This window comes from Rutilus rutilus (assembly GCF_951802725.1).
Source record: "Rutilus rutilus genome assembly, chromosome: 7".
NCBI classification, from domain to species: domain Eukaryota; kingdom Metazoa; phylum Chordata; class Actinopteri; order Cypriniformes; family Leuciscidae; genus Rutilus; species Rutilus rutilus.
Window position 1 is genome coordinate 20,172,730 of NC_140221.1, and position 238,634 is coordinate 20,411,363.

General features: G+C 38.3%; 7 protein-coding genes and 1 long non-coding RNA gene across 15 annotated transcripts; 4 read left to right on the forward strand and 4 right to left on the reverse strand.

Annotated features, from left to right (window-relative positions):
• Positions 1-30,955: 30,955 nt before the first annotated feature.
• On the reverse strand, positions 30,956-76,696 carry sv2ca (synaptic vesicle glycoprotein 2Ca). The gene is made up of 13 exons (XM_084415225.1): positions 76,541-76,696; positions 69,464-70,123; positions 47,075-47,255; positions 43,424-43,575; positions 37,902-38,035; positions 35,131-35,220; positions 34,308-34,418; positions 34,137-34,225; positions 33,888-34,052; positions 33,637-33,770; positions 33,305-33,508; positions 33,051-33,210; positions 30,956-32,901 (listed from the first exon to the last, which is right to left on the reverse strand). Exons 2-13 carry the CDS (start codon positions 70,047-70,049, stop codon positions 32,718-32,720), a joined length of 2,190 nt encoding a protein of 729 aa, XP_084271351.1. The 5' UTR covers positions 70,050-70,123; positions 76,541-76,696; the 3' UTR covers positions 30,956-32,717.
• Positions 76,697-81,859: 5,163 nt separating this feature from the next.
• Positions 81,860-90,068, forward strand: poc5 (POC5 centriolar protein homolog (Chlamydomonas)). Of its 2 annotated transcripts, XM_084414948.1 has the most exons (13): positions 81,860-81,984; positions 82,543-82,626; positions 82,737-82,881; positions 83,855-83,935; positions 84,293-84,456; positions 84,540-84,716; positions 86,290-86,394; positions 87,311-87,490; positions 87,595-87,760; positions 88,039-88,187; positions 88,927-89,043; positions 89,198-89,374; positions 89,477-90,068. In XM_084414948.1, the coding sequence occupies exons 2-13, from the start codon at positions 82,543-82,545 to the stop codon at positions 89,618-89,620; spliced, it is 1,689 nt and encodes a 562-aa protein (XP_084271074.1). In that variant the 5' UTR covers positions 81,860-81,984; the 3' UTR covers positions 89,621-90,068. The 2 variants fall into 2 exon arrangements, with proteins under 2 accessions (XP_084271074.1, XP_084271075.1); XM_084414949.1 differs by lacking the exons at positions 81,860-81,984; positions 82,543-82,626; positions 82,737-82,881 and adding an exon at positions 83,328-83,554.
• ankdd1b (ankyrin repeat and death domain containing 1B) lies at positions 90,043-100,229 on the reverse strand. 2 transcript variants are annotated; one of them, XM_084414950.1, is made up of 16 exons: positions 100,107-100,229; positions 98,785-99,002; positions 97,236-97,336; positions 97,034-97,132; positions 95,474-95,572; positions 94,721-94,825; positions 94,507-94,611; positions 94,048-94,146; positions 93,843-93,941; positions 93,585-93,683; positions 92,824-92,922; positions 92,626-92,724; positions 92,407-92,514; positions 91,833-92,034; positions 90,378-90,509; positions 90,043-90,159 (listed from the first exon to the last, which is right to left on the reverse strand). In XM_084414950.1, exons 2-16 carry the CDS (start codon positions 98,954-98,956, stop codon positions 90,104-90,106), a joined length of 1,674 nt encoding a protein of 557 aa, XP_084271076.1. In that variant the 5' UTR covers positions 98,957-99,002; positions 100,107-100,229; the 3' UTR covers positions 90,043-90,103. The 2 variants fall into 2 exon arrangements, with proteins under 2 accessions (XP_084271076.1, XP_084271077.1); XM_084414951.1 differs by lacking the exons at positions 98,785-99,002; positions 100,107-100,229 and having other exon boundaries at positions 97,034-97,154.
• On the reverse strand, positions 99,664-110,237 carry polk (polymerase (DNA directed) kappa). The gene is made up of 14 exons (XM_084414946.1): positions 109,733-110,237; positions 108,809-108,928; positions 108,276-108,428; positions 108,070-108,201; positions 107,848-107,992; positions 107,228-107,425; positions 106,217-106,341; positions 105,973-106,139; positions 105,812-105,844; positions 105,574-105,670; positions 103,554-103,725; positions 101,073-102,122; positions 100,896-100,947; positions 99,664-100,339 (listed from the first exon to the last, which is right to left on the reverse strand). The coding sequence occupies exons 1-14, from the start codon at positions 109,871-109,873 to the stop codon at positions 100,237-100,239; spliced, it is 2,688 nt and encodes an 895-aa protein (XP_084271072.1). The 5' UTR covers positions 109,874-110,237; the 3' UTR covers positions 99,664-100,236.
• LOC311294216 lies at positions 109,819-113,543 on the forward strand. The gene is made up of 3 exons (XR_014628026.1): positions 109,819-109,918; positions 112,866-112,921; positions 113,436-113,543. It is a non-coding gene; the product is annotated as an uncharacterized lncRNA (long non-coding RNA).
• A 1,833-nt stretch (positions 113,544-115,376) lies between these two features.
• Positions 115,377-123,711, forward strand: ifngr2 (interferon gamma receptor 2). Its single transcript, XM_084415224.1, has 7 exons — positions 115,377-115,755; positions 115,863-115,977; positions 116,232-116,386; positions 116,490-116,644; positions 116,760-116,907; positions 117,124-117,284; positions 121,650-123,711. The coding sequence occupies exons 1-7, from the start codon at positions 115,701-115,703 to the stop codon at positions 121,773-121,775; spliced, it is 915 nt and encodes a 304-aa protein (XP_084271350.1). The 5' UTR covers positions 115,377-115,700; the 3' UTR covers positions 121,776-123,711.
• Positions 123,712-130,365: 6,654 nt separating this feature from the next.
• Positions 130,366-201,126, forward strand: slc4a4a (solute carrier family 4 member 4a). Of its 6 annotated transcripts, none has more exons than XM_084415230.1 (27): positions 130,366-130,755; positions 130,903-130,991; positions 137,973-138,046; positions 142,697-142,870; positions 161,706-161,841; positions 163,521-163,681; positions 165,290-165,442; positions 170,682-170,758; positions 176,052-176,209; positions 176,339-176,426; positions 176,978-177,132; positions 178,317-178,430; positions 179,234-179,408; positions 184,820-184,953; positions 185,812-186,083; positions 190,481-190,551; positions 192,243-192,428; positions 192,694-192,807; positions 193,776-193,937; positions 195,451-195,629; positions 196,917-196,989; positions 197,121-197,189; positions 197,413-197,586; positions 197,825-197,989; positions 198,375-198,468; positions 199,139-199,218; positions 199,561-201,126. In XM_084415230.1, the coding sequence occupies exons 2-26, from the start codon at positions 130,975-130,977 to the stop codon at positions 199,180-199,182; spliced, it is 3,219 nt and encodes a 1,072-aa protein (XP_084271356.1). In that variant the 5' UTR covers positions 130,366-130,755; positions 130,903-130,974; the 3' UTR covers positions 199,183-199,218; positions 199,561-201,126. The 6 variants fall into 6 exon arrangements, with proteins under 6 accessions (XP_084271356.1, XP_084271355.1, XP_084271354.1 ...); XM_084415229.1 differs by having other exon boundaries at positions 130,638-130,755; positions 165,290-165,469; XM_084415228.1 differs by lacking the exons at positions 130,366-130,755; positions 130,903-130,991 and having other exon boundaries at positions 137,734-138,046.
• A 4,812-nt stretch (positions 201,127-205,938) lies between these two features.
• On the reverse strand, positions 205,939-224,607 carry gc (GC vitamin D binding protein). The gene is made up of 12 exons (XM_084415244.1): positions 224,435-224,607; positions 224,006-224,075; positions 223,587-223,719; positions 216,549-216,760; positions 213,793-213,928; positions 212,361-212,449; positions 211,699-211,825; positions 210,854-211,056; positions 207,909-208,041; positions 206,801-206,871; positions 206,576-206,675; positions 205,939-206,131 (listed from the first exon to the last, which is right to left on the reverse strand). Exons 1-12 carry the CDS (start codon positions 224,496-224,498, stop codon positions 206,090-206,092), a joined length of 1,380 nt encoding a protein of 459 aa, XP_084271370.1. The 5' UTR covers positions 224,499-224,607; the 3' UTR covers positions 205,939-206,089.
• Between the last annotated feature and the right edge of the window lie 14,027 nt (positions 224,608-238,634).

The following is a 238,634-nucleotide window of genomic DNA, read 5'->3' on the forward strand; positions in this document are numbered from 1 at the left end:
TACAACATAACAAATTGGTCCTTCGAGCCGGATTACGGTAATTGCTGTGGATGTGTCGAAGATGTTTTCAGACAAGACGACCAGAGAAGGACGGCCTGCTGACGTGCGTCCTAAGCGGCGAACACAGCCTCCAGCCTGGTTGGAGGATTATGAGGTTTCTCTCCCACATTACGACCAACAGACCCAAGCTGCTGCTACATTCCTTCATCCCAGAGAGTTACAGGCAAGTCAGACTGAAAGGGTAGCCGAGATGACCCCTCTCACGTATCAGTCATCGAGCGACGAGGCCATGTGGGCAGACCGGAGAGCCATAAGTCATTCACCACCCACTGGGACAAGATATGAAAGCACACCTGTATTGCAACCAGTTACAACGGAGGATGTATCGGAGATTCTGAAAATGATGCAGCAGCTTAAACAAGAAAATCAACAACTTCAATCTACAGTTCTAGATATGCAACATCAAATGGTTATTAACAGAGCCTCCTCAACCCACCAAAGAGCAGTGCCTTTGCCACATGACAGAGCCCGGTTATCATCAAGGCAAGCCCCTTTAACAGAATATGAAGACTGGCCACTGCCACCTCCTCCAGTAGTGGATGAAGGCATCTTTCCCTCCACAGTGGATATACCACCACCACCACCTCCTAGACATAACATATCAGATTTGGTGGAGGAAATATCCACTAGCATGCAGAAATTAGGGAATATCCCTCCTGCGCATCAATCAATCAATCAATCAATCAATCAATCATTTATTTATATAGCACTATACAACAACCTACAGGTATCCAAAGTGCTTTACATCAAGGGATAAAAACAACACAAAACAACTTAGAATAATAAAAAATCAGCTCCGACAACAAAATGTCACACCACTACTGGGTATTGAATGCCATTCTAAAAAGGTATGTTTTAAGTTTAGACCTAAAGGTAGTTTCCTCTGTAATTATACGAATGTCCGGCGGTAATTTGTTCCAGAGTCTTGGTGCAGCAACTCCGAACGCCTGATCACCCCACCGTTTATATCGTGACCTTGGCACTTCTAAAACCAATTGATTAGAAGACCGCAACACTCTGCCATGGTCACGCACGGTTAAAATCTCAGCTAAATACTCAGGTGCCAGGCCATTTAAGGCTTTAAAAACAAACAGTAAAATCTTAAACTCTATTCTAAAACGCACAGGAAGCCAATGAAGAGTAAAAAGGACGGGCGTGATATGTGCCCGCCTAGATGTGTTTGTTAAAAACCTAGCAGCCGCATTTTGCACAAGTTGAAGACAAGCTATGGAGGTTTGCTTCAAACCAACATAGAGAGCATTACAATAGTCCAGCCTCGAACTAATAAAAGCATGAATTGCCTTTTCTAGATCATGCCTGTTAAGAAAAGGCTTAACTTTAGCCAGAAGACGAAGCTGGAAGAAGCTCATTCTTACAACATTTGTGATTTGTTTGTCAAAATATAAGTTACAATCGAAAGTAACCCCCAAGTTTTTAACAGCTGGCTTCAGGAATGATGCCATGGTTCCTAAACTAACCGAAGGACCATTAGGGGAGTTACTAAAAATTATGCACTCCGTTTTAGCTTCGTTTAAGCTAAGAAAGTTTTGTGACAGCCACAGCTTGATATCCTTAATACAGTCAGAAGGGAGTCTAACACCATATTATCTTTCGATTGCATAGGGAAATAAATTTGCAGATCATCTGCATAACAGTGAAAAGACAGGTTGTGCTTTCCTATAATTGCACCTAATGGAAGCATATATAAGGAAAACAGGATTGGTCACAGAATTGAACCCTGGGGTACCCCACAAGAGAGTGGAGCAGCTGACGAAGAGCAGTCACCTATCATAACAGAGAAACTCCTATTTGCCAGATAGGAGCCAAACCATTTAAGTGCTGAACCTCGAATGCCTACACAGTCATCAAGGCGAGAGAGGAGAACTGCGTGGTCCACCGTATCAAATGCCGCTGTGAGGTCTAAAAGCACCAAAACAGCTGGATTACCGGCATCTACAGACAGGGCGATATCATTATGTACTATCAGTAAAGCAGACTCGGTACTATGGCGTGATCTGAAACCAGACTGAAACTTTTCAAGCACAGAGTTCTGTTGCAAAAAGGCTTGTAACTGTAAAGAAACAACTTTTTCCAAAACTTTTGACAGAAACGGCAGATGAGAGACAGGTCTAAAATTGGACAACACTGTAGGGTCAAGATTTGGCTTCTTAAGTAGGGGCCCGACCACAGCATGTTTAAATGCAGCCGGGACAGAACCTACACTAAGACACAGATTAAAAAAAGTGAGTAGACTTGGCCCAATGGTGCTATTAAAAACATCCTTCACTATCCTGGCTGGGACAATGTCTAAAGGACAAAAAGTTGGCTTCAAATGTTGTACTATATCAGAGAGCTGCGTCAGAGAAACTGGTTTAAATTCCTCCAGCATTGCAGAGCGCCCAGGGACACCAGATACAAGCACGTCAAAATTAGCCCCGCAGTTTTGCCTTAAAGATGCTACTTTGTCAGTAAAAGAAACCTAGTAATAGAAACCTCAGTCGGATCAGCGGTGCATGGATTTACAACAGAGTTTATAGTATTAAATAACACTCTAGGTTCATTGCAACTGTTAGCAATGATCGAAGAGAGATGTTGCATTTTTGCCACCTTCACCGCCTTCTGATATGCGGCAACACTGTCCCTTAATAAACCCAGAGAGACATGTAAATTGTCTTTCTTCCACCTTCGTTCAGCTTGTCTACATTGTTGCCTAAGGGCCCTTGTGGTGTCATTTAGCCAGGGATCGACCTTAGGTTTAATGGATTTGTTCCGAACAGGGGCAATAGCATCTAGGATTTCAGTACTTGTTGAATGGAAAACTGAAAGAACATCATCTGGGGAAGAGGAGGAGACTAATCCATTCATTGCATAAAACTGTGAGCTCACGAATGCAGACGCAAACTCTCCAGGCGAAGAGGAGGTGATGCAACGGCGCCTAGCAACTGATGAGATGCGGTTGTTAGCAGGTGGAGAAACACTGATCTCAAACCTAATGGGAAAGTGATCTGAGATACCGGTTTCTGATATATCTTCAAGTGAAACTGAAAGCCCATATGAGATTATGAGGTCCAATGTGTGGCCGTGATGATGTGTCGACCCTTCCACCCATTGGGTTAGGCCAAAAGAGTTCAGCAGTGTTTTAAAATCAATAGCAAGTGAGTTTGAGGGACAACATACGTGGATATTGAAGTCCCCACACACAAGGAGCTTCTCGTATTTAGGAACAACATCAGCTAAAAACTCAGAAAAATCGCAAATAAAATTCTTATTCAGTTTTGGTGGGCGATAAATAACTGCACACAACACAGGAGAATCCAGTACAGCCACAAACAGCTGAAGTTCAAAACTGTTATAGCAGAGTGCAGGTAATAACCTGCAACTGTACTCATCTTTAAAGATTGTGGCCAGCCCACCACCTCGACCTGACACTCGCGGGGAGTTGAGGAAAGAACAACTAGGGGGGAGGAGCTCCGAGAATGCGCTGTCATCACCTGGTTTCAGCCAGGTTTCCGTCAACAACAAAAAGTCCAGAGCATTCGTCGTAAAAAAGTCATTCAATATAAACGTCTTATTTGTAAGTGATCTAATATTGATCAGTGCCATGTGAATTGAGCGACTTATAGATTGTTGTTGCAGAGCGCCCAGGGACACCAGATACAAGCACGTCAAAATTAGCCCCGCAGTTTTGCCTTAAAGATGCTACTTTGTCAGTAAAAGAAACCTAGTAATAGAAACCTCAGTCGGATCAGCGGTGCATGGATTTACAACAGAGTTTATAGTATTAAATAACACTCTAGGTTCATTGCAACTGTTAGCAATGATCGAAGAGAGATGTTGCATTTTTGCCACCTTCACCGCCTTCTGATATGCAGCAACACTGTCCCTTAATAAACCCAGAGAGACATGTAAATTGTCTTTCTTCCACCTTCGTTCAGCTTGTCTACATTGTTGCCTAAGGGCCCTTGTGGTGTCATTTAGCCAGGGATCGACCTTAGGTTTAATGGATTTGTTCCGAACAGGGGCAATAGCATCTAGGATTTCAGTACTTGTTGAATGGAAAACTGAAAGAACATCATCTGGGGAAGAGGAGGAGACTAATCCATTCATTGCATAAAACTGTGAGCTCACGAATGCAGACGCAAACTCTCCAGGCGAAGAGGAGGTGATGCAACGGCGCCTAGCAACTGATGAGATGCGGTTGTTAGCAGGTGGAGAAACACTGATCTCAAACCTAATGGGAAAGTGATCTGAGATACCGGTTTCTGATATATCTTCAAGTGAAACTGAAAGCCCATATGAGATTATGAGGTCCAATGTGTGGCCGTGATGATGTGTCGACCCTTCCACCCATTGGGTTAGGCCAAAAGAGTTCAGCAGTGTTTTAAAATCAATAGCAAGTGAGTTTGAGGGACAACATACGTGGATATTGAAGTCCCCACACACAAGGAGCTTCTCGTATTTAGGAACAACATCAGCTAAAAACTCAGAAAAATCGCAAATAAAATTCTTATTCAGTTTTGGTGGGCGATAAATAACTGCACACAACACAGGAGAATCCAGTACAGCCACAAACAGCTGAAGTTCAAAACTGTTATAGCAGAGTGCAGGTAATAACCTGCAACTGTACTCATCTTTAAAGATTGTGGCCAGCCCACCACCTCGACCTGACACTCGCGGGGAGTTGAGGAAAGAACAACTAGGGGGGAGGAGCTCCGAGAATGCGCTGTCATCACCTGGTTTCAGCCAGGTTTCCGTCAACAACAAAAAGTCCAGAGCATTCGTCGTAAAAAAGTCATTCAATATAAACGTCTTATTTGTAAGTGATCTAATATTGATCAGTGCCATGTGAATTGAGCGACTTATAGATTGTTGTTGGGGCACGCGACTAAGCGAGCGTAGATTCCCCTGTACGCATCCTCGCTTGGAGCGCTTCCTGTTCCAGCAATGGAGCGATGTGAACTCGGTCGCGGCGTCCGGCACAATCGCCCGAAGCCACCGGTAGCTGTGCACTGGATATTGTCGCAGATTGCAGCCGACGGACTCGGCGGAGAAACTGCCATCAGGACGAGCCAGATCGCAGGTGAAAGATGTTGCCAGGTACGTTTCCGCTTCTGACACGTACTCCGCTTCTCCTTCCGCGTCTCCTGCGGCGATTTCTGTGGGGTAGCAAGCAGGGCTGACGCTGTAGAAAAGCCGGTATTGAAGACAGGAAAGGCGGCGGTGTATCTGACTGATTATTTGATCCATAGATCGGCACTTTCTCCGCAGTTTTACATAAACTTAACAAAGTCAGGCGGTCATACACCAGCAGCGATGACACATTTCGAGAGACAAGCAGTAAAAACAGGAAAATCAGTGATAAATTCAACAGAGATAAGCGGCAAGCCACACACAACGGCGCCATCTTGATTTCAAGTCTCCAGTCTTCAGTGTCACGAATGCAAAAAAGAAGAAGTGAAAGTCAACACCTGAGTACTATGAACCCGAGAGGTACCCTATGGCAAGGACTCCACCACAGAGGGCGCGTTACTATTCACAGCCCAGGCATCCCCAAACAGCACCTACTGCCAGCATGCCATTCTATAGAGACACAGGACAGCATCCTAACCACACTCAGCAAGAGAAGGTATACCGAGGCCCTACACCTACAATCCCTGACTTCACCAAGGGAGACCCACGGGAATTTGCACGACTGAAGGTCTCATTAGACAATCTTCTACCTGAGGATGTGACAGAAAGATTTAAATATCAAATTCTCTTAGAACACTTGAAGTTTGAGGACGCTCTTCTCATTGCAGACTCTTATATCAATTCCAGTAGGCCCTATTCAGATACCATGGCAACTCTTGCTGAGCAATATGGGCAACCTCACCAATTAGCCTTGCGGCGGATTGCTGATTTAATGGATGACCCCACTATCCATAGTTATGATGCTAGTGGATTCAAAAGGTTTGCATTGAAAGTCAGAGCATTAGTAGGCATGCTGGACCAACTGGGGGATAGTGGCAGTGTTGAGCTCCAGTGCGGTTCACACGTAACCAGACTGATGTCGAAGTTGCCCCACGAATTGCGAGCTGAGTTCAAAAGGTACATGTACCCCTTAAATGTTCGCATTCCTACTCTTTTACACTTTGCGGACTGGCTTGAATATGAGCTAAAAATACAGGAAAGTGGTTTCGAGTTGCATGGCGGGGACAGAAAGGACCAAACTACCCAGAAAAGGGATAGACGAAGAGACTTTAAGCCCACCAAGACAACGGCTATATTCCACAGTGCAGAGCCTGCTCTCAATACCACATCTGCAGAAGGATCCAGTTCGAGTGTGGCTAAAACTCAGGACAAACCAAAAATGTTCTGCCCCTACTGCACAAATACCCAGCATTATTTGAATCAGTGTCATAATTTCAGCCAGCTTACCAAAGAACAGAAAACAAACTGGGTGAAAACCAATAAGAGATGCTGGCGTTGTGGTCGATCCCATCAGGCAGCGCAGTGCCGTTTGAAAACCATCTGTAAGGTATGTAAGGGCAAACATCTCGAGGCACTTCATGAGTTGATGAATCTTGTTAACAACACCAATGAGGTCCTGTACCTAGACCGAACATTAGGCTGCAGTCAGGTCCTGTTAAAGGTCACAAAGGTAATCCTTCGGAATGGAGAACATGCCCTTGAGACATTTGCCATTTTGGACGATGGTTCAGAACGCACCATCCTTTTGCAAGCAGCTGCTCAGAAACTGAAGCTATATGGCAAACCAGAAGACCTTACTCTTAGAACTGTTAGTCAGGACATGAGAGTCATACATGGTACTTCAGTGTCTTTCACCATCTCTCCAGCCTGTCAGCCTCAAATAGTGTTTAAGATACACAAGGCGTTTACTGCAGACCAATTGGGGCTAGCCGAACACACGTGTCCAGCTGCAACCTTACAGAATAAATACAGACACCTCAGAGGGTTGCCAATCCCTTCCTATGACAGTGTTCGGCCCCTCTTATTAATCGGCTCTGACTATCCCCACTTAGTTACCCCGATTGAGCCTGTACGCTTGGGTCCTCCTGGTGGACCAGCAGCAGTGAAGACGAGACTAGGCTGGACAGTCCAAGGCCCTGCTAAGCTTGTGCAACATCCACTTCTCACCCAACAATGTCTTAACATATGTAACGACTATGGCTCGATGGGTAAAAATGGACTTTTAATTTATATACTGACTTGGCAAGAGGTAACTGAATCCCTTTTACGACCCACTTCCCCCTTTCCACAGTGTGAGCTTCAAAGACATTATTGACATTCCGATCTCAACAGAAAACCCGCTCTGAATCACACACACACCAAACCACTCTGAAACTCCTAAAATACAAGTTACACACACGCATGAATCATTATCAAAATGTTTTATGTAGTTTTCTTGTCTATGGGTTGTGATGGGATAAATTGAGATATTTATGCACCTCTGCAGATGTAATGGACACGTGTGTTTATACATTTGAGATGTATCTGTTTCATTAACTGATATTAATGTCGGGTGTGATATCCTACTGATCGTAATGAGCTTCCTAATACAGAAATAGAAACTATATTCCGCACAAATGTTTATTCCTAGACATAATGTGGTATTAAAGTTTTAATGCATTTTTCTGTGTACGATCAGAAGAGGCGTTCCTTCACAAACAATGAAACGCTCCCGCCTCAGAACCGAAAGATTCCATTGGGTCCCGTCATCAAACAGGGCGTTACCCCGCGCTGCTTTAAAACCACAACACAAGCAGACGTCTCTCTCTCTTCTCTCTCATCGATCCCGCTTGACCTCCTCCTCCTCTTTCTCCACGTGCAGCGCTGCTCCGGTTGGACAGGCCCTCGCCTCGGCCTCTGGGACACATGGCCCGCGTCATGTAAAAGCCTGCCGTCTTTGCAACCAAGCTTTGCAACCTCTTCCGCACGGAAGACGAACTTTCTCGGTAATGTTACATCCAGTGAGCCTTTAAACTTCGCGGCACCTGAAGACGCAACAGAAACAGGACACCATCCGCGCTGTCCTGCCAGTTTCAGCATCGCGCCGAACAGAGAACAAACGTGCAAGTGACGGTAACCTTATCTGATCAAACTGCTTTCCAGGTTGTCTCGCGAACTTTGGTTTCTGTATGTAATAATTACTAGCTTTTCTCTTCTCTTTATTCTCTTTTCTTTCTTTCTTTCTCTCTTTCATTTCATTCTGATCACTTATGTTATTGTTTGGTTATATGTTGTTTGTTTATTGTTTGCATTTTTACGTACGTTTATATTTGTAGCTTATAATCTCTAGCGTGTGCCATTTTATTAATAAACCCATTTATACTTTTTAACTGTCTCTGTGTTTGAAAACCCACTTTTTATGAAGTCAATGAAATCAAAGATCTTATTTAAGCTACAAGCTCGATATTAGACTACATTCAGTAGTTTTAATTTATAAACTCAGAAAGTTGGGTGTCCGTGGCCAGGACATGAAACTCTCTTGAAGTTTGTGAATACCTCTTCTTGACTGTAATGATTTTACATTTGTTTCGCTGGACGAATTAAATGTTGATCAGATAGTTATAGAACAAGGTAATCTCGATAATTGATAAAATAAATGTACATCCGACTTATGAATTATGACAAATAATATGATAAATGATAAATATTAATATTACCAAGATTCCCCATATTCATGAGCTAATTCATATTTACCCAGAGTCGTATTCGTTACACATATCATTTCGCTCCCCTTCGAATGAGCTGTTCAGACATGTTGAGAAACTGTGGCAACTCGATGTACTCCCCTACAGGAGCGAGAAACTTGCCACCAGATCCAAACAAGATCAAGCTGCCATCGACCTACTAGAGGTAAAGACAACCCGAGTTGATATAAATGGGACCCAACGCTATGCTACGCCCCTTTTAAGAGTTAAGAATATGCCAAAATTACATGCCACAAAGCAATCTGTAATGCCTAATCTTCGCAGCACAGAGAATCGCCTGGCTAGGGATCCTGTGAAGTCAAAGGCTTACAGAGCTGAAATTCAGAGACTGGTACAGGCAGGCTATGTGGTTGCGATACCAGAGCAGAAACTTACTGGGGAAGAAGAATCATGGTTCATCCCCCACCACATGGTGAGGCATAATGAAAAAAACAGAGTTGTTTTCAATTGTTCTTTCTCATACAGAGGTGAAAACCTGAATGATCTGCTTCTGCCTGGACCGACTCTGGGGTCCTCCTTGCTCGGGGTACTGCTACGATTCCGGGAGCATGCAGTAGCCTTTAGTAGTGATATAAAGGGCATGTTCCATCAAGTGAGACTACTACCAGAGGACAAGCCCCTCCTCCGATTCCTATGGCGTGATCAGAACAGAGAGGAACTCCCAAGCATCTACGAGTGGCAAGTGCTCCCATTTGGAACAACGTGTAGTCCGTGTTGTGCCACATATGCACTACAGAAGCACGTAATTGACCACAGTGAGCCAGGAGACAATGTCCGACACTCCATCGAAAGATGTTTCTATGTAGATAACTGTCTACAGAGTGTCGCTACATTTGAGGAGGCTAAAGGGCCAGTGAACACACTTACGGTACGTTCACACGGGGCGTCAGCGTCAACGCTTCCCATTGACTTTGAATGGGTGACGTCAAGCGTTGCCGAAAAGAATTGTGGATCCGTCGGCGGCGCTTCACTGGCGTTGCTCGCGGCAGAAGTTGAGAATTTTTCAACTTCTGCCGCGAGCAACGCCAGTGAAGCCCCGCAGACGGAAGCGTCAGCCAATCAGGATCGCTCTATGCAAATACAGTAGCCAGGCGGCAGCCAATCACGGCAATGAAGCTTGTTGTTGAGTTCCTGTCTAATTTCATTGGCTGACGCTGCTATGACCATGGCGTCAGTGCCAAACTTCAGCCACGCCTTCAGTTAAGCGTTGACGCTGACGCCCCGTGTGAACGTACCGTGAGGAATCTGTTAGCAGAAGGAGGATTTGAACTACGACAATGGGCATGCGATTCACCCAGAGGTGGGAGTAAGTCACACATGTGCAAGTCACAAGCAAGTCTCAAGTCTTTAACCTTCAAGTCTCAAGCAAGTCCAAGTCAATTTTGCGAAAAGCAAGTCAAGTCAAGTCAAGTCACTGCTTTATGTCAAGCAAGTCAAGTCAAGTCGTAGCTTGGGTCACAAGTCACTGGCAAGTCATACACACGTTTGATGATTTCACTGAATTTATATATTAAAATAAGTTAAAACTACAGAAGTTGTGGACTATGGTTTTATTTGCAACATTTTTTTTAAATATGCATTTCCACATACAGCTGAGCGATTACTACAATAAAAATCGAAAAAATAAAAAATAAATAAAATTTCAAACTACATAGCCTAAAATGTAAATGTAACTGAAATTAGGCCAACATTAAATCATGAAAAACTAAATATGCCTCAAACATTGCAGAAGACCATTAAAAGGTATTTAAACAATTCACAAAAAGTATAATGGTTCCTATGCCACCAAATGGCATTCTTCAAACTGGCATCCCCTTTATATAAGTTATATATTTTTAAATATGAAGTTAAATCCGCCTAGGCTAATTATAAAAATAACTCATACTAGGGCAATTTTTCCACCACATTTTGAATTTTGGGTGCATATTAATTCTGCTGGCATTTTGCCCCCAACCCCCTGATAACATCTGACCCTGCTTTAAGAGAAACATAAAACACGACTATGTTTTCTATGTTGTTTTTTGTCATTGGAAAGAACAATATATTTGGATTTAAAGCATGATTCGAAAGAAATGTGGCAAATGTTATACAAAACATATGCCATCATTAATTATCATTTGAATATTGACAACATTAAGCTACATTTGAAAACATAATTGTGTATAAAGAGGCATGCTGTTTTGACCAATATTCTCTCTAGATTTAAAGATTTAGTTTTAAAGAAAGTCAAATTAACAAACATGTAAAGCCATAGCTTACTTTTAGACGTGGTGAATGAAGTTCGACTGTTCGAGCTTGTGATGGTCGTCCGATATCCCTTGCCAGTTATTATGCGTACAGCAAATCTTCTTGTATGAATATGGTCAATTTTAGTCTTTATATCCAAAAAGAAACGTTGCTGGGAGATGTTTTTGTATTTAGCGCGCTGCCGCGCTCACCGCGATGTTTGTTTTTTCAGGGCTTGTGCAGCTCACGCAATCGCGCAGAATCTGATGACTGGCGTCAATGGTTCCGTTGCTTTCATTTTGTTCATCAATTGATGTTGCGATGATTTATATAAAAATGTATATCAAGTCATTCTCGAGTCATACAGTTCAAGTCAAGTCAAGTCTCGAGTCATTGGATCTCAAGTCAAAGTCAAGTCGAGTCATTTTCTTTATTTAGTCAAGCAAGTCTCAAGTCCTTAATTTTGCGACTCGAGTCTGACTCGAGTCAAGTCATGTGACTCGAGTCCCCCATCTCTGAATTCACCTAATGTCATCAATCATCTGCCAAAGGAAGCCAGATCTGAAAGCAGTGAGCTTTGGCTTTACCAAACCGAATCAGATCCTCAAGAACTTGCATTAGGATTGCGTTGGATGTGTCAATCTGACACTCTTGGATACCAAAGCCGCCTTGCTAACTGTTCAACCCCCACAATGAGAAATATATACAAGGTAGTAGCGAGCCAGTATGACCCCCTTGGGTTCCTTGTTCCCTATATCACTCGGGCCAAGATACTTATACAGAGTCTGTGGGCGAAACAGAGAGAGTGGGATGACCCACTACTGCCAAATGACATTCTTGAAACATGGTATGATTGGCAAAGAGAACTGCCACATCTAACTCAAATCAAATTACCTCGCTGCTATGTGAGCTCCCAGATGGATTCCCTTAATTGTAGTCGGCAGGTACATATCTTCAGTGACGCCTCCGAACGGGCCTATGGGTCCGTAGCATACTTGCGCACAGAGGAGGCAAGGGGAAGTGTCGAGGTAGCTTTTCTCACAGCCAGGTCAAGAGTAGCCCCTAAATGCCAGTTATCTGTGCCTAGATTGGAACTGTGTGCAGCCCTTACGGGTGCGCAGTTAGCTTCATTATTAGCTAAAGAGCTCACCCTGAACATTGAATCCTTCGTACTCTGGACCGACTCCACTACAGTCCTGACATGGCTTCAGTCAGAATCCTGTCGCTATAAAGTATTTGTGGGAACCAGAATTGCTGAAATACAAGAACTCACAAGTGCTCACACATGGCGGTATGTGGAATCCACCAACAATCCAGCTGACTACATCACTCATGGGAAGACTCTAAAAGAGCTATCTACAGACAAATTATGGAGTCAAGGACCAGAATTTCTCCTGCACTCACCCAGCTGCTGGCCGATGATTCCCAACATAAGTACATCTGACAATCCTGCTGAACTGAAGAAGACTACTTTCTGTAGTCACGTAACAGTTGCTGATGTTCAGTCCTTGCCTGACCCACAACAGTTCAGCAGTTTTAAAGCTTTAGTGGAAGCTGCAGCCCTTCTACGCCAGGAGGTGGCAGGTAAAGAAGGGGATCCCTCAGCTGAGGATCATCAATTAGCAGAAAGAGACATTCTGAAGAAAGTTCAATATGATAGCTTCCCTGAGGACCTCCACTGTCTAGTGGAAGGTAAACCAGTACCGTATTCTAGCCGCCTAATAACTTTGGCACCTGAGTATGACCACACAGTGGGCCTCATTCGAGTTGGTAGTCACTCACTTCGCCGCAGTCAACAACTGGATGCAGATGTTATCCACCCAGTTGTCCTAGATCCATCCCACAAAATAACTCAACTACTCATTCAGGACATTGATAAAGAGCTTCATCACCCTGGTTCTGAACGGGTCTTTGCAGAGATCCGCCGTAAATATTGGATTTTACGCGGTAGAGAAGCCGTTAAACGGCAGCAATACTCCTGCCCAGACTGTCAAAGGTGGCAAGCTAAACCGACAGTGCCTCGAATGGCAGATCTCCCTCGGGCCAGACTGCAAATATTCAAACCCCCATTCTTCTCTACTGGAATGGACTGTTTTGGACCATTTACAGTTAAAATAGGTAGACGATGTGATAAACGTTGGGGCATCTTGTTTAAATGCCTGACTACTCGTGCTGTCCACATCGACCTTTTAAGCAGCCTTGATACTGACTCATTCCTGATGGCTCTAAGACGCTTTACATCACGCTGAGGAAAACCTTCAGAATTGCTATCAGATCAAGGCACAAACTTTAAAGGTGGCGAAAGAGAGCTCCAAGAGTCATTCAAATCATTGGGTCATACCCTGCAGACAGAGTTGGCCAAACAGCAAATACAATTCAGATTTAATCCTCCCAGTAGTCCCCATTTTGGAGGAGTTTGGGAACGTGAGATAAGATCCATTAAATCTGCACTGTATGCCACTTTACAAGGGCAAAGTACGACTGAGGAGGTACTGAACACGGTTCTCACTGAAATAGAAGGAATTCTGAATTCTAAACCTCTGGGTTACATTTCCACAGATATTGCTGACCCCAACCCGGTGACTCCAAACCTTCTTCTCATGGGGCGGCTGGATCCATCACTCCCACAGACCGTTTATCATGAAACAGAACTCTTAAGCCGCCGTAGATGGAAACACTCTCAAGTACTTGCCGATCAGTTCTGGACACACTTCACAAAGTACTACCTGCCCAACCTATAAACCCGTGCAAAATGGCAGAGGGACAAAGACCAGTTGCAGTTGGACATGATTGTTATGATTGTGGATCCACAGTTACCCAGAGCACTCTGGCCGGTAGAAAAATCACTAATGTTTTCCCCGGGACTGATGGACGAATCAGAACAGCTGAGGTGAAAATTAAAGACAGAACATATATCAGACCTGTAGCGCGCCTCATCAAACTACCGGCACTCCCAGACACAGATGTAGTTTCAAGCCCTTCTAAATAAGCAAATTTGACTATGCAAATTTGGGGGCGGCTGTTACAAAGGGTTTGTATTTAGCACTTCAGGTAATAGATTTATATTAATAGGGTTTTCATATTGAGAGTTGACAGATTCAATGACTATGGACTGTGAACGCCCCCCTGTGGAATAACAGAGTAATTGGAATATGCTGGAAAGGAAGTGCGTTAGTTTTTGTTATGAATCCGTAGTAGAGTGTGGACTGCGGAGCCTACGAGAGATCGCCTCATATCAGAAAGTGGTGTTATTAATCGTGTGCGTGCATCTAAAAACCACACACATACAAGTAGCCTACACCCAATAAATACTCAACGAAACCTAAGTGCATCTTCATTGCGTCCTGACCAGACGTACCACAGTGATTCATTTAACCCGAGCCACATCGGTTACAACATAACAATACATAATCTTAACTTGTGCAGCGATTGGTGGAAACAAATATAGCCTACCTATAATCTTTAAACTGAAGTGACATCCAGTAATTTCCTCAGTGCATAACTTACATTTCACGGACATATTCTCCATCTGTAAATGTTAGAAAATCAAGCAAATATTCCTTCTGCAAGATAAACTTCACGAACGAGCGCCGCCGCCGTCACGCCAAACAGACGAAGCGCAATAGAATAGGAGCGCAATAATTCCGACTAAAATACGTTAACACTAAAATATAAATATATTTTGCTAAAATATTTGTTGTTGGTGGTGAATATAAATGTGATAGGCCTATGTAGAATTTCAAACATACATTATGATAGCAGTTTTGTTTTTATTTATTTTCATTTTAAGTTTAGTGAATTTAACTAGGCCTACTTCTTTAAAAAGCATTATTTTGTTTTTAGATTGTAATGTTACAATGTTAGAATGTAATGTGATTTGAGTTGACCTTTTTTTTTTACACATAGATTAGATTAGATTCAACTTTATTGTCATTACACAAGTACAGGTACAAGGCAACGAAATGCAGTTTAGGTCTAACCAGAAGTGCAATAGCAGCAAGTGCAGGATATACAGTGGTTCCATAAGTGCAGAACATGGATATGTACTGAATAAATATAGAGTTGAATACTATTATAAACAAAAATTTACAGATAGATTGTCCTATGAATATAATATACAGATAACTATTACTGTGAACAGAGTTTACAGCTAGATATGTACTGAATATAATAATATACAGATGGCTATTACTATAAACAGAATGTTTACAGATAGATATGTACTGAATATAATATACAGATGGCTGTTACTATAAACAGAATTTTACAGATAGATATGTACTATGAATATATATACAGATGGCTGTTACTATAAACAGAATGTGAGCATAATATACAGATGGCTATTACTATAAACAGAATTTAACAAATATATATATGTATAAGTTAGGCTAATGAGCAGTATAACAATGGATTTAAAGTAGTGCAAATAAAGTTTGGACAGAAGCTATCCGAGTGAAAGTGCAGTGGAAAGTAATTGCATATTACAGTTAAAGTACGGTATTGCAATGTATATATAAACAGTCGGTACTGTAAATAAACAGTCGGCAGTGCAAATTGAGCATATTCCAGTCAAGGTAGTAGTGCAAGATGCATATGTAAACAGTTGTTACTGTAATAACAGTCAGCAGTGCAAATGAACATTATAGTATTGCAAATAACAAAATGGAGGCAGGTGTGAGGAGGGAGAGGAGAGTCAATCAGTATATGAGGGGAGTGGGATCAATGAGGGTTAGAGTTTAATAAAGAGACAGCTCTGGGGAAAAAACTGTTCTTTAGTCTGCTGGTCCTGGTCCGGAGGCACCTGAAACGCCTGCCGGAGGGCAGGAGAGAAAACAGTCTGTGGGCTGGGTGAGAGGAGTCCTTAAGGATGCTGCGAGCTCGATGCAGACAGCGTTTCCTCTGGATGTGCTCGATGGCAGGTAGTGGAGTCCCAGTGATGCGCTGGGCGGTTTTCACCACCCGCTGCAGTGCCTTGCGCTCTGCAACAGAACAGCTCCCATACCACACTGTAGCACAGTTGGTCAGGATGCTTTCTATTGCACAGCGATAGAAGTTCACCAGGATAGTGGAGGAAAGCTGATTCTTCCTCAGTGTCCTCAGGAAGAAAAGGCGCTGGTGAGCCTTCTTGACCAGGCTGGAGGTGTTGGTTGTCCAGGTCATGTCCGCCGAGATGTGGATCCCCAGGAACTTGAAACTGGAGACACGCTCAACAGCCATTCCATTGATGTGGATGGTGTCGTGTGTGCCTCTTGACACTTTCCTGAAGTCCACGATGAGCTCCTTCGTTTTGGTGGTGTTGAGGAGCTGGTTATTTTCGGTGCACCATGTGGCCAGGTGCTTGATCTCCTCCCTATAGGCAGTCTCATCGTTGTTGCTGATGAGACCAATCACCGTAGTGTCGTCCGCAAACTTGACGATGGAATTAGATCCGTACACAGGCTTGCAGTCGGAGGTGAAGAGGGAGTAGAGGAACGGGCTTAGCACACAGCCCTGTGGTACACCAGTGTTGAGTGTGATGGATGTGGAGCAGTTGGAGCCTGATCGAACATTCTGGGGTCTGTTGGTCAAGAAGTCCAAAATCCAGTTGCACATGGAGGTGTTGAAGCCCAGGTCTCCAAGTTTGGCTATTAACTTAGTTGGGATGACAGTGTTGAATGCTGAGCTGAAGTCAACAAACAGCATGCGTGCATAAGTGTTCTTATTGTCCAGATGTGTGAGCACAGAGTGCAGTGCCATGGAGACTGCATCCTCTGTGCTCCTATTGCTACGGTAGGCAAACTGGTGTGAGTCCAATGTGGATGGTAGAGAGTCTTTTAGGTGTGCCAGGACCAGCCGCTCAAAGCACTTCATTACGATGGGTGTGAGTGCTACAGGGCGGTAGTCATTAAGGCACTTCGGGCTGGAGTGTTTTGGCACTGGCACAATGGAAGTGCATTTAAAGCATGTTGGTACAGCTGCTTGGGCAAGAGACAGGTTGAAAATGTCTGTAAAAACCCCAGCGAGCTGCTCCGCACATGCCCTGAGTACGCGTCCAGGGATGTTGTCTGGTCCAGCAGCCTTGTGCGCGCTGATCCTGCTCAGTGCATTGCAGACATCTGTGGAGGAGAGTGTGATCGGTGGGTGGTCAGCTGAGGATTTGAGCTTGGTGGCAGTTTCTCTGTTGTCTCTTTCAAAGCGAGCATAAAAGTCATTTAGCTCGTTCAGGAAGTTGACATCAGTGGCTGCGGGGGTGGAGTGAGAGGGTTTGTAGTCACTGATGGCCTGAATGCCCTGCCACATGCGCCGAGGGTCAGCGTTGGAAAAGTGTCCCTCTATCTTAAGCTTGTAGCAGTGCTTGGCCTCTTTGATGCCCCTTTTCAGATTTGCTCTGGATGTGCTATAGGCTTGTGCATCTCCTGATCTGAAGGCAGTATTGCGTGTCTTCAATAGGAGTCGCACTTCCCTGTTCATCCATGGCTTCTGATTTGGGTATGTGGTGATCTGCTTCTGGGTTGTAACACTGTCAATGGTGGTATTAATATAATCCAGTACAGAGGAGGTGTAGCAGTCAATGTGAGAGCCACTGGTGGCTTGAGAAGCAAACATACTCCAGTCTGTGTGTAGAAACCTTTCCTGGAGTGAGAAATCTGCCCCCGCAGGCCACACCTTGATGGTCTTCACTGATGGCTTCACGCGATTGATCAGAGGTGCGTATTTGGGGGTGAGGAACAAAGAAAGGTGATCTGACTGTCCCAAGTGGGGGAGGGGTGTCGCGACGTAAGCTTCAGCCATGTTTGTGTAAACATGGTCTAAGGTTTTGTTTCCTCTGGTGTGACAGGAAACATGCTGGTGAAATTTCGGTAGCACTGACTTTAAGTTTGAATGATTAAAATCACCCGCAACAATAAACGCAGCTTCCGGGTGAACGGTCTGTTGTTTACTGATGGCTGCGTGAAGTTCTTTCATAGCAAACTTGGCATCAGCATCCGGGGGAATATAGGCTGCAGTTATAATAGTGGAAGTGAACTCCCGCGGTAGATAAAACGGTCTACATTTAACCATGAGAAACTCAAGGTTAGCTGAACAATGTCTCCCAACAATAGCAGAGTTTGTGCACCAAGCTTTGTTAATGTAAATGCACAATCCACCACCTCTGGTCTTACCGGAGCCATCTAATGTTCTATCCGCCCGGAATGTATGGCGTCCCGCTAGCTCAATAGCGTTGTCCGGTATTCCGCTGTTTAACCATGTTTCCGTGAAAATTAGAACATTACAGTTCAAAAGTCTCTTGCTGTATGTGATGTTGAGTCGAATCTCCTCCATTTTGTTCAACAGCGACCGTACATTGGCAAGGAAAATGCTGGGTAAAGAGAGCCGGTGTGGTGTTAGCTTTAGCTTAGCTCTTAGTCCTCCGCGCTTCCCCCGCCTTTGTTTACGATCTCGCCGGCGCCTGCGAGCACTTCCGCCCGGCCGGGCAGAGTGCATAGCCTCGGGTGATCTGGCGATCTCAGGAAGGAGTCGAAGGTTGTCCATAAAACTGTCGGAAATTCGCAAACCAATATCCAAAAGCTCACCTTGGGTGTACGATGTTAAGGCACAACTGTTCTGGACGAACAGACCCGAAATGAGCAAGAAAAATACTGCTAAATTACAGAATCTGGAGAGACCGCGAGCCTCGCGATGTACTCGCGCCGCCATCTTGGATCTACTGGATAGACATCTCTTGGATAGACAGACTGCATGGTTATTCACTATGTTTGTTTTCATAGCCTTCAATATGAACATTGTTTTTTTGGCCATATTGCCCAATCCTACCTTATGGCATGCTTTTAAGTGCTAAATTTTCCACCATTTAGCTAAGCAGTAATGATACATTATTATCACTGTTAAATGGTTATTTAACAATTATCCCAATCCCACCTGCATTACTAATTCAGTTTGTTTGCGACAAAACAAAAACCCATTCAAAAAGCCCACTGACTTCAAGACGATGCAAGTGCAATGAAAATTTTTTGTTGTTGAAATTTATCTTTTTTTTTTTTTTTTAGCCTGTGGTTGCATTCAATTGATTTTATCTACATTTAAACAAATGCATTAAGTTGAACTTTTAGGTCAACTTAATGCATTTGTTTAAATGTAGATAAAATCAATTGAATGCAATCACTTACGATCAATTTTATTATTAATTTTAACGAATCATTTTTTTCAGTGTGCAATAATTTCCTACAAAAATGCATCATCCCTTCAGGAAAAAAACAAAACAAACACCTGACCAACCCATACCCAACAAACATGCAAACCTGGCTCATGAAAGGACTTCGCTCACGGCGAAGGGCTCTCCACTGAGCCGCCCTACAAGAAGTCCCTGTTCTCAAGAGACAGGCACACAGAGGAGGAATATCATACACATGAATTATTTTTTTTATTTTTTTACCCTAAGCACTCTGGCACCTTTAAAGTCGACTTTCTTTCTCTCCATGTCCTGCTCTGCTTTAACCGGTTTCTCTTGCCTTTTCCTTTACTTCCAGGCCAAGAATGTTTCCAGAGTAATTTGAGGAACATTTGCTACAAAAATAACAGCTGACCATTACAACAGTTTTGAAAAATAATATTCAATGCAATGACATTCATTAAAATGTTACTGTACAATCATGTTCTGTGGCACTCTTTTCTCTTCATTCTCACCCCAGTGTCCATCAAATCCTCCGGCAAGATCTTTCTTTACTTCTTTCTTTTCTACTTTCTTCAGAAGCCTACAGGAAGAGTGCGGCGGTACCTACAGTTGCCATTGCACGCCTTACGTAAATAATAATAATAAAACAATTATTTCCTTTTATGATGGGAGAAAAAAATCAAAACGGGTTGAAAACAGAGTTTATTATGTGAACAGCAGCACATATGTGGATTTGTATTATCATTCACATACAAGATTGTCTCTGTCAGACTCAAAACACAGACTGTCAGTATTTGTTTAGTAGATTCAGAACACACAAAAAGCTCTTTCTCAGGCCGCACTCGAGAGCTATAGTAAATTTTTGGAAGCAGGAAAAGTCACCAAAGCATTTATGAACTTCAAAAAGAAGAGAATTCAGTTAACAAAAGTAGATACGAGTTAGTGCATGAAGATCACATAAAAGATTCATTGAAAAAACAGATATGACCAACGAACAGTTCCGAGCAGTTCCTAATAATTCTGGCCTTTATAGATACCACTGCATACAGAAGGGGAATTTATACCTTATATAACTGTGAATGACGATGATAATGATGATAGAGAATCATATGTAACATAGAGCTTATGCTGCTCTAATTGACTTACTGCTGATATCAAGACTTGTTTACATTTAAATGAGCCTCCACACTCTAAGTCAGTAGCTGACATTTGAAATCAACACAACTGTCCCTGCAGCCTTGAAGTTTGATTATACGTGCTACACGCTCTTTACAACTCTTCAGGTCAGTACGTTTCTTCAATTTGTCTAACTTTGGAAGTTGTTCTTCGGTCATCAGCATGGAACGGCGTCGCTCAAGAAGAACCAGGGCTCGTCCCACACACCTGAGGGGATACTTGGTGGAGGGTGTCTCTTCCATTCAAGACCTTTCACAGCTGGCAGCTGTAGTCAAGTTAGATCACAATTACAGCTGCACCTCTGTGGAAGTTCAAAGACCCAACGGTTTAGAAGAGCGCTACCTACAGAACGCTGCTGTCCTTCCCGACATCCATCCAGCAGCCTCAGTCTCTTCAGTGGACGTGTGTCAGCAGGAAGAGCCTGTCTCCATCCATGGCTCCAGTGTGCAGGGCTACCAGGACATTTACCACTCTGTGGTGGAGCCCATGAAGAAGACACGCTCTGGTCGGCACCTTCCCTACAGCCTTGACCTGGGACTGAAGATCAAGCAGCGGCTGTGGGAAACCCTCAACTGCCCTACACTGGTGGAGACGGAGCAGCCTGACGGACGTGTCCTGATCACAGAGAGCTTCTCCACACCCAGCAGAAGAAGCTTAGCTCCACGAATCCATGTGGACATCAGTGAAGAGCCCCTGCCTGAGGAACCCAGAAGAAAGAAGCCCAGACACTGAGTGATCAGTGTCACATGGAGGCTGGAGTATCACACAGCGGGGCCTAAGCATGTAAATATTGTGTATACCTTGTTGTAGGCTATATAGTTATATAGTAAGTTTTACAGTTTGAAGAGTACGTTTTTATTTTGATGAATACGTTTTTAGCACACTGCTATGAGATTGTTTGGATGCTTTTGGTGATTTTGTTATGTGGCTCTTCCTAAGTTGTTCTAAGTGGTTTTTAATGCATTGCTAACGTTACATGGTTGTCACAATGTTTGCGGTGGTGTTGACGTGTTTGGCAAGGTTTTCTGAGAGCTTGTTCGCTTGTTGCTGTGCAGTTGCTGGACTTTCGGAGTGGTTTTTCATGCATTGATACGTGGTCGATGGGATGTTTTGAGTGATTGGTTGATATGCGGTTGCCTTTAAACTTGTTAGGTTAGGGTAGGTTGGGGTAGGTTAGGGTCTCTCACACGGTTTGCAGCTTGACGTGCTGTGAGGGCTTGGGTGCATCAGTGATGCTGAGAGCTACACCACTGGTACTTCACAACTACTGGTAGGGTCACCCATAGTGGACAGGTCTCAGCTGAGGTGCCAGACGAAGACAAACCACCTTCTGGACAGGAGAGGATTGGCCTGATGTTCTTGGCAGAAGATCACAGTCTTGTGACAACGGCAACAACACCAGAATTACCGGTATGGAAGAAACTTTAAACTGATTACATATGTGGAAGCCATCGATGGATCGACGGAAGCAACTGTTCCAACAGAATGAGGAAACACAGAATGGTTTAATATTGGTAAAGGTGTACGACAAGGCTGCACTCCTTCTTCAGCACTCTTCAGCAACAGCGTCCAGCCAATCGAATTTGAGGGCCGGTAATTATATTATATTTTATTGCTTCTTAAATGCTTCCATGCCTGTGGTAAACATTAAAAATAAATCACTTCTGAAATTATCTCTAAATTTAGGGATATGATGACGTAAATTGATTGGAGCATTGAAAATTATGTAAATACAACAATTACTATTTACTGTATAACAGGTAAACCAGTCATCTAAAATTCTTAAACCAGAGCTTAACAAAGCAGACTGTACTTTGTAACGTAATTATTCACTAATTATTATGAATAATCAAAACATGCATATTTGTTATGAAGCATCAGAGTCTGGGGGATCCATTCGCAGCGTGATTTATTAATAAGAGTAGTCAAACAGGCAAAGGTCAGAACCAGCAGATACAGCAGTGAAGACAAGGCTTAACCCCCAATTTCCACCGGCTGCGTTACGGCTCCGGCACGGCGGCGGAGTCAATAGGTTTCCATTAAAGTCAATGAGTGTATTTCCACTGAATGCGGTACAGCTGCGTTCCGACTCCGGCGATCCGCAGCCCTCCGGAGCAGATACGCAGAGCTTCTATTTTTGCCGGATGCCGGAGAGCTCCGCAGCACTACAGGGCAGAATGCGCAGGACAGGAAGTCGAGCAAAAAAACAGAACAAACCAAAACAAAATAAAAGATCTGGTTAATTTTCTAAATAAAATACACCGTGATCATGGCGGATCATATTTCCCTACACTACACCTTGAAAACGTCATAATATGCCATTCCTCATAACGTTCTGTTTATATAAACTATATATCGCGCGATCATACGTGAATTAGCGAGATCTCGTGGGTCCTCGTGACTTCAGCTGTCAGTCATGGATGCAGCCGTTCCGCAACAAATACGGACCTGGTGGGTATTGACGGACGACGGAACACGGAGCTGTCACGCAGCGGAGCCGTTCCGCAGCCGTTACGCATCTGGTGGAAATTGGGGGTTAATCGTAGTACAAAACCAGGCAGAAGATCAGGGCAGGGAGCAAACAATCAAAGTCAGAGATCAAAGCAGAGGTAACGTAGGCAGGCAGCAGACAGGGAGAAATCCAGAAACGGGCAAGGTCAAAAATACAAACAGGCAGTCACAGGAATAAACGCTCAGTGGAGTTCACAACAGTAAAAACAAGACTTCGCAGTGAGGGTGAGAATGTGTGAGACCTAAATTGTCCATAGATTGAGGATCAGGTGTGACTGTAATCAGGAACAGTGCAGGTGAATAATGCAGTGCAGGTGTATGAAGTAATCAGTCCAGGTAGATGCAGGATGGGAAATGTAGTCTGTGAGGAAGTGATCCTAGTCTATTGTGGAGCGCCCTCTGGTGGCTCTTGAGGGCACTCCAGCTGGTTATCGTTACAATATTAAACATAAAAACTAGTGCTATCAGTCATATATTTAATCACAAACTAACGTTTTATCATTAAATATTTAATCACAAACAATCACGTATTTTTGAAAGTGCTGAAATCTGAATTTGTATTGAATTATTTTCCTGTCAAAATGCATTTAGTTTCTTCTTAATGAAAGAACACAGAATATGTAACAGTGTTTTATTAACATTTTACACAAAAAAAAGCCTTACTAAAACTAACATAAAAATAAAATGTACTGAAAAACTAAAATAATAAAACACTTTCAACTAAAACAATCACAGTGAGAAAAAAAGCATCAGAAGCTCAAAACTATTGCACTGTGTTGTCGGTCACCAGAGCGTCGTTTCAATATGTAGTGGCATAGGTGAGAAAATAATAAATAAATAAAATGCATTTTATTCAAGTTGAACTTTTTCTGAGTTTCATTTCTAATGTCTGATTGTATTTTAATATATCTGTATGTAATAAGACAAAAAAAGGAATTATTATTAAAAATTTATTAATTAAAAAGATATATTCTTTTGTTTTGGTACATTTATTGCATGGACAAGAAACACAGAGCAGTTCCTAATAATTCTGGCCTTTATAGACACCACTGCATACAGAAGGGGAATTTATACCCTATATAACTGTGAATGACGATGATAATGGTGATAGAGAATCATATATAGTACATGTAACATAGAGCTTATGCTGCTCTAATTGACTTACTGCTGATATCAAGACTTGTTTACATTTAAATGAGCCTCCACACTCTAAGTCAGTAGTTGACATTTGAAATCAACACAACTGTCCCTGCAGCCTTGAAGTTTGATTATACGTGCTACACGCTCTTTACAACTCTTCAGGTCAGTAGTTTCTTCAATTTGTCTAACTTTGGAAGTTGTTCTTCGGTCATCAGCATGGAACGGCGTCGCTCAAGAAGAACCAGGGCTCGTCCCACACACCTGAGGGGATACTTGGTGGAGGGTGTCTCTTCCTTTCAAGACCTTTCACAGCTGGCAGCTGTAGTCAAGTTAGATCACAATTACAGCTGCACCTCTGTGGAAGTTCAAAGACCCAACGGTTTAGAAGAGCGCTACCTACAGAACGCTGCTGTCCTTCCCGACATCCATCCAGCAGCCTCAGTCTCTTCAGTGGACGTGTGTCAGCAGGAAGAGCCTGTCTCCATCCATGGCTCCAGTGTGCAGGGCTACCAGGACATTTACCACTCTGTGGTGGAGCCCATGAAGAAGACACGCTCTGGTCGGCACCTTCCCTACAGCCTTGACCTGGGACTGAAGATCAAGCAGCGGCTGTGGGAAACCCTCAACTGCCCTACACTGGTGGAGACGGAGCAGCCTGACGGACGTGTCCTGATCACAGAGAGCTTCTCCACACCCAGCAGAAGAAGCTTAGCTCCACGAATCCATGTGGACATCAGTGAAGAGCCCCTGCCTGAGGAACCCAGAAGAAAGAAGCCCAGACACTGAGTGATCAGTGTCACATGGAGGCTGGAGTATCACACAGCGGGGCCTAAGCATGTAAATATTGTGTATACCTTGTAGGCTATATAGTTATATAGTAAGTTTTATAGTTTGAAGAGTACGTTTTTATTTTGATGAATACGTTTTTAGCACACTGCTATGAGATTGTTTGGATGCTTTTGGTGATTTTGTTATGTGGCTCTTCCTAAGTTGTTCTAAGTGGTTTTTAATGCATTGCTAACGTTACATGGTTGTCACAATGTTTGCGGTGGTGTTGACGTGTTTGGCAAGGTTTTCTGAGAGCTTGTTCGCTTGTTGCTCTGCAGTTGCTGGACTTTCGGAGTGGTTTTTCATGCATTGATACGTGGTCGATGGGATGTTTTGAGTGATTGGTTGATATGCGGTTGCCTTTAAACTTGTTAGGTTAGGGTAGGTTAGGGTAGGTTAGGGTCCCTCACACGGTTTGCAGCTTGACGTGCTGTGAGGGCTTGTGTGCATCAGTGATGCTGAGAGCTACACCACTGGTACTTCACAACTACTGGTAGGGTCACCCATAGTGGACAGGTCTCAGCTGAGGTGCCAGACGAAGACAAACCACCTTCTGGACAGGAGAGGATTGGCCTGATGTTCTTGGCAGAAGATCACAGTCTTGTGACAACGGCAACAACACCAGAATTACCGGTATGGAAGAAACTTTAAACTGATTACATATGTGGAAGCCATCGATGGATCGACGGAAGCAACTGTTCCAACAGAATGAGGAAATACAGAATGGTTTAATATTGGTAAAGGTGTACGACAAGGCTGCATTCCTTCTTCAGCACTCTTGCAACAGCGTCCAGCCAATCGAATTTGAGGGCCGGTAATTATATTATATTTTATTGCTTCTTAAATGCTTCCATGCCTGTGGTAAACATTACAAATAAATCGCTTCTGAAATTATCTCTAAATTTAGGGATATGATGACGTAAATTGATTGGAGCATTGAAAATTATGTAAATACAACAATTACTATTTACTGTATAACAGGTAAAACAGTAATCTAAAATTCTTAAACCAGAGCTTAACAAAGCAGACTGTACTTTGTAACGTAATTATTCACTGATTATTATGAATAATCAAAACATGCATATTAAACCTAAAAACTAGTGCTATTAGTCATATATTTAATCACAAACTAACGTTTCATCATTAAATATTTAATCACAAACAATCACGTATTTTTGAAAGTGCTGAAATCTGAATTTGTATTGAATTATTTTCCTGTCAAAATGCATTTAGTTTCTTCTTAATGAAAGAACACAGAATATGTAACAGTGTTTTATTAACATTTTACACAAAAAAAAGCCTTACTAAAACTAACATAAAAATAAAATGTACTGAAAAACTAAAATAATAAAACACTTTCAACTAAAACAATCACAGTGAGAAAAAAAGCATCAGAAGCTCAAAACTATTGCACTGTGTTGTCGGTCACCAGAGCGTCGTTTCAATATGTAGTGGCATAGGTGAGAAAATAATAAATAAATAAAATGCATTTTATTCAAGTTGAACTTTTTCTGAGTTTCATTTCTAATGTCTGATTGTATTTTAATATATCTGTATGTAATAAGACAAAAAAAGGAATTATTATTAAAAATGTATTAATTAAAAAGATATATTCTTTTGTTTTGGTACATTTATTGCATGGACAAGAAACACAGAGCAGTTCCTAATAATTCTGGCCTTTATAGATACCACTGCAGAAGGGGAAGTTATACCCTATATAACTGTGAATGACGATGATAATGGTGAAAGAGAATCATATATATATAACATGTAACATAGAGCTTATGCTGCTCTAATTGACTTACTGCTGATATCAAGACTTGTTTACATTTAAATGAGCCTCCACACTCTAAGTCAGTAGTTGACATTTGAAATCAACACAACTGTCCCTGCAGCCTTGAAGTTTGATTATACGTGCTACACGCTCTTTACAACTCTTCAGGTCAGTAGTTTCTTCAATTTGTCTAACTTTGGAAGTTGTTCTTCGGTCATCAGCATGGAACGGCGTCGCTCAAGAAGAACCAGGGCTCGTCCCACACACCTGAGGGGATACTTGGTGGAGGGTGTCTCTTCCTTTCAAGACCTTTCACAGCTGGCAGCTGTAGTCAAGTTAGATCACAATTACAGCTGCACCTCTGTGGAAGTTCAAAGACCCAACGGTTTAGAAGAGCGCTACCTACAGAACGCTGCTGTCCTTCCCGACATCCATCCAGCAGCCTCAGTCTCTTCAGTGGACGTGTGTCAGCAGGAAGAGCCTGTCTCCATCCATGGCTCCAGTGTGCAGGGCTACCAGGACATTTACCACTCTGTGGTGGAGCCCATGAAGAAGACACGCTCTGGTCGGCACCTTCCCTACAGCCTTGACCTGGGACTGAAGATCAAGCAGCAGCTGTGGGAAACCCTCAACTGCCCTACACTGGTGGAGACGGAGCAGCCTGACGGACGTGTCCTGATCACCGAGAGCTTCTCCACACCCAGCAGAAGAAGCTTAGCTCCACGAATCCATGTGGACATCAGTGAAGAGCCCCTGCCTGAGGAACCCAGAAGAAAGAAGCCCAGACACTGAGTGATCAGTGTCACATGGAGGCTGGAGTATCACACAGCGGGGCCTAAGCATGTAAATATTGTGTATACCTTGTAGGCTATATAGTTATCGAGTTCGTTTTATAGTTTGAAGAGTACGTTTTTATTTTAATGAATACGTTTTTAGCACTGCTATGAGATTGTTTGGATGCTTTTGGTGATTTTGTTATGTAGCTCCTCCTAAGTTGTTCTAAGTGGTTTTTAATGCATTGCTAACGTTACATGGTTGTCACAATGTTTGCGGTGGTGTTGACGTGTTTGGCAAGGTTTTCTGAGAGCTTGTTCGCTTGTTGCTCTGCAGTTGCTGGACTTTCGGAGTGGTTTTTCATGCATTGATACGTGGTCGATGGGATGTTTTGAGTGATTGGTTGATATGCGGTTGCCTTTAAACTTGTTAGGTTAGGGTAGGTTAGGGTAGGTTAGGGTCCCTCACACGGTTTGCAGCTTGACGTGCTGTGAGGGCTTGTGTGCATCAGTGATGCTGAGAGCTACACCACTGGTACTTCACAACTACTGGTAGGGTCACCCATAGTGGACAGGTCTCAGCTGAGGTGCCAGACGAAGACAAACCACCTTCTGGACAGGAGAGGATTGGCCTGATGTTCTTGGCAGAAGATCACAGTCTTGTGACAACGGCAACAACACCAGAATTACCGGTATGGAAGAAACTTTAAACTGATTACATATGTGGAAGCCATCGATGGATCGACGGAAGCAACTGTTCCAACAGAATGAGGAAATACAGAATGGTTTAATATTGGTAAAGGTGTACGACAAGGCTGCATTCCTTCTTCAGCACTCTTGCAACAGCGTCCAGCCAATCGAATTTGAGGGCCGGTAATTATATTATATTTTATTGCTTCTTAAATGCTTCCATGCCTGTGGTAAACATTACAAATAAATCACTTCTGAAATTATCTCTAAATTTAGGGATATGATGACGTAAATTGATTGGAGCATTGAAAATTATGTAAATACAACAATTACTATTTACTGTATAACAGGTAAAACAGTAATCTAAAATTCTTAAACCAGAGCTTAACAAAGCAGACTGTACTTTGTAACGTAATTATTCACTGATTATTATGAATAATCAAAACATGCATATTAAACATAAAAACTAGTGCTATCAGTCATATATTTAATCACAAACTAACGTTTTATCATTAAATATTTAATCACAAACAATCACGTATTTTTGAAAGTGCTGAAATCTGAATTTGTATTGAATTATTTTCCTGTCAAAATGCATTTAGTTTCTTCTTAATGAAAGAACACAGAATATGTAACAGTGTTTTATTAACATTTTACACAAACAAAGCCTTACTAAAACTAACACAAAAATAAAATGTACTGAAAAACTAAAATTATAAAACACTCTCAACTAAAACAATCACAGTGAGAAAAACAGCATCAGAAGCTCAAAACTATTGCACTGTGTTGTCGGTCACCAGAGCGTCGTTTCAATATGTAGTGGCATAGGTGAGAAAATAATAAATAAATAAAATGCATTTTATTCAACTTGTACTTTTTCTGAGTTTCATTTCCAATGTCTGATTGTATTTTAATATATCATATGCAATAAGACAAAAATTATTATTATTAAAAATATATTAGTTAAAAATATATATTCTTTTGTATTGGTACTTTTATTGCATGGACAAAACAATTGAAACATTCATCAAAATATCTTCTTTTGTGTTCATCAGAAGAAATAAAGTCATATACTGTTTGTTTGTTTGTTTGTAATGATGTGAGGGTGAGTAAATTATGACTCTTTGAGTTACTATCCCTTTAATATACGTGAGCTTGATTTCCAGAAGGCCGGTTTAAAGAACAGAAACCTCTCAGATTTCATTAAAAACATGAATTAGTGTTCCGAAGATGAATGGAATTCTTAGGGGTTTACTGGCAGCTTTAAAGTCGACTTTCTTTCTCACCATGTCCTGCTCTGCTTTGTCCAGTTTCTCTCGCCTTTTCCTTTACTTCCAGGCCAAGAATGTTTCCATACTTTAATACTTAAAACGTTTCTGATATTGAATCTTTTGACACTACAACAATCACATCTGGCCAGTCTTTTCTCATGGCCAGAATTCACCCTTTTCACATTGTAAGGATTTCCTTCAGATTAACAGTCACAGACACTTTTCAACACATGTTTATTACCTTCACAAAATATGATAGTTATATTCTTTTGAATTTTTCTGTCATGAAACACAACAGTGCGATATTCTTGGAGAGATGAGCACACACACCCAAAAAGTTTAATACATGCAGTTTTGATTAGCGATGTCTCAGGACGGCTGAATCTTAGGGACAGTGTGCTGCAATGACAAATGAACAATGGAAAGTTTCAGCAATGTACACACATTAAAGCTTCATCCATTGCAGTCACCAAAAATGTGTATACACAGTATTCAGCTTTTGAGTCGATCACTGTAACAATATGTACAAAATATACACGGATAAGCACACATTTACCCATACAAAGATATACACACAAACAGTATGTACTGTTCACAAAGCATACACACATCATTTCAGACAGTGTTAACACTCAAATATATGCACAAATAATAAAAAAGGTTTTCAGATTAAGACAGGCTTAGATCAAGGACAGTAGGCCTACAGCAATTATCATTTATAATCTCATTTATAGGCCTAAATAATGCCTTCAAGAAACTGCATAGCTTTGATGAGACTGAGACAGCATTAAGCCGGTTAGTTGGAAGCCAAATTAGTGATACTATATGACAGGGTTCACCAATCTCGGTCCTGGAGGGCCGCTGTCCTGCAGAGTTTAGCTCCAACCCCAATTAAACACACCTGAACCAGCTAATCAAGGTCTCACTAGGCATACTAGAAACTTTCAAAAAGGTGTGTTGGAGCTGGTTGGAGCTAAACTCTGCAGGGACAGCGGCCCTCAAGGACCGAGATTGGTGAACCCTGCTATATGAGGTCTATTTTTCTTACTTTTTTCTTATTTGTTGTGGTATATTTGTGGCAATAGCCAACAATACATTGTATGGGTCAAAATTATTGATTTTTCTTTTATGCCAAAAATCATTAGGATATTAAGTAAAGATCATGTTCCATGAAGATATTCTGTAAATTTCCTACCGTAAATATATAAAACATTTATTTTTGTGAGTGAATGCAGCACAATCGCAAACATAAATGGAGAACTTTAAAGGCGATTTTCTCAATGTTTCGATATTTTTGCACCCTCAGATTCCAGATGTATAAATCTCAATTTAAAAAAATTGACCCATGCGACTGGTTTTGTAGTCCAGGGTCACATTTATGTTATTCAGAGAACTCTATTTGGCACTGACTGCAAAAGCTAAACTGTAAAATGTGACATTGTGACAATAAAATGTGGATTGACAAATATTTTACAGCTAAGCATATCAAACTGCTGAGGCTTGTGATAACTTTTCATTTTAGGGGTAAGTATATAGATATTATTTTGAAGACATTATCTATGGGCTTTAAAATACAACTGTGTAACAAAACCGTTCCACTGCATTCAAAAGTTTGAGCTCAGTAAGATTTTTAAATGTTTTTTTTTTAAATACATCTCTTATTTATTTGATTGTAAAACCGTTATATATTATAAACTATTTTTAGAATTTAAAATAACTGTTTTCTATTTTGTATATATTTTAAAATGTATTTTATTCCTGTGATGGCAAAGCTGAATTTCAAAGTGTCACATGATCCTTCAGAAATCATTCTAATATGCCGATACGCTGCTCAAGAAACATTTCTTACTATTATCAGTGTTGAAAACAGTTGTGTTGCGGAAACAGTGGTACATTTTTGTTAAGGATTCTTTGATAAATAAAAAAGAACAGCATTTATTTGTAATAGAAATCTGTTGAAACATTATAAACATCTTTACTATAACTTTTGATCAACTGAACGCACTCTTGCGGAATTAAAAAATGGTCATTTCTTTTAGGATAATTTGTTTTTTTACTCACCACAAACTTTTGAATATATATATATATATATATATATATTCATTATGTAGAATCAACCAAATAACACATAATTCTCTTCCCTTGGCTTGTAAATGATACTTGTAAATTAATCATGTGTCATGTGGTTATCAAACACATCTCTCTTCCCCTCTCTACAGATTGTAGACCCCATATGTTGAGGCGGGCCCTCTAAACTCCCTCTGCACCAAGTGTCAACAAGATAAGTCTTTGACATTGTACATAAAAGAGGTTTATCACCAGCCTGATTCTTATCAGTCCTTTCTGTCAGATTGTAAGATGGTTTTCATAAATGACAGTGGCAGAAACACACTCTGACATCAATTACAGCAGCTACCTCATGTTCATATGTGATAATGATCGTATGCAGGAGAGGCACAGTTTCGAAAGGCCATTCGCTGTTAGACAAATCACAAAGTGGCAGAACAAGTCAGATAACACATGTCTGTCGTATATGAAATCAAACTGACTTTGTTGATAACAATACAAAGCTTACGAGCAAAATATACTCCACTTATAAGTATCTGCAGAGCACAAAATAGGATTTTGGATTTTCATAAATCTGGCTAAAGGGAATATTATACATGTGCTTAAAGCATGAGAGTGCAGTGCACATTTGTGGCCTTGTCACCAGAGGTTGGAGTACATATGCAAAAGGCGTGATTATAAAAATACTGATGGTAACAGTTAAAAATAACACCCCCCAAAAATAATACTCAATGAAATTGTTCTAATAACAAACCCTGCTCCAATAATGTTTTCAGTATGTATAGTCAAATTCTGAAACTAGGCACTGAATAAAGAGCTGTTTACCAGTAGACCAGTCTCAGTCTCTCATCTCTTCAGTAACTCTCTGGGTTCAGTCAGCCAGCTGTGATGCAGCTGTGCCGCCAAGCTCTCGGCGCATCTGATCATCCTCTCTGCATATTTGCAGCAGGTTTGGACGGCTCATTAATAGCTTGTTTTGCTCAAGTCTTAATAAGGGGACATTAATATTTATGCTCACGTCCATTCCTAGGCCGTTACAAACCCTTGAAAAGCCACAAGGAAACACAAGGGTTTTTGGTCGAATCAACCGTACAGTATGTAGGTGCACAAGTTGTATCATTGCAAAAGGAAAGTGTAAAGATTGTCAAAATATTTACCCACTGTTTGATGACTAATTGAAAAGGATCTTGTTTTGAGCCACCAACATTCACCAGACTATACAGAAACACCACTGAAACAGTATATGCATTTATGTAAGGACGCAATGTACCGTGATGATTAATGAGGGTTAAGTCAAGCCTTTTGAGTTTCTCCAGACCTCTGATACAAGGGTTACATGAGGACATTAGACCTGGTGTCAGGTAGTCGCAATCCCACCAGACCTCCGCCAACAAGCACTGAGGAGGCCAGAAGAATAGGGATAGCTTTGGTGATGCCAACTAAAGATCCAAAAATCAGATTTCCCATCGCCGCGGCTAGCTTGCACAAGGCATTACAGAAGCCAAATCCAGTACCTCTGAAATAGAGAGGTGGAGGGAGGGAGGGAGGGAGGATGAGAAAAAAGGTAAAAAGTTGGTGTTACATTGATATTTAATGGGCTTTGAGATTTGGGAGCTTTGTTGTGTGTCTGTTAGCATATTTTATTATGTATGAGAACAAGCCCACCTTCTGTCCGTAGGGAACAGCTCTACTGTCACAACGTCCAGGGAGTTCCAGGCAGAGATACTCAGTCCATTGTACAGGCACAACATCCCAATCATCATTGACTCACTGGTGCCAAACCACAGGAAGAAGCAGCTGATACCAGACAGGACCATGGAAAACCCTGACAAAACAAACTAAATACTTACAGACTATTCTTTCACACAATGATAAAAAGTATAAATCTCATATATTTTGCATCAACGTTTCTGTCTCACCTAACATAGACAAGCGGCCAATTTTGTCCATGAGAAGTGCAGACACAATGTTGCCAGGCAGAACAGCCAGTGTTCCCAAGAAATTGACAAAGTAGACCCAGTATGCACTATAATCATCCTCAAACGTCATTTGACAGCCTGTTTTGTTGTGGTAAAATGTGCCGTTTATGACGTCTGTATTTATCAGTTTGGAATCGTCAATATCTGTCGAATGAATGAATTCATTTCATTAGATTTAAACCACAGTAGAAAGTGATGGTTAAGTATGCACAGACATGGTAAAATGCAGAAAAGTGGTCTGTTTTGCATTCAAAAAGAAATGACAATTTTACCAGTGTTGTAGAAGACAGCATCAATAAATGTGCAGTTTCGAAAGAAAGATCCCACCGATGTCACATGCTTAAAAAAGCAGTTTTCAAAGGTGGAATTGATGAAAGTGACGGACTTGAATTTCATACTTAAGAACCTGAGTAACAAATATAGGAAATGAATTACAGTGTGTAATAATATGCAGGCATACACAAAATAAGATGTAGTACATTTATAAGATGATTGCTGTGACATAAGCATTTGAATAAGTCACCTGTCATTTATAAATAAGCTATTAGTGTGTATCTGGTTCTCGAGGGTGAAATTGAAGGTGAAGTCTTCAATGCGTTCGCTGTTATGCCTTTGTACTTTGGAGGCGTATTCATCAGCCTGAAGGTGCTTGATGACGTCAGGGAACCACACAGATAAACCATAATACCTGCAGAAGTATTGGAGTTCTTTAAAGACTGGATGGATGGATGGATGGATGGATGGATGGGTGACACAAAAAGGAAGGTCTTACCCAAATGACAGTGTAAGCCACACAATAGCAAGTTTCACTGTAATGTCTTTCAGTGGATAATTAAAACACTTCAAGAAGTTCAACCAAATCTGGAAGGACAGAAAAAGGAATTATTTTCATTTGTATCATAAAAAATATCATAAGTATCCTGTAATGTATCGTGAATCTCACCCCATGAAGCTCAGTCTTTATTCTGAAGATCGCTTTTGAGAAAGAGTTGCCGGATTCATTCTGCATCTCCACAAACTCATCAATATGCTTTGGGATCTTAATTCTGTTCACCTACAAAAAGAAACAAGACTAAGGCATATGGGCTATATTCTACAGAATGTCTGCCAAAAATTTATATTTTGTTATGTAACGCAATTAAATATTTTTTTAATTGGACTTAAAAGGAATAGTTCACTTAAAAAGCAAAATTCTGTCATCATTTACTCACCCTCAAGTTGTTTCAAACCTGTATGACTTACTATCTTCTGCTGAACACAAAGGAAGATATTTTAAAGAATGTTGGTAACCAGACAGTTGATGGACCCCCAAAATACTATGGAAGTCAATGGGGCCCATCAACTGTTTGGTTACCAACATTCTTTAAAATATCATCTTTTTGTGTTCAATAGAAGAAATAAACTCATACAGGTTTGAAACAACTTGAGGGTGAGTAAATAATGACAGAACTTTCATTTTTAATTGAACTATTCTTTTAAGTATCCAAATACGTTTTAAGACCACTGTAATAGAAAAATGAAAGAATATGTTTAAGAAAGTGTAACATTTATGTGACAGCTTGATCTTCATCATTGGGCTGCTCACAAAGCCTTGACGCAGTCTGCAATCTGTCTCTATTTCTGAAGCTCAGTAAATGACACCGAAAACATCCATGAAGCCCACATACAGGGCAGGATGAGACAATCATTCATGAATTTATGCAACTTTAAAGCATAGTTGGTGCTCTAAGCAGCTTAAAATTAGTGCAGTGAGGGAATCGACTCACGGTAAAGACTTTCTCGGGCTGTCCACGCGCTCGCATGTTTGTGTCATGAATCTGCTTGAGGATCATCCAGGCCTCGTCGTGCTTCCCCACCTGAAAGGATAAGAAAAATCCCTGAGAGATTAACTGGATTAAGTGGAAACCGGAGCGCTAGATGACAGCCGCCCACCTCCATTGCCACGGCAGGCCCGGGAGAGGGGCGTAGGGAGTCACGACAAGCACGCGTCATTAGCTTCAAAGAGAGTCGTGTTCCCTGAAGTCAGGCTGTTTCCTCAGATTTGCAAGGCAAGTCATATAAACTGAATTGATGTTCTTGTAAACATGCAGTTAGCAATAAAACAGTAGTTCAATTTATAACAACATATCTGAGTTACTTTTTTAAATAAGTAAAGCAAGTTATATAGTTATCCCTTTTATTGACTGAAACCTCTCCTGCCCCCATGTTGAGAGAAATTGTGCAGAGGCGTTGTGTGCGATGTGTAAACTTGATGGCTATTGTAGTACAAGACTAAATGTGAGCATGCATTTACTCATCTCACTTGCACAAAAACATTCAGTATTCTCAAAAGGAATAAAAACAGTAAAATGCAAACTGAGAATATTACGCAAATCTGCAGTAATTCATGTTAAAGGAGAACTCCGGTCAATTTTAACATTGAGCTCATTTTTTTGTACATTTGGAGTGCTGTCAGTACAGAGAACAACGACAAAAATCGGTGTTGCCTACAACGTGTTATCCTCTTTTTAAAATTTGCACCCTGTTGACTTCAATGGGGCAAGTTTTAAACCTGCTTTTAGCCTCTTAACATCCTTGATGTGTCATTACAAGTGCACAGGTCATGTGAGTGCTTCCTTCGGAGTGAACGCGGGTGAATCTGACTGCAGTAGATGTGAAAGATATGAATAAAAATGATGTTTATTCAGCCAGCGCACATACCTGTATTTACATCCTGTTTTCGGTCGAAGTCCACAGTAGTCGATTGTCGAGTTCACGCGCGTGATCATAGGTACTAAACCTATGCGCGTGAACTCGACAATCGATTACTATGGACTTCGACCGAAAACAGGATGTAAATACAGGTATGTGCGCTGGCTGAATAAACATCATTTTTTATATATTTCTTTCACATCTACTGCAGTCAGATTCACCCGCGTTCACTCCGAAGGAAGCAATCACATGACCTGTGCACTTGTAATGACACATCAAGGATGTTAAGAGCCTAAAAGCAGGTTTAAAACTTGCCCCATTGAAGTCAACAGGGTGCAAATTTTAAAAAGAGGATAACACGTTGTAGGCAACACCGATTTTTGTCGTTGTTCTCTGTACTGACAGCACTCCAAATGTACAAAAAAATGAGCTCAATGTTAAAATTGACCGGAGTTCTCCTTTAAAGAATACACTTTATGTATTTAATCTCACTTTATTAAGCAATGTCTTTTCTGCTGACCTATGATGATCCAATTCAACCACACTAATAAGCAAAACGACTAGATAAACATCACATTTTGTGTTTCAATTTTTTTCAAAGATTTTTGAACTTTCATCTCCTGCATCTTACCTATTCTTCTGCAATTTAGAATGGCAGCACAGCTGAAAGGTTAGTTTGAGCTGTGCCCTCTACTGTACAGGTGGGAATTTGCATTATGCATTATTCATCTTTTGACTTTTGGTGTGAAAGGGCCTTTACATTTGCCAAAAAAATTCTTTTTGTTTAAAAATACAGACAAACAGCCCAGCCCAGATAAGAAAAAGTAACGCAAAAGTAACACAATGCATTACTTTCCATAAAAAGTAACTAAGTAGCACAATTAGTTACTTTTTATGAAGTAACACAATATTGTAATGCACAGGGGTGCACATCACTTTTTGGGTCTGGTTCTCAAGGGAGCACCTGGAGATGCTGCTTGGTACTCACACTTTACTTTTCAACCTGTCGTCATCACTTTTATCCTGACTATCATCTCTCGAACATGGTAGATGATGATGATGTTTTTTATTTGATCAACATTAATGGCACAGACAACAGCAGGAATATTAGGCTGCTGTCACTTCATGACCGAATGCATGGGAATATACTGACATACATCCGGTTTCTTTCTCAACTGTTCACTTATGACGTAACCAAGAGAATACTTGCCGAGATGGGTATTTTGACATCATTTAGTGTGTGTGTCGGTTCAAACCCAAGTAAACGCGAAAGAGGAATCAATTCGGTGTTCGAGCACTGTCTGAAACGCGCCTATCTCTCTGCGTGCGCGCGCTTCGGGTGTGTGCGCGAGTCCAGATTTGCGCCTCTTCTTCCACGTTTAAAATCGAGTAAATTGGCAAGACAAAACGTTCAAATGATAAACTTTCACTCTATGATGGTTAAACTTAGCAGTTAATCCGCGATCACATGTGTGCCGAACCGTGGGGCCTGTTCTGTACGGATCACGGATCAACTGCGATCCGTCGCACTCCTAATAATTATTGAACACACTTATCATTAGTGATTGCTATCTTACCAGAGATGGAGAAAAATCCCACTAAGCGTGTCCCTGTCCCAAAAATGCCCAAAATGTTGGTACTGCGCATACCTGTAGTTTATTTTATTACCACTCATGCGCACCTGCACACCAGTTACTGTATGTGCACCCCTGGTAATGCATTACTTTTAAAAGTAACTGTCCCCAACACAGACGATAACGATAAAGATATAGTTCTAAAAATCATTCTAAATGTAAAAGAATAGCGAAGTCCACACCACAACTATAATGTAAAATGTTCTACTTACCTCCAAGTAGAACCTCGGGCTCTCCGGCATGAACATTAAAGCCACGACGGCACAGAGGCAGGGAAGAGCGCACACCACCACAAACACCCTCCAGCTGTGGAACTGATAAGCTGAGCCCATACTGAAACTCCAGCCTAAGAAAAAAAACAAAAAAACATCAAACAATTTTTCATGTTATTGATCCAGCACAGAAAAGGGCTAGGCTGGTAGCACTTCAAGGCGTAAGACTGTAGGATTTGAACAGGCAACATTTGTCAATAACTGCTGGTATGTCACAGTGATTATGGTCTGTGTGAATACATCCATTTCATTTGTCCAACGCTGATTGATTACATAAATAGTGAATCTAGTGTGTTTGTCTTTTGAACTGACAACCATCAGAATTAATATGTGTAACAGATTGGGTTTCCTTTTATAATGCAGTCCTGATTTTAGTAAGTTAGTTTTTGTTTGTTTAAATAAAGCTGAAATAAAAATAAAATATAAATATTAGACAAAAACCTTAACCTTAAAAAAAAAAATTGAGAACGAAAATGTTGAATTCGCAAATAACTGAAATAATTATTAATGTAAAAAAATATATATATATTTTTTTTATTACAAATATTATATAATTTAAAATACTACATGAAAATATTTTTAAAAATGAAAAAAATTTACAAAAGCACCAAAAAATTACTAAAACTAAAATAAAAAAACCTACACCAGCATTGCCTTTATCAACAAATGTTTCTTTTAAGGCCTCAAATATCTTAAAAACCTAAGAAATGAATACAATATTCAATAATAAAAGGGACGGTTTAATGTATATATAATATATAATGTATGTATATATACACACACCTCCAACCAGACACATTTTCATGGACATTTGGTGTGCAGAAATAATTTAGAAACTGTAGAAAATCTAATTGCTTCATTTACATTATCTTGCGTTTATCTACATGGCAAGACAGTAACGTTTTGGTTAAGTGTATGGAGCATGATATTCATCATAATATGTAGGCTAGAAGAGAACAGAGAGACCACTGAGCTACAGGATTGCACAGTTCTGTTATAATATGCATGTATATAAAAGGACCAATCAACATACACACTATCCAAAACTATTCCACATTTCTAAATTTAAGTGGTGTCAGGCAGGTTTCTGAAATCAAGTAAAGCAGCTTTAAGACTGTCATGGACTCCTAAGCTGAAAATGTTTTTGTCTCATTACTTTACAGTTTAAGTGGTGCTTTTTCTACTCCACCATATGTATCTTTTTCTTTACAGTAATGTCTGATGCGCTGAGCTGTAAAACTGTGTGGGGTGCTAATGATGTCATTAAAGTTGAAATGTCCCATTGAAAGGCAGAAAGTACCTTTTATTGCTTCAAACGCAAAGTGGCCATTAAATGAATTATTTATGGTTTATGCATGATTAAAATAAGATCATAAAAAAAGTTTTTAATAAAGTTTTTATGGGTGGATGCCCTCTGCCAATTTCTTATGCCCCCCAAACCCCCCGCCCCATCACAAGGACCCAGGAGAATGTTTGTAGACATTAAATACCATATGTCTAAATAAACACTGTGGTATTTTAGATCAAATTTAGCTGTCATTTGGTAGATGCTAGGCAAACTAAACAGATGCCAACATGCCCACATTCCTAAAAGTCACTAACATAACAGCACAAAGTAAAAGAAAAACCCAAACTACATTAAATATGGGTAACATAAAATTGTATAATATGCAAAGTAAATATAAAATCATGAGTTTACAGCTGATGATGGTGGTTTACAGAAGATCGTGGTATAAATAATGGTTTATGTCTGTGCCGGAGTGAGAGACATTCTAGAAAAAACAGCATGGTAAAACCAGTCACTCAATGTGTGTGTTCATTTGTGCATCTCTGTGAGGACCTCTGGTAAATTATGACGGTAACATTACACAAGATGTGATTGTGGCAACAGGCAAGCCCAGAGGGTTAATGTTTCGCCATGTCATTGGAAATCTCATTACACAGATTACGTGCATAATTGACTGAGGAAACGAGTGACTGAGTCAGCAGATAGCAAACCTACGCGTTTGAACTCATGTACAGTGACTTGCCAGCGGCTCTACTATGGCCGGCTTCAATGCAAATAAAACGACACACTCAGAAACACACAAACTGAGTGAAAGTAAAAATGGAAAAAATTCAATTCTATGTACATTCACACTTTTGCTCTGTTACAAACCCTAGCATGCTGACTCCAGAGGCACTGAAACTTCATGTTGGCATGTATCCTTTGTGAAGAAATTCACTGTGACAAGCTCAGTGAAAAAATGCTATTACTATTTTTACTAAGATATGGTAAAAAACTTAAGAGTGCGTATACTGAATTCAGCACAAGTCTAAGAACAAATGTTCATTCAATACTTCTTTCAAAATGAATTTGACCTAATATTTGTGTGCTAATGTAATGTATTATCTTTTACTCATATTAGCATACTGTTGTGTTAGCTTAGCAACTTGCGAACATCAAACTGCTGTGTTTCAAATCTCTTTTGATTTGTGGTAAATCAATCACTTATGAGGCTGTTTTACATGCAATGCTGCCTTAGAAGAGAGCTGACGATGTAAAATGTGTTTATGTACACTTGCTTGAAGGTAACTCGTTTGTGTATGGATGTACGAACCGAGTGACAAATAACAAAAGAGCTTTTAAAAGTGTCAGGCAACTGATGTATTACCCATAGTGCACACATAGCTTCGTGACTCATATTTATTTGCATTTATATTCCATTTATTATTAGTAGTGCTTGCTAAGGCACATTTTTACTATTTGATTCAGAGGTTTAAACAAATGCCAAACCATATTATTCAGTGTGTAACTCCTAGACCTCAAATTGTGAAGCCTCTTCAGGAGAAGTGCCATGTCACAGTGCAACGAAATAATAATCTATTTAAAATTGGAGTGATGGCTCAATCGGATAGAAGAGCCTTTATGTAACCCCCCTTACCCCAATCAATGAGACTGCTTGATCCGAATTAAATTTCAATATGATTAAAACAGGTGGTGTATGCAACAAAGTTCAAGTTCAGGGAAGCAAGTCCCCCGTTCCTTTGTCTCAGCCTCAAACGTCACCCCCACGGACCGTTGGCTGAACATCAGATACATATGGCACACTTTACTGGAAACACTTCAGTCACCACATGTGGTTTTTTTTAGTTTTTTTTAGGCACAGAGTCCCTCCCCTCCCCAACAGACACACTCAGACTCCCAATTTACTGGGCCTATGATTGTTTCCTATTGATTCCCGACATACAGACTATAACATAGACTCCCTAATACTCTCCTAGCCACTGTGTTTGACAGCTTGTCCCCAGCCCGGGCTCCACCGAGGGCCATTCATAAATCAAGCACCCCTTTCACTTTGTTTCACAAGGCAAGGAGAAAAACCTCATTATGATCTCAGAGAACAAAACATAAATAGGTGTATCATATCACCATATCCATTCAGCTCCTTTCCTCCACCCCTTCCTCTCTATTCCATCATTTCGCTACTGATGAGTGCAGCTTATTTCTAGAGTAGAGGTTCTCGTAAATCATTGGGCTATGCCTTCGCCCACAGGAGCCACTTCATCCTTTAAATATCCCTGCAGTGCTCTGTTTCTACATTAATCACTTAACCTAAAGCTCTGCTGTTCTCCGCTCCCTCACAGTCGTCCCTGTCTGTGAGAGGACAGCCCACACGTGGCGGAGGAAAAGCAGACACCTTGACCTAAGCTTGCCGAGTACCTTGTTGTAATCGGACTGTCGGTCTACCTGTGTCATGTGATACTTGATTTACAGGTTTATACAATCGCTAGAACACATTTCTGATTTCTCAATACTTGAACTGTTAAAACTGAAAACTGTTAAACTTAAAGGTTGTATCAGCGATTTCAGGCCCAAAAAAGGCCCAAACATAAATGATCACATTCAGCTAATCTTTCCTAACGATCCGCTAGCTGACCGCCCCATAACCAATCACCGACGGGGTGGGTGTTGTGAGGTTTTGCTCAAGCCGTGCACAAGCGCAAAACCTCACAACACCCACCCCTTGTCGGTGATTGGTTGGAACACTATTTATTTTGGTTTTGAGTGGTTGGTGAAACCAATTGTTTTTGTGTGCAGATCTCAGAGCCTAGAGAGACACATTTTTTTGACGGCCTGCTTATGGGGCGGGCAGCTAGCGATCGGATCGTTAGGAAAGATTAGATGAATGTGATCATTTATGTTTGGGCCTTTGGGCCTGAAATCGCTGATACAACCTTTAAGTTCAAAACCTAACATAATACAAAATTGAATAAGACAGCTATTTGCAACAGTTCTACAGCAATAACATATTCAAATATATTACGAATGCAAAAAGTGAAATACAGTCGAAACAATTCGATGCAGCTGAACTCCTACACAGGTTTTAGTCTTTCGATTTCTTTACCATCTATACAAAAGATGAAAACTTAAGTATAATTTTGTAATGTAAACATGGACTAAGTTACATATACTGTAGTGAACTCTAAACAGCAGAGTTTTATTCTTGTTTTGTAAAGAAATTTTACAAAAGCAATCATAATATAATGGTCCCTGTTGTTAGTGGTTTTAGGTCATTGTTTTATGAGTGACAATGTGAGTTTGTTGGTTGACAACCTTTGCCAGTGTTGTTTGAGACTTGATTTGAAGTGATTTGGTAGTTTTAGTGCATTTTGAGTGTGAAATTAACTGCTATGACAAGTTGAAAGTTGGTTAGGAAAACTGTGTGAAGAGTTTTGAAAAAGTGACCAAAGTATTGAGAAATGTGTCCTAGTGATTGTAAAAAAGAAAACTGTAAATGGAAATGAAAACAGTTATTATCATAGTTTTTTGGACATGTACAGTTGTAGTGCCATAGTATTTGTACATGTATCATGGTAATACCACAGTATTCTTTAAAATACCTTGTAAATGCCATGTAAAACTCAATCAAACATTACTGTTCAAAGGTTTGGGGACGGTAGGATTTTTAATGTTTTTGATAGAAGTCTTTTATGCTTACCAAAGATGCATTTTGATCAAAACTACAATAAATTTAAAATAACCTTTTTTATTTTCATATATTTTAAAATGTATATTCATGCAATGGAAAAGCTGACTTTTCAGCATCATCTTTTAGTGTCACATGATGCTGATTTGGTGCTCAATAAACATTTCTTATTTGTATCAATGTTGAAAACAGTTTGTGCTGTCATTTATTTGTGGAAGCAGTGATATATACTGTATATATATATACACACACAGTATATATAAATTCATGATCCTTTGATGAATATAAAGTTCAAAAGAACTGCATTTATTTCAAATATAAATCTTTTGTAACAGTGTAAAAACCTTTACTGTCACTTTTTTATCAGTTTAATGCCTCCTTTACTGAAAAAGGTCATCATTTTAAATATTATTTGTTTTATTTAATAGTGTAATATTATTACATTTCACTAATAAATTAACATTTTTGAAGTACATGATCTGGTTCTCTTACCGTAGTGAGGTATGATGGCCCAGGCCATGGCAGAGGCATAAATCTCCCCTATCATCCAGAACATGCAAAGCCAGCTCAGATGTTCTCCACGCTTCTCTCTTGCTAACACCTCAGCAAAGTATGAGAAGACGATGGGCACCGCTCCACCAATCCTGAAGGACAAGAGAAGGAAGAATAAAGCAGAGAAGCACAACCTCAAGGCCAGTGCAAAGGGTATAAGTGCTCAGCGAATTAAGACAGCTGTTTTCTTTTTTATGTACTTCCAATTTGAATAATTTTGAAACACAATAACAAGTGTGTATCTGTGGACCTTTTTAAATTGTGTTTACAGTTTTTCTCAATTGCTAACACAATTCAATGAGCAATTTACCATTTTCTAACACCTTTAAACACATTCTTAAAACTGCACACCAACTTGCACAAACCTAATAAAATCTAATATTTTAGTCAAAAACATATTATCTTGTCAGAATTAAACTTTGGTCTCAGAAGACACAAAAACCTAACAAATACACAGACTGCTTTCCTCTCCAGGGAACACTAATGAGATCAACTCATACCACTGTAACAAAAATCTCTTTTTAGGTTTCAGATATATTTTGCAGCTCAATGTCTATTACAGTATGCAACATGAACAGAGGGGTCCAGATACAGCAAAATACTGTACAACAATGAGCTTAAAGAAAAGTTTATTTACATTGCACTTCTGTAAAGCAGACATTCTCTATGTACCTTCCCTAGGCAGTCATTTCTCAGTTTTGCAAAACTACAGAACATGAAAAAAATATTTGGCTAAAAAATGTATTTGACAATCCCGAGTTTGATGGTATACAAAGTTTACTGTACAAAGGGAAATTTCCCTCATCGAAAGTACTGTAATTTCACTGTGTGAATAAGTAATATAAAATCCCTGTAGATGATTCTTTCAGCTCTCTCTCCAGTGTTAGGATGCATTTTCTAAAGCACAATCACTTGTGCTCTATTTATATTATCCTGAGATTCTGATGTGTCATCAGTTTTGCTATGTAATGTTTACACAAGGAGGAATTTGTCTTACTTGAGTGCACATTGTGATGCCTGAGTTAATTATATTATGTGTTTGTTTTCTGAATGAGGTTAAGCCTGTGTAAAATGAAAGCATTTTTGTGTAGAATTTTGAAGAGATTGTTAAGAAAACTGGTATGTGTGCAAAAACAGGTGAAATGTGTCTTTGTTTTGAGAACTGAATGAATGGTTTGGGAAACTGTGCCAGCTGAGTCAGTTATAGTGTGTTAGCAATTGAGAAAAACTGTAAGTGTGTAATTTCTGTGTTGCCACCGTCATCAAACTGAATTGCAAAAATTTCAAGATGGTTTCCAAAACCTTTTTGTTTGTTTTTAAATAGTAATGTTACACTTTTAGGGAAATCAACCTAAAAATGGCTTGCACTTCACATTAAGTTAGGATAGGCAAACAAATATTTAAGACTGAAACATTACAATGAAAAATGTGAAAAACTGCTAAAAAGAATCTACTGAGGGCTATGAGGAGCACTCCTCCCTTAACAAGTCAGTTGTAAATCATTAATCTTTTAGATAGATATTTTAAATCTCAGAAATCAATCAGAAAAACACTACATGTGTAAAGCAATAGACTTGATGTAATTAAAGACTACTCTGTGTCCACACAAGAAAAACAAAATAAGTCTTGTCTGTGAGATTTCATTTAATTGCTACTACTGCGTTAATTAGTCCCCGGTTTCTTCTTCAGATCAATATTTGAAGGAAAGACACTGAAATACAATGTAAACCAGAAACTTCCAAAATGTTAGCATTTAAAAGAATCAAAGATGATTTAAATCTGGACTTTACCAACCTTTTCTGATACTACCATTTAAAAGTCAATAAGATATTTTATTTAGAGACTTTTACTTTGTAAAAATGCTGTTCTTTTGAACTTTCTATTCATCAAAGAATCCTGAAAAATATATATATTACTGTTTCCACATATATACAAACTGTTTTCAACATTGATCAAAATAATAAGAAATGTTACCAAATCAGCATATTATAATGATTTCTGAAGGATCATGTGACAATGAAGACTGTAAGTAATGAGGCTGAAAATGTAGCTTTACCATCACAGGAATAAATTACATTTTAAAATATATTTAATAAGAAATCAGTTGTAAATTATAATAATTTTCACATTATTACTGTCTTTACTGTATTTTTGATCAAATAAATGCATCCTTGGTGAGCATAAGAGACTTCTTTTTATTTTATAAATTTATCGAAAAATGGCCATTCAAAGATTTCTTTATCAGCAAAAAAACCTATCTCTGTGTTGAAGGTTTGGGTTAACACTGCGAATTGTAAACCTGTATGACAGCGACCTCATCCTGTATTATTTTTGAAATAAGAAATTAAAACTGAAACATATATTATTTTATACAGACATAATACTACTTATCATTGTACCCATATTGACATCCTAATTAGCAACAACATCCTGTGAAATGCTCATTAGGAGGCGCAGGCTTCAGTGCAAGTCATTACAGGCTGAATGTGTTCAAAGATTCACAAGAACACCATCATCAGAGAGACAAGTGCTTTAGCCATGGACCAATAGACAGTGTCCGCCAGCAATGGAGAATCAGAGACCCAAGAAAGCAGCACTGCAGAGCCTATTGATCCAGCCAGATGTAATGTATTGTCTGTCTGAAAAAGACTATTATCTAAAGAATAGGGGAGACATTCTCATTTTAGAGGAGGGTTGATAAAAGATGCCCATTGTATAGTTTCTCATGATACCAGCCAAAATCGCTTTCCAGAAACACATGTCAAGGTGCAGGTGGAGACTATATTTAGGTAGTGTGTTAAATTGATAATTTCCATATGTCTGTTTACACATGGGAGTGGCAGAGATACTTTTCAGTGTTGTGTGTGGAAGACTTCTTTACAAACATCGGAAGAATCACTGTAGGATGTATGTTCCGAAAAATAGCCTATTTTGAGGCATGATCGTGGTATAAAAAATACAATCTTTAATCAGTATAAACTATCTACATAAACAGTATTTTCTCACTTTATACATCTTTAATTTGTATTTATTTAATCGACAATACAGTAAAGTACTAATATTGTGAAATATTATTAGATTTAAAATACATTTCAAAAATGTAATTTATCCCTGTGATGGCAAAGCTTAATTTTCAGCATCATTACTCCAGTCTTCAGCATCACATGATCCTTCAGAAATCATTCTAATATTCTGATTTGCCGCTCAAGAAACATTTATTATTGTTGTCAATGTTGAAAACAGTTCCGCTGCTTAATATTTTTGTGGAAACCGTAATCATTTTTTTTTTGTCAGGATTCTTTAATGAATAGAAAGTAAAACAACAACATTTATTCTAAATAGAAATCTTTTGTAACAATGCAAAAGTTTTTACTGTCACTTTTGATCAATTTAAAGGATCCTTGAATAAAAGTATTAATTTCTTAAAGAAAAGAAATCTTACTGACCTCAAACAATGGTGTATATATTTTTATTGATATTTTATTGTATTGTAGTGATGTACAGAATCTAAAGTCTTTATGAAGATCCACATTTTGAACTTTTCAAACTTAAATGTCAATTTAATGTTGAAGACGCAGGAAACGGACTCACCCTAAGCCGGCTATCGTGCGACAAAGCAAGAAGACGCCATAGCCCTGCACAAAAGATGATAGGAAGGCGAAGAAGCCATTTATGGACATACAAAGGAGCAGACACTGCCGTCTGCCCAACTTGTCGGCCAAGCCGCCCCAGAAGAAGGCCCCTACCATCATTCCCAGATACACAATGCTGCCTGTAGTGAATAAGAGGAGAGGAAAAAAAAGAACAAAGTGAAACAGTAGGAACACACACCTCAGGCAGAGAAACACACAGACTAAAGTTGTCATATTCAGGAGAGTTAGTTTTCGCCTTCATTCTTGTTTGCGTGCTGATTTATATGAACAAAATTATTTATATGCTGCTTCTTGGAACAGGAACTCCATTAAACTTTCAGTTGACTGATGTTTTCACCTGAGGACTTTGTTTGTTGTTTTCCAGGTGAAATGCAGGAGACTTTCTGTGATGATGCTATTAGCACAAGGGACCGTGAAAACTGATTACATAAGTAGTCCAAAGGAAAAACAAATAGCCATTAAAAATGTATCAGATTTTAGTGATCTCAGAATTCTCTACAGAAGCTTTCTGATATCACTGTCAAACATGCTTTACTATATGCTGTACTTTCAACATTTACAAAAACATTAGCATCTAAAGGATTTAACTGAAAAGGATCTGCAGTGATTGTGTATTGTAATAAGATGCCTACATATCTAGAGCACAGCATTAGGATACTGCAGATAAAATGTTAAATACAGACAAAAACACAAGCTAATATTTTGAGTCTGATATTTTCTGACATTATTATTTTGATGAAAAATGTGCAGCTTTACAGGTACAATAAAATCAAATAAATGTTATTCCTCTTCAGCAGACTGAATTTTCTACAAATAATCTAATTGTGTCACGAAACAGAAGAGGAGTCATGAAGGTAAAAGTAACAGTTCTTTATTAAAGGGTTGATGGTGATCTGGAAGATCGTCAGACAGGTTAGTGATGATGAGTACAAGCAGTTCAAATGACAGTCACACTTAGCTGATGGGGTATTTCTGCATGCAGGGTTGAAGACAAGCATGATGAAGATAATGGGTCCAAGGCAATGAGTCTCTGGAGGAGAACTGGTTCTGGGGGTGTGTTGGCTGAATCCATGACAATTTGACACAATAAAAAAAAAAAAAAAAAAAAAAAAAAAAAAAAGGAAGAGCTTGGTGTCATAAATGGGCTGTAATGATGCACATGAAGACGAGAAATCAAACAAAAACAGCCTTTAATATATTCAAACGGGAACACGCAGAAGATCACACAGAGTAATTAAAAACAACCACATAAAATAAAAACATAAAAACGAAACCGGGCAAAGAACAGACAGAACTCAGGGAATAAATACACAGGGAGAACTAATCGAGGTAAAACAGAACAGGTGCAGGAATTAATGAACAACTAGGAAACTAACAATGTCTAGGAACTCAGGCAAAACAGAAGATGGCACTGACTGAAAATGAAAACAAAATGTTAGACTGGGTTAGCCTAAATAAAAGTATACTATACATTTACATACACTCACCTAAAGGATTATTAGGAACACCTGTTCAATTTCTCATTAATGCAATTATCTAATCAACCAATCACATGGCAGTTGCTTCAATGCATTTAGGGGTGTGGTCCTGGTCAAGACAATCTCCTGAACTCCAAACTGAATGTCAGAATGGGAAAGAAAGGTGATTTAAGCAATTTTGAGCGTGGCATGGTTGTTGGTGCCAGACGGGCCGGTCTGAGTATTTCACAATCTGCTCAGTTACTGGGATTTTCACGCACAACCATTTCTAGGGTTTACAAAGAATGGTGTGAAAAGGGAAAAACATCCAGTATGCGGCAGTCCTGTGGGCGAAAATGCCTTGTTGATGCTAGAGGTCAGAGGAGAATGGCCCGACTGATTCAAGCTGATAGAAGAGCAACTTTGACTGAAATAACCACTCGTTACAACCGAGGTATGCAGCAAAGCATTTGTGAAGCCACAACACGCACAACCTTGAGGCGGATGGGCTACAACAGCAGAAGACCCCACCGGGTACCACTCATCTCCACTACAAATAGGAAAAAGAGGCTACAATTTGCACAAGCTCACCAAAATTGGACAGTTGAAGACTGGTAAAATGTTGCCTGGTCTGATGAGTCTCGATTTCTGTTGAGACATTCAGATGGCAGAGTCAGAATTTGGCGTAAACAGAATGAGAACATGGATCCATCATGCCTTGTTACCACTGTGCAGGCTGGTGGTGGTGGTGTAATGGTGTGGGGGATGTTTTCTTGGCACACTTTAGGCCCCTTAGTGCCAATTGGGCATCGTTTAAATGCCACGGCCTACCTGAGCATTGTTTCTGACCATGTCCATCCCTTTATGACCACCATGTACCCATCCTCTGATGGCTACTTCCAGCAGGATAATGCACCATGTCACAAAGCTCGAATCATTTCAAATTGGTTTCTTGAACATGACAATGAGTTCACTGTACTAAAATGGCCCCCACAGTCACCAGATTTCAACCCAATAGAGCATCTTTGGGATGTGGTGGAACGGGAGCTTCGTGCCCTGGATGTGCATCCCACAAATCTCCATCAACTGCAAGATGCTATCCTATCAATATGGGCCAACATTTCTAAAGAATGCTTTCAGCACCTTGTTGAATCAATGCCACGTAGAATTAAGGCAGTTCTGAAGGCGAAAGGGGGTCAAACACAGTATTAGTATGTAACGACTATGGCTCGATGGGTAAAAATGGACTTTTAATTTATATACTAATTAAAAGTGAAAACACTTTCTAAGTCCCACAGACTGGGCAGACTCTGTAACTGAATCCCTTTTACGACCCACTTCCCCCTTTCCACAGTGTGAGCTTCAAAGACATTATTGACATTCCGATCTCAAGAGAAAACCCACTCTGAATCACACACACACACCAAACCACTCTGAAACTCCTAAAATACAAGTTACACACACGCATGAATCATTATCAAAATGTTTTATGTAGTTTTCTTGTCTATGGGTTGTGATGGGATAAATTGAGATATTTACGCACCTCTGCAGATGTAATGGACACGTGTGTTGATACATTTGAGATGTATCTGTTTCATTAACTGATATTAATGTCGGGTGTGATATCTTACGGATCGTACTGAGCTTCTTTATACAGAGATAGAAACTATATTCCGCACAAAATGTTTATTCCTAGACATAAGGTGGTATTAAAGTTTTAATGCATTTTTCTGTGTACGATCAGAAGAGGCGTTCCTTCACAAACAATGAAACGCTCCCGCCTCAGAACCGAAAGATTTCATTGGGTCCCGTCATCAAACGGGGCGTTACCCCGCGCTGCTTTAAAAACCACAACACAAGCAGACGCTCGCTCTCTCTGCGCTCATACTCTCTCACCCTCGGGACTCCGAACTCTGAACTCTGCACTCTCACCCCTCCCTGCACCAAGGGCAGCGGAGCGAGAGAAGGCACAGGGCCTTCATCTAAACCAACCGCGGATGTAGAAATCCAGTCTCGTCCTGTAACCAAGTTTTCTCGCCCTTCCCGCACCGGGAAGAGACTTCCGTACCTCTCGGTAATGTTACGATCAGTAAGTTTTAAGAACTTCACGCGAAACGCAAGCCTACAAATCGATGAGACACGGTCCAGCCAAGATACGCACGTGGTCCCGAAGCCCAGCTTCACACAGACAAAGGAACAGAATCGCAAGTAACGTATCAAATGATCTCTCTCGAAGCGGCTTTCACAGTTGTCTCTTAAAAGGTTCTGTTTGTGAATTACCATACTTTCTCCCTCACTTTCTTCCTATTTTCATTCTGATCAAGTCATGTTTATGTTTGTTTGTTTAAACGTTCGTGTGTCTTGTGTAATTTTACGTACGTAGATTAGCCTATATTACTTCCTATATACATATAATCCTTTGTGTGTCATTTTTGATTAAATAAATCTTTTATACTTTGACTGACTCTGTGTTACAATCCCACCAATGTAATTGTCAATGAAATTGCGATAAGATCTGGCTACTAGCTCTTTATTTTGATTCATAAACCCAGCAATTTGCATCCACGGCCAGGAGAGAATTTGTCTGAGGTTTGATAATATAAATATTCCTTCTTAACGGGTATAATCAAAGTATTCGCTGGTCGAATGACTGATGAGAGACCAGTTACAGAACGAAATATTTTTGATAATTAGCAGGTAATGTAATCGCATATGTGAAATTTATGAATTATGACTATGAGTTATGATTTTAATATTTCCCCAAATTTGAATATTGCTCGAGCTAATATTTCATATATGACCTAATTACGATTGTTACCTATAAACGCTACATTTTGGTGGAGAAACGCGACGCATTTCAAACTTTACTTGGTGGAAAATTCAGTTTCAGTCATAAGTTTATTGATTTGTTGATTAAAAATTGTGCATGCATGTTTTTGAACTGTGAGAGAAGTCGTAAAGCGAACTCACCCAGCTGAAGGCAGGCACAAAGCCAGCCCAGCTCTGCTAAAACTGCAGTTCATGACATTACATCTGTCTCTGTAAAGACGAAACAAAACTCTTTGCAGTTGATACATGTAACATGATTTAAACCGACTAAATGAAGACGAAGGATCTCTTTTAGGACGAAGACGTAAATCTGATAGTTTTTCAGTCGTAATAGGCCTTATGATATACAATACGTTAACGATAAACTCCCGGTCAGAAATTGGCCTCGCGATCCAATTTCGTAAACCTACGCAAAAATCATAAAAGTGCTATTTTGATTAATGCTTATGGGAGATGAGCAGATGATAAGTCCTGCTCACAGCTGTTCTGATGCCTGGTGTGCTCACAGCTTAAGTAAATAGATGTTCAACGCCTGTTTGCTCACAGTTTCTAGTGATTAAAACACGAAGTTTTAATACCTGTTGTTATGTAAACCATTTATATGTATAATATGTAATTGGAGGCCAGTTTCATGAATTAAGAAAACGGATGATAATCCCTGTTCTCCTTCTTTAAACCGTCTCATGTGTATAATATATAATGTGTAAATTGGAGACCAGTTTTATGAATTAAGAAAAGATGATAATCCCTGTTCTTATTCTAAAACCGTCTCAATGTGTAATGCATAATGTGTAATCCCCGTAGTCACGTGCTGTAAAACTCGCTCATTTTCCGCATGCAACAGAGCGCAAAATACTCGCGATTCCACAGATAAAAAAATCTGCTGTCTTAACTGCTGAATCACGTCACCGACCCTAGAGGGCAGCCTCTAGAGGTGTGGCAGTGCTCAAATTACGCGCCCCCACCGACGTCATCCTGCGTGAGCGTCGCCTCCCACTGACGTCAGCCTGCGCGAGCGCAACTACGCCATCTCGTGGCGTTCTAAGATAATACCTGCTTTCAATTTCTTTTTCTCTCTGCATTCATTTTCTCTCTCAAATACTTAACTGCATTCAAAGCTTAGCTTATGCTGATATTATTTGGAGTTAGACAATTCTCTTTGCTATTTTTGACTGTCACACTTTAAGTTAAGTTCGAAAAAAAAAAGAAAACTTTTCGAATTAAAAACTTAGATTTGATTCACTCAGTTCATTGATAAGTCCACCCAGGAAGAAGCACGCCACCGTGTGGCCATCGTGGGTCGACTCATCAATATCTGTTTCACCCCCAAGTCTCATTGAAGTGTCTCAACATTGCTACCCTTCTCGTTTGATTATTTTATAATCAATACTAATAACTTCAGTGTTATTGTAAGGATTATAGGAAGTCATTCTGAATTTCAGTTTTGATTATTTTTAGTATTGATACATCACTGTTATCATTCTAATTTTCTTTCCTTCCTTATTATTATTATTTTGGACCTCTCCGTGCATGCTTATTTGAATTTTAATTTAAACAAGTTTGCATTTTTCAAATTGTGTCTATTCAACCAGGTGGACCACTGAGAGGAAACACGGCCCTCACCCTTGTGGCACAAACCCACTGCCGGGGCCTTTTCCTCTGCCTGCGTCTCAAACCTGTGTTGTTTATTCAAATTTTATTTCATTGATAATTTTTTTTTTCCTCTTCCCTCTTTTCTCCAAAAGGGGGGGGGTGGGGTAGTTTATTCTGATAAATCACCATCAGTTATCATAATAATTTTTTTTTTGTATCACTATTTTAGTAAAGCCTTCGCCTCGGACTCCTGCATACATATTTACTCAATTTGATGACACCAGAAAGCCTTAATTTACATTAAGTCTAACATCTTAATCCCTTATTGTGTATCTATTGGCAGGACTCAGTCAGTGTTTAGGCTTAGGCCTCTTTATTTTTATTTTATAACACTCCCCGTGTTATTGTTTGTGACATGTCATTGCAGACCAATTCACTTCCTTGTGTTGTGTTTCATTCTGATCTTCCCTACCTTCAACCTTGTCTCTTTCTCCACTCTGTTGTGATTTGTTTTCTTCATTTCACTTAGACACAGAACCTAAGAGAGACCCCAGGAAAGCTGAATAATAGAGTGACGATCAAAGCGGGCGTCGCTAGACGACCACCAGGCTACCGCCTGCCAAAATTTCTATTGTGGGTCTAAAACGTACCCACGCAATTGGCTCTGCTAACTGCCAGCATCAGTTAGCCCAAATTCTCATAACGGCAGCGGCCCGTATGAGTCTAGCGCATTAACCTAAAAACAAACTTGCATTTTGTTTTCTTTTGTGTGTGCTGTGCTCTCTCGCCAACAGTAAGCGGAGATGTCGAGCTCACCCTGTCCTGCAGTCCGCTAAGACGATCTTGAGCCAAGAGCAACGGGACACAGACCTGGACCAGTTCGAGTCCCATGATCCAGCCCAGACATACAGCCACGAGCAGCTGTCCAAAATCTTCGGAAACCTCGCACTCAAACTCGTCGCCAGGGCCCGGGACAGCGAAAGGAGCAACGCCGACCTGCAGCAAAAGACAGCCACACTACGGCTTCAAGCCACAGTGGCCCGGAAGGACCGGGACCACACCCAAAGTCGTCTAGACCAGCTACTCTCCCTGCAAGAGGACGAGACCAACGCAACACTGCGTCAGGAAGTTGAAAGACTTCAAAATGCCCTAGACGACCTCCGTCTACACACAGACGGCAGCCAGCAGTCGGAGGACAACACCAGGAAGGAACGCGACGAAAGACTCCGACTGGCTGAAGCTCTCATAGAGAGAGCACATATTGAACTCAGAGACAAAGACTCTGAAGTCAAGGCCCGTAAAACCCATTTACGAATGGCCTGAGCTGAACTCCATCAGCTTTCTCAGCTAAGTCATGATCTCAGGTACGAACTTGACATTGCTCACAAAGAACTTGCACATTTTGACAGACTTAAAGGTGACCGGGAAGGGGAAACACACCTCACACTGTTATCCCCTTCCAGCGAGTCTGTGCCTTTCAGCCACACACACAAAGCTGAAAAGGCGGGCGCAAGCCCACTGCACTGTCAACACATCACAAGCTGAAGTGAGTAGAGCTGTAATGGGTCAGAATCCCCCCAGACGGATTGGGCCCCCAACAAACAGCTCTCTCACCCCACAAGCTTTGACAAGATGGCCAGAAACATCCCTATGTTTGCTGAAGACCACAATGTACACGTACCTTTCAGACATTGACTTTCATTTACACACTGTCCCCAACGCGACCGCTTGGGATGCACTGTACCTGCTGAGAATCAGACCCAGGGTTTTTCCAAGCCGTTGACATCCAGCAGAACCGACATGGAAGAAAATGTCGCCTTCAGAACAGTATTCCTACGGAACCTACACCCCACAATGAAGACAGCGCAGCCACTTCTGATACAACTGACATCCTGAGTGTGCTGAAAGAGCTCCTTCACAGGACGGGCGAATAGAACAGGCCTGACATTTTATGCCTCAGCATAAAACCTGAAACAAGCACCCAGAACATTGCTTTCCATCCACAGGCTACAATGCTAACTGTCACCTCACAAAGTGACAGCACTTCACAAAGTGACAGCACCGACATCAGCCTGAGCCACCCTTCGATCACCTCACCAGCTCAAACGCCAACGTTTATAAGGAAACTGATCGAAAAGGGGGTGGTTCGAACACTTTACATGGTCACACAACGACCATCCTAACACCTTCAAGATTGCAGTGATTACACAGCACAAACGAACCTTGACAATTACACTGCACACCTCAGAGCCACTAACGCTGCCTCCGCTGTGTACAAACAAGGTCATGCGGGCCTCTGAAGAACAAACTTGTCCTATGCCACCGCTTACCCCACCTGCCACCCTCACACGACATCTGAACACTGACAGCCAGTAACTAAGATTGCTCTCTGAGTCCACGCACATGCTGCGTTCACCGGACTTTCAAATCGCATTGTGCACATGTTGCCATCACAGCGCCACAGCTTGTAAGGTCACAGCGCACAAAAGGGGGGTCAAGCGTGCCCAGTAAACACACCATGTGCTGAACACCGCAGCACCAAAGCCACACATGGGACATTAAAGCATGTGGCATACCAACCTCAGCGAAAACAAAAGACTGTCCTAAGCCAACCAAGGACGTCCTTCGCTGGAAATTTTTTTGTTGTTGTTTTCTCCTTCTCCCTCTCTCTCTCTCTCTCTCTCTCCCTATTGCCCCTAACAGGATGCTGTGGTGGTTCGCGAGAAAGCAGCCACAATCAGACATCACCAGGTCCGGCATCCGGCATCGCACGGAGAGAGCAACCCTGAGTCCTGAACACCAAGGCAGGACTCGCACTCAACACAGTCCCTCCAAGCATGGGCAACCGCCCAGCCTGAACACCTCACCTGTGTCCATACCTGGACCGCAGCTGACCCTGTGCTGTGCACCTCCACAGCAACCGACCACGCCCTGACTCCCGTCTTGGCTTTCACCCTGTACCAGACCCTACCAAATGTGAGCAGCCACCGCAAAGCTCACAAAGCCGTGTCTGGTGGTTTCCTATGGGACCGCAAAAAGGGGGGTCCCGATCCGGGGCTCACCTAAACCTCATTTGACCTGAGTCCTCAGTCATCAGCCACTTGCCATCGACCATTGCGCGAATTTGTTGTTCGATAAAGTCCTTCCGAGGTCTTTATCTAACAAAAAGGGGGATATGTAACGACTATGGCTCGATGGGTAAAAATGGACTTTTAATTTATATACTAATTAAAAGTGAAAACACTTTCTAAGTCCCACAGACTGGGCAGACTCTGTAACTGAATCCCTTTTACGACCCACTTCCCCCTTTCCACAGTGTGAGCTTCAAAGACATTATTGACATTCCGATCTCAAGAGAAAACCCACTCTGAATCACACACACACACCAAACCACTCTGAAACTCCTAAAATACAAGTTACACACACGCATGAATCATTATCAAAATGTTTTATGTAGTTTTCTTGTCTATGGGTTGTGATGGGATAAATTGAGATATTTACGCACCTCTGCAGATGTAATGGACACGTGTGTTGATACATTTGAGATGTATCTGTTTCATTAACTGATATTAATGTCGGGTGTGATATCTTACGGATCGTACTGAGCTTCTTTATACAGAGATAGAAACTATATTCCGCACAAAATGTTTATTCCTAGACATAAGGTGGTATTAAAGTTTTAATGCATTTTTCTGTGTACGATCAGAAGAGGCGTTCCTTCACAAACAATGAAACGCTCCCGCCTCAGAACCGAAAGATTTCATTGGGTCCCGTCATCAAACGGGGCGTTACCCCGCGCTGCTTTAAAAACCACAACACAAGCAGACGCTCGCTCTCTCTGCGCTCATACTCTCTCACCCTCGGGACTCCGAACTCTGAACTCTGCACTCTCACCCCTCCCTGCACCAAGGGCAGCGGAGCGAGAGAAGGCACAGGGCCTTCATCTAAACCAACCGCGGATGTAGAAATCCAGTCTCGTCCTGTAACCAAGTTTTCTCGCCCTTCCCGCACCGGGAAGAGACTTCCGTACCTCTCGGTAATGTTACGATCAGTAAGTTTTAAGAACTTCACGCGAAACGCAAGCCTACAAATCGATGAGACACGGTCCAGCCAAGATACGCACGTGGTCCCGAAGCCCAGCTTCACACAGACAAAGGAACAGAATCGCAAGTAACGTATCAAATGATCTCTCTCGAAGCGGCTTTCACAGTTGTCTCTTAAAAGGTTCTGTTTGTGAATTACCATACTTTCTCCCTCACTTTCTTCCTATTTTCATTCTGATCAAGTCATGTTTATGTTTGTTTGTTTAAACGTTCGTGTGTCTTGTGTAATTTTACGTACGTAGATTAGCCTATATTACTTCCTATATACATATAATCCTTTGTGTGTCATTTTTGATTAAATAAATCTTTTATACTTTGACTGACTCTGTGTTACAATCCCACCAATGTAATTGTCAATGAAATTGCGATAAGATCTGGCTACTAGCTCTTTATTTTGATTCATAAACCCAGCAATTTGCATCCACGGCCAGGAGAGAATTTGTCTGAGGTTTGATAATATAAATATTCCTTCTTAACGGGTATAATCAAAGTATTCGCTGGTCGAATGACTGATGAGAGACCAGTTACAGAACGAAATATTTTTGATAATTAGCAGGTAATGTAATCGCATATGTGAAATTTATGAATTATGACTATGAGTTATGATTTTAATATTTCCCCAAATTTGAATATTGCTCGAGCTAATATTTCATATATGACCTAATTACGATTGTTACCTATAAACGCTACAAGTATGGTGTTCCTAATAATCCTTTAGGTGAGTGTATATTTAACAATGCTCTTCCCTTTTTTCCAAAAATTATTGTTACGTCCAGGCAAGACAAGGAAGAAGTGAGAGAGGAGGATCCAACTGCAGCACTCTTAAACTTTTATTTAAAAAAAAAACTACTAAGTTGTTTTACTAAAAAAAAAACACTAACCATGACTACTAAGCAAATAGCAAAGACAATACAGGACAATGAACTGAAACAAACTGAGGGCTTAAATACGCAGGCTTAATCAAACCAAACAAGACCCATGTGAACATAATCAAATAACCAATGAGTAACCATAGTAAGAAAGGACCTAATCAGAAACCAAGGAAACCAAGCAAACAGGAACTAAAAACAGGAAGGAAACACAGGAACCAAAGGAAACACAACACAAGGCTGAATCCGAAATCACACACTTCCCTATTATATAGTAGGTGAAAAACAGTATGTGACAAAAGAAGTACGTCTGAATCGACAGTACTTATAAAAGGGTAGGCAAAAAGTACCCGGATGACATAATACTTCTGGTGAGATTCTGAAGTGAGCACACAATGGACACGTTACTATCCCATGAGGCCACAGGAGAGGATTTGTGAATGGTGGTGACCCGACACGACTGATGCTGGTAGGTTACATGATAATGACAACGTGGCAAATGTAGTACGGATTACATTCATAGTACACACATTCATACAATATAGAATGTACTTTTTTGGAAAGTACAGTTGGAAAGTAATGACTTATTTAAAATAATTAGCCTACCTACTCAAGAGAGTAGCGATTTTGGAAGCAGCCTAAAGGCCAATTCACACAGCACAGACAAACACTTTTCTGATCAGCGTGTTAACCCTGTCGGCGTCCATGACTGACCATGTTCAATCAGTGTTTGCAGTGTTTGTTGGGGCAGTGTGAACATGAAAAGTAATTTTTCATAAAATTCTAAATCCAACGGCCAACTTGTTTGTTGCTGTTTGTTGGCGTTTGACTGTGCAGTGTGAATTGGCCTTAAGAGTCCACAAACAGAACATAACCATTAGTTTTGTCAAATGGATTGATTATGTTAATAAAAATGGTTTATAATGGTTAAAAAAAATTATATAAAGTAAATAAAATATTTGTAGCAGACATACAATAATTCATAGAAAAGGGAGAAGTAAAAAAATATTACATAAGACTGATTATTAGCTGTCAGGGAATGATAAAGAGAAATTGTGAGTCATAGGTGGATATAGTTGTATTTGACAGAAGGGACAATAGATATGTACAGAGATGCAGTGACACTTTTTTAAACAGACCATGTGTTGCAGGTTGCAATGCACAAAACGTTTTGGAGATTTGCTGATTACTCAGAGTGTAAATTTTCGTCTGATACAGCAGCTTTCTCTGTGACCAAGCATTTCTACACAATCTGCTGCTTTAGAACTAGCACAGCAATTAACAATGTGCAGCAAAACTGCTTTGCTGGTACAGTATAAGACCGGTACATATAGATTTACTTTTGAAGTTGACTACTTTAATTAAGACTTGTGTGATTATGCATTTTGTTTTATATAATAAAGCAGAAAGTGTGTATGATAAATGCATGTCTCACATTTCTTATAATAATACAAACTCATAGAGGCATAAAAGACACATTTATCTCCAAAAGTTCATTATTTATAATGAAGACTCCAGAGATCATGCCAGGCATTGCGCTTTTCAGCAAGGTGCTCACTTAAAAAGGTCAGACATTTCTTATTATTTTTCCCCTTTAGGTCCATTTTTAACCTTAAAGTTGTATGCCAAAAGCATAATTTATTACCTTAAAAACTCTTATCCCAATCTATTGTAAATGCAAGAAGGGCTGCCATAATTATTGTGATTACCATTTTAAATATATATTTAGGTTTCTATTATTTTACTGTAGCACTGACAGAGTAGCAACTGTTTTTTCTTTTTTCTGTGAAAATGAAAATTTTCTGGGCAATGAAAGTTAGGCTACATCATTCAAAATGTTCCAGGTTAAAATATAAAATAATCATCCAGGTTTGGAACAGCATTATAGGGTGAGTAATTTTTTTTGGTCCCTTTAAGAATGCAGTAATATCAGCAACAATTAATACAAAAAGTATTAATTTAACAAACTATCAAAACTGTCTGCCTGTGTCTTGGCTTACTGAATCTGTAGTGTGCAAGAAAGGTGATACAGAGTATGTCTGCTGTATGAAAGCAGTTTAGTGAAGACTGAGTGATGGTGTATGGAGACCTGTCTATGGAGTCTTTCAAGAACGGATAACAGTTGCAGGGAAACGCACATTAGAAAACATCCAATACTTGTGATTTTAACAGTTACTATTATTTAAGAAATATCTCACAGCAATAGTCCTGTTGTGATTACCTGCGACATTGTGCTACTGCCGATTCAATCTAGTGATTGTAAGTAGACATTGCTTTTATATAACAGTTCAAAACAAGAAGGTAATATTAGGCTGTGTCTGAAATCACATACCCTCTTTGAGTAGGTAATTATTTTAAGCAAGTAATTACTTTACGACTGCTATGTTCTATATAGTATGAATGTGTGTACTATGAATGTAATCCGGACGTACTACATTTGCCATGCCATTATCATGTGACCTATACCAGCGTCAGTTGCGTTGCTTCACGATCATTCACAAATCATCTCCCGTGGCCTCATGGTAAAAAGTAAATCCATCGTATGCACACTTCAGAAATTCGCCCAGAAATATTAGGTCATCCGGGGACTTTATGCTTACTCATTTATGAGTACTGTGATTTCTGACGTACTTATTTTGCCACGTGCTGTTTTTCGTCTACTACAGGGAAGTATGCAATTCCGGATGCAAGTTTACATTTTACAAACAATATTCAAAATGACTTTGTTGGTCTTTGCTCTGCTAATGAAAATAGTTCCAAACAAAGCCAATGTAGAATCAGAGTAGTAGCACGTCAGTGTTTTGAACAAATGGATTAAATGATTCAAATGATTCATAAAGATATTGTCACCACCTGGCGTAACAATAACCTACACTGTAAAACCTTTCCATTAAAGTCACTATGAAATTAAAATGGACAATTCCTATTTTCTTATTGAAAATTGCAGTATTTATTATGAATGATTTATCTGCGCACATTATTGTTCTGAATCAAAATAACTTTCAGAAACCACAATAATACAACGATCCAATCAATTCCCAATGGAAAAAAGAAATCACGTCCCATCCTACATTTTTCAATATGGAACAAAATACTAAAACTTCCATTTTATGTCATATTTAATGCAAATACTATATGGAAAGTGAAACACATTCAAGCACAGTGACAAAAACATCTGTCCATAATTTAAAATACCATAATTACCTGAAGTTAGTGTTGCCTCTCAAAAGCCATAAAAGATTAAAACAGGTTATGTTTCAAACTGTGTAAGAAGCTTCGTGAGTAGTTTCATTCCTTTTTAATGTCAGTCATGGCTACTAAACCAAAAGTTTTGCGTTCCACCGAGAAACTTTGCCGTTTCATATGTTTGGCCATCACCATGACCTCTTATGGTCTCTGTCAGTTACAACAACTTTATGCCATGGTCCTTCTGAATACTCGATTCTGACTGGTTGGAACGTGCACATTAAAACCGTTTAATGCACAAGTAGTTCCAATCAGTTTAATCACCATTCTATATTAATGCACTGCTTTCATTGAAGCACAGACACATCACTTGCAGAGATCGGAGATAGCACTGAGCACACACAGAAACATTCAGGAGCACAGAAACTTATCAACACTACACAGCAACTTTTATTAATAAAATAGCTTCTCTGCTGAATCACTGTTTTATATTACTCAGCAAGGAGGTGGTAATGTTGCTGTTCTTGAAGTAATTAAGCTTGCAGCGTAATTGTTAGTAGAGAGAGAGATGCTGCAAAGGCTCAGGTAATTCACACAAGCATCTCTCATCTAAGCGTGCAGAATGTTAGATCTAACGAGTCGTAGGCAAGCTGATGAAAATAACCATTATTATATCCCTTCCAGTCAAATTTAGTGCTGCAAACATCAATGAAAGCTTTAACTTGTCAATGCTGGTAAATGACCATGGTATAAGTGGGATAATCCATGGCTAGCTGTGCATTAAACGTTCAGAATGCACTCTGCGGAGGCATTCAAAATGTGAAATTAGCTCTACATCATGCATTAAAGTTGAATGCACAGTTAGCTGTGGATTATCCTTTACATAGTAAGCATGGCATTTTGTCGGAAGTTATGGTTACCATGTTAAAATGTTTTACTTGTTTACTAATATGTTCACTATAATGCTGTACCAGTGAACTCAATCTATATAACCTCACAGTGAAAACATAGTGATAACCAGTCAAGAACATTCACTGCCAATCAACACTTTGATGATTGTGGAAGAGGAAAGCACAAGCTCCTTTATACATGGCTTTCAAAAAATGAATTACCCACATAAGGGCAATGACTCGCACATTTTTACTACCTGTACTTTTGTTATTTTTCCATTGTCAGCTTGTCTTTATGATCTGCACTTTAAAAACCATATGGATGGATCTCACACGGCTGAGTGAGGCTATAGCAGTGTGATTTATATTCTGTTTCATATCTGGGCCATATCATTTAAAAGAGAGTGTTTGACAGAGAAATGAAAGAGAATAAAAGGTTTGGGAGAATATCAGAGTCAGGAAGATGTTATTTTGGGAAAACGTTCTCTGTAAAAACCGAGTATATATCTTTCAATTTCTCTGTTGCACAATTGAGAGTCTGCATGTGCAGGTCTTGTAATCTCTGCAGTGGGGTGATTTTACTGCAGTTTAGCCAAGCTCAGCATCTCATAGTCACCAACACACAAAAAGAGACAGATAAAAGGGAATAATGAGAGATGGAGGACAGAGAAATAGAGAGAAATGGGGTTGTGACAAGATGTAGAAGATAAAACAGCCACAAGTTAATAGACAAAGGTGGACTCCTGGATCTAAGCCAAAAGTAATGAAAGACACACCACACAAAATATTCAACACACCATCAATTCCTGTAACTAGGTGATGCAGAAATTTTCTTCACAATTTCCACAGAATACTCAATGCCCCTTTGGTATAAATCACAGATTTTTGTCAGGATGAATAGACTGATGGTAGATGGGTAATTAGGAAAGCCAAGACTGTGAAACTATATTTAACTAAATTGCTCTGTACATACAGCAGGAAACAAAAATGGATCAAATAAACGGAAATAAAATGGATCATGCATAAACACAAAAGTCAATTTTCCTTTACGAACGCATGATAGCCTTGAGTAATGCCTGAAACTATTATGACAGAAAAGAATAGTAAATATCAAAGTCATATCATATTCATATCATAGTCATATCACTACATATCAGCCAAACTTGCTCTCAAAATTGGGTCACAAATCCTTAAAATTCACTACAGCTTATAATGTGGTCAGCCATTTTTAGTAAAAGCTCAAATATCAAAGGTTTATAACCTTAACACCACAACTGTACAATTTGAACAAATTTGACAGAATCACAGATCTCTGTTGTCTTAATATTCTTTCCGATATTTGCTTAAAAGACTAATATATATTATCTATATGTAATGTAGTGCATGAGTTGTATGAACTACTGATGGTGCCTTTTTGTAGGCTATTTATTGAAGCCTGAAATCATAAATCAGCATAATAAATCAAATAGGGTTTTGAATGACTTGAGGATTAGTAAATGATGACAGAAATTGCATGTGTGAATTGTGAATGGTCAAAGTTATCAGGTTTAAAGAGCAAATGTGGAATATGAAGATGTGCAATTTCACTTGTTATACTATGATAGCAAACATAAAAAGACTCAAGAGCTGCAGAAAGTTCACATTCCGACTGGCAACACTGCATCATCTCTGCACTAAATTACCACTGCACCACTGTGCCTGCTGGAAAGCAGCCATTATCTTACTCACCGAGAGATATTCAGTGTTTTTAGCATGAGTCAGCAGACTCTGAAAATCTAGAAATATTCAAATAAATAAATAAATAAATATAATTTTAGCAAGGATGCATTAAACTGATCAAAAGGGACAGTTAAGACTTTTACATTGTCACAAATTTTTTTTTTTTTTTTGTTGAGATTTCTACTCATCAAAGAATCCTGACAAAATATAATGGTTTACACAACAATATTAAAGGCACAATATGTAATTGCAAAAATCACTATATCTATGTTATATATTTTTTTTAGTTGTGTACTTACATTATCCCGACTGTTTCCAACAACTTTCAAACCAGGAGAAATTTGTAATTACTTCGAAGACACGTCCCGTTTCTTTATTTCTGTTTTGTCGCCGTCAATGGCGTCATATCCACGTTATCCCTGGTTTCCACTCGTACTGCCATAGTAACCAGAGCCCTCTCATAGTAACCAAGGCGACAAACGTGGACAACTGTGTAGTTCGCAATGTCTGTTTGTACGCTGCTGTTGTTTCGTTCAAACATTATGGACAATGGCAAGCAGACTTTGGATAAAAAAGGAGAACTAAAACGAGAATCAATATCAGCGCGGTGTTTTCGAGATGCCGAGAGCTCCACGTCCGAGACTTCGACCGCTCCTACATGTACTTTATTAAACAGGTGAGTACATTTACATAAAACTAATCAATGTTATATAGTTCAACAATGATAAAATGTTAGAATATGATCTGTATGTTATTCTAATGTTGATCTAGCTTACTGCTAGTCTCATACAGACAAACTAACACATTAATTTCAACACATTCAAATGCAGTTTAATGTGATAGTGTAATGTTAGACCAAGTGAAACAGTGCTGCGTTACCTCACAAGTTTAATTTGTCTAATAAACTGACCTGAGAGAGAGTTGTAATTCTGCACTTGCGTGTAGTTCGGTAGAATGAAATGTCCATATTCCTTTTGTATCCGCGGGACTCGCGTCGCGTGTGGAGCTGATAGCTGTCTCTTAGCAATCCCGAACTGCTTCATATCACAGTCATGATAAAAACATCGATGTATTCACTCATCCATAAACATTATTAGATCGGTCGGCTTGACGTTGGCGACAAGATCCATAATTCTTAGCAAATGTTGCGTTAAACTACGCCTTTGTTATTGTAAAGAGGTTAGCGACCCCTAGCGGCGAAAAATTCCATACTGTACGTTTAAGCAGCACAACTGTTTTCAACATTGATAATAATACAAATATGTACTTTAGCAGCAAATCAGCATATTAGAATGATTTCTGAAGAATCATGTGACACTGAAGACTGGAGTAATGATGCCGAAAATATAGCTGTATACATTTTAAAGTATATCATAGTTATCTTAAATTGTAATAAAGTTTCACAGTATTATGATCATATAAATGTAACCTCAGTAATAAGAGTAACTTCTTTCAATAACATAAAAAAAATGCACTGACCCCAAACTTTTATATTTATATTGGCCTTGACAATGTCTGAGATGCAAGAGCAAGAGCATTTGAGATTTTTTATATAAATGTTTTTTGGTCCCTACATGTTTTAATCTTGCTGGCTAAGAAGCAGCAATTTCTTCAGCTGAGGACCGTATCCGATCTCAAAGGCCAGTACAAAGGCTGTACCGACAGTCACGGCCGGCCACGTGCGATTATGTCTTAAAAGCCATTGACAGAGTATAAGGACAAAGAGAGAGAGAGGGAGCATGAAAGAGAGGGAAGCAGAGCATGCCACACAATGCCCTCAGGGCTCTCCAGATGAGTGCATAAGTGAAGAAAAGGCAGGATAAAAAAGAAGGATAGAAAGAAAGAGAGATGCTCAGACTTGATTAAACTGATAAAACACATAAGAATGTCAATTGATATCAATTGAACCAAGTCAAAGAGAACTACAAGACTGTTTAAATAGCAGTCCCAGGTGAAAAAGACATACTGTTAAATGTATTAAAAATGCATAATAGTATATTTGTATTGTACTAAAAACATACGTACATTTTTAATACATTTTATAATACGTAATAGGGCTGTCAATCTTCCTCTATAATACTATTCGAATTCCATTCCTTATTTTATTTGATATTCGAATAATATTCGAATATTAAATGCTCAAATTCATCCTATTATTAATATTTACGACATTACACAGTCTTATGGATCGCCAATGCGTGATGTTGATCGGTCTCATATCTTCACAGATAAACCGTCAGTTTGTCTGTTATTGCCTTTTGGCGGACAGCTGGTAGCAGTTGAGCCCCGTGATGAGGAGAGAGGCAGAACATAAGTAATTCTTGCCTGTTTTAGCGGCGGTTCCTCGGACAGATCGCCTAGCTTGTCAGGTTGTAAGTTGTCATAAAAAAAATAACGTATATTTTCCTCTCCGTTTTGGCCTTCCGTCCACAATGAGACGGCGTTTTTATTAATGAAAACGCACTCCAAAGTGGATATATTTGAAGACGCCGTTTTCACGTTGTAATGTGGACTGAGAATCAAATTGTTGATCTCCGTTACCGTGGAGACATTCCTCTCCGCGACTTTTGACAGTTGTTACGATTCAAAAACTTTATTGTTTATCAGACGAAACAAAAGCATTTAATTTTCACATGTGTGTGCCAAGGCGGCGAGAAAGGCAAGATTGCATAAAAAAAAAAAAAAAAAAACATAAAAAAGCAATATTCGAATAGGAACTTCAGCATTCGAATAGTATTGATTTTTTTAATATTCGAATTATATTCGAATTTCGGAATTCGTTCCAACAGCCCTAATACGTAATAATGCTGGACTGAAAACGAGGTGTGTTCAGGCACATCGTTGGCGCGTTGCTATTTTGAGGCAACTGAAATAGACTACGCCATTGACCAACTGAAACCTATCCTGCGTCTCAATGTCCATACTATCCATCCTAAACAGTATGTTAGATTAAAATAAGTGTGTCCCAAAGCATAGTACGTTGAAAAGAGTATGCCAGAAGTACCCGGATGGTCTACTATTTCTGGTCGATTTTCGAAGTGTGGATCCGTGCACACTCTAAAGGCTAATATTGCCCACAACCCATTGCGCTTTGGAGGAGGAACTACAAATACGAGTAAAGAGTGTTAAAAAAACAACACTACAAAACATGGTGGATATGCGCGACCAACGGAGAGAGGTTTAGGCTGGATCCCAAATGGCACACTCCAGCCTTGTGGACCTCCTTCAAGTTCACACTTGGTGACGTCAGGAAGTGCAGACCTAAGGGGCACTGGCCTTGAGTCCAAGAGGGCACACGAGAGTGTATTTTGGGACAGGCTTGATGATATCATGCCACCGAAAGCCAAACAGCCACGAAACTCCTCCCCTCATTTATCTGATTGGGTGTTCACAATGATTCCTGGGTAGGTAACTCGTGCGAAGGGTGCGAAAGTGCGGGCTTCGCTGAAGTCCGCATCGAGGGCACAAAGGCGGCGCTCGTGAGCACACTTCTGAGCGCTGAAATGCTGAATGGGACACCCTACGGACTCGTACACTTGGCAAGCAGGCCACGAGACCGCGAATCCACATGAAGTGTGCTACGGTGCTATTTGGGATCCAGCCTTAGATACAAATTTGAGTGACTAATCAAAAGAAAAATATTTATTTAATGTTATACGTGTAATATTTCATCTGCAATAACAATGTGGACTTTTATAAAGATCCGTTTGGCCATTAACTTTTAAATGCATCATTGTGCATTAATATGAGGAGAGTTCTCTGCATGAAAGACTCGCGACTGCAGATCAACGTGCTACTGCATTTCTCTCAAATACAGTAGGAAATGAAATGAAATGAAATGTGGAGGATTTTATCTTTGATAAGATGATTGACACGCCAGTTTGCATGATAGGATGCGTGTAACTAAGCGACAGAGAGCAACCGTTAAAGATGCAATTGTAGGACGTGATAGTATCTTGAACCAGTATCTCAAATCTTGTCTACTTTTTGCTGCACACTCAAAAGTATCTACTTTTTCTTCACAAAAAGAGCACATACTTTTAGGGCGTAGTATAAGTAGGCGAATTGAGACGCAGCACTGGTCGCGCGTTAGTAATGTGCGCCTATAGGCGAGTCTACAACGCGAGTACACTCTGCTCATTAACACACACAGGGACGCGCAGCAGCACACAAACTAGCCAAATATAATAAATAAAAGGATTACAATGTTGTGTACGTAGAGATATGGTAGAATCTGGCTTGTCCCGTAGATGGTCTGCTTGCACGCTTTAACCTTGCGCACGAGCAGATCCGTTTCCTCTCTGGAGATGCGTTCAGTCTTTCTGCTTGCAAATTCCGTCATGCAAATAGCAATCCGACATGGCGCGAGCGCAACTGGCTTTTAAAGGGAATGGGAGATGAGACTCTGGTTTATTTCACGTTACGCCCAAAACACACCCATTACTCATTAAGAGAATAGGGACAACCCTTTATGACCATGCGCCGCACGTGCCGACCAATTTTCCCGCCATGAAACTAGCAAAAGTGGATTCGGAGATGCGCTGAGATCGTTTAAATAGGGCCCATTGTGTTTAAGGACTCTTATTTTGAAGTGTATTTTTTGTTCCTATTGTTGTTGGTGTTCACTTCCTGTGTTTAGTTTGTTGCCTTAGTTATGCTTGTTTGTTTCCTTAGCATTGATTACCACCACCTGTTCCTAGTTTGTCTCCGATTAACCTGTGTATTTATACTCGTGTTTTCCCTTGTTTAGTGTCTGGTGTTGGATGTTATGCATGTGTATTTTTCAGTTCTTTTGCCAGTCTTGCACCATCTCTGGATTGTTTTTGAAAAGGTATCTGATGCTCATCAGGGATGCATTTATTTTATAAAAAAAAATATATATATTTATATATATATATATATATAAAATTTATATATATATATATAAAATATAAATTGTAATATAATATAAATTGCTCTAGTAATAAGATGAAAAGATTGAACTCTGTCATGGAAACTAACATGGATAAACCTTAATTAAACAATTTAATAATCAATGAAATATACCTGTATTTATACCTGTATATGATATTATGCTGTACCCACATTAGACCAGCAGTTTGGAAAATGGACGGATGGATGATTCAGTTGCGGGCGCTATCTTCAGGTCAGATGCAGGAATTAATTCGGTGCCCGACTCTCATAATGAATTATGGGTATTCTTTAGCAGTTGAGTGTACATTGGTTGTACACTTGTTATTGCAGTGCATTATGGGATTGAATGAGTGCACTCGATAACGTCCATTATGGTTTTGGACACCACTTGGCTGTCCTTTCAAATAGTACCCTATTTAAGGGTATAAGGGGGCGATTTCCGACTGAGCCCGTCTTTGTTCAGTTGTCCGTTCTTGTCCGTTATTCCGTTCCTGTTCTAGTATTTCACTGAGAATAGATGGAGGGAAGAAATTCTAGTTTGTCATTTTTATAATTCTACTTTTTTTATTTGTCGATTTTAGGCCACTTACCCCAAACAGTTGAGCATGGTGCTGCCAAAACCAAGCTCATGGGTTTGATTTCCAGGGAATGTATGAACTAATAAAATGTATACCTTGCATGCAATGTGCGTTGGTTTTAATAAAAGCATCTGCCAAATGCATAATATAGTGTCAATGTGTATTTGTTATTATTGCTGTTATTCTTACCTAGCCATCCAGAGCTCGAGTCAGGCGCACACATATCCGTCTCTGCGCTAGGGAGAACGAAGCCCACCACGAAGACCTCCACACCATCGGACATGAGCGCCAGCCCCAGCGTGAAGAACAGCTGCCACTGAAACCTGCCATGTCCACACTCCTGTATGATGAGCTCGTACTGCTGGGCCAATTCCTCCTCGTCTGCTTGCCTCTCATTCTCCAGATCTCGCCGGTCCTTCAGGCCATCCGCCAGCGGCTGTCCCAAAGCCACCTGCCCATCCCTGGGCTTTGCATCCGAGGGGATCCCCTGGTACTCCCCTTCATATATCTCATCCTCATCATCATGACCCTCAGTGGCGTCGCTGGATCCCTCTTCATCATTGGCGTTGTGGCCTGTGTAGTTTCCATCCGGCTGGCTGTAGTAGTCATCATCTTCATCCTGGAAGCGTTGGTAGGCGCGACTGTGGGAGTACTCATTTGAGGCATGGTCCACAACTTTGTTGACTTTCTTAGCAGCTTGTCTTTTGGCCACCTTAGCAATGTCTCTGGCCCCCTTCATGAGGGAAGATGCGTCTTGTTGAGCTGTATCATCCATGATTAGATGATGGAGGGGAAGAGGTCTGCAGTCAGCACAGAAGAAGAGATTTTGCCTTTATGCCTCTCATGAGTCTAGGGGAGAAACACATGTTCAAAGTTATACTGTGAGTAATAAAGTTTTGGGCTTTATATAGTTCATAAATAATCAAAGTTTGGAAAAGCTACCATAATGTACAAGTACTTATACTGCAAAAACTATCTGGGTCTGATCATCATAGATGGCAATTTATAAATATATCTTGATTTCTGAAGGATTATGTGACACCAAAGACTGGAGTAAAAGCTGCTGAAAATTATTTTAAATTGCAATAATAGTTCACAGTATGAATGTATTTTTAATCAAATAAATGCAGCCTAGGTGAGCATAAGAGACTTCTTTCAAAACACAATCTTTCTGACCCAAAACCTTTGTATGTTGTATATTATTTATATACAAATGATGTAAATGGCCATTGTTTCATCATTGTTAAGATGAAAACAGGTAGGGTTGATGCTCGTAATTAAAGCAATCAGCAAGCATCAGCCCACTTATATAATATTTACTTATATTTTAGAATCATTGTCTGTATGCATTAGAACAGAGGGGTTTTTTTACATCAATTTCCAGATAGTTTATTCATTTTTACAACTTTTTACATTAAGAAAATGAATAAAATACTTTAAAGGGTTAGTTCACCCAAAAATGAAAATTCTGTCAGTAATTACTCACCCTCATGTTGTTCCAACCCCGTAAGACTTTCGTTCATCTTCGGAACACAAATTAAGATATTTTTGATGAAATCTGAGAGCTGGATCACTCCTTCATAGGCTTCTAGGTAATTTCATTCTACCGGTCCAGAAAAGTTAGTAAAAACATTGTTAAAATAGTCCAAGTGACTACAGTGGCTCAACCTTAAGTTTATCAAGCGACGAGAATACTTTTTGTGCGCAAAAAAAAAAAAAAACTAAAATTACGACTTTATTCGACTATTCATTTTCTTCTATGTGGGCCTCTGACATGAGTTCACAGGAGCGCCACGACGCATGTGTGAGAACTGAGAAGATGGCGCAGATGGGTCTCGATGTAGTGTTTAAAATGGTTCTAAGGTGTGCATTTCCTGGATGTCCGAATCATGAGAAACCAACGAGAAAACGTAGCCTTACCAATGCAAAAAGTATTCTCGTCGCTTGATAAACTTAAGGTTGAGCCACTGTAGTCACTAGGACTATTTTAACTATGTTTTTACTAACTTTTCTGGGCCGGCAGAATGAAATTGCCTAGAAGCCTATGAAGGAGTGATCCAGCTCTCAGATTTCATAAAAAATATCTTAATTTGTGTTCCGAAGATGAACGAAACTTACGGGGTTGGAACAACATGAGGGTGAGTAATTACTGACATAATTTTTGGGTGAACTAACCCTTTAAATGTAGTAGTTTCATAAAGTGCAGAAACAATCAGGCAAATCTTCAGCTGACTTTCAGCTGTTTGCAATGAACAAATCAAACAAAAGTAATTGAAATAGCTCAACACAACAGATGTTTCAAGTGGTTTCCAAAATTCAACTGAAAATGCACCTTTTAATGACTTCTGCAGTCTCATAATTATTCAACCCTCTGAATAGAATCCCTCACAACAGCACAAATCTGCAAAACAGGTTTTGTCTCAGTACACCTGATGCAACTAATCAAGGGCAACATTAGTTGCACCAGGTGTGCTTAAGCTAGAACACATGAAATATCTGAACGGGCTAGGTTTGTTGAGTGTCACGTTTGACTGCATGTTAGAAATGTGGCTAAGTCAAAAGAATGGTCCAAAAAGTTAAGATAAAATATCATCGCCCTTCACGAACAAGGAACAGGATACAAAAAGATACATGTTCTTTTAGATAGACATGCACTACATGTTGGAAGCATAGTTTTCAAGTTCAAAGTTAAAGGAACAGTGGTTACACCACCTGGATGGGGCAGAAAAATTAATGCTATCAACGGCTGCAACCAGATTTCTGAAAAATCCTCCAGTGACTGCAAAAGACCTGCAGCAAGACTTGGTGGCAACAGGCACTGAGGTTTCAGCTTGCACACTTAGGCGCATACTAAACGCATGCCCGAACTCAAAGACGTACACAACTACTGACCCAAAAGCACAAGAAAACTCGGCTCCAATTTGCTTAAAATCATATAAATAAGCCACAGAAGTTTTGGGATTTTGTTCTGTGGAGCGATGAAACAAAACTTTTGGGCCCCATGTCTGGAGTAAGAAGAATGAAGCATATGTTGAAAAGAATACTCTGTCTACAGTTAAGGTGGTGGTGGCTCGTGATGCTCTGGGGCTGCTTTGCACCCTTTGGCACTGGAAACCTGCAGCGTGTGGAAGGCTAGATGGATTCATTTTTGTGTATCAGGAAATCCTAGGAGAAAACGTCATTCCGTCAGTGAGGAAGCTGAAGCTTAGGCTTCATTGGATCTTCCAACAGGACAGTGATCCCAAGCATACCTCAAATTCCACCAAGGCTTGGTTGCAAAAGAAGTCCTGGAAGATTTTACAGTGGCCATCACAGTCACCTGACTTGAACCCCATAGAAAATTGAAGAAGGTGAATTTGGGACAAAACATTTAATAGGCTGCAACATAATTTAATAATCGCAAATAAGATTGTATATTTTAACTGAAGAGTTGTTTTATTATCTTATATTTTGTACATATATACTCATCATACATCCTCAGAGCCATACACATCCCTGAGAATGAATCTGTCAGACTTTACAACAGCTAATGGATCAAAAGAGAGCTTGTTTCACTTTCATTGTGTTTACATGCCGTTGGGAAGCTGAGTGCTCAGGCTGCGGAGTAATCCATTATTGGCCGACTGAATGGATGTGGACCATGTGTCTGTCTGAGAGGTCTGGCAGCCCCGCTGAACTGCATGATTGGCCCCTCGGTGAAGAGACAGCACTTCCCCCAATCTACCTGCTTAATGCTGGGGGAATCTGACAGTACTGCTGCTTACAAATGATGGACGGCAACAAGTCATAAATATCATCAGCTATAAATCATATGGAAAACACTATTCCAATTCAAATACAACTATATCTAAATCATTTTTCCTAACGAATGAAGATCTCAATACAAGTCTGAAATAATATTGAAAAGAGCCATTCTCAACGTTTTACTGATCTGACAGGAAACAGCTTAACCTAAGTGCACAGTTTAGGTACAATCAGTCGCAAGTGGACTGAAAATAGGCCCTGCACTCTTGATAGCATCTGTCGAAATGATGTATGGTGTTTCTGTTCTCTATGCGTTCTCTGGTGCATTGAGAGTCAGCAGGTCAAGTTCTATATGCAAGAACGTCATAGCATATTTGGCAAGCTGGCATAAATAACAACGATTTTAAGGGGTGAGCTGTAAAATTGCCCGCAGATATGTCAAGATTTGGTGAGGTGGAAAAAGTGAAAAAAGTTAAACATGGCATTTCAGCCTAAGAACAAAATCCACTGCATGAACAAAATTTCATGCAGTGTATTTAGTAATATTTCTTTCATTGTTGTGGTGTGATATAGGCTACTGGTTTCATTTCTTTACAGATGTGTTTCTATATAATACTCTCAGAAGTGATAGGAAGAAAACAACAAGAAATCCCCAAAATTCCCCATTTCAATAACAAATTATTGAAAATATAATTTAAAGTTAAAAAGTAAAATCAGTATTTTATTTTATTTTTTGTCAGGATTGACTTTGACTGACAGACATGAACTGAAAGGCAGACAGGAGAAAAGTCAGGCAGTGTGAATAAGACGGGTTCAATCTTCTAATGGTTTGGAGAGGTCATAATTGCATTATAACAAAAAAGCAAATGACCTTATAAGAAGGACGCTAGGGCATCTTGTGTTAAGAGATTGCTTCAGATGATATTATGGAGGAAAAGAAGAACACTGTTGGGGGATGGTGAATTAGCTGTCTGGAGAAAATATTTTTTATTCTTTTAAAAATAATATGTCTAGCACTAAACGTTTAGGCTATAAGACTCGAATTGCAGAGAAAGAAGCACAAATATCACTGTTTCTATGTTTCATATTTTGATATTGTGAAATGAAGAATTTTTAAAACTTGCCCTGAATGGCAAAAACATTTTGTGCACAAATTATTTATTTTTTCTGGGGACAAAAAAGTACAAAGGAAGGCATTTACTGTATAACATGCTGAGGTATTTTCCATGCTCTGTCTATGTTAATTATGTCATAATTCTCAATTAAAAATTCTCACAGTTTGATATTTGTAGGCGTTTATATGATTCTTAAGACAAGGGACAAAATATTGTACATGTTTACCTGCCATTAGTTTTGAAAAAGGCAACATTTCCATATTGAAATTGTACTAGAATGTTCTTAACACAAATACAATAGCCTATTTCCTTGAATTGTCACTTCATCAAAAGTATGGCATCACATTATCATTCACTACCTCTAAAGTCACCTGTTCTCAGACCACATGCTTCATGTAGATCAAAATATATAGTAAAGTAAAAAAAAAAAAAACAGAAATATGAATGTATTCATATTGCTATTCTTTTCTGGAAAAGTTGGAAAATGTTTCAATAAGGATTTTAAATCGAGTTTTACTCTTATACTTTCCATCATTGTCATTGAATTTTTTATTGCAACACTAGAAAAAATACAATGGCAGCTGAATGTATCATCAAACGGGATAAAGATTTTGTCAACATAGTATACGCTGTCAGCACAAGATTTTCTGTCTGCCTGTGAAACAGGGTCAGCTGAAAATCAGTTTGAAATCATCCAGTAGTCTCGATTTATTTGTAATTCTACTCGAATGCTAATTTGCTAATAATAATATAGGGCATGACAGAATATTATCTGACAATGTTGACACAGTTAAGTTATAAGGAAATCACATTTGGAAGAAGCAGGCATCATCTGCACTATAGTGAATCCCTCTGAACGTGTTTTACAGATTATTCTAATAAAATTCCTCTGTACGTAAATGTTAGTCTTGAGATTACATTTCCCACATCTCCAGAATCATGTTACATCATGGTATCATAATATGACATATTGACATGCATTGCCGTGCACATTAAGAAAAAAAGTGGGCTCGGATTATGAGGCTTGTCACTCTCAATCACGGCACGGCCGGCTGCATCACTCTGCAGGTATAGCCTAATTCAATAAAGCCTTTTCTCAATGGGCAGAGCGATGGGCCAGCAGAACCTTGAACACTACAGCAGCAGATTCTAATCTTAACATGGGACATGTGTTCCCAAAATGCAATAACAAATAAATGGTTTATCTTTGAATTGGTCAGAGCATAATGCAGCCTAATGAGGCTAATGCAGCTGAAGTTTATGAAGGCAAATATAAAAGACAGGTCAATGCGGCATCGCTGATGAAGTGCTGCACGGTTCAAGGATACAACCTTGAAACTATTGTAGTTGAATGAGTTTAAAGTGACTGAAATTAAAAGCTGCATTGGTCTTCACTTTTATAGAAAAAAAACTGGCCACAATTGTTCTAAATCATTTTCTTTTTATACGTGAAAATTTCAGCCAGTGGTCATCCATAATTTTAGAGAATCTTCAATATTTTCTCTAGAAAACAGAGTTGTCTCGGTTTAACCCTTTAACTTAAAATTACCCTTTTTTAAAATCTAAATTAGAAGATATGAAACTCAATGAAAACCAGCCATTAACACTACTCAATGTTTAAGTCTCAATTTGACTCAAAATAAAGAACCAAATCGGATTTGGCTGTGGGCCTATGTAAAAAAAACAACAACAACAAAAAAACAATACATAAATAAAAAATGTAAAAACAGAAATACCTAGGTGAAAATACAGTCTGGGTTCTGTCAAAACAATACCACCAGCAACAAATGAACTAAATAAATAAATAGTTATTGATAAAATAGTTATTAATAGGCTAAACTTAGATTTTCCATAAAATGGACCTAAAAATATTTGTTTAATGTTTTAATTTGGCCTACATTAAAAAATGATACAAATGATGTTACTTCTTTGGTGTCATACATTTTTGTCTCTCCTCAGTACTGTCTCTGCAGTGCTCGTAGGCTATCGCCCGCGGCGCGCACTGAGCTCTATTCCAGCCACCGATCAGTCGCTTTCGCTCATGTCAAAACTGACTCTAGAGCAGCGCTTATCACCGGACACTCTAATAGTTCAATAAATGACTGAACATAATTTATTAATTAATGTTTCAGTTACACTCCTTCAATTATATCACTTTTAGTTTGGGTTCCTGCAAGTCCGAATAAATAATAAACTTTTGTTTCTTAAAAAAAAAAAAAAAAAAAAAAAAAAAAAAAAAACCTGAGCTGTCCATCATGCGGTTTTCACAGTCTTCTATCAACTGACAAACTATAAGTGCTAATAAGACGACCGTATAAGATTTGGATTCTTTTATTTCTTACTTCTACCGTAATAGAGCAAAATGGATTGTTATAAGGGGAATTAAGTCTTAAAAGATTTGACTCACCCTTTAGGGAGCTGATGAGATGTCGATGTTGGTTCTCCATTACGAGACTGCCGCCGCTGCTAATGAATAAACATTTATGGATCCTAGACATCCGGCAACTAAAGCAAGAGCTGACGGTGTTTAGCGCTGCAGCTCTGTCTCCGTCTGCAGTAACGTTAGCTACTTGAAGAAAGAGGAGAGAGAGAGAGAGAGAGAGAGAGAGAGAGAGAGAGAGAGAGAGAGAGAGAGAGAGAAGGTAATAACGAATCACCGCGGTGTGACGTATGTCCTTTTGAAAACATCGTTGCCAGATTTGAGACACTAGCGTGCTATGTGCACTCTCTCTCAGCATATTTTGCTAATTAAGAAAGGTTTACGCATCAAAAAATTAATGGGGCTTTAAAAAATTTAAATAAAGGACGCAGTCTTTAAAAGCTTTTTCTATTTATTCCTGTTTTATTTATGCAAAAAGAAAAATATATGGATAAATTGCATGTAAGCTTTCCATTTAGGTTTCATTATTGCTCATTCATCCATATTTCATGTTCACTAAACAACTGCCAAAACTATGATTTTTTAATTATATTATTTAATGGACCTGAGCTAACATGAACTATAATGTATTTTTATGAACTAGTGTTAACAAATATTAATGTATTGCTCTTTGTTAATGCATTAAGTTAACAAAATCTTATTGCAAAGTGTTACCCATATTTAATTTAGTTTATTTTACGATTGAATCATCATGGTCAAAACTGTATGCATGAAATAAAGGGAATGTGTTTGCTGTGATAAACACATTCATTATCTCAGGCTTTTTCATGAGCCACCCTTGTTATTTAGTACTTTCTGGAACAATTACAAGACAGCATTATGTATGTCTGATTGACAGTGTAAACCAATCTGACAACATGGGACGAAAAACATCCAATTAAACAAATTTGGCCACATTATTATAAATAGGCTACATAAAGTTAGAGCTTTGTTTCAATCAGACTTCAAGAACATGAGCTTTTCAAATGGAGGACTATTTGTTCACAACACATATGCACACATCAGATTATGGGTACTAGAACTAATTTATGACATATTTGAGTGCATCCAATGCATTTTATTCTTTTGTTTGTTTTATACTAAGCCAGCGAATCAATGTCCTCTGATTTCTTCTGTCGTGTGACCTTATGGTTATGTTTCTCATTTATGACTAAGCCAAAGAGGATGATACTCATTTATAGCATGAACGACTGAAAGCCAAGGAGCACTTAACTTAATGAGCCACTGCGCAATTTGGAGGTCCTGCATTAGATCAGTGTGTCCTCAGTTGAGACTTCATCAGTGCAAATTCAGCCAGTTACATCTTTAAGAGTAAATAAAATTGAGTAAAAAAAAATATGCAGAAGAAATACATCTTAACATAGGATTATTTACATCAAGTCAAGTCAATCACATATCTATTTCATGTCACTTATGACACAGAACCATATTGGATAGACTGTTTTCATGCACGTGAGTCAGCATACCTACTTGAAATCTTTATAACTGTTTTAATATGTCATTGTGTCAATGTTTTCATTGGATTTTTACAAAGAATAGCAGAATATTCAGATTCATTGTCTCACTCCTTAATCTGTAATCTCATTAAAGGGATAGTTCACCAAAAAATAAAAATTCTATCATCATTTACTCACCCTCAAGTTGTTCTAAACCTGTATGAATATATTTCTTTTGCTGAGCACAAAAGAAGATATTTTGAAGAAATATGGGTGACCAAACAGTTGATGGGCCCCATTGACTTCCACAGTATGGAAAAAAAGGCTAGCAATAGCAAGCTAGCTCCCACCCTGCCTTCCGAACACCCTCCATAGCCATACCCCCTTATATGATATGAGCGTGCACAGCAGAGTCTGCAAGTGCCACAAGAGATGCAGTCAAATAACTTCATGTCCCCAACCCGCCAAATGCGTGTAGATTTCAGCAGTGGCGTGTAATTCAGTCTCTCCTATACTAGCCACTTTGGCAGCTTGAATTTTATAGGCACACAATCCTGCCTCCCCTCACTCACTCGTTTCATTTGCTCCGGATGAATATTGTTTGTGTTACAGGGCTTGAATTGGATTGACCGTATTGCGCATCATTTTGTGCTCACACCCAAAGGGTGTGGCACACATAAAGAAACCTCTCAGTTCTAACTTGAGTTATTTTTCACTGCTTATATATTGTGCTTAAACAGTCAAATACACACAAAATAATGTCAAAATGCCGGTCTTGGCGAGCATTCACATAAACACAGTCATGTTTTAAGTGAACATAAACAGTTGAAAAAAATAATGCATGTTTACTACAGTCTAATCTGTGAGTCAGGTCTTAAAGAGACAGCAGCCTATATACCTGCTGCCAAATTATGAGATGATATTAAAAATATTTATATGACAGTTTTTCCCCATGTTATTGATGTCATAATTGTGGCCAGTGAAAATGCTGAATGGCTAGTAACTTTGGAAAACCACAGTGGCTGGTGAGCAAAAAAGTTAATGTCAAGCCCTGTCTCAAAGTACACAAAATTTCAATAATAATAAATGTAAAAAACTTATAGAGCTCTTACTTGTACCACCTGACTGCTGCATATTGTTGATAGTGTTGACATAGATATAGGTGAACCATATACGTGATGTCACATTCGACCGCTCCAGACACGTCGGCGAGCCCGCCATCTTGCAACGGTCCGCGTGTCGTCACTCACAGTAAGAATCAATGATGCCACAACAACATTGTGCAGCTTTTTTGATATTTAGATCACTTCTATTATCGATTGCTATCAGGATGTGAAGAGAGTTTCAACCTAACCTACCCTACCCTACCCTACTTTTAATAAAGGAGCTTGACCACAAAAGACTCATCATGACAATAATAAAAACTAAGATGGGTTGTGTCATAATAACAGCTCAGTAGTCATTAGATTGGCCTCTCCATCTTACAAATTGAAGTTTAACCATTTTAGCTAAACCTTCAAATAGATCAACTTGCAATAATACATCATATATATATACACCAGCTTTATGTTTCCTCTTATAGCAAATTAATACAAATGATGCTGAATAAGAATTCACTTTACACACTATTGCTTCATACAAGAATTCATCATTGAATTTAAAACAGAAATGAAGAACTTTGGAATAAATCCTATAATTCACAACCTGTCTGCATGTCTTAGTTTTTTTTAGCAATACCTCAAAGGCATTTTCTATTGCTGCAGTGCTTCAGAGCAGAGCGGCTTTATGACAGCTGTTGCTGCCTATGAAGGATTCCCTGCATAATAATAGGGGAGTTCTGCATATGCTCTACATATCTGATCACATATTTCAAATATCCAAACTATTCAAAGTGCAAACCCTATAGCTGTAACATGCATTATGTGCATTGTTTTCTCTGTTACCAAATATCCCCACATTTTTGGGTCCCCATGAAGAAAACAGATTATATTCATACAGAATTATGTTTTTTTTTATGTAAATGCAGAACATTTTCTGTGATAGGAAGGGTTAGGGTTAGGGGATAGAATAGGCTATATAGTTTGTACAGTATAAACATTATTATGTCTATGGAAAGTCACCATAAAACATGGTAACACAACTTGTGTGTGCATGTCCCAATTAAATGATTCACCGCAATTGTCATGAAAAAATGTATGAATGTTAAATGCAATGATTCCTTTAATTTTAAAAGTTTCTAAAGGAAAATGTGTCAAAAAATTGGAACTGAACTTATGACATGGCTCATTATTCATTTCAGATACATTTGATTCATTTTATGCTCATTCATGCAGGAAAAATAATCTGTCCATCTAAGATCAAACTCTGCCGAGAAAGATAATAGACTTCTTTGTACAACACAATTACATGATCTTGAGAACCAATAAATGTCATTGCTAACAGAAAAAGCTTTTTGCTACTCGATTAACCTCCTACTGTAACTCAACTCGACTTCTGTCCTTTGTCGACAGTTTCTGCATCCTGAAGCCCGCAAATACCAAACAGAAACATCACAGGGGAGAAAGTTAATTTAATGGCTCGAGACTATTGTCCTGGAACAAACTGAACCAGGTTGAGGGTAGGCTATAGAATGTGGGCCGACTTTCAAGTGAGGGAAAACACAAACATGGTTGTGCTTTTGATTCAGAAGCTGTATTTGAAATCAAGCTGCACATTTTATCAAGGTGGTGCAATAGAGCAATAATTTACACAGATTATGAGCCAAACTCTAAATAGCCTGCATGTGTCCCTGTGTTATTCAATGCTGTAGGCTGAGAGTTGTAGGCTAATCCACTGGGGTCGGTGCCTATGTTCTGTGCAAAGTTAAATGTTCTATGCAAAAAAAAAAAAAGAAAAGAAAAAAAGCCACTTCTGTAAATGATATTCTAGTTCCTTTCAAAGCAAATGTCAGCACTGAGATGATTTTTTATGGCAAAGACAGCATACTTTAAGCTAGGGCCTCAGAACATCAGTAATCAGGGTACATATAGGCCTATATTGTGTTTTTGTGTAATGTAGTGTATTACATGTCTAAATCTAGCCTACCTTTTGAAATCAAAAAAGCCTTGAAGTTATTGTAGTCATCAGAGAGTAAGTATCCACTCAGAAGGCTCTTCTGGTGGCCGAATTATGAAGCACTCCAACACATACCTGCAGGGTTTGGGATGAAACAGTGCAGTGCTTTCATTCATGAAGGTCACTGCATTATAAGTTCTGATTCATTCATTCAATTCACGAGCTTCAGTTGCCGCTATGATTCTTGATGCTTTAATGTTATGATATATAGGCTAAGCTATCTATTTTGGCCTTAGAATTTCCTTTGATTTTCTTCTCTGATTTCATTTATTTATTTCTAAGTTGATGACTAAATTAGAAGGGTCCAAAAGGCTGAGATCACATTGCAAATGTGTTATTCAAAATCTATTTGAAACCTGGAAATAATCAGAAAGTTAATGGATTAAAACAAAATAAATGTAACATTGAAATAAATAAATGAAGAAATATTTATGAATACACACTATTCTAGGTTGCTAATTAAATTAAGTGATTTAAAAAAAAGAAAAAAAGAGGCAATTTGACCCTTTAAAGAAAAGAAACATTCAAAAAAGCCTATTTCTTTATGACTGCACTGTTTTTGCCGTTGTGAGCATAGACATCATGTCTCTATATAATATCTATGGTTGTGAGTGTCTGTGAGGTGCATGTCAACAGAACGATACAACCGACGTTTCCGCGTATCTGTTACCACGGAAACATTCTACCCAATCACAATAGCCAAGATTGACGTGCCAAATTTTCAACCAATCAAATAGACTTTTACTCTAGCGGCTAGCAGTTTGAAACAGGGCTTTTAACAGTAGAGTGGACACTTGCAGATCGAAAGCATTCATTGTGTTAACAGAGGAGCAAATACCCTTTAAAACTCTAGCTAAGAAGGTAATGATCGTAGAGTTTCATCTCTTTACTGCACCCGACATGATGCTTTGTAGATTTAGCCTAGGAACTCAGTAAGAGGCTAACACAGTGTTATGAAGCTTTAGCAGGAACTTAGGTTGCACTTTTGCTTTAGCTCAGGGACTGGTTGTTAAAATCTCTACCTGCGACTGTACAATATAATATAAGAACATTATAATAAATATTAGCAAACATTGCTAAGTTAACTGTTTTCTTACCTAACTTCGTTGATATATCACTGCAATATACAAAAACGTTGCAAAGTTCGTTGGTCTAAATTACACACTTATGACTTCTGTATCGTTATATAACAAGTACATGATTATTATTAGTGTTTTGTATGGCAAATATTAATTATTAGCTGATAGATTTAAATCGTTTTTTTAACAGTGATAACTTGGTAGAGTTAGACAGGTTTGAAGTAACTATAAAGTAAACAGGATTAGTCTCTTTAAGAGGAATCGGCTCTTTTGGTCAATTTGAAGTAAAATGAGTCATCTAAACATTGTCATATAAGTCCTCGTTCATTCTGTATTTCAGATGTCATCAGATGAAGGGGAGCGCAATAGTCCAGATTTACCAAGAGATTCAGACAGAGGCAGCTCAGTTTCCTCTGTGCTTCAGGTGAGTTATTATATCCACCATTGCAAGTCACAATAAGATAAGTGACTGATTTTCTGTCCTGTCCGTTTAAAGGACACTTTGGTGTTGTTCCTCTTCTTTCAAATTTTCAGGATGAATACGAAGAACTTCTTCGGTATGCTGTTGTGACTCCTAAATATGAACTGAGTCTCCCATCACAGCTCAACTTGAGTACAACTCAACTCTCTAGTTCACAGCATACTACTAAAAGAGACACACCAGCTCAACTTTCTGCAGGTAGACTCCTTACTGAATGGACTCCTTGCTAAAATGTAACGCATTATTAGGAGGAGATAATAATGCTAGATCAGTCTAAATTGCAGACACTAATATTGTAACAAATTTTTTGCATAAAGCAGTGATTCTAGGTAGGGTTGTCTAAACCTGATCCTGGAGGGCCACTGCTTCAACACACCTGCCTGGACGTTTGTAGTATGCCTAATAAGATCTTGATTAGTTGTTCAGGTGTGTTTAATTGGGGTTGGAGCTAAACTCTGCAGGACAGTGACCCTCCAGGAGCAGGACTGGACACCCCTGCACTAGGGGATCTCAGCACACTTCCAAAGTGGCCACAGGATAGCTTACAATCAGGGGTCTCCTCTCCAGACTCGGTTCTGGAGGGCCACTGTTCTGCAGAGTTTAGCTCCAACCCCAGTTAAACACACCTGAACCAGCTAATCAGTGTCTTACTTGGGCCTGCTTAAAATGATTTAAAATAAGACAAAACAAGGTTTATACAATCTAGACAGCTAAAAGTAATTTTACTTAATTTAATTTGCTTCATTAATAATTGCCATTTTTATTTTAAAACCAGGGTTCTCATGATCTTTGACAAACTGGATACTGAATGTGAGAATTGTAAAAGTGTGATTTCTAGAAATGGAAAAGTTGTGGATTTTTTTTTTAAATGGTAAATAAAGCTCTTAAAATATTTAGTTGGGTAGAAATTGCTATTTATAATAAAACAAAACAAAAACTAGAAACGCTATGCAAGTTAATTGGTAATAAACAATGTAAACCATGAAGAACATTCAGTTATGGAATTATGGAGTTTAATTATTTGGAATATTTTGTCACTCCTAGTTTCTGTAAATAAAAAGTTTGAAAATTAGCATTTTCTTTCGTAATATAAGTATCAGAAATATTTTGGGGGGCCTTCAAATATTGTCTTGGAGTCAAAAAGGTTGAGAAAAGTGTTGTTTTATTTCAGATAATGAAGGGCATCCAAACAACGGGGCTACACCAACTCCTCCATTAGAAGAATCCAGACCGCCAAGTCGAACATCTGAGGGTAACATCAAGAAGCCATTTAAAAAGGCCTTTCTTTCTTTCAATTGTGTCTCATTCAATCAGAATTTAGGGTGCTTTTACACTTGGTTCGATTGCCTGGTCCGAACCCGAGTTAGATTTCTCCCCCCTGTCCCGCTGGATTGTGTTCACATTTTTTCACTGTGAAACACTTTTTCAGTGAACATGTTCACTGTTCCATTTTTGTCTATCTACTGCGAATGTACTGCAAATGCTCTAAAGAAAGGCGAGCAGAAATGAGAGATCCATTCTCTCTGCTTGCAGTGTGTCAGTAATGCTTGTCAGGAAAGTACCCTTAAGAGTCGGAACTATCTGATATATAATATTGCTTTTACTTCAGGTGAGTGCATGGCAGCCAGGTCTGTCTCATCTGAGGAAAGATCAGACATATCAGGACAAAGCAGTGCTGATGCTCTGATCACCGTCATGACAGAGATGTTCATCTCAGATGAGAATCTGAACAGGATGGAGAACATTTTGGACACCTGGAGCACAAACCTTAAGGTTTGTCTTGCAATTGTATGTTTTGTACCATTTTGCTGCATACCGTAATACACTATAGGAACTGTTTCTTGGTCTGTGTGCAGAGTAATGTGTTGATGGAGCTGAGGAAGTGGAAACTGGCTTGTGTGGAGCAGCACAGACTGGAGCTTAAGAAGGAGAGGGAGAAACATGCAGCACATATGGCTGCTGTAAATGCTGAGATGGATGGTCTCAAAGACCTGGTCAACACCTACCAGATCTCTAACCAGAGGAAAGATGAGGTGTGCACAGATATTGAGACTAAAGGCCCATTCACACCAAGGACGATAACTATAAAGGTTAAGATATAGTTCTAAATATAAAAGGATAACAAAGTCCACACCACTACAACAACCACGGCACAGAGAAATTATATTGTTGGAATCGCACTCAAAATAATTGTATCCAGCTGACGAACGATAACCTTGACAGCCAATCATAATACTTCCTGCTTTAAAGAGCTGGAGCATTTAAAGCGGCAGATGACAAAACTGCAGTATGTGCTTAGAATAAACACAACAACATCGTCCACTGGTGTGGACCAAGCGGCAACCTTCCGGTCTCTCTCTTGAATCCAAAACAGAAGTGACTTAAACTGCAATTCATCAACTGGCCAACATCAATGTTAAAATGGCCAACTTTACATCAGAAAAAAATATGTTTGCAGCCTGGTACAAAAAGGGATTTTGGTCTTTATAACAAATTTTGCCCTTCATGACAACTGTGAGGGGGGTGAATTTTTTTATAACTCATCCGTTTAAATTATATTAAGCCGTAAAGTTTAACATAATTAAGGGCGTGGCCACTTGAGTGACAGGTGGATTGCAGCTGCTGTCATACTATGCCGATTTTCGTTTATCCGGGAGTGACGCGCTGCCAAGATGGCAACTGCTGGCTCCGCCCACTTTGGGCTTCAAAAACGTTCTTCAGAAACCTACGGGTGATGTCATGGACACTACGTCCATATTTGTTTTTATAGTCTATGGTGTGGACGCTAATATAGTTATTGTTATAGCTATCATTCTTGGTGTGAACATGCTTTAAGTCAGAGATGTTATTTATTGAAACTAATTGGCTGGTCCTGCAGTATTAAGCTAATAAACATTTCGAGATATTGGTATTGAATATACATACAGTCGGCATCTAGTCATAGTTGGGGGCGTGGCGAGGGTGGAGTCGGCGTGGGGGAAAACACAGCGAACATCGTGTGTATTTGAATGACAAAAATGTCGTATTGCGAGTCATTGACGCCTGCCGACCGGCAATGGTACATTGCAAAATTAACTGCAATAGGTTATGATTGCCCTTATTTAATTAAAAACTGGGTCAATGACCCAACCAAATGGCCGGAGGTGTCGTTTCCAGACATATTTTGTTATCTGGTTGAATCTCCAGGTAAGACGTCGCGGTAGCTGTAGCGGTAACATTAGCCTATAACTCAATCAACTTTCGTATATGTTTCGTATAACTCCATAAAACCTTGTCACTTACCAATTGTACGTATGCTTCACTCCAAACTATTAATCCTTTTGTAAAACGGTGATCAGTAGTACGAAGTTGCCGAGGGACTGTGCTGACAGTTATCCCTTACTCACAGACTGCAGTCTGTATTGAGTGTAGACCTCAAACTACTCCAACCGTCTGTATCTATAATAAGATACGGGTGCAAAATATTGGGAAATAGTACATGAAACAGCAACACAGAATTTGTCATTCTAAACACAAACACATGTGGCTCTGACTCACAATTTTCAACAGGCTGTAAGTCTCTGTTTTCCAGTCTGTCATCTCCTCCTTGGCCTTTGCCTTCTGCAGGTGATAGTGAATCTGAGCAGGGCGGTTGACAGGCAGAGGGAGAAGCTGGAGCTGATGAGGAGTTTTACCCAATGGAGACTGCATCAGTGTTCTGCCAGAGAGGAGGTGAGACGGCCGGGGCAGCTCTGACTGACTGCACACACACACACAGGGCAGGTGTTTTTCAGACAATGCTGTTTACTCATGTCAGATTGAGAGTTAAGACAGGCTTGTGTTTTGTATTCATTTTCTCATTTCAAATTTGCAGACTATCTGCATTTAAAGGGACATTTCACTGCAAAATGAAAATTCTGTCAGCATTTACTCACCCTCATGTCGTTTCAAACCCATAAGTCTGGTTAATCTTCAAAACGCATGTTAAGATCATTTCACTGTCCCTCCATTGGAAGTCCAGGTTACCAAAAATTACAAGATCCAAGGCATCCTAAAATGAATCTGTATGAATTGAGTGGTTTAATCCAAGTCTTGTGAAGAGATATGATTGCTTTATATGATTAGGTTTAGGTCTTAGGGGTCTGAATCAACATGACGGTGAGTAAATTATGACAGAATTTGTTCATTTTTGGGTGAACTGTCCCTTTAAAGATGTACTGAAGCCAAAACAACAGCAGTGACGTTCGCCATGAATGCAGCATCACCCTTATTCTTTGCCCATTGTTTTATTTAGTTTTTTAATTTATTGCCCAAGAAAAAATGTGTTTCACAAAAATATTAGGCAGCACAACTGTTGTTTGATAATAAGAAATGCTTCTTGAGCGCCAAATCAGCATATTAAAATGATTTCTGAAGGATCATGTGACAGTAATGATGCTGAAATTTCAGCATTGCCTTCACAGGAATGACCATTTCAGATATATTTAAATACAACAGTTCATATTTGTAATCCTATTTCACAACATTACTGTTTTTACTTTATTTTTTGATCAAACTAATACAGCCTTGGTGAACGTAAGACTTCTTTCAAAAACAAGCCTTATTGAAATCTTCTGAATCTGATCAAATGCATTTCTCTGTGTTTTAGGCGCAGGGGGGCAGACTGGCCGAGCAGCACTATCATTTGCAGCTCAAGAGGAAGGTTTGGGCAGGCTGGCACTCGCTCATCCAGAACAGGTGGCGGGAGCGTGTGGAGAGAGCTTGTTGTGCCAGAGCAGAGGACGTCTGCATGCAGCTCTCTACAGACTATGAGGCCAAGATGGCACAGGTGAGTGAAATTTTAGTGAAAGTGCTTTCATTTGTTAGTGATTCCATGTTTAATAAGTTAGTGGATGTGGACATAATATGAAAGTTTAATATTGTGTTTGTCAGCATGTAGAGGAGCTCCAGAAAGCTCAAGCTGAGATCCATAGGCTGCACACGGAGCGAGAGCGCTACGAGGACTCTATGAAGAAAGCTTTTATGCGTGGGGTCTGTGCGCTCAACATCGAGGCCCTTAGTATGTTTAACACTGGAGAAGCGGGTAGACTGGACCGCGGTAAGACAATAGAGAGATTCAGCTCAATTAAAGTGGGAATGATTACATTTATGAAGGCATGATGTAGTAGTTTAAGATGATTGATTGTTACATAATTGAAGTGTAAGTTATTACAGATACTCCACACCCTTATTCTTCAAATTTTAGACATAATTTTGATATTAAAAGAATGAAGTCAAATCTGAAAGAATAATTGAAATTAAAGTAGGGCTGTAAATGTCTCCTAGATCAAACCTTAAGCAGTATAATCAGTCCAGCCTTTATTTGTGTGTGTGTAGATGCTCCACCTCCAGGGGACGAGCCAAGCACCAGCTCAATGGCTAATCACCCTCCACGCACTGTCTCGTCTGCACGGCTCAGTCCAACTGTCATGGAGAGTCCAATACAGCCGGGCCCCTCCCACAGCAATACAGACGATGTAGAGGCGGTAAGACATGCAACAAACACTTGTTGAATCATGTGGACAAGATTCTAAACGATTCCTTGAAACCAGCAGTCATATTTATTGTACAATGCTTTCATATTGATATGCATTTGTATAAAGATGCTCTTCATTTCAACATTATGCTTGGAGCATCAGTTCGAAATTGTATTGTTTTTTTCCCCCAGTGTTTTTATGACATTTGCCATTTACTCAGACTAATGTCAGCCTATAAAATGAAACTTTGCATGGCCAATATTACTGTTGATGTTTATGTATAGATAAATGATTGACTTTTAAAGTCATTCTGAAATTAAAATGAACTTTTTTCTTTTTTTTTATAGAATATTGCAGTATTAAATTATCTATCTATGTACATCATTATTTAAAAAAACAAAACAATGTGCCCTCGTTATCTTTAATCTATTCTCTGATGACGTGTTTACTGGTGCGAGGGCGCGACAAACTGTCACTCACAGGAAATCACAATAATAGTAAACCACAACTATCCAATCAGTTCCCAATGGACAAAATCAAGTCCCGCCCTACACTTTTCTTGTTCAAGAAGCCGTTTCACTCGGGATATGTCTCAATAGGGAAGAGAAGACTATTGCAACTTCTGTTTCATGACGACTTCAAGGACTTATTGAATTAATATTGATAAATTTGTATTGAATTTGATTAATTTCATCACTTTTACATGACAATTTAATCTTTGTTAATGTATTTATTGCTCTCTTTTCAGGGACCTTTTCTCTCTCAGCCTTGCTCAATCACAGGCCCAAGAGCAGAAACCCTTCTCTCCACCACAGTGGTAAACTCTACCGTTCCACCAGGGGGCAGTGCAAGCTCCTTCAGACAGGTACCGTCACTGCAAGCAGATTTCTGAATATTTTATGTCAGCTTGCTGAAACTGTTTCTAAGCTGCTTTTCAAAATGCTTGTGATAACATTTATACATGTGTATTGTGTGTATGTTCTGAAGACTACTTGCTTCTAAAATGTTCTCTTCTTTAGGTGAACGCACGGATAGTAACAGCTGGCAAGCAGAAAGCCTCTAAGACAGTAACTGCTCGTTTGACAGGACGGGCGGAGCATAACCGGACGGGCCGCCCCCCTACGGCCCTGCATGTCATGGGTGTGGCTCCTCCCATGAGTTCAGTTGTGGTAGAAAGACACCACCCTGTCACTCAGGTATAAAGGAACATCCCTACAAATGTCTAAGTACACGTGATGATATCAGACCATTAAACACAGTAGTGATCATTCCATTTCCCTCTCCCCCCCCATATACAGCTCACTGTTGGTCAGGCAACAGCAGCTAAGTTCCCTCGCGCTGCTCTTCAGAGTCAGACTGTCTCCAGCAGCAAGAGCTCCTCCAGCCAGCCTAGAGGCCCCCCCTCCTCCTTTCACATCCACTCCATCAAAGTTGTGGACTAACACACACACTCTCTCTCTCTCACACACTTGCTCATTTATGTGTCAGGTCTGGATACTGTAATTCAAAGTATTTAATTTGTCAGGTTTTGAGGCTTTAAATTAGGTTAATACATTTTTAGTACAAAATTGTATTTATTTTTTATCATAACATGGTGGAAATGAAGTAAGATGTTTATATACTAAATTTGCCAAATGAACACTTTTAATTGAAGAAACATTATTTATTATGTGATATGGTTTCTTTTATTTAATAAAAATTGTTTGTATAAGTGTCACCTTTTACTTTATAATGTTTTACAAAGCCATAATCAAAATCCGTAACAGTTTCCTGATTGTTTTAGATCAGTTAGCTTCTGTATTAGTTTGTACTGTATCTTAATTCACAGGTTTTATTAAAGTGCTGGATCTCCATGCGTCTCAATAAGGAAATAAAGCACAATTTTTAGTCCATTGCATCTTTTATTTCTCTGTAGCAACTTGGATTCATGAAACTGTGCATTTCCTTGTATCAGCGTTTGTTCCCTCCATTCTTATTTTTTCTGGGGATGAGACAAAAATGTATGTAATGAGATTTCACTCTTTCCTTTCTGCTATTTTTAATGTAAGGGACATTATAAAGGACTATAAAACTCACTCTCTAATAAATGTACCATTTAAAAGATGTCGCAAATACTATACAGTTTATTATTGATGCGTCCTTCAAGACATTGAAAACAAAGATAACAGCATACTGTAAAGATTAGTAAAAACATCCTACCAGCAATCTTTGTAATCCCAACAGAAAGCAGCCCCTCATACAGGCCTTTGGCTGGGTTGCTCCCTTCTATCAAGATTCTATGAAGCCAAATCAGAAGCATCCTGTTCCCATGCTCTTGGAAACTGTTAGGACCTAGATACAACAAAGAGGGAGTCTCTGATTCAGGTCTATCTGTAGTTTAATAAATTTGAGATTACCTTTGTTCCAATGGAATTTATATATATATATATATACACAGACACACACACAGTTGTAGTCGAAATTATTGAACACCCATTGCAAATCAAGTTTATTGGCAATTTACAGACTGAACAAATCAAACAAAAGTAATTGAAATTGACAAGTGGTTTTCCCCAATCTCAACTGAAAATGCAACTTTTAATGACTTCTGCAGTCTCAAAATGATTCAACCCTGTGAATAGAATCCCTCACAACAGCGAAAATCTGCAGAACAGGTGTTGTCTCAAGTACACCTGGTGCAACTAATGAAGCCCTTGATTAGTTGCATCAGCAGATTTGTGCTGTTGTGAGGGATTCTATTCACAGGGTTGAATCATTGAGACTGCATTATATTAGATTTAATATCTGAATGGGCTAGGTTTGTTAACTGTCACGTTTGACTGCATGTCAGAAATATGGCCCAAAAAGCTAAGAGAAGATCATCGCCCTACACAAACAAGGAAGTCTAGTCCCAGACTAAAATGCATGTTTGAGCCATTTTAACTGAAAGCAACTTGCACGGGCATATGTGAAAATATGTCAGTGCCATTGTTTTGTCTCTAGATGCACACCAGTAGTGTTGTTTTTCTTCTTCTAGGGGACGTTTATAAAAGCTACTTATATGCCCTAATTAAGCTAAAGCGTAATCCTGGCTTAATCTAGGCCCTGTCTGTGGAACCGAGCCATAAAGTATATATATATATATATATATATATAGTATTTAATAATTGCAGGTTTGCATAATATTCTGAGTTTGTATTTCACTGTTTTTATTCATTTTTAGGAATACTGAATCTGTTTTTGTGCAAGTGAGATGAGTAAATGCATGTCCACAGTGTTCTAGAACTACAATAACCTAATAGCCAAATACAACGCCTCTGCAACTTACTACCAATTTCTCTCATCATGGGGCAAGAGAGGTGTTAGTCAATAAATGTGAAAAAGTAATTTGCATTACTTATTTGAAAAAGTAAACCAAATTTAAAAGTAATGCATTATTTGTTACTTGAAAAAAGGAATCTGATTACTTAACTCGTGTTACTTGTAATGCGTAACCCCCAACACTGGTAGTAGTGTACATTTTAGAGTAATATTATTAGTGTCATCCATCAGTTATTGGTCTAAGATTGTCTGTTGGTGCTGCTGAACTCCCTGTTAGGGGTTTATTTTGAGGTTCTTCTGAACATAAAGATAAGATTATATAGAAGATCTGATGGTAAAGCATCTCGCTCTGACCTGTCCACTGCTCCTCGATGGCAGCCACCTGATCCTCTGTAAACTCCCAGAATTCTGCCAACTTCTTCCAGTCATTGCGCTTGAGGTGTTTGTATGCAAGCTCCCATATTATATCACGCAGCGGATTCGTGTCAGGGGAGTGATCTAATTTAAACGTCAATGGTGATTCGCTGTGAAGGCTCTCAATAGCATCTGTATTATTCTGAAAGGGTAATCAAATAACATCAAGCTCTGAGAAAGGCCAGATTCGCCAGGTGCTGAAATTAGCACAGGTATATACAGCACATTGAATATTATTAGTCCATGTTAATAATGTTGTTAAGATGATCATTTTTGACATGTGCAATCCTTGTGCTAATAAATGCACTGTGGTGACCTTTCTGAATGGAATTACACATGCTTTAAAATTGCATTACACTTCCGGCACTGGGTTTAATAGAGAGTGGCTATAGAGAGAGGTTATAGCAGCACGTGACATTTGGTGGGAGGAAAATGTTCTTCCCACTCTTTTACAACACACCATACCATTTATTTCATGGTTTGCTTTAACCAAATTGGAAATCTGAATACCCACCATTTGATAATTGCACTTCCATCTGAAATATCTCTCAGCTTTGATGATCATGTCCACAATTATAACCATATTCCCCCTTGCCGCCACTCCAAGAACTGTTTTATTTTGCTGTAAAGGAAAATAATACGTTAAAAACGAACTTCTCCTAAATTGCCTATTTCTCTACCACATTTTTAAACCTTTATCAGGCACTGTAATATGTCAGACACGGTCTGTCACCCTGTCCCGAATCTCCAGATCCACCTCGGCTTTCAGAATCATCTCGACCACATCCACCTTCCCCATCTCAGCAGCGATATGGAGTGCAGTTTGTCCCATCTGAGTGTGTTGAATGAATAAAAAAAGTACTGAAACACATGAATGCAATGACAAATATCATTTCATAAATGATGGATGAAAGTAGGTGAGTAGACGCACATGATCTGTTATGTTTGGATCACAGCCAGCCTCAAGTAGGGTGTGGATTACAGGAATATGACAGTTCTTCACTGCCAGATGGAATGGAGTATGCATATGCTGAAACAATCAATCAATCAATCAATCTTGATTAATCTAGCATTAGTGCATTTATTCCTAATATGGATTATACTATCTGGTCATGAAGGAAATATAAGGTGCATGTTAAAATGCCCAGTATTGTGTGTGTGTGTGTGTGTGTGTGTATATATGCACACACTGAGCTAATATTATTTATTGAAGTAGCTAACATAAAAAAAAAGACAATTAATTGACATCATTCATTATTCTTTGTTAATGTTCATACACATTTTAAACATTTCAAGTTAAACATCAGTTAGAGTTTTATAAATGAACATTCATTGGTGTTCAAGAAACATTTCTTATTATTATCGTCAATGCTGAAAACAAATTGTGTTCCACATTTTTTGTTACATTATAAAATGTCTTTACTATCCCTTTTGATAAATCTTTGCTGACATTTTTTTGTAATTTCTTCCTGACCCCAATTTTTTTGAACAATAGCGTACATTAAAGCTATCTGAAGTAAATCTTTATTTTACTCAAATATACTGATCAGTTATTGAAAGCAGATCTCTTCAACTAGATACTTTAATGACAATGTTTATTGCACATGTGAAAGATTCTCATGTAGAGATTAATGTGAATAGCATCAAAAATTTCAGGCAGCAGAAAAAAAAAAGTGAAATGATATTTCTCACCTGGTCCTGGGTGTTCATTTGGGCTCCACTATTCAGGAGGAGTTTTACAATTGAAAAGTGTCCCCTCTCACAGACTGGATGCAGAGGGCTGCTTCTGCTCTGAAAATCATCACAGGTAACCATCCTCTAAGAAACAATGCTGAATATGTTCTATATTTCATGGTTAAATTAATTCATTCTCAAATAGTCTGAGTCTGTCATTATTATCCAGAAGTAGCAATCAAAAGGAGTGTTTAAAATCATCCCCTCAGCACATACTAAGGTAAAGATGTTTGGGTCACATTGTGCCTCCAGCAGGGCTTGTACACAGTCCTCATGAGCTCCATCTGCAGCCAGATACAGAGCGGTCTGCCCCGCCTACACACACATAGCAAATGAATCAAATCAATGTGTGTCTCACTCTCATGATACCTGTGGGATTCTGGAACAAGTGTTGATAATGCCTAAAAGGACAGATTATTACCTGGTTGACCTCATTGCGAATGTCAAAGTTGTTTAGAAGTAGCTGCAGTGTTTCATGTTGACCGTGCTTTGCTGCCAGATGCAGAGGTGTGTCTCCAACCTGTCAACCAGAAAGGAAAAGTCATGTCCTGCTACAATAATAATAATAAAATACATACAGGTTTTGACAGTGTACATTTTAAAAATCCCTGCATGGAATTACAGCTTTAATTCATTTCTGTAATTTCATCTAAAATTACACTGTTGACCCTTCCTTAGATACCTGCCCTAAACCTCATTTCAATAGCAGCAAAAGTGCTTTGCAATAATGCATAAACACAGTAAGTACATTGAACCTAACAATGTAAATAACTATTGTAAATAAATAGTAAAGACACCTTATATAAAGTGTGACCAAAAATGATTACTTTTTTTTGTATTAAACAAACCATCTATAAACGAAAGGATTCAATAAATGAACCTTATTTTCCTCCATGGTGGCCATGTTGTAAGGTTCCCCCATCAGCATCTGTAGCATGCGAACACAGCCGTGTGCTGCGGCCAGGGCAAAGGGTCTGTTACCATACTGACAGGAGAACAACACACTTTATCTATGTGTGTATTGAAGGTCTCTTATAGGGACATTATCTTTATAATATAAGTTTTTAATATAAGATGAGCTGCTGTTTCCTTACTTGTTCTTCTTTGTCAAGTTCTGCCATTTGCAGGTCATCAACAATGTACTCAACAATATCAGTGTGATTGTTCATGGCAGCGCAGTGCATCATGTTCAGGCCCTCCTGAACACACAATGATTTACATTAAGCTCTAAAATGTCCTAAATGTTTACCTTTATGAGTAAGCTGTATGAGATGCCATACAATTGCAATGACACATGTTGTCTCTCACTTTTTATAACATTTGCAATGTACACAATTACAATGGAAAACAAATATGGTTTAAAACACTTAAATCTTGCTGAGTAGAGAACATTTTCCAGCTAATAAAAAAGGTAAACATTTAAAAGTGAAATTAATATGAATTTATTGAACAAATCAATTGTTAAATCAATTTATGTTCATTCACATAAATCTAATAGTTTTAATTCCAGTTGTGTTACAGCAATATAAAGTTGTACAAAATATAAGTTATTTATTTAACTCATGGGGGTCATGAGTTTCTGATAAATTATTTTGAGAAAATCTAGAAGATCAAAATTATGTAAATGTTGTGTTATTGGTGTTGATTATAAAGAATAATTGACAAAGGGTCATTGAATAATTAACACTTTTTTGTGCGTTTTTTCTCTCTAATAATTCAAAGGCCCATCCTCAATTATTCATTATATATATATATATATATATATATATATATATATATATATATATATAATGTAACTGAAATAATCACTGAAATGAATCACTCTGTGCAGTAAGCGAACACGTCACCGTATTTTCAACGCTTTGGTCAGCTCCACTTTGAACAAGTAACTTGAGGATTTCCAAACTCCCAAACCATGCTGCTAAGTGAACAGCAGTCAGTCCATGCTGCAGAAACACAGAATGAGTACCATATTGATCTTAAGGGCAGTGTTGGGCAAGTTACTTCGAAACTGTAATGCGTTATTTATTACTTATTACTGTCATTTCAAAGTAATTCGTTACATTACAATATTACTGTATTTAAAATGTAAGGCATTACACTACTATTGCATTACTTTTAAGTTACTCTCACCCAAATAACTGCAAATATGGATTTGGAAATCTAAATGTAGCTTATGATGCTCAATTAGCTCATTACACATCCAGTAGAAGGTGATGTGGTATCCGACTGAGCTTGGACCCATAAGAAATTTACTATGATGTACTATAGTACATACCATGGTATACCATAGTAGTACCATGGTATTCCATAGTAGTACTATGGTAGTACCATGGTACCTTACATATAACCATGGTACTATATAGTACTTCAGATATTATCATGGTACCATGGTACATTGCATGGTACTGTAGATGTTACTATGGTACATAGTATGGTACCTCAGATTTACCGTGGTACCTACCATGGTACATACCATAGTACCTCAGATATAACTATGGTACATACTTTATAGTACTTCAGATATTATCATGGTACCATGATAATATCTGAAGTACTATACTGTACAGTATGTTACTATGGTACATAGTATGGTACCTCAGATTTACCATGGTACATGCCCTAGTACCTCAGATATAACCATGGTACATTCTGCCGTACATATTACCATGGTACATACTTCCTCAGATATAACCTTGGTACCTCAAATATTACCATGGTACTTTGCATGGACGCATGGTACAGAAATCTTTTTACTTTAAGCCCGGGGTAAACTTTAGGGTTAAACTTTAGCAAAAATAAAAATAACTAAGCCAAATATTTTTATTTTATTTTAATTATTATTGTGAGTGACTGCAGTAGTGTGGGCATAGGCCATTTGGTCTATGAACGAGTCATAGATCTCCAAAATCAGTTTTAAATGTATAATGTAATATTAATGAGATTTTTATTTAAGTAATGTTCTAATTCTAGATGTTTGTAAATGCTGCATGATTTTGACGTGGTTTAATCAATGGCCGTGCGCGTGAACTTTGAACATTCATGTCGCTTTCAAACCCATACTGTCTATTTTTCAAACACTGGAGCGGCCGCGGCGCAGAGTTGCCATGGAAACGGAGTGAAACATTTTGCGCGGACGTTTCTCCTCTGCTGATCTCGCGGTGATTTTGGCGAATTTGCATGAAGGAAAAAAAAACTACCACTTTATTCCAGGTTAACTGCTTGTAACGCGCGTTACTGACATTTGTACCGAGTAAAATATTACATTTTTCCCCCCTGTAATGCCTTACATTACCGCGTTACAGCAAAAAGCAATGCATTACAGTAATTAATTACTTTTGTAACGCGTTACTCCCAACACTGCTTAAGGGTAACAGGGTAAATCATTAATGCTTGGACAAACATACCTTATCTTGTAAATCTAGTTTGGCTCTCCTTCGAAGGAGCATATCAACAACTTCCACATTTCTGAAGGCCACGGCATAATGAAGAGCAGTTCGGCCGTGCTAACAGGAGACACAAACCGCTCTGAGATGGTGAACAAACATATCTGTATTTGCTACAGCAAAAAATTGCACATCTGCGTAAGTTATCTGTTTATTGACATACCACATTCTTGGCATTGACATTAACGCCTCTCACTAGAAGTTTCATGCCCTCCACGTCGTTTTTCTTTGCTGCTTCTATGAAGTCTTTCTCAACCTCCAGCACTGTATGGGTCAAATCATAATTTCAATAGCACTGACAAGAACTTCACAGAGAGTATTGTGCCGGCACCATGGTAGAGTGATGTAGGCTATTAGATGGCATGATTATCATATTCATATTGGTTCAACATTTACATAGTATTTACACTGGAGTACAATGGTAGCCTACAATGGTAGCCTATTACATGGTATTTTTTGTAGACTACAGGAAAAACAAGTAAACGATTAAAGTACTATTCTATTTGGTGTACACAGATGTATAATTATCACTGAGTACAGTTTGTGTTTTGGGCGTTCACTTTAAGGATAGCTGGAAGACATGATGGCAAGTGAAAGATAAACACGACAGGCACACTTGTGTGATAGGCTACTGTGTACTGAAATTCTAAACTGATTCCAACATTTAGGAACATTTCAGGTTCAATACAAGTGAAGCTCAATCGACAGAATTTGAGGCTTTAATATTCAATACAAAAAAAAAAAATAATTATTTAAAGCGGCAGTATGTACCTTTTTGTGTTCAAATTTTAAAACAAATGATACAACAACATTATGAATTCATTTTCTAAACGGTGTTTTTGTCTTAACCTGAGTCACTACGGTACACCTATAATAAATGTTTATATTCGGACTATTTTAGACTGGTTCTGGTCATCACCGCTGTGGAGTAGCCCAGTACCTGCGTGACTCGTCATAGACATAAACAGACAGAAGTAGCTCCGGCTAATGTTCTTCCGCAAGACGCCTGCAGTTCTGTTTATTAATCGCTAGAGCGAGAAAAAAAAGAAAAAAAAAAGAAAGGAGGTGAACAATGCCAATTTTTGGAGTATATAAAAGCAAAAATGTGAAGGTTACATTTTACAAAAGAACTTAAAATTCAGCTGTTCAAATTTTGTAAACTGTTTTAAATCATTATTTTAAAAGTAGTTTAGACTTGGGTTGTCAAGACAAGAAAGTTGTCAAATTTTATGTAACTACACAGAAAAGGTAAGCTTTCCACACTAAATTCATGATAACACATACTGTTTATGTCTTGTTGTTATAATATTGAAACAGTGAGCATTTAACGTTCACAGATTTGCCCAATTGTAAATCGTTCACTGTAACCCAGATTTTATTAATTAAAATGAATTAATAATTAATTAAAGTGGAAATTATGGTAATCAACATTATGCCAGAAATGCTGTGGATTGTGTTTAACTTGTACTAAAGCCAGAACATTTCTTGAAGTAAAAAACAAACAAACCTACAGTCTTATGATTTTACATGTACCTCAAAATTAAAAAAATATAGGCTGTTCAGATTAAATACAAAATTGTTTCTCAATTTTCGTGATAAGTATTAACATGTAAATAGGACAACTGTATCAGCTAATAGTACAGAGGAATCATCATAAGTGTAAAACAGAAGAAATATCATTAGGACATTCAAGCAGGATGGTCTATACTCACACATCTCCTTGCTATCATAACCACCATCTTCACCAATGTCCTTTGGCAAAATAAAGTCACTGAAACCTTTGACATGGTCTGATTTTAACCATGTTTTGGGATTAAGGTTCTCCTTCTTCCAAACAGGCTGCTTCAGTATGTAGTCTTTTAGGGCTTGAGCTCTCCTCTCCATAGTATCGTACTGGTTGCACAAGCTCTTTGCTTCAAAGACTTGTGTTCTGTAAAATACATCAGCGGGGTGGTTTTGTTTGCACTGAGATCTCACGCCCAAAGACATGCGCTCTCACCCAATGGAAATACAGTTAAATGGCTTCAAGCACTGATTGTGTTACAGTAAGTGTGTGCAGCTATAAGAAATGAGGTTATAAGGTTATTATGCATATACACTACTGTTCAAAAGTTTAGGGTCAGCAAGAAATTAATAATTTTATCAAAAGTGACAGTAAACACATTTACACGGTTACAAAATATTCAAATTAATGTTTGTTGTTTTGAACTTTATTCAAGGAATCCTGAAAAAAATGGTTTCCGCAAAAATATTAAGCAGCACGACTGTTCTCAACATTAATAATAAATGTTTCTTGAGCACTAAATGGGTGTATTAGATTAGATAGATTTCTAAAGGCTCATGTGACACTGCAGACAAAACAGCCATTTTAAATGTGTAATATTAAACAATATTTCTTAAAAAAAAAAAAAAAAACTTATTTCAATCATAAGAGCATAAGAGACTTCTTTCAAAAATATTTAATACATTTTACCTAAACTTTTTGAATGATTGTGTACTTTTCATTCCTTCTAAACCTGTTTAAATGGTCTCCAAACTAAGAAAAAACACCCTGATATATTTCCATCCTTTAAAACACAAAACGCCATTGTAAGATTAAAAGGACAATTTTTAATTATTTGTTTTTTTACATTAATTTGAGGTGCAAATTAGAAGATACAATTACAATTCTGCATGTGTACAATTATGATACTTCTGTATATATTTGTTATTTAGGTGGTAAATCTTATGTCATGGTCTAAAAATCACTTTGCACGCCCATACAAAAATAAATACTAATTTGTGCTTATGCAAAGAATAAAATTATTTAAAACATTTTTGAGCCATCACTCATATATTAATGTAGAATTAACATCAATGATTTACATAAAAATATAGAAAGAGGAAAGTGCAAAAGTATAAATACGAAGCATTTTTTTCCACCACACATATACACATTTCTATAAATACAAAAATATATCCAAATAGATCTTCAGCTTTTGTGTCAAAGTATATGATGTTCCCAGCCTCATCTTATCAAGTGCCATTTTATTACCTGCTTTTCTTCAGTTTGCATATTTCTTACTCGCTCCTTCAACATATTCCCTGAAGTGAATCCCTGAAGTCCTCAAGGATTATCATGCCTTTTCTTCATAAATTAAAAGATTTCTGGAATTGTAACAGAATTAGACGTTTTGCCTGGTGTTGCCTTTGAAGAACTTGTCGATTGTGTGTTTTGTGCTCAACACTTTGGTTTTCTTTGCAGGAGGAAGAGAAGATGATCCTTGCCTGTGGTTAAAATGGAGAATACATAAGAAACAGCAATAATAAGATACATTAGAGTTTAAGAGTTTGGGGTCGGTAAGATTTTTAATGTTTATGAAAGATTAAAATAAACAGTAATATTGTGAAATATTACAATTTAAGAGAACTGTTTTTTTTATTTTTAAATGTATTTTTTTCCTGTGATGCAAAGCAGAATTTTCAGCATCATAACTTCAGTGTCACATGATCCTTCAGAAATCATTCTAATATGATGATTTGCTGCTCAAGAAACATTTACTATTATTATCATCATCAATGAACCAAACAGTTGTGCTGCTCAATATTATACATTTATTTTTGTGGAAACAGTGATAAGTTTTTTTTTCAGGATCCTCTGATGAACGGAAAGATCAAAGATCACTTATTTAAAATAGAAATCTTTCAACATTATTTAAATGTCTTAAAAAAAAAAAAAAGAAGATATATATATCTTACTGACCCAAACGGTATGTATGTACAGTACATTCAAATGATGTTCTTACAATATAGACCTGTATTATTGCCTTTTACAGTTAAATACCTTTTGCTCTTTTCTCTCACTTTAGAAACTCTGCCCTGGTCCCCCAATTGGCCTGCAAAAGACAAAACAACAAGTGTATTATAATCATTTCCCTTGACTTACCATATACTTGTCATAGTATCATTGTTATTTCCAAATGCGATTTCTTGCATTCTTCAACATTTTCTTTTGACTGACCTCTCACGCTCTTGAGTGCAGGCGCGTCTGAATGATCCACAGGAGGATGAGATCCTCTAAACTCAAGCAGAACTTCTTGGTTGAGACACATATCCACATGGCGGTTGAAGAGAGCGAGGTCACCGGTGCTCTGCAGCTGACTGCACACGGGACACGTCAAAGACGAGCCTTTCAAGTCAGATGACAACTCTGTGACAACAGCCTCAGGATTGTGTGTTGTGTGTGAGGCTTTAGAACTAGATTCAGAAAGAGGCCTCTTCTTATTAGGAATAACTAAATGCTTTTCATTTATTTTTGTCCTGTGACTAAAAAATGGAGTCTTAAAATCATTTCCGTCATCAGTTTCCACCACTGGCAAAGAGATGCTAGTGGACGGCTTCTCTCCATTGCAGGACATGTTGTGGCTTGATGCAGGTGGTTCACTGTTGAGCTCTTCCTTTCGCTCACCTGCATCCGAATCTGTGTGTTCATTATCCATTGCACTGCCCTTCAGACATTCATCGATATGGTGGTTGAAGGCTGTGAGGTTTACATCCTTCATCTCTCTGTTGCACACGGGGCAGGTGAGAAACTGCAGAACCTGGGTTGAGATTTTAAACGATGGCTTTAAAGTTGCATGTGTGTTTATGTATCCTGTTGCGTCTGTCCCAGAGTTTGTGTTTGTTGATGTTGTGTCTGATTGAGGGTTTGTTATTGGCAGAGTTGAAGCAGCTGCGTCAGCACTACTGTTTGTTGTGTCTGTATCAGAGATGATGACAGACATTTGTTCCTGCTGCTGCTGAAGTCGTTTTGACTGCGCTCTTTGAAAAAAGGACTGCTGCTTAGGTCCTGTAGATTTGGATATTTGCTCAGACACAGAAGGTACTTTTATCTCAGTGGACTGCGGCTTTAGGAAACTGGCACTATCACTGCCTCCTCCTGCTTTGAGAGCAGATCCAGGACACTGCGTGAAACTGCCTGGATCAGATCCACCTTTCTGCAGGAACCCCATTATACTCCTCTGAAGAGGCTTTTTATCTTCAACGCTGATAAAGCCAGACACTCGAACGCCTGTTGAAAAATCACACATCTCTTCATAAGCATGAGAATTTCACAAACTGAATTTTACTATCTGAAACAAATACACAAAGTAGCTTCAGATTAAAAAAAAATTGTATCACTGTATTGTCGATTCCTCATGCATGGGCAAATAAACCAATTATAATTTTTTTTTAGATTTCATATGCTTTAAGAAAAAAATTATTTTGGACATGATACAATAAACTTTAGACAAAACATAACAAAACTCCAAGTTATGAACATACACTACCGTTAAAAGTTTGGGATCAGTACGATTTTTTAAAATATATTAATTACCAATGATACATTCAATTGATCAAAAGTTACTTTAAAGCTACACTGTAATTTTTTAAGTTGATTCTTAGCAAAAACACTTTGTTCTTTCAAAATGATATGTGCTCATTAATGTGTAATTACTTCTACCAACTAATCAAGTATTCTCGTAAGCGTAGAATCTGCCACTTAGAATACATACGAGCGAGTCGCTCGAATGGCGGCGGCCATGTTGCGCCTCCATCTTGAAAATACATTAGCTAAAGAGGGACATCCCTGGAAATTCAAGCTTCGCCTTTTGTGTTTTGACACGCAGTGGCACCGAGACGAACGCGAGGGGGAGATTACTCGCGACTGCCGGCAGATTTTAAATAATACGGCCATCGTAGGAGTTAAAACGCCCTCGGAATGGGAGGAGCTAGAAAGTAATATTCAGTTGGTAGTCATAAACAATTTCACCGCTAGATGGGAGAAAATCCTACACAGTGTAGCTTTAAAGACATTTGTTTTCAACTGATAATAACAAGAAATGTTTCTTGAGCAGCACATCAGTATATTAGTATGATTTCTGAAGGATCATGTGAGACTGAAGACTGGAGTAATGATGCTGAAAATTAAGCTTAGGCATAACGGGAATAAATTACATTTTAAAATCTATTCAAATAGAAAACAGTTATTTTAAACTGTTTCACAATATTACTCTTTTACTGTTTTTTTAATCAAATAAATGCAGCCTTGGTGATCATTTCTCTCAAAAAAAAAAAAAAAAAATCTGACCGACCTCAAAGATTTGAACAGTCGTGCACACACACGTTGGGTTTTCATATTTTATGAGGACTTTCCTTAGACACAATGATTTTTATACTGTACAAACTGTGTTTTCTATCACCTTACACTAACCCTACCCCTAAACCTACCGTCATAGAAAACTTTCTACATTTTTACATTTTCAAAAAACATCACTTGTATGATTTATAAGCTGTTTTCCTCATGGGTAATCCTTCCTCAAGGATTTCAGATATTGCCAACTTTGTGGGGACATTTTGTCTCCCATAATGTAGGGTTTACCACACACACACACACACACACACACACACACACACACACACACACACACACACACACACACACACACACACTAATATGTACCCATAAGTCTTAGCTTTAGTGGCTGAGGGCTGACACTGTCAATCTCAACTTTGAGAAGGTCTTTGGCAGCAGCAAAGATGTCCTCCTCAGTGCAGACAGCATACTGCAGTGTAAACGCTTTAGTCTTCACTTCAAAGTTGACATTCTTCAACTTTAAAGTAACAGTTTTCCCCTATGACACAAATAAATTTCATGTAATGCATGTTAGACAAATATTTATGCACTAACTAATTGTATATGGAGTCCAGATGACAGTTCCTGAACTATTTCTGCACATAATATACTTTTTTTTTTTTTATCTTTCAGGGGGTCATACAGACATATTTATAATATGTATCAACCAAATGTTTAATACATCCAGCAACAAAAGAAAAATTGAAAAGTTTCCTTAACTGCACAAATATGCAATCCACAAACACATGGTAGCACAATGATGCTGATATATATGACAAAAAATCTTAAATGTAAATGAATGAATTACTTAATAAAATAAACTTCAAACCATCTTAATTTTTACAGTGATATGCATGTTATCACTGGCTATATACAGGGTTTCTGCAGGGTTTGGTCAGTCAAATTTAAGACTTTTTAAGACCTTTTTATGACCATTATGATTTAAATTTATGACCTACATGAATTATGAAAAATTAATTAAAATTCTTTTCAAAAGTTTTTTTTTTAATTGACTTTCATTGAAAGTAACAAGATGTATTATTTAAATGCCTAAAGACAGCTCCAACGCCTTCTTACCCAGTGTGCAATATGCTTGATACTGATTATTTGCAATGGGCTTGAGCCAACTACTAAACACACCATCATTGAGCCATGGCTCGTTAAATGTACACTTTCCCATTGTGATAGACCGGGAGATTTCAGTTCGGGCTGGGCAATATGGCCAAAAACAATTAACACGATAATTGTTTTATATTAGTCAATATCGATAATTATCACGATAAATGTCAAATCTTTATTTCTTTCAAGTTTAAAGGCAGACTGTTGCTTCTAAGTGAAAGTTGTAGAAACCAGAGCCTTAATTGTGGTTTTAAACTAACTTTACTCTTTATTGTCAGAAAATATAATGACAAACACTTGCTAAAACAGGTGAACATTTCACAAATCTGAGGTAGGACATTCAAACATTTGTCATTTGTCCTTAACAAAATAAATATCTTTATTGGGAAAATAATTACTTAGTTTCTGCATGTGCTAATAGGGGTCAAGTCTTGAAACTTGTCTTGGTTTGTGTTGCCTAACTTTGATGGCACGTATCTTCAGGAAATGTATGAAAAACAGCAGCCTAAATACATTATTAAATACTGTAAATATTCCATTAGTCCTTTAATACATTATCAGCACTAATAATATAATAAAATTCAATATGTATATCCCACATGGTGCAGTTAATATCACTAGGCTAACGTGACAGTAAATCCATGGTAAATGACGGGAGATTGTAGACGGAAAAGCCTTCTGACAGTTGTGCAGAGTTTCTCCTGTTGGTCAGCGCTGTTTCATCTGCCTTTAAACTGGTTTAAATCACTGAGACAGTGTGTTCTTCGCTGAATTCAAGCGCTTCTCACTGGATCTTGTGACTGAGACCGATCAGAGTAAACGCATCAGTTCTATTGAGCTCGCGCTGCGCTGCCGTTTGGACTTTGAGCCGAGCGGGTAAATGGTCCGTGTGGCGCGCGTTTCAAATGAGCGTTCCGCTTTTAGCGCATTTAACCTGTGCATTTAACATTATGCCGCCAGCGCATTTTCAGGGGGAAAAGGCAATGGTAGAACCAACGAATGAACGAGCATATCAATTTATGACGTGGCTAAATTAAATTTATGACCTTGTATGGAAAATCCGGACGTTTTTATGACTTTTTATGGCCTAAAATTCTTATTATTAAATTTAAGACGTTTTATGACTTTTTATGACTCCGCGGAAACCCTGTATATATGAGGTTTGGTATAAAACTGGGAGAAGCAACTTTTACTTTTATTTAGCCCAACAAGAGGGCAAAACAGTTACCTTAAGGCCCTCTCGCTGTAGGTCCTGTGCTAGGTCATGACAGAGCTCCCTACACAGGGAATATTGCTCTTCTGCATCACTCATCTCCCCAAACGTCCTAAAAGAAAGAGTGAATATAAATGACACAAATTAAATAAGGGATGGAGGAAACAAAATGTTGATTTCAAGTTTACACTAATGTTTGGGACTGATGCATGTGCTGAAGACTGTAAAAAAAAAAAAACATTGAGCAGATTACCTCTCAGTGCTCATGCTTTTTCTTTCTGAGTCCCTGAAATAAAAGACCAGATCGTTCATGAAATTTTAGAATAGTAATCTTGTTCCAGATCCAACCCATGTAGTTTATTGATATTACTTAAGTATGTTTGATGCTGTAACATATACATTAACACTGCACACCTCTCAATATATGTGGAGCCCAAACCCAAAGATATGTGAAGGAAATGATGCCAAGAGGTTTCCGAAAAAAGCAGGGAAACTAACGCCATCTGCTGGCCAAGTTGAGTACAGCTGACAATACCCAAAGCAGCCAGCATCTTCTCAGTCACCTTTCCAACACCGGACACCTGGAATAAATAAACAATAATATTAGGCCACGTCAATGAGCTAGAAAACAGCCAGGGATAAAAGGGGTCAGGCGGACCTTTCTGACAGGAAGATCCTTCATAAACTCCATCACAACTTGTCTCTCAGGAGGAATTCGGTACTGGCCATTGGGCTTGTTCTTGTCACTGCATACTTTTGCAAGCATCATGTTTGGGGCAATACCTACAACAGAGAATAATTTGAAATTTCGTACATACAGTATAAATACTGGATATACTTATGTTTGCAAGTTAAAGGCACCACAAGAGGTCGCTTATTCAAAACAATAACAAAGTTGTAGCTTGATGACGCAGTGACAGAGTGTGGAACCATGAAGCTGTTTTCAAAGGTTATCTTTGGCGACAGAACCTGCAGCAAACAATAATGAATAATTGTGGCCCATCACGAATGTGCAAAACAAACAACCGTGGCTTCCCAGACGCTAACAGAGATCGTCGGCTTTGATGCTATAACTAATACTTCCGCATTTTTTCAGGAAGCGCACTTCTTTCCATGGTTTCTACTGACAGCTGAGGGTAAGGGGAGTATAACCCAATTGACAGGCGACACAAAGACACGGGCCGTTTCACTGATTAAAATTGCGGATTTCTCTGGATTTAAACATTGTAAACATTTGGGATAACGCAAGTACACAAGTCAACAAAATATATAACATTGTTCAAGTGGTTTTTGGATATTTTAAAGGTGAAATAGGTGATTCTCTACAGAAACATTTTTTTTGTTATGCTGGTTGAAAGTCGCCTCATATCCTGATAGCAATCACTATGTTAAGCGGTCTGTGTATTTATATAAATATATATCGTCTGTGGAAGGCGTAGGACCATAAAATGTTCGTTCAATCACTGCATTTGGTCCGAATAAAATGATAGCACGTGTTCCCTATCAGTCAATGTGTGTTTGCATTTGCAGGGAGGGTGGATCTGTATGCTTTCAATGCTAGCAGGCTAAAGTTAGCCTTTCCCAGATCACCTTTTGCACCTTTAATACAAAAATCTTACCTATTGTACCTTTAAGAGTAAAAACCAAATAAAAATATCCACTCCCTCACCTGCACTGGCAGTAAGAGACGTTTTCTGCTCAATACGGAAGCGCATCTCCCTCACAGCCTCCTCTGCACTTGTCCCAAACACCTCAGCTTTCCCTTCAGCTCCTGACAGAGAGGTCGAGGAGCAGGGACTGTCCTCAAACAGCACAGGAGACAGTCCATCTTTTTCCAATTCACCCGCAAACTTTCCTGCATCATCATCTTTTCATCAGATGAAAGAACAAACATCATGCTAATATAACTGCTCATATTAAAAGACATTTTAATACATAATAAGCTTAAATACAATATCAGTATGTTGGCTTTTCCAAGCCAACTTAATTAAAGACACTTAATATAAAGTGGGACCAGATATTTATTTAAATTATAAATCTGTGCAAAATATTATTTGGAAAATATCTATAATTATTATGTTAAATTACTATTTTTTTTCTCTACTTTTTATAGTACTGTAAGATGTTTTTTTATTTTATTATTATTTTAAAATAAATCATTATTACAATTACAAATTTGTATTTATTAGATTTTTTTTTTACACTGCTTATCTCCAATCTTTTCTACAGACCCCAAATCACTTCCAGTTTGAAAACCCCTGCACTGGTCAGTAGACTTCTGTAACACACCTGTCTTGGCATCACGCATGTGATGTGTTCGCATGGTCTCCGGCCAGAGCTTCCGCTGCTCCAGATGCTCAGTGATGTCCAGATAAGCCTCGTCCAGACTCACAGGCATGAAATGAGGGTCATACTCTGAGAATATCTCGCGTACCTTAAAGACAGACCCAGGCATGAGGAAACGACAGCAGATATGACTACTGAATGTTGCCGGACTTACATATAACATACCTGGGCACTCACTGCTCTGTATTTGTCAAAGTTGGTGGGCATGATAACTAGGTTTGGACAGAGCTTCTTCGCAATGAACCCTGGCATGGCAGCACGGACACCAAACCTCCTGGCATGGTAATTGGAGGTTGACTGGAATTGATAAAGACAGTGTCAACACTGTGGACATGTGATGATGTTCTGTGAGTTTTGTTTCAGATTCTCACCAGCATGCTCATGGACCCCACTGCCATCGGTTTGTCCTTCAGCTCCGGGCAGTCTCTCATTTCTACGGCAGCATAGAACGCGTCCATGTCTACGTGAACTATCACACGGCCCAGATCTCGACCCCTCTCCAGTTCACATTTTAGTTTGTCCACCTACGGTGCGAAAACTCTTAAAACAGCTGAACAGGTATGTGGAACTAATGTATTTCATTGTATATTTTAGGTACCTCTTTGTTTCACTCCTGTTTATATTTTGCATAAAGAGAATGTAGCTTATCTTAGGACCATTAAGATTTATTGCATTGTGACAATAAAGCACAATGCAATAATATCACGATGCAATTATCATGACCATAAGGCATAATTCACACTGTTCCTGCTGTGTAAAACATTAATAAGACTCATCCTGTCCAGACAAAATTATTTCAAATAATGATTTCAAACTATTTAAATAATACATCCTATTTTCAATATGATAGCATTTCAGTAATAAAACTCATAAGATTTATGACAATCATTACAGAGTTGATTACCTCTGCTTGTGCTTGCTTCATCTGTTCTTTAGTGATTCTTGCTTTTTGCTCCATCATTTTTTCAATGCGCTGATTCACCTGCCGCTCCTTCTTAAGTTCATTCTCATAAAATTTAGATCCCTGTTATTCAAAAGAACAAATTTATTAAATTTTTTTCAACTGCATTATAAATGGGACAAATGTCAACACTGTCCTGAACTGTAACTTGCTACTGTTAACTTCATATAAAAGTATTTAAACATTTAATGAATTTATAATATTAACCCTCGGTTTCACAGACAAGGCCTAGTCCCAGACTAAAATGCATGTTTAAGCTGTTGTAACTAAAAGCAACTTGCACTAGCATATCTAAAAATGTGTCAATGCCATTGTTTTGTCTCAAGATGCACACCAGTAATGTTTTTTTTCTACGGCATATTTAAAAAATGTTTTTAACTAATTGAACTAAAGCCCAATCCTGGCTTAATCTAAGCCCTGTCTGTGAAACTAGGCTTAATTTATTTAAAACACACATTTTACTTTAATTAAAGTGATTATAGAACCTTTTTTGTCCTTATATTAATTGAGAATCTTTTTTTTTTTTATGTCACAGAACAGGACTATTGATGAATTAAAATTTTACTAAAATAACTTAAAATTTGATTTCATGTTATTTATTAAAAACGAATATGTAAATAAATGAGTAAATAATAAATCTAACAGAACAGAACTATAATGAATAGCATAATAATGTAACTTGATAGAAACTTAATAACATGCCCTGACAGGCCAAACTTCAGCCATTCACATTAATATAACCTAAATATGAATTGTATTTGTGTCTGATCTGCTTAAAAAAGCTTAACGTCCACGTTATTTGTCAACTACACATATAAATACAAGTATAATACTGTATAACTTAAGTAGATAAATAGCTGTGCAGACCTTGGAGGTTTCCAGAATGACCTTGTTGATCTTGTCTCTGTCCAGTCCCTCCATACCAGCCTTGTTATCATTGAGAGCGATCCTGGAGAGAAGATCAGCTCCAGAGCTGCTCACAGCAGCATCCTGATGGTGATCCTCCATTCCTGCTACTTTCACTTCCTTCACCAAACTAACACCTGCGACCCAGTAAGCGACCTGCTATGGATGCTAAACGTCGAAATATTGAGGCAAAATGTTGTTGTTGTTTTTTCTATTGACAGCTTTTCCTGTGCTAGTTAGCCTAGATAGATATCACCGAATGCATTTGAAAGCATTTGCTTTTAACTGAATTACGTTACTTGACTGTCTTGCAGATATATAGTTAAAGAAACATAAACTAGTCAAGGATCCATGGGTTTATAGTCAACTAAAAAACAAAAAACGATATAAAAGCGTTATTTGCCAAGATATAGCCCCCATTTTTGAACGTCTCGTTCTCGAAAGGAACGCACCACCATGAACGTCTTTATCGCCACCTGCTGTACTGGAATATGTCATACACCATGTGGGGTTTCTTTTTCATGTATGTTTTAAATGCTATGTGACATTTTGTTTATTTGTGAGCGAATTCCAAACGACGTTTTTGCGCACTTGAAGGCCACTACGAAAAAGAGACGCCATTTGTTGCGTTGTTTATTTCGAGTCAAAAATAGGGTGACCAGCATACCTGTCAAGCTACATTTGGGTACCAAAATACGGGAGACCTGGGGGGGGTTTCAGTTCCCACATGCGGTTTCATGTCATCTTACACACCATCGCCAAATCATAGAAAATGTCAGTTAAGAAAGTTGTATTGATCAATACACAACAAATCAATATACAGAAAAACAGATTTCTAAAATAAGGTAGGCCTATAGGCCACAAATCTGTGAGTAGGCTACAGTTAGCAAAACTGAACATGTGATGTTGTGTAATATTCAGTTACTGTAAGAAACTGTTCCAGCGGGTGGAGTTTACTGGTAGGCTACTGAATATTAGGGTAGACTGTGTACAGTTGAGACATGTGTACAGTTGAGACACCTTAAATAACTTGCGTGCGCAGCATGCACAAGTTGTGATTTTTGCTGTGCACATGTGTATTAGTGTCCTCTTTTATCCTGCAAAATCTGAAGACTGGACGCGTCTCCGATCAGAAGATATCTGCAAAAGTTTTTTTTTTCTAAGGCTTGCATCGTTTTTTGCGCACTCAACTATGAATAACTTATTATCCTTATGTGACTGTTAAACGTAACTGGTACCATTACAAACATTATTCTGTGCCCTGTGCCCTACCAATTGGCATATTTCATGGTACTGAGTCATGCAAGCTCAATGCAAAATCTAGAGAAATGTGAGAAGTGGCCAGCGGGGGATAGTTGAGACACAAGTGTCTCAACCGTACCCCGATAGAGTTCTATTACAAAACACGCTGTTTATTTGTTCAGTGTTATGATAACAGGTTAAACGTCATAATTGGCCAGCATAGGATGCAATTAAAAATACAATTTCATATTTATTATATTTAAACTGTATATTATTAATAAATATTGTTAAATATCTTGTTCATGTTTTATACATTTTAACGGTGCTAATTTACATCAAATTAATGAATTTAGAAAGGATGAATAAACAGACATGTTGCCCAATTGTTATTTTCTTAATTTGTCTTTATTTATTATATTTGCAATGAACATTTAGCTACATTTCCCTCATTAAAAATGGGTGTCTCAACTGTACCATAGTACTGTCTCAACTGTCCCGTACATAGGTACAGTTGAGACAGAGTTGACACAAAAAGCACCTTATTTTTATTCGCTAATTGTGGAAAATATAAACTACTTATGGGTATTATTGATTGATAATATATTAGTCTACAAGCTAATGTAATGTCATGTGGCATTTCATGTGAAAATTCAATTCTTTTCAGTATGTATTTTTGTGTGAAAAATCAAAACTCAAAAAGTGTCTCAACTGTACACAGTCTACCCACATCACCACATACTCCATTAACTGGAACAGATTTTCACTGGAACTGAATATTACATCCAAATATTGATGTAATCAATCAGCATATTGTTGTGTAACTTAACCTATTGGAACAGTATTTCACATGAACTGAATATTACAAACAACTATTGCGAAAGAACGATTTACAAAACAACGATTGCGAAAGCGTGCACGGATTATGAATTTGTTCACTGTCTGTTTTACGTAGTTTTTTTCTGTTTAGTTCTATTTTGTTAATAAATTTTGCATTCTATTTTGGCTTTCTCGTGTGTCCCTATTTTTTGTTGTGTCCCTTTTGAGCCACGGGGCGAAACGGGTACGGATTGAAAAACCAAAGCAATAACTGTACGGTTTACAAATCTGAGCACAGCTGAGACTTTTTCTCTGGTAGGCTACTTTTGGCGTAGGATATTTATTTCCGTCAAGGTCAGACAGCGATGTCAAATGTATTCATTTCCCAGGAATGAGTGATGCGCTTTCCGCTTTTAAAGTTTTATAAAATAAGTAGCCTAAGATATGGCTTGAATGGTGTAAAAGCATTAGCAAGAATAAAAGCGCATCATAATGTAACGCCATGCAGCCAAAGGATGACAGAAAAAAACGGATGCGCTGCGTTAATTGCGTTAAATATTTACTAACCACTGAGTCTCTTTTCCCATTTCTACCAGTAACGCTTATTCAACTTCCCGCGTCTACTAACAAATTACCTGCGCAGATATCGACGGACGGCACAACTGGGTTGTAGGTTGCCAGGTTGAGCTCACAAATGTGTTGAAATTTGTATGATGTGTTGATTGAGCGAGTAGGATGGGTTTCATACGAGATCTGGCAACTGGACAACCTTGGAATAATATATTGATGTGATTATTCATATAACGACGTTTGGGCCATAGGCCTACAAATAACGGGAGTTTCACGGGATAAATAACAAAACGGGAGGGGGGCGGGAGATGGGCGTGAATACGGGAGACTCCCGGGGAAAACGGGAGTGTTGACAGATGCCCTAACCTCAACCTTAAACCTACCCATCCCCTCGCTGCCTGGAAACACCAAACACCTTAATAATAAGCGCGCCGGTGACGACAGCATTTTTATTTATTTTTTAAAGGCGGCCGAGACGAGTTCGAGTTTCGAATTTGGTGGACAGCAAATTCACATTTAAATGTAAGTATTATGTTTTCATTTACTCAAATAGCTAGCGAAACCAGAGTTAAAGTTTCTTATAAACTTCATCTTCTTCGTCACCATTGCGTGGCTTCATTTGTCAGGTAGTTTGAGGCAAAACTTGTGCTAATATTAGTTTAACGACCTATTTGTAATATTTGCACTAGTCTACCTCACTTGTGTATTATAAGAAATATCACTCACCCTATAAAGCCCACAACAATAAGAAAAACAGTTAAGGCAATGGGGTTTCACTTGTATGTGTTTTTAGTGCTGTCATGAAAGCTAAAGGTTTTAGCCAAATTTGAGTTTCCAGAAATTATGTTTTCTGAAGTATTTTGTATGCATGTCTTGATGTGTCATATTTTGCAGCGTTAACAATGCACTTAAGATTGCACGCCTGTGTTAAGTACATTTTCTGCTTTTTTAGAGCAATTCAGGAAAAAAAAAAAGTTGAAATGTATTGTGTTGTTGTTGTTGTTAACAAGCCATGGTTCATTTGCTCTGCCCTTAGGATTGCAAGTGTCCTGGGACAGGTGAGGGTGTGAGTGGGAAACCCACTGCTGAAACTTGGCCCTGGTTTGTCCTCATGGATGAGGTGTTGGGACAGAGGCATTGCACCAACCCCCCTGTCCTCATTGCCTCAATCCCTGAGGACACACCAGGGCCGAGTTCAGCAGTGGGTGCCCACGGTGAGGAGGAGCCAGGGGCAGCAGCAGCACCACCAGTAGCAGCAGCACGATGGCAGAGGCGAGGAGAGGATGGACAGGCTGTTTTCTCTTCTTGAGAGAATTGAAAAATATATATTTTTTCTACATAGGCCTAATTTTTGTTTAACTTTTTTCACTTTTATTTTTTAAAAGGAAAGAAAAAATCTGTACATTATTTTTATGCAACTTTAAAAGAATGAATTGGTCTGGACATTGTTTATTTTTGTAATGACAGTAATAATTTCTACATGAAACAAATTCTTGTATACTTTTTTTTTTTTTTTTTTTTTTTAAATACAATTGGTAAATGAAAATCATTTGTTCCACGGGCTACATTAAAGTACTTTCCCCAACTATTAACAACATACGTTAAACATATCAAAATCAACATAAACATTTACATTTACAGTACATAAAATAAGAAAAAAAAATGATGTAGACTTTTATTGAGCTGAGCAGGGAGACCCTGGTGGTGCCGCTGGACCGGGATAGGCTGCCACAATAGAGACCCTGGTAAGGCCTCCTGCTGGTGGGACATCATCTGAGACGGTCTCCACAGTGTTTGAGTGCATATTTCCACTATCCACTAAATTGTCTACCAACAGGTTGCAGGGCTGACTCAATCGATGGCTCCCATGTCACTGAGGTTTTTTTCTTTTTTTCAAAAAGAGTATATTTCTGAAAAAAGTACTTTTAATAACTACTAATACTGCATTGGGGGAAAACTACTAAAACCTTAGTTAAGCAAAATTTTCTTGCATACTCTCTAATGTACTTAAAGTATCAAGAGTAAAATGTATTCTGCAGGGGGAAAAAACTCCTTGTCAGGGTTTTTATGATAGTTTTGCATTTATATTATGCTACTACTGCATTTTACTTCTGAATATTTTCAAGGTTGTTACATTATATACTTTTGTGTAGTTTAATGTAAAATCATATGTGAGGGGAAAAAAGTACTTCAGTAGGTTACTTCACATTTGTACGTGAAAACTTAACGAAATATGCAGTTCCGAAAATTAAAGTAACAAAATATAGGTCTATTGTCACAATATTAACAAATTGTTGCTAACTACAGCTGCGTCCCATATGAAAGGGCGCATCTGAAGCGCTCGGACCGGTCTAGCCTATGGAGGATTGTTCTTGTCGCCTGGCAACTGTGACAGCTGCCGATGACGAGCGCGAGAAATACTGGACTTTTTTATATTCAAACAAGGCTAAACCGAAAATACATGACCCGGCAGCGCCGTGGCTGAAACATCCTCACCATGTCCTCCAGTAAAATATAAAACATAAAAATGACAATAGCCAATTCTGGCTCCATAGGATTTTAGCTGGACTTGGTCAGAACTGTTTCAAAAATAGTTATCTGCATGATGCCTGCATGCTGCCTTTGGGCTCAGTGATGTTGTAAAATAGAGACATGTTATGTTATTATGATGTAATGGTGTTTTTTGGAAGGGACTAAAGAACAAAGATTTTTTATCAGCTGAAAGGAAGAATACAAATGTTTTATTAAGTTAGACATTATAACAGTTTCAGGTTATGTTTTGGTGTTGGTAACATATCCCACACGAACTTATAATCGTCCCACATTTGGTTTGTTTGATGGTGGTCACCCTAGTTAAAAATCGTATTCGGTACCAAACCTTTGACCAAACTAGCATCAAATGCGAGTCGAGTATATAGACAGGGTCGAGCATATGCGTCTCTGTCTCGCGATATAATAATATAACCTCGCGTAACTGGATTACGAGTCGTGTGGACACGAGCCGTGGGCGGAACGCGGAAGTCACAGACAGACGGATTGAATCTGATCCAGCCATTAATTGTAATATAACGCTTACAAATAGGATTTATAACTAAATAAGAAGTAAGAAAACAGGTCTGTCGTATTTATTATTGGGGTTAACAGAATTTTATTGTGTGAGATCCTCTACTGAACTCCGTAGATTACGCTGTTTACTGTAAGAGCCCAAGAGGAACTAGCGTGTTTCAACAGAACACCAGAATGGCGCTTCATCAAAAAGCCCAGGTTTCATGGTGAAAAATATGGATACAAAACCGTCGAAATGATCCTTAACGTCGTGGCGGTTTTGATACTGTTAATCAACATCAACATCATCGGTAAGGACTCAAATGATATGATTTGTGGAATTGCCTCAATTATAGTATTTAAAACAACGTGTCTTGCTTTCGTGTCCTTAAAACAGCGAATATCTGTTTTATTTCAGAGAGGACATTCGGCTTAAATCCTCCTCAAGATATCAAGCTAGTCGGATCATATCTGGAGTGGAAGCCTTCCAACGACGACAACGTGCTGTATTCACTACAGTACAACCCTAAATAGTAGGCATATTATGTTAAATGTATAGTTCAACCAAAATTAAATTATGTCATCATTTACTCACCTTCATGTTGTTCCAAACCCTTTTGATGTTTTTTTTTTTTTTTTTTTTCTACAAGAGTTATACAGAATTTCAGTCACTTTCATTGGCTCTTTTTCCATACAGTTAAAAATGTAATGGTGACTGAGGAGGTCATATAACACCTGCACTATCATCTTGCCTTTAACTTATTCTGTATTGTTATTTTGATTTTAGCAAATCAGAGGATGAGTGGCTCAATGTGTCGAGCCATATTGGAACAAAATTAATAATCACTCCTGAATTTTATGGAGCGGTATTCCGAGTTCGCACAGAGAAAGGAAACAATGTGTCAGAATGGCGGTATTCAAATCCAGTCCAGTGTGTAAATGGTAAAGATTGCTTTATGTGGTTATATGTGCCTTCTATTTTAAATGTTTGTTTATCACCTCTAATATCTCTTACACAAACATCTATGTTCTTTGTGTTTCACAGTTCCGTTTTGTCTTCCTTTGACGAATCTGATTGTAACACCTGAAAGGGTTTCCCTGACTATGGCACATATGGATGACAGCTTGGAGAAAGAATATGGAGTGCACATTGAATTTAATATATCATACTGGAAAGTGGATAACGGAGGATCCCCTAAGGTCTCTTGCATCCTTCACAAAACAAAAAAGAAAAAAAAATCATGTAAACAAACATTCATTCCATTTCTGTCGGAGGACTAGTGAAAGCTGACAAGAGTTTTTTTTATTCCTACAGGTAGAGTCTATTATTACGAATAGCAAGAATGTACTCTTGCCTGAACTGGAATCAGAGCAAAAGTACTGTTTCAAGGTTGAATATTTGTATTACAATAAGCCTTATGGAAATGCTAGCGAGGAAAGATGTGAAATCATCCCGGAAACACGTAAGTCTTTTTCACTTATTTATTACTAGAACACAGACTGCATCAGCTTCATTCAGAGTGTGTGTGTGTGTGTGTGTGTGTGATTAAACCCAATCAGAAATTCATTAACTTTTAGAACTGAAAATAAATCACATGCTGCAATACATTATTCATTTTGCTCAAGTGCATTAATTGTTTAACTGAAATGTGTTCTTTCATTCCTTTCTTCCTGTGTAGCTGAAGCAGCAAGGAGACGTGTTTTGCTCTATAGTATTTTAACCACGTTTTTTGTTTCGGCCATGTGTGGTATCTTCATTTTTGTACTTTTTAAATACCACAAAAAGGTGAAACAACTATTGCAGCCAGTCCAACTGGAAATTCCTGACCACTATCGAGAGGTACACATCCATATTTTATAATTATTAATCAATTGAGATAAAAGTAAAGTAACTGAATGGTAGTTCTAATATGGCAACCTATAACAATGAACTACTTTTTTTTGATAAATATTGTTTTGGTGCATGTTGTCGAATTTTAGTTCTGAAGAGGTCTGTTATCATCAGATTCAGGCAAAACATTTTTCTTAAAGGAACCGTATGTAAGAAATGTATTTCAGTTAATCATAAAATGGCCCTGATATGTCACTAGACATTAAGAAATCATGTTCATTTCAAATACTTATATCACTGACAACAGTAGTCCGGCCAGGATATTGTCATTTAAAAGTGAAGTTGCAGCCCTCAACTGATGTTGGTGTTGTCATGTTGTGTTTTGGCCCGATGCGCGACCCTCCACCTATCTACTAATCACGAAGTCAGTAGTGTTTCGGCATCCGGGTTGCCAGCTCTGCTCTAGTTACCACAGCTGCAGCTACAAACGTGTCGGATAAAAAATGTCTAACGTTACAAAACCTAAATGAATAGCTGTATCTTTGATATCTGTTACACATAGTGACTTAGGCTTGTGCTTGTACTTACGTTAATGACAGATACCTACCGTTACAAGTTAGACTAACAGCTACTGTTCTAACAATGTACTGTCACATACGAGCGTACATCTTTACGATTATATTTGGCTAATTGCCATTAGTACATTTTTGCGATATATAATTACTTCGCAAAACATCTCTCATGAAGCATAAACAAATATAGCTGCGAGCAGCGATTACGGGCCCAAGCCGGTGGCACCGCAACCCCGGTGCCTTTAGTTACCTAAAGGCACCGGGGTGGCGGTGCCGCCGGTATATATATATATATATATATATATAAATAAAAGACAGAAACCTTATTAGTTTATTCAGATTTTATGATACTCTCAAAATATTCCACAACAAATCCTTTAAATTTAATGTAAAATTAAAAACGAAAGTAAGCAGTGTTGGGCTCACGTAACCCTCTCATTAGAATCAAAATGTTTCAACATTCGCAATATATTTGGATGCTAAACTATTCTTTATTATAGGCTTTGTACTAGGCTTGGGCGGTATTCAAATTTTGATACCGTCAAACCTCCTCCCTATTTTACCGGGGTATACGGTATTACCGTGACTAATAAAAAATTATGACATAATGGGCTCAGACGGCGTCACCAAACTGTTGGCTTGTGCCTACACCGTTCAGAAACTGAATGCTAGATCGGGCAAAAATAAAAAATCAAGCCCAACCCGTGCACGTTGTGTCTGAGTCCGGCCGACGGCATTAACTGTTATTATGAGCCCGAGCCCGCATTATTCAACATAATATCTGTGTGCGTTAGAGCTGTAGCGGTGCGTCGATGACGTCGACGCGTCGACGCCAAAATTACGTCGACGTCATATTTTTTGCGTCGACGCTTCTTTATTTTTTATCTATTTATTTTTTTGCACCATTCCCGGAGGTACAGCTCGCCACACACTCACCGCCCGCCGTGTTATTCTGCCATGTTTTCTCCCTTTCTTTCCAAACCGCGACAAACGCCAGTCTCCTTTCTCTGCAGAATGCCACAAATCCGCTCAACCAATCACAGCGCACCATTCCACGCATTGTAAACAGTAACGGTGGCGCTCTGACACTCGGCATCCTAGTTTTCCTTATCTACTTTGCACTTTTTGATCAACAAACAAACAAAAAAAATAATACATTGATGAACCTGTGGTGGATTCTGCCGTAGGGAAGAAACGTAAGCCATCGAAATCTAATCATTTACGTGAGGAGATTAAGAAGATGAGGCACGCGGGAGGAAGAGAAATGCCGACTGATGCTTGTTCTCACACGACAGCGTCAAACTTCTGTCGAATGCTGTCACGTTAACCCCAGGGGATCTTTTAAAAAACTTTCAATTCTTGTACTCAAAGTCAACGAAAACCGAGCAGGACCTAAGCCATTTTACAGCTGATCGCCGTCAAAAAAGAAGGTCGCCGTCGTTCAGAAGGTATTTCTAGCGATGGCTGATTGAATGTAGCCTATGTTTAGTCCAGATTAGTATTGACCGAGTTCAGAGGCTGTCATATGTGGATCAACTTACTTTGTTGTGTATTTTCAACAGTTTCAATGTGAAAAATAACTTTTATATTGATTCAATGGATTAATTTCATGAAAAAAAAAAGGATTTATCACATTTATACTATATTATTCAGAAGTAAACATTGTAGCTGACAGTGTGTTTATGTCAGAATGTTTATTTTTAAACCACAACCTTCTAAGTGCTTCTTTTACCGATATATTTAACATATCTTTTGCATTTCTCATCCAAACAACGTCAAACTTGGCACTGCACTTACTCGTGCCCAGACAGCTGTCGAGTTTGAAATCCATCGGAGTAACGGTTCGACAGAGATATGCGAATAACAGACAGGATAAATAATTCCAATTAGTCGTTAGATTAGTCGACTAATCGATAAAATAATCGCCCGACTAATCGTTTAATTAATAATCGTTTACCCCAGCCCTAGTGTGCGTGCAACGCCTTTGTAGTGCCTTTGTAATCCGGTGACGCGTGTCCATTGATTTTTATTAATAAAACTTTTCTGCAAGGATGGAATTTGACGATCGCCATCTCTGTAGTGAACGCGCCTATAGAGAGAAATGCACATCATTACACAATCAGAGAGTGGCCTTTTTCTTTTCGTTTTGAATTGTTTCGTTTAAAGAAATTGACGATCGGCATCTCCGTAGTGAACGTTATAGAGAGAAATGCACATCATGGATTACAGAGAGTACGTTAGGCTAGTCTATTTATTTTCGTTTTGAATGGTTTCGTTTAATGAAATTGATGATCGCATCTCCGTATGAACGCCCCTAGAGAGAAATGCACATCATGGATTACTTAGCCTAATCAGTGAGTAGCCTATTTCTTTCATTTTTAATTGTTTCGTTTAAATAAATTTCAAGCTTTATTTATATATATTTGTCATGTCTGTGAGGCATAGCCTACACTGAGTTTCGTTTAATTTATGAGATTTCAATGCAAGTGACCGCGGCATGCCCATCATGTCATGATTATCCAGGCAATTGGTTGATGAATTTCGTTTTGTATATATTGTTTCTTAATTTTAATAAATTTTTCGTTTTAAAGAGGCCTTTTACAAAACGAAATTTATTGAAGTGGATCGTCTGACACCCTATGCATCCCATCTTATTTGTGCCGTTCACTTTTCATAATCAACAAAGATGGAAAAAATAACATTATAATATTTTAACAAATACGAAACTTAATGCGCTTATTTAATGAACGCGAGAACAAAATGCATCCTGGCAGCAGTGAGTGGGCGGTTGTTTCGGAGATGCGACATTAGGTTAGAGGTGTTTACATCTCTTGTATTTACCGCCTCTCCCTTCTCATTCGGTTGGAACCAGAAATATTGCCAAACTGCAACCACACATAAGCATTTTTTAGGCAATAAATAAATAATATATATTATAGGCTATATAAGTGCCGGTAATGACGGTATTGAAACTGATACCGGTGCTATTTTAAGATCCCGCGGTATCCGATATTACCGTAATACCGCCCAACCCTACTTTGTACTTCACTCGTGTTCAAATATCGACGGAAAAAATCCTGGAGAGTGTGTGTGTGTGTGTGTGGCGCGGGCGCGATTGAACAGTAGACACATAAAAACATACTCAGTCATTTTGTTCATACAGGACATCATTCTAACTGCAAAGTGTTAACTTATATTTGTGTACAGTCGCAATAAAACACAACATTGTGCTTTTGTAAAATAAATTCAAGCAATCCGCCCCCCGAAAGGAGCTAATTTTAAAATTAAACTAAAATGCTCACGGTTGCACGGGCATTCATAACGGTGCGCGTCCACGGCGAGGAACGAGCAGAACAGAGTCAACGTTTTTTAGTTCATTCCTACTTTCATAGGAATTCATTGAAAACCCATAATAGCCGACTTCCTGTTGGGCTGGCGTAAAACTTAGAGCACGAAAGTTGTTCGGCCCGATGAGATCTATATGTGTACCGAGTTTCATATTATTACATGCAAGTGTGTTTGATTTATGGACAAGTGTTCGGATCCCGTTCCGGGGGCGCTGTCGAGCCCCCCTGCCACGCCCGGGTACCAGCTTCAGCCCGGCCCTGATGGCCGCGGGTTCTGACCCGTGTGCAAAGTTGTACACCGCTCTACAGTAATTTGAAAGTGATTGCAGTACCAGTTTTGGCCACAATCTTACATACGGTTCCTTTAAATGATCATTCATCAGTTCGAAGAGTTAGATGTAAATTATTATTCTTTTTTTTTTAAATGAGTATTTATGTTATTTCCCTCTATGTAGGTTCTGTATGATAGGTTTCCTCTGCAAGCATGTCCAAGTCCCAGCAGTCAGAGTCTACGGTCATGTGACTTGATCACAGTAATAGAGAACAGCAAAGAGGAACAAGAGAAAAGATCTTTGACTTAAAGATTGTGACTGTCTTTTACATATTTGGTATTTTTCTTTGCAATTAACATACTTTGCACATCACTAACAAGCTTACAAATTCAGATCTGTCCTGTGTAAATGCATCAGAAAACAGTTACATGAGCATTAGTATTGTTGTTTAATGTTTATTTGGTTTAGATTAGATTGCAATGATTGATATTTCTAACACTTAACACTAAATCTGAAAATAACTGTTTGTTGCTGTTGCTGAAAAAAACAATGTAAATTTACTTGATTTTTCTTTGGCAAGTTTTTGCACACGTTTAAGTCAATATCACATATGGAATTAAGTAAACTCTACTTAACTAAGTTAAGTGAATAACTAAGAAAATAAGTAATTTTAAAGGTTAAAGGTTGAGTAATATTTATTTAGTTGAAGTTTCCTTTGCAATACATTTAATTCAAACAATATAATATTGAATTAAGCCATACTTTTAAAGTATATGCTTTACTAATAAAATACCCAAGTAATTAATACAATAGATATTAAGACTGTATATCTACACATCAGACATTAAGTATCATGAATGCAGAGACCTCAATACTTGGTAGACAATGACAGTAACATTTGATGGATCGTTTTTGTATTTGTCATTTTGAGTAGAAAATGAACTCCAAATGTCACAAAATTGCACGCTACTAATCCTAACAACTAAAGCAATGATAAAACAGTGTAAATACTGTTTTTTTTTTTAAGTAAAAAAAAATAAATAAAAAAAAATTCAAGGCCCAATGCATGATGGGAGCACCAGTATCAGAAAAGTTTAGTAATTTTACGTTGATATTTACGCTTTCATTTCTACACGCTTGAATTGAGTACTAATAGACTTTACTTAGTTTTTTTTTTTTTTTTATTCTTGCCTGAACTAACTTTTTCATGTAAATTACAGTTTTTTCTGTAGTACTTCACCACAAAATCATTTTTATCAGTGCACAGTTTTAGAATAATGTAATCGCTATCTACATTTAATCTGTTTAAGTATCAATGATGGGCTAAGTAGAGATTCAGCTAAAGAAAATAACTAAAAATTCTGATTTTTTTTTTTTTTTAATATAAGAATTCTTCAAGTCACTGTAATATATATTTAGTTGTTTATGTTTGGCCATAACAGTAACTGGTTGTTCCATTTGACCCTCTCATATTCTTTCCCTATTTCAACTAAACTCCTGTTACAACACAAGTGCTCAGTTTTCAGTATTGCATATGAGTTTACTTTATTATATTTCAAAATTCCCTTTAAATAGCTGTACACAGTTGGTCTTCCCTCAGAGCATCATTTCTTGTACATGTCCCTCATTTACATTTTATTTTTGTATTAGTATAGTTGTATTAGTTTTGTTGAATGTCTTTTTTATTGTGAAATTAATTTGGTTGCCAAAATGTAAAAATATATTGAAGTATTTCATATAGCAACTATATCTATCTACACTAATGATGGAGTTAATTAGGAAAAGTACGCTGTGTCAGCTTATTTTAATTGCATTCAATTGGGCTGCTTTTGATAAAAGCTTGCACTTGTTTGTATTTTTCTATGTTCTTGTCGAAAGGTTTTTGTTAGTGCCTACATTTGTGATAGTGGCTATTTAACATGCAATACAAAGTTAGTAATTGTGGGAGCTTAATTTTTATACTGTGAAATTGTAAAATGATAGTGTAGTTTTTAATGAATGTTTGATTAATAGCTTTAATATAACCAATGAATATTGGAGATTTGAAACTACTGCTAAGCTCTCACTGTTCTTTGTTGATTTTTTTGCACAACTGTGAAATTATACTTATTAATGTAGCTGTTTATTTTGCTTTCTTGTTTTGATTTATACAGACAACTTTTATTGTGAACCAGCTTAAGACAAAATGTGCAAAGTCTCTCAATTGAGAAATAGGCGCTATAAATAAATAAAAAAGTTTACTCTTCTTGCATAATTTTCAGTTATTAGCATGAGTTGAGTATGCTAATTGCTTGATGTACAATATGCAGATTTTACCTAAAAAATAAAACTTATTTTTCCAACCACAAGAGGGCACAAGCCTACTTGACAAATTATTCTTGTTATTCTTACATTTTTGTGCACTGATTTTCATAAGCACTCAAGGAAAAGCCAGCTACAAACTTCCTAAACCTTTCTGCTTTTCTCAGAAAACCTAATCATATTTTGTAGAATTAGTCACATTTTTTTACCAGATGAAAAGACGAGTGAAATGCCAGGACTGTTTTAGTCTGAACTGTGAACTTCTGCACCCTGTTTTCTCCACGGAACATCCGATCTTTGCATGAGACTGAAGCGAAGAATGTGCCAGCGGCATGCAATGTGTTGGATAGCTTTAGAGATGATAGGGAACAGACTTAAACCCCTTAACTGTTCCTCCTGAAGCCATTGTCTCAATATCTCCATCAAAGGAATGTTAAGCCTCCATGCATTACACTGTGAGGAAAGAAGGGCTTCAAATACTTGAAGCAGACAGGTGTTTACACAAGTGATACTTGCTTTGACACAAGGATGTTTGTGTCTTGAGAAAGACATACAGATTGTCAAAGAGTTTGTTATTATCTAAACACTTTAAACTACCATGAAAAAAGCACCTAAAACCAGCCTAAGAAGTTGGTCTTGGATGGTTTAGCTGGTTTAAGCTGGTCTTTTGACCTATATCTTAACTAACAGGCTGGCCAAGCTGTTTAGCTGGACGGCCAGTTGGTCTTCCAGCTAAGGCTGTTTTAGCTAGACTACATTTTTGTTGTGATTTTTTTCTTCCGAAAAGATCGGAAGACTTTTACTATATGCTAATGAAAGGAAAAGCTGTGTAGGACAACTCTGATATAGTATAACCTTCGGTTTATGGGTCTAATAAAACCATTCTTGTGTGCAAAGGTCAACGATTTAAAGAATGGAAAGAAGTACTTTTGATTCAAAAGGATGTTTTAAAAGTTGAACAAATGCTCAAATTAATTTAGAGTTGCATTCATTGATTGTGTGCATTCTTTAGCCATTTTAACAGGATTGATTTTTATATGAGCATTAATTCTCGTTACATATTAGAAAGCAAGCTAACAACTGCATACTCATTACCACAACATGCTACATTTTGTACAGTATCAATTTGTACTGTATTTTCAATCAAATAAATGAAAAACAAACATTTCAGAAATCTTACCAAGCTTAAGCTTAATTTGAACAGTAGTGAACATGCATGTCTTTAGCCAATGTGCAACCCATAGTGAAATATTTGAGAATCAAAACTTATTTTTAAGCAGCAAACCACATTATACCTTACTATATTCTTATCTGTTTATGACAAGTGTATAAATATTTGTTATCGGAATGGACTTTCAAACTAACATGAACAAGATGTAAGCCAAGGCCAGTCATGTCCGTGCGTGACAGCTAAGATTGAAGAAGTGCATTGCCTCAATTAATAAACTATTATAAACCCCAGAAGAACCATAACAGCGACTAGTAGGGATTTTGTTCAATTCTGTTTGCAAAAAAAAAAAGACTCAGATTCAATCACTGATTCAATCTGTGACTCTTCCTGTAGATTACAGCATTGCACCAGTAGGTGGCGACCAGTTAATGTTTGAGTATTATGATTTAATAACTTCGTTCCAAACAACAAATTAACAGCATAATTTAAAATACGAATTAGGACAATAATAATTAGGCCTATTGACTGATCAACATTAGGCTACTTGTATTTTTAAACAATGTGAACACATGAGGGCATTTAAAACACTAAATGAGATTACAAAGTTTATTCATTTCATAATGGTCATATGCTTTATAACAAAGGTTTTCACCTCAGACGACAGAATATGTGCGCTTACATAGAATAGGCCTATATATAAAAGCTAGTTTGATTAGCATTGAGAGCAATGCAAATCAAACTAGCTTTTAGGCTAACTGAAATAAAACCATGCCAATCTCTAGGTATGGTGAATGCTATGTGATGATGTGGGGCTATTTTAATTCCAAAGGCCAAGGGAACTTTATCAGGATGCATAGTATCCTGGATCCATGAAGTAACTGGCCTTTAAAAATAAAAATCTGCCTGCCTCTATGGGAATTTAACATAGGGCTGTACTAACTTATGCACCATGTATTTTAAGGAAGAACATTTATTTATTTACGATACATTATTCATTCACAAAGAAAATTGGTGTCCTTAAAGGTTGGATTTTTCCTAATTTTTTAAATTAAGGCATTAAGTTCAATTTCCAAAATATGATTTTTTATTCCTCTTTTGAGTCAACTTTAGCATGGGTGTATTAACTTATGCATTGCACTGCATATATATTTTTTTAAATAATGAAGATATCTTGCCGTTTCCTATCAATAGTGTAAATCAGTGTTTCTCAACTGGTGGGAAGACTGTTCTGGCTGGGCCGCGGAGTGTGCAGTCAAAGAAACAAGATCAACAGCAACAAAAAAACGTAATTCTAAATGTTTTCTGATGTGAGACTTTTATTATGAAAGACATGTGTGAAAGCTGTTGACTCTTCTGTCAGACGCAGTTTAAGTAAAGAGTGCCTGAGAAAAACATGTTGTCCCGAAATGTGTAAATGTGGCCGCGCACGTTTTATATCTCTCCACTAGCGCAAAAGAAACTACGAACATGCAACGTCGTGGTCTTGTTGTCAATTAGTAAGTCATGTAATAAAAGTAAAGTACCAATAAAATCAGTAACTGTGTAATCTTCGTGTATGTCTATACAACCAGCCCCGTGATAGAAAACCGGACCAACAAAGTAAATAGCGGCGTGTTTTGGAAGATTTTCTTTTCTGTTTTCGTGTTCAGTGTTTTCTACACCTTGCACCATGGACTTTCCGGTAGTGAAACTATTGTGCCTTGAGCAGGGCGCTTCGCGACATATGTGGAGTGGGTGCTGGCTTCCTGCGGATCAGCGTTCACCATCGAGGACGGCGCAAGCCCCACTGCCCATTCAGTGCCCAGCCAGAAGCACCTAGACGACAAGGATCGATGCCCTGACCCCTCTGCAGGTAGTGCGACGGAGATCGCCGCAATGTATGAGCCTGCGCCCCCAAGAGCAACAGAGGATCACATCGCCACGGAGCACACCAAAGACACTTTTTGATTTTGAGTTTGGAGTGGACTTTATTCTATCCCCGGTACTATTACCCGAACCAGTCTGTCTTCTGCCTGTCTCGCTCCGTCTCCAGCTTCGGTGTGCTACGATCTGCCTCGACTCGTCGCCCTGGCACCCTCACTCCTTCTGCCCTCGACCTCAGCGTGGACCATCGGCCATTCAGGCTCGCCGGACTCCCTTGGCATGTCGGCTCCACCTGGGTCAGACATCGCTTCACCTGTCTGCTGCTCTCTGGTCCTCCACCCCTTCAGCTGCAGCTCGCTCCGCTCTACCTCAGGCTCCACCTCCGCCCTCGGTCACTCCAGCTTGCCCTCAGACCTCCGGATCCCCACCTCGATCTCGGGAGGTCGTCACTGAGGCTCAGTCGCGGCCACCTAGTTCGTCGTAATCTCTCCACCACCTCGGCTCATCGGCTGCGCGGTGGGCTCCATTCACGCCGTCATTGCCTCCTGTCCTGTAATCCCCATGGCGGCCCTCATCAGTGTTCCTCCATGGCTCCTCCCACCATCAACGCCGCCATGGGGCACTCCTCTGGCTGTGGCCTGGAGAGCCATCATCCCTGGCTCAAGGTCATCCCATGGCTCACTTCACCTTCATCACCACCCTGGACTTTGTTGTTCGTCCTTCTCCCGGTCGTCCATCCAGCCCTAGAACTTCCTCCTGCCTGTCTGCGCCATCCCTTCGCCATCCCCTCATCCTCTTTGTCTCCTCTTCTCCACGGCGCAAGGTCGCGCCTACCGGGAGGGGGCGTTCTGTCACAATCACGTTAGTTTGGACTTGTTGTGTTTGGTCATCGTCTGCCAAAGTCATTTATTTGTTCTCACGGACACTTGTTCTGTGCAGCAGTGCACTCATCAATCACCATCATTATCACCAGTATATATGTTCATTTCTGTTTCAGTTCAGTGTCCAGTGTTGTCTATTGTGGATGTGTTGTATGTTGCTCTGTTCGTTTGGATTACCCGTTGGATTTATTAAATATTACCTTATTGCCTTCATCTTCATCTTCGTTTTCAGCCCCATGACACCCAGATACTCAAAATGATCAATGATACTCATGAATGATGATGATAACAGTATTGGGTGTAAAATTATTTCTCATGCTCCTAAAAGAGTCTAAAGAGTAGCCTATTTATCTTGATGATGATACCAATGAGTTATGTAGCTACATGATGGATTAAAACCGCTTTAAAGATTTCAGCCCAACACAGCGTAAAAAAAAAAAATCATTATAGATTTTGTGATGATAGTTTTTGAGTTCACAAATGGTCAAGTGTTTAGTTAATAGTATGCTGATGGATATAGATTTGTATTTTGAGAGCTCTTACTGGAAGTCTCCCAAAAACCAATTATATAACTTGAAGGCAAAACACAGCAGTCTTTATGTGACATGATCTCCCTGGAGTCAATGACAAGATCCTCTCTTGATCTGAGTGTCTGTGTGTGTGTATTTTCCTCTTGCCTCAAGGTGAGAAGGTCGGTGTACTTGTCTTGTAAGTAGTATTTATGAGAAGGAAAACAAGAGGGAAAGAAAAGGGATGGTCTGCATAGATTCCAGGAGTCTCCAAACATCAAGAAGAAGCATCAAAATAAGACTGTCTGGATCAAAAAAGTTTAGAGACTGTTGAAACTTCAAAACTGTTGCATGCCATCATAAATGCTTTAGAAAGCTCTCAGAGTGATGTTTTAGTTCGAGAGAATGGATTAAGATTGTCTGCCAAGAAAAAAAGTCAATAGAGCAACAAGGCCTTCAAAATCCCTTCAGTGGTTTATTTTGCTCATTTAAAATCTGCAGATAACACCACACACATAGCCTACTTCTGTCCTTGTCTATCCACATAACTATAGCAACTTACAGCCTGTCTGAAACAGTTTGAAGGCAACTCATAATGTCTTCATTTTTTTCTGCAAACATTTAAAGAATATTTTACTTTACAATGAACAGTGTGTCTGAAAACAAGGCAAAATAAAAAGAGAATCAAGTAAGCATTGAATTTAATCTGATTTGAAGTCACCATACATTCATGTGAAAGAAACCATTAATTAATGTGCCCTTGTAATCTTTAATCAAAATAACTTCACCTCCCCCTTGCAGCAACATCTCCTCTCTTCTCTGATGACATGCCTTTTCACTCGGATATACGTCACAATAAGGAAGAAAAGACCATCGCAACTTCCGTTTTGTGCCAACTTTAAAAACATTTGCTATATGTTACATAACAAAAACTGCAACCGTTTGTTTTGTCAATCATTGTAGTCATCATTTAACCTCTAATTAGTTAATTAATTAGAATGTGTAATTTATGTTGTTGAACAAAACGGGGAATCTTTTTAAAGTAATGTTAACAGATCCTTTTAAAATGAAAACCCATACGAAATTTCCAAGGGAACTCAAGGCTAGTAAATGCTAAATCTCTTCTGAGTTTTATAGGACTACAAAATGAGCATCTCTATGAAAGCAACATAAATTCTTCTAATTCAAAAACATAAATGGTATAAATTGTAATGCTGACAATTTTCATTACGCTCTGAAAATAAGATCTTTGAATTCATCCATCTATTCTCCATGCAGCTTATGTAGGAGACCTTTGAATCATTAAATCAAATTTATTCTAAAAGAAAACTAAATTTTATTAAAAATTAGACTAAATCTAAATTATTATTTCAGCTAAAAGTTTAGCTACAGTTCAAAACTCAAAAGCGCAAATATATATAAAAAAACAGCTATTATTAATAGTTATCAGTTAGGCTACTTTCCACCACCTTCAAAGTTTCATTCACCGCGGTATTTAATGAAGTGTTCTGCCTAATGTGATTCAGACAAAAAACAAACAAACAAACAAACAAACAAACAAACAAGAGTAGAGTCTGTGTGTAAAGAAACTAAAGACAATAATGTACATACATTTAAATATGACTGTTCTAAAATATTTTTTTTCAACCATTATTTTTGCCTACCATCCTCTAACATATCTGGACTTGAGTCCACTCCCTTTGCACATATGGCTTTTATTCCTACCGGGGAGAGCAAAAGAATGGCTGACCTTCAGAGAGAGGCTCTCCGACTGAGCATTTAATAATGTATCATGTAGCCTACTAGAGTGTTTGTGTGTAAATGTGTAGGCCTATGTGTCTAAGTAGCATGTTTTGTTTGGTTTCTGTTTCATCCAATTGAAATGAAACCTAACATAACATAACATAACATAACATAACATAACATAACATAACATAACATAACATAACATAACATAACATAACATAATGATTAATAGCCTATAGGCTATAACAAAATAAAATAAAATATCCATCTTTCAATAAATCTTATTCAAAAAAGTGCATTCAAATAAGCCTACATTCTAAGTTTAACATGAAAACATTTCACACGTTTTACCTAACGTGTATTTTGACTTACCTGAGTAACAATGTAGTCTGTGTGAGATTTCTTCAGAAGGTGTCGCTGTGTCTCACGTGAACGTGAAGTAGCCACAAGGTGCGCGCGCGCGCACGAAGTACCTGCTTTCTTTCATCCCTCCGCCAAACTTCGGGTCCACTTTGAATCCGTTGATCACTTGAGCGCACGTTAAACTAGACACGCGGGTTTCTTATGTCTACGCTGAGGCGTGTACCATATTCAGTCGTCTTCTTACTGTAGTGAATTGCCGTCTTCTCAGAGAAATATGTGTTAGTCTCATCTTACTCAAGGTAAACTTCTTGACCTCCCACCCCACTCGTGCTGTGACGTGACTAGCAGCGGCTAGTAATAAATGAAACGCGCATTTTGAAGCGTCCAGTTGTTCTGCTGCTTCAGCAGACGCGCGTCTGTCACATGCGGCGGGGCACATTCAGACAGAACTGGAGGTATTTTTAATGTTCTTTTCTTTGGCACTTTCTTCTTCTTCTTGCTATTAGAAAAAGTTCTTCTAAGGAGTAATTAAAACCAGTGTTGTCAATGTTTTGAGAGCGCCCAGTAAGTTAACCGGACAGTTGACACGTTTGCCGTTGCAGTGTTTCTATTGATCGCGCTGGACTGAAACACCAAACCACTGGGATAAACTATCAGCTATTCAACTTCACAAAATGAGCGCCGGGAAGAGGTAAGAAACCCCGAAAACTGTTTCTATATTAACCGGTTCTGTGATTCGGGTTACAGTTCAGTTAACAAGTCTCATCCAATTCATAGCAGAAGAATAGCATCTGAAAGCCCCATATACAATAACAAACACTGTAAACTGTTTATGAATGAGTCTCCACACATGGGACAAATGTCCCATTTTTTTCCAGCACCGTCATAGGCAATGCACGAAAACCTTAAGCTTTCTAAAATGAATATAGCTAAGTCATTCTGAAGGTCCTCTTTCCATATCTAATCTGCTGTAAGTTCAACATCACAAGCTCTGTTTAGCTTTATAGTGTTTTTGTTATTGTTGCAGTTTTGCAGTTTTAAGTAATTGCATTAATGATTTCTGCCATTGACTCTATAGGTCAACTCAATCATACAAATTATGAAGACATTCTGTTGGATATTTTTTTTAGTAATATCCCTCATTTTAAGTTATTAGCAACTAACTTTATCAGAAAAAGTTGGCTACTGCATTTAATATATGTTATGCAAAACGTGGCTAATTTATCAACACCTTCAGCTGTCAAAACCATAAGATTGTCTTATTAACTAATAACAGTTCGATTGGAACTAAAGTCGGCTTGATTGATTCATTCATTCATGTGAATGAAGCATATAACCTATAGCCTATAATAAACATGCAATAGCCCTACAACCAAACTCAGGTCAATGCTTTTCATGTTCAGCAGATACATCCAAAACAATTTGTTAATATGTAGGCCTAAACTTATTTATACCTATATTTTTTCTCCTTTGTAGTCTGCCATGTCCCAGTTCTCAAAAATCAGCGATACAATATTACACAGAAGCTAAAATTATTGGAGAATTATTCTCTCAGTTGAGGCCAGATATGTAATCCAAACTGATATCCATAAAACACTAAAGAAATCACTTTAAAAAAAGGAGAACTAATTGATTTCATTTGCCTTTATGGGAATATTGGCCATGTAGATTTTATTTATAAATAGTTGAAAATATTCTGTTACCTCTTACCAGTCTTGCTTGTATTGTTAAGTGTGGGTGTAGTTTATTATGCTATAATATTTCCCATGTATTTACCTTCAAAGACTTTTAAATATGTTCTTAATTCTGGTCAGTCGTCAGTTGCCCAAGACAGCAATGCTGAAATGATACTTTACCCAATTGACACCAAAGTGTTTTTAAGGAAACGTGAGGTGAACTCATCTCATGTGAAGGAGCACTGTGTGCCTGCTGTGTCAATATCTGTTCCATAGGTGGCAATGAAGATTGGGGGAGGAAGAGGGACAGTTTTAATCTGATGGGACAGAGTGTGATGTTCAAAAAGCAGTTTCAATAGAGTGCAGACCTTTTTTGCATTTTTGTACCTTTTAACAAACCCTGGGCTAATCGAGAGCCTACCTTTGCCTCTAAGATAATTTTTTCCCTACATTTTGTACATTCCGTACAAGTAAGATTACTATAAACAGGATTGTTTTGTAGAAGTCTGTGATTTATAATACGGGTTATCATTTTTGACACTGTCTATAAAGCTGGTATTGTTGATGGTTGCTATTAACAGTATTAACCATGCTGTGTGTAAAGTCTAGCTGTTAGAAAGAGACAGTCATGTCCACAAGCTCTGTGTTAGCCAATATTCATTGACCTTTTAACCAGTCGTCTAGTATTATATCACGTCACGGATAACCAAGTGCTATACAATAATTTACACCTTGTTTGGGTCACAGTTAACCTACCGTATATAGTTATTGTTTAACAACATGTATAATTGTAAAACCCCCACAGGCCTTGTGATATAGTTTTTTAAATGGTCGTTAGTGTATTACTAACGGTTAGCTTTTAACTTTTATAAAAGTTAAATGGCCCTTTGGGTGACTTATAGCTTGACCTGCTGTAGACTGTCACCTAGGCTCATTGGAAAAACGTGCCTCTATCTACATTTTTGCAAAAAATGTTACCTATACATGCAATTCATTGCAGGTTCTAGCTGAAATGAGCACTAGAGGCAGTAACATACTAACAATTCCTTTTAAAGTCAGCATGAAGAGTCTTTTATTCCCTATTGTGACATATATCCCAGTGAAATGGCTTCATGAATGAGAATTTTTTTTAGGGTGGGACTTGATTTTGTCCATGGGGAACTGATTAGATTGTTGCATGGTTGTGGTTTGCAATAGCTGTGATGTCATGTGAGTGACAGGTTGATCCCGCCCCCGCACCAGTTAACAAGTCATCAAAGAATAGAAGAGATGTCGCTGCAAGAGGAAGGAGAAGTTATTTTGATTAAAGATTAAGGCACATTAATTTAGTCAAAAATAATGATATGCACGGATAAATCATTTATAATAAACACTACAATATTCCATTAAAAATAAGATTCGTCCATCTTGACCTCATGGTGACTTTAAAACAAATTATGAATACAGGGGCAGATTATCGATTAACAAAGACTTATTTTCGTGTGGTTCCTTGCGTAATACTTTTACCATAGTGCATGATTTCTAAACTGATACATGTTTGCGCTTGGATCACATAATCCTCTCGATGTGCCACCACTCACAGGACATTTCATTTCATTAGACAACCAACAAAATAAAACATTAATCTGTTTCAGATAAAACTGAACACACTTCTAGCGCCACTCATTTGACATTTCACTGAAACATGCAAGAAGCAATGTGATATCATTGTGCAGAAATGTCACCACAGGCACGCTTTTTTCAATGAGCCTGGGTTACTGAATTGAGTGGTTAAACTTGGCATCTTTTCAGCATGCCTGATTGCATCTAGTCGAGATATGCACTGACACTGGGCTCTCAGGGAGCTCTGTGCTCTTATCAGAGGAATAAGCTCTATCCTTCCTGTTTGTGTTTACATTTTGGTTTGTTTTTATGGTTTTGTAAACATTCAGTGACAATTCATGTTGTAAGGAGCCCACAGAGGAAATCATTATCTGAGTGTGTTCTCCAGGCAAAAAAAGAAAAGAAAAAAAGGAAGGTTTTAATGGATTTTAGAGGTCAAATTCACATTTTCAAACCTGAAAAGATGATTGTGATCAGAACAAATAACATCCTATCCATTTTCTTCACACCTTTAGTCTTACCTTACCTTAGAGAAATGTCAGTGCCTGAATTGTTTCAGTCTGGACTTCTTCCTAAAGTGACAAATAGCAGTCACACCTCGCTAGGAGCAAAAATCTTTGTCCCTATAGTGGACAAATGGCTACATTGTCCTGAAGATGCAATTATAAAGCACACCACATAGAGTTTACGGCATACCTTTTACATGCAGAGTGTGATGACGTCTCAAAAAAGACATTCCTTTGATGTGTTAATATTCAAATTAGTGTTATTGTACATGGAAGAATTTTGAAATTAACATCATACTCTTTAGTAAATAGCCAAAAACAAAAATATTATGCATTATTATTGTGATATTCACAAAATTTATAGGTTGCTTCTCAATACACAAATGCTTCCTCGTTTCCTCGCTCCTCCGTCCTTCAGCCTGTGACCCGGAAACCAATCAAAGAAAGCCTTGGAGAAAGACATCTCAATTCTGTATTTGCACCGTGAGGAACGAGGAGCGAGGAAGATTCCAGAGGAGCTATGAGCGAGGATGCACAGGTGTATCCTCTGCGGAAGTCTTTTTTTGTCGCAAAAACCTGATGCACATATAAATTGCACATATAAAATCTAGGCTATATAAAAATAATTTTAATGTATGCTTTACTTTTTTAGTTGAAATACATCTCACATATTTCAACAGGGCCTCTTGCTTTATTATTTATTATGAATTTCTTAACCTGCATCCTTCCCTCGTATCCTACGGGGGGTGGAGCTGAGACATGAGGAAAGGAAGCTAGGAAATAAAAAGAGAATGCACAAATAAGAAATGAGAAGTACCATTAGTTTTAGCCAGATCAGGTCGGATGAAAGTTTACTAACAACTGCTTCATGCCCTACATCAGTCCATTCAGAACTGACTATAATAGCATCTTATTATAGAAAGATGTAAATGTTATTCTACATTTTGAACATATGAAGTTTTGTTGACACTTTAGAACTCTTGTGTATTTGTTGGTTTAAAACTGTTTGCGCCATTGGATATGCAGTTGCTGCAGCACAGCCTATGAGCAAGCCAGACGCTCAATGTGCTAGCTGTGCAGCTGCAAATGCGTTTTACATAAAAGCTTCAGTAAATCGAGGAAAAGGAGTTTCCCCTCTGCGTATACAGTGAGGAAAATAAGTATTTGAACACCCTGCTATTTTGCAAGTTCTCCCACTTGGAAATCATGGAGGGGTCTGAAATTGTCATCGTAGGTGCATGTCCACTGTGAGAGACATAATCTAAAAAAAAAAATTCCAGAAATCACAATATATGATTTTTTTAACTATTTATTTGTATGATACAGCTGCAAATAAGTATTTGAACACCTGTCTATCAGCTAGAATTCTGACCCTCAAAGACCTGTTAGTCTGCCTTTAAAATGTCCACCTCCACTCCATTTATTATCCTAAATTAGATGCACCTGTTTGAGGTCGTTAGCTGCATAAAGACACCTGTCCACCCCATACAATCAGTAAGAATCCAACTACTAACATGGCCAAGACCAAAGAGCTGTCCAAAGACACTAGAGACAAAATTGTACACCTCCACAAGGCTGGAAAGGGCTACGGGGAAATTGCCAAGCAGCTTGGTGAAAAAAGGTCCACTGTTGGAGCAATCATTAGAAAATGGAAGAAGCTAAACATGACTGTCAATCTCCCTCGGACTGGGGCTCCATGCAAGATCTCACCTCGTGGGGTCTCAATGATCCTAAGAAAGGTGAGAAATCAGCCCAGAACTACACGGGAGGAGTTGGTCAATGACCTGAAAAGAGCTGGGACCACCGTTTCCAAGGTTACTGTTGGTAATACACTAAGACGTCATGGTTTGAAATCATGCATGGCACGGAAGGTTCCCCTGCTTAAACCAGCACATGTCAAGGCCCGTCTTAAGTTTGCCAATGACCATTTGGATGATCCAGAGGAGTCATGGGAGAAAGTCATGTGGTCAGATGAGACCAAAATATAACTTTTTATATAATACCATCCCAAGAACACCATCCCTACTGTGAAGCATGGGGGTGGTAGCATCATGCTTTGGGGGTGTTTTTCTGCACATGGGACAGGGAGACTGCACTGTATTAAGGAGAGGATGACCGGGGCCATGTATTGCGAGATTTTGGGGAACAACCTCCTTCCCTCAGTTAGAGCATTGAAGATGGGTCGAGGCTGGGTCTTCCAACATGACAATGACCCGAAGCACACAGCCAGGATAACCAAGGAGTGGCTCTGTAAGAAGCATATCAAGGTTCTGGCGTGGCCTAGCCAGTCTCCAGACCTAAACCCAATAGAGAATCTTTGGAGGGAGCTCAAACTCCGTGTTTCTCAGCGACAGCCCAGAAACCTGACTGATCTAGAGAAGATCTGTGTGGAGGAGTGGGCCAAAATCCCTCCTGCAGTGTGTGCAAACCTGGTGAAAAACTACAGGAAACGTTTGACCTCTGTAATTGGAAACAAAGGCTACTGTACCAAATATTAACATAGATTTTCTCAGGTGTTCAAATACTTATTTGCAGCTGTATCATACAAATAAATAGTTAAAAAATCATACATTGTGATTTCTGGATTTTTTATTTTTTTTAGATTATGTCTCTCACAGTGGACATGCACCTACGATGACAATTTCAGACCCCTCCATGATTTCTAAGTGGGAGAACTAGCAAAATAGCAGGGTGTTCAAATACTTATTTTCCTCACTGTAGCTACGCAATACGAAGTGACCGTTCGAAAGGGAACTGTTTTAGCTCAAAGTATTGAAATTAACAACAACTTTTCCAGTAATATAACTGACTTCACTTCATTAAAAAAAATCTGTATGGAATAGCATACTCTTATTGAAAAATGTCAATCAGGAAATGAGTTAATTTCGGCAGTGTTATGGATATTCATCCTCCTTATTCCAAACATCCAGTATATTGGACAAATTTGTCCTTTTTGCTGTATGTTTTTGTTATGCTTAAACATGCATCTGTTTTATTTTAAATTATTTGTATTATTTTATTTTTTTAATTTTTTTTATTTATAAAAGCACATTCAATTTATTTTGATTAGTTTTATTTGCTAACAAAATACTACTGTATTTTTCTGAATATAACTCACAATTTTTACATTATTTTTAAATGTAGTAAAATGTAACGTACCGATGGAATCTCAACAATGCAAATTTGACCTGGTGTGACTTAGTCAAGTGTGATTTATTTTCCAGAGAAATACAGTGAACATTGATTGTTTGTAAAGTTTCCCATCTCAGGACTGATTAGGATATTTCATTACTGATTTAATGCCACAAGGGCGTATAATAATGCCCCATAACCATGTGATATTACTCCAGCCTTTTGTTAATGTGCGTGTGTGTGCTTCGTGGATCACTTTTGAGTATAATAGACCAGATGGAGAAATCCGATTGTCATAAACAGCGTTTGTGTTCATGCTCAGTGTTTATTCCACCCACGTGTAGCTTGTTGTATTAGCATTAGCATCGCTCTTTAGCTGATCTGAAATCTGTGTGTGGCAGCCTGGCTCACACCTCCTGGACATCAGACTCAATTAGCATCTTACTAGGCTGCCCAGCCCGCCCCATCCCCCATAGACGGGATTACCCTCCCAATGTCTACCTGACCGCTCCTGCGTACCCTCAAGGGCAGCAGCCTCAGAACAGGACTGTGTCTCGTAAGTTACACCACACATCTACTAACCAGGGCTGGATCCAGAACCAAAAACTTCCCCCTTGTTAGCGGTACCTGCTAACCTGGGAAAATGGCTAGTACTAGCAGAAACACACTGCAAGTGAATGAACCGCGATGCTACGGCTCCACTCTGTCTTTAGAAGATAAATGTGAGCAGTCTTTCTTCCTCTTTTACTACTACAGGGTGGAGGATGAGGCCGTGCTGGACAGAGGGGCCTCGCTTCTCAAGCACTTGTGTGATCAGGAAGAGGTTGAAGGTAAGTACCAAATGAAAGTCTAAAGTCACTTATTTTCATTGTTTAATTTGTTGTTTTTCAAAGTTTGGAACCAAGAAAATGTTCTAAGTGTGAAAAAATCATTTGGTTTTGATTTGATACAGTTTGATTTGAGTGGAACGTTTAGTGTTTACTTTAAGGTGATGAAGATGTAGGGCACAAATACCAGGTGATTTTGTGTTTACCCTGTCAGTTTCCTTCCGGTCCAAAGATAGATTTAAATGAGTGTTAGTGTGTGTTGTTTATCAGGGTGTGGTTTAGGAGCATGTTTAGAAAGGTACTTAGAAAAGTACACAATTTATTTTTTAATACATTTTTGAATCTATTTACTGTAAGTCAGACAACTAGATACTAAAGAGACTAAATACTTAATAAAATTAGTCACAATGGAAACAGAAGGTCAAGTCAAGCACATTGGATTGTAGGATACAGTATTTCACACTGTATGTTCTGTTGTACGCTGTTCATTTTAAAATGTAGTAGGTCATCTGTGCATTCTGAATATTTTCATACTAGTATATGTCAGTATGCTATTCTAAACATAACCAGAGAAACTTTTGCATTACAATTGCATTTTTCATATCTTTGAGGGACACTACTACTATTTAAATGGAAGTACTATCGCTGCTGTTTAAATGGGAATTGGATGGAGCGGTTTAATAATAAGTATTAATTTTATTCAAATTGTATTTACAAAATCTTACTGACCCCAAACTTTACTGTTGAAAGAAGAAACATTAGTCTTAGAAATCCCCAAAACAACAACTAAAAAATGTCGGCCTGCCCTCAAAGTAAACTATAACAACATGTGCCTGTTAGACAAAGAGCCTATGTCGCAGTTCTTTTAGATATAGCCTAAAGCTTTATTAGCATCTATATTAGCATGCACAGTAGCGTGTCGCTATCTTCTGTACTTGTACCCTCCATCTCAACAGCTCTGTTACTGCGGTAACACAAGGTGCTCAGATGTTGAAGCCCATAATGTCCCAGCCAGAATCAGGGAATACGCTTTATCCGGTGACGAATTGCGTGCCACTCCAATTCAGCTCTCTTTCTATGGTCGCATAGAAAAGGGTCCCTCCGAAAGAACAGGAAGCTTGGCACAAAGCTGGCTCGACAATGTGTGGTTCCTCCCTCCCTCTTACCTCTCCCTTTCCTTCTCTTAGTCCTTGCTCTTACTCCCTTTTCCTTATTTGCTCTCGCCCATCCCAGCATAGGTGGGATCCCTATTCATAAATGGTTCTCGATGATCTTTCTGCACCATTTGTTTGTTTAAAACAAGCAAAGAAAAAAGCTAAATGTCTACAATTTACGATCATTTTCCAGAATGTTTGCGGAAAAGATGCTGAATGTGCCCTGGAGCGGACCATTTTGACTGATTCTTAACTTTAGACAAACAGGCACATAATTAAGTCACTTCCTCAACCTACATGATTTATACCCATGATGTGCCCCCCCCCCCCCCCCCCCCCCCACACAATAAAATACTGTTAGAATTACTTATTTATAAAAAGGCTTTTTGTATAATTGATGACATATTTTGCAAAAAAATTAGTAAATCATACTATAAAAAAAAAAATCTCAGTAATTCACAAAAAGTAATTCATACTATGACATTGTGACAAATTATATTGTAACATTAAATATGATCTATTGTGAACGTACTAATGAAGTTACACATATTGGTAATGAGATAAGATAAGAATAAGATGAAAACATGAGATTAACACACTCAGTAATTACATATGCATGTCACATTTGGAAAGACAATTTGGACTGCATCCAAATGCAGGGATCTCTCGCTGACTGTGAGAGTGTATTATCCTGTAAGAAAAGAGACAGCAGGGCTGTGAATCCAGTTTAAACACACTCTGCATAATTTATAAGAATGGGTGATGTTTTACAAATACAAACAGATCTTTGTGTTAAGGTTCTGTGGATAATCATTGTCATTTTGCTTTGTTTGATATTTGTCAGGGTCTAGAGGACCGTAGTTCAAAGTCCCGGAGACAGTTTTGACTTGTATCAAATGCAGGTGCACAAAAACGTGCAGGTCTCTGTTTCAGAAGAAGAAAATCATTATATGATCATAAAAACAGTAGCAGTCGTATCTTCACGATTGAGTCAAATATAATAAAGATCAACTGTTTTAGAAGAAATCTCCACTTAAATTCAGGATACACTGGATTGAAAACCAAGCGATTTTCTTTTCTGTTTAGACATTATGTACCTTTCATTTATTTGCAAAACCTTTTTTTCGACTCATCGGAAAGTAGTTTTAGACCTAATTTCGATGCAGAAAATAAAAACAAGAAACAAACAATACAGAATGTGCCCGCATCATATCATCTATAGTCATCTGGACTTGTTCTCTCTAGCCATTTAAAGATGCGTTCACACTACCAGCGACAAAGCGACACGATCCGATTCATTTCAGTGGAGAGCTGGCGATTTCCGGCGACATGAGCAACAGTTGGCGACAGGATGTTGGCATGTCCAGCGTAGCGACAAAGTTGAGATATGTTTAACTTTATGCAAATGAAGAGTGACTTTCTGGGGCGACAACCAATAGGAGTTAATTCAGTGGGGCGTTGTCATTCGGGAACGCCCACTAGCGACCTTACCGCCGGCCACTCGCAACATGCAAAATGCTGGTAGTGTGAACGAAGTGTGGGACATGTTGCCACTGCTTCCAGTGGCTTCGTCTGTCGCCTAATGGCGGTGATTGTCCTGCGTTTAACCTCGTCATGCTTGATTATGTCATGAGGCTTATAAATCACTGTGGTGGTCTATTAGTCTCTCTGATGGGGTGAATCATGATCACTATGTGACCTGTGGCACTACAGCTGGGCTGAAGATGTAAAGACAGCCTTGTAATTGGCTGTGGATAAACAAGTACAGATGCACCTGAATAAATCCTACATGACATGAATATGACTTCGACTTAGTTTTACTGTACTCATTTTTTATCATACTTTCAATTGGTGTATAAAACCTTAATTTGAGACGTGCTTTAGCACTGTAACCCTTTAAATACTAAAATTTTGATCGATCTGATCATCTGAGTCTCTAATACTTGGGCTGAAAGTATTAAATTGAAAATTTTTGACACAGATTGCCATGTTGCAGACCAGAATCTAATCCTTATTATTTTTGACCTCGAAATTTTTAGTTGTCAGAATGTTGTGCATCAAAAGCTAATAAGTGTGTTGGCTAATACACTGGCTTTGTGAAAGACCTTTCTAATTAATATTGACATGCGTTTCATTTTAGTTAAATTATAGATGCACAGCACACTTTAATATAAATTGCTTCTTTGATCGCATGCCATGTTAGATTATGGCCTGGTTAATTAAACATCTCAGTTTAGTTGTAGCACTAGCCTGAAAAAGTTTACAATTTAGGGATAGATTGTATCAGGTCTGGTTTGCAGATCTGCACTGATGTCACTGGTCTAGTTAGAGATGCATTAAAGAATATTTCAATAAGTTACATAGTAACACCGTGTGGGATGTATTTTTAACAGATGTACTTCATGTGACTTTGGGGAGAGACATGGAAAGTGTCTGTATGATATAGATCTAAACATTGGACGTTCCGCACTACCTGCTAGCTGTTCCAGCCAAAATATTTAGTTTGACAGTCTGCTGCAAACCCCTCCGGTGAAATCCACAATTTCCTGCATAAATTGCGTTGAGGAAGTCACGCCATTTATTTATGTCTTTACCCAGGTTGCATCATATGCCGTAACCAATGGGCCGCAAGGAAACAGTCGTCGTTCAGCTCCTGACCTCAGTGACACTACACATTATTTATCTTACAGATGTTGAAGTGTGTAGCTGTGGGATGGTCACGTGGCTTGTGCTATCTTGACAGGAGGGAGCCGTTTATCTCATGACAACAACAATGTTAGGACTGGCATTATTGTATTTACTTGACTTGGCTGAGTCAATTAATTCTGTAAGTGTTTATCTACGTCATCAAGGGCTTTTTTGATATACTGAGGGGAATTCACTCAGAACGAGCTGCAGCCACTGATAGCGTTGTTTTTGCACATTTTGCCTGGGATGCGTTAGCCCGCGATTCTCTAAAGGAAATGCACAGCATCATTCCATCATCCAGGCACCTGCTTATTTCTTTAAAATACCAAAAGTGCTCTCACCTCACTGTGTCTGGATTTAAACCCAGTTAACAACTTCTTCGTTGTTCAAGCATCATTTGATAACTGCTGCTGTTTTAATATCATAGTTGTTGAAACTATGTATGTAAAATATCTGAAATTCAAAGACTTTTTTATAAAGAATATATTTGAATGAAGTAGGTTTTGCCACTTTTTTTTTCTTGTTTAATCCTAAATCACAAAACAAAAAAGGTTAATGCAGAAGTTTTTTAACAATTATTATTATTATAAAAAAAATGTTCAAGGCAAATTTACACTAACGGTCAAATGTTTGTGGTCCATATTTTTTAACTGGAAAACAAGACCAAAATAAAGATTTTTTTTTTTTTTTTTTTGCAGTGTGCTAATGCTGAAGAGCAATTGTTTTCTGGAGTCTTTTTGTGTTTCTTAGGTTTGGGTGATGTCATGTGATCTAAATAGTCTGACTTATCGTCTCAATTTTACTCTCTCAGGTCACCACACCATATACATCGGTGTGCATGTGCCTAAGAGCTACCGTCGACGGAGACGTCATCGCCGGCGCACCAGTCACAAGGACAGAAAGGAGAAAGTGACTGAGAACACTTCGGACAGGTCAGACGCAGAGAACAATGAGGAGGCCAGCAACAGCATCCTCAAACCACTCAGTAAGCGCTTGCCAAAGAGCCATCAGTTCACATTAATGCTGAGGGCTCCTTCACAGAACCACAAACACACGCGCACACACACACACACACACACACACACACACACACACACACACACACACACACACACACACACACACACACACACACACACACACACGCACACACACACACACACTCATAGCTAAAAGCCAAGGCTGCTGCTGACTCTACTTTGTCAGAACAGATATCCAGAGCTGCCTAGCCAGCGGATGAGTGTGTTTGGACAGACAGGGCTAGGGCCCCTGCGTGTAAGTAATAACCATCCAAATGGGTCACGATTGCCTGACGTGAGCCGCTGAAGGAGGGAAGTATGTGTGTCTGAGATATCTAATGGTGAGGTATTATACGCCCAAGGGAGGATCACTTAGGAGGCGTTTCTGTTGATTTGGATGCCAGGACTTTGAATGCTCTCTAATGATGTGATAGCTGAAAGGGAGAATGAGGAGGAAGAGAGGAGGTGAAAGGGATCACTTAAGCGAGGGAGAGGCTGAGAAAGTACATGATGATTCCAAGGTCTTATAAGGAAAATGTTGCCTTAAAACCATGCAGTGGCCATATAGACTTGTTCAAAGTAAATAAAAAGAGTGGGTTTAATTTTTTATTGTCATTTACTCACCATTATGACAATTTAAACCTTCATTCGGTTTTATTTATTTATATTTCACTGGGACACACAAAAGTGATCTTCAAAAGAGTCCTCACACAGAATGTTTCCATACAAAGAAACTGGCTTATACTAAACAGGGTGGTCAATCTCAAAAAAGTAGTTCCTATGATTTGTGCTCTATATTTTACTTAACAACTTTACCTTCACCTCCACTGCAGGTTTCAAATTAAGTATGACACCTATAGTGTACAGGTTTGAGATCATTATTACCGGTTACTTGACACTTGAGAACTAATGACGGTTGATGCTGTGTTTGATTTGAAAGACAGTTTGATTTTATTTTGACTGTGTGCCAGTGAATAGCATAAGGGTTTGGAACGAAATGAGGGTGAGTAAATAATGATGCAGTTTTGGCTGAATTATTCTTATAAATAAATCTGCTGAGGTTTTAGTGCAGTTTTCTGTGCTGACTCTGCACAAACTCGGTTATTGACCTTAATCTGAAACGTATTCAGCTCCTAATGGAAACTCAAGTGCAACCAAGCAGAATCAAGAACTTGACAGTGATGTCGACCCAGAGCTCACCTGACTTACCATTTCTGGGCTTTCAATTTATCCTCTGAATTCCCTTTATCAAAAAACATGTTTTACAATACACTTTACAATTTGGTCCCATTAGTTAATGCATTATGCAATATATATTAATCTTTGTTAATGTTAGTTAATTAAAATATATATATATTAGCAGACACAACTTTTGGTTTTAATAATATATTAAATTAACATTAACCAAAATTTAAATTAAACTAAATGCTTCAGAAGTATTTTTCATTGTTGGTTCATGTTATCTAATGTAGTTAACTAATGTTAACAAATTGAACCGCATTGCTATGTGTTACCTTTTTAGCTCCATAGGAACGCATTAACCCAAAGATTTTTAAAATAATTTATTCTATTAATCTTCTTCCTTATCCTTAAAAGGGATGCGTGTCATTTTTTTTCAGTGTTAAAGGGATGATTCTGAGTAATTTCAACCTAGGGTCCTTTGCACCATGACCTCGAGTCAAACACCCCCCCCAGAAGCTTTTATTCCCTTGGTCGAACATTATTAAAGTTAGAGCTTATTTAGAGATATCAGCCGAATGGCTTAGTGCAGGCGCTAACGGATCCAAGGTTGTATCTCGTAAATTACCCCACTAATAATGCCCAGAATGGTACCAAACTTATACAGTAGTACAAATAGGTTCTGTACTCATAAAACGAGCCATTGGAAAGTTTATTATTACATCAGGAGTTTATTTAAATAACACTTGCCTGACGGCTTATGCTACTGCTAACCCGGATGTCGAGGTCATTTCCGTGATTTGGGAAAAGCCTGTCTGGGGGGGGGGGTGTTTGGTTCGAGGTCATGGTACAAAGGACCCTAGGTTGATTTTACTCCGAACCATCCCTTTAAAATACCTTCTCCTATTCTATTTCAATATGCACACAACTATAAGTAAGCTATTTGTAGGTCATTTGGACAAATTAACTTCTGGCTCAACTAATGGTGTGAATTTGGGGCAGGACTTCCTGTTTAGGTCTTCTTGCATTTAAGTAGAAGTTAACTGAAAGTGAGAGTGAGCTCTCATACATTCTTACACAAAGAATCAAACCTCATTTTTATATGCGTATATGTTTTGTACATGCAAAATTGTCGACACATATATTGTTGTAAAGTGTGTCAGTGTCTGCTTTTCCCATGCAATGGATTTTTCTGATGGAAATTGATATAATGCAGAAGATTAGGGCAGTCCCACATGTAACAATGTTCTGGCTCCTTGCCTTTTGACCCTGAGCAGCGCGAGTACTGACCTTTGTCTGTAGATGGATTACTTCCTGATTGTTATCCCTAATCCGGATGCATGTTTGTTAGTATCAATCTTCCTCTTTATAGGCTGCAACAAATAACATCATAAATCTTTTTTAAATGTGAACAGTATAATGTAAAATAAATAAATAAATTGCAAGCAGGAAATGTTCTGAATGTGTTCATATCCCTGCTGCTTAAAGGAATAGTTTACCCAAGAATACATTTTTTCTGTGGAATACTAAATTTTATTTTTTTAAGAATATCCCTTTCAGTATAATAAAAGTGAGTCAATCTTCAAAATTACAAACAGGCAGCATAAAATCTGACTATATGACTTTCTTGAGAGAATGCATGATGCATGCATGATTTCTGTATATATCGTTCTTTTGGAGTCGTGTCTTTTCAATGAATTGTTGATTCACAAAACTGAACCAACAGATTTGGTTGCAGCAGTTAACCTGGAGGGGAAGATTAGTTGTCAGTAAAAATTACATTTAAATGTGTTCATCTCTAAAAGCTTTCAAATGATTTGAGTACTTTGATTACAGATCACTAGTCATATGGACCACTTTTAAGGTAATTTGATGAAGCTAGAAAGCTCCAGGCTTTTTTTGTAATTGCATGAAAAAGATTGACCAGCACATTGATTGCAATCAAAAAGCCATACAAATTTGGAATGACATAAGGTTGAGTAAATAAAGCCAGAATATTGTATCTCTTTAAACTGGCCTTGTTTTTAGGATGAATTCTGCTTCAGTGCTCTGAAGTCAGTCTTTCGAGCTGCTGTTACCCTTAACTGTATTTTTTAGTGCTGAATAAACCTCTGTCTTATTCCGATCTCTTTTCCTCCAGTTAAAAACATGCCTTAGTACCTCCAATTCAGCACTATGGTTCATTTTCATGCGTCCAAATATTGGCGGGAAACTCTCCTCTGTGTTGTGTGAGATCATTGCTAATGATCTGATGTGAGCTTTACAGTTAGAGGCAACTGCCCATTGTTTTGTGAGATTTTTATATTCAAAGCTATTTAAAATAAGTCTGTCTTATGCTCACTGTGATGCATTTCTGTAATGACAACTCTCTGAGAAATTGGCATGTAATGGAAATGGCAATGTTAATATATTTGGTCTTGGCGGAATAGATCTGCTACCCTGCAGCCGCTGTACTGAGCAATTACTGAGACTTTCTATTGTAGTACATTCACAGACATTGCTGTGAGCATGTAAGACATGCTGCTGCTGCACATGTATCATACATTAAATAACCCCCCCAACAAAGCCCAGAGCCCTCCCCAACACAAACATCTTTTTCCAGATATAGTTAAAGGCTGTACAGCCAATGCCACAGTTGAGCAGCTTTTTCCTAGTCGCTCTAGATTTTTGAGTTTGTAGCACAGTTGTGAAACAGCTGAAAGAGACTATTGCTATACATTTGTGAAGCAACTTTTCACCCTGCACAGTTGCACAGGTTAATGGAAGAAATTAACAATACAAACAAAATCATTGTGTATACACGTGCTGCAAGCGCAAATGCTTGTTTCACTTTAACCTTTTCTCATATCCGTAGCTTAGATGGCGTACCCTGACAGCATTGCAATAGACCTCTTGCTGTGGCATGATCACAATTGTGTAAGCGCTGCGGCTTATACGCTTGGTGAATCACTCCACAAGACCGTTAACATAACGCTTAAGCTGGGAACACACTTAACGACTGTAAGGCTGATTATAAATGTAATTTGATACTTACGACTGATCATGCCTAAACGCGCCGAGTCAGAGACAGTTGCGTTCAGTCGGTGTTCACAGTCGGTGTTAAAATCTGCTACAGTAGGTGAAAAGTCTGTAAGTGTGTTCAGTTCAGTCTTAGAAAGTTTCAGCTTGTCGTTAAGTGTGTCCCCGGCATTAGATTAAACTGTAATGATTGCTCATTTAGGAATTAATAAGCAAACCACACAAAACGCACAAACATAGTTTAATTTGAATATGGTTACTATGATTATGAGATTGATCGCATTAGTTTGATCGAAATTTGCTTTTACATGAGATAAAGTTTAAATGTAATATTGCCAAAATCCCATTATAATCACAATGATGCATGTAAATGCACTTAGAGATAAAATACTGCGGATTGCCTTTATTTCAATGAATGAATTATAGCATTTTTTAAAATCATTATATAGAGAGAGAGAGCAAGAGATGAGAGATGCACGTGTGATTTTCTTGTGTCTGTTCAGCGTCTCTCTCTTTTAAAAAATGAAGCTGTGAGTATAACTACTTAAAAAACAGCAATTTTACCCCCTAGTTAATGAGAAATATAACAGGGATTTAGTAGCAAAGCTATTTTATTAATAAAAGTTGTGGGACAGTGTGCTCCTGAATGCTTCTGTGAGTGTGCATGCAGCGTGATCTCAGAGTGACGTGCGTGCTTCAATGAAAACGGCATGAGTGACATGGTATTGTGTGTGTTTTGCTTTTTTTTTTTTTTTTTGCATTGAGAGGATCCAAGCAAAATCTTTTTTCAAGAAAAGTCACAGAGACGGTCTCATTACACCACTGATTATTTTATTTTTTTACATCAAACTTTTAAGATTAAAAGATTAGTTTTAGTTTTGACTTGATTTATAACGGATGCTCTGTCCCTTCTCTCTGTGTCTCTTGATCATTTTAAACGTCATCAATGGGAGCCAGTCAGACCCTCTGCTGAGTAGGATGTCCCACAGGAGATCTCTTAAACCCTGAGGCAGGAGGGCTGGTGCACTGTAATCCTCTCAACTATAGTTATTCTCTTCCTCCACTGCAGGTTATAATTAGTTAATCTTACCTTCCTAAGTCAGACCCACATATGTGATTGCCAGCAATATCAAAACTTTATTTTCTTGACTAGTTAGTTAATATCGGACATGAACAAAATAGTGGTCTCCTTGCTATTACGATAGAAATGAATAATCTGGTCTGCATGTGAATGTGGAAACACTGTTTAGTCGAATGCTGTTTTGGATGGATTATCACATTCTAGTGTATACATGTTTGTCAGCTTTGTGTATGATAATATTGGGCAGCAGTTGAACATGTAGTATTGAAACATAGAGAGTGTCTGGACATGCTTCCTCTGACTGTGCTTTGGGGGATGTTTGGGATTAAAGGTGCTTATAGCTGACCACATGTCTACCCACACACTATTCCCAATGACCAGGAAGTGACCAGATCACACTCGGATATGTGTGAATACAAATAGACCAACACTGTGTATTATCACTACTATGATGCACAGTGATCTCTGTCTATTATGTAGTCTAAAAATTGCATGTGATTTATCTTCCACTGAAAGTTTTGGTTCTCGGTTTTATTCATCTGCTATACAGTGCTATGCATAAGTTTAGACACCCATGCTAAAGTTGACTAAAAAGAGGAATAAAAAATCATCTTTTGGAAATTGAACTTAATGCCTTAATTTAAAAAATTTGGAAAAATCCAACCTTTAAGGACACCAATTTTCTTTGTGAATGAATAATGTATCGTAAATAAATAAATGTTCTTCCTTAAAATACAGGGTGCATAAGTTTGGACACCCCTATGTTAAATTCCCATAGAGGCAGGCAGATTTTTATTTTTAAGTATTTTTTATTTATTTTTTGTTTAGGATACTATGCATCCTGATAAAGTTCCCTTGGCCTTTGGAATTAAAATAGCCCCACATCATCACATAGCCTTCACCATACCTAGAGATTGGCATGGGGTACTTTCCATAAGATCATCTCTCAATGCAAATCAAACTAGCTATTAGGCTAACTGAAATAAAACCATGCCAATCTCTAGGTATGGTGAAGGCTATGTGATGATGTGGGGCTATTTTAATTCCAAAGGCCAAGGGAACTTTATCAGGATGCATAGTATCCTAAAAAAATAATAAAAAAAAATACTTAAAAATAAAAATCTGCCTGCCTCTATGGGAATTTAACATAGGGGTGTCCAAACTTATGCACCCTGTATTTTAAGGAAGAACATTTATTTATTTACGATACATTATTCATTCACAAAGAAAATTGGTGTCCTTAAAGGTTGGATTTTTCCAAATTTTTTAAATTAAGGCATTAAGTTCAATTTCCAAAAGATGATTTTTTATTCCTCTTTTTAGTCAACTTTAGCTAGGGTGTCTAAACTTATGCATAGCACTGTAATTAAGCCCAATGCCTATATTTACAATACACCATCGTCTTGATTGTTTTATATTATTAAGCACTACATAATAAAAAAAGGACACTGTTTTCATTAAGATTGTATGTATTTTATTTATTATTCTGTCAAGCAAATTCAATAATTTCTATCTTTCCACCAGATGTAGTTCCTGGCATGTACACTGACATTTTTCTTTTGGAGAAATTAATACTTATATTTTGCAAAACCACATTAAATTGATCAACAGTGACAGTAAAGACTTTTAGAATGCTACAAAGATTTATATTTCAAATAAACGCTATTCTTTTGGACTTTCGATTCATCAAAGAATATTGAAATGTATCACGCTTTCCACAGTAAGCAGCAAATCGGTTTTCAACATTGATAATAATAAGAAATGTTCCTTACTAAGCACCAAATCAGCATGTTAGAATGATTTCTGAAGGATCATGTGACACTGAAGAGAATGATGCGGAAAATTAAACTTTGACCATCACAGGAATACATTCTGTTTAAAAAATATAAAAATATAAACCAGCAATTTTAAATATTAATAATAATTCACAATATTAATGTTTTACTGTATACTTTGATCAAATAAATGCAGGCTTGGTGAACATAAAATACTTTTATTTTCAGACTAGGCTTGCTGCGATACTGTTACCGGTATTACACGGTGTTCAACTACACACCGATTACATCATTTTCCCACCACGGCACCGCCCCCCACTGTTTAGATTTTTTTTATAGTAATAAAAATAATTTAGTTCAGTTAGAGAACAGACACTACAATTAAAAACTAATCACGTCTGCTTGTCTGAAGGAGAGTCACAGCACAGATCAGCAGCAGGAGTCAGATTTCATTTATTTTATTTGTTTTGTTAGTAAAATGCGAACGGCCACACGGCATTCATAAGCAATTTAAAAGCAAGGTGAAAAAAATGGAAAAACTCCAACTGAATACTTGTATTACCTGTGTTGTCATGTGTCGATTAACTGACATGTTTCGTCACCATCACATCCCTAGTTCAGACCCCAAAGTTTTGAACTGTAGTGTAAATGTAAATATACAGATATTTTGCATCCTAACTGTGTCAGGTGTATGTTCAGTCCGTTTGTGTTTTAGTTTTAGTTGACTAACTGTGTTCCTAGTTAGTCTCCATGGTTTATTAATTTAGCATGAGCTTCCCATATGTATTTAAGCCTTGAGTTCTCACAGGGCTAGTTTGAACAAGCCAATTATGGAACGCCTGCCCGCCGATGGTCCAAGAGTGGCATTCGCAGAATTTGTGGAGTAGATGCTGGTGAGCTGCTGCTCACCGTTCACTGTCTGCCTAGCTGAGGAGCCCCAGTCCAGACCCAGAGTGCAGCCAGTCTTTAGCCTCCTCCCTAATTGGACCAAAAGCCTAAACCCTCAGCAGACTTGGAGACCGAGCCAGCCACAAAGACGGCGCTGCAGCTGTAAACTGAGGCCATCTTCGCTCTGGAGTCCGAGCCACACAGAGAGTCTGACCAGGTGTGTGAGCCGGTAACAATGTACTGTGAGGAAGGTGTTTTAGTGGAGTATACTACAAGATCATGTGATGGAGCCCATCGCTGAGGGTGAGCTGTGTCAGGTCCCTATTTGTTTTTTTGAGGAACTGGAAGAGATAATTCCCAGAAGTCTCCTGTCGCTGCTGGTCCCACCCAGCCTCCCTCTCCTGCCTTCTCTACCCAAGATAGCCAGTTCTTTGACTCTGTCTCCACTGGCTCTCTTCAGTTCCTCTGCATCTCCTCAGTTTACTCCACTTTGCTGCGCGGATCCTCCTTGGGTCTTCCGGTCGCCAGTTCCGCCTTGCAAGTGGATCCTCTGTCTCTACCTCAGGCTCCCAAGCCTGTCACTGCACTTTGGCCCGTCGACCAGTCTGCTCCCTCTTGCCCCCCAGTATCACTTTGCCTGCGGCATAGACTTCTGACCTTTCAGCTGCACTTCGTCCCTCCACTCCTTCAGCTCACTTGGGCTCCACCTTCCCTGCGGCTTCGCCTGTCCCACTGGCTGCACCTCAGTCCTGCACCTCTATCTCGGCCGCTCATTACTGTGGCTCCGATTTGGCTTCCAGGATCTACGGTAGGGGTGGAGCGGTACATGTATTCGTATTGAACCGAAACGGTACGGGCGTCACGGTTCGGTGCATGAATATACACGGAGAATACACGGTATAAAAATAAATAAAACTCACCGTGCAAATTAATTAATGTAATGCGGAACTACTGTTAGATACGCGGGTTCTTTAGGGACACCTAATCTGTAGCCTTGCCTTAGCTCTGAAGCTCCGTGGCTATAATGAACAGGCTGCAATGTCAAGATTGCAATGCTGGAATATGTTGTGTGTGTGTTTGTGTGTGTGTGTGTGTGAGAGAGAGAGAGATAGGTGCGGGCGCGGTCGAGATCGAGCAGTGGAAACATAAAAACATACTCCGTCATTTTGTTCATACAGGACATCATTCAAACTGCAAAGTGTTTACTTATATTTGTATAAAACACAACATTGTGCTTTTGTCAAACTGTAACCTACAACTGTCACCCAACCAAAATCACGCACACACACGCACCCACACACACAAAGTAAAAAAAAAGGAGTTTAAAAGTAAAAAATATTTATCCAACCCCATTTTAAAACAGTCTGTGGGTGCCATCTTTTGGACATTCATCATATTGCATTGGTTTTCATTTCTTGTCCTCAAACAGAGCACTAATCTGTTTATTTTTAAGTTACACATTCTACATTGATTAAAAAAGAAAATCATATGTGTAAAAACATGGTAGTATTATTTTATACAGAAATAAATTATTTATAATTCAGATGAGAATAAAGTTAGTGTTCATTTAAAATTTTAAGGAAAACAAATATATTGATCTGAAATATAGAAAATTAATTTTAAATTCATTCAGGTACACTTACCAAACACATCTCAAGGTCTTTTTGTCTTTTTATTAATTTAATTAATAAACGAATTATATAAAACTATTGTCAATGTTCTACAAATAAACTGGTTCTATGCCTTTACTTTATTAATACAACTTATTTAAAATATACAAGGCTTAAGACATTTATTTTCCTTTGGTGGTACAGCCTGAGACATGCACAATAAAAAAAAAAAATTGCCTTCTACATTTTTGTTTTGCTTTTCCCTCCATTGTACCGAACTCGTATACCGAACCGTGATGTCTGAACCAAGGTATGAACCGAACCGTGACTTCTGTGTACCGTTCCACCCCTAATCTACGGTGTCGCCCAGTCTCATTGTTGGCTCCGCCTGGCTCGCCTAGGCTCCGGCTGGGTCTCCACCTCTCCCTTCTTCGCCTCCGTTGGTCGGTCGCCAGGTTTCATCCGGACTGTCCGCAAAGGGTCTGTCATGGCTCACAGTTCTTCTTGGTTTATTCTGTGTTGTTTGCATTTAAATTGACGAATTGGTATTGTATTTTTCTCCAGCTTTTAATCTCCAGCAATCTATATTAAATGCTTATAGTATTTTCCTTTTTGTGCGTGTGCCTGTTTGTGTTGTGAGTACCATACCGACCATAACAAACTATTGCTATAGGCTATTGTGAATTTCAACATACCTAAAATTTTGAATTTTAGAAATCCAGGGCCATAACTATCTGTTTTAAAAAGTTAATTACTTTACTTTCCTTTCCATGAAAGGAAGAAACTGTGTGTGAACCGTAAAATGTATTTTGGAGTATGTGTGCATAAAAAGTAGGTCACCGTGGGTCTTTAAAAAGTCTTAAATTCAGTTATAAGTATCTTAAATATCTTAAATGATTTAACAAATTCTTAATTTTAGAAGGTCTTAAATTCGAGTCAGGAAAACAGGAATCTTGACACGGTTTTAATGTGATTATTACATTTCAAAAGACAACTTAAGTTTTTTAAGTTTCCTTGAGTTGATGATTTCATAAAATAAATATTAGAGCTGCACGTTCAAAGTAAAATGTGGCACTGTTGCCTGAAGCTTTTTGAAATTGCTCACGGTTTCAGAGCAATTCGCAATAATTACTGCAGATTTTTTGCCAAGCAATTGCTTGTTTTAAACAGTTACAAAATAAACTGTATCTGGCATTTAATTCAATGTTTAGAATATGCATAATTCCATCATTATTAAATAACATAAAATTAAATAATTTTGCATCCTTTGTTTCCTCGTAATCCTTTAAGACATTAGTCTTTGCGCCCCTAAAGTTCTTTATGGGCTCCTAAATTTTTCAAATTGGGAGCAGACGTGCTCCTTGTGGAAAGAAAAGTAAGCGTCAATCCCTGCTCTGGTGGTAGATTTCTCCATTCATTATTAGTCTCTCAGGGCTACCATTATGGAATCCCTCTCAAAACATCAGTTTTAAGTCAGACCCAAATGTATTCCTGGTCCTTTGTTGACTCCGCTCTAATCCTGACATCTGAGGAGGGTCAAGTGGTGAAATTAATTTTCAGATAACAAAAGAGTGATTTCACAAAATTTGAATTGTATCTATAGAGAGCAACACAAGGCATGTAGGGTAATCAGAGAGTGTTAAGTGGCTCAGTCTAATCACTTTCTGATGAGAGTGGGAGAACAGACATAAGGGTCCTGCATGTGAGGCTTCTTTTCTGATTAGCGGGTCATCGACAATTCTGTCCCCTTGTTGTCGCTAACAGTTGCATAATCACATACTGAATAACAATAAATGTTGAAAAACATAATGTGTGCTAGAAAATGTTACTAATAGGGTAGAAAAGTTAAATCTAAAGAGGAAGATGAAAACTCAGGCAGTTAGCTGTCCCAAACAGCTATTCAAAGAATCATTAGGATGTGGACGTTCTCCATGATGTGGGAAAGTTGTTGCGAAGACAGTGGTAGTTGTGCTCTGGTGTGCTCAGGGTATCAGTTACTGTCAGGAAGTCAGTAGGAGATGGCAGGGGAGGCAGTCAAGTGAAAGAACAATAGCTGTTCTGAATAAAACTCTTTTGTGCCTCAAACAAAAGACAAGAGCCACTCATCACAGGCATGTGACGCCTCAAATGTGTTTAATCACTGTTGTGCTCATCACTGCTGGACTGATGTGAAACATGCAGCTGACCAGCATTTGACTTCTTTCTTACAGGCTAAATGTTTCATCTGACATAGAAGACAGAAAACATCACACTTGATACATCATTTTGTCATAAGAGTTAGTCTGAAAGCTACAAATTAAATATTTATTAGTTGTAAACCAAAGTGTTGAGAGTCATAAGTTTTTATAAGTTATAAGACCTAGGCACAAACCATAGTATTAGAGGCACAAATATTTTTGTTTTGGGAACTATTAGATAACCTATAATAAACTATATTGAACTATTTTGAGTTATTGCTAGTTTAAGTGTTGCCCCATTTGTGCTTCCCATTTGGAAGTTGACTTGAAACCCTCTTTGTGTCTTGATATGTGGCAAGTCGTGTGTTTCCGCCAAGCATCTGTTGCTAGGAGAAAATACAAAAGACATCCTCTTAATACACACTCTTATCATGCCTTTTTGTGCCAGTAAACCAGTGAAGTGTAAATCTACTCACACATAGCACAGCTGTCAGGTTTACAGAGCTGTTAAAAAAATAATACTGTATGTAAAAACAAAACAAAACAAAAACATGTTGCATTATTCATATGCATTATTCATTAGTCCAAAAACTATGTGAAAGTGTTACATACATATGATTGTTTGAAAATGGATTGCTAAAACAAAGATTACTATTGCTCATACCAAGTGTGCCTCACAAGTCCTGAAAAGTGAAGCCAAAACGTTTAGATCGCCTCCAGGTGGCTGGATGCAGTATAGCTCATAAACCCCGCCCTCTCCTTGTAATCGAATGGGACATGAGACAAACTAAACAATCAAATTAAACTTCAAGATTGGAGTTTTAACTTTAATTTCTACCTTTCCATAGCTGTTTATTTCACACCGACATAATGAGTTGTTCTGCAGTAAACTGTACTAACCGTTTCTGTGGGAGTGTGGGTGGGGCCTCCACTTCACGCTCACTACTGTGCGGACTCTCGCTACTGTGCAGACTCAGGCTCCGAGTTCACTACTGCGCAGACTCTCACTACTGCGCAGACTCAGGCTCCGAGTTCACTACTGCGCGGACTCTCACTACTGTGCAGACTCAGGCTCCGAGTTCACTACTGCGCGGACTCTCACTACTGCGCAGACTCAGGCTCCGAGTTCACTACTGCGCAGACTCTCACTACTGTGCAGACTCAGGCTCCGAGTTCACTACTGCGCAGACTCTCACTACTGCGCAGACTCAGGCTCCGAGTTCACTACTGCGCAGACTCTCACTACTGCGCAGACTCAGGCTCCGAGTTCACTACTGCGCAGACTCTCACTACTGCGCAGACTCAGGCTCCGAGTTCACTACTGCGCAGACTCTCACTACTGTGCAGACTCAGGCTCCGAGTTCACTACTGCGCGGACTCTCACTACTGCGCAGACTCAGGCTCCGAGTTCACTACTGCGCAGACTCTCACTACTGTGCAGACTCAGGCTCCGAGTTCACTACTGCGCAGACTCTCACTACTGCGCAGACTCAGGCTCCGAGTTCACTACTGCGCAGACTCTCACTACTGTGCAGACTCAGGCTCCGAGTTCACTACTGCGCAGACTCTCACTACTGTGCAGACTCAGGCTCCGAGTTCACTACTGCGCAGACTCTCACTACTGTGCAGACTCAGGCTCCGAGTTCACTACTGCGCGGACTCTCACTACTGCGCAGACTCAGGCTCCGAGTTCACTACTGCGCAGACTCTCACTACTGTGCAGACTCAGGCTCCGAGTTCACTACTGCGCAGACTCTCACTACTGCGCAGACTCAGGCTCCGAGTTCACTACTGCGCAGACTCTCACTACTGCGCAGACTCAGGCTCCGAGTTCACTACTGCGCAGACTCTCACTACTGTGCAGACTCAGGCTCCGAGTTCACTACTGCGCGGACTCTCACTACTGTGCAGACTCAGGCTCCGAGTTCACTACTGCGCGGACTCTCACTACTGCGCAGACTCAGGCTCCGAGTTCACTACTGCGCAGACTCTCACTACTGCGCAGACTCAGGCTCCGAGTTCACTACTGCGCAGACTCTCACTACTGTGCAGACTCAGGCTCCGAGTTCACTACTGCGCAGACTCTCACTACTGTGCAGACTCAGGCTCCGAGTTCACTACTGCGCAGACTCTCACTACTGTGCAGACTCAGGCTCCGAGTTCACTACTGCGCGGACTCTCACTACTGCGCAGACTCAGGCTCCGAGTTCACTACTGCGCAGACTCTCACTACTGTGCAGACTCAGGCTCCGAGTTCACTACTGCGCAGACTCTCACTACTGCGCAGACTCAGGCTCCGAGTTCACTACTGCGCAGACTCTCACTACTGCGCAGACTCAGGCTCCGAGTTCACTACTGCGCAGACTCTCACTACTGCGCAGACTCAGGCTCCGAGTTCACTACTGCGCAGACTCTCACTACTGCGCAGACTCGTTTGAGAGAAGCAGCTGTGAACTGTAAACTGAATTGCACGGTATTATAAGCTGCACATGTGTAAATGAACAGAGCCGCTCTTCACTCTGAAACAACTGACTATGTAGTTCTCATTAAATCACAGCGTTTGATTTGATAATAGTGATCTGAAAAGATAGATCGTTATTTCAGTTTTATTTAAATGAATTGTGTAGCCCCATTTCTTAATTTTAATGTTACGTTTGATTGAATTCATTATTTGCTTTTTATCAATTCACGAACCCCCCTTTTGGGAAAACCTGTACTATCAAATCTGCTTCTGTTGGATGTATTTTATGCCTTGAACGGTTAGTTCACCCAAATAATCTGTCATAATTTACTCACCCTTATGTTGTTCCAGACCTGTATGAATTTATTTCTTCTGCTGAACACAAAAGAAGATATTTTGAAGAATGTTGGCAATAAAACAGTAGGAAAAAATACTATGGAAGTCAATGGCTACCGTCAACTGTCTGGTTACCAACATTCTTTAAAATATCTTATTTTGTGTTCAACAGAACAAAGACACTCATACAGGTCTGGAACAACATAAGGGTAAGTAAATACAGAATTACAAATTTTCTCAATTAAACTAATTCTTTAATATTGGCCTCTTTCTGGAAAGCACTGTCACCATCAGCAAAAGAATAAGAGAGCAGGACTTCTGATGAAAATATTGTGTGTTCTGAATGATCTCTTTGAAATGCCCACAAGCTGCCAAGCCTGCAGTTTAATCATGTCTGTGAGTATACAGGACGTGCAGTGCTCCAAAGGCCATTAATTCTACTACAGACAGACGTGGGAAGCTTGTAACTGCCTCAACACCACAATTCACAGACCCGTGAGCATTGAGAATTATTGTTTTTCTGGTCTGTGCATGGTGCAAGAATGTCATTGAATACTTGCTCTCAGATGAAGTGAGAGGAATGTGGATTGGGATACTGCTGTTTGCATGTGGGATGTTGCACAGTTTTGCTAGTGAGATTGGGACTCTCCAGCATAAAGTGGCCGCTCAGCTAAGTCCCTTTTTGGACCCTGGGCATACTTCCCCCTCGCTTTTCCCATAAGCCCCTGGTGCATGGACAAAGTCCCCTTTGTGTGGGTCGTAGCTCTTGGCGAGAGAGCCCACAGCTTTGAAACTTTGTTTGAACGATGTGATTTTCATTTCTATCTGTCCTTTGCACTCTCTCCCATACTGAACTCACCCATGCCTCTTTCTCTCCCTCCCTCGCTTGTTCCCTCTGTCCCGGCCCTGCTTAACAACAGCATGAAGTGAGTGTCCGCTGAGGCTTAGTGCTTGGTATCCACAGCAGAGTTGTCTGTATGCATGGGTCACTTTGTGTGTGGACTTTGAAGAACAGAGTTGGGACAACGAATTGGCCCAAATGAGTTAAACAGTACTGCCTAGTCATTTCCTGTGAACTGAACATATCTTAAAAATAATCAAATAATCAATAAATATATACTTTAAACTTTGAGTTTTTTTTTTTTTTTTTACTTTAAACAATGCACATAATGTATTGCAATTTCTCGATACATACCGTTTCAAAGGTTTTGGGTTTGTAAGATTTTTTTTTAAATGATTTTGAAAGAAGTCTCTAATGCTCACCAAAACTGCATTTATTTGATCAAAAATACAGAAACATTATTACAACTTAAAATAACTGTTTATTTTTGAATATATTGTACAATTTAATTTTTTCCTGTGATGGCAAAGCTGAATTTGCAGCATAATTTCCAGTCTTTAGTGTCTCACAATCCTTCAGAAATCATTATAATATACTGAATTGGTGATCAAGAAAAAAAAACTTATTATCAATGTTTAAAACAGTTGTGCTGCTTATTTTTATGTATTTTATTGAATTTTAATATTGAAATATTTTTATGGAGACTTTGATAAAAAAAAAAAAAGAAGAGGATTATTTGACAGAATTTATTTGAAATAGAAATCTTTTGTCACATAATACTGACACTTTTGATTAGCTTATTGCATCCTTGCTGAATAAAAGTATTAATTTCTTAAACATACTGACCCCAAACATTTGAACGGTAGTGTATATTTGAAAAACTGTGTATGAAATTCTTGAAATACCTTAAAATTCACCAAAGATAAGAGGAAATCATGGCAGACTATCAAGGCAAAATCTCTGTATATTAGTTGGCACATTTTTATAGTCTCAGTTACAGTGTTTTGATTTGTAAACTCATGATAGTGTTCAATATGAACAAAGGTGTCGTAGGTTATGGTATTATAAAAATGTTTGAATTACTGATGTTTTGTTGCTAGTGTAGTTTTAAAGTTTCTTCTCATTCTGTTATCACTTTTCCAGTTGCTGATAACATCTCTGACCTGTCTTTCACAATATCAGAAGCAATAAAAGTTGAGGGAAATACTGGCTTTGGAAAGCTAGTGTTATATCCAGTACTTCTATCCACTCAGATACTGTAGTTTAATAACCTTTTCAAAGAAACACAAGCACTTTATGGATAGTAATTCAGTCTGGAGGTTCAGTGCTGAACTGTACAATCAGATTACTCATTTACTCAAACAGCATTGTATCCATGATGTTTATTTTGATGTTATCAACATTAGAAGATGTCAACTCAAGCCAGTGACATCAGCAATGGACGTTGAATCAGAGGACAGTTTCTCACTTGTACCAATTTTTTCTGAGCATATATTGAATAATAGGGAGAGGTATTGAAGAATAGTCACCATGACATTTCACCTTACACAGATATCTGAAAATATGAAAATGTCCAGTTCTATTTTGTGTGATAATGCAAATTATATAAAAAACAGTGTTTATTCCATAGACTGTATAAAACAATGGTTTCTGAAGAGCATTTTTGAAGCCCAAAGTGGGCGGAGCTGTCCGTCGCCATCTTGGCAGCGCGTCACTCAAAATGGGCAAAGAGGCGGGATTAGCTGAGGTGACGTAACGGCTAACAGACAGCATACAAACGGCTAGTAGTGACAGCAGCGGCAATCCACCTGTCACTCAAGTGGCCACGCCCTTAATTATGCTGAACTTTAAGGCTTATTATAATTTAAACGGATGAGTTATAAAAAAGTTCACCCACTGCAAAAAGCGCAGTGCAACGCTTTAAGGTCCTACATCAGAACACCGGCTCATTATTGGCTGGCGCTGTTCACGTGAGCACCACGACGCATACGTGTGCTGCTGACACAGGAGCTGGCCAATACTGAGCTGTCGTTCTGACGTACAACCCAGAAGTGTTGCTCTGTGTTTACCTGACATTGAAGAGAAGAAATTGTTGAATAAAGTCGCTATTTTTGTTTGTTTTTTTGCGCACAAAAAGTATTCTCGTCGCTTCATAACATTAAGGTTGAACCACTGTAGTCACATGGACTATTTTAACAATGTCTTTACTACCTTTCTGGGCCTTGAAAGTTGCAAAAACGTTGCTATGGCTATGGCTATGGCTATGGCTGGTTCAGAAACAGAATCAAAAATATCTTAATTTGTGTTCTGAAGATGAACGTCGGTCTTGCGAAGGTCTTACGGGTTTGGAACGACTTGAGTGTGAGTAATTAATGACAGAAATTACATTTTTGAGTGAACTGACCCTTTAGTTATCCAGAAATAGGGCTGAGGTCCAACTAAAAATATACTTGTTTGATTGTGCTAAAGTGGAACTATTGCAAGTATACTTTAGGTACACTTTAAATATCTTGCATTTAAAGATCTTATACAGATATCATTCTATCCTTACTAAGAGTGATATTTAAACACATTTTATTCTTAATATTAAGAAATGTGCATTGTGCAATACAGAAGTACTCCAAATAAATTTTAATTGTAATATTTATACCAGTAAGTCTGTCAGTAAATATGTCAATGCGTTTGTAGTATACTTAGTATGAAACAGACGTATTTTAAATACATTTTGGTATATATCCTTTTTTTACTAGGGACTGTTTACTCTTTTCCACAAGAACTAATAAATATTCAAATTAGAAAACAAGAGAGAAGGAAAGCGAGGCCCTCTTGAGAAGAATGAACAGTTTGTGAAACATTTCCTAATTGTTAATGAGGGGCTCAGGGCAAGGTGCCAAAGTCGGAGGGCCAATGGCGAGGGGGTACAGCCGGAGCAGCCGATGGGCGGGCTGTTGCTCTGGGGTGACAAGTGGGACCCCCTTTTAACTACCTAGGTGTCACTGTGTTAGAGTGGGGTGTACAGGATAGCAGACAACACGGAGGATCTCTAATGACGGTCTGAGTGCTGCTTGTCTGCGTGGGGTCTCGTGTCTTTGACCTCCCTCCCACTCTCAGCCATCCTCACCAACTTTGATCGTGTTCTTGGGAACAAAAGTGTTTTTAAAGAGGGTTTTAGGATGGATGCATCAGATAATAACCTGGAGAACATGTCTGAGAACAATAATGTGGAGAAGAGTGAGGCTGGAGAGGAGGTGAAGATGGAATTTGAGTCCAATCAGGTTGTGGACCCAGATTCAGACCTGTCTGCTGTCAAGATTCCTCCTCCACCTCCCTCTGGAGAAAAACTGGATATCTGGCCTAATGGCATAAGTGATGGCAAGCTGGAAATATGCAGGACTGTACCTGTGCCTCTGACCCGCAGTATTTTTCCTGTTGCAGTTTCACCTGCTGCGGAGCGCATCCGATTCATGCTGGGAGAGGACGATGACAGTCCAGCGCCTCCTCAGCTCTTCACAGAGCTGGACGAGCTACTGTCTGTTGATGGCCAGGAGATGGAGTGGAAGGAAACTGCCAGGTAAGAGCCTCATGACTTTGCTGGGACTCAAAAAGGGACCAGAGCTATTAGAGCCAGTATTATTAGCAGAAATTAGGTGTTGAAAAAAGCTTATGTTCCCTGAATATTTATTTGTTTCTAATAGTATTATTTTATCTCATGGTTTGGCCAAATTTTATTCATTTTAAATTTGCAAACAGATCTCCTAAAATGTACTCATTTTTTGGAGGAATTATGTTAATTTATAAGTTTGGGGTCATTTAAGAGGTAAAAAAAGAAAAAGAAATGTATACTTTTTATTCGGCAAGGATGCGTTAAAAAGATTTCTATTTTAAATGCTGTTTTTTCCCCCCAGCTTTCTATTCAGCATTTTAGAATGATTTCTGAAGGATCATGTGACACTGAAGTGAGTTGTAATGGCTGCTGACAATTCAGCTTTCCCATAACAGGAATAAATGGCAATATTTTACAATATTACCTTTTTTGTTGTATTTTTGATCAAATAAATGCAGCCTTGGTGAACATAAGAATCTTCTTTCAAAAGCATAATTGTTCAGATCCCAAACTTTTAAATGATAGTGCATTTTTAGAGAAGATGGGAAAAATAGTACACTTATGTTCTGTTTGCTTTATAGACCACTTTAATTACTCTTACAGACTTGTTATATAGGCTCCATACAATTCATCAAAAGAACATTCAAGTGTACTGGCTCATTGCCAATGACTGCTTGGTGCCAGTATCTGAAGACATTTTAAATGCCTGACAGTGTCTAAAGGGATGTTTCCCATCTGATTATTTTTTAGGGAATGGTGTGAAGCAGTTTAGAAATATTACATAGATGCTTTCAGCTGACACTCAAGCATTTAACAGACACTGTTGCTTTAAATCCCTGTGATCGTGAGTTCGTTTGAGCAGAAAACTTGGTCTCTGATGAAGGCCATGTCTTGCATGCAGCACACATCAATTATGGAGCTGTGCTGCTCTTGAATGGGTTTGATCATTCAATGAGAGGGGCAGTTTCATGTTAAAATTAGTAGCACTCCAGGTGGTCCCCAATCAGTGGCCATTATCACATGCCACAGTGGCCATTTAACAGATCACTACGAATGAGCACAGGAATTATTACTGCTGATCTCTTCATTTTCAATCAAGACTTTATTTGTGAGATTGTTTTAGAGATGAGATTACAGCCTGTTTGTGTATTTTAGGATTAGAGATTGCATATTTAATCCTTTCAAGCAGGCTCATCAATTTGAATAAAGTTTTACAGGAGGGAAGATTAGAGCTCAATATGAGGGCTGTATTAGACTCTAGTTTGATGTCTGGGACTGGATTTTGTCTCTGATACAGTAGATTTAAGAATATGTATATAGTTTGGGTTCAGTATGTTTTTTATTTTTTTATTAATACTATTATTCAGCAAGGATGCATTAAATTGAATGCTGTTGTTTTAAACTTTCTATTCATCAAAGAATCCTGAAAAATGTCTCTGTATCTCAATTTCCACAAAAATATTAACAAGCACAACCATTTTCAACTGTGATAATAATCATAATAAGAAATGTTACTTGTTGAGCACCAAATACATTTTCAATCAATGATCAGTTTACTTGCGCATTGCACTTTCATACAGAACTGTTCACATGAGACTTGATTTGAGCTTCATTACCTTCAAGTCTCTGTTGTTTCTTCTACTAAGGTGGATCAAGTTTGAAGAGAAGGTGGAAAAAGGTGGGGAGCGATGGAGTAAACCACATGTGGCCACTCTGTCCCTACATAGTCTCTTTGAACTTAGGACGTGTATAGAGAAGGGCACCATCATGCTGGACCTAGAGGCCTCCACACTGCCAGGGGTCGTTGGTAAGCTTTTCCTTTGCAGACATTTTGGGCTTTGACTGTCCTGCTTACTCAGAGGATAATTAACTTAAAATGTTGTGGATGCTCTGATTACAAATGTAAAGTCTCTATGGCACTCAAATACCCTTTTTCTACCAAAATGGAACCAAAGTGAACTCAAATTGAGTGACCCACTGATTTAAGAGCAGAACGATGATGTAACTGACTACATTATAACGAGTTTTGAAAACAAATATTTTCTTTAACTTTTTATTACTTCCAAAATAGTTTACTTCAGTTTCTTCATTACAAGCTTTTGATTCAACCTAGATTCAACCTAGATTCAATAAAGTAAAATGTATTGCAGTCATTTCACATGTGTTTTTTATGTATAAGCCTATCATTTTATTTTAGACAGACAAGGTAAAGTAAGGCTGAAAGTACACGTTTTTAGAAAATAATTTAACATGATAACATTTTGAGCTGCCTTTTCTGTAGTGAAAGCATGCAGAATGGTTTCTTGTAAGGCATGATCTCTGGGGCCAGCACTGTCAGTGGACAGGGCAAAAGAAAGATCATAAAGATAACACTTGAGATCAGATCAGACTCAGAGAAAAAAAAAAAGCTTTTCCAAATGTACTGTACGGACTGAGATATAGCACGTGTGATATGCATTCACTGTCTCGGCCAGCACAGCCCATCTATTTATTCGCTTTCCAAATGCTCACATGTCAGGATGCATTCATTGCTCTGTTTAATACACTCCTCTCTCAACCTCCGCTGTAACTCTGGGTTCAGATGCACGGGTGGTTGCATCCATTCAGGGCGGCCATTTCTTTTATACTGAATTCAGACAGAGCGTGAGGAAGATCAGGTTGAAAATTGTGTGGCCGTTAAACAACGCTAGTGCACTGTTAGCAAAGTATGTGAATCTGGTAATTTTTTCATAAGAGCTTCCTTAGAGGATTGATTGAAAAAATTAGTCATTTACTGCAGCTGTCTGGATTTAAGATGGCTGGTTAGCGATTGTAACCACTGCCACCAATCAAGTGAGATTTATTAATTCACATTCTTGAATCTCATACCCGAATCTCTTACTCAGAGCATGATGTGTCAAGTCCTATTATCAATTTGCAGTAAATCTTAAGTTTGGCTGAGTTAAGCTCAGTCAACCTCATAGAGCGCCTTTTGAGATAAAAATGAATTGAAGGATCAGCCATTAAGGGCTAAACCATTCACAAAAAGGGCCTGAGGGCCCAGGCCTCGTGTCTTTGACCCTCTTTTATAAAAATAGATGCTTACAGGAACCACCAGACAATCTTATGCACAAGCCACTGCCTCATTAGAAGTCCACTTCTAAAGGCTAAGAATAGAACGCAATGTGTCGCTTCACTGACACTGACTTCAAGTTCCTTCAGAGAGTTCAATTTCAAGTTCTAGTTAAAAGTTTTAAGAACAGAGTTATGTATAGTTGATATTTAAATAAAAAAAATTGCTTTGTTGTGATGGGGCGCAATTAGCTCCTCAAAATCTGTAGAAGTGAAATAACCATTAGGCAGGTCTCTTCTAACCCTCATTTTGCTTTCTCACGGTCTACCTGTCTCTGTTTGCTATTCACTCTGTTTCTTTCAGAAATGATCACTGACAGTCAGATTGAGAATGGTCTCTTGAAAGCTGACCTGAAAGATAAGGTCATGTACACCTTGCTGAGGAAGCATCGCCACCAGACCAAGAAGTCCAATCTTCGCTCTTTGGCTGACATTGGCAAGACGGTCTCCAGTGCAAGTAGGCTGTTTTCCACCCCGGATAATGGTAATATGGGTGCCAGTTTGGTGCAGTTATTCCTCCTTTTTCTTTTTCCTTTTTATTCTTTTGTTTCTTTTTTTTTTTATGTAGTATTTTGTGGATTGTTTTCTTCACACTTAAAAAAGTATTTTTGCCTTTTTTGATTTTGTGTTTTGAATTTTATTGTGTTATTCAAAAAGATAACTGAAGAACCATAAAACCAAATATTTTTTTTGTTTTATTTGTTTTTACTTTATTTTGAAGATTTACATCACAACCTTTTACAGATTTGATAGCATCTGTCACATAGTTTTCGAATATTAAAAATGTGTTTCTAATGAATGTTTTACTAATTTGCTGATTTGATTAAGTAGTTGTCTCGTTTTAAAGACTCCATGAAATCACTTGCAATAATGATGACATATGCTACCATTCAAAAGTTATTTTTTTTTTTTGTATTTTGAAAGAAATTAATACTTTCATTTAGCAGGGATGCATTTATATGATACAAAGTGGCAGTAAGGGGATTTAAGATACAAATCATTTCTATTTTGAGTAAATTCTGTTCTTTTGAACCTATATTGATATATTCATCAAAGAATCCTGAAAAAAAGTCCACAAAATCACAAATCAAACTGTTTTCAACATTGATAGTGATTTCTGAAGGATCATGTGACACTGAAGACTGTATAGTAATAGCTGCTTAAAATTCTGATATATTTAAATTATTTTAAATTGTAATAATAGTTCACAATATTACTGTTTTTATTTTTTTGGTAAAATAAATGCAGTCTTGGTGAGCAAAAGATACTTCTTTCATAAACATAAAAAATCTTACCAACGCCAAACTTTTGAACAGTAGTATATTTTCTGTTATAACAGTAGGTTTGGGTATGACATATTAAAGGGACTGTATTTTTTAATATCCAGTAGGCTTTAGTTGTCACAGCTATTAACAGGATTTGCCACTTGCTAGTCAGGTACAGGTCAAATTAGGGGGAGGGGCATTCTCATTCTGGAGAGTATTTTATTGGACAAAAAACTGTGCAGGTAAGGATGAGTCATCAATATCTGTTAACAAACGCATATAGACAAAGCTAGTAGACATGGAAAGAGTTCATGGGGTCTTTAAATAGTAACTAGTTCCTTGTCAGTCCTTGATATTGTTTAGGCCGGCTACACACTGGCTGCGTGGTGTGAGCGTGGCATTTTCTATGTCTTTGCACACCAGAAACGTGTCTGACGCGGTGCTGCTCACGTGATTGGATCACCCTTGTTCGACATATGGGGAGAGGGTTGTGGAAGGCCTATACTTCATGTTAAACGTAAATATATAGCCTACTGATACAGCAAAGACAACGTCGGCAGTATTGACGGCAAAATAGGCTACAGAATATTTCGTTCTGTATTGACAGGTGCAATATTTGAAAATCGATAATTATTATTATTATTATATATATTTTTAATTACATTTATATCTGCATTTATGTCAAAACCTAGAGAATTTCAAACATCAAAATGTCATTTATTAATATGTATTCGTGTCAAAATGACATATACACATCTTTTCCTATTCTATTTTGCCTGGAAACGCTTCCAACACGCTGAGATGTGCGTGTCACGCAAGCTCTAACCTAGCCGAAATAAAAACGGACACGCCACGCAGCTGGCACGCTCACGCCACGTAGCCAGTGTGTAGCCGGTCTTAGTCTGTCCTGTCTCCATGTTTTTCAGTGATGCACACAATATGCTGTTGCGTTACATTGTTGAGAATCTAAACCGTTATGAACTGGTGAACTAATTAACTAATCTGAGAAAGAAAAGATGATACAACACTTCAAATAAGGGTCAAGAGGCATTTATATTTAATAAATAATAATATTATATTATATAATATAATATTATATTATATTTTGGCAGTAATATTCACATTACTTCAGTTAAGACAAATAGTGCATTGATAAAAATGTACACAAACATCATGATTCGATTGATGGTCATAGGCTACAAATGCACAGGTTTTATACCATGAATCCTGTGATTCATTGACCAATGGACTTTTTGAATGTGACAAATGTTATTCACTAGAACTTTCTTCCCTACCTTCTTAACAAATGTTTATTTCTTTTCTACCTTCTCTTTTTCTGAGCAATGTGTGAGATTTTACTCCAGTCTCACACAATCTTTTACAAAACTAGCTAACCTTTATACCTATAACCACTTAACAATCTTTCTTTTCACCCTTCTTACCATTTTTTATCCTCTGGATGCTCTGCTGCACTTGTCACTAAAAGCACGTAATCCACTTGAGAGTTCAGTGCCTTGTCTAATGACTCGCACCTCTGAGGAGGTGTTGCGAGTCCCTGGAAGTCCAAGCATGGGATGGCCTAGTAAGTTCCAACTTACCAGTTGCCAATGTGTGAATGTGTCTCACCCCACGTAGTGTGTTAAGTCCAAAGTATACTTAAGTTTGAATGCGTACAGTTCACATGGTGTGAATTTCATCATCAGCATAGTACAAATGATCCACTACCGTGGCCCGTTGTTTCACAGTCGAAAAATAAATGGCTGAGACGGAACAACAACAAACTTCTCAAGATGGCAACAACAATAGATGGCCGTGTTGACAAATGATTGTGTGAAGGGGTTAAAAAAAACCCACAACTTTAGTTTTAATGAGTACAAAGTCATTTTATCGGACACCGGACAAGGATTAAACTTTCTAGTGCGCATGAGTTTGACCGCCTGTGTCCGCTTACACTATTAAATGCAGTATACTTTAAGTCAAGTCAAGTCAAGTCATCTTTATTTATATAGCGCTTTTAACAATGTAGATTGTTCCAAAGCGGCTTTACAGAGATACAAGGATAGTTTAAAGTAACAGCGATTGTTTTGGCTTTATAGCAGTTATTGAATAAAGTTATTTTCCAGCTAAAGTTAATTTGATTGATTCACTTCCGTCGCAACGATCATTAGTTATTAACTTAGGGGGCGCTAACACGACACCGTTTTAACAGGAAACTCTACACAGACTTTAAACGCGAAACCTGTTCGAACGCTGATGGCGTGCACATGCGTATTACGAGTTCAGTCTATTGGTATGCGCGTTTGAATATATGTGCGCAGGTTTGTAATTCCCTACAAACCAAGCCTTAAAAAACTACTTGTCTGGCCTTAACATTTTGATACAGAATTGTATCACTTCGGGGTAGATACGCGAACCGAATTTTCCCGACAACGCTTTATCTGAAGAGTGGTAAAGGGATAGCCTGACTACGTCAGACTTCTTACTTCCGCTCAATTTCATTTCGCTTCTGTACTCAGTCTGAGACAGCGTAATAGCTTTCCGTTTTCCTCCGGCCTGAAAACAGCCGGCCAATCAACGAACAGAGGGCGGGCTGAGAGCCGTGACGTAGACACTGATTGTACCGTGGATGCGTAGATTTACTTCACATAATCTGCAAAAGTCGTTCACAGCCATGTTCACTCCGGTATTTCGCTCGATGGTTTTGTTTTCGCATCATACTACATGTGTTTACAGTGGAAGTTAGATGCGGCTGAGCATGCGCATAACACACGCCATAACCAAACGTTATGTGATTGGCTTACGGGAACCAATGATTTTAAACTTCAGACAAGCGCCTCCCCGCGAGAAAGAAAACGCTTTTCAATTATGCCATGCCAGACTCTGTCTACGAAGCAAAGCGAAGTAGCAGAGTTTGATATTACCAGGCTAGTAAAGGGATCCTCCATAAGGAGAAACTAGTTGGCACTTTAGCACCCCGCTATGACATCGGGTCCAGGCGCAGGTCCTTCATCAGATCTGGACACAGCCTGGATCCGGCAGGCTGCGGGAAAACCTCGGGATAAACAAAGACACTAAAATTAGCGTAGATTCCATTCTTCTTATGATGTAACGAGTACATCAGGATTTATGGGAAGTTTAAAGGGCTATGCATTTGGCTGTACTCTCATACACTAGCCTTCACAGTAATAAACTGGAGTATACTTTGGGCTTAACATTGATGTGATAGAATAGCATAGCATGGTAGATTTAAAAGGGTCAGATCTTCTTAGATCTTTTGAAGAGTTCATTGAACTCTTCATTCAACAGTGACTTTTCTCAGCGATGCCATAGATTATTCATTTTTGGTTCCTCAAAGAACATTTCAGTCAACGGTTCTTTAAAGAACCCTTTTAAGTCTAAAGAATATTAACATCTGAATAACCTTTTGCCACTATAAAAATTATAAGTTGTTCTATGTACTCAAAGCGCTTTACATATGGAAGGGGGAATCTCCTCAACCACCACCACTATAAAGAACCGATTGTACAATGGAAAGGTTACATGGATGTTAAAGGAACTGGTAATGCCAATAAAGAACATTCATTTTTAAGATTGTATGAAATGACCCTTCTAAAGTTTTTACCATGTTACCAATTTTTTTTATGTTGTTCTTGTGTTTAACTAGTCAGTCCTGTGATCATTGTTATGTAATGGATTGCCATATCTAGAATTTATCATTATGGTGATCTTCACCTTTAATAGATTTCAATGCCAAAGTCTTTTAATAATCACATTGGAATCATTTATGTGGAAATTTCCACTGGAGATCATCATATCATTATGACTATAACCTTATTATTTAACAGCTCTGATCAGATAATGTAGGATTTATGAAGGTGGATGTGAAATCTCTCTCTTTTTTTTTTCTTTCAAATTACTACTAAGTAAAGCTTTTTTTTCATCTTTTGGCTACTTTTTTCTTCTTCTTTTGGCTGCATCAAACTGACATCTTATTCATTATAGCACAAGAATCCTGGTCAGTAATAGTGCTGACAGGTTTTCAGTGACATTTTAAAATACTTTGCTTCACTGTGCTCGTCCTGTTCTCCTGCACATGCTTTTCACAGCATGATGACAATGACTTGGGCTCTGAAAGGTTAATAGTTAACCTTTCAGTAGATTCCTTTCTCTCCTGGAACATCACCTTTCCTTATTTATTTTATTCTATGGACTCAAGGAATTCAGAACCTATAAAATATTCGTATTCTGTAAAGTGTTGTCAGACCCATTAGTTCCCCATTAGTTTATTCTGACATGCAAAGTGCTCTTGCTTTTTCTGCATTTGGGTTTCTCTGTTGACCTCTTTTAAAGTTTGTTTTTAAAATAATGGAACGGTGCCCTTTTCATTTTTATTATTATTTTTTTTTTTTATTGAACCATTGTCTTTCTCAGGTAGCCCAACCACTACACATCGCAACTTGACATCAAGCAGTTTGAACGATATCTCAGACAAGCCAGAGAAAGACCAGGTGAGTCCAATTTATATACCAAATGCCTTAAAGGAATAGTTCACCCAAAAATGAAAATTAGCCCATGATTTACTCACCCTGAAGCCATCCTAGGTGTATATGACATTTCAGCATTTGAAAAAGCGAGGCGTTAGAGAGCACTATTCGTTTGAATGCAAAATACCATTTCACCGCTAGATGGGAAGAAATTCCTACACAGTGTACCTTTAATAATGGCCTTCTGAATTGAAGCGATGCGTTCGTGTAAGAAAAATATCCATATTTAAAACTTTATCGTCTAAAATAACTAGCTTCCGGCAGGCGGCCTTACGCAAGTCGACTTATGCCAAGAGTAACCCTTGAACTTGATGGACAACGTAATGACAAACATAGTTGCCTAGCCCTGTTTGTTTGAACCGTGAGAGGTGTCAAAGCTTACGCTACTATTACGTCACACTGTACATCGTCAAGTGTTACTCTTCTGGCGTAGGTCGACTTGCGTACGACCGTCTGCCTGAAGCTAGTTTTTTTAGTTGATAAAGTTTTAAATATGGTTATTTTTCTTACACAAACACATCGCTTCATTTCAGAAGGCCATTATTAACCCCTGCAGGGCCGTGTCGAGCAGTTTAATCACAGATGGATGCGCTTTGATGGACTTTCGGATTGGATTCGGATGGATTCGTTTGAAAGAAGAATGTCATATACACCTAGGATGGCTTCAATCATTTTTGAGTGAACTATACCTTTAAATAAATGCTGCTCTTTTAAACTTCATATTCATCAAAGAATCCTGAATTTTTTTTTTTTTATCATGGTTTCCACAAAAATATGAAGCCACGTAACAGTTTTTAACATTGGTAATATTAAGAAACGTTGGGAACACTTTACAATAAGGTCTAATTTGTTAACATTAGTTAATGTATTAACTAATATGAACTAACAATGAGCAGTACATTTGTTACAGTATTTATAAAGTAAGGGATAATGTACATCCAGCCGGTTGTTATCTCAGAATAAACACAGACAGGGTGATCAGGACCCCGACGCATCAGCCTGAAAGGGGTTTATTCTAAAATAACAACCAGCTGGATGTACATTATCCTGCTTATTACACAGCTACTTGCCACATAAGTAAATAATTAGACACAAAATATTAATAAGAGTCGAAATATTTAATTAGGTCTTTAAACGTAAAGCTTCCGTGGAGAGAGCAGTTGCTATAGACCTTATGCACCAGAGAAACAAGGGTGCCGCCATCTTTGGAATATTGTCTTTTAACTTCCGTTTTGCGGTCGCTCTGTATATTTATATGGCATTTCTGTCCAGGAGTAATTCGCTTTTTAAGTGGATTTACTTAATGTAAAGTTAACGAAAGTTATCATGAGGACTGTAATGTTTAAAGCAGATGACTTAACAAATGTAAATCGACCGGGAAGATTTTAAAACGAGCCGTTCATTAATAAACACGCAAATCGCTGTGAAAATACAGACCGGAAGTCAAAAGACAATGAGCGCAGCGCTGAAAAGGGGCGGAGCTACATAAGGTCTATAGCGTGGCAAGTTCTAACTGGACGGATATTTAAGTGATATGGTGCAGTCATACCACTTATTACACAGCATTTCATCACATAGATAATTATGGGGATAAGAGATAATGATTTGAGATTAATTTTTTTTTAAATCGTACCTGTTTGTACTTTATAATCCAACAGTGTACAAAACAATAGTCGCAAGATGGCAGCAGCTGTGTTTGTATGAAACAAATGAGAGCGAGTCCACAATACTGGATGACATAATTAAATAACTGTACACAAAATATTGATTTGACTGAGTTGTAATATTTTATTAGCTCACCAGACGCTAAACTTCCATGAAGTAAAAACGTTCCAAGCAAGCGTATAGTGCTGCTGACTTCAGTAACCCGGATGAGCCTGTGTTATCTGTTTTCAGCGGTTGTTTTTGGGGAATAACATACAGCTGAATGACCAAGTGACTAATCAGAATCAAGTATTCCACAGAGCTGTGTAATAACTAAAATTAACTAATGTTAACTAACAAACAGTATTACGGTTTTGACTATTTTTGATCAAATAAATGCAGCCTTGAGCATAAGAGTCTTCTTTGAACGGCATAAAGAAATATTTGTTATACTCAAATATAAAAATAAAGAGAGAATGTATGGTATCTGTAATTGACTATAATTTGGATTGCCAGAAACCTTTGCACATAAACACAGTCTTTTTATTATTATTAGTATTGTTTTCCTAATGATAAAATAGGACATTGCGGTTACATGCACAGTAGACCAAAAGCAGTGGACTTTGTAACGCAAGGACATAGCTGGTGGGAATTACAGACTTGCATTGCTAATGGGAAGTTGGTCTCTCATTGAGGGAGCACCAAGAGGTCATAAGGGTGGTGTCAATCTGTGACAAACCGTAAAAATTAACTCACTTCACAGAAGTTCACCTTAGAGGAATTGTAGAATCTTTCCTTTTTTTACTTGGGAATCCATCCCTTCTTGCTGAACGCAGCATTATATGAAATAGCTGACAAATTTTTGACAGTGTTTCTGTGCTTCGGGCAGAAAATACTAGTGCGAATGTGATTACTGGAAGGCCTCCGCTGTTGACAGACTCTTAGGAGATGGCCCTTGCTCCTTGTGACAGAGTAGGGGATTGAGAGGCTGCTTGCGTGAGGGGGGCCAGAGACATGGACAGATTGCGATTGTAAGCACAGATTGAGGGGTGGCTCGGCTTTGTGTTGTGCACTGTGAAAGCCTTGTGGCTTGTCACACTTTAGCTTCTTTTTATTTTTTTGATGACGTCATTCCTGCTTTCTGAGATTAGACATTCACAGAATCTGGAAATGAAGAAAATTAAGTATTTTGGAGTGATTTAGAATGGTGGTTTAGAGTGATGAATTATTTTTCCATTTGTATAATGAATCATTTTTCTGTTCTAAATTGAGCTAACTTAATATCCATATCCCATGGCTTCTCTCTGTAATGACAAGAGTACCTTGAATTTTTTTCCTCTGAGAGAGCGCCCCCCTAAGGAAGGACCATGCATTTATTAGTCTTTCAAGCTTTGACAAAACTTGTTTTATTACATTTTATTAAGAGTGATAGGAATAAGACGAATACAGTATGAAAAAATAGCAACACTTTTTAAATTTTAAAGCATTCATTTAAAGATTTTGGTTGCAGCCATCCATTTACGTTAGCTTCAACAAGAAGTCATCAGTTCCATGGCTTGACTACAAAAAATGCAGGCTTGTCAGACTGTGTTGACAGACTGATGTAATAAAGCATTGCTTGCTCTAGCTGGGGAAGTAATCCAGTATCAGAGATGATGCTAAGCCTTTCCACGCCGCATACTACCTGCCAGAGAGCTGGACAGCTTCGATACCCAAGTGAAAAATAAATATACCAAAATATATTTGAAATACATTGATTTTATGCTAAGTATACTACAAATACATTTACATATTATGTACTTAATATAAATACCCTACAATTGTACTTTTGGTATACTAAACTGAAATACTTAAACCTGAAATACTCCGCTCTGCGTCGTGCCTAACAGCGGCCCTTAGCTGTTCTAAATTCACTATAAATCACAGCTTCGCGGGGCTTACTGCTTTATTTAAATACATTTTGGTATAGGTTTTTTTTATAGGGTAGAGATGTAATATTTGATTTTAATAGAAATTGATTGGGGTGTATGATGTATTGAAAGGTCAGAAGTTACCTTTAATAAAATCGTGATACATACAATGTAAAAAATGCACAAGACTTTGTTACCGCTTTGTACGGCGTTGTATTCAGCATAATGTGCTGCTGAAGTGACCATCTGCCGACCCTTCTTTGACTCCTACATATTACACTGAATGAAGCTCAGAAGTAAACATTCATATAAGTCTGAGAAAAACATTATGGGTTGTTTAAGGTGTGTCCTTCTAATACTTTAATCATCCCTTTACGCTCGTCTGGTAATGTTGTCTACAATCTGGCCTCCAGTTAACATCAGTGACGTCACTCATCTCCAGCTATGGCCATCGCTTCGTCGCTTGTTTTTGTTTCATTCATGGTTAAGGTCATTTTTATTACTCCATGGTGGCTTTGCTTTCTAAATTCCCAGATGATTAAGCATGAGTTGAATTGAGTTTCTACAAGGGTTATTCCCACGAAGCAGGGATAATCATATTGGGCTGCCTCTTTCGTCTCAGTCTTCTTTCTTTAACCAAGCAAACTCTGTGTTAATGGTATAGTTCACCAAAAATGGTCTTATTTTACTTACCCTCATGTTCCAAACATGTATGACTATCTTTCTTTAGTGTTACACAGGAAGGAGCCATTAAAATCACTCAAAAGTACCATGAAGTAGTTCATATGCTGCTTCTGATGAGTGAGAGGTCTGCCTTGTCATGTGCTCAGTGCTCCAGGTTAAATGTTTTCCATTGTGCTTGCTAGAAGTGTTGTTCTGTCAATTGTTAACTAAACTGCTTACTCTGCCTGTTAAATAAAACTTTCAGGAGAAAATATTTGTATGTATTGGCAGTATACTGGGGAACTGGTTTATGAATGACGGACACTGGAACCCCATCTTCAGTTTATCAGCAGAGCTGTCAAATCTGATTTATGAGCTTCCTAATTAACGTCAGTGGATTTCTGCCATGTGCGCTAGTCTTACTGTTAAAGAAGTAATAAACAAATAAAAGTTCTTTATATACGCAATAACCTTGAGTAATTGTTAAATAACACATTTAGCTATTAAAATAATAATAGAGAGGTCAATAACGACCTTTCGAGGCACCAGTTACAGTTGCTTAACAATTTATGGCTATGTGAGCAGGGTGTGCTAATTATCTTTGGCTTGTAAATTTCACATTTGGCATGAACTCAAAGACTGAGCTGGCAGATGCCACTGCTTTGAAGTTGGCCTTCATTTTATCACTGGTAGGAACAACAACAGCCCATATAAATAAAATTTATTGAACAGTTTTTTATACTGGTTACCACTGGTTCCTCTGAGTTTAGAGCAAAAGAATGCAGGAGTCACAGTGGGCCTTTGCTGAACCCTAGAATGAACCATCCTACGTACAACCACCAATCTTTGTTGTTTCCATTAGTTGGACAGTTGCGGCTGTTGGATTCATCACATCTCGCCTCAGGCAACTCTTGGCACAAAATGCCAGCCGGGCAATATGTTTAATGAGGTCATGTGTTAGGGCTTGATTTGTGCACTTTGTTTATCCGTTTCTTCTTTCTTATCGAGCTTCATTAAAATACCATCCTGCATGTTTCCAGCTGAAGAACAAGTTTATGAAGAAGCTGCCCAGAGATGCTGAAGCTTCCAATGTTCTCGTTGGAGAAGTGGACTTCCTGGACAGTCCTTTTGTGGCCTTTGTGAGGCTGCAGCAGGCAGTCATGTTGGGGGCGCTGACTGAAGTGCCTGTGCCCACCAGGTATGACCTGCTTTCATCCCACAAGGCCAAAGTAGTGGTGAAGGGGTGCTCAGTTAAAAACCAAGCTTTCATTAAATGTGTATGTTTTACATCGTGCGTTAATATTTGTTATTGTCTTCTTGTCCCCAGATTTCTGTTCATTCTGCTTGGACCCAAGGGCAAAGCCAAGTCATACCATGAAATTGGTAGAGCAATCGCTACCCTGATGTCTGATGAGGTACATGGAGAGACTAATCTTAGCCGAATACTGTTGTCAATCCTGTTTTAGAGTGCTAAATATTGTTGCGTTCATTCTTTCTTTTGTTTATGAACAACTGCATTCTGTAACAGAACTATTGTTGTTTTACTTTTGCTATATTTTAAGTTTTTGTTTTAATTTTAGTTTAAGTTTTAGTAATTCTGTTGTTTTTGTCATTTTTTTAATTATTTTTTTTAAATTTCTATTTAGCTTTGATTTATTTTTGTTTCAGCTTTAGTCTTAATTTAGTATTTCAACTTAAACATTTAATTTTTCTCAAATTTTTAGAGGTTGGTACACAGATTGTATACTGTTTACTCCTGCACAGTGAACTGCGGTTTGAACAGGCCAATTCAATAGTCACACCTATACATTTGTCAATCCCAAACACTGACTGTGTAAATGTAGCCTACATGTTCTGATACTGTGTAGCTGTGCCTGAAAAAGAAAAGAAAAAAGGTTTGTGCTTGGATTTCTTGGATTGGATTGTGTAGGGAAAGTTAGTGAGTAATCACCGTTCTCTTATCAAGGTCTTCCATGAAATTGCTTACAAAGCCAAGGACAGACAAGATCTCCTCGCTGGCATTGACGAGTTCTTGGATGAGGTCATCGTCCTCCCTCCTGGAGAGTGGGACCCTGCCATCAGGATAGAGCCTCCAAAATCCCTGCCATCCTCAGATAAAAGGTAATTGATGTTTATCATCATATAATTTTCACTGAAGCCCCACCAATATCTCACATCAAACTCTGTCAATGTTCCTATTTTGACTCAAATGATGGTCAGATATAATTTCTGAGCCTGTCCCTTTATATGTCAAATATATATATATATATATATATATTTTTTTAAGCTATATATGGTGTGTCACACATGGTCAGGAAATAGTTTCAAAGGCCAGCCAGCCAGGTCTGTGCGAACAAAGGCCATTCATTCATTCATTCATTCATTCAGTGTGAAAGAGCAGAGCAGCGGTTAATTAGATGAAGTACGTGACCTCTCTTTGGCTTCAGGTGAAGTGACAGCAGGCCGCCGTTTTATCCTGCCACCTGAATACCAAAAGCAGAGCTGTGTGCCCGCAGAATGCAGTCACACCAGCATCACACACAGTGTACACAACACATTACACACAGCAGTCCTCGTACATGCATTCACGGGTTGTTGAATGTAAACAAGTCTGAACTGCTTCACTTACTGTCTGTCTGTCTGTCTGTCTGTCGTTCATAAAACATCCATCCATCCATCCATCACTTTAGCTTGTTCTGTCTATCATCTATTGCTCAGTCCTTATTTTTTTATTTCATTTTATCGTTTTCATCATTCTGTCTGTTGTAAATTGTTTTATTTTATTTCATGTTATCTTTTTTCTGTCTGTTTTTTTTGTTTTATCTGTTGATCAACCATTTTATCTATTGTTCAATCGTTCTCTGTCTTTATCTCGTTTTTATCTGTTGTTTTATCATTCTATCTATTGTTTGAGCATTTTATGAGTTTATCGTCCTTTCGTTCACTATCATTTCTTGGTTTAAATGATTATCATACCATATGGATGATTGGATGAGTACCATATTCATATATCATGGCATTTAGATTGTAATTTGAAGAATACCATGGTATTACCATGTCTATCTTGTATTTTTATTTCATATTGCACAGTTGTGTGGGTTACCAAGGTACAAGCTTGCAGGATGTTTAGTTAACTTAACTTCAGGCTGGGGGCCTTAAAATGACTTCTAAAGAGGCCACGAGTGTGTCTTTTGTCATCTTTCTTCCTTCTCTGTTTTCTTTCCTCCTCTATAAGTTATTTCAGGACATTAATGACATTGAAGTGTCTTGTTCAACAATCTCCATTTGTTTATTATGTTGTCCAGAAAGAACATGTATGCTGGAGGGGACAGCACACAGATGAATGGAGACACGCCTCACAGCGGTGGAGACGGGGGCGGGGGGCACGCAGTAGGCGATGAGCTAAAGAAGACGGGGAAGTGAGTTAATGTTTGTATAAATTCTTCTCAAGGAACAGATTATGTTCTCTGAACACCATGGTTTAGTTCAGATAAAGGTTTGTTTTCCTCCTTTCTAAATGACTAGACTTATCTTACTATTAGGCAAACACTGGAGTCAGCATGTGCTCTGTTTATGAGAAACAGACTATTAATATTAGATTTGATTTTTCTAGTACAGTACATTCCCACTGTTGGTTTTGGAAACACCTTGAACTTTGGCAAATAACTGCCTCGTATTATTAGTACTGCTTTTGAGCTAAATAGATTTTTTTTATTTCTTTTTCTTTTTTGCTGTTACCAATTCATAATACCAATAAACATACTACTATTTAAAATAGTACTTTGTTCATATAATATATGGTCTAAATTTTACATTTTTCTAATTTAATTGAGCATTTTTCTTTGCAAATTATATTGTCAGCATTAAAATAAATAAAAATAAATAAAATATAATAAAATAAATATTATTTTACTAATAATTAATACAATTAAAGTTAATTTCAAACTGTTTTAGTATTTGGTGTATTCCCCTATTGCTCTTGATTACTGACCTTGAAATAGTATATTATAATATTTCTTCTTCGTTGCATGTTATAATATTATATTTTTGTGATTTATTGCATGTTTTATTTATTTTTGATTTATTTCAATTGGAGCCTATGATTTTCAGATTTTTGAATCCCACTGTTCAAAGTGAGAAAAAACCAAAACATATTTGAATAGAGGAAGGCAGAATAAGATAACCTGTAGATATTTAACTCGTATCATATTTTGTTCTTCAGGTTTTGTGGAGGCCTTATTCTTGATATCAAAAGAAAAGCCCCGTTTTTCTTCAGTGATTTCTACGATGCACTGCACATCCAGTCTTTGTCTGCCATTCTTTTCATCTACCTGGGAACAGTAACCAATGCCATCACATTCGGAGGATTGCTGGGTGACGCCACAGAGAACATGCAGGTAAAGATACTACTGCAAATCATAGGAAATTTCGTTTTCTATTGTGTACCATGGATTTGCTATATGCTCTTTGTGCCTGAGCCTTCCTAAATAAGAATCAGTCCAACCTTGCCAGAGATTACAATGTAATTCAGTGTGGGTCAATCTTTAACTGACGCATACTGGGGGCACCTTTTTCTCTGCCCTCTTTTTGAAATGTTACCTCTAGTTCAAAGGTCATGTTAGTAAGTTAAAGTCTCACAGTTCATATATGTAGCTGTTTTAAAGGAGTCATGAACTGGATTTTTTGGATTATTTTATAATGTTTCCTGAGGTATAATTATTAGGGCTGTAATCAACCAAAGAAAATCTTGGTCGACTGAAGTCCTGAAATTTTCGACTAAAAATGACGTTAGGAAAAAAAAAAAACATTAAATTAATTAACTGTGCAATGTGCGCAGTACTTGGTAGCCTTGTTGTCCGCCTAAATGAATTATAAATAAACATAAAAAACTAGTAGGCTATTTGCAGTATATTAAATCATTTTTGACCTAATTATTTTGCACTGAAATGAGTCTGACACATGAGTCTGTCGGCTCTGACAGCGTTGCATCACGTGCACCTGCGCAATATCATAGCCTATGATTTCCGAAAATAGTACTATGTTGTCAACTAGTGATATCATCACAAGAACTTTTGAGAAATATGCAGCATAATTTAGACAATTGTTTTTGCCATATGTATTATAATAACTGACAGACACTATCATTTCAGCCGCACAGAGCGAGGCTGAACATAGGAGCTCAGCTTCGCGGCTGAGACACGAATAGACTATTAACTTAAAGCTTTTACTCTTAAACACAAAAGGCACGTCCACTTTAATAAAAAATAATATTTATTAAACAAACCAGATCAAGTACCGTATATACCCGAATATAAGACGACCCTGAATATAAGACGACCCCCCCATTTTCCAGACTTATTTTTGGGACAAAAAGAGATTTTTTTTAGAAAAATTGCAGTGATAATTCATTCTCTCTCTTCCAGCGCGCGCGCGCACCTTTATCTCTCTCTCTCGCTCTGCGTCTCGCGCGCGCGCCTCTCGCTCTCTCTCTCGCTCTGCCTCTCGCTCTCTCGCTCGCTCTGCGTCTCGCGCGCGCACCTCTCTCTCTCTCTCTCTCTCGCTCTGCGTCTCGCGCAGCAGAGAGGAGCAGCGTTTTAATTCAGTTAAACACAGATATTATGTTGCTTCTCTAATTTTACATGCAAGTATAGTCGAAATCACAACACAGATATTTTTTTTTTATCTTATGTGTATTTGATTTCATCAGAGGACGGCTCGATTATCAGGATTTTTGTGCAGATTAACATCTTGGAAGGGAAAGCTGGTTTTGTCTTAATGGGTCGAGTTTCAGTCACTATTTCATATTAACCCTTTCCCCCCGTGATTTTGTTTATATCGCGAATATAAGACGACCCCCCATTTTTCAGCCTATTTTTAGGACAAAAACCTCGTCTTATATTCGGGTATATACGGTAATAATATTCAGCGAACCTTCTAGTAGCCTACTTTCTTCAATTTGTCTCTTCTCCAGTGGGCTGGGCTAGTCCAAAAGAAGTGAAAACAAGGGGGGTGTTCTGAAGACAGACTGTTACCTGTGAAACAGGGGCGCTCTGAAAACACCCCCATTAGCAATTAGTGCTTTCCACCTGAGTGGCAAAACTGATGAAATGAACACGGCAAAAAATCAACCAATCAGAATGTTGGTCGAGCCAGAACGTATCGACCAATAATCGACTAATCGACTGGGAGATTACAGCCCTAATAATTATAATGTTAATATGATTTTTACATCAAAAATTTGTCACAATTTAGAAATAAATGGCTATTTCCTATCCTGATTTTAGCCTCTGATTTGAATGCTCTGTTTGAAGGGGCGTGTCTGCTGTGAGACTTCAGTGGAAACGCTCACTGCTGTGATTTGGCTGACATCTTTGCATATGAAATAAGTAATGCATGTGGAACCCTCTCGAATTCTTTTACTACGTTTTTACTATTACAGCTGTCGAATATGCTTATAGTATTATATTTAGATCTATTCCCAACACATCAAAAGGTTTCAGTGATGAGTGATGACAGACTGTCTGTTGAACGCGTGAACGCAGTGATCTTATCATTGCAGCGCTATTTCTGCACTCTCATGAATGCTTTCACCATAAATAACAATGCAATCACAATGTAAATACTGTAAGAGCTTCGTTGTGCAGTGTAACAGCATCATTGATGACATACTTGGAGTTAGGGCTGGGCGATATATCGCATGACATTGTTAGGCGCATCTCGTCAGTTAATCCGGTTCCTTGATTAGTAGTAAATCGCCATCACCTGCTTTCAGATGGAGCGGCATTTACAACACAGAGCCGTAGTTAAAGCTACAATATGCAAGAATTTTTGGCCTCTAGAGTGCGCTACATTCCAAACAACAACAACGGCGTAGCTTGATGACGATGTGAAGGAGCGTGGAATGGTGGGAACTGTCGTTTTAAACTCCACCGTGGATGTAAATCAGTCAGACGGGAATCGAAAAATCATGTTCATGGATGAGGCTAAGTTCTTTTTTTATAATGACATGCTTTTTGTGGCGAGGGGGGCGTGGTTCAGCGCAGTCTGTAATGGGAGAGAGAAGAGACGAGCAAGTAGGTCAAGTGCAAATGACGAACACCTGTGTCTTATTGCCGTGATCCGCGTGGAGAGACCGCTTTTAAGCCGCGCGCTGGAACGAGAGAGAGACTGAAGAGAAAATTGGACGCAGAGAAAGAAAACCGGTGGATCCGAGCTCTGAATCCGATCCGAGCTCACGCGTTGTGCACGACTTTTGTTTGTTTTGCTTTATTTTAATAAAGTACGAGTCCCAGTCACGCCAACCCGTCTTCTTCCTTCCTGACTCTTGAACCTCATCACACTTGTATTTCATTAAAATGAATTAACCGCAAGAAAAGTAAGGTTTAATACTAAATTGGTTATCATAGATGTTACTGTATGTCGAATTCATTGTTGTGATAACGCGGCGCAGTTTTACGTGTTCTAAACAATTGTTGTAAAAGTACATTCGAACATACCCACATCATTTGCCAAAATACTGATTAATCTTTATGTATAACACATGCTATATTTATTTACATGGCCATAAACACCAGACGTGATAAACAATGTCAATAAACTAAACACAAATCTAAAGCAATAATACTTCCCTTACATAAACATAACTATTACCGAATGCTACATTTGGAAAATATATAATTAAGCATACTTTGTCGACAGAACCAGCTGCAATCGGTAAAGAATAATTGTGTTCCATAACGACTGCAAGAAGCAAGCTAACGTCTGTTGCTTGATAGACGCTACAACTACAACTTCCGCATTTGTCCAGGACTCCACGCAGTACGAGCGGAAACCGAGGGTAACGCGGATATGACGCAATTGACTGGCGACTCCCAGCTCCCCCCTGCTCTAACGCCCCGTTTCCTTGGGTAAAATCGCAATTTTCTCACGATTTAAAAATAGTTGGAAACATTTGGGATATTGTAAGTAATCAACTTAACAAAATATATAACACTGGCCTTGAGATTATGGGATATTTTAATGCAAAATTCTTGCATATTGTACCTTTAACTGACAAGCTGAGCCATATCGCATTAATTATCGTGGACCTATCGCCTGCGATAATTAATGCGATATGGCTCAGCTTGTCAGTTAACTACGGCTCTGTGTTGTAAATGCCGCTCCATCTGAAAGCAGGTGATGGCCAAGTGTCCAGATAAACTCGCGCTGTGTGATTGACAGCTTCAGCGATTGTAAGGGGAGTGTTCTTTGATTGCTTTCTGTGTATAATTTAATCACAATTTAAATAACTAAATATTTTCATGCTACTAAAAGAAATAATGTGAGGTTGATCGTTTAGTTACTGGCTTGATGCATAAACAATATTAAACGATTTTGCAAAGCCTGTGCCGAAATTGTGACTGAATTACCAAATAATCCACAGTGAAATGTACCGAATACAAACAAATATTGCACTGCTGAGACTTTCACATAGTTGAGAAAAAACACTTTCCTAGCATTAGGATCATTTGGATGGTAATGTTATTGATCCTGTTTCGATCTTTTCTCGTTCTCATGTCACTATTCACTAACGCGCCAGTGGGCGGGGCAAAATATGCTGTGATGTAGACATAGGCGTTGATATTCTTCTGCAAAGACGGTCTTTCGCTGCCCTATGATGTCATAATTCCACACTTTTCAGAGCCTGTCGTTTTCTGGCCTTGGTTTCAATAAAAGCTATTTTTGGAATAACAAGGAAGTTTTGAGTTTTGAAACAGTATATTCTTATAGTATAACGACCTATTACCTGTCAAATGATCAAGGAATATTTGAATTCTCAGTTCATGACCTCTTTAAACAAAAATGCTGAGATCTACTGCACATGTCGTTGGCTAGTAAATGTTTTAGCTCAGGGAAACACCTCAGTAAGTCAGCTAGCAAAGTGGTGCAATTTAGATGGATCGATTTATTTGTAAATACATTATAACATTAAATGAGGAAATGAATTAAGATGAGGACTACAGTGTCTGTTCTGAGTAGTCCAGAGTAGATCAGACTCCCCTTATTGATTACATTTACGTCAAATGGGTTGACAGGACTATTTTAACCACCAACTGTTGTTTGTCATTTTACTCAACAAAAGGCCTAAATCCTTAATGAAGGTGTAGCAGGTTTTAGTCACAGTTTTTGATAAAGGTCAAAAGACAGATGAAGTGGTAATAATATACCACAATCACAGACATTCTCATTTGGATGGGATTAGATTTAGCCATTATCTGGTAATTTTTACTTAGATTGTGTGAGAAAAACACAAACATGACTGATTCAGATGGGATTTAAATTGCAGAGCAAACTGTAACATGAAGTCACATCTCTTCAATGGCAGTTCATCACGACAGTTCTCATAAGCACTATTTCAGCAGGATTAGTCTTCCGAACAATATTTGGATTTCAGTTATAAAACAGGACGTATGTGAATTCATATACTAATTTGGACATGGCTAGTTATTATTGAGGAGGGAGTGTCTGTTGCCATTTCTGTGAGTAACTTTGAGTTAGCTGAAAAGCGTAGGCAGTTTTCTTTGTGAAATTATCCCTTGCAAATATGTGCAGCTTGTTTCTTCTCACACATCCTCTGTAAAAATCACAAAGTATGTCTGTGAACGATGATGAATTTCCTTTAACCTCCTCAGGGATAGCTTGTCCCATCCAAATATGGATTTTAAACATGCTTAAACAGACTTTCCTTGCAGGGAATGTGATTGTGACTGAGCTTCAGTTGGGTTTTTCCATAACCCTTTGACTCTTCTTCATTGTGTGTTGGGTGAAGGGTGTGCTGGAGAGCTTTCTGGGTACAGCGGTCACTGGAGCCATCTTCTGTCTCCTGGCTGGGCAACCGCTGATCATTCTCAGCAGTACGGGGCCAGTGCTGGTGTTTGAAAGGCTGCTCTTCAACTTCAGCAGGTGCTTGATCATCTTTGTTCACAATGTAACATCACAAACCTTTACGGGCAGCCAAATCCCTGACAAAATTCAAGAAACAGCTGAAATTTTTTACATGAGCATTTAAAAAATCACTATTCCTTAATCCATCCATGTTGTAGCTTGCACTATTCTGAACACTGACTGACACTTTCTTTTACTAGCACTTCTCGTGTTTATTGCTCTCTTAAGATGAATCGCTTGTATTCCTCATTCATAAATAAATAAATGTAAACGAACTAACTGACCATTTTGTAATTAACTGAAACTAATATTCTGTAAATAAAGCAGAAGTGTTCAGTGCATAATGATTTCCATTGCTGGTCATAGATACACTACTGTTCAAAAGTTTGGGGTCATTCAGAATATAAAAAGGAAAGAAATACACTCTTTTATTTATCAAGGATGCATTAAATTGATCATAAATCACAGTAAAGACATTTACCATGTTCCAAAAGAATTTTATTTAAAATAAATGCTGTATAACTTTTAAGAATCCTGAAAAAAATATCAGTTTGCACAACAATATTAAGCAACACAACTGTTTTCCACATTGATAATAAGAAATTATTCTCGAGCAAACTGTTGCCACCAAAGGAATAAATTACATTTTAAAATATATTCAAGAATAAAAGTTATTTTTAATTGTATTTATATTTTACAATGTTATTGTTTTTACTGTATTTTTGATCAAATAAGTGGAGCCTTGGTAAGGGACTTCTTTCAAAAACATAAACCTTACCGACCCTAAACTTTCGATTGGTAGTGTACTTTTCATTGCTGTATGATTTGAAAGTGGGGGGACATGAGTTAATTTTCTATTCACACTTTTTTCTGCAGGGAAAATGACTTTGACTACCTAGAGTTCCGTCTTTGGATTGGCCTGTGGTCGGCCTTCTACTGTCTGGTCCTGGTGGCCACTGATGCCAGCTTCCTTGTGCAGTATTTCACCCGATTTACAGAGGAGGGCTTCTCGTCACTCATCAGCTTCATCTTCATCTATGACGCTTTCAAGAAGATGCTGAAGTTTACCCATTATTACCCAATCAACCCAGACTATAAAATCGATTATGTCACGCAGTATGACTGCATGTGTATGGCGCCCACTGATGGTAAGACCTGATACTTCTCTTTATCTGATGTTTTCTTCTTTCGATGTTTAGATGCAAGTTGAACCGACTAAACCTCTATTCGTTTGCAAGTTTGTAAACTTACCTTCATTTTTCATTTTAAATTATGAATTGCCTTCCATATGTCCACACCAGATGCAAGAAACGATGAGTGCTGACCAAACAGAAAGAAAAAAAAGATTACTGATGCATATGTAACATTATTTTGCTCAGTGAAGCATATATTATGTAGCACAAAGTGACCTTTTTTCCCCTTGGTTGGGATCCAAAAGGTGCTACTCTGAGCTCAAATGCAGTGACCATATTTTCATTCCCCTGCTTGGCTACCTTGTAGTTGAAAAGCAATTTTGTCTGAGTATGAATTGAAATTTTATTGAAGATTTCTTAATCTTTACTGATACACAAATGGAAGCACAATAGTTTGAAGGGGATTGATGTTTATGTCCGGCATATGATCCAGCTGTTTTTGAAAACAGCTGTTTTTGAAAGGTGTCCAGGTCTACATCTGGCAAATGTTTTATAAATATGGCCAGCATAAATATTTAACTTTTTCTTTTGTTGTACTATTTCTGGTCTTCAAGTGATAGTTTAGACCCACAGGGTTGTTTTTATCTTAAAGTCCCTCATTTTATCCCTTAAATTCATCTTTGATCCTCAAAATGACATATTTAAAGGGGTCATATAATGGTACATGCACTTTTACAAGTTGATTGTACTGAAATGTGTGTTGGCAGTGCCTGTACACAACCATCATAAAATGATAAAAATCCATCCAGTGTTTTTTTTTTTAATCTCCTTATATGTTTTCCCCGTCTCAAATCAAGACGCCCCTCCCACGATTGTTGATTGACAGCAGCGTTTCAACACAGACCCGCCCTCGCTCGTGAGAGAGCTGTCATCATAGTCCGCGCAGACATTGTTGATACGCTGGAGCAGAATGGTGTCTAAGCGATTGTGGTGTTCTGTTCTTGGGTGCAGTAAGGAACACAGCAGTCATTTTGATGTTCCTAAATCCGAACCGCTGAAGACGCAGTGGCTGAGTTTGTTTTCGAAGGGAATATTCCCCACGATCAACGTCAATGCTTTCATGTTTGCGCGAATCATTTCACACACCAGACTGCTTTACAAACGAGGGTCAGTATAAGAAGCTGCTACTGAAAAAAGGATCGGTACCAACTATTCGTGTTCCTGCTGCACCTCCCGAAGAACTGAAGTGAGTGTAACGTTTTATTAACCTTTATATTAATCTTTATATTAATCTTTGCAAATCGCTTGCTGCACGCTTCACGATGAATGCGGCTAAGGTTACAATATAATTCATAATCCCACGTTTATAATGAACAACGCGTTATGGTTATTGTGTTATTACAAACTGTGTACGCAGGTGTTAAAGTTAACGTGGTAGTACTACACTAAGCTTACTTTTGTAGATGGTTTATAACGGTGTCTGTTACTGATTAAGAAATAATGTAAAAAAAACAAACAGTTATAACTGCATGAAGATGAATGGTAACACAAAATTCTTAAGAAACATTCCTGCCGTGACCTCATGTCAGTGCTTCAGCCCTGACAGTTGTACCTAACACTGCATAGATAACGTTACGCATCACTGACAAGCCTACATTTACAGAATTTCTTTTTTTCATGACCATTAGCTGTAACATCAATCTGTCAATGAACTAACGTATACATCAGTAAACGCATAGCGTTCGTATCTACTCTACCCTGCCAGTACACACAAAGATAGATCAAAGTGACATTACGTTAACCAACCATTCAGAACTTCCTGTTCGAACCTTAATTATCGAACTTCTTCGGGGCCGTCATCTTGTTCCGGGTCCGATACGGTTGCACAGTGTCCTCAGAGACTCCCGCTGCCATTCTTCAAAATATACCCTCATCTGTTGTCAAGGCAACACTCCACGTGTGTTGTCAAAACGCCCCACAGAACAGAGGGGCGGGGTGAGCAAAGCTCATTATCATTTAAAGACACATGCAATTAAACGGCGTGCTGAAAACAGAGCTGTTTTTGACCAGGTAAAATGAGTGTTTTCTTACAATACTAATGAGAATTTGTAATTAAAGTATATTGCAAACTTTTAATTTAGACCCTAAAGAATCATATTAGCTTGTACAAAAATGGCATTATATGACCCCTTTAAAAGTTTTTTTTTTCTCCCTTTGAAAATCATTTCTTCATGCCTTAAAATAGCTTGAATGTAACTCTACATGCTTGGTTCATTTAGTATATGCGGAATATGCAAATGAGTCCCCGCCTCCACTCAGTCACAGGAGCTCGGACTACCTGATCCACTTGGTCAGCTTTACTGTAGTAAACGCTGCACAATGGCAAGTGGAAATACTGGTTTAATTCAGCCATATGTTTGAACCAGAAACTGAATAAGAGGAAGAGTGAATTATACAGGCTCGTCTACAAGTCGACTAAAAATCCTGGATATAGTTATAGTTGTGCTATTCATTTAATTTGAATGACACAGTCTAGTGCTCCATATGGTTTACTTTTGCAACTGCACTGCTCAAACACAATAACAGGTGTCCAGTCGCAAGTCTTTTGTCACAAATCCAAGTCAAGTCTTTTGGTAATAGTTTTTTAAACACTACAGGTTTGTTTCATAAACTTGTAGAAAATCGGTGTCTTGAAGACAGTCTAGTTCAAGTCTCAAGTCAGTGGTTGACGATTTTTAGGTCTCATTAATGTTTTACACGTGTCAAGTCTTTGACTGTTTACAAGCCAAGTCCCAGGTCTCATGTTACTTGTTTTTGATTCACGTCACAAATCTCAAGTCAGTTTTTTACGTCTAATGGTATAGTCACATTTATTGTTGTTTGGCAAATGTTTGCTGTTAATTTCAGTAGAAATCCACATCCATCGGGAATTCTACATGAGGGTGAAAGATTTCCCCATGCAGATTTTGCAAAGTTGGTCATGTGAACAAGTTGTTCATGATGTACACGGTGTACTCGTTCATTTTATATATATCTATATGACTATATATCTATATATATATAATTATTAATTTTTTTTACAGTGACAGTACTTTTAAATCTGCAGGATTGCAGTGTTGCAGTCAAGTGGAGTAGATTGAATACTTTTATGTTTTGGGTGTATTACATATTGATTTATGTTTTTAGAAAAGACATCACAGACTAACGTCATATTACGGCCATTGCTGTGTCCATAGAAATTTTGCTTGCTCAAATCCTAGTGTTACCGCAGCTCCAGTCAAGTCAGTTTTTTTAGTGATTTAAGTGCAACTTGATTTTCCATCTCTGACACTACTTGCTGTCGTCTGTCACTTTACATGCATTTGTTTTTGCATGCAGGTTTAATATTGGTGTGAAAGAATGTGTTAGTCAATTATCACACTTCTAAACAATGTCTCCACTGGGGCCGTTTGATATGCATACCACTGAACAATTACAAACTTTGTTTTTGATGTTCTGAAGTAATAAGTAATTCATTTCTTTGTATTGGTGTGATATTTTGTGGCACTGGTGTTGACATTCACTTGTTGTTCACAGATGATAGATCTGTTTATTGTGCTAGTGGCTGTGTGTGTGTGGTGGCCTCAGTAGGAATGAAGGAGCGATCTAGGGGCGGATGTGGACGTGATGCGGTTTGGGGTTAATCTCCTCCATGCGTGTGGTGAATTAAGACTGCACAGAGACCGGCTGGCGGGTGGTTTTCTCTTCCACTCACGCTGCTTTCCTCTAAACCGCTGTTTGCTCCTCTTCGCCCTCCCTCGACTTCTCTTCAATTCGATGGCGCAGAGGGAACAACAGCTGTGTGGAAATTAGTTGCAGTTAGGGGAACCCAGCAAAGAGACTCTGAGTCGATGAGAAGTGGTGAATGTTTAAAGTGGCCATTGCGGGGATGGTCAGCACGTATGCTGTATTTAACTTAGCCACGACCGTGATAAAATGTTTCTTCTTGTGTGAACGTCTGCCTGTGAAATCTGTCATGTGTGTTTAAAATTTAAGTGTCCATTAAACTCATTAAAGCATTATCTACTGATTCTACTGATGATATGAGTCATAGGTATTTAGTCACTTGTCTCAGAGGCTAAATGTGGCTATAGGATAAACATAAATAAATGAGATCATCTGAGACTTGAGTCAAGAGTGCTAAATAGTCAGATGAAAAATATTTTACTTTTGCATTTTTCAAATGTATTTTTATTTGCATTATTTTTTTGGTTTTACATTTATAACGTTCAGATTTTTTCTAAATCCTAAAACTTTGTTTATTTCCAGGTTTATTTCTTTAGTAGTGGATTCAGATGTTTGAGCCCCTCTGTATGTTTTTGGTTCTTTCTGAAGGCCGCGTTTGAAACCTTTGACCTTTTTGTGTTTTTCAGTCAATTCTTCAGATGTGTTCACTGATCCACTTGATGCAACAATTATCTGGACTGTAAATTACAGCGATACAGTAAGTGTTTCCCTAAAACATCACTGAAATATGTGTAAAGGCTGGAATGACTTTTTTTAAACAGATTTTTACTGAACATTTTTACAGATTTTAAAACTCCTCTGCATTATACGCTTGTCGACTTTGTAAATGGTTACAGAGTAAAACGACTGAGTATCACAAAAACATGCACCTCATTGCGATTTTCTGTGAAAACTGTCCAAAATCTGCAGTAGGGCTGGGCGATACGGCTGAAAACTGTATCACGATATAAGTGTTTCATATCGGTCGATATCGATAATTATTGATATTTTTTATGACCTATTTAAAATAAGGACCAGGAGACAAATATATTACATTTAAACATTTTTATTTTAAACTTAACCTTCCTCTGATTATAATCCCCTCAGTTATAAAGGCAGAAATTTCAACACAACCATGGAAAACACTTAAATAATTAAAATGTAAACATAAGTCTAAAATCACAATGGAACCTTAACAATTATCTCTTAACATTAAGTTGCAAAATGAAAGAATACGTAAGAAATGCTTAATAAAGTGTAATAAAATAGTGCAAAGTGTTAAATATAAACATAGAGAAACCAACGACGGTCTTGCATAATTTGCAGACGACATTGGTCTGACAACGGTCAGACTTATAAAATCCCAAAAACTGTCATATTGGCGAGCTGACTTTTCCTGTTTTATCAACATTTTCCTCGCTCGCTACGGCACTCATTTTCCACTTATCACTCCACGCCGGTTCTGTTACTGAAGAATCCAACACGAGACAACGATATGGCGCAACCAGAGCCGTTAAATATGATTAAATACGTTTTTCAACGGCTCTGGGCGCAACCATACTGTACATGACTGGCTGTTAGCGTGCCACCCCCTACGTTGCTAGGTTGCCAGCAGAGAGTGAGTGCCTTACTGCCTTTGTTCGTGCAACCAAACTTGCTTCGCAACCTCTGGTTTCTTCAGACGAAAAAAAAAAAAAAAAACCGAACGTTTTATCGAACACATTTTTTATTGATATTGATTACGTGTCTATCGCGATACATATTGTTATCGTTTTATCGCCCAGCCCTAATCTAAAGACTGGCTCTGACTTTCAGCAACTAGCGTTGACTCTTCCAGACTGCATAACTTGTGTAGTGTACTGTATTCCAGTCATAAGACTTGTTAAATTCATTGAGGTCACCCAATAGAACTTACACAACACATTAGAGAAAACTTCCTTGTTCTGGTTTTGTTCAGAAAATGCATAGTGCTTTTTAATCCTTAAATTGTTGGCTGTTTCCTAAAACATTTTCTCTAGACCTGGCTGACGTTTTGTTCTCTTCTATAGCCAAACCAATCTCCCAGCTGCGAATAATAGAGAAAGATCTCTATGACAATGGTTCCATTCAGATGGAGTCCTCAGTTTGAGATCAATGAAACATAATGCCCAAATCCATGCCAACATCTTTGTGACTGAATGAGCCATAGCTCATGTTTCGCACATTTTGTGTAAACTTGAACAGTAACAGAGTCATTGTCCAACTTCAGAGAGGTTGAAGACAACAAAACAGAAACTAGAGAGCGTTTGATGTTCTGTAACAGTCTTTGTTCATAACATAAGTGTCTGTGAATGAACTGACATTTTATTTTAAAAGTCGAAATCTGTAGGTTTGATATTCTGATCATGTATTTTTGTGTCAATTGTATAGCGCTTGAATGCCAGCTGGTCCTCCCTGTCAAAGAAGGAATGCCTGAAATTCGGAGGGGAGCTAGTGGGCAAAGCCTGTGACTTTGTGCCCGACATCACCCTCATGTCCTTCATCCTTTTCTTTGGCACCTACACCTGCTCCATGTGTCTGAAGAAATTTAAGACCAGCCCATTCTTTCCTACTACTGTAAGTAACCACACTCTCAATCTGTAGCGTGTTTGTGATGGATTTGTCAATATGTGGCTCTAATCATACTGCATGTTTAGAGGCAATCGATATTAAGCCAAACCCTGCCTCTAATTCATATACTGTGGGCAGGTAGACAATTGTTTTGACAATTCAGTTTCTGATCCTAATCAATACTGCAGTTGTTGAGGCAAGAGACTACTGATGTGTGATGCACACTACATAGCTCCTAAAAAAGCTTTTTTGTTTGTTTTTGTCATCTTAGGTGAGGAAGCTCATAAGTGACTTTGCCATTATCCTGGCAATTTTGATCTTCTGTGGTGTCGACGCTCTGGTTGGGGTAGAGACGCCAAAGCTCATAGTGCCAAGTGAATTTAAGGTAAACTTTCTGTTCATATTGTCTGTATGTTACTGTAAAGTGATGTTCCTTTTGAGGTGCACTTCTAAAATTGCTACAGGATAGACTGTTCAAATGTTTTGGGTCGGTACATTTAAAAATAGTTTTTTGAAATAAGTATATTGTGCTCACCAAGGCTGCATTTATTTGATTAAAATACAGTTGAATATAAATATTGTGAAATATTACCATTTAAAATAATATTTCTATTTTAATATTTTTGTAAATATAATTTGTTCCTGTTAAGTCAAAGCTTAATTTTCAGCATCATTACGCCAGTCATTGCAGCTCAAGAAACATTTCTTATCAATATTGAAAACAGTTGTGCTTCTTAATGCTTTTGTGGAAACTGTGACAATTTTTTTCAGGATTCTTTGAGTATCAAAAGAACAGCATTTTTTCAAAATAGCAATCTTTTGTAACATTACAAATGCCTTTATACATTGTAAATGTCTTTTAATGCATTCTTGTTGAATAAAAGTAATAATTCACATGCATCCTTGCAAAAGTCAAATGGAATTATGAACTGCTTCCAAACATGGAAGTCATTATGGCTTTGACTTATCTTGACATAATTAGTTATTTTGAGTTTTTTTGTGATTATCTGGAAAAACAAACAAAATGAAATCAGTAGCGAACAAGCAATACGTTTTAGTCACTCTCCAAATAGAATAGTGTGAATAAATAGCCTAATCAAGAGATTAATTGTTCTGCATTGGATGTTATTTATTTGTATCAGATATATTGGGGACAGTGGGGTGTTTCTACCCAGGTTACCTGAGGGTCTGCTTAATAGCAATGGATTTTGTTCAGGAAGAACAAATATCAGAGTGTACACTGGCTGGCACGCTACTTGCCAATCCACTCAGGACATTACCGTTTGTATCCTGTAAACATTTGCCAAGTGCCACTTCTGTGATCCTCAAACTGCACTCCTTTCATGTCCTCAGCCAACAAGCCCAAACCGTGGCTGGTTTGTGCCACCGTTCGGAGGGAACCCCTGGTGGGTGTACCTGGCAGCAGCTCTGCCTGCCCTGCTGGTCACCATCCTGCTCTTCATGGATCAGCAGATCACCGCTGTCATTGTCAATCGCAAGGAGCACAAGCTTAAGGTAGGCCTGCCTTGAGTCTGCTGTGTGAATCTCTCCCAAGCCAGATGGTTTATCACGCTCACTTTGAGCCACCCAAGACCACAGGAAACACTCACAGTGCCGGGGAGGGGGGGACTTTATCAGGATATTTATAGAAAGTCTCTTACAAATATAGCCTTTTAATCTTTTGTCTGGAGGATGTGAATCAGCACTTGGAGTTATTCAAGCAGATGGTCTGAGAAACTGATACAAGCCAAAGGGGCAAAAGCTGCCATAAATAATCCAGGAATTAATATTTGTTAAATTCTTAATTTGAATGGAAAACTGAAAGAAAAGAAGTTAGATTTTGTAATGTAATGATTTTAATAGCTAGATAGGCTCAATAATCAATAAATATGAATTAAAGTATGAATTATAAGTCAGGGTTATTATACAGTATTTAACTGAAACTAAACTAAAACCATAAAAGTTATTTCATTTCAGCTAGTTGCCAAGGGGAACTTTTATTTTATTTTAATGTGCTAAAATGTACTATGTAATGAAATAACTAAACTGAAAAGAATGAATAAAAACTAGATAGACATATTAATAAAAATGTATAAAATGAAAAACAAAATTACAACAAAAAAAAATACTAAAACTTAATAAAACAGAACATATAAAAATAAAAACTAACAAAAAATATTAATAAAATCAATAATAGGATCTTAATCCTAAAATAATATTGTTATATAATATTATATAAGCGATTTCACCCCACCATCACACTTTAGGTCCACATTGTAACATATTCTGAGTAGTGGAACAAAGAGGAATTGTGAATCAGACAAAAGCAAACCATTTATTCTCTTGTGGCCTGTAATGCGAGACTAATCTGTGTCCTCTCACTATAATGCCTCCCCACGGAAGAACTCCTATTGTCATCTCTGTGAGATGCCCAAATTACACTGCCCTGAAGACATATTTACTGTACATTTGTGTGATGTAGTGTAGTTTTATGCAATAAAAACATAATCGTGTCTATGATTATATTTATAAAATCATAAATGGATGCTGCCTATTGGGACCTTACTTGTTCCAATCCTTAAAACCCACCCTAATCGCCTCTCTCCAAGCTGATACACGATGGGAATAGGGAGAAGAATAGGTCTGGGAAACGGTGGATTTTAACTTGAGACCTAACACATCAAAAGCTGAATCTGCCATATTATCCACACCACTGTCTCACTTACTAAATTGTAAATTCGAAATTGTCATGTTTTCATTGGTTTTAACAAGACAACAGTCAACTATTTTTATGACGCTTTGTTTGTTTTGGACCTTGACAGACATGATCAAGACATTGGAAAAAGCTAAAAGAGCTCCTTAAATTATGTTAAATAACAGCATACAGGTTTAGTACTACAAGAGGCTGCTAAAAACAATCATTACTGGGCAAACTATTCCTTCAAACTGTCACTGACATCAGTCATCAAATGTTTTTGAATTCCTCTAACAACATTGTGTGACCATCCTTCATCTTTGTCTCGATCAGAAAGGTGCAGGCTATCATCTGGACCTGTTCTGGGTGGCTGTGCTGTTAGCGGTGTGCTCTTTCATGGGTCTGCCATGGTATGTAGCCGCAACAGTTATTTCCATCGCCCACATTGACAGCTTGAAGATGGAGACTGAGACGTCCGCCCCTGGCGAACAGCCTAAATTTTTGGGTGTCAGGTATGTTGTAAAGCATTTAAAAGATGAGATGATTTCTTGTGTATTTGTACAGTGTCATAGATCTGACTATAACAGCTTTTGCGTCACTCGTTGACTACAGTTTTGGGCTCAGTGGGGCGCCTTTTAAAAGTCTGCATGTTGGACTGAACTCTAGGGGGCTTTATTGATGCAGCTGTAAGCTGTACAAACGTGAACAGGCCTAGGTCTGCTGAAAACACACTAGCAGTATTTAGGTCGTATTTTTAACACTTCTCTGGTTTGGTTAACCATTCGGTTAAGTAGTACAAATAATAATGATCATCAATATTTCCATTAGAAGTAATCATTCATAATTGGGGAGGTGGGGTCTGATGGTTAAGGAAATGTGCTGGTAACTGCAAGGTCGCAGGTTTAAACTCGTAAACTATCACCTTTATGCCCCTGACCAAGGAACTAAACTTCAAGTTGCTCCAGGGGGACTTTCACTGTTATAAGTGTACTGCAAGTCACTGTGGATAAACGTGTCTGCCTGTTGAGTTTTTCCTATAATTAAAACAATAATACACTACATGTTTGTTTGTCTAAGATGATAGTATGGCTATATGAGATTATTGCTGTATACACACTAGTAATGGGTGCAGCTGAAAAAGCCAACCCTGTAATTATAAGGTGGTGCCCACATACAGTACCGTTCAAAATTTTGGGGTCAGCAAGACTTTTATTCTGCAAGAATGCATCAAATTTATTAAAAGTCTCTAAGGACATGTATAATGTTACATTTTTAACATTAATGTAATTTTTTTTTGTAAAAAACATTAATGTAAACATGTAAAAACAAATTCAAACAAATGTTCTTTTCAACTTTCTATTCATCAAAGAATCCTATAAAAATATACTATGGGTTGTAAAAAAAGAAAGAAAGAAAAAGCAGCACAACTGTTTTCAACATTGAAAATAATAATAAATGTTTATTGAGCAGTATATTATAATGATTTCTGAAGGATCATGTGACACTGAATACTGGAGTAATGATGCTGAAAACTCAGCTTTGTCATCACAGGAATAAATTACATTTTAAAATATATTAATGTACAAAACAGTAATTTTAATTGTTATAATATTTCACTACATGTTTACTGTATTTTTGATAAAAAAAAAAAGAGCATTAAAATATCTTACAAAACAGTATTGTACTTTTGGCCATGTCATCAGCTGAAATGACCATAGACTGCAAAACTATAATTTTTTTTCTGTAATATTTATTTCTTTTATTTTATATTTGAAATGTTGTAATTGTCTCCTCTTCAGGGAACAGAGAGTCACTGGTGTCTTTGTCTTCCTTCTCACCGGTCTGTCTGTCTTCATGTCCCCTATCCTCAAGGTAACGATACAGTGCATCCAGTAGCGTTAAACACACCGCTGCTGCGTGTGTGTTTACAATTTTTTTTTTTTTTTTTTTTTTTTAATCAAACCCACAATGGCTTTGAATAATTGAATAATTATTTCCCGTAGTTCATACCCATGCCAGTGCTGTATGGAGTCTTCCTCTACATGGGTGTTGCTTCACTCAACGGAGTGCAGGTGAGTTCATTAAAAACTGAATTGGGAAAGCCTGTGACATTCAATTTCTGGGATGTAGAATTATAATTCAAATTTGAATCTAACAAAGTAGAATTAAACCCATACACATTATCATGTGGGGTGTTTCCAAAAGCATGAAATCATTTAAATAATCATTATTTGAAATCGGTTGATAGTAACTTAGTTGGGTCTTTTTTGAAGAGTATTGCTCTTTGGTTCTCAGTTTATGGACCGACTCAAGCTGTTCCTCATGCCTGCCAAACACCAGCCAGACCTGATCTACCTGCGGCATGTCCCACTGAGGAAGGTCCATCTCTTCACCTTTGTCCAGGTGCTCTGCCTGGCGCTCCTCTGGGTCCTCAAGTCCACTGTGGCAGCCATCATCTTTCCCGTCATGGTTAGTCACCTCTTTCACCTATTTGTGATTTAACACACAGTAATACTAGAAGCAGACGTGGCTGCAAAACTTGAGAGCTTCAGGACTTTGAAGAGTGGCTAAAAATTACTCGTCAATTATTACAGCCCATTAGAAACAGACACTCAAGTGCAATATTTGTGCGAAACACTTCTGTTTCATCATCTGTAGTGTTTGCGTTAACTGAAAAGGCACAATTTGCTGTATTCTCATTGGTCAGATCTTGGCTCTGGTTGCTGTGAGGAAAGCCATGGACTATGTCTTCTCCCAGCATGACCTCAGCTTCCTGGATGATGTCATACCTGAGAAGGACAAGAAAAAGAAGGAGGATGAGAAGAAAAAGAAAAAGAAGAAACAAGGGAGCATAGACAGCGACATGGAAGATGTGAGTTTCCTGGAAAATGCCACAAGCTTTTTGTTTTTATATGACTATTTTGAACACTTTAGACTTTGAGAAACAAGTTTAGCTTTAATTGATAGCTTTATTACCTGTGCATGATACACATTAATTTCTAACGGTCGAGTAATTGATGATAGATGTTTATTTATTCTTTTTTTTATATATATTTTTTACTTGAAATAGCTCCAGTGACAAAGCAAATTAGATTGGAAATTAAAAAGTACTAAGCACCTCAGTGACACCAAGAAATTTTGTACGATTGTCAGAAAGCTATGAATATTTGGGCGATCATGAAAGAGGAGGTGTGAACCACTCTGGTACATGTACGTTCAGCTCCTAAAACACTTTTTGACCGTTTCTCCCTGTGCAGTCTGACTATCCTTACAATGAGAATGTCCCCAGCATTAAAATCCCAATGGACATGATGGAGCAGGAGCCTTTTTTAGGAGATAAGGCCTCTGACAGTGAGTAGACCGGACCCGGGGCCTCAACTCAACTTGTACCTCTTTAATGATTCAGTGCGAACGTTTTGCTTTCTCTTCCTTTCGCATGCGGTTCACGCTACCACTTGCTCCTCTGTCACATAATACCTGTGGACTATGTCAGTCCTCTATGGCAAATGACAGCTTCATTACTTCTCGCCTGTCGTGATCATTTTGCTTTACTTTTGCATTTCTGTTTGCATTTACTGTGATTTTGTGTCCTGCTAACATGAATTCAGGGATCATTTTAACACTTATATCCTCTTGAACATTTTGTGCCCATCCTTACATCAGTGAAACTGATGATCAAGATTTAAAATGAGTCATTTAGCATGTAACAAGATGTCCTCTGTGATTAATTTTTTACTAAAACGTTGTAGTTGTATTAGAATGAATAATTATCTAATGGAAATGCTAATCAAAAATAATCCCATGAAATCCCAGCACTCACTCGATATAGAATCCTTAGACACCTTTAGAATCGAGTGAATCTGCTTCTTTTTGTTGTTGTTGCTTGTATCCTCTGTGAAACCTGTGCTGGTGCCGTTCATCCTGTATGGTGTGAATGCATGATGTTGGTGTACAGTGCTGGTGTTCAGCAGAACGTGAAGTCATGCGTGTGCTAATAATGGACCATGTGTCCCTCTTGCAGGAGAAAAGTCCCCTTCATTCCTCGACCGATATTCATCGTGCTGAAAAGCGGCACTACTTTCAGAACAGCCCGATGTCAAGGTATGCATCTGTGCGCATTAGTAATATGTATTTATAGTATGGATGAAACATTTTCCCTTAAGAACATCTAATTAAAATGATTAGATTTTGCATAAAAAAACAGGGTTTTCATTACTATAATTCAATAAGGATGCTGACAATGAAAGCCACTTCAATTTCTAGCAACATCATAATTTGTCAAGGCTTCTTGATCACATAATATCACCTCTATTAAGTTGTTCAAATAATGCACTTAGGTATTTGAACCACAAGTTAAATTGTTTCAACGAAATGATTGGTAGTTACTGGGAAATAATTTGAATACCTATTAGGAAGTTGACTGTACTCATCTGTATTTTTCAGTTCAGAGAGACTGCCATTAAATGTGCCTCAGATTAAAATAGACATGGACCCAGATGACAGCAATGCCTTCTACTGGAGAAGTCGAGGGTCTGAGACGTCCATATAACTCCTCCAGCCAATCTGCAGCATAGATTTGATTAAGCTCATCCAATTTGCTGAAAGCCATTTGCCATGGGATATTTTGTAAAAACTCTTCCCCATCACGGATCCTTTCTGTGAAGACTTGAGAACGGCTTGAGGAACACTTGTCTTTCACTCACTTAATCATTATGGTTTGCAAATTGTAATCCCTAAACTACTATGCAATTCAGTTCATTGTTTCACTTATGTGCTGAGCTGTAGAGAAATGCTGTAGCTGTTTCCCACAATTCCAGAATTACTTCCTCCATTATTCATCCAATACAATATGAATCTTTCCACCAAATTGACTTACCATGCCAATATTTTCCTTTTATTTTTTGCTGCTCTACCTCTGTTTTGCATGGTAGGCATTATGTAAAAAAAAAAACAGAAAAAAAAATGTTCCATTTCTTTCTTTTTTGCACAGCATGAGATTTTAATGTTGATCTTTTTTAGTGTATATCTTGAGCAAACTATTCAGCAAATGATTTCTGTTATAATGAGAGCGAACAACTGTGACATAATATATTGTAATATTTAACTGTTGATTTAACTTTTAAATGATGATTAATGTTATTGATTGGCACTGAACCAGCTGTTTTTCATAGTTTCATTTAATATAATGTGGTATTACATTTTATTTGTTTCCTTTAACAAACGATATGCCTAATTATCCAAACATTTTCTAATAAGCTTGATTAATTAAGATAGCCTAATTCATTTTGATTTTCAAGTCTTGTTAGACATTTGCTTCCTCACCTGGTTTTGGAAACGATAAACAGTCTACATGTGTAAACCTACATGTACTCTGTCATCCTGCAAATTATTTACCTAAGTGGCTTAAACCTGAATTGCAATAATACATGAAATTCCTTTAGGTTTAAGATTTTTTATTATTATTATTATTTGTGCACTATTTACATGATGTCTAGCATTGAATGTTAATTGTGTCATTTGTTAAAATAAGTCACAAAATGTCAACAAAGTGGTATATGCATTTGAATGAAGATTTTCAGAGGACGGGGACATACGTCATACAGTGCATGTCTGAAACATGTTTTCCTTGAGCCTTGATTCTTCAAGAACCCAAAATACTATATTGATTCCTGCTAATTTGTCATTATCCTCCAATCTTTCCATCACTTTTCCTCTTTCTTTCAAAAAACATACAAAAAAAATTCAAAATCAACTTATTTTAACCTTGTAAGTATAAGATTTTTAACTTATATATTTTTGGGGGTACATAAAACACGCAATTATTGTGAAAGCATGTCTGGGGAAATTCTTGAACGTTTTAAGCAATGCTAAATATTAATTGTAGAGTGTGTAACTGATAAAATTTTTTAATCAAGTTTTGTGACTTTTTAGAACAAAACAGCTGAAATTATTTTAGAATTTATATTTTTCAAAGGAAATGAATATTAAAAATGAACAGAATTTATTAAATGGTCTCCATTTATTTTTTGTGCATTGTGTTTTTATATTTTTGCTTTTTCCCATCGGTATAATTGTATCTGCTACATACAGGGTACATACAATGTCAAAACCATTTATTAAAATTTTACTAAAAAAAATAAAAAAGTATTTGCATATGTGAACAAGTTTGATATATCAGTTGCCCCTATTTCTACACTAGACTATCAAACCCATTTTAATCAAACTTATGCTGCTCCATCAATATCCAATAAAATTACATTTTATTATATATACATATAATACATATACATATATATACATATTTTTTATAACATTTACAAATAAGTGATGTATACAGTTTACCTTAATTCATGTTCAAGGCAATCATATGGTCAGGCATAGGGTGGGCAAAAAGTGAAGGTCATGTAATTTACAATCTTGCATTATAACAATATTGACTAATTGTCAACCTGATTATTACTTGCCTTAGCTGTTCACACTGAATATGACACAATGTCACCATCTAGTGTTCAGAGTTAACATTGCAGAGTAGTGGGAAGTCCTATGGTATTACTTCAACATCTAATTTAGTGATGTTGAATTTCATAAAATTGCTTTTTTGCAGAGGATGAAGGGTGTTGGAGAGAAGAGAAAGAGAAATAAAGATTCATTAATTGAATAATTAAAGTCACAAAAAATATTTTCCTTAATGCTCATTTGAACTAATATCCCTTTCCAAGCCTTTCAGAATCATTAGCATTATTAGTGCATAATGTGACATTAAAACCCTCCTACGCCAGCAAGACTGTCAGCCTGTCAGGCTACTCATGACAACAGAGTGCAGAATAATTAGATGTTTGCCAGTTACTTTTCAATTTAATATAGGAGAAAAGGTTACGTATGTAACCCAGTTCCCTGAGAAGGGCAATGAGACGCTGCGTCAGTGCATCATGGTCTTGACACTATGGGGAGACTCCACGTGAACCGTTGTCTAAAACACATGTGAATACACTCCAATTTTGATTGGCTACGGGCCTACGGCAGACAGATGACGTCACAGGCGCGCCGACAAGATTCTCAAGAACACGTCATCAGCTCCAGATTGTCTGAAGTATGGCAACAAGACATAGCGTCTCCTTCTCAGGGAGACGAGTTTCATGAGTAACCTAAGACATTCCCATTTGAAGTGGAACGTCAATGCTGCGTCATGGTGTTGAATGTTAAAACCCACGGTGGCTACTGAACAAATGCCTGCTCACTGTGCTGTGAAATTAAGTGTGAAATTAGGCCTACTGCTAATCCAACCATAACGATCCCTCGGCCGAAGCTCTAATGGGCAACGTAAACCGACTGGAGCATATAATTAAGCGGCCAGTCTTTAAGGACTAGAAGAGACATCAGGAGAGAGCAGTGCTTTCTCTCAACTGTCTGCTCTACCCTCAAGTGCCTCAAGGAGAAATATCAAACCTTCAGGAGATCTGTCCACGAATGGCGACGATGTCCACTTTTTTAATGGTCTGTCATTCCATTACTCCTCACAAACGTGTTAAAATAGTTCCACCATTATGTCTACACTATCATCTCCAGAGATAGCCGGTGAGAGTCGTCTCACAGAGGGGGAGCTATTCTGCCGTGCAAAGGCAAAAGACCGTAACTTCGTTTTCGAAAATGAGTTATTTATATTTTTGGCACATTCAAGACCTCTTTTATCATGTGGGATAAGTATCTTGAATCAATTCCGTTGTTTTTTCGAGAAAATAATGAGTTGTCTTAACAGTAACTTCCAAAAGCCCATGAGAAACCAAGGCAGAACACCGTAACATCAGTTACCGCTCTTTGGCTTTGTTTTGGAACGCTCAAATTGAGTTACGGTACTCTGCCTTTGTTTAGCCGCGCTTCAATATGAAGTTACTGTGCCGGTGTTCAATCAAATAATGCTACCTACCAGATTGTACGGTTATCTGCCTTTGTTTTAATGTCCATTAAAATTAAAATTACGGTGTAGCCTGTGTACTTTGTACAGCTGCCATCAGTCCCTCTAACTTCTGATGTCCTCAGAGCTTTGTCCTGCACAATTGCGGTCAGAACATTTAGTATGGTCTGAATCCGCTCCATCGACAAACGTGCGATATCGATCGCGAAAGGATTATGCAGAGTTGACAGAAAAACGTTACACATTGCCGTATCAGATGAATACAACAAAGAATTAAAGCCCCGCCTCACTCAGTTCGGGTACTGGACCTGGTTGAAACACTCATGTATCTAGCTGGCAGAGTGCCAAAACTTTGCCGGCGCCTTCAGCCCCGCCCTAAACGCGGTCGAGTCAATGCTGGACTAATATATCTATGGAGGTATTTTGTCATGTCAAATGTATTATGCCATCAGAATGCAACCAAAGCACAGGATAGCAATAAGTAGATGGCTATAAATAATTGTAAATCATACAAAATAAATGCCATGATCACTAGATTTTATACAGGTGTTACTATAATGATTTTGTTAATGGTGATCAGCAACCAAATATTGATAATGTGGAAGTTACTGCCTTTTGCCTTGGCATGACTTCTCACTTTTTGCTGACAATACAAAGGCAGAGTACAGTAACTTTAAAATAGTGGTCAAAAGTCAAGTTTGAGCTCAAGATTTTTTTTTATATAATTTCCATTTCTAAAACGGATTTGCCAGATTTCCAGTGTCCTACCTATAATTAATTTGGCGGGACAACTAAAAATCTTTAAAGTAATTTTTCTCAGTTCCACACTCTAGCGACTTAAAGTCTTTTGCCTTTGTAGGGCAGTATTAAGACCCGCGAGAAACATCTCCTTTACAGAGAGCCAAGTGGCAGTGAAGCTTCTTGACTGTGAAACGATCACAGTGAACACAGCCAGCTCCCTCAAGAGCTGACCATGCATGCTCCGCTCCAAGACAGATGACGCACATTTTGTTTGTATCATTGCTCGTAATTCAACACAGAACAGGGCGAGATACATTTTCTAAACCCACACTTTCTTTCCATACTGCTTGATTTCTTTACAAACCCACATTTCACATGCACAAACTTTAAACAAAGCGGCTTCCTGAAGACCAAAGAGCTGATGACGTGTTCTTCAGGTGCCCTTTTATGGCCTGTCGGTGCATCTGTGACATCATCATTACTCAGTATTCACACCTGCTTCAGACACCAGTTCACACGGAGTTTTCCCACAGTGTCACCACCATGACGCAGCGTCGAACTAATTAATGGCAATGTATTTAATGAATTTAGTCATTCCAAAGCAAATGAACACACTAAAACATGCTGTTTATATATATATATATATATATATATATATATATACAGAGAGAGAGAGAGAGAGAGAGAGATGTACTACTGTAGCTTATACAGCCAGTAAACATCAATGCTAAATCATAGCATTTTCAGTTCTTTTCATGTTAAGCAAAACTAACATTTTGGTCTTCACTATGTATTTATGAGTTATAGTGGTTTTGTCCAGCTGACCACAAGACTTTAAGGAAATGTTAAGTACATATTCGTATTTTTTCATCATTCTGTTATGCTGCCGGATTAGATGTGATCCAGACAGCTGTAGCAGAAATGAGTCTCTGTTCTGTTCTGATCAATACATGTTGCCATCTTAGTACAGGAAGAACATGTTTGAGGACCTAAAAACATCTTGCATTATAGTTAATTCATGTGGTTCACACTCCTTACAGTGCATCACCATGAGAAAAATTTTTGAGGCATAACATCCTTGCATGAACTCAATTTAAAAACTACTTTTGAATCCAAAAATCCATTAAAATCACCAGAACAGAACACATAAACAGCCATGAAGAGTTCAACACAGTTTGAATTGGCAAAGAAAGCTGAAGTCCACTCCTGTACCAATGGAGCAGTTTGATAAGAAAAAGTTCCAGATTCAAACTAAAATTGGAGAAGCCTTCATCAGCAATGCGAGATAGAGATGCACTTCACTGTGGACTGCTTCTTTCTCAAGCTCTGGTTCCATATTGCTCCAGGAACCTCATGACCACAGACCATATCCATTTTGAATGAGGATGTAAGAATCCTGTTGAGAAAAACAAATGTTAAAATGTCTCTCTAATGGTGATGGTGTGGGTGAAATTCAATATCCAAGCCCTTCACAAATGCAAAGTTTGAATGGGGGTGTTCAGAAGAACCTGCGTGATATTGATTTGGACTGTTAAACATGTTTAATCAGTGTGAATTGTATTGAAGCAGGGTGCATTTAGCTCACCTTTATTGCCCCTCAATATGTGTGAATGTTAGCCTAATGACGCTTTGTGCTTTCCTTCCTGCTTTATTGTAAAGTGAGTGCTTTATTGTATTTCTTTTAATACAATAATGTATTACATTTAATTGCAAAAATGTATAAAGAGAAGCTAAAAAACCCATCTACACAAATGAGATTTTAATTTAAAGTGTGCGTCTTATCTGAAACCTGACAAGCATATAAATTACTCTGATAATTCCAGAGGGCCTACTATAACTTCTATTTCACAAACACGACTTTGTATTTTATTTCACAAAAAATAGAAAAATAAAAATGTAAATAAATATAAGCTAAAAATATATATTGAAATCAAGTGAAGTTAAAGCTACATCTCAAGAATAATTTGTTAATCACTTTGCTATGAAAGTTAATGTGAAGTCTCCCAGTGTGTGATGAAACACCATGGCAACAACAGAAATCATCGTGGATGTTGTTATGCTCCCGGTAAAGGTTATTCATACAGAAGCCTAATTCATTTACACTGCAAATGCCACAAGCCTCATGGGCTAAAAGAGCAAACGGAACAGGAGACAACCAACAAACAAACAATCTTTGAAGCAAGTGGAAAGTTTATTTAAAGAATAAAACATCTGAGGTGATGAGAGACATGACATTTTCCATTGGAGAGGGAATTTAGAAGATCTCTTCATCCAATATAATTGCTGGCGCTCAAAAGAATATTTGAAAAGAGCGAGTCTTTAAACGGCAATGCCGTCGTCATACTTTAGGACATCCTCTGTCTGAAAAAGAAAATATGAGCTTTAATCAAATCTTAGTTTAATAACTGTATTAAATTATACAGACACCCTAAATCCTGATTTGATCTGCTTGCCCTGGTGATGAACTACCAGGGGTGGATGTAGTTGATGTACCCCATTGACTTAGTAAGGGAAATACTATGGAATTTAATGGGGTCCATCAACTGTTTGGTTACTGACATTCTTTAAAATATCTTCTTATGTGTTCAGCAGAAGAAAGAAATTCATACAGGTTTGAAACAACTTGAGGGTGAGTAAATGATGACAGAATGTTCATTTTGAAGTGACCTATTCCTTTAACTAATGGAACCTTATTGTAAAGTTTTACCCTTTTCATATATAAATAAATAAACAACAAAACCTTTTTTTTTTTACACTGCAAAAATTGAAACTGTTCAAAGGACAGTGGCTCGTCAGTGCTCTCACCAGCTTTTGACACAGTTGGGCCGGGGAACGCTTGGAACAGCAGGATGCGGTCAAGTGAACCCATGCTTGTGCCTGAGTCTCACCTCTCTCAGTCTGTTTCCTGCAGAAAATAAAGCATTAATGAAGAGTTTTGTACTGATCTGCAACCAGCTCCTTCCTTTCAAATCCACTGTTGTTAAATAACATCAACTGATGATGTTATTTTCTAGTCTGACTATAACTTACAGCTTGGAGTACTGCGAGCAAGTGTCATCCAACTTGGACAGAAGTGCTGTAGTCTTTTTCAATTTACTTTCCTGTTCGATAAAAGAGAGAGAGAGAGAGAGAGAGAGAGAGAGAGAGAGAGAGAGAGAGAGAGAGAGAGAGAGAGAGAGAGAGAGAGAGAGAGAGAGAGAGAGAGAGAGAGAGAGAAAATGAAAGAACCGTTTGGCCAGTAATACAACCCTTAAAATAAAAAATTAGTATGTTTTTTAGTCAGTGTTCAAAGTCGAGCAGCGGGAGAGAAGATGAGACGTGCCGTTGTTTGACAGTTCGAGATTGGTTAGCACCCAGCGAGTACAAAAAGCACCCTGTCATTCGAAATTAATTGAAATCTCGCAAGACTCTCTAAGGTGAAGAGTGAACTTCATTTGTGCATGTTAATGATGTGCGTTCATTCCCTGGTTACAGATGCAGTTTAAACCCTTCAATTTAATGTTCACACCAGAAACTCTTCTCACATCTACTGTAGAAAAGCAGCGAGCGAGCAGATAATTGGAGGAACTGCAAGAGAAAACTGAAAGGCTAAATTAACCAAACATTGACACATTTTTGATCAGGCTACCTGTGGTTTTTTTTACATCATTGTTAAGCATGAAAAGAAGTGCTCATTGGGCTCCAGTCCAATTATAGCATTATAATATGATTTATTCAAGGTTATATTACTTATGAAATCCTTATGAAATGGTGCCTGCTGCCTCAACACAATTTTTCATGTGAGTTCTCCTTACTGCCAAGAGAACCATCCATCAACATAACATCTCAGCCCTGATGAGAGCTCCCATCTCAAAACCGAGATGAGACTTCATTGTCAAATCAGAGAGTGGCATGCTTCAAAAAAGATCGAAGCCTCTCACAATAGCCATCTTACCCATGTTTTTCAGCAATCTTAGTCATATAAGCACAAAAACCCCCCCCAAAAAACCCTTGAAATCTGAAGAAAGGCTTGGTTGTGTAATCCAAACAAAGAAAATGAAAACCTGCTGCTAAGCACAAAACATAAAACAATGATACAAAACTGTAGTAAAGCAGAGACTGGTAAATCATGTCAGTTTCAGGATGAACATCGTCTCACCTCCTTTGTTAAGCACGCTGTGACGTCAGCAGATGAGCAGCAGGCTGTTACCGTGTTCTTGATTCGATTGAGGACGGTTGTCAGCACAGGCAGAGAAATGGAGGAATGGTTTACTCCAATCTGGAACAAGTATCTGGAAACATGCACACATACATGCTTTTGATCTCATTCATACACTGACTTTAGGAAACATTCTTCCCCTGCTACTGCATACAACATGACATTTCTCCTTTTCAGTGGCCACTACTATGTATGTTCTGAGGGCAGAACAGGAGCACAAATCTTTTGCCAACCAGCAGGAGGCTGCAAGACCTCAATGCTCTCCATAGGAGGCTCTGATCTCTTCACCGTAGGTTTATGTTGTAACACAATGGGGGTTTTCAAACTGGGGTCCATGAGAGTGTTCTCCATGGACACACACATTTATATACGTCATTTTAGGGCTGTCAAAAGTCACTGTAAAATAGCCCTGGAACTATATTTATTGGAAAAAGCATTACGTCATTTGCAGACAACATGCTGTCTTAAAGGTATAGTGGAGGATTTTCTTTTTCCGGGTGGATCATCAAGACTATTGGTCCTCCTAGTTGTCAATCATTCTGGTGATATGTTTACGTAAGGCCGTCGTACGTGCTCGTCCCTAGGTAGTTTTCGCTTTCTGCGCATGCGCACTTTCAGGTGTATATGTGTGGTGAGCTACGGTTTCAGCCATTCATTGAAGCTCGCCGTTCGCACTGGGTTTTTTCAAAATGTCTGAGGGTCGCAAGAGAAAAAGTGTCTACGAATTGTATGACAAGAAGAGAAAGGCCTCTGAAGAAAGAAACAAGACTATCATGGGCTAATTAGTAGACTGGTAGGGTTAGGGTCATTAGAATAAGTTGACATGTAGGTAACTTATACTGTAGTCAGTAAAATATCTGGTGGGGGACCGTCAAAATAAAGTGTTAGTGGATATTAAGCCGACAGTTTACTAATAATACAAAAATCAGCAGCTGAAACATCTCTGCAAGAATACATATCTTATACATACATATAAGAATACTGCCATACATATAAAACACTTTGTTGTAATTTTAGTTTTGTATGTTTAACAAAGCAAAAATAATTTATACTCTGGTGGTTGGGAATAGGGATACTGAAAGGTTTACAACACAGTTTGTGTTTTTTTGCTTTATGCAAACTAAATTTTGGTGGCATGAGTCATTTCATACATTGTGGAGCTCAAAATAATGTATTTATACATTTAAAGGCTGATTTTTCTGGTCATACAAAAATGAAGAACACCACTAGGGGGTACAGTTGGACAGTGTATAACCGAAGAAGGAGAATCTATTATTATGCTAAGTTGTAATTATTATTAGTTTTAAATAAATATTAATGAAAACTTACATACTTCTCTAATTTCTGTCAGAACACCCCATCTCACATTAATTTCACTTGCATACACTCAGAAGCCACAATAAATGACCTAGTATTAGCCCCCCGAAGCACTCTGAAAATGTCACCTTTAATGACACTAAGCCGCGAGGTAAACTCAGTAGAATTTGCTAGCACACATTCAGAACGGAGAGTGGCTCGTAATTACAGTCCAAGATAAATTAAACATAGACTTCTGTGCACGGCTGTCTGCCCCTCAGCAAGAATTCATTCTTACTTGTCCACCCAGACACACAAGTGACTTCACAAGCTTCATTCATCACAGCATGCAGTGCATACCGGCTACATTTTCACTAAATGAGAGAGGCATAAGGTGCTGATCAGAGAACAGCCATTACATACTATAGCAAATGAAGCGACCATGATGCGAGAGAAAAAAGGTCAAAATCTTTGCTTGAGGGCATCATGTTTTAATTTTTGGTGCTCCAGGCAAGCATCATTTGCATGACAATGATTATCAGTCTGCAAAGGAAAAATGGTCTGAAATGTTACACAGAAGATAAATGGGTCTGTTCTGCATTACTTAATCTCATCCCATCAGTTTTCAAAGGAATATATAGGAATAACTCCATCACCTCAACTCCAATAATCTATAATGTTCTTGTTCATGTTCAAAGGAAAAATGTAACGTCCAGCTGTGGCCAGAATTCTGTTTTACCTTCATTCTGATAACGGGATGACTTAATTTTAGACGAGAAGGGGAACTTGTGAAACCTTTTCATGCATAGTTAGGACTGAATTTCAGGTGGTTCTTGCAGCCCAAATAGATCTTTGGTTTGATCTCTGGAAAATTGATCACAAGTGGCATTCTGAGCTTCAGTATCTGATGAAATGGAAGTTGCAATAGTCCTTTTCCCCCTATTGTGGCATATATCCAAGTAAAATGGCTTCTCGAACAAGAAAGAATGTTGGGAAAAAATAATTGATTGGATTGTTGGATGGTTGTGGTTTGCTAGAGGGGATATGGCTGGAGATCATGAATTTAAAAATAATGTGAGAAATCATTTAAAATAAATTATTGAAATATTCCATTAAAAGAACAGAATTGTCCATTTTGATTTCATGGTGACTAAGCAAAAGTCTGAAGAGAGTTGTTTTGATCGTATGATCATATTCAGAGTCACAGTATGAATAATTCATGACTAGTTGCACTTTTGCCCTTTAATAGACTAGCTAAAGATCAAAATCAAGAGGAACACACTCTATTGTGTTTGGGAAAAGGGGACCTGGTGGCTTTTCCCAGAGAACCTGTATTAAATCTGAGTGGGTCACAGTAAAAGCACAATATACCCATTATATCACTCAACATTGCATTAGCATATTAGCACATTTGGCAAGACAGATCAAAACATAGTGTAGTGACTGATGTCATTCTTCCTTCAACAAAATAGCACAGACTTTGGCACATCATAATGAAATAAGCTGGCTAACATTGGAAATATATTTTCCGGATGACCTTTCCTTTAAGACACGTATGGTTTCCCTACCACCGAATATTAAATAAGCACCTGTCAATCCCATGTGGTTGAACTTTCTCGCAGAGCTGGGATGAAACAGGATCGGCTACATGTGGATGCTGACGGGGTTGTCTTTCCAAGTCATCCACGCAAGGAAGTGTATCCAGGGCAGGTTTCCTGCAGCACCTCCGGAAATCCTCAGACATGGCATTAAGTTTGGATTCACTGCAGAGAACTTTCTGAAAGCTTGCCAACTATTATGAAGGGAAAAATACAATAAATCAGGCCCTCCTGCTGAATTTCATGACAAAATAAATGATATCAGAGGGTTCTGTCAAATGTCTCTATATCTGTTCCATGTACACTTTCTCTTGAATAGAAATTATAATCTCTTCTGATCATGTCCCTGTCCTGGTACTGCTGCACATATATTATTTAGTCTAAAATTAGATGACACATAATAATGATAAAATTGAATAGAAAAGGGGCAGCAGATGCGATAAACAACATTACACAACAGCAGGTATTGTTGCGAAGTACAGAGAGAAAGACTGTTTTTTCAATTGCTTCAACTCAAAGGACTCCAGGAAATTTGTATAATAACCACCAAGTATGGTCATTAAAATAAACCCAGATTCAGAAAATCCCTATCAATTAGGAAGCAGTGAGTATTGTGTCTTCCAATAGATGACATGTTTTTCATCAGTTACCCCAAAAAATATTCTTATTTGTCATATCATCAAATGTCTTATGAAGCGGAAGAGGAAAATTCACTGCCAGAAGGAAATCTGATCAAAATAATTGTCCCATGAGAGATTTGAACCTTTGTGCTCCTCATTGTGGTTTGTTGAACACAACATCGAGTGGAATCGGAGCGGCCTGACCGTTCTACTCACTTCTTCAATTATACATTCAGGTTGGGGCTGTAAACAGCATTTTTCAAGCCCAGATTGGAAACGACTGGATATGGCTGATGCATCTTCAAAGGACAGTCCTAGGAGATTTCCATAATATGCAGACAACCTATAAATATGTAAAGCAATGTAAGCCTATGGTGTGTAAAAAGCAAGACACACTTCATTTACACATTAGATGTAGGCAACTAAACAGTTAACTAACACACATCTTAAGATAAAAAAAGTAGAGAGGAGAAACAACTAAGTTTAGGAAGAAGTTTAGTTTTCTCATCCTCATGTCATTCCAAACCAATATTCTGTTGTTTCTTCCATAACAATAGGACTTTTCAATAGGAACATTTTTTAATAAAAGTGAAAAAAAACCTAAATAATCATAATACAAACTCTTTTCCATTCATTGACAGTTAATGTTAATGACTAAAATATTCCAATACAAGCATTTCAGTCAAATATGATTTATGCAATATGTCAAAACTTTAGCCCAGGGGAAAAAAAAGCTACCTGTGAGCTGGCAAGAGTTTAAAACTAGTCTGAAACAACAAGAGATATTCTGTAAATAACAGAATTGTCTTTTTTGGTGAACTTTTCCTCTAATGGTGTGATGATGCGGTGCAAGCCATGTTTGTTTTGTGTTTTTTTACCCAATTTTGTAGGATTTCAAATTCACTTGGTTGTTGCAAACATTGGATAGAAACCTCAAAAAAACGTTGCCGCTTCCCATTTGGAGTCTCTGTAAACAGACAGGATTTATATGAGGTACTTTACTAATAATTCCACATCAACCACCACCATTCATCATAATGATCATCATCATCATCGTCATTTTGATCATTATTGGGGTTTCAACCTATATAAATTAAACTGATTTGAACTGAATGATATCATCATATTAATCATCCTTATCCTCATAATCATTTTATTCCATTTCATTTTTCTGTTTCCCCTAGACAAATAGCACAGTTCCCTCCTACACAGCAAGTAAAATAGACATTTAGTTAGAAGCTGTTTAAAGCAGTGTGGGCCGCAGAAAGCAGATTTTAGCTCCATGAACAGAAGATTTGAGTCTGCTGTGCTGGCGCAGGTTTTGTGTTGACAATAATATCTTGGAATCCTATTTGTAACTTACAACAGACCATGCAAGAGCCTTCAGGGCATTTGATACCAAAAGCAGACACACAAGGCACAATGATGATTATTAGTCTCATTATAGTCTGGCATAGCACTCTTTAGCTTCTATACGGTGGCATATGGTACTTTTGTTTGATTGTCTTCAGACAATACATATAACAATAGCAACAAAGAGGGAGCAATTATGCGTCTGCGGGAAGTACAGTAAGTGTGGTATCTCATCATCCAAAATTCAAACACACTGTCTATCTCTTCCTACCTAGTAATGACTTGGCCCATTTTGACTTGGAACTGGACATTATAAAGAAATAATAATAAAAAAAAAAAACCTGTCATAAATTACATTTCCAACTATGTAGAAAATTAAGAGCCTAATGTTGTTTCTATTGTTGAACGTACATTATTTCACAATTTTTCATCAGCTTCTAATTAGACAGCTTATTATGTAAAATGAATGCACTGTGAGTTAATGAATGCATCCCTGCGGAAAACAACAATAATAAAAAATAATCTGCGTGCTGGTGCTGGTCCAACTTGAGGACCAGCAAAATCATTCAATTCTGTTTAGGTATATGTTTAAACATACAAAATGTATGTCTTGACAGCATGTATTTTGCATGCACAGCTTTAGAAACTTAAATATATTACTTGTACAGTTATTTTACCGTTATTATTACTGTCCAGATATTTTGGACATATGAACCGAAAAGGATTCGCAGACATTTGTATGTGCCTGAATTTGTCAAGCGCAAAATGCTTACTATTAATTGCTGTCAAGTACGCTAAAAATGTATTACTACTGACAGCACGTTACTTCACATGCAAAAACATGCTGTAGGCCATAATCAGCATTAGATATATTCACCCAACATGATACCTCTCACAGGGGTTATGCCACCCCAAGGTTTCCAATGAATGTAATCTGAAATGTATGGTTTATACTACCTCTTCGAGAAAACAAGAGATCATCTTGACAGCAGGGTGGCAACATCGCTTTGCCATTCTCACATGGTGCTGAGTAGCATTAAGAACAAAGCCTGCTGGGATGTTTCTGTGCCTCCGGGCAAACTCATACACATACCTGAGGGAGAGAAAATAATGACTTTGACGTCAATATGGTAAATCAAAGCCCTTCTGCTCTCTATTAGTAATTCTAATCATAAATCAAAGCCACTAAAAGTGTTTCTTTGGTTTAATCCTATCAAAGCAGAGCATAATCCTCATGTTTACTCATGGATGGGGGTGTGCTGTCACCAAAATATATTTTTATGAAAATGTTTTATCATCATGCTCCCAAGGCTTATTTTAGAACAGAATGATTCATGTGACTACACCATTTCAGTTTAATTATGTAGATATTTGTTGAAGAGAGGTAAGAAATAAAGCCAGAATTGTATGGACTAAAAGGGTTTCCGTCATGTGGTCTGTTTTTTTTGTAAGCAAAACAAATGTAATGACATGACATTGTATAAGTGATTTAGATGGAAAAATAGGAAAAGATAGGAAATATTTACATTTTCCTTGTTAAAATTAATATATTTATAAATAATATCATTTATAAAACACAAATTATGTCTATAATATTATAGCTGTGAAAGATTAAGATAAAATAAACAATTGATTAATCTTTATATTTTTCTGATCTTGTGTCGAATGAAGCGGTACTTGAGCCTGATAAATGGGACAGTGGGTACAAAAGACATGATGTATAACACCATTACAGCATTTTTTATGCCATAAAAAAACAGAGATCAGGTTAAGCCAGATTTACTTAAGCACCATTTGATGTATAGAATTATTTGCTATATAAAAATCTGCTTCAATGCGTTAACAGCACGCACCTCACTATTAATGCAACCACAATCAGAGACTACAATGGCCAAAAAAGCAATCAACACTCTTATGTATTTATTTATTTCAGAACAGAGGATTTCTAAGTGCCAAATTAATTCTCTATTATTACTAAAATTGACTTTAAATAGAAGTTCTGACCAAGAGCAACAAGCAATTATCACTACCACCTGTCTATTAAGCCCATTTATCTTTCCTGAGTAAAAAAATGAGATTAGATTTGCCAAAGCATGTTCTACAAATCAGGTAATATTTGCTGCGTCCCAATTGAAAGGCTGCATGCATCCTTCGAAGACCAACTGTGTCACTGCGGACCAACAAAGGCTGTGCCAATTTTCTTTTAAATGCAGCAATAAAAGCACTAGTAGGTTTAAGAACTGCTCTTGCGGCATCAGGATTAGGAATTCATGCTGGACATTTGGATGTCATAATTCATACCACTAGATGGAAGCTTTAATGTGTAAACTTACAGGTCTCAGTTAGCAAATATTCCACATTTCCTTTATATTCTGTCCGAATGCTTTTCATACCCATTCATGCCCATATTAAAACCATTCCTCACATGTAAAAATGTACATCACCTTGTATATTAAAACATCAATGCACTGCAAAACTTAATCTAAGATAAATCCATTAATCCTCGTAACTGTTTAATTTCAAAAACATCTATAAAAGACATTGAGAATATCAGATCAGAATTTCAGAATATCAAACACCCCAAATATCAGAATTTGTATACATAGATATTTGATAATATGATATTTTTTTGATAAAAAATGAAAAAGAGGTCTCAGAATGTTCTACTAAGGAAGGGAACACAGTGGATAAATAATAAGAAATCTTGGGTTTCTTGAAGCAGTGCCTTCCTTTCTTCAGAGACATAGTGGGATCTCACTTGGGAGCCCAATCACCTTCAAGTGGTAACAAAACAAGCCATGGACATAAGGGTATATAATCTTGCCAGAAACTCACTCATTCAGGTTTGTGCTGAGGAGCTGAGACGATGTCCCGGCCATTCAGCGGTGGTACAGGGTTGGGGCAGGCGGGGCATAACATCTCTGTTCCCTCCTTCAGGGTTACAACAGTACAGTAACTGAGACGTTTCCAATCAGTCAGTCACCTTCAACGTCACGGCCCAGACACGTGAGGCAGTGATCGTGGCTATCTTACAGGGCCAGGAAACGACAGCATCCAGAAATACATGGGTGGAATACCATCTTTAAAAAGGCGCAACATCACCTGTGCTTGTTCTTGATCTCACCCAAGTGAGATCCCACAACAATTGTCTTTCGACGTAACGTTGAGACGTGACTGACTGATAGGGAAATGAGTTTCTTTCTCTAATCATGCTATACCTGGGAGAATAGTTTGGGAAAAAAGAGAGAGATATGGCTATTCAGAGAGACTAAATAGTCAATGATTTTGTCTAAGGTAATATAATCGGGATACTTCATACTAATGAATGTATTCAGAAGGAAATGCTTAATTTGCTGATATAAAAAGATTCGGAAGATGCTTTCGATATTGTGACTTTTAATTGGGGCATATATTCTGACATAGGCTACTGCTTCAAGTCAGTGTTAAGTTGTGATTAGTTAGTCAGAATAATTATACTTTTAAACTAAGGTTATTTCAAAGGGCTGCAAGTTTGTCTATGTATGGGCAATGCCTTTCGAGGATTTCTGAGGACTTAATGATTTGCGTAGTAGTGTATATGCTAAAGAGAATGAGAGATGAAAGTGACCAGTGGTTAAGCAAGAATGTTGCATTGATCCCTTCTGTTTTTATTTCCACTGATGAACCCCAAATCACTGTGGCCTTCATAAGTAGTCCAGTGGGACAAATCTCACCTGACAGAATAGTTCTTCTTGTATTGAGTGTACTCAGTGCAGATCTCCTCATTTGTGGGCTCTATTAGGGATGGCAGCTCATCTGCAGAGTACCGTAGTGAGGCCAGACAAAGTTTCCTCTCATGACCCTGAAGTGTGCAGCACTGCTCAATGCCTGGATGTTTGGGGAATGGAGAGTCCGTTCCGCATGACTTCTCAGAGATCTCTGTAGCCTTAGACAGAGATTACTATGTGAATAAAAAGCAAGCAACACAACACACACAAAAAGGCACGCAAAACATACCGCGGTAAAGTACTGATAAAATGACCATTTTTGTTCAGTAAATTTGTCTAGAAAATATGTCTTTAATGACGTTTCAATACAAGTTCACTTATCATCGTTTCTGTGGTGGAGACATTGGGCCTAGTTTATCAATTTATCGTAGAAAAGAACGCAGATTTGAGCGCAGAAATCATCTTACAAGAGGGTTCACGTGCGATTCATGAAACATTTGTATGCTGCCAATCCCATCGTACGAATGATCTGACGTTGATAAATGTAGTGGCTGAAAATAACCGTCATTTAAATATCATGCCCCTAAAATCCACGGTTTAGAAGCCTTGCCCCAAGAGTTTACCAACTGAGAAAGTAACCTGGCCAAGAAGAGGAAGTAATCTCATGACCATTTAAATTGAGCAGTGTAATTTTTTTGTTTTTTTGTTTGATTTTAGTTTGATGATGAATGGCTGAAATGTCAAGTTAGCAACACTAGAAGTGATATGTTGTGTGTGTGTGTGTGTGTGTGTGTGAGGCACCTGTGTGGTCAGGTGTATTTAATAAAATAAAGATATATAAAGAAAACAAATACAAATTAGAGTGTCACAAAAACCAGCGTAGCTTATACCTACTACTTATACCTTAGACCTGCACAGTTTTTCTTTTTTGTTAATCTGTTAATTTAGCGAAATATATTTTGTGTAGTCATTTATTTTATTCCTTTTATAGCCTTTTATATACTTAATTTCGGTTCACAGAAGCGCTGCAGGCGATGTGACGATGCGTGAATCCTCATATTCTGTTGTTTATGCTGCTATTTGGACATGTCGCCTAAAGCTACATAAAAAACTAAAAAAGCCTAAGAAACAAACAAACATTTGTGGTATTTGTAATGGGTCACAGACACCCATGTTCTCTAATGTAATTTAAATTTGACATTCTAATCTAGTCGTATAGCGGTTAATGATCGATTAATGAGCTTCGGACTCAGTCAGGAAATAAATAAAGAAAATGCTCTCATTATAATTCGCCACCAGATTTACTATGCTGCACGCAAGTTCAGACTAACTCAAAACCTTGCATACACGATCTGAGACCTGGCGTGAGATTTGATCGTAGCCACCGCTCATGTACATATTGATAAATGCCAAGGTTTGCATGGAAACGAATTTCTGTCGTACTTTCGTTTCACAAACTAGGCCCATTATTTTCATTGGTATGGAGACAATCGGATACATCATAAATGGTTTTCGTATGTGCAGTGTTTGAAGCCCATTAAAACAGTCCTTAAATTCAGAATTGCAAATGCAATGTGAGCAATCAGCCAGTTCATATGAGGACATTTGTTCAAGTAATTATTTTTTAATGACATGGAGGTAAGCTGTCCCTAGGGAAAGACACTGATACATTGAATAGAGCAGCGAGTAACTGCGCACCCACACCAACTAACATGCACTGTAATTAATTTGCATTAAAGTGTGCAGAGGATAGGGCCTGTATAACTGACTGGATTGCAGGAATGTTTCTAGAGTCGAGCTGGAGTTGCTTCCAGTCAGGACTCATGTTATTATCTCCGTGCACAAATTGAAGGACAGTTTTATTTGCATGTGTAATGTAAGAGGCTATTTTGGAAACAAAGCCTGCAAGTAAGTGGCCTTTTGGCACTTCTTATTTTATTGGATGTTGGAGATAAAGGGCAAGAATCAATAGGGACGAGCGGGTGGAATTAGATTGGCAAATGTTATGAGGCAGATTTAAACTCATGTCATCTGCATAAGTACCACAACCATGTCAGAACGTGTGCTAGCAGCCATGCCACCGCACAGATTCAAACAGCTAGAATTACACTTTTCTCCAAAAATATAATTATCTTTCTTTAAATGAAAACAGAATGCTCTAAATCACAAACTCCGAATAATGGCTAAAATGCCTCTATCCCATCGCTAGTCAAATCTGTCTTATTGGAGTTGACAGCCACTGCAATGGTCTGGCTAACAAACCACTGATGTACTTACAGAATTAAAACAAGCTTGATGTCAGGAACACATGAAAACAGATGAGTTTATGATGAGAGATTTAGCAAGATGTGCTTTATAGTCAGGCATAAAAACGCACAACCTGTCACTGTGAAGACCATCAAGGGTGAAAGACTTCTAACAAGATGGGCTGTGTTAGTTAGAGATGTAATTAAGTTAAATACCTCCAGAACTTCCACAGTAATTAGAATGTAGTCACAAATCTATTTTAGATAGACTTAAGATATGTTGTGCTACATCTAGCATGTGATTCTGTCTTTCTCCAGTTTTTCTTCGATGTTCATGCCTTTGAAAGCAGTCTGGACAAGTGTATACAATTAGCTATGGTAACTTTTGGTATCTTACAGCTATCATTAGCTCAGTCCATTTTAAATCTAGGTTTATCTTGTTTCATTTAACACTTGGGTTAACAGTTAGTCTTGGATATTCAAGTTTCAAGATGTCACACTGTCGGGTAACATCCTTATTTGCATATTCACAAGGTCAATTAAATTTATTTGACAAACAGAGCTTGAAACGGACACCTGTTTGAAGCAGCCAGAGAAAACTAACAAAAATATTAAGAATCAAGAGCCCAACTCCAGGAAACAATGATCAACCAGGTGTTTTCATCACTTCCGGTGGAGAGAACGCTGGCGCATGTTGGCTGCCGCTTCTCCGTCCGGCTTTCTTTATTTTAATTGATTTATTCTTAAACAGTATTAATTTTATTAGTTGGTGTTTTTTTTCATAGCTTTTAACGATACTGGAGTTAAATTGTGGAGTCTTTCTGTTCGTGTCACTAATGTTTGATCGGATCTAACACCGTGGGATCGCTGATCCTGTCAACTGGGAACGTTGCTGGGTGCGTGACTGCTATCTCTGCTGCTGTGTGACAACAACATGTCTGGATTCTCTCTCAAGTAAATCAAATTGATATTTCTATTTCCTATATTTCTGTAATCCTATATGTGGATTTCCCTGCTATCTATTGTCATCATCATTTTGACCCTGTCTGGGCTTCGTGGAGAGCGGGTCCTTCAACATTTGGATTTCATCATGATAAGGTTCTCTTTCTCTGAACTTCTCTCATTGGAACATCATTTACTTCCTGACGTCTGTGTTCAAAAGACCCTGAAATCGTCTCGACTTCTACGTCAGCCGAAATACTTACACAGAGGGTCGCGGAACGTTCACACTACTGGGACTGGCATTAAAGTTTTATGCTCTCGGTCTATGGACTCAGAAACAAAAAAGCATTCTTTATGCGGTGTCTGCCATGCAAACTTGCGTTTTATCCACAACTGACTCATCTGAAAATGCAACTCAACACTGCGCGATTTGCACATCTAAATGCTCGGTCTTTGAACAATAAGACTGGATTTATTTTGTATCTGTGAGACTTGGCACCTACCAAATGACTTCATAAACTTAAATTTGAGTACTCCACCGGGATATATACATATATCCAGAGGCCGCGTCTAAGTGGTAAAGGTGGCGGTCTTGCTGTTATCTACAGAGATGATATATCTATTACGGAAATTACCATTCCCTGCGTATCATCATTTGAGTGTGTTGCCTTCAAAATGAACGGTACTTCTCCTGTTCTTATTGTACTCATCTATCGACCTCCGAAACCTAATTCTTTGTTTTTCAATTAACTCACAGAACTACTTACATCTGTTAGCTCTGTCTGTCCATCAATGATTCTCACTGGAGACATTAATATCCATGTGGATAACCTTAATAGTAATCCAACTGTTGATTACATGCTTTGGACATGTTGGCCCCTAGGAGAGAATGTGTTGTTTCATTTGTTAAATCATCTCCTTGGTATACCACTGAGCTTAGGGCTCTTAAGGTGAAAAGCAGACAGCTTGAACGCCAATATAAGAAACTTTTGAGTCAATACGCTGAAGCACTTAAGACAGCAAGAACAAAGTACTACTCGTCTGCAGGAAATAAAAATGTGGATGCACCATCATTTTTTAAAATTGAATTCTTCCAAGACAGAGATTCTACTCATTGGCACACCTGCGGCTGCTCACAAAGGGAGACATTTTTATTTGATTATGGATGATAGTGTTTTATTTCCATCTTCTTATGCTCGTAACCTTGGTGTGATTTTTGACGCTCACCTAGACTCACATATTAAGAATATTACAAAATCTGCATTCCATCATCTCAGAAACATTGCAAGAATTAGGCCCTATCTTACTCTACCTGACGCTGAAAGGCTTATTCATGCATTTGTTACTATATGTTATTGTTAGCGATGCTCCCACATTAGCCAGTTTAAAATTGCTTATAGACTGTCATGATTAGTATTTTACTGTGTTGTACTGTAATGATTATTTCTGTATTACTCTTGTACTTCTGTATTTTATTTGCCTTTACTGTCTGTAGTGCTTTGGGTTTAGAAAAGTGCATTATAAATAAAATTTATTATTATTATTATTATTATTATCACCACACTGGTGACTTCAAAAATGTGTTCCTCTTTCCTTCAGTGTGTCATCACTAATGCTCCTCAGTCCACTCTTTAACTAAATAAACCCATAAAACCCTGTGAGACAACCCAACAAACAAACCTCGATGCAATCACTGTCAACAGCTCATACCCAGTGGCGTAAAAACGGGGTAAGTGTATGCAGTGCATAAGGGCGCCGGACGGCAGGGGGCGCCATTGTGGCAAAATAATTCTTTGAAAATCTCCTTTAATATAACTTTATAAATGATAAAAAATTGTTTGTTATAAATTATGAAAGGAAACATTTTTATGTAACTTTTGTTTAGCATTTTAACTGATTAATTTATTATATCAATATCAACCTCTCAACTTCCAACTTCTTTAAGTCAGTCCCATAGACTGTAAAAAGAAGTTACAATGATGGTGACTTCAAACGAAACATTTTCAACCAGACATTAACATCTAAGGGCCCTATCATACACCCGGCATGACGCAAGTGTTTTTTGCTAGTTTCAGCCTGACGCAGTTATCATTTTCACGTCCTGCGCCACATTGTTTAAATGGCAAATGCATTAGCGCCCAAGGGCGTGCTGGTCTGAAAATGAGGTGTGTTTAAGCGCATTGTTGGCGCGTTGCTATTTTGAGGCAACTGAAATAGACAGTGCCATTGACCAACTGAAACCTGGTCTAAAGTCAATGGTGCAGTATTTTTTTGTCATTTAAAGAGCGCGCAAAGTAATGTGTGCCTATAGGCGGGTCCACAACGCGCGTACTCCCTGCTTATAACACACACAAGGATCCGCAGCAGCACACAAACTAGCCAAATATTAAAAATAAAAGGAGTACAAAGGTACAATGTAAAAGATTAATACTGTGTACATAAAGATATGGTGGAAACCGGCTTGACCCGTAGATGGTCTGCTTGCACGCTTTAACCTCACGCACAAGCAGATCTGTTTCCTCTCTGGACACACAACTGGCTTTCAAAGGGAATGGGAAATTACACTCTGATTAGTTTTTTGCATGTTACACCCAAAACACACCCATTACTCAGTAAAAGAATAGGGACAACCCTTTAAGACCAAGCGCTGGGCGCGCCGACCATTTTTCCCTTCATTAAAAAAGCAAAAGTGGATTCGGACACACCCTAACTGCACTTGTGCCGTGCGCTTAGATCGGTAAAATAGGGCCTTATATCTCAATAAGAACTTCTGTAGAAGTCAATCTGGTTAGTAATAAGGCTGCATCTCATTTCTCTGTCTTACCCCTTACTCTTACCCCTTCCCCTCGGTTTTGCGCGTTCATGTGAGGGGAAGTGGTGTCCCAATTCCCATTTTGATTAAGGGCTAGGGCCAAGGCGTAGGGCTACATAGCCCTTGAAACGAAGTTTGCAGAGGACCACATGAAAGAGAGGGGTAGGAATTTCTCAGAAGTGAGTCGCACAAATCTAAGTATTTTCAGCAGTTTAATGACACTCGTGTTTTATGATACTTTTAATAAAATGTTCAAGCGGTTTTAATTGTAATGTTTTTGTTTTGAATCGCTAGTTAACCGCTAGCTAGCAGCTATGCGCTATTTGCCGTTTGCTAATGTTTTGTTTAGCTATGGTGTCGCCGGCGCCGCCGTTAAATACAACAACTGCGTGTATTTAACGTATTTAACCCCCTCCTTTGCACACAAGCGTGCAAAGATAAAGAGAGACCAGGCAATCGATATCACAACCCGAGACGATGGCATCTTCGTTTATGTCAACGCATATCGCCTCTGTTGACGTAGCAGCCAACTATCGGAAAGGGAAGATGACGCAAACGGTAATCGAGTGGTGTCTCATTTCTTTGTTTCTTGACGTCAAACAAACGTTTGATTTAGATGTCAACCCGATTTTCATTTTCAACCAAAATCTAACGTCTGACTGACGTTGGAGTCTACATCCTTTGCCTGCTGGGAGCATTACTAGCATAAGGAGGTGATGCTAATCAACCAGTTCCTCAACACCTGGTTAGCACTGCTTTCTCTCTCCAGCAGGTTTTCATTGAAAGCAGTGGTAACCCCTATTTCAAAATGGCAAGTGTGAAATGTTTGATTTAGATGTGATCTTAACTGGGGGTTAATAAAAATACGATAACCCACAGTTAAGTTGTGTGAAAGTCTTCTTTTGTGTTTTATCTAATGGCTAATAGATTTGTATTTGCATAACTTTTCCCTGACACCTGGGATTCATTTGAATGGAGTTTGGTTTGTCACTTAATTGCATTTAGCCACAAAATATGTCATTATCGTAAAGGACAACCACTTACTCCTTTATCATAGCAGTCAGGACTGGCATCATCTTTGCAGCATTTTTCTGCAAGCTTGGTCATTTCATCTGCCACACAATTCACCTCCTCAAATGTGCCATTCGGGAATTTTTGACTGTAGAGGACAGTGAACCTGCAGAAGGATCGACGAGAAACATAACTTATGCAAGCATGTTCAAAGAATCTCCTTTTTTTTCTTTTTTCTATACATCAAACAGAAATGCAGGGATAGCCTGTGGACAAAATTCTTAATGGAATTAAGCTATAATTAACCAAATAATTGTTAAAACTAATGTTTAATAACCTTATATGGTGAGAACCAAATATTTTGAGCATATAAAGCAGCAGTGAATTTATATATCCATAACCTGTGGTTGAGACTAAGAATTGTATAAATCCTAAAATAACTTTATACTTGCATTTCTTTGAATTTTTCAATTCCAATGGCTTTGAGCTCTTGGCAAACATTTTCTTTGGTATAATTCTTCCCTGTAGAGATACAAAAATACAATGAAGAATAAATGCATAAAAAAATAAGGACAAATGCACTTATCAACATAGCTGTCATTAGCTATAATTTACTATTTATTATCCCTATATGACTAATTTATTAATCAGCTCTAGCTCACCTGCACACAACAGATATTACATCATTTCAATGCATATGCTGACTTAATCTTTTAAGATTTAATCTAACATTATTAACACAAATTCACCATGTAAGTGCCAATATTAAACATTTAAACTGAGATATATTGACAATGAGCCAAAAATGATTTTACCTTTTACCACTGTGGAAATACAGCATGTAAAATACCCTTAAATTAGATCAAGTCTGATCTTCCTACCTTTGTCAGCAAGCAAAGCTGGAACTATTAAAGCAATAATTAAAATGAGAGCTGTGTTCCTCATATTTTACCACAGGTAATAATGTGATAATTTCAAGATCAAATTAGGAACTGCCTCTGCATTGCAGATTTACAAGAGACAAAAGTGTGCATAGTCAAAAATTAACTTCAGTAAAAACAGACAGTTATGTAAATGTTTAAATGCAAACAAGACTCTGGCTTTCCCTTTGACCCCATGACACAGCTTGACAGCTAAAACACTACAACGTTTTGAAAGCAGTGATTCAAACTTACAGTGATCTACAGGAACAGCTTTTGTGAACATTTTAAAGGTTATACTTAGAACCTCACATTCGAATATTAGTTGATCTAAATTAGTCAAGATCTTACTTCAGATTTGAGCTTGGCATTAAGAAGTAGGCTAAAAATCTCTTGGAAAGAGATATTAGCTTTCACTTTGATATTCAAGTAAGCTTAACATTTACTTTTTCACTGTCCCAAATTCAAAAAATGTTAATGCTGCCTAGCACTCAACTTTTAAACTTTGCGAGTAAGAAGTAAGTTATACTCAGAACATATATTTTTTATGAATATGTAGCGTCTGGATCAATCAGACACACACAAATTATTCATTTATTTAATGAATAATCCAGCAAACTCACTCTCCCAACAAATGCCTGTGAAACTTCCCCGAAAAACTAACATCCCAAATGAAGCTAACACACTGGCAGAACGCGGTGTCTTGTTACAGGACACACAGAGACTGATAAGAGGATTTTACGATCCAAAAGAATGTCCAGAAAGCTGCGACTCTTACTTAATTCTCACTGAGAAGGAGAAATAAACCCTGTTAATTCTATATATTCTATATATAACCATTTGAGAAATGTGTAAACATGTATCTAATTTTCCGATCTCATGATTTTCCTTTAATGTGGTTGTCTTTTGTATTCTTGTAAACTCTATTGGGTTAATATTTCAGACTTTGGATAATATGGTTAACCAAATCAAATGTGTGGCATTTTTGGTATCTATAAACTCCAATCTTCATCCCCGTTTTGTTAATTTACATTACATTCTGCTAACTTTGTGACGCATTAGTATTATAAGCATCTTAAAGATTCTTGTGTTAAACATCCAATCAAATTGCATGGGTCGTAAAATTTCCCTCCAAAGGGAAATCTTCTCATTGGCTCACACAGCTCCAGAGGTTGTGCCATCTTCACGCTTTAAAGTCACTGATCAGCTCTTAGCTCTCGCTTAGTCCCTTTCTGAAATGCTGACGTGAAGATGATGCTGAACTAGAAGCCTCTAAGGACCCACCAAGCTTGTGCCAGGCTGCGGCCTTGTCTTTCCATTCACCAAAGATACTCTGAAAACCACTGGTTCTCTCTCATCAAGACCACATCAGCAAAGATCAACTGGAGCCTCAACAGATTGCATCAGGACAGTTTAATTCAAATGGGCGAGACATGCAAGTATCAAACTTAGTCTCATTATTTGATACATTAAGTATCCTTACCCCTTTAAAGAAGGGCGTGTTATAACTAAACTGATGGTTTGCTCAAGGCTGTTGATCTGCTGAATTTCAAACAATGCTGTAATTTCTTGCTTTCCTGTATTCTGCTTCAGCTCTCTTTCCCTTGGTAAACTGTATGCATGTATGTATGTGTATGTTAGAGTAGTTTAAGTGTTTAGACTAGTTAATAAAATCTTGTTCATGTCACACGTAAAGTTGTCCGTGTCTCAAGCTCATAACTGGAGTCACTAATCATTTAAGATTTTTGCTACTGCTCTTAGTAGTACTATAAATTAAGAAAGACATTTCCCATGCCCCGGAAATGTACATTTCTTAGAGTTAATAAACAATTAATCCTGAGTGTTCACGAGACAAACAGGTTAATTGATTGTAATATTAATTTACGACAGTAAGTTAATTATACTAACTGATCCAAATATTCATAATAAATTATAACCAGTTATTATTGATTATTAATATTTCATAGAGCTAATTTGCTACAAAGTTGTGGGTGAAGGAGTCAGATAATATTGGAGGTCCAGTTTAGAAAGTTGGTCTGATATTTCTGCCATCCTGGTATTCTCAAATCTCCGTAACTGACAGACATGCAAATATGTGTCTACGCGTGAAGGCTTTGAATGCCTCCCACAGTGTATTGCTGCTAATAGAAACATTGTCATTTATTTTAAAATATAGATTTATGAGCTGTGAGGAAATCTTTGAAGATGTTATCAGAAAGTACATTTGAACTGTTTAAAATAAGTTTTGGCTTGTGAAAACCTAAAAATCCAAAGAGGTGGGGGCATGATCAGAAATGACTACTATGATAGTCACAGGAATTGACAGATTGCATCATTCTATTATCCAAAAAAAAAAATATATATATATCTGCGAGTATGAACAATGACCATGTGAAAAGAAAGAAAACACTTTACTAATTAGAAACCTTGATCTCCAGGGATCTAACAGGCCAATCTGTTTAGTATAGAACTCTAAAAGTCTGGCAGAGTTGGACAACGTGGTATGTTTTGAAGACCTGTCTAATATTGTTGTAAGGAAAGACCAGACATGACGACAGCAATATAGTGAGAGTAACAGGTTTATTTTGCAGTGTTGTAGAAACGGGACAGACAGGTAAGCAATTTGATATAACAGATGAAAATGAGAACAGAATGATAACCAGAGTATTTACTGTGTTAAAGCTGGTGATGGAAAAACAAAATATGTTCTGTTGTCCCAACTGTCCCAACTGTAAAATTCCAGACACAATCACACAACAACTGTTTGGATCTGAGACCAGTGTTTTAGGTTCAAAAGCAGTGTTGTTCTGTATAAGAATAACTGTCCCTCTTGCCTTTACAGCAAATTTGGAATAAAAACAGTGACCAACCCATGTACACTTAATGCGAGAAACATTCAACGTGCGAATATGAGTATCTATGGAAGTAAAATAATGCCAAATGTTTTTGAAACAAAAAAGCCTGTTGAATTTTTATGGGCTGAAATTCAACATGGTTGAATATTTAAGCTGTGGATATTTCAATTCAAAACATTTCAAACACATTTTCATTATTAAAAATTCAATAATCCATATTCACCTTTCATATTTCACTTCCAAAATATTCAAACCGTTTAAAAATACAACCTATAATATTCAACAGGCAATTTTCGGTCCATTTTATTTCGCTTTGCAAATTTGCTTCCACAAATTCAGTGGTTCAAATTCAAGAATAAATTCAACATTGACATCCAGGAACTGTAGGAATAGCAGTAGATTACCGAACTGTAGTCGACCTCACCAGCAGGTGGTGCAAAAGCACGTGTTGTTGACGAAGACCAGAGCAACAGTTAGAGCAAGCCATTCATTCATAAAAACGAATTTACAGCAATGTAAGTGTATTTGTGATTATTATGACGGCTGTTTTATGTTAAAGGGGTCATATAATGGTTATGCACTTTTACAAGTTGATTGTACTGAAATGTGTGTTGGCAGTGCCTGTACACAACCATCATAAAATTATAAAAATCCATCCAGTGTTTTTTTTTTTTAATCTTCTTATATGTTTTCCCCCATCTCAAATCAAGTCGTTCGATTTTGTGACGTCACAAAATCGACGCCCCTCCCACGATTGTTGATTGACAGCAGCGTTTAAACACAGACCCGGCATGTTTTCTTACAATACTAATGAGAATTTTTAAATAAAGGTTATTACAGACTTTTAATTTAGACTCTAAAGAATCATATTAGCTTGTACAAAAATGGCATTATATGACCCCTTATGTTAAATTCAGTGTCTTCACGGTTACTTTTCCTGTGTAGCCTACATGCATCTTTCTCTACCGTAAACAAGATTATAATGTTATTCCCCCGATGCGGATGTACAGATCCAATGTTACATTTGAGGTAGACATATATTTCTCTTGGTTGTTTAGTTGCCTTAACTTTATATTGCGGTGATGTGCTGCATGCAGTAGGCTACAAGGGTTTCCCTCAATACTTCAGGATTTCTCTGCTGGACATTTAAAAAGATTAACGTAGCTTAATGGACTAATACAGTGACATAAAAGACCAAACTCGAAGGCAAGCAGATGGACTCAGAATATGAACAACGCGCAAAGTTTAATGCTGAGCGTTTCCCAGTTATATACTGGCATAAAGTTGGCTTGACATTGGGCATTCACACATTTAGGGACCATCTCTAAAGTTACATACGACATTGGTATACACGTTTCTAACTTCAATTGCATTTGAAGAGAATGACTTACAGTCATGTTCATGTAGGTGTCAGGCATAATGTGCACCTTTTATATTTTTTATATTTATTCAAATAAATTTAAGTTTGCTATTGAAGTTAGAAACATGTATACCAATGTTGTATGCAACCTTGGCGCCTTGGCTCTCATGTTCGCTTCTTTCTTGGATGTTTTCACTGTTTTAGTTGCCATTTTAGACAGATACTGTTACTCAAAAGTTGTCTTCGTTTTTGTAGAGTGTCAGGAAAAGTCGGTGGGGTAGTTAAAGAAATAAAATAAGAGTGAATGGGGAAGAGAGACAGACACGTCTACTCCATTACACTGCTCACCGGAAGTCAAGTCTTGATGTTTGTGCTGTACTGGCCCACCCAGACTTCGTTCTTGGAGCCGATGTTCCTTGCCATAGCCCCTCCCTGGTGATCCATGCCTGGTCCCTGGACAGGACATGGAAGACTTCAGTGTGGGCTATCAAACATGGATACATACAATCACTCAGGATAGAGCCCCTTCTACGAGGTGGGCCTTTGCCTTGAAGCTTTGTTGAGCACCGAGCACTGGTGTGCTTCTAAAGGGAAAGACCCACAGAGATGTGCAGTTGGGTTAGTGCTTTCCTTCCTGCAGGAGAAGTTGGAGGGCCGGCTGTCCTCTTCCACCTTGAAAGTGTATGTGGCTGCTATAGCGGCGCATCACAATGCAGTGGATGGTAAGTCTTTAGGGAAGCATTACCTGATAGTCAGGTTCCTCAGAGGTGCCAGTAGGTTAAATCCTCCTAGGCCATACCTTATTTCCTCATGAGATTTCTCTGTAGTCTTGCTGAGCCTAGAGAGCTCATTTTGAGCCTTTGGAGTAAGTAGAGCTAAGTGCTTTCTCTTTGAATTCAGCCCTTCTGACCGTGCTCACTTCAATCAAGAGGGTTGGGGACCTACAGGCAATCTCTGCCAGTGAAATGTGCCTTGAGTTTGGTCCAGCATACTCTCACGTGATCCTCGGGATGAGGCAGACCCAGCCTTGCTGTGTCCAGTATGCGCCCTGTGTGTTTATTTGGACTGCAAGCAGAGCTTCAGAAGCTCTGAGCAGCTCTTTGTCTGTTTTGGCGGACAGCAGAAAGGGATGGCTGCCTCCAAACAGAATATGTCTCATTGGATTGTGGATGCCATTGCCTTGGCATAACAAGCCTGAGGCATGCTGTGCCTCTTAGGAATGCGAGAACACTCCAAGACAGGTGTAGCATCCTCCTAGGCTCTAGCAAAGGACGCCTCTCTAATAGACATCTGTAAAGTAGCAGGCTGGGCGACATCCAATACCTTCGCGTGATTATAATCTCCGGGTTGAGCCAGTTTTATCCCATGTGTTACTGGGTACAAACAGGTAAGTTGCAGACAATGAGCTGGGTGGACTGCTTGCACACAGCACCTTTCCCCTCCCTAAGATGATAACGTGTGCTTTTTTTATCGATGCAAGTTCCCTAGACCAGCGAACCCTGGACGTAAGTTTTTCCTCAGCACCCTTGACAGTCGAATTGGGTGGAGGAATTCGATGCTAGGCCTAGTACTCATGATGCATACCTTTTTCAGTTCAGCGCAGATGTGGTTCAGTTCAGGGCTAGGTGCTCCATATGTAATAATTCCCTGATGGTATCCTATATTGATGCATTGTCCACGATACGGTTCCCTACCTGTAAACCCTTGTCTAGAGGGCTCCGTCTCTACCGCCAGTCACTGCGTTTGTAGTAGTTCCTCCCTTTTTAGGTTGGACCTACCGCAGGGATCACTTTCCATGTGTGGTACTTCCCAGTTGGTAAGTCCATGTGATGTATTCTCCACATATTAACCTCCCTTAGGGCAGAATGTGGTCTCCGTTGTGTTCTTTCTGCTAAGTTCTGTCTTTTCCTACATGTAGTACTGTCCTAGCTGTCCCTGCATAGTACAGAGGACTACATGGACGTTGGATAGGTTCCGATGTTGCGCGTGCGTTTGTTACACGACACGCGGGGCTTGCCAACATCTGCACCACCAAAACCTCGTAACACAGCTCAGCTGTTCTGGTGCTTTCTCTGGGGGAACCCTAGTGTCAGTCGTTGACATTGACACCATGTCCTTACGTTACGTTTGACAGAAGCTTCCATGCTACCAGTTAATCTACTAAGGGAACCAGTTTCTCTAGGTGTACCAGTCTCTCATCCTCTGATGTACTCAGAGTAACCACTTTGGTGCCCTGAAGCGAATTGACAGGGAACAACTGACTTGACTGCTCTAATAACTTCCTCATAGGGTGCAAGCATTCCAGTGACACAACGTCTTCTGTCAGACACTGAAAAATACACTTGCTGGAAGCTGCTGGACCTCAAGGCACAGAGGGTGGCGGGTTTGGCAGAGCGGTCTTCTGAGGACATTGAGGAGGAATGGGCACCGTATAATAATAAGGTGTACACCACTCCACATTATTCTTGAGGAGGGGCACAAGAAGCGACACTCTCTTTTTGTGTACGCTTTACCCACCAAAGCTGAAGAGGTTTTGAGTGGTTTGGTGGGTAGTGTTGGGGCCTTCAGGGACGATCGCTCCATACCCACACTCTTTCAGCCCCCTAATAGATGTGTACCTGAGGACTTAAAAAAAGATGTGACGAGCAATGTTCTCTCAAAAACAAATTCTTGCTGAGCAAAACTTTTCTCTATTGGGCGGACATTTTGGCCACCTGAGCAAAAACATTCTTTATACCAGACCAGATTTTTTTGATTTACAGTGCTGTGTTAACTGTAACAGTCTTTACAAAAAAATAAATAAAAAATATCTTAATCTCCCACAGGACAGTTCAATTGTTTATTATAATATAATATTGTATGAAAATAAATTAAGCATTTACACTGAGATAACAACCATAATGTGTTTTTGTACAGTCAATTATTGGCTACAGGCAGCATGTTTATTGCTTATGAATTTCCAAGATTTTCTATATCAGGGGGTTTCAAACTTTTTAATGGCAAGGAGCCCTAAACAATCCCCTTGTGACATTATGGGCCCTATCACACACCCGGTGCAATGCAGTGCCAGGCACGACGCAAGTGTTTTTTTCTAGTTTCAGCCCGACGCAGTTATCTTTTTCACGTCCTGCACCACGTTGTTTAAATAGCAAATGCATTTGGGCCCATTTGTGTGCCCATGGGCATGCTGGTCTGAAAACGAGGTGTGTTCGGGTGCGTTGCTATTTTGAGGCAACTGAAATAGACTGCGCCATTGAGTATTTTTTTTTTTTTTTTGTTATTTAAAGGGCGCATTAGTAATATGTGCCTATAGGTGGCTCCACAAGGTACACTGTGTTTATTACACACATGGATGCGCAGCAGCACACAAACTAGCCAAATATTAAAAATAAAAGGATTACAATGTAAAAGATTAATATTGTGTACATAAAGATATGGTGGAATCCAGCTTGTCCCGTAGATGGTCTGCTTGTGCGCTTTAACCTCGCGCACGAGCAAATCCGTTTCCTCTCTGGAGATGCGTTCAGTCGTTCCACTTGCAAATTCCGCCATGTAAATAGCAATCCGCCATGGTGCAAATAGCAACTGGATTTTAAAGGGAATGGGAGATGAGACTGTGATTGGTTTATTGCACGTTACGCCCAAAACACACTCATTACTCAGTAAGAGAATAGGGACAACCTTTTATGATCATGCACCGGGCGCGCCGACCATTTTTCCCGTCGTCAGAGTTTTGTTACCGTTCTGTGCCCATCATCCATTATTTATTCCACTACTTAATCAAACATGACAGTATTCCTACCGCGACTAATTAGGCTCATTGCCGCTTACATCATTCTCTTTCTATGAAACCTGTAAACCGCATTCGGCAGTGGCATCAGAAGTGCACAAACCACACATATGTCGTGTGTATCCCCACCTGTAAGGAAACAAGGGCAGGGAGAATTGACAAATATAATTTATTCAATTATTCTATAATTGATTAATTGCTATAATTTATTATAAGCATGGTCTTCATAGAAAGTGTTATCATTAATTCTGACTTTTCAATAAACTGCCAAATCTTTGCTTTTAGTGCAAAGGGTTCATGAACTGTATCTGTTTTAGTTTGGGTATGCCATTTCTTGGAATTTTTTCAAAAGCGGGGTTGCAAACTAACAGGTTAAAAATAACACTCACTACAAGATAATCTTTCCTGCTTTCCTAACTAAGAATTGTGCAGCCCAAGACTCAATGTAAGCATAACAATTGCTAAGAAATGGCCAGTAAGTTCAATACTGAAGCCAAAATTTGTAGATTAAATTATACGTACATGACTTTGAGAAACAGAGAGCTTAATTCATGATTTTTCCATTTTCAAAAACTAAAGTTTGTTTCAACTTAAGAAGCACATTTATTTTTAGGGCCGATCATTTTATTTAGCACCTTCTGCCGAGGTTTCAACCTCAGGATTCTTCACACTTACCCATTATATTTTTAAATCCTCTCTCCATCTTTCTCAAATAGAATGACCCTTTCGGCAGACTATTTCAATTTTACTCAAATGACCCCAACTACCTTCGTGCTGCTTACCGTTGAAGATCCATTTCTTCGTAACTATGGCTGCAGAGATTCTAAGCCACACCATGGAAAGGATTTAATCTATAGTATAGATCAACAATTCCCATCCCAGACCTGTAATGGTCCAATAATCCAAAAGGTAGAGGTACATTATTAGTTCATATTGTTTTCAGCTATGTGTTATGAAATCAGTTTCTTCTGTTGCACACTTTTCACATTCTCAAAATAACATAAATTAATGTTTCAGTCAAGGTAATCAATAAAATCTGCTTTGGCTGAGAGTCTGTTCTGCTTTTCAATCATCGGCATTACTACGCCACAGTTGCCATCATTTTGCCATCTGGTACACTGCAAGACCAGCTCAGATTTTTTTCATGAATCTTTTAGAGTGCCTCAGATCTGAGCACAACTGACTGAAACAGTACCCATATGCATTTACACACTTTAGGTCTTGGGCATATGGAGATTAGTGTATTTACTTTCATGGTGTTTGAACTATGTTTAACTGCTGTGTAGATTGGTTAAGGAACACATTGTAGCATTGACTTCATTGATTTTTTGTTAAATGGGTTCTTTATTCCTTGTAAAAGGCTTAAGTGGGTAATTCATCATAAAATTAATTTAAAATGTTTAATTAAATGTTTAAACTCATTTAAAATTCATTAAAAATGTTTAACTAAAATGTTTAATTTAAATGGTAACTTTTGTTCTCTGTCTTTAAAGGTTTACAACCTAATTCATTGACCAGACCAATCAACGGACAAAGCCAAAAGAAAAAGAAAAGTGATTGAGTCGGAAATTTGAGTTGTCCTTGTGTCCTTTGGAAGTTGAACAAGAGTAGGACTTGACACGCAGTGTCAGATATTATCAGATATTCAGCTAACCTTGCATTTTAAATGTGTCCTGTCTGTATGCCTATCACTGCACATGTGTAATGGGGAGAAATACAGTAGTCAACATTTGAAGTGGAATCAAAAAAGTTCATCAAAGTTGTCCTAAGACAAGAACGGGTATTGTTCAAAATTCATATCTAACTTTGATGAAAGTCATGATGAATCCACTTGTTCACTTGTTGATCCACAAATGTTGACTACTGTATTACATAATACGTACTGAATATATATATAAAAAAAACATTGTAAATTCAGAAAGGTTCCAGTGAGACCTGCCCAGGGGATACTCTAAGTGACATGAACTTCATGAAAATCATGCTCACATTTTAAGTCATAATTATGCAGATTTTTTTTTAAAGCTTTCTTTCATTTTTGGATTGTCCCTTTAACAAAGGATGCCTTTGACTGTTACTGAGGGCCTGATGGGTTGAACAATGTGTCTTGTATAATCTTCCTGAGTATTCTGCGTGAAGTAGAGCATAATGTTTTGGCAAGACATGATCCTTGTATAAGCTAAACCATTTAGATGCGATTAAGTGCTGATTTTTGCACAGGGTGAATGCAAATGGGACTAGTAAACATTTAAATGAAACAGCAAATTATTAGTTTATTATTATTATTATTAGCAAATCATAATGTGCCCCAGACATTTTCTTTTACTCATTCTGTATCTGAGCATGAGATTATCTTTTTTCATAACAGCAGCTTCAAAGAAGCAACTGTTAAATCTTACTGAGGTTGCTGTGATCAAGGCCAGATGGCAGGTTGACACATTGGCATAGTAGATCACCACCCTCATGCGAGATCATCTGGCTGTTTATACCCCTTTTCATTCTCATTTACATTTTCATTACTCCAGGAGTCCAGGAAAGGATTATTAGGAAATATGCTGATATCTTATTGCCGTCTGACAGAGATGAAACGGCTCTGCTTCCTTTTAAATATATATATATATATATATATATATATATATATACACAGTACAGGCCAAAAGTTTGGAAACATTACTATTTTTTATGTTTTTGAAAGAAGTTTCTTCTGCTCATCAAGCCTGCATTTATTTGATCAAAAATACAGAAGAAAAAAAAAATGTAATATTGTGATATATTATTACAATTTAAAATAATTGGTTTTCAATGTATTATACTTTAAATTATCATTTATTTCTGTGATGCAATGCTGAATTTTCAGGATCATTACTCATTACACCACAAATAAATGCAGGCTTGATGAGCAGAAGAAAACATTAAAAATAGTAATGTTTCCAAACTTTTGGCCTGTACTGTATATATATATATAATCCACATCTATAGTTTATCTTTTCTCCTATTTTTTATTAAAAAATTATCTGCGCTGTTACACTACGTGAACTCACGTCAGAGGCCCACACAGAAGAAAATTATTAGTTGAATTATGTCATTATTTTTGTTTGTTTTTTTAACACAAAAAGTATTCTCATCGCTAGATAAACTTATGGTTGAGCCACTGTAGTCACTTGGACTATTTTAAACATTGTCTTTACTTTCTAGGCCAGCAAGTTTCAATAACATAGAAGCCTATGGAGGAGAGAGAAAGCTCTCAGATTTCATCAAAAATATCTTAATTTGTGTTCCGAAGATAAATGATAGTCTTACGGGGTTGGAACAACATGAGGGTGAGTAATTACTGACAGAATTTTCATTTTTGGGTGAACTAACCCTTTAACACATTATAGTCCTTTACGTCTATTGCGATCTCAAAATTGACTGCTGGCGGTAGATCCTTTTCCTATTTAGCACCTACATTTTGGAACAGTCTTCCTAACATTGTCCGGGAAGCAGACACACTCTATTATGGCAAGCCGTTTTAACTTTTATTCATTTCCAGGATATGAATCCTTGATATCAACAATTACATTTTCACTAGTTAAAATGATAGTTATTGATATCAGGAATTAGATTTCTACTAGTAACAATGATAATTCTTGATATCAGAAATTACATTTCCACTAGTAACAATGATAATTCTTGATATCAACAATTGAATTTCAACTAGAAAAAACTATAATTCTTGATATCTGTAATTGTATTTTCACTAGTGAAATGTCACCATAGGCTGCCATTCAAATTCAATTGTTGATATCAAGAATTGATTTCTTACTAGATGAAATTCCAATTTCACATATCAGAAATACATTTTCAGATATCAAAAATATATTTTTTTACTAGTAGCAATTCAATTGTTGATATCAAGAATAGACATTTCAGCTAGTGACAATTGAATTCTTGATATCAGTAATTTGCATTTTTACTAGTAACAATGTAATTATTGATATCAACAATTGATTTTGAATGGCAGCCTATGGTGACATTTCACTAGTGAAAATATAATTACAGATATCAAGAATTACATTTTTGATATCAACAATTTAATTGTTGATATCAAAAATGTAATTCTTGAAATCAACAATTCATATCCTGGAAATGAATAAAAGTTAAAACAGCTTGCCATAATAGGACACACATCACTCACTCAGATGTCTATTGCTCATCTGCGCTACTTATCGACGATTTTCCTGTCAGATGTTATTAGACATTTAAAATAAGCGTCTTTAAGATGTAACGTTATATGGTTTATGTAAATCCAATTTAGAGACTGGAGCTCCCCTCCCCTGTTAGCTATAGCCTACATAGCCTAATAAAACGTGTTTTTACAGCAAAATCACAACTATACTATACTGTCTAACGTATTTACACCTTCAACAGTTCAACAGTTTACAGTAGTTCAACACTTTACAGTAGTTCAACACATGCGATTTTAACACAGGAACCGTGATACTAAGGATTCGGACATACTTTTTTACTATATACTATAAGTAGGCACACTTTTGGCGTGTTTAATGTTTCTTATAGGCAACAGTAAAGGCAGCGTTTATTAGTTATCAAATTTTGTTTCACTCACTTGTGACACTGTGAAACTGTATGATTTGTAAATGATGCATGGCGGGCCACATGTAATGTATTGTGTAGCTTATTTTTAACGAGCTGTTTAAAATGAATCCCGGGCTGCAGCTATATTGGCTCTGCAGGACAGACTTCGGACACCTCTCCGATAGTGTCCAAGTCCTGTGAAAATGGCCTTTATAACATTTTAAAATATAATAAGTCAATTAATCCATTTTGTCTCACAGGGTTGATCATAATGAGATTTCCAATAATTCGACTGTATGCCAAAATCATGTTGAGTCAAGTAAATAAAGTTTTATTGTATTCTTATGTTTCACATTATTATTTATAGAAGGTATAATGAGTGCAGGTTGAATCTGAGGTAGTATCAGCTATCAGAAGGACATAATATCCATGTAGCCTACACAATAATTACATGTAAAACTGATCTTCACCACCCTAGTTTTTTTTGGCAGGCAGAATGATTTTATAATTTCATGCAACTGTTACTAGGGCTGTAGTCAAGTCCACCTTTGTCGAGTCCAAGACAAGTCCAAGACCAGGACTAGTCGAGTCAAAGTCAAGACCAAGTCCAAAGAGTTTCGAGTCCAGGACAAGACCGAGTCCAAAAAGGTTTGAGTCTGAGTCAAGCCCGAGTCCAGGACAGGACTTATGCATGACATTACCAAGACAATCATTTTGGGTTATTATTTGTTGATCTAAAAGCAAAAACCCAGGATTTTTAAGTATAGACATTCCCCTTGATATCATATAATCTTCTAGTCTAAAGAAAACAGAATGATGACATATGGTGATACCTCATAATAGCAGTGTTAGAACTGATATACAAACACCAACCCACTACTATTACCACTGCTAGGTACTAGTACTGAGCTACTAAACTGTGCTTTTAATTCAGCTTATACCACCTGACTGAAAGGTGAAAGACTTAAAATTCCAATTTAATCCCTGTCTGTCTTCTCACAAGGAACTAGAAAATGAATAATTTATGATAGGCTACACACAATTGTTCAATGTACAGTGTGTTTTCTATATAAAGAACATGAATGCACAGCTTATAATGTAAATATAAAACATCAATGGACATATGCCTTAAACTGACATGAGCAGAATTCAAAGGACTGCGGGGGAAACTAACAAAGCAGTTGTGAGTCATTTTGATTTCTTATGGAACATAGCAAAAAGCTTTTACAAAAAAGAGAAGAGAAGAAAAACCATTCCACTCATTGCCTGCACACCACTCTCCAAAGTATATTTGTTCATATCAGTTACCTGCATTCTGTCTCTGCTCATTGTTGTCAATGTTAATAACTTAACTTGTTACAAACTACATGCAATTTTGCCAAAGAAGAAATTTTTACTTTAAATAGCTAAATGTTAATTTAAAAGCAGCCTAGTTCAGTGTATTATGTTATGATATCATCACGCTTAAATTGAATTAGAATAATTGAAATGTGAAGATCGGGTGCGGATATCTAAATCAGAGAAAATCATAGGTGCAGGTGGCGGGCGGATGACACATTTTTTAAGCGGATTCAGGTGATGTTT

Excerpts from the sequence above, each read along its gene's own strand:
- slc4a4a (XM_084415232.1), top strand. The coding sequence starts at position 137,860 with ATGGCTAGTACTAGCAGAAACACACTGCAAGTGAATGAACCGCGATGC. Across the intron at positions 190,552-192,242 it reads CTGTAAATTACAGCGATACA|CGCTTGAATGCCAGCTGGTC; the intron begins GTAAGTGTTTCC and ends TCAATTGTATAG. Across the intron at positions 193,938-195,450 it reads GCAAGGAGCACAAGCTTAAG|AAAGGTGCAGGCTATCATCT; the intron begins GTAGGCCTGCCT and ends TGTCTCGATCAG.
- gc (XM_084415244.1), bottom strand. The coding sequence starts at position 224,498 with ATGAGGAACACAGCTCTCATTTTAATTATTGCTTTAATAGTTCCAGCT. Across the intron at positions 213,929-216,548 it reads AAGAAGAACTATTCTGTCAG|GTATGTGTATGAGTTTGCCC; the intron begins GTGAGATTTGTC and ends TCTCTCCCTCAG. Across the intron at positions 208,042-210,853 it reads CAACCACATGGGATTGACAG|ATACTTGTTCCAGATTGGAG; the intron begins GTGCTTATTTAA and ends GCATGTTTCCAG.
- polk (XM_084414946.1), bottom strand. The coding sequence starts at position 109,873 with ATGGAGGATCACCATCAGGATGCTGCTGTGAGCAGCTCTGGAGCTGAT. Across the intron at positions 105,671-105,811 it reads AAAAGCATGAGCACTGAGAG|GACGTTTGGGGAGATGAGTG; the intron begins GTAATCTGCTCA and ends TCTTTCTTTTAG. Across the intron at positions 100,340-100,895 it reads GTGAGAGAAAAGAGCAAAAG|GCAAGGATCATCTTCTCTTC; the intron begins GTATTTAACTGT and ends TTTTAACCACAG.
- poc5 (XM_084414948.1), top strand. The coding sequence starts at position 82,543 with ATGTCATCAGATGAAGGGGAGCGCAATAGTCCAGATTTACCAAGAGAT. Across the intron at positions 82,882-83,854 it reads ACCAGCTCAACTTTCTGCAG|ATAATGAAGGGCATCCAAAC; the intron begins GTAGACTCCTTA and ends GTTTTATTTCAG. Across the intron at positions 89,044-89,197 it reads GTGCAAGCTCCTTCAGACAG|GTGAACGCACGGATAGTAAC; the intron begins GTACCGTCACTG and ends TCTCTTCTTTAG.
- ifngr2 (XM_084415224.1), top strand. The coding sequence starts at position 115,701 with ATGATCCTTAACGTCGTGGCGGTTTTGATACTGTTAATCAACATCAAC. Across the intron at positions 116,645-116,759 it reads ATAACGGAGGATCCCCTAAG|GTAGAGTCTATTATTACGAA; the intron begins GTCTCTTGCATC and ends TTATTCCTACAG. Across the intron at positions 116,908-117,123 it reads TGAAATCATCCCGGAAACAC|CTGAAGCAGCAAGGAGACGT; the intron begins GTAAGTCTTTTT and ends CTTCCTGTGTAG.
- sv2ca (XM_084415225.1), bottom strand. The coding sequence starts at position 70,049 with ATGGATGATACAGCTCAACAAGACGCATCTTCCCTCATGAAGGGGGCC. Across the intron at positions 47,256-69,463 it reads CTCGAGCTCTGGATGGCTAG|GCAGCATTGTGTATCTGGGA; the intron begins GTAAGAATAACA and ends TATTCACTACAG. Across the intron at positions 34,419-35,130 it reads AGCCCGAGAAAGTCTTTACC|GTGAACAGAATTAAGATCCC; the intron begins GTGAGTCGATTC and ends TTCTTTTTGTAG.
- ankdd1b (XM_084414950.1), bottom strand. The coding sequence starts at position 98,956 with ATGGAGAGGAGAGCTCAAGCCCTAAAAGACTACATACTGAAGCAGCCT. Across the intron at positions 95,573-97,033 it reads AACTAGATTTACAAGATAAG|CATGGACTGACTGCTGTTCA; the intron begins GTATGTTTGTCC and ends GTGTTTCTGCAG. Across the intron at positions 92,515-92,625 it reads ATCTGGAGATTCGGGACAGG|CAAAATAAAACAGTTCTTGG; the intron begins GTGACAGACCGT and ends TTTCCTTTACAG.